The sequence below is a fragment of the Delphinapterus leucas genome, chromosome X (genome assembly GCF_059928025.1).
Source record: "Delphinapterus leucas isolate spDelLeu-1000000601 "Yukka" chromosome X, BTC_Dleu_Yukka2, whole genome shotgun sequence".
Lineage (NCBI taxonomy): Eukaryota > Metazoa > Chordata > Mammalia > Artiodactyla > Monodontidae > Delphinapterus > Delphinapterus leucas.
The window spans coordinates 36577337-36865694 of NC_143150.1; the positions used below are offsets into that span (position 1 = coordinate 36577337).

The 288358-nt window shown below is 42.5% G+C and overlaps 3 protein-coding genes across 4 annotated transcripts; 2 read left to right on the forward strand and 1 right to left on the reverse strand.

Annotated features, from left to right (window-relative positions):
• The first annotated feature begins 251 nt into the window (after positions 1-251).
• On the forward strand, positions 252-36717 carry LOC111165762 (neuronal migration protein doublecortin). The gene is made up of 4 exons (XM_022556718.2): positions 252-650; positions 2513-2635; positions 20477-20571; positions 31975-36717. Exons 2-4 carry the CDS (start codon positions 2524-2526, stop codon positions 32029-32031), a joined length of 264 nt encoding a protein of 87 aa, XP_022412426.2. The 5' UTR covers positions 252-650; positions 2513-2523; the 3' UTR covers positions 32032-36717.
• Positions 36718-72505: 35788 nt separating this feature from the next.
• Positions 72506-89676, forward strand: CAPN6 (calpain 6). Of its 2 annotated transcripts, none has more exons than XM_089903847.1 (12): positions 72506-72670; positions 81485-81616; positions 82661-82869; positions 83382-83611; positions 84085-84328; positions 84585-84662; positions 84762-84948; positions 86800-86922; positions 87101-87303; positions 87879-88000; positions 88515-88651; positions 89494-89676. In XM_089903847.1, the coding sequence occupies exons 1-12, from the start codon at positions 72506-72508 to the stop codon at positions 89674-89676; spliced, it is 2013 nt and encodes a 670-aa protein (XP_089759973.1). The 2 variants fall into 2 exon arrangements, with proteins under 2 accessions (XP_089759973.1, XP_022412414.1); XM_022556706.3 differs by having other exon boundaries at positions 83382-83574; positions 84135-84328.
• Positions 89677-113559: 23883 nt separating this feature from the next.
• On the reverse strand, positions 113560-202417 carry PAK3 (p21 (RAC1) activated kinase 3). Its single transcript, XM_089904175.1, has 14 exons — positions 201901-202417; positions 182235-182335; positions 176515-176668; positions 174522-174559; positions 165041-165172; positions 163626-163791; positions 154995-155058; positions 136487-136535; positions 136061-136173; positions 134178-134295; positions 132660-132759; positions 131958-132154; positions 117078-117215; positions 113560-113715 (listed from the first exon to the last, which is right to left on the reverse strand). Exons 1-14 carry the CDS (start codon positions 202073-202075, stop codon positions 113626-113628), a joined length of 1635 nt encoding a protein of 544 aa, XP_089760301.1. The 5' UTR covers positions 202076-202417; the 3' UTR covers positions 113560-113625.
• Between the last annotated feature and the right edge of the window lie 85941 nt (positions 202418-288358).

Here is a 288358-nt window from a genome sequence, read left to right on the forward strand (position 1 = left end):
GGGCTACTACCAGGTGCTCAGTTCACTTTTAGCAAAAAGTCCAATTTTTGTGGGTCCAAAGCGGTTAAAAACTGGTGTCCTTCTTCAAAACTCGTGAAGATGGAGAGAGGGACTTCCACGTCTCAGTCAGCCAGAGTCTGTCCATCTCAGGTTGCAGAAGGTCTTTCTCATCTTCCTTGGCCTACACCCCTGCCCCCAGACTTGGGCTAGCAGCACTCTTGTCTGAGGCTCTGAGGAAAGGTGACATTTGTAGGGTCCTCTGCTTGCTGACTTTAATTCAGAGGGGAACATTCCATTTGGACATGGTCTTGAAGTTACTCTTGGTGAAATGGAAACAAGGTACCACACATGCAACATGGAAAGAAAATGGCACTCAGTATATCTTTACTCACGAGGGGCTGTGGTGCAGACTGTGAGCCTGGTATTTTGAGAAAAAGGAGATCCCTGGGGGCTAAAATGTGAAACTTTTTTCCCGTGCCAACATGGCATGAAGTTCACTGTCACAAGACCATCAAATATCAAGTCAATGTTTCCGCTTTCTCTGTAGGTAACCTGTCTCCATGATTTCTTTGGTGATGACGACGTGTTTATTGCCTGCGGTCCTGAAAAATTTCGTTATGCTCAGGATGACTTTTCTCTGGATGAAAATGGTAAGGACAACCACTGAATTTTATTGTTCCATTGTTCTCGCTCCTTCTATCCCTTAGGATTTCCATGGGCTTATATGGCCTGGAAAACATCCATGGATGGTCCCTTTCTCTTGTATAGTTGGATACATGAGTCTCTAAGTGAAAGTTGATTGCATATCTCAGATGTTTGGCCTCCAGACTCAATAAAACTCACTACCGGCCCCAATAGTGACCATATTTCTTGACCCATATATTATGTCACATGGGCTGACAGGCTCAATCAGACCACGGGAAGGAACATTTGGATTCAGAACTTGAATATTGTATGCATATGTTTTTTTTTCTAGTCAACATCCTCCAGCTATTTGGCCCATGTTGATGGTTCCATTTTAGGAATATTTTCCACTGTGTTGTTAGTGTCAAACATTTTCCCTCTTCCCACCTTCTGGCTTGTTGCCCCATTCCCCCTGATTTGTGGCTCAAGATTCCAGAAGATTGTTAATTTCAGGAAGGAGGTGAACATCTGCCCATCTCCCTTTGCTTGAGTCCAAGCTCCACGTGTAAGTTCACGGTGAATTAGCTCACACAGCCACAGGACTAGGGTATGATCCCGATGGAAAGACACATTCAAAACATATTTCCCAATAATGAGGAATAAAGTGTGGGAGAAAACAAATCAAGTTTTACTAATATAGAGTTTACAAACAACTCAAGTGACAGGGACCCTGAAAGGGGTGGCATTTCTGCTGTGTTCACTTTGAGAAGAGGCAAATGACCAGAAAATAGCTAAACAAATCTCGGGCTGTGTCCAGTTTCTTGTATCTTCTACATCTTCGGCTCTGGACAGTAATCACTAAAGTTTATCAATCAAAACAAGAAGTAGAACAAACAAAAATGAGCTTTCTGCTTAACTCCGTTTCCTGAAAAACTTAATTTACCAGAAAAGACCTAATCTTTCTGAGTAACTGATATTTTCAATGTATCTTTAAGTAGAAGGTGACAAGGAGGTGTCCAATGAAGAGACAACCCTGTGCCTAGCTGTTTGGTTCCACTTTGAGCATGATCACGTGAGGTTGGGGAAAGTATAGTGGAAAGAGCTCTAGACTGGGACTCAGGAGACTTGACTGCTCATCCTTATTCTGCTGTTTTCTTCCTTTGTGACGCTAAGCAAGAGGCTTAAGCTCTTTGTATTCTCATCAACAATATGAGTATAATAATCCTCCTAATATATTAGTACAATCAGCGCCCCCAAATTACCATTGTAGGGATGCTGAGTGACCTGCATTAGAAAGGGTGCTCTGAACGTGTCAGATTGGGGTTGGGGAAGTAGCAGGAACGTAGTTCTCTGTAAATGCAAGATGGTGGTGGTGGTGGTAGTGCTTATTTATAAAATGGCATGACGTCCTTAATACGCCTATTACAATACATGGCATGCGATGAATAATAAATAATAGCTCCCTCCCCCTCCTTTAAATTACTCACGAATGTTTCATCTGCGTGGCTGCAACCTCTGAGCTGTCAGTCTCTTCTCCAAGGAAATTAATTAATTATGCCAACAGGTGCTATTCTGAGACATGACTGGGTTATCCAAAAGTGATTGAGTTGACTATTGAATTACCTGCCCGAACTGCTTTTCTACTCCTTCCCTTGTTTCCATGATTCAGGAATTTAGACACCTGGCTTAGCCCAGGTGACTTTTGAAAGTTTCTCCCACGCCTCCCTCTCCAGAGCCATCGTTCCTTCAAACAATGAGAACCACCTTGTAGTCCTGAGCCCTAAGGTGCTTTGGTATGTGGTGCTTATAGCAGTTTCCAGAGGTTGGTAAGATGCTGAGTCTTGGTTCTCCCCGGCTCTACTAAGCTGTCTGTGTCCTTTTCCACCAGAATGCCGAGTCATGAAGGGAAACCCATCAGCCACAGCTGGCCCAAAGGCATCCCCAACACCTCAGAAGAGTTCAGCCAAGAGCCCTGGCCCCATGCGCCGGAGCAAGTCTCCAGCTGACTCAGGTAACGACCAAGACGGTGAGTGCTCTTCTCCTAACTGTGCACGCTGACTTCATTTACAGAGGCCAGTACCCTCTGCATGCAGAGGAATGAGTTCCTCATGAACACCATTTGTGTCTCCATGAGACCAATTCTATCAGTTCAGAGACTAACCAGTTCAACTTGTTTGGAGTCATGGAGACACAGCTACAACACCGATTCTACTCAAATGGATGCAGACCAGAGATCTGACCCACTTGCCATGCCTGCTGTAATGCTATTTGTCATGGTTGTGTTCATTGCCATCATTCTCAACGTCATCCAGCCAATGCATAGTCAATGAAATAATCAAGTCAAACGTAAATTTGAGATAGAAAATCAGAATCAAAAACAAAATGTGGAAAAAAAGCCACCTCCCTCAAAGTGTCAACATGGTGGATGCCCTTGAGCTTCAAATTTGACTTTGAATGTTTTTAGAAGTCAAAACCAAAAGAGAAACAAAATAAATTGCATCATTCTCACAGGAGTAAAGGACATATAGGCCAGGCTCTGAAAGGAAATAAAGACATTTGTCATAGAGGATTTTATTTAGTGGACAGTGAGCAATCTAAAAAATGTGGTCTAGGGATCACTGCTGACCCATGAACTATTTATCAGTGTGTGATGAGATTAGGAGCTTGTGGCAAATGTAAATCATGCCACTGAGCAAACCATTTACTTCACAGCATGATTTTACTGATAAAGGCAGCAGTGTGCTGGCTTACATTCTGGTACAAGGTACACCCATAGCTTGAGTGGCACTGGTACACCCATAGCTTGAGTGGCACTGATCTAAAAGGCAAAAGGGCAGAGAAGGCCAAGTTTAGAAGCTTAGTAGACTCATGCACGGACAATTTGAGTCCTTCATGGTAAAGAAATTATATGCTCCAGAAGATTTACTCATTTGTCCTCCCAAAGCTCAGGGTTCACCATGAGAATTCTTCTAGCCTGAGAGCCTTGGGGCAGAGAGCAAAAGCACTCTTTATCGCTTCTTCAATTTGAGGCAGCTTGAGCAGCCTGTTGGCTTTGAAATGCCCGTGGCCTGGAAAAAAAGCCAGTCCTGCTGGCCTCACACTACCATGCCTATCACCGGCCATCTCTTTATTCTCAAGCAGAAGGAACTCAACTGTGAAGAGGCAGCTCAGGCTTTTCATGCTTCCATCTCTTTGCATACCCTGTTCTCCCGCACCTGGAATGCCATCCCTCAAACCTGCCACTCTTCTTTGCTTGAAAACTCCTACTCATCCTTCAACACCTCAAATAGAAATAGTTGTTCCATTCTCCGCAACATCATAGCACGGTATTCATATCTCTGGGGTAATATTCACCACAACTGTGTTGTAAAGTATGTATTTACTTGTATGTATTTACTTCATCAACTAAATGCTGGTTCCCTCAAGGGCAAGGTGTCATGTTCATTTCTGTATCCTCAGTGCTGAGCACAGTACCTGGGTCCTAGTAGATGCTCAGATAATGCTTGTGAATGAATAGATGCATAAGAGCACCTATTTCACCCAGCATGGTACTAGAGACCCAATAAGCATGTAGGTAATATTTGCGGAAGGAATAAAAAATGCATGTGTTTGGTGATATTTTGATTAAGCGTACAGAACAGCACATGAATCTATCTAAGCAAATTCATATTGCTCAAACTACAAAGACCTAGAGTTTAGCACTTGGATTGAGAATGAAATTGTTTATAAGGTTCTAAGCAGGGCCTTGCCCAAAAAATGGACTTTAAACAGTTGATCAAGATTCCTAAAGTCTGGCAATAACCACTTAGCTGATAATTTTTTCAGAAGTATCACTGGCTATTTCTGGGATTTCTAACCTGTATTACTTATCTCTTGCTATAAAACAAATTACTCGGAAACATAGTAGCTTAAAACAGCAAACATTTTTTTTATCTCACAGTTTCTGTGGGTCAGGAATTCTGGGGTGGCTTAGCTGGGTGGTTGTGTCCAGCTCAGAATCTCTCATGTAGTTGAGGTCAAGGTATTAGTAGGGGCTGTAGTCATCTGAAGGCTCAACTGGGACTGTAGGATCCACTTCCAAGATGGCCATTGGCAGGATCTTCCCCACAGACAGCAATTCAAGAGGGTGAATAAGGAAGAAGATGTGGTGCCTTTTATGGTCTCCTCTCCAAAGCTACACACTGTCACTTCTGTTTTATTCATTAGAAGCAGTCACTAAGGCCAGCCCACATTCAAGGGGAGGGGAAGCAGGCTCCATTTCTGGAAGGGAGGAATATCAAAGAATTTGTGGACCTAGTTTTAAACCATCACATAACCCATTAGTTAGAAATGCTGGAGTGGTAGCAGTTTGAAGTAAATCGATTCTCTTTGCAGACTGTATCCAATTGGATTACCCAGAACACATGAACCCAACCACCTGTAATTAAACACAGTTTAAAGATGTGTCAAATAACTGATCTCCAGCATACTACATGCAGAATTTCCCTTCTAAAATGTATGCACTTCACTGATTCTAAGATGTTGGAGACAGAGAAGGAATGCATTAGGACTCAATGAATATGTGTCAAATTGAAAGGAGTTATAATAGATCCCAACCTAGGCTTAGGCAGGCAAGATCTATTCTTATTCCTTCAGACCTCCCTTGCTAAAAGAAGGAATGAGGATGTATTCACACACACAAGGTAAACAAAGTAACCAATTTGAGGTAGGAAAATGGGACCTTACTTTGGCAGATATCAGAATTACAAGCAGCCCCAGTTTCCTACCAGTAAAAAATCTAAAGTGTTATCCTCAGTAGAGAGAATTTAAATATCTTCATTTCAGATAGTTCATGAACATAAATGAAGTCAAACTCTAGTCTAGCCAACCTTCATGGCAATTTCCGGAACATTTGAGCTTATCTTAGATGATGTATTTAGAGCCCCCACATGATTTCAGCCCCAAAGGGTAAAAGGATTCACGTAACACAACCTTGCCCATGCCATGGGAGTTTAGGGCCAAGTCTAGGACATCCACTCGGTGAACATTGCACAGGGGCAAAGCTGATCTCGGGCAAACAGGACTTTAGGTAAGGTTCAGATTTGACATACCCATTTTCCCTTTTCCACCCCCTCCTCACTCAGGACCATCTCAAGCTGGGAGGTGTAGGGAGATAGGATATGGAAGAGGAGGGAGAGACATCTCTCTAGGAAAACCCAATTATACCACTTCCCAGCTTTGTGACTTGGGACAAGTTTCTTACCTTGTCTAAGACTTGGTTTCCATTTTGGATAAGACAGAATTTGCATGTCTAGACAAAAATCATTTTCCATTGTTATCGGTGATTTCCAGGGTTGTAAAATAGCTTCCACAGAATCAGAATCAGGTAACAAGAAGGGTGAGCTATAGACAATGCAGAGTTTTGCATTAGCATAAATTTCTCCTTACAAACATAAAGAAAGAATTGTTTCATAAAGCATCAAGGCTTTCTGAGCTGTTAGCAAGAGACATATACAGATGAATATACATTTAACCAAAGAATAATGGCAGTGTGTGGGGCTGAAATTCTTTGTTCTTTTGTAGTACATGGTAGTACCACCCTGTTTCCATTCTGTGTCGGTCTGTCTTAGATCTGAGACTTGTGGATGGATCCACATTTCTTCATTCAACCTGAGTGACTAAAGGTTGTGGAAGATAGGCCATTTCCAGGGAATCTTAACTACCTTCCTTTGATGGCAAACGAAAGCCAAAAATCTTCCTCTTTAGCCGGGATTCAAACCAAATGAAACATTGGCTCAGTTCAGGTTCAGTTAAAGGAATGTTTTGATGTTCTAGTTCATTAGAAAATATATAGGTTTGTTTCTGGTTTGAACAAGTTTGCTAGCTTTTCAAATATATATATATATTATATATATAATATATGTATATATAAAATATATATATTTGGTCCAATTCATGGTTCAGTTAATATCTGGGTTCAGTTTGACTTGAGGCTTAGGAAATTGATGCTATTTGGTCTGTAATTTGCGTCATAATTTGATTCTTTGTTCCTTATTCCTTAAGTTGTCTCTTTCCCATTCTGCCCATGAATAAATCAAAGTCCTTCTACTTTATTCCCTTCAAGTTCAGTCCCTACTCCTGCCAGTACTGAGTTTGCCCCCAGAGGGAATGTCTGTTGCTAAGCCCTAAACTTGAGTTAAGGAAGGATTTGATTGTCTATACAATATTGCTATAAGGAGCTCTCATTCTCACTGGGCAGAGCTGACAGACTCTGAGAATCCAAGTCCCATTAGCCAGGTTTGTCTTTAAAGTAGGGCAAGGGATTGTGTGGTAAGCAGATGAAACCTGAGCCCAGAAGGCTCCTGTGGAATGTTTGAAGGAAGTTTGTGCAGTGCTCCCTTTCGATTAACCTAGGACTTGCCATTTGATGGGCAAAGGTAAGCCTGGCTTCAGAACTAAAGGAAGACATTTCTGTGTCTCTCTACTTCCATTTTAGCCATTAATGTGTTAATTTTTCTCTTTATGCAGCTACCCCCCAATTGAATTGAATTGAATTGAATTAAAAGGACAAAGTCAGCTAGTTGCTGGGAAGGAATCTTTTCTTTTTCTTTCTGTTGTTTTTTTTTTTTTTTAAAGGAGCCTCCAAGGAAGCTAATTCCCACTTGAGAGGATTGTAATGTGATCATTAGTTTGCTATTCTTCAATAGTATATCATTGTTGCAGCAACCCGATGTTCTCCACCCTCCTTCCCCCAACCTATGTGCACCTATTCCTGAAAGTCAAATCTTCCCTGTTCCCAAACGCCCAAGAATGAATGTCTTCTCTACCAAAATACATAGCTTTTGAAAGGGGAGGTCGAGGGCCACAAAACAGCCAGGTGAGGGTGCCCATGGGAGAATAGTATCCGGGAGTCCTCTTCTGAACCAAAGACGCTGCTTTGGGTTGCCTAAGATGGAGGGGCCTGGATGTTCTGACCTTCCTGAATGTGACTGTCTGGATGTACCAGCTCGGTCTAATAAAAATATAATGAGAGCCACAAATGCAATCCTTGTATGTAATTTTAAATTTTCTAGTAGCCACAGTTACGCTCAAAGAAACAGGTGAAATTAGCTTTGAAAATGTATTTTATTTTACTGAATATATCTGAAATCTTATCACTTCATCATGTAACCAATGTAAGAAATTGTTGAGATATTTTACATTTGTTGAAATGGGACTGTATTTTACACTTACAGCACATCTCAATTCTGACTAGCCACACTTCAAATGCTCACTAGCCATGTGTGACTAGTAGACAGCACAATACCCTTCTTCTGCATCTGAGAGAAGTTCCAGATAATGATCTTTTACATGAAGTAAATGCTCTGCACTTTGCAAAATATTTCCAAACCTGTCATCTCAGTTGTCACTCATAATAGCACCATGGCTTAAATTGGGAAAGGAAAATTATCCAGTTTTTTTTAGATTGGAGAACTAACATATAAAGAGGTTCAGTAAATCTTTCAGTCTTCCCGATATCTATTTAGTACTCAAGAACGAGAGCCCAGCTCTCCTGACTCCCAGGTAGGCGGTCCTTGCGTTGTCCTTAAATCAGGGTGTAGAAGCTCCAGAGTGGTGAATAAACAGTCTCTGTTGCATGGTCCTTGCTTCTCTGCTTCCTTCCACCTTCCCCCACCTCCAGGCAAGGGATGTGGAGAGACTGGGAGAGGGGGGTGGTATCTGTGTCATTCTCTTTGTGCAGCATAGAGCAAGCCATGAGTAATTAAGCACCTTTGTTTCCAGTGCCCAGTCCTAGACAATCCACCAGCTCCCCTACAGTCAGTCCAAGGGGAAGTGGTGCCCTTGGCGAAGCTATGGGAAGAGAAAAACTTGCCTTGCCTCCTCCCCCACTCTGATTCTTTCTAAAACCACAGCTTACGTCTAGTTTAAGTGGAAGAACTGTCCTATATATAAGGCAAATTTTCCATTGCCATTGGAGAGCCGTTTAGTAAATGGTTGGAGCAAGCAGTCAAATGCCACTCCCCCCCCCCGCCCCCGTCCCTGAGCACTCCACACAGCATGGGATGCGGTCGTGCTAACCCATCTCCCTGCAGTAGCAGTCCTAGCAACCTGCTGCAGCCGGGGACTTGTGTGTTTTTTGGCTGCGTTGGGTCTTCATTGCTGCGCGAGGGCTTTTCTCTAGTTGTGGCGAGCAGGGGCTACTCTTCATTGTAGAGCGTGGGCTTCTCATTGTGGTGGCTTCTCTAGGGCACGCGGGCTTCAGTAGTTGTGTCATGCGGGCTTCAGTAGTTGTGGCTCACAGGCTCTAGAGCGCAGACTCAGTAGTTGTGGCGCGTGGGCTTAGTTGCTCCTCGGCATGTGGGATCTTCCCGGACCAGGGCTCGAACCCGTGTCCCCTGCATTGGCAGGTGGATTCTCAACCACTGTGCCACCAGGGAAGTCCAGGGACTTGTGTTTAAATACAACTGATTCCCCAAATTTTTGGTGGAGTAACTAGTAATGCTAGGTGCTATGAGGAAAAGAAATGATAAGAAGAAGTACCTGTCACTAAGAAGCTTATGATTTATTTGGGGAACCAGTATGCATATAAAATTTAACAAAAATTTTTATTTACAAATACTTACATAGTTCATATGTGCCAAGCAACCGTTCTAATCACTTTACGTGTATTAACTAGTTTAATCCTTACAACAACTTTAGAGGTAGGTGCTATTATCCCCATTTGCAGATGAAGAAACTAGGGCATATGAACAATGTGACCTGTCCAAGATCACAGAGCTAGTAAGTGGTAGAGCTGGGATTTGAATCCAGGCAATCTGGCTCCACAGTCCACAATATAACCATTGCACTGTGATGCTAAATAAGACTTAATGATAATGGTTTGTTTAAATGCCAAGTGCATGAGAGATACAGGCAGTAAGTGCTATTGGAAGTACTGGAGTTTGTGGGAAAGAGAGTTCATTGGGGGCTGGGGTGCTAAGGGAAGGCTTCCTGGAAGAACTGGGGCTTGAAAGAGAATTAGATTTCAATTGATAAGGAAATGGATATTTCTGGCAGCAGAGAAAGCATGAACAAAAGAGCAGACGTGGTGATGAATATAGCATATCGGGGTACAGAGAGGCGACCGTTAAATCTACGTCTCCAGCCCCAACCTTCCTTCCGGATGTCAGTGCCATGAATGCTTACCAGACAATTCTGCTTATATGTGCCAAATGCAACGTGTCTAAAAGTCAAAAACATCTCCTCTCCCCAGCTCCCAGACAGTAGAATCAATTCTATTCTATTCCCCAGGCGCAACACCTTGGCGTTATCTTTGATTCTTCCCACTCTTTAATCCTTCACGTCCACCATATGCTGTTCCTGTTGTTGAACATTTGAAACATCTTCACCTTTCCCACACAGAAGTCCCTTCCTTTCCCTCATCACCTGATGCCTGGATTACTCAACACACCCCTACACAGTATCTCTGCTTCAAATCTCTGTCCACTTACACATCTGCCGTGGTGCCACCACATTTTTCATCCTAAAACATGGCCATTGTGTAACTTTCCTGCTCCAGTACCTTCAGTGCTTCCACGTTGAGTTCAGTGATCACTCCTGCCCCCATGGTAAGGCTGAGCGAGTAAAAAGAGAGAAGAGCCGACAGCTGAAGACTGTTCTGGGGAGCACAGCAATAACATGCAAAAACCAGAATTATGGGCTTCACTCGGGAAAACTTCAGTCCTCTAATGCCTGACCTGCTAGCGAAAGAATTAGTGTTCAGCCGGTATAGGTTGATAAATCACCCCCTGTGGAAGGCGATTTCCTAACTTGGTGCTTCAATTCCTTCCATTTCTAATAATGGCAGTAGTAATAGCAATAGAAGATGTCATTACTGAGGCCTCCCTATCTGCTAAGGCACCTGGCTAAGCATTTTATATGTAGTCTCTCATGTACTCCTCAGAACAACAATTGCCATATGCATTCTTTTTATTCAAATGTTACAGTTGAGGAAACAGGCTCACAGAGGGTAGGTTACACCCAAGGTCACACATCTAGGAAATGGCTAAGCCAGGATTTAAAACCCTGACTGATTCCAAAGCATATGTTCTTTCCACAAATAAGAGCAGTGTAGTTTCTTCTAGTTCCTGCCCAATAAAATTGGGAGTGAGTGTTGACAACAGGCGTGCTCCACCAGAAACATGTTCCCAGCAGAGCGACCTTCGACTGGAAATAAATGTTGTCAGCATTGTCAAGCCTGAGAAAATAATCTTGGCACATCCAGCAGCCTTCTTACAGATGTCCTCTTCTTGAGGGAAACTGATCTGTGCCAAATATTACACAACTGGGTACACATATCTGTTCTTTTCTTTGTTTGTTTGTTTTTTTAAATCTTTATTGGAGTATAATTGCTTTACAATGGTGTGTTAGTTGCTGCTGTATAACAAAGTGAATCAGCTATATGTACACATATATCCCCATATCCCCTCCCTCTTGCGTCTCCCTCCCACCCTCCCTATCCCACCCCTCTAGGTGGTCACAGAGCACCGAGCTGATCCCCCTGTGCTACGCGGCTGCTTCCCACTAGCTATCTATTTTACATCTGGTAGTGTATATATGTCCATGCCACTCTCTCACTTCGTCCCAGCGTACCCTTCCCCCTCCCCGTGTCCTCAAGTCCATTCTCTATGCCTGCATCTGTATTCCTGTCCTGCCCCTAGGTTCTTTTTTTTTTTACATAAATTTATTTATTGATTTATTTCTATTTTTGGCTGCCTTGGGTCTTCGTTGCTGCATGTGGGCTTCTCTCTAGTTGCGGCGAGCGGGGGCCACTCCTCGCCACGGTGTGCAGGCCTCCCATTGAGGTGGCTTCTCCCGCTGCAGAGCACGGGCTCCAGGCACGCGGGCCTCAGCAGTTGTGCCTAGATAGCTCCAGAGCGCAGGTTCAGTAGTTGTGGCTCACGGGCTTAGTTGCTCCGCGGCATGTGGGATCTTCCTGGACCAGGGCTCGAACCTGTGTCCCCTGCATTGGCAGGCGGATTCTCAACCACTGCGCCACCAGGGAAACCCTGCCCCTAGGTTCTTCAGAACCATTTTTTTTTCTGTAGATTCCATATATATGTGTTAGCATACGGTATTTGTTTTTCTCTTTCTGACTTACTTCACTCTGTATGACAGACTCTAGGTCCATCCACCTCACTACAAATAACTCAATTTTGTTTCCTTATATGGTTGAGTAATATTCCATCGTATATATGTGCCACATCTTCTTTATCCATTCATCTGCTGATGGACACTTAGGTTGCTGCCATGTCCTGGCTATTGTAAATAGAGCTGCAATGAACATTGTGTTGCATGGCTCTTTTTGAATTATGGTTTTTTCAGGGTATAGGCCCAGTAGTGGGATTGCTGGGTCGTATGGTAGTTCTATTTCTAGTTTTTAAAGGAACCTCCATACTGTTCTCCATAGTGGCTGTATCAATTTACATTCCCACCAACAGTGCAAGAGGGTTCCCTTTTCTTCACACCCTCTCCAGCATTTATTGTTTGTAGGTTTTTTGATGATGGCCATTCTGACCGGTGTGAGATGATATCTCATTGTAGTTTTGATTTGCATTTCTCTAATGATTAATGACGTTGAGCAGTCTTTCATGTGTTTGTTGGCAGTCTGTATATCTTCTTTGGAGAAATGTCTATTTAGGTCTTCTGCCCATTTTTGGATTGGGTTGTTTGTTTTCTTGATATTGAGCTGCATGAGCTGCTTTTATATTTTGGAGATTAAACCTTTGTCAGTTGCTTCATTTGCAAATATTTTCTCCCATTCTGAAGGTTGTCTTTTCGTCTTGTTCATGGTTTCCTTTGCTGTGCAAAAGCTTTTAAGTTTCCTTAGGTCCCATTAGTTTATTTTTGTTTTTATTTCCATTTCTCTAGGAGGCAGGTCAGAAAGGATCTTGCTGTGATTTATGTCATGGAGTGTTCTGCCTATGTTTTCCTCTAAGAGTTTTCTAGTGTCTGGCCTTACATTTAGGTCTTTAATCCACTCTGAGTTTTTTTTTATGTCTTAATTTCCATTCTTTTACATGTAGCTGCCCAGTTTTCCAGCACCACTTATTGAAGAGTCTGTCTTTTCTGCATTGTATATTCTTTCCTCCTTTATCAAAGATAAGGTGACCATATGTGCATGGGTTTATCTCTGGGCTTTCTGTCCTGTTCCATTGATCTATATTTCTGTTTTTGTGCCAGTACCATACTGTCTTGATTACTGTAGCTTTGTAGTCTGAAGTCAGGGAGCCTGATACCTCCAGTTCCGTTTTTCGTTCTCAAGATTGCTTTGGCTATTCGGGGTCTCTTGTGTTTCCATACAAATTATGAAATTTTTTGTTCTAGTTCTGTGAAAAATGCCAGTGGTAGTTTGATAGGGATTGCATTGAATCTGTAGATTGCTTTGGGTAGTATAGTCATTTTCACAATGTTCCTTCTTCCAATCCAAGAATGTGGTATATCTCTCCATTTATTTGTATCATTTTTAATTTCTTTCATCAGTGTCTTATAGTTTTCTGCATACAGGTCTTTTGTCTCCTTAGGTAGGTTTATTCCTAGATTATTTTATTCTTTTTGTTGCCATGGTAAATGGGAGTGTTTTCTTAATTCCACTTTCAGATTTTTCATCATTAGTGTATAGGAGCGTCAGAGATTTCTGTGCATTAATTTTGTATCCTGCTACTTTACCAGATTCATTGATTAGCTCTAGTAGTTTTCTGGCAGCATCTTTAGGATTCCCTGTGTATAGTATCATGTCATCTACAAACAGTGACAGTTTTACTTCTTCTTTTCTGATTTGGATTCCTTTTATTCCTTTTTCATCTCTAATTGCTGTGGCTAAAACTTCCAAAACTATGTTGAATAAGATTGGTGAGAGTGGGCAACCTTGTTTAGTTCCTGGTCTTAGTGGAAATGGTTTCAGTTTTTCACCACTGAGAATGATGTTGGCTCTGTGTTTGTCGTATATGGCCTTTATTATGTTGAGGTAAGTTCCCTCTATGCCCACTTTCTGGAGGGTTTTTATCATAAATGGGTGTTGAATTTTTGTCGAAAGCTTTTTCTGCATCTACTGAGATGATCATACGGTTTTCATTCTTCAATTTGTTAATATGGTGTATCACATTGAGTGATTTGCGTATATTGCAGAATCCTTGCATTCCTGGGATAAACCCCACTTGATCATGGTGTACGATCCTTTTAATGTGCTGTTGGATTCTGCTTGCTAGTATTTTGTTGAGGATTTTTGCATCTATGTTCATCAGTGATATATTTAGTTTTTTAAGGAACCTCCATGCTGTTCTCCATAGTGGCTGTGTCAATTTACATTCCCACCAACAGTGTAGGAGGGTTCCCTTTCCTCCACACCCTCTCCAGCATCACATATTTGTTTTGCAACAGGGAAAACTCTTACTTCTCTCCCCTATTTGAAAGATTCACCACTGCAATGCTGTTTAAGACTCTGTAGGGAATAGATTTAAAGTTCAAATTCCAACTTCTGAACTTAGGGTATCTCACAACTTATGCTTGAATTTGGTCTGAGAACTGGCCCTATGATCAAATCAGTGAAGAACTGTTTTAGGGCCCCTTAGTTCTTGCTTCCCTACTGGATGGTTCTGGGGAGAGGGACAAAGGATTTCCACTGAGCAGAAGCAATTAGCCAAACCAATCCACACACCCCGCCCAAGGGCTCTTTGGAATGAATGTGTGAAAACCACAGGCCCTGTCTCTTGGCCTTGTTCTAAAGTAAGTTGAAACCACTTTGGTTCTACTTGGATGGCCTTCCAGGAAACCTCCCTGTATAAGTAGGGAGGAACCAGGGTGTCTTTGGACTGGAATGAAGGAGCACTTAGAGCATCTCAAAATGAGAAAGAAATGAGGAAGTGGCTGCTGTATCGTATATGGAGATCTCCCTCTGCAAGGCATTAGGGAATTAGAAAAGACAAGACAGAGAACCAGTCACTAAAAGGTCATGGTGGTATGTGATATGCTAACTTTGAGGGAATTTTGAAATGAATCTGTGAGCAAATCCTCAAGTCCACCATCCATTGAGAAGAAGCAGTTTATACCCTTTAAGCAAGTCCTACACTCTCTGAGCCTCTGTATCCTTGTGATTAAAAGGAGACTATTAATTCCTGGCTACCATCTCTTGGGGTTATCAGGAGAATCATGTGAATTCATATATTGCAAAATGCTTTGGAAACAATTGTAGAAATACATCTGCAATTATTAAGGTGGCTCTGAAATTATTGTCATGGCTTTTTTTTTGTAGACTGAGTTATTTATTTTCAGTGAGCAATATTTCAAAATAGACATCAAACCAAAACCAGTAGACTTGATTTTGAGTTGAGCTCAAGTGTTGGGATTTAGAATGGGAGGGAAAAGCCAGAGCTAAGTGGATGAGTGTTAAATCAGTTTGCTCTCCAGTCAAAGGTTGGGTGAAAACATATGTCAAACCGGCCCTTTTCTTCCTGCGCCATGCAAACTTGAACCCGGAGAGTATAATGGCTTGTCTAACTCATTGCCCAGACAATTCTTTAATCACTGTACCTGGGGCTACTTACATCCACCTTACACACAGTTGCGTCCTGATTTCCAGGGATCAGTCCAGCCTCCAGACAAGGGAATCCATAGTCTTAAGAGCTCAGCATCAACTTGCCAGGCTGGTGACCATACTCTGCCCTTGGCCGCCCATGCAAGAGACTGAACTTTCTCCTTGTTCTTTGGGAACTGACTCCCTCCGCCTTGTCCCTCACTCCTGGGAACCCGTATTCCCCTACACATTTAAATCCCTGCAAATCTAGTTAATTCAGCCTAGTTACCTTACCCGCCATCTTTTGTTTGGGCTTGTCCTGTTCCATTCTGATAGAGCCAAGGATTTAAAAACAAGCGCTGGGGAATGGGCAGGTATAATCATTCAGAGAAGCTAGTAAGCCAAGACTGTGCCAGGCCAAGCTTGGCAGTTGTGCTGCATACCTGAGGGGCGTGACAGGGCACAGATACCATCTTCCCAGAGGCATGTGGCATGAGGGTAGTTACATGTCTGTCTGGCTGCTCTGTCTGCTATTGTTTCATGACATTTTCTATGAAACCCAGTTGGTAGGGTGAATGGAAGATAGCTCTTGCTAATCACTTTCTAATCTAAACTAGATCAAGTAGGATAAAAGTCTAGAAGATGAGCATAAGCTCTGGTGTCTGCTTCTACCTGCTCCTCTTTCTTTCTTTTTTCCTCTGTCACAAACCTTCTCCTTCCTTCCTACCCGCCATCAGAAAGTTGTCATAAGTAGGAGTCCCAGAAGCAAATCATGTAAAAAAGGAAGAGCAATGTAGCGAAAACTGAAAACAAACCAAAACACACATAGACTTTGGAATCAGAGAGACCTGTGTTCAAATCCTGACTTTGCTACCCCTAACTGGAGCGAGCCTCTATTTCCCTAACAGAAATTAGAATACGACTAGATGAGGCTCTGTGTGTGTGTGTGTGTGTGTGTGTGTGTGTGTGTGTGAGAGAGAGAGAGAGAGAGAGAGAGAGAGAGAATGGAAAGAGAGAAAAGAAGAGTGCCTAGCTTATCACAGACACACAGTAAGCATTATTATCCTGGTTTTTATTGATAAGACTGATAAGACAGCCTAGGAGATTGAAAAGTTCCTGATGTACCTTGCTGTAGAGGGGAAAAAATGAACTGCACAATGAGAAGAAAGAAATAAAAGGATTTGGACTATGAATAAATAAAGGGTGACAACAGTGAGGCAGTGCTGTGGTTCTGAGGAGGGAAATGAGAGAGACGAGTAAAAGAGGGCAAAGACTCCCCCAATACAAATCTCAAATTGCAGCTGAGAACTGGAACATCAGAGACAGGAACTAAAGATGTTTAGTAAAGCAGAGTAAAGGAAAATGAGGGCTATCAAACCGGTGTTATTTCCAGTCACTCTCAAAATGAACTGTGACAGCTTTCCATGTGGATTTGCCAATCCAAGGCTATGCACAGTTCGTCAAACCCTATTTTCATCTTTCCCTGCTACTTCTTTTACGTGACATTTATACGAATTGGCTTCAGAATTCAAATCAAATGGCACCCTCCCAGATTTTTTTCCCCACAGAACCCATAGAAGAAATGCATATGAGAATATATTTTTATGTAGTCTGCTCCTTCAGCTTGTAAGGAATTGACATTTGCCTGTACGTGTCTATATTTTCTCATTTCTCTATGTCCATCTTTGGGTTTGATTCCATCAGGGAAGTCTGGGAAAGTGTCTACGTTTTTTTCAACAATTAAATTAATTGTAGTTAAATTGTGAAAAACTGATTTTCCAAATGCTTATTGAATGTTGATGACAAAATTAAATCCTTTATTTATAAGCAACTTAAGATTGATCTGGGGATTGGTTGATTGGGGGAGTGGCAGTGAAACATATACAGACATACAGAGAATAGAGAGAGGTATACATGGAATATGTATTTATGTATTCCCCGTAAAGTTTGCGGATGAGAGAGTTACAGAGAATATTGATAAAAGAACTAGAAATTGCAAAAGAAACCTGTATGTGCAGATCTATGGCCAATAAGTGGAAACTGACTCCCATACAGATAAGCTTTGGTTAATAATTTTCCACATTTTGCCAAGACCAGTGGGCGCATTCTCAGATAAGAAGCTAGATAAGAGGGTAGGTGAAAAGGACAGTTTTCACACTGGAAGTATAGTAGCCATCCTTTTGTAGCGTGGCTGACAAATGCTGGGAAACTAGAATCTGTTGTTGCCGAAAGGTACAGTGACCACGTGGAACAACATGGCGGCACTTACCTGGGGATGCCTACATCTGTTAGACTTCCTGGCTGGGGTCAGGGGTCTTTTGGAAGACGTTCATTATGTCAGCTGACACTGATCACAAAGATTGCTCTCCCATCTTGAATACTAGGGGCCAGGTCCTGTTTGGAGACCCCCAGGCACTCCTTCCTTTTCCTGCAGAGTAAATGACTCCTTTGCCTCACTGTGGCTTCACGGACTCTTGCCTTTTCCAAAGTGCCTCTTTTATTCACCAGAAAGCCTAGTGCCCTGGCAGAGCCTAGCTCCCCCAGTCTGTGTGCTGTTTGGCACAGGTCGTGTTCCTCCTTGCGTGGCTTGCATGGTACGTGCACATCACGCTCACTCCAAACTTGCCTGGCCTCTAGGCCTCTATCTTCTCCCGATCCCTTCTCTCCCTCCCCAGTACTTTAATTTAAGCCGTCACCGCCTCTCACCTGGACTAATGCATTGTCTTCTAGCCAATCTCTTTGCTTCTACCTTTAACCCTCCCACACACACACCCCCCACCTCACCAGTCTTCCCCCTGCATCTGGAGTCATAGTTTTTAAGTGCAAATTTGATGGTATCGCTCCCAGATTTCTTTCACACATCAAACCCAGACTTCACAAAAGGCCCCCGGGGTCTGGTGTTTATCCTCAACTCCAGTCTCATCTCTCAGAATTCACTGCTGGCATCCTCTCCTTGAGCCATTTGGAGCTGTTTGCACTTCTGTAAACATACTGTATTCTTTCACACCGCCATGTCTTTGCCCCTACTGGTGTAATTCTGAAGTCTGGAATACCCTTTCTACCCTCTGTGCCCAACCAGCTCCAATTCACTGTCTCAATGGCTTTATTGAGCTATAACTGACATAACAGACAGCTCACTCATTTAAAATGTACAATTCACTGGATTTTAGTTTAGCCATAGAGTGTTGTGCAACAATCACCACTATTTAATGCCAGAACACTTTCATCCCCTCAAAGAAACTCTGTACCTATTAGCAGACCTCTCCATCCTGCCCTGCCTAATTCCTCCTTGCCCCCTGCTGGCCAGCCCCTGGCAACCGTTGATCTACTTTCTGTCTCTGTGGATTTGTCTATTCCAGAGGCACCTCTCAAGACTTTTTTCAGGTGTTGCCTCCTAGTCCCCTGATTTCAAAGCCTCTCCACTGGGCTCCAGTAATACCCCTTGTAGGGCTCTGTCATAGCACTTATTCCCACTGTATTCTTACCTGCCACCTCACTGGAAGTGACTTACTCATCTCTGAAACCTCAACGTCTAATACTTGGCTTCGCTTAGAGAAAGTACTCTGTAGCTACTGGCCAACTGAATGAATGACTTCCAGGAAGCCCTGACAGGGAGAAAGGCCTCTCAGTGAGTGGGTTAGAGATGAGCGAATACACAGGCAGGGCCAGATGGTGGATTCCTAGTGCCCATATTTCAGCTCACTTGCACTTGGGTAAACTCATCAACCACCACACTGATGTCTCTTTCATCTCTACAGTTGATACGCAGGTTCCAGAACCTAGGGAAACATTACCATACGTGGTGCAGAGAAAGTATATCCTCAGGAAATACTCATGATACACCAGTTTAAGCTTTACCTGTGGGACTAACAGCAACACCCTCAGGCCATCTTCCTGCTTAACTTTTTCAATGTCCTTCCACCCCCCTCCTGTCTTCCCTTCCTTCTTTCTCTTCTCCTCCCCCCACCCCACCAACACCCTTGGGATATTTGCCCTTATTTTTTTTGCGGTACGCGGGCCTCTCACTGTTGTGGCCTCTCCCGTCGTGGAGCACAGGCTCCGGATGCGCAGGCTCAGCGGCCACGGCTCACTGGCCCAGCCGCTCCGCGGCATGTGGGATCTTCCTGGACCGGGGCACGAACCCGTGTCCCCTGCATCGGCAGGCGGACTCTCAACCACTGCGCCACCAGGGAAGCCCTGCCCTTATTTTTAAAGCATATTTCAGAATATCTGCTGAACAATGTAGGTCCTTAGATTTTGGAAGAGATTAACTTTAGACGAGATGTCTGAACATGAATCCCCTTTGAAAGCTGCTAATTGTTCTATTTCAGTGCACCACATTTCTTTACACGATTGGATCTTTAAAAAAATCTAGTCAGCAAGGGAATATAAGACAGTTTTGCAAACACAGTGGAATATGGAGATGTTAAATACTAAACCATCTCATTTTCAGCATTTTACTGACTAGAGACAAATGCGGGTGCACCCTGACTCTGGCTATCGTCATCCCTTTTCTGTCTCTAAGCCTTTCTCCCGATTTCAAACTTCCTCCTTCTTCTCGTCCCCAAGAATCTTTGTCTCCTGTCTCATTTCCTCCATTCCTGATCTTCTCTCCCTCTTTCTCGATTCTCTCCTCTGCCCATTTTGCTGTAGGCACCTCCCTTTATGTTTCGCACTCTGTTTCTCCTCCACTTTCTTTTTCATTCTTCTTCCTAATTAGCTCCCTCTCTCTTTTTTTTCCCTTCTGTTCTTTGCACTCGGAATGAGGTAGGGGAGAGAGAGTGGGAGGAAAGATGAGCAGGAAAAGAGAGAGGGGAGAGAGATAGACAACGGGGCTGTCCTGCAGCTGCCATATCATCTGTCACCAAAGGGGATGTGCGCCCTGGTCCAAATCACCCATATTTCTTCCCCTTTAAGGTAAGGCAACATAATCTCTTTGTGCCTCAATTTTGTCTAACATATAAAATTGAAACAAAGTAATATGTTCCCAGACTACCTCCCAGAGATGTTGCTAGGGTCAAACTTGGGAATGAATATGAAAAAGATTTGAAAAGAACCAGACCCCTGTAATTGGAAGCACACGGGGGAATGGGTGGGTGGATTACCGCCTTGCCCTGTATGGGGATCTAATTAACTGAGCATTGCATTTCTTGCCTTTCTGAGGAATGTGTTTCTTTTCACCTTTGTTCTACTCAGTCACATCACTTGGTTGTCTGTATAAGCTCGTTTGAATGTTCTTAGTGTCTTCGGAGGGGAAGGATAACGTGTTCCTTTGTATGCTGTTGATTTTTATCCCCTTCCTTTTCTCTTGCCTTGGGCTAGCAAACGGAACCTCCAGCAGCCAGCTCTCTACCCCCAAGTCTAAGCAGTCTCCCATCTCTACGCCCACCAGTCCTGGCAGCCTCCGGAAGCACAAGGTATTATGTCTCTTATACCTTACTAAACCCCTTTGCACTTGGACTTTTTGGAATGGCTGGTGAGGGTTTTCTCTTCCGTCTACCTCAGCAGCACATCCAGGCCAGAATTTCCCTTTGTCTGGTCCATTAGCTTGAAGTGCTGGGAATCCCTGCAGGGGCTAAGCTTCCAGTCACTTTTATTTATTCTTCTGACCCCCAGTTTATTTAATTCTGGTTATATTTAACCAAAAGGAAGAGGTATGAAGGGCCCAAATAACCATTCTGAGCTAATAGTGTCACCAAATGATGGCTCAGGGGCTGAGTTGAGCACTTGTCCCTGCAGTTCAGGGGCACAGCAAAGAGGGCATTGAGGGCAACTTATGGCCCCAGGCTCCAATAAATACATAAAGAAAGTTAGCCCTAAGCTACTCCCTTTAGATTCACAGGACATCAAAGTATGAACAGGCCCTAGTTTCATTGTATATTCTTCATTACCAGGCAGATTCTGGTACAGTGTAGGAAGAGAGGGCATATATACATTGCATTGGCCCTGGGCACCCTTTACACCTCTAAGTCATCCCCAATAAATATACCATTAAAATAATAGAGGTGTAGAAATTCTCTACCCCCGCTTTCCAAATTGATTCCCACCCAGAAATCTCTTCTGTATCAAAAATCTGGAGTGGCCATTGCCTTCAACCTCATCTCTGAGGCCATGTGAATGTGGTTTCTGCTCTGATTACCACACCCTAGAGCAGCTTCCTCTAGGATTCTCTTGTCTTCTCCCAGCCCACAAGACTTGGCGAGAGATGGAGAAAGGCAGAAAGCCACCAATGTGGCCAACTCCATCACAGAACCATAGGGGGTAAGAGCTACAAGAGATCTGAGATGGAGATAAATTCGTTTCATTTGATTCTCTCAATAATCTTGTGAGATTGATGTTTTCCAGACGAGAAAATTGAAACCCAGAATGAAGTTACTTACTGGGGTGACATAGCTAGGTAGCAGCAGACGTAAGACTGGCACCCAGGTTGCTACCAGTGGTTTGCTGGAGCCAGTTCACACTAGCTCCTGAGAGCTGATTGTGTGCATCGCTTCCCAACTCTGTGTTCGGTGACATCGTGTTGGTACCTAGAGCTCAGCCATGATGGGAATATTTATTTACACCATAGAATTCAGCAAATACTACAAATCAAGGTTGTTGTTTTCTCCCACAGGAAGTCGGTTGTTACACATTTAAACGGCACAGCGCTGCCTGACACCTATTTTCATTTCCTTTTCTCTACATCAGGATTTTTAATTTCCTGGTTAACTTGACCATTACCTGCTCCATCATTCCTAATGCCCATTCCATTCCTTTAATGACTTCTTTACCTTCTGGTACTGACCCTGACCAGAACCTTCGAATTGTTCTGTTGAGCTATTTGGTTTCCCCAAAGGAAGATCTGCTGAACTGTCTGTGTAACCAACGGTACCCAGAGATTGTGAGATGGATGAAAATTGCTTTTGCAGTCAGCTTTCAGTGATTCTTCTGAGCAGCAAACCTTGTTAGTGTGGACATTCCAAGACGAGGAGTAGCCTACTTCAGTTGTTCTACTGTCCACACAGAACCTCCTGGGGATGCTCCACTGTTTCTTACTGTGTCTTTGCTCTATGCATTTCTGCCCATACTTTCCTTCTGGGAAGTGTGACCTACCCCAGCACCTTCCACCAGTACCTTCTCCGAAGGGCTGAGGGCAGCCTGGGCATTTATTTGGTCTGCACACTTGAGTCCTTCCGCTTTGTAATTGACATGTTCAGTTCATTTAGGCTGAGGCCCCACCATCCATAAGCCCATTGAGGTGAGTGCATTGTTAAACCGTTTCATCTGGTTGGGTTTGCAGGCTGTGTGTGTGTGTGTGTGTGTGTGTGCGTGTGTGTGGTTGTTTGTTTTGTTTTGTTCTTGTTTTGGACTCAATTCTAAAAACGAATTTCACCATTGAAGAACCAGAACAAGCTACAGGTGGCAGCCTTGTCAGAGCCTATTTTCTTTGTATCATTGAGTTTTCAGTGTATCATTTTATTTTTCAAATTACCCATTTTTAATGGCAGTTAAGCAAACAAACATTAAATAATAAATTATATAATTTTCTAGAGCAAACTTTAAAAAACATTTGGATTTTGGTATAATTTTCACTAAGTTTTTACTTTTTTTTTTTTTGTTTTTTTTTTTTTTGCGGTACGTGGGCCTCTCACTGCTGTGGCCTCCCCCGCCGCGGAGCACAGGCTCCGGACGCGCAGGCCCAGCGGCCACGGCTCACGGGCCCAGCCGCTCCGCGGCATGCGGGATCCTCCCGGACCAGGGCACGAACCCGCGTCCCCTGCATCGGCAGGCGGACTCCCAACCACTGCGCCACCAGGGAAGTCCCCTACTTTTTACTTCGATATTTCAAATTTACAGTTGTAAGATTGTAAGTACAAAGAACTTCTGTATACTCTTTATAAAGATTCACCAGTTGTTTATTTTTTTCCCTTTTACTTTATTTTTTGTGTTCTCTCTCTCCACACACACACACACACACACACACACACACACACACACACACTTTACTAAATTTTTTAACCATTCGAAATTGTTTAAGACATCATGCCCTTTTACCTCTAAATACTTCAGTAGGTATTTCCTAAGAATAAGGACATTTTCTTTCATAACCATAGTACAATTATAAAATCAGGAAGTTTGCACTGATTCAGTACTGTTATATACTCTGCCGTCCATATTCAAATTTTATCAATTGCCCCAAGAGCGTTATTTTTTTCTGGTCCAGGATCCAATCTAGGATCACACATTGCCTTCAGTGGTCATGTCTCTTTAGTCTTCTTTGATCTAGAAAAGTTCTTGAGTCTTTTTAAAAATCTTCAAGACAGTATACTGTAGAAATGAAGAGCACAGGCTAGTTGTTTGGTAAAATGTCCTTCAATTTAGGTTTGTCTGATGTTTCCTTGTGGTTAACAGATTGTGCATTTGGGACAAGAAATGTCATAGAAGTGATGTTGCATCTCACTCAGTGCATCCTATCAGGAGGCAGTAGCCTCATGCTTATACCACCAATGATGGAGGATGAACTGGTTTTTCTGAATAAGCTAAAAAGTGTGTTGTGACCTTGGCTCAGTCCCCCTGGGGCTCAGGCTCAGCTTCTTGCTCCTCCTTTCACAAAGTTACTTGAGCCTTAGCACCATCGAGGTCCTTGGGCAGTGGGCCTAAGCAGATATCACCTGAACTTCCATCCAAGTGGACCTGAAAGGTGTGAGTCATGGTGGAGACAGGAAGCAGGTGGCTGAGGCCATGACTTTCCTCCTGCACAATTGGAAACAAACGTGAAGTCCCAGCATCCCTTTGGTAAATTTTGACGGTTGTGACAGGGCCCCAAGCTGTAATCAACCTCTTGGCTTCTCCTCTTAAGCAACTCATGGAGAATCCTTTTTAATGCAGCTGCGATGAGGTTAGCCAAAGTCCGCATACTCAAGTGCTGCAATATGGACACGAAGTAAATCCTTGTATAGTTAATGAGAACAACATTTTGCATTTTCATACTGCTTTATCTTTCTGCATAGCCATTTTCTCATTTACCCTAGCGATAACCCTGTGAAAGAGATAGGGCAGGCTAGCATTTCCATTTTACAGATGAGAAAAAGGAGGTGATGAGGTTAAAGACAACCCCAGTATGATTCAACAATTCAGAGAAGGTACCATATTAAAGATGTTCAAAATGCCTAGAAACACAGGGCCGCTTTTTCATTTATTAAAAAATTTTTTTTCCAGATTAGTGATTGCCCTCATGGCTTTAAATTTGGAGGCATTTCGCTTGCCAAGCTGCCTGGATATTGAAGGAAAATATATTTGACATATTATTTGAAAGCATAACTAACATTATTTAAATATACATTTCCCTCTGTGTTTCCAGACTTTTTTTTTTTCTGTCATCCTGTAACTGCTTAGAGAGATCGTTTGATGAATAAAGCAGGGCCCTGAAACTTACATCACAGACACCACTCTAAGTGGATTTTGGTAGTGTAATCAAGAGCGAAAAAAGAACTGCAGGAGCACACAAGGGAGGGTAGGAAAGACGTCGGACTGTGGGAGGGTGGGAGACACGAAAGCTTTGTAGACTAGGTGACATTTAAGTGGGACCTTGAAGCCTGGGTAGGCTTTTGATGGCTGGTGAAGAGAGCGGGCATTCCAGCTTTTAAAAAAATCAGCAAGAACAAAGCCACACCATCAGAAAAGCACAGGGCACATTTGGGAAAAAGTAAACCCAAACTAGAAGCCAGGTTTCTCAAAACTTCTCTCTGACTTCCTTTGGACTATAAGCTTCTTGGACCAGAGACCAAGTTTTTGTTTTCTCTAATGCAATAGTATCGCCAGCACAGCTGTATTTGTTACAAACATTTTGTTCTGTAGGGCTCCAGGGGACCAAGCAAATGAATTTCAGGTGCAAATTATTTGTATTGTTAAGCAATATGTGTGTTTCTGTATTTATACATATCAATCAACAAAAACAGAATGTTGAGATAATTCCTTTTCCTGAACATTGTTCTACCCATACAAGAAGATATATTTTGAATACTAAATAAATTGATGGAGGACAGAAGTACGGAAGTTCATACCTAGGCCTAGTCCTCTGGATTTTCTCCATAGCCTGTGCCTCACCCCACCCATTCCAAGTCACAGCAGCTGCAAGTGGAGTCGCCTCCCAATTCTACTCCCAGGCCTGTCCCCTCTTCCTCTGAGATAACAGTCTGGAACAGTCTTTCTCGGATAATTATTTCCACTAACCAACCAGCTACACTGAAGGATCTGTTACATGAATGACTCAGAACAGGGGTGAATGCTGAAGCCCAGTGGTTCAGTGCGGTGGGACCCAAAGTGACTTCCATAATGAAAAGGCCCTTGTGTGCTGGCTGAAAAATGCCCAGGGAGTTCACTAACTTGGTAGTGCCTGCCTCCTTTCCCTTGCTTTGGTATAACTAGAGAAAAACAAAATGTAATGATCCAAGTTGTATTTTATAGAATTTTAGGGCTAGAAGGAAACTTAAAGATGTTATAGTCTATATCTTCCTCAATTTTCAGATACAGAAGCAAAGACCCTGAAAGGGGAAGTTAGGCTTAGGACCTAGGTCTCCCGGCTCTTAATCCTGTGCTGTTTCTATTACAGTGGACTTGCATTATGTGTAAGTTTAACTTATGGAATTCATCACTGGTCACAATATAGCCATAGAGCAAAACTGCTGCAAAACCACCTCTTACATTTCTACACATCATTATTTACTGAATATTACTGTATACACTATGCACCAATACATGCATATTGCTATATAGGGTTACCTGCTCAGGAATCATATAAACAGTATTCAGAACCTATGAAGCAGAAACAGAGTCAGGGACATAGAGAACAGACTGGTGGTTGCCAAGGGGGAGGGGGGTGGAAGAGGGTAGAAGTGGGAGTCTGGGATTAGCAGATGCAAACTGGTGTATATAGAATGGATAAACAACAAGCTCCCACTGTACAGCACAGGGAACTATATTCAATATGCTGTGATAAACCATAATGGAAAAGAATATGAAAAAGAATATATATGTATAACTGAGTCACTTTGCTGTATAGCAGAAATTAACACAACATTGTAAATCAACTATACTTCAATTAAAAAAATTTAAAAAGTATTCAATTGTCAATGTAAAAGATTTTCAAAAGCACTATTTTTTAAAATAACATTGAGATATAAAATTCACCTTTTCTAAAGTGCGCAGTTTAGTGGTTTTTAGAATAATCATAAAGCTGTGCAAGAATGTATTCATCACCTTCGAAAGAAATCCTATGCCCATCAGTAGTCACAGCCTCTTCCCCCTCCACCCACCCCCCTGGCAACCACTAATTTACTCTCTGTTTCTGTGAGTTAGCATATTCTGAACATTTCATATAAATTTTCCTCCGAACACTGCTTTAGCTGCATCCCATAGCTTTTGGTATATTGTTATTTCATTTTCCTTTATCTCAAAGTATTTTCTAATTTTCTTCGTGATTTCTTCTTTGACCCATTGATTATTTAGCAATGTGCTGTTTAATTTCCACATATTTGTGAATTTCCCAAATATCTTTCTGTTATTACTTCCTAATTTAATTCCACTGTAGTTGAAGAACATACTTTGTATGATTTAAATCCTTTCAGATTTATTGAGACTTGTTTTATGGCCTAACATATGATCTGTCATGTAGAACATTACATGGGACCTTGAGAAGAATGTGTATTCTGCTGTTGTTGGATGGAGTAGATTAGATGTGTAATTATTTGTAGTGTCTGTCATTCAAGTCTTCTCTTTCCTTGTTGGTCTTCTGCCTAGTTATTCTATCCATTACTGAAGGTGGGGTATTGAGGTTTTCGACCGTTATAGTTGAATTGTTTATTCCTCACTTCAATTCAGTCATTTCGTGCTTCATGTATTTTGGTGCTCTGTTGTTAAGGCACAGATATGTTTTAATTGTTATATTTTATCATTATGAAATGTCCTTCTTTGTCTCTAGTAACAAGTTTTGTCTTAAAATCTATTTTTTCTGATATTAGTATAGCCACTCCAGTTCTCTTTTGGTTACTAACTGCATGGTAAATCTTTTTCATCATTTTACTTTCAACCTATTTATGGTTTTGAATGTAAATTATGTCTCAAACAGCATAGAGCTGAATGTTTTTAAACCCATTCTGCCAATCTCTGCCTTTTCCTTTGAGTGCTTAATCTACTTATGTTTAATGTAATTATTGGTAAATTAGGAATTACGTCTGCCATTTGCTATTTTCTATATGTCTTATGTCTTTTTTTTGTCCCTTCACTCCTGTATTTCTGCCCTTTTTATCTTAGATATTTTTCCAGTATACCATTTTAATTCCCTTGTTGTATTTTTTACTAATTTTATTTCGAGTTATTTTCTTAGTGGTTGCCCTGGGGATTACAATTAACATTTTAACATAATCTACTTTGGATTAATAGCAACTTAATTTCAACTTTATATAAAATTTTTGCTATTGTATTGATATATCTCTGTTCCTCCCCCCCTTTGTGCTCCTATTCACATACAAATTACATCTTCATGCATAATAAGTCCATCAACACATCTTGATAATTACTAGTCCATGCAGTTGTCTTTTGAATTGGATTATAGAAGAAAAGAGTTAGAAAAATTAATTTATAATTTCTTTTGTATTGACCTATGTATTTACCTTTACCAGTGTTCTTTATTTCTTATGTGGATTGCTGTCTACTGTCCTTTCATTTCTCCCTGAAGGATTCTCTTTAGTATTTCTTATAGGACGTGTCTGCTAGCTCTGTCTTTGTTCATCTGGGAATGTGTTGATTTCTCCTTCATTCTTGAAGGATAATTTTCCTAGATTTCCTTAAATGCTTTGATCCAATAAGTCTCCCAGCCTTTGCTGAAGGGCTCTGTGCGTGCGCGTGTGCGCGCGCGCGCGTGCGTGCGTGTGTGTGTGTGTGTGTGTGTGTGTGTGTTGGAGCCTGATTTCAATGCTCCGTCAGGCAGCTTGCCTCAGGCTTCACTTGCTGTTTGCACAGGGCCTCAAGGCCAACCAGAGGTGAGAGATTAGGAACTTCTCAGGTCTTTTCTGAGACTATACCCAGTCCTGAACATGTGCCTGGCCTTAGAGATTCCTGGGAATATTTTCAGAACTTTTCAAAGTCCCCTATGGACATGAATTCTCCAGCTTTTCCTTTTAAGGTTTTGAGCAGCTTCATTTGCCCCAACTGTTTCCCCCGCGTTAGGCAGCTGTGATTTTAAACAATTGAAGCTGATTAATGCTCCCTGAAAAGGCTGTTCACAGTGAGTGTGCTCTGAGTCAGGTCAAATAAAGAAGAGCCCCACAAGTGGGAGCTACCAGACAAGTCAAATAGTGACAGTTCTCTGGGAATAGGGCATTTGGGGGAGCTCCAAGCCCATTCTGCATCCTCCAGTGGATGCTAGGATTTTTTCAGAGACTGTAGTTGTGAGGCTGTTGGTTTTCAGAGATACCCTGGAGCTGGGGAGAGGGAGAATAGAAATAGGGCAAGTTAAAGCACCCCAAATTTCAGTATTCTTACTGAGATTAGGCCATTTCTCTTGAATAAACATTTTTTGGATTGTTGCAAGCCTTTGGTTAATTTCCAGAGTTCTGAAAAAGTTGATTTTGACAGTTTTTTCCAGTGTTACTTGTATTTATGTAGGAGTAGATTTTCAGAGTCTTTCTCCACTATTCTTGAAGTCTAGAGCTCAAAGATACTTTGACTATGTTCAATTTTCACTTTACTCAATTTGTGGAGAACTGAATGCCTTCAGAGATGCAACTCCATTGTATGCCACTTTGCCTCAATTCAATTTTATTGCCCTCCTATTGTTTTTTTATTGCCCTCCTATTGTTTCCTCAGTGTTGTACTTCCTACCTGTTTATCAGTTTTCTAAGAAATGTTGTTTGGTAGTTTAGAGCAAGAGTACCAAATCATGTGTATGGCCTGGTCGCTTTGGATGGCCCCCTGAAGTAAAAAATGTTTCTTACATCTTTAAAGCATTGTAAAAGAAACAAAACCCAAACAAACAAACTGTGTGACAGAGACCATATGTGACCAGCAAAGAGAGCCTAAAGTATTTACTATCTATCCCCTTACAGAGCAAGTTTTCCAACCCCTGATTTACAGTGTAGGGATTATGGGTTGGTGAGAAGTGAATCTATTTGCTCTAGTTGCCTTTGTTGTGTTTTTTAATGAATCAGTCTTTCTTTAAGAGCCCTCAGAGCTGGTAGAGACCTTACAGGTTGTACATTCTGTATTTTCTTGATGAAGAAACCAATACTCAAAGACTTATTCAATGTCACAGTACTACTTAACCAGGAGTAAGACCTCAAGTTTCTGAATACACTTTACTTCTCTTTCCATTCTAAGCGGCCTGACAGACTTCCTGCCCCTTCTTTCTCAGCAAAAAGCATTCTGTGTTAGATAAGTAAGTCCCTCTCCTCCCCATTCTTGTCCCCCTTCCTCATCTTCACTTTTTCCTTTACCTCAAGGAGAAGCTGCATTCTCTAATTTTCTTGGGCTATCCGCTACTGAAGTTCTCTGTTTCCATTACCAAAGAGAGTCTCTTAAGTATCCAGAGACTTGACCCTAACATTTCCAGTTTCCTTTAGTATTTTGCTGATAATGTAAATGAAAACAGTGGTTTTCAAACTGTGTTTCATTTGGGGATGGGTGAGATTCTGCCTCCCCCATGTCTGGTTCAACCAAAACAACTACACTTTTATTTATTTCATATATTTGGCTTCCAAGAAAAATTTCATTTGAATAGAGAATTTAAAAGAGAAGCGAGAGAGAGATGGAGCGAGAGATTTGAAAAGCTCTGATTTAGACAATGGGTGAAGTAAGTCCAGGAGTAATCACAAGGATCTCCAAATAGAGCTCTGGGAACGGTGGGAAAAAAACAATGCCATATCATCCCATCTCCCCAAGACATAGACAAGGCTTGGGGCAGTATTGGAGCCATGAATCCTAATTCCTGGTGGGAACTGGAAGCATTAAGAAATAAATTGGACTTAGGTGATGGGGTACATTTTCTGGGTTAGCCACTTGTTCAGGGCCTGGCAGCTCTCTGGGGGCCTGAAATGAACCCATAACTGATATACATCCACAACTGATTTTTGACAAAGGTACAAAAGTCAATCAGTGGAAGAAAGATAGCTTTTTCAATAAATGGTGCTGGAGCAATTAGATGTTCCTAGGCAAAAAAATGACCCCTAACCCAAACCTCATATCTTATGTAAAAATTAACTCAAAAATGGATTATAGATGTAAAGCATTTAGAAAGGAAACATAGGAGGAAACCTTCTGATCTTTGGCTAGGCCAAGAGTTCTTAGATTTGACAACAAAAGTGCAACCCATAAAAGAAAAAAATGATAAATTGGATAAATTGGACCTCATCAAAATTAAAAACTTTTGCTCTGTCAAAGACCATGCAAAAGTTATGAAAAGACAAGCTACAGACTGCAAGCCACATATCTAACCAAAGCCATATATAGAATATGAAAATGACTGTTAAAACTCAACAAAAAGAAAAATCCAATTAGAAAATGAATAAAAGACATGAAGAGACATTTCTGAGGAATTGTTTCTTCAGTTGAACTCAGGAGGAATTATAGATGTCAACCATGCACATGAAAAGATGTTTAACGTCATAGTCATCAGAGAAATGCAAATTAAAACCACAATGAAGGGCTTCCCTGGTGGCGCAGTGGTTGAGAGTCCGCCTGCCGATGCAGGGGACGCGGGTTCGTGCCCCGGTCCGGGAGGATCCCACATGCCGCGGAGCGGCTGGGCCCGTGAGCCACGGCCGCTGAGCCTGCGCGTCCGGAGCCTGTGCTCCGCAACGGGAGAGGCCACAGCAGTGAGAGGCCCGCGTACCGCAAAAAAAAACCCAACCACAATGAGGTATCACTACAAATCCACAAGACTGGCTAAAATAAAAAGTAGTGAAAACACCAAATACTGGTGAGGGTGTGAATAAACTGGATCACTAATACTTTTCTGGTGAGAGTATAAATGGTACAGTCGCTCTGGAAAACATATGGCAGTCCTTACAAAACTAAACATGCAATAATACACAACTTAGAAGTTGTACTCTTGAGCATTTATCCCAGAGAAGTGAAAACTACGTTAACCCAAAAACCTGTACATGGATGTTTATAGCTGTGTTATTTGTAATAGCCTAAAATTGGAATCATCCCACATGCCCTTCAACCGATGAATGGTTAAACAAACTGTGGTGCATCCACACTATGGAATATTGCTCGGCAATATGAAGGAGTGAACTACTGTTAAAGGCAGCAGCTTGATGAATCTCCAGGGAATTACGCTGATGGGAAAGGCCAATCCCCAAAAGTAACATACTGTATGATTCCATTTGTATAACATCTGAAGTGACAAAATGGTAGAGGTGGAAAACAGAATATTGGTTGCCAAGGCTTAGGGATGGGGTAGGGGTGGATGTAGCTATAAAGGGGTAGCACGAGGGAGCCCTTTAGTAAGGCTACAGTTGTGTATCTCGACTGTGATGATGGTCACACAAATATACACATATGGTGAAGTCCCATAGGACTACACTACACACACACACACACACACACACACACGAGTGCGTGGAAAACTACAGATGTTACCACTGGGGGAAACTGAATGAAGGGTACATTGTACAAGGCTACCTTCCCTGTACTTCAACTTCCTGTGAATCTATAATTATTTCAAAATAAAAATTATAGAAAATATTAGTTTTTTAAAAAGCATCCATATAATCTTGCCCATTCCAGAGCCCAAGATGTTAAGAAAAGGAGAGTTAACTTTATCTCTTATCTTCTTACAGGACCTGTACCTGCCTCTGTCCTTGGATGACTCAGACTCACTTGGTGATTCCATGTGAAGGAGGAGAATGTTCACAGTCCAGAGTACAAGCTTACCGTTACGATAGGGTACTTCTGCTCAAGTGTCCAACAGGGCTATTGGTGCTTTCAAGTTTTTATTTTGTTGTTGTTGTTGTTACTTTTAAAAACACACTGTAATATGTTGGGTTTATTTTCCTGTGATTTGTCATCTGGGCCACTGATCCACAGTTACCAATTATAAGAGATAGACTGATAACCATCCTTTGGGGTAACTTTCCAAGGATGCGAAATGTGCTAGTCTATGACCTTTCTATTGAATACTTAGGCGCCTGCATTATTTTTCCCCGTCTCACTTTGCTCATACATGACAGTCTTCCTTCTGTAGAGAGCTGTTTACATACATGGCACTTAAGATGTGTGTGTGGGGGAAGAAAACTCATTGGCAAATCCAAGAGTGACAAATACAAGTGCCCCTTGTCTCCCCATCTCAAGAATGCTGGAGGATCCTTGGAAGACGGCAAGGCAGCTCCCCAGCCTGGCTCTTCACTCCTGACTGAACCCCCAGTTTGTTGTTTAGCGCCAATTCTGGCTGTCAAGGGGGAGAGAGAAACACCAGCAACTTGTCATTCTGACACCAGATGCTTAGGACCCCGGTGCAGGGCTACCTTAAAGAAACCAGGCAAAATTGGAAAACACTGTAGACATTTCAGTAGTGTTTATACAGCACAGTGAATTCCTTGTCAACATCTCCACTGGGGCAATTTAGAATCAATAAGCAATTAATAAGAGTTGGGGGTGAGCGGCTTCCATATACCTGATTCCTCTAGGAGGCTGTCTAACACAAACCGTACGGTATCCATTTCTCTCTGTTCTATTGAATGCCTTGTCAACAGCTAACACTGAAAACACTGTGAGAATTTGTTTTCAGGTCTGACACCTTTCGGTCGCTTTTTATAGCAAGAAACCAATATCCTTTTTATAAAACCTCGTGTCTATATTTCAGGAGCAAACTCTTCAGGCTCCTTTTTTATAAACTGGTGATTTTTCTTTTGTCTAAAAAACACATGCAGAAAATTTACCAAAAAAAAAAAATGCAGAAGAATAACGTAGTTTAGAAATCATGCTGTCACTGCCAAACAGAAACCTCCAGGAAAAAACAAAATGAATAGCAGAGGCCAATTCAATAGAATCAGTCTTTTGATAACTTTTTAACAGTTATGCTTACATTAATAATTTCAATGTGGACCAGACATTCTGATTATATTTTAAATGAAATGTTATGGCATATTTTAAGCAGCTCTTTTTTATCTATAATCCTGATATTTCATACTGAAGACAGAGAGTCCTTTCACTTGTTTTTAACACTAGAAAGGATTTCTCTTTGCTAAGGACTGATCATTTGAAATAGTTCTCAGTCTTTGAGGTACAGGTTCATAACACTGCTTTTTGTCTGTAATCATAGCCCATAATAGCAAAGGCAACTAAATTAAGTGAAAGCCATGCATGCCAGTTCTGTGTTTGCTTTTAGCAGATATGAAGATGTCCTTATTTCTTTGTAATTGTTCAAATAGTTGGAAAGGCGCAGCATTTGAAGCCAAGCTGCTGTTTGGCTATTGAATGACTTGCATTTGTTCCTCCACTTTAACTAGAATGAGCTTGCTCTGTGTGTGTGTGTGTGTGTGTGTGTGTGTGTGTGTGTGTGTGTGTGCAGCTGCTTCATAATTAGGAGATATTACAGGACACCCCGACATGGATCAGTGACAACTTGGTGGCATTGCTGATGTGCACTGGGTAGGAGGAAACTTGTGATGGAAGGGGTAGATCAGATGCCCCTAGACAAGCTTCAGGTGTCCTTAGCTACATAAAACAGTTTTGCTTCAAGGAAAGTCCAGATGTTGGTAGTATTGATTCCTGGTAAAACTGGTCATTGAAGAACCCAAAATTATGAGAATCTCTTTTTGCCCCTCTCCTTTATTTGTAGGCTGTTAGAAACCATTAAGAAGCCCATTGTACTTACCCCCTACTTGTTTCTAGAAGTTCAAGGTTTGCTTAGTGCCTGCCAGAGCAATTTGTAGTTAATTGGGAAAAATTGGTACTTGGGTTGGAGGATGTGGAGAGTGGTAGGAGGTCTGTTTCTAAACTGCAGGCCCGTTTCCCCAAAGATTTCACCCACAATCTTTCCCCAGATCTCATTTAGTCCAATTCCTTCGATTTAAGATGAAATGCAGGCTGAGGCAGCCAAATGACCTACTGGTAGAGAGCAGGACCAGAGGAGAAACTCAGATTTCCTCATGTCCATGCTACACCTCTGAGTGTTCCCTTGTTCCCTTGCTTGTGGCATAAGTACCATTAGAAAATATTCAGTGGCCATATTTTCTTTAGAATGATCTTTCAACCTTCTATAATAATCAGAGAATTCCTATTATTGTCTTCTATAGTAATAGAATTTCTACCTTTAAAAAAAATAATAATAGAATTTCTACCTTTAAAAAAATCAATTATAAGGAAATGTTTCTGTACTGCCACTTTAGGGGAGTTTGGTATAGTTCAAAATTCAAGCCTTTAACAATTGCATTTTAAATTGGCCCATTTTCAAGGCAAAAAGAAATCTGGTTCTTACTGAGCACCTTCACCCCTGTCATTGGTTCTCAATTTTATCCAATCCAGTTTTACTACGAAAGTCCCATTGTGTTACCTTCTGCACAGGCAGCAAGTAGCAAGTTACTCAGCAAGGATTTGCCGCCACTCCCCCAGCCCCAGTCTCCCTCCCTCTAGGACACACACACAGACACACACACAATCCATCTGTTGCTTGTTCCTACCTCCTGATTTTTCTTCCTTACAGAAATAGAAATAGGGACAAAGAAAGGGAAAATGTATATATGGGGCTGGGCTGAACAACTTCATAAGTAGTGTTAACTAGGGGTAAATTGAGAGAAAAGTTCCTTTTCTCTTCACTGTTTTGGAAAGGATAGCCATTAGCATGACTGCTTTGTGTCCTTAAGGACTTTAGTGTTAGCCTAGATTGAATCATAGAGTTTTCTAGCTGGAAGGAACCTTAAGATCATATCATCTACTCCGAATTCCTCATTTTCAGGCCAGGAACGGAGATGCAGAGGTAAAGTAATTTCCCCAAGGTCACACAGCTGGCTAGGGGCAGAGCTAGGATTAGAACCCACATCTCCTGGCTCTTATTCCAAGGCCTTTTCCCACTGAACTGTATTGCCTTCCACTAGGCTCCTGAGAATTCTTTCCCGGGGTCATGTTGCATCTTGGAGCCATATGCCGCTGCCCTGATCTCAGTGGGAAATCCACCCAGCAACCTAATACGGCTCTTTCTCCCTATATTCACATGGTCCCCATCCACATGGACTGCAGATGTCCCCAGAGAGAAGGAGGCATTGAGGACCAACAGGAACAGTGGGGTTGCTGACCTTGTCTGTCCAACACAGGGGATCACTGCCCTACCTTGAGGAGCCCTCAGAACAGCCCCCGGAGCTCCTTCCCTGTTCAGATGGGATGGGGGAAGACTGGTGTCCCCTGTCGGCTCACTTCATCTCATCTCATACTGGTTGGTCTTTGTAGGCTGAGAGAAATGTTTCTTGTTCCTAGAGCAGGGGAAAGAAGGATGGGAGAGAGGAAGGGAGGGAAGAATAATAGCTTTGTTCATCCTGACTTTCTGAGATGACTTTTAAGTATTTTTTTAAATGAGTGTGGCTATCATTCACTGGCAATGATTTCTTTTAAAATATGGGAGTGAGACAAACTAGAGAAAATAACCTGACCGTTGCCCTCATCCACAATGTCCCCATAGCCATCCTGCCCTGATGGGGACAACTTCCAGGTATAAGCAAGGGGCTTTGTGACTAAAATGTACCCTGGCTGATGTTAAACATTGACTCCTTGTGTTTGCACTAAAATAGCAAGCTATGTGCTGTACACACCATACGTATCTTCTTGTGTGCGCTGCTCCTGCGGCCTTCCATGGCAGAAACCAGGGCAACAAGGTCTGAAGACGTAGTTTTCCTCACAGCAAGGTTCTTCCTGGGAACTAGGTATTCGTTAGTTGAGTTCCAAAAGACCTCCTTCTGGGCTTACCCCACTCCTCAGGAAATTCTGTCTCCTTCCTGCTTTTCCTCCTCAATCAGAAGTAACCAAGGAACCTCAAAGGAGATGTGTTGTTATCAGAAGAAGGCAAGAAGAAGGGGTCTGAGCCTCTAGATCCTTCTTTGAATCACCCAACCCAAGTCTTAGACCAGCAATCCAGTGCTTGCCTTGGACAAAATTGTGTCTACTTCTTAGTCCCTTCAGTACTCTGGATGGACGTGTCCCCAATCCCCCTCAGATTTTTTTCTAAATAGCTTATCTTTTTTAAAAAATGCATCTACCAAGGGCACAAGCATGCCCAATTCTCCAAGATGAGCTCCAGCACACTGATGAGAATGTTCCCCAAGCTCAGCGCACCTCAAAAACATCTATGCTTAGAGACTTCCCCAGACTGATGCACTGGGACAGTGGGGTTTGAATGACCTCCTTCACTGTCCAGTTTGCCATGGGAATAAAAAGCATGGATATTTCTTTTAAAAAAAACATTGGAACTTGTCCTTGGCCACATGGGGCCACTTGGATTTCGAAGACCAGGCCTCACTCACGTATTGTCTTCATTGCATTAAGAGATTTGGCTTTGAGGCCTAGGCTGGCTTCCTAAGTAAACCATCACTGTTTTGAAGCTCATCTGGGACTGGGGAGGGGTTAGAGTCCTATGTTTTAGTACCAGGAAACTAGATAGAATAAAGGCCTAGCCGTTGATATGCCGGAAGTGACCTGAGACCTCCTGTGTAGCCATGGAGCCTTGCAATTGCTGGGCTTCCTAGGTCTCTCTCCTGGTGTGAAACTTTGAGGCTGTCACACTTCTGCCTCCGCCCAAGAAGGAGACCCCATATGTAGCCTCACCCACTGCTCTGTGATTCCATGCAGGGTTTCCTCTTCTTTGTAGTTGTGACCACCTGGAGCAAGAATACTGCCTTGATTCCTCTCACCTACCTTTTGGCTGGAGATACATCTCCAACATTTTCTCTGGCTTCTGGTGGCCCAGACCCAGTCCAGTGCTGTTAACCCTCAATGGATTACCCTTAGTCAGCCCTAAGCACTATGATCATGGACCAAGAGAACACAAATCATTTCTTAAAAATGAATTCCCAATTTTATTCTTCCTCTGGCTAGCAGAAGTCACTTCCCTAGTAGATACAAGGCTGGAGGTTCTCGCCATACAGCAGCCAAGATACATCCTTAGGGAGGAAAATGCACAGAGCACTGGCTCCAGCGGGCAACCTACTGTGGACTGAGACTTGGCAGCTTCTCCTAGCCCCCTCCACTTTTTCTTTTCAGAGACCAGAAGGCTCCTTCTCCATCAGCCGGTCTTTCAGTATGTCTGGCTAAAGAATTTTGCTCCTCCTGTCTCTTCAGGAGAGGGTGACTTCCTTCTCTTCTGTCTCTCCCACCCTGGTCCCCAAGCTCATCTCCATCCTCAAAGATCTAGTGTGGTCTTTATACTTAGCCTCTTGGTGTTTCTTCCTGCTTGTTTTCTGTTAAGGATCCAAGCAGGCCTCCCACTGTGGCCTAGGCAGTGCAACACTGGTTATCATATGACAAGACTCTTGAGCCCCTACCCCTTCTAACTGCCTAACTTTTTATTCCTTAGTCTATAGGCTTCAACATCTTCTGGAATCAGAAGCAATCTTGTCTTACACTGGTTGCCCGGGGCTAGGGGAGTATGGAATTCTCATTGGGAATTAAGGCATCTTCCTGCTCCAGATGAGAACGACAGAATAATTGGGAGAGGACAGATAGCACAACAGAAGTCAGAGCAAACATCTTGTAAACTAAACTAAGACAAAGACTTAGAGGCACTGGAACTTTTCATTTATGGGTTAATAACCTGAGGAAATCAATGGCTTTTTGCCGCTCTCTACCTTACCTCCCCTGTGTATCTCTTAGTCTTTTCTTTCTCTCTCTACTTCACCATATTTGCTCTCAGTTTTATACTCTGTTTTATCACGCTCTCTTTCCACGGTACAAACATCTCTCCTTTGTCCTCTGCAATTCTTCTCTCTTTTATTCTCTCCCTTTTTAATTTTTTTCCTTCCTCCTTATCTAGGTGTTGGACATATGCCTCTTCTTAGCCCTGTGATTTTGCCTTGGTGATGAGAGGTTATTTCCAGACTCAACGAGCCCTGATCCTACCTGAGTCCCGTTAGAAGTTTGTTGGTGGGAATCAACCCGATCCTGGCCCTTTCTTCAACATTTTCAGTTGTAATTCCCGGAAGCAGATCCTCACAAGCAGTTTCCCTATAACTCACGTATCTCTGGCTCTTTGCCTTCCAAGCATTGTACAGAACACTTTGCGGTTCCTTTTAGTCCACCATTTTGTGGAGCAGTGAAGCGTGCTCAGAGAAATAATCAGCTGAACAGAAGAATCCACCTGTGGATTCATATCAGCTAAATACTATGAATTGATTTTGTTTAATTTGCTCATAACTTTAAAATCTGCAATACGATGTAGTGAGAAACCACAGGTAATTTCTCCTGTCATTTGGTGTTGGGTGGGGGAACAATTTGTTTAAAGTTTTACTGTTACACAATAAGCTCTCTATAATAACCTTATAAACATGAGGCTTGCCAAATGTTGAATTTTTTTAAGTTAAACTGATAGGCAGTTGGGGTTGGTTTAAATGTTAAGGGTATTTAGCAATTCCATAATATAAAAAGAAATAGTCACATAATTGAATTGTATTTTTCCTTCTGTTACTAAATCCACCTAAACATTTACTATTGACACCAACTGTTCATGATCCTGTGCAGGCAGTCCATATAAGAGTAATTAATGGAACTAAAGAAGCCATCTTGTAGGTTCTAATTTATTCAACAGGGTGCACAGCCCTTGGGAATGTCACTGCTTAGCGAGGCCGTATGGAATGCCCTTTCCAATGCCGTTTCTCTATAAGTTCTCTTGAAGGGATTTGAGCAAGTAAGAGGTTATACCAAAATGTCTCCAACGTACGGTCCTGTAATACATTGCAGCTTGAAGCCAATGATCCCTTATGACTTGTACACAACTAATGCATGTTTTGATTGAATTTCGCATTTCTCACGTGTGGTAAGTTCTTTAAAACATTTTCGGTCACCTTTTTGTGCCATTAAACTTGTACAGAAAACGCTTTTATGGCCATTTTCAAAGGGAGAAAGTTTAAAATGGAAACAGCCCACCCTTTCTGCCCTATAGCTGTAGTTAGAACTCAGTTACTGTAGCAAAACAGCTGTAATTGGTGGTTGTAGTGTTAGAGGCGTTAGCTTGCTAGTGACTAGCTTTGGAGAGTAAATGCATGGTATTGTACATTACATTTCTTAAATAACTCATTTTAACCTCTGAAAAGAATATATTCTTCCTTGTGGTCCCTCTTCCCTCCCTTGCCTTCTCCCTCCCGCTGCTCCCAGGTGTCTTACGGTTGTAAATAACTGATTTAGGGGCCAATAATTTTTGCCAAGTCAAGTCAGCAAAGAACAAACAAACCAAAAAGGGGGGGGGGGAGATATTTCTCAACATTCTCTCGGTAGTTATTGACCATTTCCCAAGGATTGGCATTGTGATCAAAGACCAAGCTCCCCTTCGCATAAAAATCATGGCAACTTGGGAGCCTCTTTGGCCATCTGGTGACACTGCAGAATTGATTAGTTCTCAGAATCACATATAATCTAAAGACAGTGAACAAAGATGTCCCTTATCCTTGCAGAATTTTTGAAATATTCAGAGGTCCTCAGAAGGCTCTGCTTGACCAGTGACCAATAATTATTTTTAAAACAGAAAAGGAAAACAGAGAAAGACAATAGACATTTAGGGATTTTTAGCTGCCCCTTTAGAATACTTATAGCCAGAAAAGACAAGGACATGGGTTTATATGCATTGCTGTTGGTTTCCCACGCAATGCCTAGCCCGCTCTTAGGCTGTGATTCAAAAGCAGTGTTCCAGGAAGGCATCCTCCTTTATGGTTTGCTGTTCCCACTTGGACTGGTAGGTTTGGCGAGGCCCGTGTAAACCAGCTGGAGCAGACCCTTTTCATCTCCTGTGCCTGTTAATATCCCTCTTCCTCCCTCCGCGATTTGATGAGGGCTTTCTTTGGTCAGAGGACTTCAAAGTCTAGAGAAGTTCCCCATATGTGTAACGTGTTGTGAACTGTGAATGTTGCGGATTCACAGCGTTCAACACCGGGCAGCCACAGAGCTGCTCTTGCAATCATTTTGGCTCTCAAGCTCTGTTCTTCATTTCATTCTCATTTCTGTGTACATTTGCAAGATGTGTGTAATGTCATTTTCCAAAAATAAAATTTGGTTTCAATATTTCTGGCTGACATTCTCCCTCTCTCTCTCTTTTTCTTTTTTAAAAGCGTTGAACCGATGATCATATAACCACAAAACTTCCAAGCTGGCAGAAAAACTTAGACATTATATTATATTTTATCTGACCCCTTAATTTTATAGATGAGGAAGCTGAGGATCAATGTATGATGGAAACACCGTAACTAACGGCACAGCACATTTGCGACATATATGATCTCAGATCTCCCTTCCAGAGTTGAGCAGGAATCAAAGGAACTCTTTATGCTCACCGTGCTTTGGCCAAGGTCAGTCTGTGCCAACGGCATAGGTGGTCACTTCTAGTACTGTGGTTTCAGTGGCCCAAGAAAGACTCCATGTGGGTTCCTTGAAAATACCTCTACCTGCTGCCTGCAATTCCTTGGACAGTGTAGCTCTTCTCCCTCCGTAGGTCGATGTGCAGCTACTCTCTGGGAGAGGGAACACCTACGTATCATGTCACCTTCAGGCATAAGTGACAAATTGAATATTTTTCTCAGATAGGGTTTCATTAACAGAACACAAGGTACTGGGCTTGTGAAGAGGTTGATGGAGAGGGAGGGAGGAAGGGGCACAGAAAGAGGAGGCAGAGATCCTGGAAAACAGTTTGGCCAACTTCACTGTGCAGGCCAACCCTACAGCTCCCATCTGACCTGTGTCTGGAGAAGCAAAGATGCCGGCAGCCTAGGTATTCGCAAGGACTAAGATGATCGAGGATGCTTCCTCCATACAGTACTTTATCAACTAGCCCCGTGACCATCACTCTGGTGGAGACAATGAAAGTATATGGGGAGGACTTCTTAGTGTTCCTAATCCAAAGAAAAGTTAGATACAACAACAAGACTGTCCAGGCCAGTGTTCATTCCCAATGTCATCAGGCCCTTCTCATCACTGATTTCTCATGATGTCACTTTCTCCCACCTTGGTCTGTCCTGGTCTCCACTGCAAGTAAAATCTTTCTAAAGAATCATTTTGATTGTGTCATTCCTCTGACCAGGAACTTATGATCGTTGTCTGTTGCCCATCAGATCAAGTCCGGCTCCTTTTCATGGTTTTTATCAAAACATCTCTGGAGAAATAACTATGTTCCAGGTTCCCTGCCGAGGTATCTGCGAGACCGAGGTCTTGGTCTTAGGACTCCAGGAGTTCTAGTCTAGACCTGTTAATAAATGAGCCCAGAGCAAACGAGCGAGTGCTATGGAAACACCAAGTGTGGGACAATTAATGTCCCAGGAAGATGAAGGCCAGGAAAACATCATGGAACTGGCAGGATTTGAGAACAGATTAAGGGCTTTCCAGGTGGGCAGCAAGCATTCCAAGCAGACGGAATAGCATGAGAAATGGCCCTCCCTGAGAACCAAAAATTACCTGAGGTGGCAAGGTTATAGGCCCCGTACACAGCGCTCTGGGAGGAATTATAGTTTGGGTGGGTTTAGACCAGTGGTTCCCAAATGCTGGTACAGCACCCAATGGTAATCTGTAATAAAACGTTCACCAGATTATGGTGGAAAGAGAAAACTAAGGAAGTATCGTGTGGTTTTTCATAGAAAGAAATGTACTCCATTTAAAGGACTGTCTTTTGTTTTGCGATCATAGCCTTTTAACATTTTTCTTATTAAAATATTCTTTCTTTTATGAAATGTTGGTCATGGTAGAAGACACGTGTGTGTTTGTCTTTTAATGTCCTAACAAGGCAAAGGAAAAAGTGAGTAAACCTAGGAGAGGCTCAAATCAAATCGATATTTCTTTTCTTCTTAGAATTGGATGATCTGTGAACTCTAGAAGTTTGGCAACCACTGGTTTAGACTAAAAGAATGGAGAAATGGAGAAACCAGTATGAGCTAAGTTGAAAGAAAAAAGGTGTTTGGTATTTGGAGGAAGTTCTTCCTAGGAGTACTACTCTCTCTCTCTCTTTTATGGTTTCCTTCTTTCAACAGTGGCTACTGAAAGCCTCCTACACTCCAGACCCTATGAGAAGGCCATGGGGATATAGAGAGAACGCAGGGTTTCTACCTTCAGGGTGCTCACAGAGCATCAGCACCACCCAGGCACTCGCCAGAAATGCAAATCCTCAGGTCCTACACCACCTACACCGGCTCAGAAACTGGGGGAGTAGGGCCCAGCGATTCCTGTTTTTGTAAGCTCTCTGAGGAATTCTGAGAATCTCTCTAGTTTGAGAACCCCTGCTCTTGTGAATTCCACTTCCGTTTTACCAGGACTCAGTGAGGATCTAAGTAGCCTACAGGAGCTCATGGGCCGTTTGAATTAGAGCAGTTTGCATCTTGCCCAGCAGAACTAGGCTGTTAACTTTGATAAGATCTCTTTATATTCAGTTTTCTGAAGAAAGACGGCCTTTTCAAGCTTGAGAACAAGCTTGCATATGTAAAGACATATTGAGAATGGATCTTTGCAACTGTTGCAAGAGTCCAGATGGGGACATGAAAAGAGCCTGAATTAAGGCCAGAGCAGTGGAGGTAGAGAGGAGGGAGCTATTGATATAGAAGCATCAGGATCTGGTGGCCGGACTGGGTATATGGGATAATGTGAAAAAGGGAAAGCCCCGACTTGCACAATTCTGTCCTAGTTTCTGCTGTGCCCAGACTTGGTCCTCTGCTCTGGACAGTTCAGCAGCCTCCTTCTTATCCAGCTCCTCCCCTGACTCGGGCCCTGGCTGTGCCATGCTCATCCACACTTCACTCTTGCTGACAGAGTCTACCCTTCTTTCTCTGCCCAGAAAAATACCCTCTGAATGCCCTTCCACATTCTCTCCACCTGTCTAAATCTCAGATGTAGCCAAAACCTACCAGTAACGGAACTTAAGGCATATTTATAAGAAAAACAAATCCAAACATGGAGAAAAACTGGCGACTTCCTATCCTGGACTTTCCAGGGCCGTCCTGATCTTAGGTAATTTTGTTCTTTTTCCAAATAAAGGTGATTTGTTAAACATATAACTAAATGTGATTTCGTTTTTAGACCTTTCTTAAAGTTTTTATATAAATACACTCAACAAATGGGAAAACATCCCTTGTCAGGACATACATCCGCAGTGAGGGTTTGGAAAATGTGACTCTCTTCCGGGAGAGGCTTTTCCCTAGGTTTCCTTGTCAGCTTTTCTGGCCCCATCTCCTCGATCCCATCGCCAGTGTGAGAGAGACGCTGCCCCGTCTATCTCTAATCCTCCCTTTTCAATGCTCCAAGAGGGTCTTTCAGGTAATCTGATTGTATCAAGCCTGACTTCTTCAAGGAGACAGTCTTGAGTAAGTAGGTAATTTCTCTTTGAACCCCGGAGGCTACTGATTTTCTCCAATCAAGAAGACTTGGCTTAAGTTGTTGTAACCCCTCTTCCTTCCCTCCACCCCCCACCTGCACAACCCTAGATGCTTCTAAAAATACCCAATTTAAAGAAGGGTAAGTCCTAGGGGTCTGCATTATGTACCACTATTTACTATCCTCAGTTGTGAACCAGTTGCACACAGAATTGCAGAATGTCAAAGGTGGAAGGGCCCTTATAAACCATTTGTCCAATGTTGCCCAAACTTCCTCAGGGATGTGAGTTACACGGGATACTTGTCACAAATACAAGTTCTGGGGCCCCATCCCAGTCCCACTTGATTAGGGCTCCAGCACAGTGGCCGGGGAAACTACGTTTAACAAGAGCCTCAGTGATTCTCTCATCTGCGAAGTTCCCAGCGCTTCCCAAACTTTACTGTGGATTGAATCGCCTGAGGATCTTGTTAAAAAGAAGATTCTGATTTACAGGGTTTGGGGTGGGGCACAGATTCTGCATTTCTAACAAGTTACCCACGGATACTCCATGCTCCTGGTGCACGGATCGTACTTTAAGTAGCAAAACGTTACCTTCAAACTCCTCATCGTTCAGAAGAGGAGGAAACTGAGGCCCAGGGAAGGAAAGGAAGTCACCCACATTCAGACACTTGGGTAGAGGCAGAGATGGGCTAGCACTGGGGACTCCTGGGCCAGTGGTCTTTCCATATGGCCAGGCTGCCTATCACCAGCAGTCACTAAAAGCAGCCCAGCTGTAATGGTACTGTTTCCAATCAAAGGCTAATTGGAAAAATGATGCCTCCTGAAAGGGAAGCAGCCCTGGTTTGTCTCAGTAATGAGTGGACACACTAGCAGGGAGGGGACAAAGGATGGGGGAGGGGACAGAATTTATGTCTCATTTTAATTGAAGAAATGAGCCAAGGTCCCCTTACAAGGAGCCAGGAGGGTTAAGGTCACACAATGTCCTCCTACCTCCTCCAGGAAAAAAAAAAAAAAAAAAAACTAAGCTAAACTAAATTAAACCAACCAACTAACCAAACAAACAAAAAACCATCACCCAAAACCTTGGGCAAGTGCCATAATGGAGGTGCTGCAAGGAGATGGGAGATCCCAGAGGAGGGGCAGTCTGACTGCTGGGGTGGGCTAATGAAGGCTGCTAGATATTGGAGTTAGAATAATAAAGCATTAATGATGAAGAATGAGCTAAGAATTACCCTGCCTAGAGTAAATCTTTATTTTAATGGTCCCCTTCAGGCACGGGCTTCACTGAGATGAAACTTGAGCCGAGGCTTCAACAAGTTGGAGTTTGTTTGAAGTTGGGGGGCGGGGACAGGGGCCTTCCAGCCAGAAAGACCTGTATGCACAAAGGCAAAGGGTCTGATCCACGTCCAATGTATCTGGGGATCAGAAAGTCCTTCAGTGAGGTGGAGGGGTGTAGAGGGCAGGGGAGTGAGTGGATGAAGACCGCGTTGCAAAGGGAAATCGGGATTCATTCATCCGACAAACATACAACATGCTTCATGCTGGGCACTGTATTGGGCCCTAGGGGGTAAACAGACATGGCCCCTGACCTCACAGAGCTCCAAGTCTAGCTAAGGGAGACAGTAATGATAACACAGTGTGACGGGAGAAAATGCAAAACGGCAGGGGAATCATATGGGGCACCTAATTCAGCCTGAGGACGAGTTAGGAGAGCCTTCCCGGAGAAAGTGACATCTTAACGGAAACTTGCAGGTGAATAAAAGCCAGAGGGAGGAAGAATGTTCCAGGTTAGGGGAGAGAATATGTGAAAGCCCTGAGAAAAGTTAGTTGGAGCAACCGAAAGAAATCCAATATGGTTGCACTGTGGAGTGTGATGCGGGAGAGGCCATGAGCAATGAGGCCAGAGGCAGACAGAGGCCAGAACACACGGGGCCTGTAGGCTACGTTAGGCAGTTTGAACTTCCCCTTTGAAGAGCTCCCAGGGAGGTATTTAAAAGTTTTAAGCAGGAGAGAGAGATGAGCAGATAAAAGTTGTAGATAGATCATTTCTGCTGCTGCCCTGTGGAGACTGGACTGGAGGGACACAGGAACAGGAGATAAGGAGAGCATTTGCCCGGGGCATTGACGTCCTTGATCCAGGAGAGAACTGATAACAGCTTGGACAAGGGTAATGGCAGTGCCGAGGTACAGGACAGGGAATCTACAGGGCTTGGTAAAGGATGAAATCTGTGGGAAGGTGAGGGAGAAAAGGTTTTATTTCTGGTTAGAGGGAAGTGAGTCAGAGGATAGGAAGAACTCCAGGCCAGGGAGAGCTGAGGGCCACTGAAAGGTGTCATCGAGGGAGGGATATTTGGGGGCCTCCTGCTGGGCAGTGGCAGCCTCTCACGCAGCCTGGGCTCTTTGGGGCACACCGCTACCAGGGGCCAGGGGCGGATGAGGGACTTCTGTTCCCGCCCCTCAGCGCTGTGCAGCCTCTGTGTGGACCGGGCCCTGGCTGGGTGAGCTTCCTTCTGGCTAAAGGGTCTGGGCCCAGAAGGAGAAACTACCGGCGGCCCAGCTCTCCAGAGATGCGCCAGGAACTGAGTCGGCACCGCACATGCTTTATCCCCAGCAAGGCTCATCAAATCCCAGCAGGGTCGGGCGTGCTATCCTCATGCCTACAGATAGGAAATGGGGGCTCAGAGAGGTGAGGTGACCTGTCAACAGTCACACGGCCAGGAAGTGATGGTTTGATGGTCTTTCCATTAGACCTTGTTTCTCAGAGAAATTTTGATACCTCCGTCAATTGGCCTCTACACTCAGTCCCACCACTATGGCTGCCACAAAAGCAGAGTTTAAACTCGTCTCTGCCTGGGAGGGCAGAGAGGTTGCAAGTGTATTTGAGGATGCTGTATTACAACACCCAAGGCTGAAGATGCTGCAGGATGAAAAGGCACATCTCACAGGCATGGAGGAAGCAGCAAGAAAGTTATGGGGTATTAAAGGCAGGTGGTACTTAGAATGGGGCACGTTCTCTCTAGAAGCAGTTTGGAGCTAACGGGGTAAAGACAAAAAGTGTACAAAGAGCTTGGGGGGAACATCACCAGGAGGACTGGAATTCAAGAACACAGAGTTCAAAGGACTTGGAGAAATCACCTAATGAGGCCCCCAGGCATCATTCCTGCTGGGTTCTTTCTTCATTTTATCATATTTTCCTTGTTTTTAAAAATGTGGGCTGGAGTATCAAAGGGCACAGTCAGCAAAGTGAAAAGGAAACATATGGCATGGGAGAAACTATTTGCAAATCATATATCTGATATGGGGTTAATACGCGGGATACATAAAGAACCCTTACACCTCAACAACAACCAAATAACCCAATTAAACTATGGGCAAAGGACTTGAATAGACATTTCTCCAAAGAAGATATACAAATGGGCAGGAAGCACATGAAAAGATGCTCAACGTCACTAATTATTAATCAAAACCGCAGTGAGATACCCCTTCACACCCATTAGGATGGCTGCTATTAAAAAAAACACCCAGAAAATAACAAGTGTTGGCAAAGATGTGGAGAAATTGGAACCCTTGTGCCTCGCTGCTGGGAATGCTGCAGCCACTATGGTAAACCGTATGGCAGTTCCTCAAAAAATTAAAAATAGGATTACCATATGATTCATGATCCCATTTATGAGTATATATCCACAAGAATTGAAAGCAGGGCCTCAGTGAGATATTTTCATGCCTATGTTCACAGCAGCATTATTCAAAAGAGCCGAAAGGTGGAAGCAACCCAAGTGTCCACAGACAGACAAATGGATAAACAAAATGTGGCATAAACATAGAATGGAATATTATTCAACCTTAGAAAAGAAGAAAATTCTGACATATGCTACAATATGGATGAACCTGGAGGGCATTATGCTAAGTGACAGAGGCCAGTGATGCAAAGGCAAATGCTGTATGCTTCATCTCTATGAAATATCTAAAATAATCATATTCATAGAAACAGAAGGTAGAACGGTGGTTACCAGGGGCTGGGGGCAGGAGAAAAGGGGAGTTGTGTAATGGGTCTAGAATTGCAGTCATGCAAAGATAAAAATTTCTGGATACCTGTTTCAGAACAACGTAAATATACTTAATACTACTGAACCCTATACGGTTGACCCTTGAACAACATGGGTTTGAACTGTCAGGTCTACTTAATACATGGATTATTTTTTCAATAGATACATATTATAGTATTATGATCCTCAGTTGGTTGAATCTGTGAGTGCAGAACTGTGGATATGGAGGGTGGATTTTCAACTGCCCGCAGGGTCAGCACCCCTTAACCCCTGTGTTGTTCAAGGGCCAACTCTACTTAAAAATGATTAAGATGGTAAATATTATGTTAAGTATATTTTTATCACAATTACAGTCTTTAAAAAATATTAAATGTGGGCTGGAATCGATATTTCGGGGAGTTCCTTCTCTCTGTAGAAACCTCAGCTCCACTTTCCCCTGTTTTTCTGAGCCTCTTCCAGAAAACTTTTTCAGACAATGGGAAGAGTGGGAATGATTCTCTGACCAGGCCACTTCCAAAACTCCTCCCTCGCTCCCCAGCCTGCAGAGTCCCTCCTCTTTCGCTTACACCCGACGGATGTTCTTAGCCTGTTTCCAGTGTGTTCGTGGAATGGGCATTCTCCGAGGTACTGGATGAAGGCTGTTGACGAGGAGAAAGGTGTGGACAGCTTGTTCCAGCCCTGTAAGTTACAAGGAGCTCTGGGCTTGTCCAGCAATAGCGTAGCTTTGTAGATTTCAGGCAAGCCTATGCTTCCTCTGAAATGTTCTTTCACTGCAGGTACAAAAACACAGTAAACCACGATCCAAAAAAACCCTGTCCACCCGTGAATGGTGCTTTGTAAGCTGGTTAATGTATAACACTTTAGAAAGCTGGGCAGGGAGCATGTTTGCTTTTCCAACAGGAACCACATCAGGGGTGTCAGATGCCAATAATCCCAGGATTCTGTGGTCATGGGCTTTGAATCTGCAGCCAAACTTTGGCATCCAGACGTAGAGGCCAGTGATTTCCAACCTTTTCACCACCAAGGATCCCTTTTATTACTTTTCCCCCTGTGGGCCTCACATTTGGAAAAATTTTTATCTAGCAAAGCTACATTTATTATGGAATAATTCATTTTCCCAGTTTTTCACTCACTCAGTGCTTCTGATCCGCGTGAGATAACCACACCAAGCTCATATAATTGCAGTCAAAAGCAAAGAAACGTGATATTGTACTTAGCTCTCTGTGGCTTTGTCTTGGCTGAATGTGTAATTTCTATGAGACTTTTTAAAAAATATTTCAAAAAATAGCTTAAGAACACCAGTTACTCCCTTTAGAGACCTGTAGATTGAGAACTGCTGGTACAAGGTAGTGGAAGCTCTGACAGGATGGCTATCAGCTGAAGAGGCTCCAAATCCCATGAACCACAAGTAGAACAGAATCGGTTCATCAGGAGGCCTCCCTGTTTTATTTCACTAGCTTAAGTGTTCCATTTTTTTTTTCCCCATGCAAAGGGAGTGATGAAAGAGATTGTTCCCCAAACAAAAATAACAAATGTTTACCAAGCCCCTACCTAGATGTCTGGTACTGTGACAGGACAAGTCTCAGACAAAGTCTGCCTCCCCCAGATCCTCTGCTCCCCGGTTCTAAGTCATGCTCCCTCTGGATTGAGGATCTTTGGTCAGAGGGCGTCATCTAAGCCAAACGTCCCTTCCCACATGGAATACAAATGGACACGTCTATGTGTCTGTCTACGCTACTATACTGGAATCCTCTTGAGGTCAACCACTTGGTCCTATTTTTCTCTGTAACTCTGCATCTCCACCAACCAGCGCAGTGCAGTGTCAGGCACCGGCAAGTGCTACTGGAATGAACTACAGTGAATTCTAGGCTGAGTAAATAGTTGAACTCTTGGGAACTAGACTGTGAGCTCCTTAAGGGCAGACACTATCTTATTCACGTCTGTGTTCCCAGTGCCTGGCACACCATATGGCACAGAGCAGTCACTCAGTAAATGCCTGGGTGGATGCACGCATGAATGGATTCCATAATGCAGGAGCTGGTACCCTGCGGCTGGACACCCGGTGATGAAGCATAGACTGGTTAGTATAGGCACACAGGTCACGGGCCACAGGTAGAACCGCTTCTCACCATTTACTTTTGTAAGCCATCACCCGGGGCTGCCATGTCTCTGGCTAATCCTTGGCTAAACACTCCCTTCTGCAACGCTCAGTATAGCTCTGTCCTCTCCCGCCTACCTCATCACCCTCCCACCTTGGCATGATTGAATACATACACCAACACGCACCGGGCTGATAAAAGAGCATGGTTCAGAGCCCTGGCACCCCATTTTGGAAAGGGCACTGACCCCTACTATAAAAGAAGCTCAGAAAGGACAGAGAATGAATGCGGCCGAGACATGTCTCTCCCTGTGATGTCACTGGGTGTAACTTAAGCAGAGGCATTCCTGCAGTTGTTACACCCAGGCAAGTGTGGGGAATGAAACAGTTGTCTGTGACTGATTTAAACTGTGGTTTTTGACAACTGTGGCCTGGATTGAAGTGTCCCATCTGTTAAATTTAGTGTCCAAGGGAGCTGTGAACATGAGCTCTCATAGCAGCAGCTTCAGTTCTGTGGGGTCCTTGACAACTCAGGAAGAGTTCCTATCCCCAAACCAAATTGGACATTTTCTCTGCATCTAAGGGTTGTTTTAATTAATACAGTTATTCCTGGCAGGATACTGGAATGCAGGAACAAGGTGGGAAGAACGTGGAGGGGGCAGGGAGGGGAATGGGGAGAGCCTCTTTTCAAATATTTAAGAAATAACCAGGACTATCCTTATGCAAAGGTCACCCAAATACCCCCTTCTCAAATTCCCGCCTCTACCCCCATCCTCACCCCATCCCCATCGCCCTTTTCTCTCAGCCCGAAGTCCCCTGATAACCCCTGCTTCTAGCAAAAGCATTGTAAGCTCCCATTCAAATTAAAACCTTATTAAGACATTACCAACCGTTAACATCTACTGAGCATTTTCCTTTCAGATTTACGCTTGTAACATGATAGAGCCCAGAGGAAAAAAACGATATGGTTTGGATGGAGGAAAGTAAGAGAAAAAGATGCTGCATAGAGAAGGCGGTCCTGGGTGAGACTTTGCCAGTGATAGAAGGTGAGAGTTCTGCATGGAGAAGGCAGGATGGCTCTATTGCCATCCAAAGAGAAAGGATGGTGATGGGAATTCCCTGGTGGTCCAGCAGTTAAGACTTCGGCTTTCATTGCTCTGGACCCGAGTTCGATCCCCGGTCTGGGAACTAAGATCCCACAAGCCCACACGGTGTTGCCAAAAAAAAAAAAAAAAAGAGAGAGGGAGGGCAAAACGTGCAGGCGAGGAGACCCGTGGCACACCATGTTGCCCTAGGTGGGCCCTTGCTCACTGTCTCCATTCCAGAGGAGCTTGGTACGAAAGAAGTTTCTATTATACCCATTCTCAGTGGCAGCCTTCCCAGCTGCCCCAGTCAACTAATCCATGACTGTCTACAACTATATTTGGCTAGGCAGCCTCCTGTGTCTACAAATACCAGCTTGGGGAACTCACGTAAACTCCTCACTCCTCCAGATTTAGGCTATCCCCAGTGTGATATCCCATTATTTGCCAACATGAACTCTGAAACCCAGCCCCGCCAATCCACCTCGCTGTTCTTTCCTGGAGCTCATCCCCAACACACACCACATTTCCATCTGGCTGACTCCGGGCCTGAAACGCTGCAGATCTCTCTACCCCATTACCCAAATGCCTACTTTCTCTCAAAGCACTATGATCCTTTCAGGCCCAGCTCAAGTCTCATCTACTGCTGAAGAAGTTCCAGACAATTCTAAATTCTGCAAAATGAAAACAAAAATTACAAACGCACAATCTACTGGAGGATGTAGAAAATAAAATAGACAATTATAGTAAAAGTGTGATGAATGAAGCACGTAGGTTCAAATCCTGGTCCTGCTACTTACTAGCTGCATAATTATGGCTGAATCATTCAACTTCTTTGAACCTCAGTCTCCTCATCTACAAAATGGGGAAATGAACAGTACTTACCTCATTGGGCTAATGGAGAAATTGAATGAAATAATGCATGTAAGGCACCTGGCACAGGGCTGCTCCCTTCTGTTCCAGGGCCTTAGACATGATCCAAGAGGCATTAAGGGCTCATGGAGGGTTTGTCCCTGTTTCTTTAGGCTGAAGATTCTATAGGGAAAAGCTTTGACAGAGAAGCAGAAATACGCAGCTTAAGCAAAGTGCCCCTGGGGTGGAGGAGAAGAGTGAATGTCTGTAGGAGTGTTGGGAAAGGAAGAGGTCTGACTTCCTGGTGGAGGCCGGACTGCAGGGGCTGTTTGGAAATGAAAAGTGGAAGTACTATCTTGGTTGAAGGCCAGGCTGGACAAAGTACCACTTGGTAGACAGCAATCACTCCTCAGCTTCTGGAAAGGGGAGAGAGAAGGAGAAATGCACCCCACCACCTGCACCCACATTCTGTAAGTCACAAACTACAGAAGGCTTAGGGTCTTCCCTACTGAGGGACATGCGCTACCCCTCACCTCAAGGGGAGCAAGAAGCTCATTGCTGGGGGTCCGCATGACAAGAGAGTCCCCAGATCACATTTTCTCTTGGCCGCTTAGGAAGCCCCTGGTGCCCCCTTTCATTCCCACCACACTTGCCTCCTCCCAAGAGCTGATGGGTTCAGTTGTATGAAAAGTCAGCCTTCAGAAGAGTAATTCTAAGTTCAGGACCACAGGAACCTTCACCAAGACTTGGAGTAAGCGCCTTAGATGCCTTCGAAAACTGATATCCTCACTATAAGTGTTTGGCTTTTTTAGTGCTCTTGTGTCTTGGCTACTGACCTTCTTCCCATGGTTCTCTAGCTTTAGGAAGTTTCACTCTCCAAGTAGGATTCTGTTAAATAGGAAAAACTATACTGAGTATCTTTCTGTCAGAGGGAGCAGCAACATCACCCACTGTTGACATCTCCAACTTGACGTCTCCCACGGTCCCTGTGCTGGGGCAGAGCCGCCAAGTGGCACCAAGGCATGAAGAAAGCTACCAGGCATAGGCCTTTGCCTGACAGCTCACAGTTGAACTTCACTTAGGGCAAGGGGCTCCAAAGGGATGAGGCACCAGCCTGGAAGTCTTCCAGAGGAATCCTTGTATCTGCGTATAATTCCCTCACCAATCTTGGAAGTGTTTGTGCATGCCCTGTTCCTGAGGGTATGTATGCTCTTCTGAAGAGGGCGTCTTACTTAGGATTAGAGCTCTATAGAGGGTGAAAGGGAAGGAATGAAGGAAGAAGTTCACTAAGGTTGCCTCCAGACCCCAAACTCGGGCCCAGCTGACCACGGCAGTATGGCACGATGGAAGTAGCCAGGCCTTCCACCCAAAAGCCAGGATTTGAATCTCAGCTCTGCCACAGAAAGACCCATCTTAGTGTTGTGAAAACTAAACATGATGATATACAGGAAGCAAACTGTGCATGACACATGTTCCATCAAAATCAGCTGAAGCAGAGGTGCTAGAGAAGAATTTACTTCCTGTGCTTGGAATATCAGCTCATTTGGGGGGCAGTGTGCTTGTGTTCATCCTCTAAACCCGTTACTCCCAATGTTTTCCACTAGTCCAGAACTCCCACCACTCTTGTAACACTCCCCCTTTGTTGCCTGCTTAAAGGAGCCAAGATTTAGCCAGACCTCAAGGTGGGAGAAGACCTCTTGCGCACCACGAGGCAGGTCTCAGGCCTGTACTCTCTGGGCTTTGGTTTTCTCACAGTCCGGTCAGTGTGCCGTGCTCCACTATCCTTTCCCACCCCCATCCCTTAGCTATTCCCTCCTCCCCTTCATCTTATCAAAGCCATACTTATCCTTCAAGGCCCAATTCAAATTCCTCATCACATGAATCCTCCTCCCATGCTCTATCATTGTTAATACATCCCACACATATTCACCCTTAACAAGCCTGGTTGTACGAATGTGACTGTTTCATTTCCAGGAAGCATGGAGGCGATCTGAGAACTAGGGCCAGTCAAATCTTCTCTCTTTTCCATACCCTTGCATGCCTTCAAGGAGCAAGCATTATGCCAGGCTCTGGGGCTAGAGATGAACTTGACACAGCCCCTATCCTCAAAGTGGGGTAAACACCTCGGAGAAAGGCTTAAGATGAGTGCTGTGCCATTTGAGGTCGCTGGCCAGAGTCAGGTATTCGAGGTAGAGAAAAGGGCACTTGGAGAGACCTGGGGAAAGGGAAAGTCGTGCCACGTTCTGAGGATGATTCGAGCGCCGTGTGGTGCAAACTTTGGCCCCACAACAGGCAATATGGCTGGAGATGGAGAGTGAGGTCACCTCTGAAGGGCCTGGTTTTTGAAGCTAAAGAATCTCAATCATATCCTGTAAGCGATGGGAGCCGAGGGAGCTTTCTCTATGCTAGCAGTGAACATATTTTATATCAACTACCTGTCCCCTTGTCAGTTTTTCCTCCAGCACTGTTTCTCACCCAGGGCTGGTTTTGCCCTCTACGAGAACGTTGGGCAGGTCTGTGGACATTTTTAGTTGTCATAACTTGGAAGATGCTGCTGGCATCCAGTCAGTAGGGGGCCAGGAATATTGCTGAACATGGTACAACATACTGAACAGCCCCCACAACAAAGAACTGCCCAGTCCCTAATGCCAATAGTACCAAAGATGAGAAATCCTGTCCTACAAGGATGACTATGGTCTCTCTCTTCAAGGTCCAGCAGGTTCTCAGATACTGTGAGTGCTTAATAAACATTGAATGAATGATCTGAATGTCCCAGATCCTTTTCTGGGAAAAGTGTGTATCTAAATAGCTACTGCTCTATTTAATTACTCTCTTTCCCAGCACATTCTCTGTGTGTCTGTCTCCATCTATTAGATTGTAGTTCCATGAGGGCATGGACTCTGGCTGGTTCACTGCTGTCTCCCCAGCAGTTAGGTGAGTGACTGGCAAATATTAGGTGCTCATAAATGTTTGCTGAATCACTGAATGGTAGATTTGATGAGTGGGGCTGGGGATAGAGACCAGAGGAAGCTAGGGTTTGAAGTAATTGAGATTTCTCCTTTCCTGGCAAGAGGCGGAAAGGGGAGACTGACAGTCCTGAAGATCTTCTGTACTGAATTTCCCCAAACCTACTCTGTCCTTTGGACCATGACTTGCAGTTTTCAGAAGTTTAATTATCGTGTGTCTTGGATATTTTTAGGCTTATTCTGTTTGGGGTTCACTCAGCTTCTTTAATTTGTAGGTTTATATCTTTTGACAAATTTGGAAAATTTTTAGCCACTATTTCTTCAAATATTTTTTCAGCCCCACACTCTTTATTCTCTCCTTCTGAGATTCCAATGATACAAACATTAATTCTTCTGCTATTGTCCCACAGATCCCTGAGGCCCTGTTCACATTTTTTTTTCGGTCTATTTCCTCTCTGCTTTTCAGATTGGGTAAGTTCTATTCACCTGTCTTCACATTCACTGATTCTATCCTGTTATCTCCACTCTACTATTGAGCCCATCCAGTAAGTATTTTTGTTGTTTCTGTTATTGTATTTTTCAGTTCTATAATTTACCTTTAGTTCTTCTTTACATTTCCTATTCCTTTCCTGGGATTTCCCATGTTTTTCATTTGTTTCAGAAGAATTTGTAATTGCTCGTTGAGGCCAACTAGCCCTGCCTCACATTGCCTTGTTCAGTCTTCTCCCTGCAGGATGGGCATGGAGACTCAGCACAGCTAGACTAGGCTGGTAGCAGGGCATAGAAGATCAGCTCCCCACTCAGCTCCACTGAAACCCCAGGGGAGTGGTGTGCCGTTGTTCCATTGATGTTTAGTTGGAGTAGGGTGGGAAGTGCCCCCCAAAAGGTGTTATATTATTAGATGACCCTTTTCCTAGGCCTTTGACTAGGAGGAACGGGCTTTCCTTAGAATTATTTTTGGTTGGTGCCTGTTGGAAGTTTTGGGTTGGGGTTTCTGCAGAGTCCTATCTGGAATATATGGGGAGGAAATAAGAAAACCCAGGGCACTCAAGGCTGTGTTGTTCCTCAAGTCCTGAGGTCCTTAGGTTGCCTGCCTTCTTCTCACCTTTCAGTCTTCCTATGTTTGTTTGTTGTGGTAGGTCCAATGTTTTTTAGTTGTAGGAGGGAGGACCTGGGAGGGAAGGAGGGGAGAACGGTATTATTCTATTTTGGCCAAAGCCAGAAGTCTGGGCCATGAATTTTAACCTTATGTCTCATTTTAGGCATTAGAGCAGGTCAGTCACCACCTGCTAGGAGAGGTTTTGCGATGTGTGTGTAATAAACATGTCTTACACTTCTATACATCGTGAGAGTTTTCCCAGTGCTTTTATCCAGGATTTCATTTGATCTTCATGACAATCCAGTGAGGTAGGTACTATTGTTAGTATCTCCATTTTATCAGTGAGGAAACGGACACACTCAGAGATCAGTTAATTTGCCCAGGGGTGGCAGAGCTGACATTTGAGCCCAGGCCTCCAGGCCCTAGTTTAGGGCTCCCTTCATCGTACACGTCAGGAATGGTCACCAGCCTGATCTACCTCTCACCCACCAGCTTCCCTTAGCCAATGGGCACCCAGGGTTTTCCAGCCTGCCTTCCCCCCCTGGACTCCACCCTCCTCCCTCTTTTGCTCTAGGTCAGTCAGCAGGGATTTTACAAGTGCCCAGCACTGTGACTTCACAGTAATAGGTTCCAAAGGGCCACTTAGACCTCAGTCATCCCAGTCAATCCAGACCAGCAGGGAGGGGCTGGCCAGTGGGAGCTGGTCCGTATTCTCTAGACATTGCAGCTGGGGGATTTAGCAGAAATGTTAGCTGGGGCCAGGACTTGTGCAGTCACACAAGGCCCTGTGCTTGGAGAGGTCCCGGGCCCGGCTTAACGCTCTGCCATCACCATCGCGAAATGACTTATAAATTTGAACAAGCGGCCCTGCATTTTCATTTTGCACTGGGCCTCACAAATGATGTAGCCGTTTGGGGCTGAGGCCCAACCTAGTCACCCCTCTGGGAGCAGGGTTCAGTCTCCCAGAAAAGAGCAGAGGAACCTGCAAAGTTATGGCCTTGAATGAAAGGCCCCCAAGCATGAAATCTGTTCCTGTGAATTTCACACCACACTCCCATTCTTTTGTAGTCAGTCAGGCTCAGTGACCTGTGTGAACTTTCTCCCTGAGCCGAGAGAGCCCTGCCACCTCCAAGTCTTGGCTACATTGCTCAGCTCTACCAGACCACTAGCACTCCATCTCTCAAAAGTGGTTTCTGTCTCATTAGACAGAATATATCTGATGCATATATAAACCTCCCCACTACATATAATCTCTTTTTTAAAAAATCGAGGTAATATTGATTTATAACGTTATATAAGTTTCATGTGTACAACACTGTATTTCTACTTCTGTACACACTACAGTCGCGCTCGCCACTCAAAGTTGAGTTTCCATCCGTCACCATGCAGTTGAACCCCTTCACTCCTCTAGCCCTCCCCACACCCGTTGCCCCTGTGGGAACCACTATTCTGTTCTCTGTATCTATATGTTTGTTTTTGCTTGGTTTGGTTTGTTCATTTATTTTACTTTTTAAAATTCCACTTAAGAGTGAAATCATACAGTAATTGTCTTTCTCTGACTTATTTCACTTAGCACAATATATGCTTATTTCACTCAGCATAATATATGCAGATGGCCAACAGGCACATGAAAAGATGTTCAACATCTCTAATTATTAGGAAAATGCAAATCAAAACCACAATGAGATATCACCTCACACCTGTCAGAATGGCTATAATCAGAGGAAAGAAATTTTAGAATGCTGGAGAGGATATGGAGAAAAGGGAACCCTCATACACTGTCGGTGGGAATAAATTGGTACAGCTAGTATGGAAAATAGTATGGAGATTCCTGAAAAATTAAAAATAGAACTAGCATATCTGATCCAGTTATTCCACTTCTGGGTATATATCCAAAGAATATGAAGACACAAATTTGAAAAGATATATGCATCCCTTGGTTTATTGCAGCATTATTTACAGTAGCCAAGATATGGAAACAAACAAAGTGCTCATCAACGGGTGAATGGATAAAGAAGATGTGGGACTACTGGGCATATACCCTGAGAAAACCATCATTCCAAAAGAGTCATGTACCACAATGTTCATTGCAGCTCTATTTACAATAGCCAGGACATGGAAGCAACCTAAGTGTCCATCACAGATGAATGGATAAACAAGATGTGGCACATATATACAATGGAATATTACTCAGCCATAAAAAGAAACGAAATTGAGTTATGTGTAGTGAGGTGGATGGACCTAGAGTCTGTCATACAGAGTGAAGTCAGAAAGAGAAAAACAAATACTGCATGCTGACACATATATATGGAATCTAAAAAAAAAAAAGAAAAAAAATAGTCATGAAGAACCTAGGGGCAGGATGGGAATAAAGACGCAGACCTGCTAGAGAATGGACTTGAGGACATGGGGAGGGGGAAGGGTAAGCTGGGATGAAGTGAGAGAGTGGCATGGACATATATACACTACCAAACGTAAGTTAGATAGCTAGTGGGAAGCAGCCGCATGGCACAGGGAGATCAGCTCAGTGCTTTGTGACCACCTAGAGGGGTGGGATAGGGAGGGTGGGAGGGAGACGCAAGAGGGAGGAGATATGGGGATATAGGTATACTAGAGCTGATTCACTTTGTTATAAAGCAGAAACTAACACACCATTGTAAAGCAATTATACTCCAATAAAGATGTTTATAAAAAGATGTGGAATACTACTCAGCCATAAAAAGATGAATTCTTATCATTTGCAACAACATGGATGGACTTTAACAGTACTATGCTAAGTGAAATAAGTCAGATGGAGAAAGGCAACTACCGTATGATTTCACTCCTTTTGTTTTTAAAATTGAAATGTTTGAGATAGTTGAAGAGTCTCCTGCAGTTTTAACAAATAGTACAGAGAGATTCTGTTTACCCTCTCCCCAGCTTTTTCTAATGATAACATTTTGCAAAACTCTACTATATCACCACTAGGATATTGACGTTGATACAATTCACAGATCTTATTCAGATTTCCTGTTTCACTTATACCCATCTGTGTGTGCATTTAGTTCTCTACAATTTTATCACACGTGGGTTCGTGTATTCTCCACCACAGTCAAAATACTGAACAGTGCCATCACCTCAAGGATCTTTTGTGGTATTACCCTTTGTGACTGCACCCACATCCCTCCTGCAACCCTCTTCCCCACCAGTGGCAAACACTAATCTGTTCTCCAGTTCTAACATTAGGACATCTGGGCTGGTTGCAGGTTTCGGCTATTATGAATGTCACCTCTGTTTTTGACCGTGTGTTCTTATGAATTCATGGCCACTTTAAATGAGTTACTAAAGCAAGATTTGTCAGGAAAAGTCTTTGAATCTCCTATCAGTCAATGTTTTTTTTTTTTTTTCAATTTAGAGGCAACACAGGCCAGGAGAAAGTTATAGGGCTTTGGAGTTGGGAGAATTGTTTTTTTATAATAACAGGGCTCCATTATTTCCTTCCTGCGTGGCCTGGGGCTGGTTACTTAACACTCCACAGCCATCACCTCCACCATCATCACCCCACCCTCCACTCAGCATCTCCCCTACCTTTGTTTAAAAACCTCTGTGCAGAGTTGTTTTTGTGAAGATTAAATGAGATAGCACATGAAAGCTCCCAGTATTTTGGGGCTTTCCCGAGTCCCTTCTTTCTTGACACCAGCTGAGGAGGGGGAATGAATCAAAAATAGTGAAAAGTTGAAACTGTACATTTTAATAATGCAGTTTGAATACTCCTAAGTATTTGCAACAAGGGGAAAATAGGACAAGAATGAGTGTACAACTGGGACTTATAATTAGCTTAATGAGACTTCTAAAGAGCTCTAGGAGGGAACTGGGAAGACTTCTTTAAACTAAGTCCAACAGGACCCTGTCCCGTCCCTCACGCCCTCTCCCAACACTGGGGAGGCTTAATTAGTTTAGCAGCTCTTTTCTTTCAAGATCTGCCTATAACAAGCTATAGTCTCCCTTAGTCCAATTTTGCAAAAATCCTAGATTAGTAGAGCCCAGATGAATGACGTTTTATTGGGATTGAAAAAGAGTCCTTTACCCCATGTTGGAAAACTTTCATAATTCTGTTTGTTTTTAACCCCCTCCCAATCTTTCCTTCACTCTCTGGCTCAATGACAGCTCAAGGCTGCCTCCACCCTTTTTGTTCTAGTTCTATGAGCTTTCCCCGGCACTCAAAGGGCGGTTGATGGATATGTAGCTTTGCCAAAGAGATATTGGGTTGGCCAAAAAGTTCGTTCGTGTTTTACTGGAACATCTCATGGAAAACCCTGAACAAACTTTTTGGCCAGCCCAATACTATCATTCCCCTCAGTCTGCCCCTGCTTCTCAAGTTTTGAAATCCCAGAAGACAGTTCTGCTTAATTTTCTAAGCACTTTCTGTGAGTGTGTGATGGGTCCATCTCAGGGAGCCTTGCTAAGTTGCTACTGACTTCCATTCCGAGTGTCTCTGGAATCCATTGCCAAGTATTTACTGCACATCTACCTGGGGCCTTGCCCTGTGCTCCACACTGTGGGGAGTGCAGAAGCCAGAGCTGTTGTCCTCAAGGGGTTTGCAGTTTGAGGAAACCCAAGTACACACACGAAACAGTTGGAGAATGATTACGAAGAACCCTGTGGGATATGACACTGACTCAAAGTGAGATGATTGGTCAGAGTTTGGAGATCAGTGAGGGAGGAAGAAGGCTTCATGGAGAAAGTAAGGTTGGAGGATCAAAGGATAAGCCAGACTTGGATAGATGGAGGAGTGAGAAAGGACAGTCCCAGTAGGGGGACATCTTGAGTAAAAACATGGGGGCAGGGGGAGGATTGAACCATGCTTCCTGACCTGTGTTCTGGGTCGCCTCAGTTCCTGACTTCTTGTCTTGCCTTCTGCTTATGGCCTCGCCCACCCTCACCTGGTACCCAGTGCTCAGTTCTCTGGGGCTGACACTCAGCTACAATGTATGCTTAAGTTTTGAATGCCAGCTGTATCCAAAGAATCATCCCCACCCAACCTTCCCAACCCTGAGTTCCCTACCCCAGCACCCATCAGTGGTGGTGATGCTCCTGAAAACGTCCAGCCTTGAGATTTGGAACACAAAGGCCAGCTAGACCAGCACCAAGGAGTAGTGGGGAAATCAGTCACAGGAAATGGCTAAAATGACATCCCATGGTGGAGGAAGGGCCTTGGTAACCAAACAGAGGGGTACAGATGTGATATAGTCAAAGATCAGGAACCACCGTAACCATTTATTTCTATTACTAGGGACAGAGGTTGCCTTTGACTAATATTAAGAAACTAGAGCCCTTTAGTTGACAAGGAAAATGAGCTGTTTCCCCTAATTAAAGGAAATTCTGCCGACAGCCCGGTGAAGACTATTTTTGTGTTAACCAGGCCAACAGGGAAGACATCCAATTTACCCCCTCCCAAAGTCTTGGTTGAACTCCACCCCACACTGGCCCAAGGCTATTTGGTTTGGAAGCTGACAGTCCAACCTCTTCCGTGGCTTCTGTTCACACTCTCGCTGGCCTTGGGGGATTGTAAAGTCAAAAGAAGCAGGGACTGCAGTCAGCTGGCCAAAACCAAATGCTGCCCCACACCACGGCCGTACCACACTCCACACCGGGCGCAGCTGGATTTTCCCCATAGGGGAAGTCGATTTTACAACCTAGGGGTGGAAAATGCCCGAGATGGGAGAAGAGATCGGGCGAGGAATGCAGCTGGAGGATGCAAAAGGGCAGACTCCAAGACCTGGGTGTGTGTTGAGATGGAATGAACCAGAATCTTATAGCATCTTGGACAGAGTAGCCACCAACGTGCTCTACCAATCGTGGGCTACTGAATCAAAACGATTCTTACAACTATCCCCGCAAACTTTTGAAGGAGGTTGAGAGTCCGCCTGCCGATGCAGGGGACGCGGGTTCGTGCCCCGGTCCGGGAAGATCCCACATGCCGCGGAGCGGCTGGGCCCGTGAGCCATGGCCGCTGAGCCTGCGCGTCCGGAGCCCGTGCTCCGCAACGGGAGAGGCCACAGCAGTGAGAGGCCCGCGCACCGCAAAAAAAAAAAAAAAAAAAAAAAAGAATAAGTCAAATGTACCACTTTACCCGGAATGTGAAACAAACAAAAAAATAGCACAGACTGAAAACTGCCACAAAATAAATGAATGGCTGATCTTTAACTCATTGAGGGCTGAGATCATGTTTCTTATTGCTCTCCATTATATCCCCAGGACCTAACATAGTATCTGGCACATAGTAGAAGCTCAGTAAATGCTTGTTGAATGAATAAATGAATCACAGTAATAGTAGCAATGACAGTAATAAATATGTATTGAGCCCCAATTGTACCCCAGGCAGTGCTCTAAGTCATTTACATGTGTTAACTAGCTGATTGGATCCTCACAGCAGCCCTCTAAAGTAGGCTCATTATTATTCCCATTTTATAGAGCAGGAAAGCAAGACACAAGAGGATGGTTCCTTGCCCGAGGGTATAGGACAACTAGTAAGCAACAGAGCTTGAATCGTTACTTACTGAGAGAAGGCAGGGACACCCTGGCTATCTCTTGACCACTTGTGGTCAGTCAGTGTTCATAATGATCAACCAAATGTACTATGAGGCAGACCCAAAGTGGCGATTATCTATTATTTCCCCTGCCTGGGATGCTATCCTCAATCTCCTGTATCACCCTACCACAAATGCACACATCACTCCTTTCTTCCTATTAGAATCCCACTCACGCTTAAAGATGCAGTTCAAATTTCACCTCTTTTACCAAGCCTGTGCTGACTACTCTTGCTGGAAGAGCTCTCTCCCACTTTGGAACTCATATGGCACTCGTGGGCCATACCACTCATTTGATACTTGGAAGCTAGACAGCATGCCAGTTAAGAGCCAGACCTTAAAGTTGGACACGGTTGGATTTAAATTCCAGCTCTGCCGATTTACTAGGTGTGTGACTGTGGGCAAGTTACTTAACCTCTCCATCAAGGAGCATGATCTTTGAACTGGAAAGAGAATTAAAGCCCAAGATAGATGAGGAGATAATAAGGGAGTACTTAGTTGCCTTCAATGAGTTCAAGTTTCCAGGCCCGGACAAATTACATCCGAGGCTACTGAGAGAATGTGCAGATGTGATCACAGAGCCAGTCTTAGTAACCTTTGAGAAATTATGGCAAAGGGAATAGGTAAGAGACGCAAAGAGGCAGGCAAACGTTGTTCCAAGTTTTATTGAAGGGGAGGGGGCTGGTGTTGCAGAGCGCAAAATGTATATCCTGGAAACTGCAGACCAGTGAGCATGGCATTGGTCTTTGGCAAAAGCATAGAATGCACTATTAAGTAGATCATTTTTGAGGCTTTAGAAAGGGAGCGGAAATCACTAGGGGTAAGCATGAGCTCACTAAAAGCAAGTCATGCTTAACTAAGCCCATTTCCTTTTTTGAATGGATATCTAAAAGGGTAGATGAAGGGGATACCATAGTGTAATGTATCTGGATTTCAGTGAGACATTTGAAAAAGTCTTACGGTATCCTCGTGGAGAAGGTGGAAAAATTGGAGCTGGTTGGTGGCAGAAGTTATATGGATTGCTTCAAGTTTGAACAACTTTATTAAAAATGATTTTTAATAAGGGGAGGGCTCTAAGGTCATGCTGCAGTCTTCTGTCCTGGACTCTCTCTCATTCAATATTTTTATTAGTCGAGTTGATCAAATATGCAGATAAAAGAAACTTGGTGATACAGAGCATGCACTTTCAATGGAGGCGATATCGCCCCCAAGAGGGCAAAATTGCTTCTTGAGGAGTGAAAAAATACCTTTACATATAGAGCACAGACCTGTAGAGAGTAAATAAACATATACACAGCATATCAGTATTATTAAAATTTCACAGGCAGAGATTAGAGAAAAATGTCTTAGAAGGCTCCTTAGGGGTGTAAAAATGGAAAAAAAAAGGTTGAGAAACATTGGTATAAAGAATATGGTATTTTAGATGAGAGACTCAGGATCTAGAAAAATCATAAGAGAGGTAAATTGAAATACAAAAATAAACAAAGTGGGACTTCCCTGGTGGTCCAGTGGTTAAGACTCTGTGGTTCCACTGCAGGGGGAGCAATTTCGATCCCCGGTCGGGGAACTAAGATCCCTGGCACGGGGCCAAAAAAATAAAATAAAATTTAATTTAATTTAAAAATAAATACGAAAAATAAACAAGGTGATGGTTATCGAGGATGCATGTAAGGCCCGGCATCTAGGCTAAAATAAAAGTCAACTGTATAAGCATAGAATCAGGCAAATAATAGTAGTTCGTGCAAGAAACAAAAGAGGGTTTTAATTGAGCTACAAGCTCCACATTGAGCAGACAACCCAAATTGAAGATCTGGAAACCATGTCCCATGAGGCATGATTTAAATGAACTGAGGATACTTGGCCTGAAGGACAAAAGACGTGGGCTGACATGACAGATATCTGTCATGTGAAAGAGGAATTAGAAATAGTTTATGCAAAGCTAACTTTTTGCTCAACCTAAGGAATACGTTTTTGTTTTTTTTTGTTGTTTTTTTTGGGTTTTTTTGCGGTACGCGGGCCTCTCACTGTTGTGGCCTCTCCCGTTGCGGAGCACAGGCTCCGGACGCGCAGGCTCAGCGGCCATGGCTCACGGGCCCAGCCGCTCCGCGACATGTGGGATCTTCCTGAACTGGGGCACGGACCCGTGTCCCCTGCATCGGCAGGCGGACTCTCAACCACTGCGCCACCAGGGGAGCCCAGGAATACGTTTTTTTTTTTTAACAATTACGGGATGTCCAAACGTGGAACAAGCTGCTTTACAGAGGGATGAGCTTTCCAGATTATCGGGATGATATTCCTGCACTGAGCAGGAGGGTAGATATGACCTCTAAAGTTTCTTCTAAATCTCAGATTCAACAATGCCCGACTCATTTGAAAGTTATGGACGTGGAAAAGATGGCTGATGAACCCAGACAAAACACCCTCCCTTGATTTCAAAGCCAAAATCCCACAATATGGGGCATACTTGCTTGAGAAATCTGTCACTCAGGAACCAAGTCAGGTGCCAACACTGACAGCCCTCATTCTCCCGGGTTCTGGTGTTTTGTATTGCCCCCTACCTGTTGCTCAGTTTCCATCTTGGCATAGAGGGCGAGAAGGCACAGAGGGAGTTGTGGTGAAGTGCCAAGGAGGAGGTCGTAGAGATCAGAGTTAAGAGAACTGCTCAGATCTGTTTCATGAAAATATTGGGGCCAGTGAGTAGGGCAAGCACACTTCTTTTCCTTCTAAGTCTCTCTTTCTCTCCCTCTGTCTCTCTCCTCAACTAGCCAGCAGCAGATTTGGTGCAGGGATGGGGCAGAGGGTGGTAATTTCAGGTCAAAGGTTACCACCGCATTGGTTGGGAGAGCTGGGGAATGAGACAATGGGAGTCCTCACCGTTTCTGAAAATTGAAACAAAAAAAACGACTTGAGAAGCTAGTCCCTGGAGCTGTGTCCCAGGGAATGTCTCAGGGAACAGGACCGTGATGGGGGTGCAGCATAGTATTTCCAGGGGTCTGAGTATCTCGCTGAAGCCCCTTGGTCGGCTGTTCAGTGCACACCCAGTTATGCGTTCTGCTTTTCACCTAACATCGCCAGGCAGACTCTTCACAGCCCCATTGCTAGAAATTAGGTTTCTTACAGCTGCCGTGCAATCAAACTCCATTCACTTTCCTCTTACTGCTCCCTTCTCTCTGCCCTTGGCCAGATGTAACCTGTTGCTTCACGAAGCAACCTTTTCTTGCCTGTGCCCCACCGTCTCCTCTTTCACACCCACCCACTCGCTGAAGTCCTCATCACCAGCGTAGATCCGTGTACAGGGCCGAGCCCACAAGAACTCTGCCAGCGCTTCAAGAGTTTTCTCTCCACGTCCTCTCTCGAGTCATGCTCAGGTCTGCACTATTAACCCTGGGACAGAAAAGTCAGAAATCTCTCAGACCCCTCCCTGAAAAGTCCTATTTCTCCTTGGAGCAGAAAGAGCTTTGGAACGTGTTTTCCTGGGTTTTTCAGTTTGCTGGTGGGTGGGTCTGGAGTGGGCATCCCGTCTGCACATCTGGTAGGGGTGCTTTCCAGATTTTCCTCATGACTCTGGATCAGTTTCTGACTGCTAGGCGGGGCAAAGGCTCCTGAATTTTCTGCAAGGCACCTCCCCCTGTGAGCAGAGCTTGGTACAGCCCAAATAGTTTTCAGGTTAAGAAAGCCAGAATCTTTGTTCAGCCGCACTGACTGAACAGACTTTGTAGGGGTTACCTGGCTAAGAGCAGCGGCAGCGGCAGCGGCGGCAGCAGCAGCAGCAGCAACAAGGCTCCTTGGATAACTCAGGTGAGGAGAGAGGACATTCGCAAACTCATCCTGCAATTTTATTTGCTGGATAACTTAGAGTCTAAATGAAATTAAGGAACTTGCACTTTATAGGTAAACTCCGCAGCTATCATTTTATGGTTTGTCTGGATCGAATGTATGTGCATAATAGCAGTTTAGAAACTTCAAAACTAATGGAATTTTGGATTGCTTATTTGGAGGGGGGGGGCAAGGGGTAATTGTGGTTGTCTGGCCATGAGACTTTTCTGGTGATATCTGCTAGGGTTTTGTTTTGTTTTGTTTTTTGGTCTCCTGTTACTTAAAATACCTGGTAAGGAAGGACAAACCTGGGAGGCGAGTGTGAGGGGGGGAGAATCCCCATTTTCAGGGCTTTATTCTAGCTTCTGCTGACCCGCAATTGTAGGCAAATTGTTGAAATGCAGGCAGAATCTTGGAGCCACACTGTGTGCAAAAGGTCTTTAAGCCCTGGAAGTGGGGTCCATAGGTGGTACACTGTTGCACAGGAGGGAATGGTAGCAGAGTCTGTCCTGTCTGCAGAGCCGGGGTCTTCCTGTCCTGGTGACAGGTTGATCTTGGCTATTTCATGATCAGCCCCTGGCTGGCCTGGTTTTGTTTTTCTCTGATTCTTGCATTGGTGTAAACTTAGATTTGCAGCTGGGGGCTCTATCCGTCTCTACCGCAACTACATTGTTCTGGGGGCTTAGCTGGACTACTTGACCAGAGCAGGCTGGGGTGAGAACGGGGTGGCAAAAGAACTGGAGCATTGCATTTAAAAATTGGTTCTGAGGATTTGGAACTTGAAATATGGTGACAAGCACATAGGAAAATTAAACAAATTCTGCCATCCTGACAGTCACTTCTGGCTTCAGGATAAAGCATCCTGGTTTGTAATTAATGTTTTTATTGAAATTTGACTAATGCCTCATTTGCTAATATTTGTTGTGAAATTAAGGACATTTTATAGTCTGAAGGAATTTAGGAAAAGATTCTACGGGGGACGGCTAATTAACTTGCATTCCTCTTGCAGTTTGTGTGTATGTGAGTGTGTGTGCACAGACGCGCATGTGCGTTTATGAATACTTTGGATTTGAATAGCATTCTTTATTTATCCTTAGAGTCCTTAGCAGGCCAGGCAGAAGTCTAAACACTTGTGTAGTCAGGAATAGGTTAAAAAGCAGGCTTTCCGTATCCTTGGGAGTTTTCAGTCCCTAAATTAAAAGCAGAAAAAGCCCCTTTGTGACCCCAAAACAGTGTTTCTTTGATTAGCCTTGATTTGAAATCATCTCACCTTCTGACAGCAATTCAAAAACAAAACTCCTAAGTGCATTCTTGTAAGAAGAGGACAATAAGAATTTTCAAAAGCAATGTCTTGAGGTTTTGTGTTGGCATGCTCCCCCAGCTTTTTTTTTTAATTGTGGTAAAACGAGTCAGGAGGTCCAGGTTTTAGTGCTAGCTCTGTCACTAACTGTGCAACCTTGGACAAGTCCCTTCACCTTCCTGTAAAAGCAAGGAATTGGACTAAGTGATCTATCTCTAAGAGTCCATCCAATGTAACATTCTAGAAAAACTGGAATTAGATTTTCGCAGGGCTATAAAATTAGACTTATAGGATGGGCTTATTCCAGCCAAGAGGGAAAAATAAAAGGGGTAGTGGGGCAAGTCAGCCAAAATGGAGAGGTGGAAGAGAGGAGGTACTGAATGGCAGAGGGGCCATTTTATATTGGTCTTTCAAATGTTTGTGTGTGTCTTACTTAAAGTATGTGATCAAATCTCCTCATTTTCCACTAAGGACAGAAAAGGGATTTTACTTGCTTAGAACGAGCGCTTCCTAATACTACTGCCCTATATTGGTCTTATCCTTAATAGTTAAAAAGCATGTTCACATTCCTAATTTTGTTAGATCTCCCCAATAACACCCTGAGGTGTATATGGGGCAGCCATTTTATTCCCATTGCTCTTATGGGGAAACTGAGGGACAGAGATGTTATCTACACTAAATGATGGTATTTGGGACTGGATCTCCTGACTATGTGTGCTCTTTTCATGATTTTGAATTGCTTTTCATTTTTTGATAGAGTTCTGCAACAATGGAATTAAAGGAAATTGTGCACTCTTTTTCTTGGAATTTCTTTGAACAGGGTCTTCTCTATGGGCAGAGTAGATGTGTTCTATATAAGGCTGGATCAGAGGACTCTTGTGGTCCCTTTCAGACCTCAGAATATCTGGCCAACAATTTGAATCTGAAGAACCATACGTTCCTTGGTAGATGCATTCTCTAAGGTGTGGCTATGCTTCTGCCTGTGTAGACGTGGAAAGCAACTCTTCTCTGGGTAAAATGTGGATGCTGAATTTTGATTACTTCTCCTTCTCCAAGCCCCATTTCTCTCCTCACACCACCCCCAGGGGTGAGGATAGAGACCCCCGATTGTGGTGAAAGTGGCTGCTACTTCATGCCAGGGCAGAGTTAAGTCTTCTGTATTCACTTTGCTCTGCAAACTCCCAATTGCTTTGACGTCCGATTTTGCCCCAAGTAGAATACAAGGGGGAAACTGGGGAAAAGGAGAAAACAGCCAGGAACAACACTCTCGGGGGCCCTGTTCTCCCTGTCTCTCCCCCTTAAATGCCGTCCCCTGCCCTCCCACTCACAGCAATGGAAAGCAGGTTGTAAACCACAGACTGGATTTCCTCTTATCAGATCATAATTCTCTTGAGTAAACTGAGGCAGATTTCATTTTTAAGAGCAAAATCTGATTTCTACTCTAAGGCTGACCCACAGGTAAAGAACAAATGATTTTCCTCTTAAGACTTTGTCCAGCTTCCCAAGCTTTCTAGTCCGGTGAGTAGCAAAAGCCCCCTCTCCTAACTGTGGCCTCGTGTTCCACGTGGCAGGCTCCCTCAACTTTCCCTGGCAACTCCTAACTCACCACACCCTGGAGCCACCCCTCCCACTAGCTTTGGTTCACACGGCCTTCTTCATTCTCTCTGGATGAAGGATCCCCACTCAAACAGTACTTCTTAAGACCATTGTCTCAATACAAAACTCCACACTCTTTTTCACCTAACCACCCATAATACTAGCCCTCAGGACACAAGGTCCCCCTTCTTAAATGTGCATGTTCCCTTTGTTAGCAGGAGGCCTTCTTTGGTTGATACTCAAAACCCCAGCTTTGCTTCTGTTTACTGACTTTCCTATATGTGGTCTTTAACCTAAAGGCTCTCTTGTCTTCACAGCTGGGTACAGTAAGATAGCAAAGAAGGAACATTCCCTTCTCCACTCTCCTATACCCTGACAGGGCAAGTTGTTGATGACAAACCCAAGACAAATTTCTGACTTTCCAAAAGTTTTCTGAGACTTAACTGATGAACCCTGAGATGTGAAGTGTTTGGATTCTCCCATGCTCATCAAACCATGGAAATAAAGAACCTTTTCAATATCTACCACGGCAATGAATTCTAGGCAGAATGCCTCCAAGTTAGGTATCATGTTTGCTTTGGAGGGTTTTCCTCATTTGAGCTAAAAAAAAAAATCCCTTCTTTAAGAAGGCAGTGAGCAAAAGAAGCAGTGTGGTGTGATAGAAAGCTGTAGACTAAATCGGGTGTTAACACAGACCAGGCTTTGAGTCAGCTCCGCCATTTTCTAGCTGCCCCTTGTCTGAGCTGCCATTTCTGGAGATACAAAATGAAGGGCACAGATAACATCTACAAAACATGGCTGCCATGAAGAGGACATGAGCTGAAATGCACCCTTCAAACAATAAATTGCTACACAAACATTAATTTTCTACATAAGACATTCATCCATTCCACAAATATTTTCTGAACGATGGCTGGGTACCTAGCTCTGTGCCAGGCAGTGAGAGGGCTTACAGTGTGTATCTTGCACTTATGGAGCCCTTTCTGCTTATTCGAAACACCTGTACACTAACCATCTCATTAGGGAGAGCCACAGTGTAAGGAGGGCAAGATAAATAACCCCACTCCCCTGTTGAGAAAATCGAGACACAAAGAAACCAAGGTCACAGCAAATGGAATAGAGTTTTCTGCTACCTAGTCAGAAATTGGGGGCAATTCTACTCTACAAGTCCGACGGGGCGTGGGACTGCAATTGTACTCTAACAAATGCCTGTCAAAGTTGAGGCTATTGCTCGCTATTCCTTATTTTCTGTGTGCCCCCAAAATGCATGTGCCCTCACCCAAAAAGCTTGAATTATCTGCACCAGCTGTACATTCTGTCTCTGATAAAGTCGACTGGAATCATAGTGGTTTTGAAAATCAAACTTGATTTTCTTCTCAATTGATGCTGTTTCTATCTGTAGACAGGCCTCTTTATATAATAGGGATTCCCTTTGCAGGCTCCTTGCCTGCCTCGCCATTTGACTAGGTAACAAGGTAGACTGGCAGCAGCAGCGGGCCTTCCCAAGAGCAGGAAATGCTCACTTATCCAAAATGTTCAGGAACTAGGAGGCTCTGGGAAGCTAAATATCCTGATTGTCCCAGACGATCCCCCATTTGCAGTCCCCAGCCTCTGGCAATCCACCCAACCTTCCAGGAAAAGCAAGAGGCACGGTAGGATTTGTTGTAAGTTTGAGCACATGTAAAAATTGGGGTCCATTTGTAAAAGGCCCCAGAAAGGAGCCTGGGCATACTTTCAGATTGGCTCTGATGCTGCTTAATGGAAAACTATTACTGATACTGTCCACGACTTCAAACACAGTGAAATACACGTTAATATTTAAAACCCGTGGACAGACTTAAATCTGATGACTGAAAGCATTTCAGTACCTCCAGTTTCCTGTAGCCTTCCATTTGAAAAACAATTGCCAATAAATAAGGCTATGGAAAAACTGGTTATTTTCAGCTTCTTATTCCTTGGATTCAGAGAAAGGGTAAGTTTGTTTACATATATTGTAGGTTGCAAATAACATCGAATTAAATTTTTTTATGGTTTTCAAATGGGGAGACTTCTTTACCAGTAAGGCATTTCAATGTAATACTAAAGGAACAGGAAGTAAGATAGTAGACAGGTCTGATTAATATTACACTTTTTATAAAGTAGCAACTGCCTCATTATTAACTGAGTTTTGAGCTGTGTTACCTACACAGATATTCTTTAAAGTGCTAATGAATTAGCCTTTTTTTTTCAAATTTCATCCACTTTTTAGCAGACACTCTGACCTTAGCCAGATTTTTTGTTTCAACCCTCATGTAATCATAGAATATAGACACCGTTATCCTTAAAATATATTTTTGATATACTTGGTGCATATAGATTTTACAGCCCCCTTCTATTTACCATTGACTGTCACCAGAAGATCATTAAAATCATTACGAATCTACCTTTGTGAATCAAGCAAAGTCATTGAAAACCCTATTATCACCCCAAAGCTGTTTAAAATCAAATTTACCTTTCAAATTATCCTCATAAAAACCAGTTGTCAGGGGCATTTGAGTGTGGCGCACTCTGACAGACATTGCCCGAAGAGCCACTATATTAATTCTCTGTATAGCCATGTGAGAGTTGTTTTGTTGTGTTTTTTTTTTTTTTTTAAGAAAAGAAAGCAACAGTGTATTGACATGGGATAAGAATCCACCAAATTAGTGTAACTGAATTTCGGAGTCTGCCTTTTATGGTGGGCCAATGATTGCACACTAGACTTTGAAGAAGACAGACACATACAATCTTTCTATCTTTCCTTGTCTTTGGAGGCCATCTGCTGAGCTCTGTTTCTTGCATTAGTCTTCCTGGCCAGTAATAAAAACGCAAACCTCTTTAATGATAAAAGGGAAGGAATTGTTGTAAAAGGGCTTGTTAGAAGTGAAAGGGGCTGCTTCTCTCCTCAAGCACGAAGTGTGTGGCCCTTCAGGGCACCAAATTATTCTGAATGTAGTAAAGCGATTTTCCCCCTTTCTCTTCAAATTTAGAATTTTTCTGTGCTTGAACTCTTCCCTGCCAGTGGAAGATGGAAGATTGCCCTTTAAATTATAATGACTCACGTTTAACTAGCAATCTTAACGTTTACTATCTATTTTTCCAATAAGATTGTTAAGGCCCATATTATCCCATTTGGCAGATGAGGAAACTGAGACCCAGAAATGGTTTAGATGCCTTATCCCAACCCCCAAACGAATTTGCTGCAGACCCTGGGCCCTTCTTTCCCTGAAAATGGTGACTTTTCCTTTAAAGCTAAAACCGAGGTGCCCAGCTCTGGGAATAAATCACTGGGATGACAACTATTTGTCTAATCTCAGGGAATCTTTAAAAGACTTGAGAACTTCTTCCTTCAATAACAACAATTTTCTCATTCTAGACATAGTTTGACATTATGGGTCCTCCTCTGAAGCTCTTCAAAAACCAGAAGTACCAGGAACTGAAGCAGGAATGCATCAGGGATGGTAGACTTTTCTGTGATCCAACCTTTTTGCCTGAGAATGATTCACTTTTCTACAACCGACTGCTTCCTGGGAAGGTGGTGTGGAAACGTCCCCAGGTAACTTTGTTGTTTCAATTTCTGTTTCCCTCTTGATCTCTTTCATCATAAATCTACTTGGTCCACTATTTCACTCACACAGCCCACTGCGTATAGACCAGTTTAGCAGACAACTTTATTTATTCTTTTATAGCATAATATCCTTTTTATATCTTTAGAGTGCAGCAAAATTAAGAGGAAGGTATAGAGATTTCCCATGTATTCCCTGCCCCCAGACATACGGAGCCTCTCCCATTATCAAATGCCCCCTCTCAGCGTGGTACCTCTGTTACAACTGGTGAATTTACACTGACACATCATAATCACACAAAGTTCATAATTTACATTAGAGTTCACGCCTCGTGTTGTACATTCTATGGGTTTGGACAAATGTATAATGACATATAACCATAATTATGGTATCCGAATATTTTCACTGCCCTAAGAATTCCCCGCAGACAGCTTTAAAATGGGAAGTTTTATGGATTTGTGCTTCTGGCTCTAACTTGAGGAATCTTGAATTTTAGGCACATTTTATCAGATTTAGTAATTTAGAAAGAACAAAAAAGAGATATACCATGTTTGTTTTCTTTTGGAAGTTCATTTGAGTAAATATGGTAACTCAGAAAGCAACTATACTCTTGTTTCTTTACTGAGTTACCTATGACAGCAACTTCAAGATAATCTCAGACCATTGAAGAGAAAAACTTATATGGTGAGCATAAATGCAATAAACTCAACAAGATGGAGTTTGAATTGGCGGAGGGAGACTTCTTTGCTGCTCTTTGGATACCATCGTCTGTATTTTCCCACAATTAGCAAAGTGGGATCCAAGTAAGATTGTATATCTTTCACCACCTATTCATAGTTACTATGGTTCTCTGTGGAACATCTGTATGTTGTGTCTCTAAAGCAAGTCTCAGAAGCCCTTTACAAGTCCTACATGAGTGGGAGGTCAATGTACAAAATGATAGGATGTTGGAATCTGGAGAATAAACAGTAACCTGGTTATATCTAAAGGGTATGACTAGATAGAAGGATATTCAACCTGGGCTCCTTCCCAAAGTGGGTGACCAGGTATATAAGCCACCAAGGGCTGTTATGAAATGCAAATTCTTGGACTTTCACCATATCCTGAAAACCTTCTGATCCTAGTTCATGATGTACCTTTTTTATGCACTATTAACCATCTCAGTCAGCAACTCAAGGTTTGCTTTCTTCAATGAACAATTTCCACAGTTTGAACTCCTGAAGGAAGTTCTTACAAGAGCTACTTCGGTTTATGTAGGTTGCCACCAGGGGGTGCCAAGGTACATGGGTCACGTCAGGGCTCTTGTTTTCTATGTGACTCAGAGGACATGTCTCCATTTTTGCCCATAAAGTATGATAGTCGCTGAGGATATAAGAGTTGGAGAAGTTCTCTCCATCAAAAGGAAGATTACACTGCTGCTCAGTTTCTGTGCCTCCAGTTGTTGACATCCCTGTAGATCACTGACCTGCAATACAAATCTGGAAAACAAATGCATGGAGAAAATAGAAATATGCTGTTTGGGAGCCACTCTTATGAATGGACGGTGATAATGAGGGCCACCACTCTTTGTTGATGGTTGGCTATGAAAGAAAGGAGATCGATAGGGCAGAAGTAGCTGAAAAGAAGGCAGGGAATCGAGGGAGGTTTTCTGGGGGAGGGTGTCTTTTACAAATAGGACAGACTTGAACATATTTATAGGCTAAGGAGGAAATAGTAAAGGAGAGGTTAAAGACACAGAAGAAAGAAGGAATAATGGATGGGGGTGAGGTCCTGGACGAGGTGGCAGGAGATCTGACGGGCAGTAAAATCGCAAGCCAACATGAAGCCATTCTCCTGATGTGAACCAAGTCAACAGTGCTTCCTGTATTGGCCCGTCTTTAGACACATCCTCCCTCCCCCATCTTGGCTCAGTCCTTTGTCCTTTGCCTTCATCTTCCAAATTCTGTGGATTGAGTCCTAGATGAATTAGCAGGGAAGGAAAAAAACTTAGTAACCACTGCAATAATCCACCTTGCCTCTGAGGCAAGCGATACCCCTTCCAAGGTGAGGGAGTGTCAGAAAGAGAGAGTGAATGGGGTGGAACAAGGCATAAGCATTTAGGGCATGCCTACTATGGGCCCAGATACTGTGTTTGGAGTTTTCTATACATTTTTGCATTTCATCTTAATTTGCTATAGCTTAGTAAGGTAGGTATCTTTAAAAACCACTTTGATGTAATTCTTTTATCCTGGTGTGAAAAATAAAGGTAGATACTATGTTCATTTTATTGATGAGGAAACTGTGTCTCAGAGGGAAGGTAAGAATTTTCCCAGGGTCAGACTACTAACAAGCTGGGATTTGAATCCAGGTTTGACTCCAAAGCCTGTATTAGTTTTTACTCTACCATGCAGCCATGTCAGGGAGATAGATTTGCTCGTGTCTCTTTTGGTAAAATAGGTAGCTTCCCTCCAGTAAGTTCTCACATTCCCCCTCACTGTGTTGATGCTGTACACCCATTAATTGATCCAGACTCTCCCTTTTGAGAGCATACTCTGAGCTTAGTCTTAATTAGGCCCAAAGAGAGAGTCAGTTGAGAAGCATTCATCGAGCGCTTACTCTATGCCAGCCTCTGTGCAAGATACAGACGAGGCCTGGGGTGAGGGATTCCCATTCCAGCTGACGAGATGGATATTGAGCTATCGAAGAGTTAAATAAGAAATTACTGCTACACAGAGGAAATGCTATTTTCAGGCATATAGCCAGTAAATCATAGAGGGTTTTGAAGAAAAGGAGATCATGGTGGATTGGAGCAGTTGGGGCGGGGGACTCTTGTGGGGAGCAGGGGGAAAAACAAGGTCCCGGACCACCATCTGAGTCTGCTTCTAAAAGCTGGAGATTCCTCTCCAGCCAGAGTGGAGGCCAAGCCTAGGGGCAAGAACCACGTCCAAGTTCTCTGGCCTCCCATCAGGAAAGCCAAGAGACGGCCTCTCTAAATTGGCTCAGGAAGACCAGATGGGTCGTTGGACTCACCTGCCTCATTGGCAAGGTTGAGATCCTCATCTACAGGGAAGCTTACAGACATCTTGTCCCTTGGCATGCCACCTCGCCTCATACTCAAACAGGGTTAGCTTCTGAAGTCTCTAAAATGGAAGAAGCACGATTAACCAGATATTTTCTGTCTCTTTCCCTCCTGGGTTGCGAAGTCTCCATGTCTGTAAACACCACTGCTAATCAAACCAACCAAATGCAGTCCAGCGCCACCATCCTAGGGCAGGATTGAGCTCCCCTCTTCCCGCTTGCCACTTCCCTGCTGCACCCTAAGGAGCCACTTTAGATAGGCAGGGATTATGAGAGTGTTTTGCAATTGTTCGGTGCCACTTCATCTGCCCATACCTTTCAGAGGAAGATCCTTCCCCTTAACACCTCCATTGGTCCAATGACCCCAGCTACTGGCCTAGCTTCCTGGGTACACAGCTATATTGCCTGATACCTGTCCTCCTGGGCTTTCCTGTCCTCCTGGACCTTCAGCATATAAAGTCTTAGCAGATTCTAAGAGCTGAGTTCCCCTGAGTTACAGTGTGATCCTAAGGCGGCAGGTAGGATTTTTAGGCTGAAATCTAGCCACCAAATTCCCACAGAAAATCTCTTCTCCAGCGACTCTCCCCTCCTACCCGCCTCTGGCTTTTTTCCTGACTGAGTCGTACCCAGCTACAATGGTGTCTTCGAGTCAGACACAGCTATTCTCCTGCTAAAATGGAGCAAGGCCTTTTGGGGATTGCACAGCCAGCTGTGGAGGAAGCCAGGGCACCTGCACAAGATCTGGCAGCGCTCCTGGTCAAGTTCTGAGTTCAGCCTCCACTACCATGGCCCTTGCCCAGGTCTTTTCACTACCTTGGGTGAGAAGAGGCCGATGAGGTTCTGGATTAAAGCAAAGGTGGGAGGAATGGGAGGGATCGGTTGAGAGGGGACATTAGAAGCAGAGAGAGATTGCACATGAGGGACCCCGTTAAAGGAGGAAATATTTCTCTCTTTGTGCTAATAGAAATTTCCAACACCCAGCTGAATGGGACACCTCTGTAGAGTAGTTTTGGCCTAGACTGTTCATGAATTTCTTTTTCTTCCCGGAGATCACGTGCCTCCACGTGAATGGTCCTAAGTGTTTTTCTCTGTTGACACAATCGAAAAGAGTTGAATAGGCCAATACTCTCGCCATCTGTCCTATTTATTTTAGATTCTGAATTTAAAAAACGCTAGCAGCTTTATCAAAGTACAATTTATACACCATAAAATTCAGCTGCTTTAAGTATACAAAGCAATGAGTTTTTAAAATAAATTTACAGAGTTGTGCAAACATCACCACAATCCAGTTTTAGACCAGTTGCATCATCCCAATACAATCCCTTGTGCACATTTGCAGGGAGTAAACCCCTCCTCCCCCCAGTCGCAGGCAACCAGTAATGTACTTTCGGTTTCTGTCTAGATTTGCTTATTCTGGACATTTCACTTAAAATGGAATCATAAAAGTAACTGGCTTCTTTAGATTAGCGTGATTTTCAAGGATCATCCATGTTGCAGCATGTATGTCTCTTTTTATCGCTGAACTGTATTCCATTGCACGGATATATAAATTTTTCCCAATAAAGCAGTTTGGGATTTACACCTGGAGTCTCCTTGCAGCAGTCTGAAGGTTTAAAGAAGAAGATAATTCTGTAGTGACTTGCTTGTCCAGTTTGGAAGTGGAAGTTGGGCTTAAGATATTATTCTATGGTTCCATATTGAGTTTTCCTTGGAGGGGTTGGGAAGGAAGAGAATGTTTTACCAATGACAAGATCGTCATGCAGAAGCAAAACTCCCCAGCAAGTAAAGTTGACTCCTTGTGCAGGTGGTTCAACATTGGTCCCTGAGCCGAGGTCCACCTATAAATGCCGTGTCTGGAGATGGTACAATTTTCTAAGGATAAGATAATGGTTGCTTGGACTAGCTGATAAAGCCCTCAGGCCCTGGATGGCAGCCCTGGGCCTTCTGGGACGACTTAGAGCCTTGGACTTAGTCCTAATGTACCTACTGCAGGGCCGGCCTCACTTGTAAGTGTCCACACTGTCCTCATCCCCATGGGACTGCTAGACTGCCCATAGCACTTTTGAAATGCCTCCACTCTTCCGGCTGCTGGTTTTCTAGGCAGCCTTTCATTTTACTGTGGTTCTTGAGGTTTACCCCGGACCTCAATGTTTATTGTCAGCAAATTTCACCTGTGTAAAAAAAAAAAATTGCTAAATATGTGGATGTGGTAGGTGCGAAGAGAGCCACATAGAGCGACATGTGTGGGGCTCCAAGGCTTATAACTGTATGCCTCCCTCCCCCCACCCAGAGGTCTCTGGGAAAGGAGATGAGGTAAGGACAATAGGAGGATCTCTCAATGCTCAGCTAAGAGAACATACTTCCTAGAGATGCTGCTTTGCTTGTATCAGTAGAAGGCTTTGGCTCAGGGATAGGGGTCTGCAGAGACCATTCCTGGATTTACTCTTGGTGCTTGACTTCCTAGTTGTGTATTTTCCCCCTAAGAAATTATTTTGCCTTGACAAACAGCCCAGTTCAAGGATCACGTCGACTAGGCCAACACAGCTGGGAACCATTAGAGGTTCAGCAATCTTCCCTACCTCTCAAGCCACCCAAATATGTGACTATGTGAGCTGTGACCTCTCCTCCAGCTCCACTCCCTACCATTTCAGCAGAGCTTGGGCTGAAATGTCCCATCTGCACTCTGCATCCCAGCTTTGACTTACAGGAAAATGTCTCCAGCCTTGCTTCCTTACCCCCGCAGGAATTATAGCCAGTTGTCTAAATCTAGGGGAAAATTCAATAAATATCCGTTTCATTGTTTTCAAATTTGTCACCAAAAAGTCCATTTGGCTGTTAGATTTGCATTGGCTCATTACCCTTTACCCTTTCTACCTCCTTAGCTATTTCTAGTCTTTCACTTCCTTAAAGAGGCAAAAAAAAAAATGTGGCTTAATAAAAATGTTCTCCCATGCTTCACATCACGGTGCTGACATACCTAAGAGTTTGATTCATACTTAGTGGATGAAACTGAGGAGATTAAAGCACATTGGTGATATCTAGCCTAGAACCAAAAGCTAAGACATGAGTTAAGCCAGTCTTCCAGAATGATGGAGAGCTTTTAGGTGAGCATTAAGCAAAGAGACATAAAACACTGGGATGGATGACTGAGACAATGAGTTGCATCTCCACCCCGAAGAGCTTCACAGTATTATCCTTTGCATGGCGACCATTGATCAACTTAAAGGCAAAAGGATGAACCAGCTGATGTCTAGAGGTTCCTTCTCTAACTGAAGAACCTAAAACTTTAGTCCTAGGTCTACCAACTAGCTAAATGACAGGAGAGGCAAGTTACTGCCCTTCTCTGAGCCTGTTTCCTCATTTGTAAAATAAACAGGTTGACTAAATTGTCTCTAAATTCCTTCCAGGTTTGACAGTCTATGGACTGTTAACTCATTTTTAAAAACACATTGTTAAGTAGCCATCCATCATGTATGAAGAGTGGTGAAGTAAAACTGGGGCATGGGCCAGTTTATGAGAGGAAATGGAAAATAAGGTGGATTTTTTGCCCAAATGTATATTCTCCCATGATTACACACAGCTTTACACACACTCACACACACACACACACGCACACACACGCACACACACGCACACACACACTATATATATATATATATATATATATATATATATATATAAATCACATTCACATTAGTCGACAGGAGAATAATTATCCAGTTCCTGAATTTGAGTTCTGTTTCCATGTCTTTTTGCTTATTTACATGATCCTTTAGGTCTTAAATAGAAGTTGACATGCCAAAAGTGTTTGCTGAGCCTAGATCCCTGCTGTGAATTAAAGCCTTGTGGAAAATCAAGACACTTTAATGTCACCCCAACCACTAATAACTCTACATAAAACCAGCAAATAATTTGCCTTAATAATCTAAAAACACACTTTTCCACATATCGATGTTCACTTTATTGTTTTTTCATGCTTGGAAACTATTATATGCATCATCTAAGTCCCAGAAATCACTGTATAACTTTACATCTTGCTACAAATAAAATGGTAACGCCTGACTCAGAAAGGAAAAACTGTATTTCGTCTCATCTTAGAAAGGGCAAAGAAACAATCAGAAGAGAAAGGATATCAGGACTGAATCCACCCAACACACCTACTTTATGTTCAATAAGTGAAAAAACAGGCAGCTCCCAACGCATGAAAAAATTTAGTAAGATAGAAGCCTTCTACTAAGACAAAAAAGTAATGAGACACCAGACATGCATCTAAAAAAAAAAAAAAAAAAGACCAGAAAACCAAAGCTGATGACAACCCACCTAACTCTCCTCTTGGCAAAGGAATGACCAATTAATCTTCAGTTTGGACTTGTCCTTGCCCAGAATGCCTATTCCTTTCCAGAGTTATTTTGGCTTTTAAAGAATATATGGAATGTTTCATTCTGTAGACCAGACCCTTCATCAAGGAGAATTATGTCCATTAAAAAAAAGAGGTTTGAGAACCAGAAAAATATAGCTGTCTCTATTTAATAATTTTTTAAAGGATATATGTCTAGATTTTCTTTCCATTTGAGACTAGGATTTATTTCTGCTGGGTAAGAAAAATGTCAAGGTACTGGCCAACGGCCTCCTCCACGAAGCTGTCTCCATCTACCCAAGACTTCATTGGTATTTCCTGCCTTTGAACTCTGCAAGGGCTGATACTCTGAGTCACGCAAACGTGTCTTCAATTATGTGGTGTCATGTATGTGACTATACCTCTGTCCATGACTGTCTCTCTACTCCTTATGCCTCCGTCCCTCTCCCTTGTCCAACTGCTAACTCTAGTCATTCTTAAGGCTTCAGCGTGAACATTACCACCACTATTCAAATTATTTTGTCCACCACCAGGGAAATTTTGGGGATCCTTCCTTTAGGCACTGATTATACTTTGAAAATTCCTCCATTACATTGTGCTGGAATTGTATTATTTGGGCCTCATTTTCCTACTTGCAGTGGGAATGGCACAGCTAATGATATGTTGGGGAAAGACACACACATACGCCTCAAACAAATACTTGCCCCATTCTGTCCAGGTTCTGAACATCATGCCCTGTGGGAAAAGAGTATCTGTTGAAGTGCTCCTAGATGCGGTCTATTACCACCTGCTATTAGTGCTGCTGCCATCTGTATTCATCCAAAGATGTGGGGAAATCTTGTTGCATGGACACCGCTGTTGCCTCTGCTTTGTGTTAGGAAAGGGCTTCATGTATAAGGTCTCCTAACTCATTTTTCTGGAGAGGGAGAAGCATTAATGTCCACCTCTATCAGGCCTTGTCTTTTAAGTGCAATCACCCATCTGAGCACAGGCGCTTCAGAAAATCTCATCCTGACAAATAGGATCAGAATGTAATGTGCTAATCCCTCGTTCTCTCTTTACAAACTCACTGCTGCAGTGAAAACTCTCTAAACCTCAATGATAGCTATGTCTGAGGGCTCCCACCAGCACGTCTCATCCTGTCTCAGTCGCATCCTCTTCTTCCATTTCTCCTGCCACCTTCCCACATGACCCTTTTTCCTGTGTCTTGATGAGCTACTGCTTTGTGTTTGTTTCCACAACCCCCCAACCTTTCCTTTCTCCTACCTGTGGAAGTCCTGGTAATCTTTCCACCTTACCTCATCTGTGAAGTCTGTCCTGCCTAGCTGAGCTCACACTGACCCGTGGGGAACACTTCCCAGGCTCTTAGAACCAACTGTTGTATCCACAGGACATCTGCGATGACCCCCGTCTGATTGTGGGCAACATCAGCAACCACCAGCTGACCCAAGGGAGACTGGGGCACAAGCCAATGGTCTCTGCGTTTTCCTGTTTGGCTGTTCAGGAGTCTCACTGGACAAAGGTACCGACCTCACTCGGTTTCCACCTTCTTGTCTTCTTTAGTAACTTTAGGAAAAGTCAGCTCGTAACTGTCTCAGATTGTTTAATCCCTGAAGTCAGAAGTATTAATGACTGAAGGTGATTTCCCTCAATTTTATTATGAGAATGTTCACAAATACAGAAAGTTGAAAGAATTTTACAGTCAACACCCATTTACTCACCTAGATTCTACCGTTAACATTTTACTCTATTTGCTTTGTCGCACATATTAGGCGATCTTTTGTCACTTGCAGTACTTTGACTCAGTAGCTCTGCATACTTGCATTCTCAGTACCTACTGGGGTAAAAAGCCACTGGGGGCCAGGAAGTCACTGACAGATGTGAACAAAAGAAAAGGTGAGAAAGGTGGAACTAGATCCTTGAAAAGGTTCTAATAAATTACAAGAGTACAAAAATTCCTTTGGCATTTAGGCAGAGTTCAAGGCAATGAAGTGTTGACCTGGGAAAAATTAGAGCATTTTCTTCAGAAAATAACAATTTTCGAAGATGAATGTGTAATTGTATTTAAAAAGGAGACTTTCCCAAATATAATTTTATTCAAGGTGTGAATAAAATCTATAGTCTATAGAATCTGCACGAACTCTCTAGGATGGGCCTTTAAAAACTGAAACCACAGGGGACCTTGTGTTTTGATTGATTTTGCTTTTTAAAATGCCTTTGTTTATGTGGTTAAATATGCGACCACGAATACGTTTGTGTCGACAGTCTCTCATGATCGAGTTTGTAGATTAACTGTGGTAAATAATTTAACCCATAACTTGCTGCCCCCAGTCACCCTGTGTGTATTCAGGGCAAGCATGGTAATACTATCCTCAGCAAAACTGAACTGGGGGAGCAAAAATTGCAGAAAAAAATGCCCTACCAGGGACTTCCTACCTAGACCCAAACCAAATGTATTTGGTGTGCTTCCTGTTGCCACATGGGATTTGTCAGAAGTCAATTGCAATCTCAATATTTGGATATGGTCTGGTGAATAACAGTTGATTGAATGTTCTTATATTTCCAGACAATTCCCAACCATAAGGAACAGGAATGGGACCCTCGAAAACTAGATAAATATGCTGGGATATTTCGCTTCCGTTTCTGGCATTTTGGAGAATGGACCGAGGTGGTGATTGATGACTTGCTGCCCACCATCAATGGAGATCTCGTTTTCTCCTTCTCCACCTCCATGAATGAGTTTTGGAATGCTCTGTTGGAAAAAGCTTATGCCAAGTAAGGAGGGGGGTTGGCTAGTCAGTGGTCAGGCTACACAAGGAAAGGAAGGTCACATTCGTCCTTGGGAACTCATGCTCTCCCAGCTTAGCCTTGGGCTTTAAATTGGGTAGGATATCAATCAGATCCAAGGCATTGCTTTGGACCTGGGAATGGCCCTCCCTAATTCCAGATGAGAAAGAAATCAGCTGTTCCAGTTTCCATTAAGCCCTTACTGCTCCCAGGTGCCCTCTTCCTGCTGCTGATCTACAGATCACATGGCATTATGGCCGCAGATTTTCTCCTTGTCTAATATTTACCTGTAGAAAGAAGTTTCTGCATGGACCGTCCCAGATAACATAGCCTAAACCTAGAAATGTGGCTATATTCTCAAAGTATCTCTCATTTTGTACCTAGAGGAAAGCTAGCCGGTAAAGGCTGGCTGGGCAAGGACTGTTTTAACTTGGGGGGACAAGATGTCCTTGACCTGGAAAAATACTTTTACAAAGATAACTTTGCATATTTGCCCCCAGGCTGCTTGGCTGTTATGAAGCCCTCGATGGTCTGACCACTACTGATATCATCGTGGACTTCACTGGCACATTGGCTGAAACTGTTGACATGCAGAAGGGAAGATACACTGAGCTCGTTGAGGAGAAGTACAAGCTGTTTGGAGAACTGTACAAAACATTTACCAAAGGAGGTCTGATCTGTTGCTCCATTGAGGTTTGTACTCACCAAAACCACTCTTCGCTCACTTCTGGCAGAGGAGACCGTGGCATTTAGTGGAGAACATCACCCTTACCCTGGAGATCCAGGACAAGTCATTATGAAACTCAGAAAGCTAACAATAGGCACTGAGCCCTGGTGCAGAGGCTAAGGAGCTTTAACCTGTTTTCCTTTTGTACCAGTCATCCCGCTGGAGGCCGATGCAGCATCTGAGCTGATGTAAATAGTCTCTGCTAAATTATTCCTCGTGCCTCTGCTCCTGGGTGTGGCGGTTATAGCTGTTTGCTCAAAGAATTAACCAACCCCAACAACAAATTTCAATGCTCTTCATATCAATGTACTACCGTGGGTCATTTGAATTGTTTGAGTTGTTATATTAAATTCTTTATTTCCTTTCCTTGGCTTGCTTTGTGTCAAGTTAGGTGGCAGGATCAAATTTCTATTTGCATAAGAGAACTAATTCCAGCCACACTCGGGTAAACCAATCAAAGAAGAGGAAGAACCAAGCCTTGGATCTCCCAATTCTTGTGCCCTTATGTATCTTTCTTTGCTCTCAGTTTCCCAATCAGGAGGAACAAGAAGTTGAAACTGATTGGGGTCTACTGAAGGGCCATACGTACACCATGACTGATATTCGCAAGATTCGTCTTGGAGAAAGACTCGTGGAGGTCTTCAGTACGGAGAAGCTGTACATGATTCGTCTGAGGAACCCCTTGGGAAGACAAGAATGGAGTGGGCCCTGGAGCGAGATGTGAGTGGCTTTCTACTTTGATTGCTGCATCCCCAAAGCCCTATACGTTCTCCCAATCCCATCTCTCCAGACTGCTAGTGGGCTGTCAATACTTAGTGACATCTGTGGGTCCTTCTCGGACATGGGGCCTGTGACTTAGCTGGTGGTGAGCCAAAGCTGTCCCAGTCCTCATGTATTCTGTTCCTTTGGCATCCTGCTTACCGTAGGAAGTCAATGGCGAACATGACGGCTTATCCCTTTGTTCATTTGCCTTTAGTTCTGAAGAGTGGCAGCAGCTGACTGCAGCAGATCGCAAGAACCTGGGGCTTGTTATGTCTGATGATGGAGAGTTTTGGTGCGTAGAGGTTTTCTGTGCTAAAGGGAATTGGGGCTTCCACATGGAGCTGCAGGGGTAGGTATTAAGTATCATCTTCATTTCTTTCCTTCCATTCAGGATGAGCCTGGAGGACTTTTGCCGCAACTTCCATGAACTGAATGTCTGCCGCAATGTGAACAACCCTATTTTTGGCCGCAAGGAGCTGGAATCGGTGGTGGGATGCTGGACTGTGGATGATGATCCGCTGATGAACCGTTCAGGAGGCTGCTATAACAACCGTGATACCTTCCTGCAGAATCCCCAGGTTTAAATCAAATTCTTTTTCTTTGCCTTCAAGTTATCAAGGCAATAGGAAGCCAGGTCTCACCTTGGAGTATTTCTTTGACATCAGTTCTCCCATTTGCAGGTATTGTGTAATATTCATCAACCAAGATGCATAGGGATTGGCTCAGATGCCTGTAAAGCAGACTGTGTCTCTTTGTAGAGACGTGACTTGGTGACATTATCAAATCCAAGCCACCTCCTCTGGCTGCCTCTCTCCTGACCATATTGCTGGGTATGCTTTGACACTCCCTGCTTCCTTGTGATGGTCCCACATTAGAGAGAAAGGACCTGCTCCCTGACGTATTCTCAATTCTTTTTCATTTCTTTACTGCCTAATTGCTCTCTTGGGTACGCATTTACTATATGTGTCCTCTTTCTCATGCAGGTGATTCTTCTGAACCCCATCATTAGGCCTCCCTTTTCTCATCTAGAATACCAGGTCGTTCTTCTCAGGATTTGAATCGCTACCCTGTCAATGACCCCGTTCCATCCATCTCCCGTTACAATGCTATTCCAGATGACACATTAGAGGTCAAGCCCAGGCACACCCCAAAGACAAGACTTCTGACTATATTGCAGCCTTACACTAGTGTGTCTTTTCTTTCCATGAGCTTCATTGGCCAGCCACTTCGAAGGACACTAAAGCTGGTGGGCTGATTTACTTAACTCATAGTTTTCTCCATTCCTTCCACCTTAATTGCCCCTAAAGAAAAGAAAGCTCCTATTGCCACCCCCTTCATTTACAGCCCTGGAAATGCTTTAACTATCAGGAACATATACCAAACTGGGGAAATGGGCTTTTTGGCTTCACTGTTTAAGTGTCTGTGCAGGATGAACTGACGGGTGCCTCGTGAGCGCGTGTTTCTGCATCTGTTTCCTGTTTCTTGGTGGGAGGGTTGGGGGAGAGAGAGAGAAATCTGATGCCTTTTAGTCTTACTTCCCAATGGCACCATGATTCCACAGATGATGTTTGGGAAGTCTCTAGAAAAGGACTGCAGCATCCTTAAAATGGTGATAGCAAAGCATCAATTCACCAAGGTAATGGATCCGGCCCCTTCCACAAGTCACACATCTGGGCTGGCATCAGGAGGCTAGCCTAGGGGAATGCTGCAGTGTCAGGTTAAGTCAAGCAAGGATGCTTTCTGTCTTTGTTGATTCTCAAATTTTCCTGTGTACAGCTTTTAAAAACAAGGGGACAGTTTATAAGATTTAAAAAAATTTTATGTATTTAATTTATTTATTTTCGGCTGCGTTGGATCTTCGTTGCTGTGTGCGGGCTTTCTCTAGTTGCGGCGGGCTGGGGCTACTCTTCTTTGTGGTGCGCGGGCTTCTCATTGCGGTGGCATCTCTTGTTGCGGAGCACGGGCTCTAGGCACGCGGGCTTCAGTAGTTGTGGCTCGCGGGCTCTAGAGCGCAGGCTCAGTAGTTGTGGCACACGGGCCCAGTTGCTCCATGGCATGTGGGATCTTCCCAGACCAGGGCTCGAACCCGTGTCCCCTGCATTGGCAGGCGGATTCTTAACCACTGTGCCACCAGGGAAGCCCACAAGGGGACAATTTAAAAAAACCCAAGATCCTACCAAGAACTTATTAAAACAAAGCATACCCCCTTTGGCATCAAAGGCCTAGGTATGAAGTTGGCTCTCTCAGCACATGCTGAATGCCATAGGGAGAAGCAAACATTAGGATCTGCATTTAGCAAGTCAATGGCAAAGCCCAGAACATGACCCAAGTCTCTGCTTCGCAAGGTAGAGTTTTCTTCCCTGAAATTTGAGCTGGCTCATCTGAAACAGAAGTGCTAACTAAGCTCCTTGCTGGCCTCTTTCCCTTAGTACATCTTCACTGTGCCCGAGGATGGGCACAAGGTCATCATGTCTCTGCAGCAAAAAGACCTGCGCACTTACCGCCGCATGGGAAGACCCGACAATTACATCATCGGCTTTGAGCTCTTCAAGGTAAGAATGGGCCTTTGGAGCAGAGAGAATGATGGCAAACAGTGTCAAAATTAGGACGGCTTGGGGTTAGGGGAATTAAGAAAGGTTGAGGGATAAAGAAAGTAGAAGAGCTAGGATCTTCAAATGCAAAAACTATGATTTGAGTGCAATGGAGCATCTCCTTCTCTTGCATTTCCAGGTGGAGATGAACCGCAAATTCCGCCTCCACCACCTGTACATCCAGGAGCGTGCGGGGACCTCCACTTATATTGACACGCGCACCGTGTTTCTGAGCAAGTACCTGAAGAAAGGCAACTATGTGCTTGTCCCAACTATGTTCCAGCATGGCCGCACCAGCGAGTTTCTCTTGAGAATCTTCTCTGAAGTGCCTGTCCAGCTCAGGTGCCGTTTCCTTGGCCAGCCCTGCCAACTCCCATTCTGTGCTTTGCCTCCAGTCCTAACCCTCTTGGCCCTCTTCCCCTAGGTGGACACTCAAAGGGACAACTTATTCAAGTCAGATTTAACTGCAGTGATGGCAGGAGAAAGATTTCTCAAAGTGGTGTGGGTTGAGAGAAGTTCCCTGCGGAGGTCAGAGCTTCAGCGCTTTGAGCTGCCATTTAAGGAGAACAGGCCTATAGCCTAAGCTTTTCCACTTATATTTTATCTTCTGTTCTCTGGCTGACTCTTTCTTCTCTTAAACAGCTGGCACTCCTCACTGCTCCTCTATTATGTTCTGAGTGCTGGGTCACCAAAGCTACCTTTTCACCCCAGCCCTGCCTACTCTGATCTTTATCTGCTGGGCCTTAAAGCAAGGGGAAAGGAAAACATACTCATAAAATATAAGCCATGTCAGAGGAGGAATGGGCTAGGTCACTTGGCATTTCGTGTTTTTCAACAACAGGGTCTGCTTTGGCGAGCCTATCTCCTCATCAAAGGGCATTCGTCATGGATGACGTGTCTTCTTTTTGATGTTCCAGGGAGCTGACTCTGGACATGCCCAAGATGTCCTGCTGGAATCTGGCTCGTGGCTACCCCAAGGTTGTCACCCAGATCACAGTGCACAGTGCCGAGGGCCTGGAGAAGAAGTATGCCAATGAAAGTAAGAACTGCAGGGGTGTCTGGGAAAGCAAAATCAGTTTCATTTATTGCATATATGGTTAGAAAAGATGGTCACACATGATTCTCTCCAATGGCGTTTTCCGTGTAGAAAAGTCAGAACGGCTGTCAACCGTGGTAGGAAAATGGGATATATGTAAACAACAAGGTCCTACTGTAGAGCACAGGGAACTATATTCAATATCCTGTGATAAACCATGATGGAAAAGAATATTTTGAAAAGAATGTATATAACTGAATCACTTTGCTGTACAGCAGAAATTAACACCATGTTGTAAATCAACTGTACTTCAATTAAAAAAAAGAGAAAATGGGATATAAAAGTCTTGGGGCAAGGGCCTATCTAATATTCATTTCTATATCCCTATATAAAGTATAGAAAAGAAAAGGGAAATAGGAACCAAAGTCCCAGAATAGACTTAGTGAGATAGTGTCTTGACTATCTAGAAAGAGGACTTTTAATCACTGTGTTAAAAATAAATGTTACTTTGTTCCAGCTGTAAACCCATATTTGGTCATCAAGTGTGGAAAGGAGGAAGTCCGTTCGCCTGTCCAAAAGAATACTGTTCATGCCATTTTTGACACCCAGGCCATTTTCTACAGAAGGACCACTGACATTCCTATTATAGTGCAGGTAAGGATGTGAACGGGGACCCTCACGTGGCTCATATTCAGTACCAGATACTGGATGATCCCAAGTGCCTCACAGATGTCTAGGATACAGAGCAAGGCTTATCCCGTTTTGTTTGTTTGTTTTGGTTTTTTTTTTTTTTTTTTTTTTTGCGGTACGCGGGCCTCTCACCGTTGTGGCCTCTCCCGCTGCGGAGCACAGGCTCCGGACGTGCGGGCTCAGCGGCCATGGCTCACGGGCCCAGCCGCTCCGCGGCATGTGGGACCTTCCCGGACTGAGGCATGAACCCGTGTCCCCTGCATCGGCAGGCGGACACTCAACCACTGCGCCACCAGGGAAGCCCTATCCTGGATTTTGTCTGTTTGTTTTGTACTGGAAGACACCTCCCCCCAGGCACTATCACTGGCTTCCTTATGAACCTCCATCCTAAATCTCCTCTCCTCTGTTCTTTCATTGTGGGCAGAAGCCCGCATGCTGGCAGATACGCATGTTAACACAGGTACTGTAAATCCCATGTGGGGAAGTATATGCCAATTCACATGACCCTCGCCCTGCTGCTCGGAATGGAGCACTGTGGTTTGGCTGTTTTTCTGACTTAATGCTTCTGACCAGCTGCCTTTTGGCGGCCATCTCATAGATCAAGGTTGATTCTGAACTCTGACTGGTGGCTTTTTGTCTCTCCTCTTTGAGGTACTTTCCCCTTAGCCAGAGAGGTATCAGGAAATACAGTCTCTTGGTTTTTAAACAGACCTTTCAAAGCCCGGCATCAGGTTCTAGATGCCACTCGGCAAAGTCCAATGTTACAGAGGGTTGCTCATCTTCACTTTCTTGACTTGTCTCTCCAGGTCTGGAACAGACGAAAGTTCTGTGATCAGTTCTTGGGGCAGGTCACTCTGGATGCTGACCCCAGTGACTGCCGTGATCTGAAGTCCCTGTACCTGCGTAAGAAGGGTGGTCCAACTGCCAAAGTTAAACAAGGCCACATCAGCTTCAAGGTTATTTCCAGTGATGATCTCACTGAGCTCTAAATCTCCAGCTCCAGGGAATCCTGACAGAGCTTTCCCATCCTTTTATTTTCTGTCAGATGCTAGATCTTATCTAGGATTCATAATCTTTTGAAAGAAAGAAATTCACAGTAATTAACTTTGCCTTTCTTCTGATAAGTTCCCCATACCTCCCCATCCGAGTAGCGTAAGTAGCTACATAACCTATATACCTCCAGCAGCTGGACAGGGGGAGGTGACAGTCCTATCTGGAGATCAGACAGATGTTGGCCAAGGAAAGATCTCTGGGGCTTCCGGGGGTGAGATTCATGCAGGACAACGACAACAGCCTGGATACCCTACCGATGTCTTAGCTGTTTTCAGGTGCCCAAAATGTCTCCCCTGTAGGGCATGTTGAGGAAGGCGGAGGGGTGATCAAGGCCAAGCAGGTCTAGCCTGACATCCCAGCTCCTGACTGAACACTACAGGTGTCCCAGCAGCCTTTTACCCAGCAGCCACAGCCTGTTTATACATCCCCAGCCCTTACCGCCGGCACCGCCATCACCACCACCACCAACCACCACCTCTGGAAAGTGTAGTCCTGCCCTGACCCAAGTCACCCCCCACGGTAGGTTTTACCTTCATGTTGAGGAAGCTTCCTAGGTGCTTAATCAAGAGCTGGAGTTCCGTGAGGCTCAGACAGTGGGAAGGGCCCGAGCTCCAGCTCCATGGAAGCCAGCTGTGTGCCACAAGAGGGAAAAGTGGAAGAAGCTGCAGTGGGAGACAAAGCCTCCGTCCCCCACGCATCCACACACACCTACACTCACACACGCGCACGTGGGCGCGCACGAACTACCGTTCAGGCAGTCAGCGGGCAAGAGGAAGGATGAATAAGGACCACGCAGGATAAAAGGACGACAGACTCCATCCAGGCATAGTCTCGCCAGTTTGGGGCCCCTGACTGCAAATGTGAAACCTCCTGCTGCTGCTAGGTTTACAAACAAGCCCGTTGTCCTGTGCCTCCTAATATCATTGGTACTGAAGACCCCATCTGGGGGGCTTGAGACCCCTCAGGCTTTTCTCCCAGTTGGGAGCATTCACTCCCTGGGGGTGTTTGTTTGCCCTCTTGTTTTTTCAGTCCTTCTATAGAATTTTCTCTAGAGTCAGTCATTCTGAAATGTTCTTCCCTCCATCTCCTCTATCAACATTCTACCCCTCCTTCAAGGCCCAGCATAAATGCCACCTCCTCCATGAAGCCTTTCCCCATCCCCCAAGCTCCACCTCCTAGAATATTTCAACGCTTCTGCAATGATGAATAAAATGACATATTTGTAGTATACTTAGTCTAGTCCAGCACGCGATCATTTAAAAAATTTTGTAGTTTTCTTAGCTCGCTCCTTTTCCTACCATATTTTTCCAGTCTAACTTCTGCAGTGCCTTCACCACACTGCCTTACATAATCCAAATCACAATAAAGTTCACGTTTAATAAATTGACCAGTCTTGACTTGATTTGGTGGCACAGGAGAGATGGCAAGAGTGGCTGTCTGCTGAGACTCCTTTGCGAGCGGTTAGAGGTGGGGGTGGGAGGTGGGGTACTTCCTGCAACCGGAGCCCAGGCTTAAGTCTGACGGATGCAGAGCCCTTGGCTGTATTCATCCAGGTGGGGGAGGGGCTGGTAGAATGGAGAGGGGGTCCTTTTCTAGTCCATATTTAGGGGTATTTGTGTGATATCAGGGGTTACATGATTTTGAAACCCCTCTGAGATTGGACTCAAGGCCAAAGCTACAGTGGCCAGATCGTTCAAGGGCAGGCCTTCCAACAGGAGACAATACCATCCTCCCTCCCACCATATCCCTGAGAGCAGAACGGATGTGAAGACTTCATTCACTTGCTTCCACACTTAATTTGTCATCTGCCCATTTTAGGGTTAGGCTAGGAGGGAAACTCCTCTCCTTTTTCCTTGAGCTCTTCCTCCTGACAGGACAGGATGCCCAGACAGGGGAGGCATCTCCAAGCTCAGCAGAACTGACCTCAAGCACAGTCCTCATTCCCTGTCCCTGCAATACTAAGCCAGAACACACTAGAGATGACATCTTAAAGACAGGCACTTAGATGTGGTAGAACTTTTTCAGAAATGAAGTCTCTGATACAGATAATGTAATAGTTCTATATGGTCACCAGATGGCACTATGATATTATGATTAAGCTCAAACGCGCTGCCACTTTTTAAAGATGAGAAATTTTCTCCCCAAATAAGAATAAAGACACAGACGTAGAGAATGGACTTGAGGGCACGGGGAAGGGGAAGGGTAAGCTGGGACGAAGTGAGAGAGTGGCATGGACATATATACACTACCAAACGTAAAACAGATAGCTAGTGGGAAGCGGCCGCATAGCACAGGGAGATCAGCTCGGTGCTTTGTGACCACATAGAGGGGTGGGATAGGGAGGGTGGGAGCGAGGCTCAAGAGGGAGGGGATATGGGGATATATGTATATGTATAGCTGATTCACTTTGTTATACAGCAGAAACTAACACAACATCGTGAAGCAATTATACTCCAATAAAGATGTAAAAAAAAAAAGGTAGAAAAGAAAAAGAACTAACACGTTTTTGATTGTCTGCTATGTGTCAGACTCCATGCTCAATGCTTTATATATGTAATCTCATTTTAATTCACATAACAACCATATGAAGTGTTGTTATTATCTCTGTTTTCCAAAAATAAGGAAATGAAGGAACAGAGAGGATAAATAACATTTATCACACTTAGAGAGGATAAATAACATTTATCACACATATCAGAGAGGATAAATAACAAATAAGTAACAACTCAAGGTTGTTAGTCAGTAATCATATAATGATTATTAATCAGATAATAATGTCTATTCGACTCCTAAACCTTGAACTTTTCCATAAAAATATGCTGTCCCCCAGAAAGTGGTAACATCTTCCCTACATCTGTACCAGCTATGTATCCATAATATTGTACCAAGAACTGTACAAATACCAAATGTTTCTCTCAGAATCTTTACCTCTCTAACTTACATACGCATGCGTATATGTACGTATGCACACATATAATGTGTCAGTAGACTTCGTCTTCCCAAAAGAATCCAGTGCACTAATACGTATCAATATGTATTATTTGATAACAACATAAATGACTCTCAAAATAATTATGCTGGCTGAAAGAAGGCAGAACAAAAAGGGTGCATCCTGCCTGGTTCCGTTCACATAAAACCTCGAAAATGTGAACTACTCTGTAGTGACATAAAACGTCTCATCGGTTGCCTGGGGAGGTGGGGAGGGGAGAGAGGAAAGAAATACAAAGTGACCAGAGGAACATTTGGGGAGTAATGATTAGGTTCATAATTTTGGAACTATTGTGTATCTTAGTTGTCTCGTTGGTTACACGACTGTATGCATTTCTCAAAACTCAACTGAATTTTACTATAAATAAATTTTTAAGAAGTGGAGCCTTATAACCACTTTACCATCCCCTTCTAATCTTTTAAAGTTTCATAGGTATTATATCTGAATAGATTAAAAATTCCTCCAGACGATGTTATAATTTTTTCTTTCAACAGTCCTACATATTTTAAAGAACTTAAGGGGAGGAAAATAGTATTTTATACTTACTATTTCTGTTTTGCATCTTTATTTCTGAAGTTCCAAGATTCTCTTTGGTATCATTTATATTCACCCTGAAGAACTCCCATTAGCATTTCTTTTAGATCTGTTGATGAATTCTCTTAGCTTTTCTTCATCTGAGAATATCTTTATTTTGCTTTCATTCCTGAAGAATATTTTTGCTGGATATAGAATTCAGGTTTGGCAGTTCTTCCCTTTAAGCAATTTAAAGACATTATTCCTTTCTCTTCTGCCCTCTGTGGTTTCTGCTGAGAAATCCACAGTATTCAAATTCTTGTTTTATATATATTATGTTTCATTTTGCTCTATCTTCTTGCAGAATTTTTCTTTATCTTTAGTGTTCAGCAGTACTATTAACTGTCTAGGAGTGATTTTCTTTATGTTTATACAGTTTGGAGTTCACTGAGTTCTTGAATGTGTAAATATATGTCTTTGATCAAATTTTGGGAAGTTTTCAGTAATTATTTATTCAAAAATTACTTACTGCACCAATTTCTTTTTCTGTTCCCTCTGGACCTTTAGTGACATGACTATTAGACATTTTTATATTGCCCCAGAGATCTTGGAAGCTTTGTTCATAATTTAACTTTAATTTAAAAAATCTACATGGGGTGAATGATTTGATAGAAATAAGCACAGAGAACTGTTAGACACCAAGGAGGTACACCCAATCCCTGGGGTCAGGGAAAGCTTTCTGGAAGAGGTGATGTCTAAGCCGAAACCTGATGGATGAATACAATTGGCCAAATGAAGGAGGGAGGGACCAACAGTGACAGGCAATGAGAATGACGTGTGCAAATGCAGGGACTTGCAAGGGAGCATGGAATGCTTGGAGAAAAACAATTTGTTACGGTTGAAACATATGGTGCCAATGTGGGAATGATGAAAGATGACGTTCAAGCAGTAAACGGAACGAATCATGAGAGGTCTTATATTTCAGGATAGGCATTTTTGACTTAACCAATCCCGAGGACAACTGGGAAACAGAAAAAAAATTTTTTTAATGTGAATGGAGTTTCTTTTTCTTCTTTTTTGCTTTTCTGAATTTTCTCATGTTTCTATATTGGGCATGTATCATTTTTTATTATAACAGCTTTAGTAAAAATATAATTCACATATCATACAACTCATCAATTTAAAGTGTACAATTCAATGGTTTTTGGTTTATTTACAGAGTTGAGCAAACGTTACCACAATCAATTTTAGAATAATTACATCACTTCCAAAAAAGAAACCCTGTACTCCCCACTTCCTCCTAATCCCCTTCTCCTCCACTTTAGGAAACCACTAATCTACCTTCTGTGTCTATGGATTTGCCTATTCTGGACATTTCATGTAAATAGGGTTATACAAAGTGTCGCTTTTTGTGTTTGGCTTCTTTTTTTTTTTTTTTTTTTTTTTTTTGCGTTACGCGGGCCTCTCACTGTTGTGGCCTCTCCCGTTGCGGAGCACAGGCTCCGGACGCGCAGGCTCAGCGGCCATGGCTCATGGGCCCAGCCGCTCCGCGCCATGTGGGATCTTCCCGGACTGGGGCACGAACCCGTGTCCCCTGCATCGGCAGGCGGACTCTCAACCACTGCGCCACCAGGGAAGTCCCTGGCTTCTTTTATTTAGCACAATATTTTCAAGGTTCGTCTATACTGTAGCATGGATCAGTACTTCATTTCTTTTTATCTCCAGATAATATTCCATCATATGGACATACCACATTTTATTTATTCATTCACCAGTTGATGGAAATTTGGGTTGCTTCCCCTTTCTGGCTATTGTGAATAATGCTGCTGTGAACATTTGTGTACACGTCTTTGTGGGGACATATATTTTCAAGTCTCTTGGGTATGTAGCTACGAGTGGAATTGCTGGATCACACAGTAACTGTATGCTTAACTGTTTGAGTAACTGACAGATTGTGTTCTAAAGCAGCTGCACCATTTTGCATTCCCACCAGCAGTGTATAAAGTTTCCAATTTCTCCACATCCTTGCCAATACTTGCTATTATCTGTCTTCTTAATTATTTCCATCCTAGTGGGTGTGAAGTTGATATCTCATTGTGGTTTTGATTTGCATTTCTCTAATGGCTAAGAATGTTGAGAATCTTTTTTTTTTTTTTTTTTTCGGTACGTGGGCCTCTCACTGCCGTGGCCTCTCCCGCTGTGGAGCACAGGCTCCGGACGCGCAGGCCCAGCAGCCATGGCTCATGGGCCCAGCCGCTCCACAGCATGTGGGATCCCCCCCGGACCGGGGCACGAGCCCTCATCCCCTGCATCGGCAGGCTGACTCTCAACCACTGTGCCACCAGGGAAGCCTGTTGAGCATCTTTTTATGTGCTTATTGGCTATTTGTACATATATTTTTTTAAAATGTCCATTCAAATCCTTTGTCCATTTTTAATTGGGTTGTCTTTTTATTATTGAGTTATAGTTTCTCTTTATATATTCTGCATCTAATTCATTTAATAGATATGTGATTTGCAAATAGTTCCTCCCATTCTGTGGGTTGTCTTTTCTATTTCTTGATGGTGTTCTTTGAAGCAAAAAAGTTTTTAATTTTGGTGATGTCCAATGTATCTATTTTTGTATCTTTTGTTGTTTATGGTTTTGGTGTGATATCTAAGGAACCACTGTCTAATCGAATGTCACAAGATTTATGCCTATGTCCTCGTCTAAGAGTTTTGTAGTGTCAGCTCTTTCATGTAGATTTTTGACCCATTTTGAGTTAATTTTTGTATGTTGATATATAGCAAGGGTCCAAATTCATCCTTTTGCGTATGGGTATCCAGTTGTCTTAGCACCATTTCTTGAAAAGACTATTCTTTCCACCATTGTATAGTTTTGGCACTCTTACTGAAAGCCAGTTGACCACAAATGTATGGGTTTATTTCTGAGCTCTCAATTCTATTCCATTGATCTATAAGTCTGTCTTTATGCCAATACTAGACTGTCTTGACTACTGTAGTTCTGTAGTAAGTTTTGAAATCAGGAATGGGAGACCTCCAATTTTGTACTTCCATTTCAAAATTGTCTTGGCTATTCTGGCTCTCTTGCACTTCCATATAAATTTTAGGGTAAGCTTGTAATTTCTGCAAAGAGCCAGCTGGTATTTTGTCAAGGATTGCTTTGAATGTGTAGATCAAATTGGGTAATGTTGCCATCTAACAATGTTAAATAGCATTTAACTGAACAACATCAAAATGAACATGGGACATGCATTACTTTTTAGATTAAAGTAAAACTAATATTATTTGTCTATAAAATGGTGCACTAACCTCATTTAAGGTCCCCTCTCAGCAAGTGCCCCATCTCCCTCTTGTGTCGTTTCTTTTTTTTACTTTTTTTTTTTTTTTGCGGTACGCGGGCCTCTCACTGCTGCGGTCTCTCCCGTTGCAGAGCACAGGCTCCGGACGCGCAGGCCCAGCGGCCATGGCCCACGGGCCCAGCCGCTCCGCGGCACGTGGGATCCTCCCGGACCGGGGCATGAACCCGTGTCCCCTGCATCGGCAGGCGGACTCTCAACCACTGCGCCACCAGGGAAGCCCCGTGTTGTTTCTAACTGGTCCTTTAGAAACAGAAACAAAGACCTTGCTATTAGAACTGGGGCATATCAAAAAGAGGCAGTTCTGAGAATTCTTGGTTTTGTAGACTCTCTGTTGTATAGTCCCATGCTGTGCAAGGGTAGAGGAAAACTATCATTTATCAAGAGCATATTGTTTGCCAAGTCCAGTGCCCTGCATTTTCCCACAACATGGCCTCATTCGATCTATACAATGACATTTTGCATGAGTACAACAATTCCAGTTTTACAGATGATGAAGTGAAAGCCTTGGGAGGCTAAGATACTGGATCAAACTCATAGGGCTATTAGGTGGCAGAGGTGGGATTTGAAACAAAGTTATTCTAACTCCAGAGCCTCTGATAGTCCCAGTGCTCCCATGCCCTGACACCACTGAGACTATGGAAACATCTGTCCAAACCCCTTTTAAACCTGCTTCCCAGACCTAGCAGAGGGGTCTCACCTCCTTTCTCTGGACCTTCTTAGGCTGTTGAGTTGCTCCCACATTCTCCTTACAGATGTCGAGGGTCACAAGGGAAGTCTGTAGTCTGTGCCAGGGTTCTTATCCCAGCTAACCTGGACTCTGGCACAGTACAACTCTCCAGAGGAGCTCTGCCCAGAGATGGGCATTGCCTTTTGTCCCAGGGCTGGGCCTATAGACAAACCAACAACACTCATACTTTTGGATTTTAGGGTAGACCTCTCACCTGGTAAAACCTTTGGGATAAAGGTCTCAGTGACAATTGTGTAAAGAACCCATTTTACCCCATAATGGAAACTTTCTGTGTGTCTATCTCTAGACCACTATAAGGCCATTTCCAAGGATTCTGAATATATTGAACCCATCGAGGTTATTGGCCAAGGACCATACCTTCTTTCTTAAAAAATTTATTTATTTTTTAATTGAAGTATAGCTGATTTACAATGTTGTGTTAATTTCTGCTGTATAGCGAAGTCATTCAGTTATACATATACACATTCTATTTTTAATATTCTTTTCCATTATGGTTTATTACAGGATATTGACTATAGTTCCCTGTGCTATACAGTAGGACCTTGTTGTTTATCCATTCTATATATAATAGCTTACATCTAATAACCCTAACCTCCTACTCTATCCCTCCCCCCACCCCCACCCCCTTGGCAACCACAAGTCTGTTCTCCCTGAAGGACTATACCTTCTTGAGCATCAAGGAGAGAGGAGAATTAGCTTACCTTCCTGGATGGAGGCTGGCTTGCAGCAATTGGAAGGGCAAATCCAAACACTACAAAATAGAGAACACGGTGTGATTTCTTCTGAATGTTGCCCAGCACAAAGATGCCCTCCCCTCTTTATCAGTCTGTGCATTCTTAGCCTCAGAACTAATTATATCATTGGCCTTATATGCTTTTCCTATGGGATCATCATACGGGGAGAGTTTGCAATCACGAACTACAGTCAATGTTCTTCAGCATCTTTTTTCCACTCCCTACTAGCATAGGGATCATTAATTTTGATTTATTGATATGACTTTGTTATGTGGTTCCCATATCTCTCCATGGATCTATAAGCAGGGGTCATGGCTTCTGTTTAGAAAGTATTAGACAAGCTTTTGAACTTGATATGAGGATCCACATGAAGGGCATATAACGGAGAGCAAGGGGGTCCATGCCGATGGTGCCAGAGAGTCCATGGAAAGGATTTAAGAAGGGTCATGACATGGTCAGGTTTGCTTTTCTGAACAAACACTAGCACAGTGTGAATCAGAAGAGTGCCAAGAATGGAAACTAGGAGACTGGTTCCTTCAGGCCTTCCTTATTTATTTTGCTGTAATATTCCCCAAATATTGGGGATAAAGAGTAAGGGATAGTTTAAAAGATATTTAATAGGAGGAATCATAAGAACTTGGTAACTGAGGAGACAGTAGGGGTAAATAAAAATGAAGAGAAGCTCAAGGATTATGCCTAGATTTCTGACTTGGGTAATTATGGGAGACAGAACACAGGGAGAGGCTCTGATATGGTGAATATGAGCTAATGCATTCAGTTTGCGACAGTTTGAGTATCGAGTGACTTTGGGACACGTTAGTGGAGATTTCAAGTAGGTAGATGTATTTACAGTTAGGATCTGAAGCATAGAGGAGACATATGGGCTGGAGATATTAATTTGGGAGTTATGATATAGGTGGGGATAGGAGACTTGGGTGTGAATAAAATAAACCATGAAAGAATCCTGGGAAAACACCTACATGTGAAGGATGGTTGGAAGTAGGACTCTGAAAAGGGAACTGGAGAAGTGGAAGACAGAGAAGTAAGAGAATGATCAGGAAAGAGTGGTCACAGAACCAAGACAAGATAGGGTTTCAAGAAGAAAGGAACAGCCAACATTCACTGAGTCAACTAAGGTTTATAGAATGACTGCTGTGTGCCTGGGGATGCCTCAGGGAATTAAAAAAAAAGATATTTGCCCTGGTGGAGCTTACATTCAACTGGGAAGAGTCAGACAACAGATAGAAGAAATAGATGAAATGGTAGAGCATGAAAGAAGTTGATAGATATTATGAGGAAAAGGACCAGAGGAAGCATATCAGGAATTCTGGTGGGGGGAAAAGCAGTTGAAATGGGGTAATCAGGTAGACCTCGTTGAAAAAGAAATATTTGAGCAAAGACCTAAAGGAAGTGAGACATGAGATGTGTGGCTACCTGAGGGAAGTGTTTTCCAATAAGAAGGAACAGTCATCACAGAGGCTCTGAGGCAAACACATGGCTGAAATGTTTGGGAACTAGCAAGGAACCAGTGTTCCTGGAGCAGAACGTGCAAAGGGGAGAATAGAAGGGGATGAAAAGGGGGGGGTACACACAGTGGAGGGCCTTTTAAGTCATTATAAGGACTTTGTCTTTACTTTGAGGGGAATATGAAACCATTGGAGAGTTCTGATTTATGTTGAATGTCCCGTTGAGACTATAGTTAGGCAAGCATAGAAGCAAGGAGACCAGTTAAGAGGCTACTGTAACAATCCAAGCAAGAGATGAAGATGCCTTGGATCAGATTGGTTGTGGTAAAGGTGGTCAGATTTTATATACATATATTCACAAATACACACACACACACACACACACACACACACACTCTCACACTCAAAATCCTATGCAGATGGTACCTGACTTATGATGTTTCCACTTACAATTTTTCGACTTCACGATGGTGCAAAAGCAATATGCATTCAGTAGAAATCATACTTTGAATTTTGAATTTTGATCTCTTCCCAGGCTAGTCTCTTGTGATGCTGGGTAGTGGCAGTGAGCCGCAGCTCCCAGTCAGCCATGCGATCGTGAAGGTAAACCATTGATACACTGACAACCATTCTTTACCCGGACAACCATTCTGATTTTCACTTTTTTTTTTTTTTTGCGGTACGCGGGCCTCTCACTGTTGTGGCCTCTCCCATTGCAGAGCACGGGCTCCGGACGTGCAGGCTCAATGGCCATGGCTCACGGGCCCAGCCGCTCCGCGGCATGTGGGATCTTCCCGGACCGGGGCACGAACCCGTGTCCCCTGCATCGGCAGGCGGACTCTCAACCACTGCGCCACCAGGGAAGTCCCCTGTTTTTCACTTTTAGTGCAGTATTCAATCAATTACATGAGACCTGAAACACTTTATTATCAAATAGGCTTTGTGTTAGGTGGTTTTGCCCAACTGTAGGCTCATGTAAATGTTCTGAGCACATTTAAGGTATGTTAGGCTAAGCTATGATATTTGGTAGGTTAGGTGTATTAAATGCTCTTTCAGCTTACAGCTTAAAATGCTTTCAACTTACACTGGTTTATTGGGATGTAACCCCATCATAAGTCGAGGAAGATCTGTTGTTTCTTTTTAGTCAGTTTCATTGAAGTATAACTTAAATACAATAAGATTGCCCAATTTTAATTGCATGGTTCAGTTATAGGTCAGCTATGTATTATATGGATGCTGTAATGCCTCCTGCTAAAATTAAATTGAAATAGCTGGATTTTCCCCAAGAGTATTGTCTTATGGCTTTAAGAGTATTACGGAATGGATTTGGCAATATGGGAAGGGAAAAGATTTGGTAACTATTAAAGAACTGGTTATTTCAGCTAAAGATGGATAAGGACTTGAAATACAAATGTGAGGCACACAGCTGGATGCTATCCCCAGACGCAAGCCACCGGTGTTAGCAAAGATTTCTTGCTTTTGGATGGAGGTGGGGAAAAAATGGGGTGCATACTCACACCGTCTACACACTTCACCAACCAGGGCCCTCCCAGTCTGGTCCTACATAGGACTAGAAGGTCTCTAACAATGGTTACTGCACTATGGAAGAAATACTTCTCCGCATTTGGACTGCCAGCTGAAATTCACTCAGGGCAGTGGCTACTCTTTTTTTTTTTTTTTTTTAAACTAATAGGGGAAAGTTTGGTGGGGAAACAGGTATTTATACAATCTCAAATTGTGTCCCCACAAAATATTTATTAATTACTCTTTTTAAACATCTTTATCGGAGTATAATTGCTTTACAATGGTGTGTTAGTTTCTACTTTATAACAAAGTGAATCAACTATACATATACACATATCCCCATATCTCCTCCCTCTTGCGTCTCCCTCCCACCCTCCCTATCCCACCCTCCCTATCCCACCCCTCTAGGTGGTCACAAAGCACTGAGCTGATCTCCCTGTGCTATGCAGCTGCTTCCCACTAGCTATCTATTTTACATTTGGTAGTGTATATGTGTCCATGCCACTCTCTCACTTCGTCCCAGCTTACCCTTCCCCCTCCCCGTGTCCTCAAGTCCATTCTTTACATCTGTGTCTTTATTCCTGTCCTGCCCCTAGGTTCAGATAAAGAAGATAGGGCAGTGGTTACTCTTGAAGGTGCTCCAATTGGCCCGGATATTTTAAAAGGATAATAATAATAATAACTACCATTTATTGAGTACCTACTTTGTGACCAAATGAGCATTGTGATATGTCAACTTCTTCATTCTTCACAGCCCCATCATGTATATTTATCCTATTTTTATAATTGCTACTAACACTTAGATAAGAAAAGTGAAATGCAATTGTAGCCCTGAAATCTAAATTCATAATCCCATGTCAACCTCAGGGAGATCCATAATTTACAAGATTCGAGTGAATTGACAGCACATGGTCCAGTCTATTTGAGGCAAGAGCAAAAGACATGGTGGGGGCCAGGATGGAGCATTCTTGGTACTGGGGTGCTACCCTACTAGGAGTGATGATTTTACTCTCATTATTTTATTTTTGGTGGGAAAACCCACTACCCGGAGACTTCTATGGGGCAGGAAGTGGAAGGTATGGAAATTTAGGAAGCTGATATAATATATATCTAGACTAAAGTAGAAACTACTAGAAACACGCAGATTACCACCCCCCAAGGCATTTTGCAGCAACCTTGAATGGAAGAAGCACCAGAGCAATGTTGAAGTATGATGACAGGAGCTGCAGGAAGGGATGCTGAGTGATGTTGAAGAATCAGGGGCCTCCTGGTGAGCCCCAAATGGTTGCCCTATCCATAGACAGGGAGAAAAATGGGGTGAACCTATCACAGTGGGTCACAGTGTGTACTCCAGCCAATAGGTAATTAAGGGAAAGCCACTGGGCCACCGTCCACATGCTGGCCAGAAAAGTAAGTGCCCCTCCAGGCAGGGTTCATTCCTTTACTTCTTAAACACTTCGAGTCTGAGGAGCAAAACTTGTACTTGGTCTGGAGGGGCCACGTCAGGTGTAGCCAGGCACCCATGACAATGACGAAGAACAACATGGTTGGGAATTATTCATTATAGTGTGTGTGTGTGATTGGGAATTATTCTTTATAGTGTGTGTGTGTGTGTGTGTGTGTGTGATTGGGAATTATTCTTTATAGTGTGTGTGTGTGTGTGATTGGGAATTATTCTTTATAGTGTGTGTGTGTGTGTGTGTGTGTGATTGGGAATTATTCTTTATAGTGTATGTGTGTGTGTGTGTGTGTGATTGGGAATTATTCATTATAGTGTGTGTGTGTGTGTGTGTGAGATTGGGAATTATTCTTCATAGTGTGTGTGTGTGTGTGTGTGTGTGAGATGGGAATTATTCATTATAGTGTGTGTGTGTGTGTGTGTGTGTGATTGGGAATTATTCATTATAGTGTGTGTGTGTGTGTGTGTGAGATGGGAATTATTCATTATAGTGTGTGTGTGTGTGTGTGTGATTGGGAATTATTCATTATAGTGTGTGTGTGTGTGTGTGTGTGTGTGTGTGTGGTGGGGAGCCTCTGATTGTGAGGCCAAGATGGTGAAAGAAAAGATGGTGGAAAACCTGAAGACCTGAGAAAGTGAGGCAAACTAAAGTGGGCACGTGGCATCTTATGGATCATTAAGCCTGTGGCCATGTGTTGAGCCTCAGCTTTCCCATCTGAGGAACAGTGATTCCTAGAAGGTCATAGAGAGTGCAAAGGCCCAGCACAGCCAACAATGCATCGTTTATAGTACAGATGTTAGTGCAGATGACATCAAGGTTTTGACTTCTTTAATAACCTATAAAATGCTATGACCCATACACAGTTTGAAGGAGGGCTTAAGGTAGGTGTTAATAACCCTCAAAATGATACAGACAATGAGTTAGAAAAGATCATAGGAGTGTACCGTGGCGCTAAACAAAAAGAGTTTCACTGATTCTGGAATTGATGTTTTTGATCCTCTTATGAGCATCATCTTATGAAAGGGAAATGTTTTAGATTCCAGATATTTATCCTGGTACCATAGGCTACTCTGATATTAATACACACGCCTGTGTCATCAATAAACACGTCACTGTAAGTAACATCCATGTAACTCTGTCACGGGAGAGGTATCTTCAATGGAATTTTAAAAATTCATGAATGTAGCTCCTTACATGAACCTCTTGAGATAGATTACCTCCCAGTGTGGCAGATAAAACCTTTATTGTTCGGGATTTGGTAACGTGGGTCTGCACACTGTGTGGTAGCCGCATCGTTTTAATGCTAGACGTGTTGGTGAGATTGATGATAACGTATGGAATCTAGACAGTATTTATCCAAAGGATTTAGAAGGCTATATTGCAAACTGGGACAACATTGTCTTTTCCACAGTCAAGTCTTATGCTAGGAATACCCCGAAAGCAGATTAGGACATACGCACTTGTGCTTCAGGTGAAAAACACCTTCCCAAACACAATACACCCCAAATTAGAAGAACAATCATTGCTGAAGGTAGCAATGGACCAATATGACCAGAGACTAAGATCGTCCTGAAGGGGACTACTTTGGTAATCCCTTCTCTCTACTTGAATAGCTAGAGGAATAACTGTATCTCATTCAAGTGAGATTCAAATTTTTTAGGAATTATGTCACACAGCCACTTAAATATGAAGGAGATTTTAACCACCTAAAGTCTGTGGGAAACATAGCAGGGCTTCTCATTTGTGCCTACAGCAGGGTTTCAGGACACATCAAGAGATTTATTGTGGTTGAACATCAAGAGGTTTATTCTGTCCTATAACACTGTTGGAACATAACATTCCCATCCTGTAATTTAAAGCACAGCAATTCAGTTTTACTTGTTGTAGAATTAAAAGTTTCTCATTATGAATTTTGTTCTCGTGGGACACCGTAGGCTGAGGAGCCGGTCAACCCATGCTCACAGGGAAGAACTCATAGGCAATTAGATTTGAGTTCCCTGCTTCCCCAGGGAGGCCTCGGAAGTGCCTGAAGAGAAAGTGGGAATTCTCACTACCTCAGGTGGGCAGGACTAGTGACAGGTGGAATTAAGTTAGGGAGGAACTTCTTGATACCAAGGTAATTAGCAGCTGGTGGCGGAAATGGACTGGGACATGATATCCAGCCTGCATCCTATCTCCTTGCCATGACCTCTGAAATGTCACGGGGGAGGTATCATGCAGTTTGTTGCTTTTCTTGTTGGAAACTTTGAGGTAATTGCAGATCCACGTGGAGTTGTAAGAACTAAAACAGAGAGATTCCTATGCACGCTCTACCCATTTTCCCCCAATGGTAACAGAGCCTGTTGCTTCATACTTTGTGGGAATGTATATCCCTAGGAAACAGGACGAGGGTACTCTAGTGAAAACATTAGAGTACACGTAGAATGGAACCAAACTGCCAATTTCCTTTTTATTCCAAGGAGGGCTGCTTGGAAGAAAATGGTGAATTTATAAAGGAATGTCTCCAGCAGATGCTGTGAATTAACTTCCATGGAAGGTGGTGGGCCTGAAAGGGGCCAGGCTATGCACAGGTTGACCTGATGAGCCCCAAGAAGGGAGGGGGGAAACGAAGTCCAGACTTGTTCCCTGGTTCAGTGAGGTGCCAGAAATGGAAAAAGAACCACCCAAAGGGGTCCGAAGATGTAGCAGAATCAGTTGATTTCATGGGAAGGGCTTCTGCTGTCAGGTATAGAAAAGAAAACAAGTTATAAAATAGATAACCAATAAGGACCTACTGTATAGCACAGGGAACTATACTCAGTATCTTGTAATGACCTATATTGAAAGAGAATGTAAAAAAAAGAATATATGTATATATAATATATATATATATATATCTGAATCACTTTGCTGTACACCTGAAACTAACACAACATTGTAAATCAACTATATTTCAATAAAAATTAAAAAAAGGAAACCCAGTAAAAAGCAATCTGCTATGAAACCGCAAGTAAGTGGATGAGTCACCCCAGTGCCCTCCCCAGAGGCTCCTAGCACCAGGGACTGGTGTGGCTATTGAAGATATAGATCAGCAGAGTGGCAAGCACAGTAGCAACGGGAAAGTGGCATTGGTACAGGATTAGCAGAAGGCAGTGACAGCAGTGGTGCTTGACGCAGGTATGTGGAAAGCCGCCAGGTACCACCCAGGTGTCTGGAGGCCAGGGCTGCGTGGGATGTAGAGAACACCCACAATGTGGGAGGAACTTCCGGTATTACCCCTCCCCCTTCACTAGGAGGTCAGGGACTCAGATGAGGCTAGAGTTCCAGCAACTGAGCTAGTAGGGCTGAGCTGCAGAGTAAGACATTTATCATCGTTTGGGACCCTGTTCCTCTAAGTTGTTGTGACAACGGGAAATGCCTTTGAAATGTTCTCTTCTGATGGAAGATACTGCCAACCTGCTAACACGTAAAAAGTATTTCTACTTTAATAGGGATAGAAAAATGGAGGAAATCTGTCAATCCAAGTTGGAAGGCCATGAGGCTAATAGTGGGAGAGGCAACATAGGAATTCATGCGCATGGGCAGTAGAGAGCTTGGCTAAAGGCTAACGACTGGGATTCTCGCTTAATTGCCCATTCACATGTACAGAAATGTCTCTTTTGCTTTCAACATGGAGAGAGTCGGTGAGAGAAATAAAGCTTGCGTGTAAATCCAGTGAACTGAAAACAACCAAATAGCATTTGGTAAGATATATAAAACGTTTGAAGGAAATATAGTACCACTGGGTATCCACTTACACAAAGGTATCAAATTATACACACAAGCTCCAGAAGGAACACTAGACCCACTGTACAAGTACTACCAGGGTAACAAACCTCCAGGTTGCTAAACCCCTGGTGTTTTTAGCTTGTCGGGAGGACTCAGTTTCTGACAAACCTGACTCCAATATGTTCATTTAGCTGCTTTCAATGAACTTTACTGTCATTTAGTCACACTAGGAGGTTGTTTTTAAAAGAAAAGTTATCTTTCTCAGAAAAGTCCACAGGGCCTGACATACAGCAGGAGCTCAATAAATCCTTTTTGAATGAAAGAGTGAATGAATGAATGAATGTTCTCAGTAACATGGTTTTGGAACTTCTCCTGTGAACTGTGGCCCTTGATTTCTACATGTAAGATAAAAACTAAACATTATGGACATGGCTTTACTTGTTCAGAATTTTCCAAGCAGAAAGATGAGCAAAAACAAATTATTTATTACATATGGTTTCTTTCGGCAGTTTCCCTTCATCTACCTTTTGCCCTGCATTGAGTTTCCACATCTGTCTCTCTGAGCTATTCTATGTAAAAACCAGATGGAGACTCTGGGCCTGAGTTATCTAGTGGTAGGATCTGCAGGACATTTCCCATATTGCTTACAAGGCTGGACGTTTCCCTGTCTTGATACCTGCGGGAGAATGCTACCCTCCAACCCGTGAAGCGGGTAAATGCCAGTGCCAAGGGGGGGGGGGTGTGGAAAGGTGACAGAAGAGAGAAGCACCAGCTCAGTGATGTTTGTCATTTTTATTTGCAATACTTTAGGTCCAAGTTTCAAACTGCAATATTTTTACACTCAAGACACAGTCATGCACAATCCATATTTCAATTTTCTATTGCTTCAACCACAATTTAAAATAACAATATTGGAAACAAAAGTCCTTAAAAAGGTCGGAAGCTGAGGTCAGAAGGATGGAACCATACCATCAGCAGGTTTACAAAAGAAATAACTTACTTAAAAATCAAACAGAAAGACCATAAATACCTTTAATCCAAAGTTACATAAGAAGTTCACTACACATGGGTTTACAGATAACACATTTTAACAAAAGTAAAGCACAGCCAAATGAGAAACAATTCTGATAAACAATGAAAATGTAGATCCTCCTTAACTTGTTTTGTCTGGATATTATGAGTATAATCCCAGTAGCCATCACTACCCTGTGATCTGTCTCTTCCTTGCTGATGTACTGAGATTTAAAACTCAACCCACTAACGGTTACAGAATTCTGTGAAAGGTCTTATCATCACTAATGAATATAGTATATGCGGGTCCATAAAACACACCACACACAAGCACACACACCGAACTTGAATTTCACACTCAGGGCTGGTTGGCACTGCTGTGTTCAGGGCATTGGGACTGTCCACTACCAGTTTATCCTCTTTCCAGTAGCATACTCATTCAACTGGCCAATCCCTGTGGGAGTTGTCACCAGAAATGCTATCTTTGGTTCCCAACAAGTGGATTTGCCAACACTCCTTAATGCTAATAGCATGTAATCACTTTTGCCTTTTTCTCTCTGCAACCTGCAAATGCTTAGGCCCACTCAGTAGTCCCAGCCATTAAAATGCATGGGTTCTGATTTGTGCCATTTATGAAGTAAACTCTATAAAGCCCAACACCACTTCGTAGGAAAGAAGAGGCCCGAGTACAGTTCTATTCTAGCAAGTGTGACAGTGTATTTCTGTTCTAGTAGCAAATACTGGCCACAGCTTAATGAAAACCAGACTTTACATACAGAGTGTATGGAAGATGAAAACTGGGAATATGCAACAGAAAAGGAACATTAGAACAAAAACGAAACAACTGTGAAGGAATTGGAAGGCTGCCACAAGTTTTGTCAACATTCCCTAGTATTATTCACTTCATTTGTTCGAGCGTTTTTCTTTTTCTTTTTTTTGGCATCATCTTACATAGTTCTATTGTTTAACTGCAACATAAGAGACCCAGGCTGAAGCATGTGGTATTTGCCATCACTTTAGCAGGATGAATTAGCAAGGCAATCTACAGTACCACAGAATGTTGTAGCTTTTGGAAAGCCTTGGAGATCTAGTCCAATACCCTTATTTTATAGATAAGGAAACAGCCATAACATGGTTAAGTGACTTGCCCAAGGTCACATAGTAAAGTTAGGAATAGAGCCTTTATTAGAATCCAGGTATCCTTACTTCTAGGCTAGTACTTTTTCCACTACATCTGACTGATTCTCTCTAATTGCTGTTGATTTCCTCGTAGGTCCTAAATCAGGTGAACACGGTACCTGCCTTCTACTGGTATTATGGGATAGCATTCGCCTGATGGCAGCTTCCAAAGGAGACGCTGAGGGCACTAACTGGCTTCTGTAAGTTTATATTGCAAGTGTGGCAGTAAATGCTCCTCGCTATTATTGTCTACTTGAACACAGAAATGTGCACATGGAAGTGATTATCTCAGTTCCCGCATTTGCAGAGTCAGTTAGATATTGTTTAATATTAAACAGACATCCCCGATGAATGAGGAGTCGGGTTATATTCATTTGGTTCCTAAAGGAGTGTGGGATCAGAAAAGGAGTGGAAAAAAAATTAAAGCTGACCAACAGAAAGATTCTATCAGAAACACATTTTTGATGAAAAAATTCTTTCTTAGGAAAAATAGTCCCATTATTTCCAAGGTCCCATTTATTTCCTTCTCAATCCACATGCAAATACATGTTCAGAATTGTGTGTTAAGTTCACTCAAAATCCCGGGTCTGTTAGACTGTCAATTTACAAATGCTGAATTTCAGTTCTCTTTCTCAGAGACTGGGAGTAGCTTGCACCACTGGCCACGCCTTTGTTTAACCGAATATTAACTGCAAGTAGCTAAGAAAAGGACCATGAGGTTAAAAGGGGCAGGGCAGGGCAGGGTTAAGACTCTCATAAGTAGATTATATGTTGAGAATGGCCAAAGAAAAGCCTGTGGGTTCTCTAGGTATAAGGTCTGTGCTTGGTGAAACTAACACCTGAGGCCACTACTGCATTATAAAAGTCCTCACCTACAATTTCTTTGGTGAGTTAGAAGGAAATTCCTCTCTTTGGGTAGATAGTCTCCCCTTTTCTGTTTAAAAATGACAGTAGTTACTGCATACAACCTATAATCAGGCCGGACAGAAAGTACATAGAGGCTGCCATCTCAGGCCAAAGCTAAAAGGAGTATGACTGAATGCCAATAGGCAAGGGCAGTTCTAAATATTTGTCTTAATGTTTTCAGTCAGCTTTTAAGCTCAGGTCATAACTTCTACTGAAATCAATGGGACTTGCCTACTGTTCATTAAAAGAAAATCCTACCTGAATGATAGTGTATCCTGTTGGAAAAGGAAATGGTGGGAGCTGGGGATTTTATCCTACTGTCCTTCCAAGATTCAACCTGAAAATCTGCTAAAGTGATCCAGAAAGGCGATACTTGAAACAGATGACTTGAAACAGATGTTATCAAGGGGGCTGATCAAAGGTCACCCCTCCAATCTAAAGTAACCAAAGCAGAAACCTCAAGGCCACACTAAAGTGGAGAGGGGCACCCAGTTTGAAAGCAGAAGGACCCGTTTGGAGTACTAATAGTGACAGCTCCCTAGCTTTAACTTGTAGAAAATAGTCCCCTAAGAAAGCACGTGCCATACCCAAGCGTGTGCCAACCTCAGCACCCAGGCAAGTATAAAGCCTATGGAATAATTGTAACTAGCAAATATCTGTGCCCTGCATGCTCTGGGCTCTGGCCAGAAGGCATCTGCTTCTGGCGTCTTTTCTATGTTTCTATAGTTCCCTTTCTGATGTTTATTATAAAGCAACATTAGAACAATATCAAAGAAAATTTTAAAAAGAAAAAAAAATTCCACATAATCCCGCCACCCTAACACAACTGATTTCAATTGTCTGTGTTCCCAGCCTTTGCCCATATGCACACTTGTTTTTACATGGTTGTTCTCCCTGTTTATGTTATTTAAAGGTGATTTTATCGATTCTCTCTGAGAACTGGCAGCCTCATTAGAAATAAACAACCCACTGAGCAAAGGAATATAATTATTTACACGATCTTTGAGCTGAGAAATATCCTTTATAGACAAACATCTCAAACTATCAAAACAGTTATACAGATGACATGAAGCAATTTCATATTTCTTTCTTTTAGCAATGGAATGTGCTTCACAGGGGAGGGAAAGATGTGGGGATCAGGTGGTTAAACTCAAACATTGGGGTGCAATTCACAAGCCTGAAAGAAATCTGAATGACACAATTAAAGAATAAATACTTGACTTAAATCTTCCTACATGACTTGGCCATCCAGTAGCCAAAATGGAACACAGACACACAAATATTTACAATGACACACAGACGAGATCAGCAAGAACGAAGTCATTACCCAACATGGTGACTGATTTGAGGGGATTATGACAACGTACCGGATCCTTGCTACAACATTAATGTTCTTTTCTTTCTTAAATAAATAATCTCTACTGTGCTTCTCACCCTTCCCTGACTTTCCCACTGCCCTATCCCTATCTCAGGACATTTTGGAATCGACATTCGACGATGTGCCCTTATTATCTCAGGGCACACGAGCGACTTCAAAGATCTGGATAGACTCACCTGTGTCAAGATGAGCTAAAAACAAAAATGCAGGGAGAGGGAATAAACTATTAACCACCTGGAGTCCTTCAGCATCATTTTGGCAGGAGAAGCAGCTTCTTCCCAATACTTATTAGAAATATACATAACTCTCCAACGCGGGGAAGGGTCTTTAGAAGCTGTTCTCATTTTAAAATTTACATAGATCTAAGTTTGTAAGAGTAAAGCCTCCTGGGATTATATTACCATAAAATCTTGGTATAACGGGCTGTGGTGAAGTAGTACCAGGCTCCTTGTTGTTGATATGCTGAATTGAAAGCATAAAAGAGCAGCCATTTCTCCGCCTACAGTAACCTGAAGGGTCACTGGTCCAGGTCTCCCCCCACCAAAAAAAGGCCTTCATGACATGTAAGGGATGCTAACAGATAACTAGGGCTTCCCAACCAGGTTTGGGGCTTTCTCCCCTGGCAGGGTATAGTTATCAATATACTGAATTCTATTTGCATCCCAGGTATTATTTCACTGAATTCCCTGGCACTATGAATGAAAAATTTAAAAAAATACTTAATTTTAAATGAAATCAAAATTAAGGCTTCTCTCATCTCTCTCTCTCTCTCTCTCTCTCTCTCTCTCATTAAAACAGTGTGGCATTAAAATTTTCAGGCCCAGCCACGTTTTTGTGAAGTATAACATAGTATGCTTCAAATTAATATTACCATTTGATCTTTTCATGTTTGTTGTTTTATCCCACTGTGGACATTTTCGGGGCCGGGGGGTCAAGCCCCTCCCAAATTTCATAGTCAAAGAAGACAATAGGAAATCCACCAGTGGTGTCATCTCCTAAACATAAACACGTGCACTATATGGTTAGCAGAAACTCTCTAAAGAAAGTGCTTTCGTTTTAAGGAATGGATAGATGATTATATCGATGGATGTGCCTCGGCAGAGAAGGAGAGAGGCCCATGGCATTGATCTCTTTCCCTCTCGCTGGATGTAGATAGGTTCTATTCAGATTCTTGACATACTACAAATCAAGAAGCCTTCTACTGCACAAACTGCTAGCTTTTCAAAGGCTTAGAGAAACAACTATGCAGAATTTATAAAATTGACAATACACTCGAAAGAGAAGCATATCCTTTTCTACGCAGACACCCTCCAGATATTTTTCTACGCTCAGAAGATTCAGGAAGTGGCAACTGTTGAATTTCTCATAAATCGATACACGGTGAAATACTAGTCAAATTTTCATATTTTCCCCAAGCCACAAAAGGAATTCAGTTGGACTGATATTTCTTGGGGTATATGATTGCAAACCCAAATGCTTTTCACTGGAGAACTTCAAGATCTTTACAAACATGTTTTTAAAATTCAAAAGCCCAAAGGGCTAAGTATGAACACACCATATCCAGAAACAGAAATTGGTGATACACAGGGAAAATGGCAACAAGTACTTAGAGCCTAATGTTGACTGGGATGTAGTTTTCACTGACCTCCCATTTCTTACAGAGTTGAGTGCTTACAATATTTCTGTTCTCCAGATCTTTAAAAACAATTTTAACGTTATAAATTGTCAAGATAAATAATTTTTACCAGCAGCAAATGTTGGTTAATGGGTCTGTTTCCTCCTGTTGTGCCTATTTTACAGTTACCTACATTCCACAAGGACAAGACAGGATTAAATTAGGTATTGTTATCTTTGTTTACTGTCCAACAAGGATTTCAGTATTGCATGCTTATATTATCTCCCTTTGGGCTCTTGGAGAAAGTCCCGTCTTTGTTTAAGTATGGTTTCTCCTATCAGGGTTTCCTAGGTTTCAGACCTGGACTCACCCAACTGGAGTGCCATAGTTTTGGTGTGTCTTTTTTCAGGTATCATGAAGATGAACGAGCTGGTTTATACAAATGATAAATCAACTACCTCTTAAGCATCATCATGAAAATGTGATAAGATTTCACCATTTGAACTTTTAGACATAGAGTTTTTAAAAGCCCTTCCTGAACACACATATTCCTCTCTGCTTTTGGAAAATGTCGTAAAAGAAACCTTTTCCAATACAAATGCAGAAAAACAGGTACACAAACCGAGCCACCACTACAGAAGAAGAATAAAAAATTTCAACTCTATTAGGGCATGGACTTCCACATGTTCACACAGTACTTGCTCTGGGTTATTTTTTTTTTGTTTTTTTTTTTGTTTTTGTTTTTTTTTGTTTGTTTGTTTTTTACTTTCTTTTTTTTTTAAAAAAAACGTTTTGACATCTTTTTTTTTTTCTGGACATCTAATGACAATGCAAGTGAAAAACATCACATTGGGTAAGGAGCTTTGAAGGAGGTTCGAATGCAAGAGGGACTACTCTCTAACTTAAAAACAAACACAACACTATGAAGAGGGAGTGTGCATCTTTGAGAAATCTTTTTTCTTCAAAGTGAATGCACAAAATGAGGGGATTCACTACTGGCTCTTTCGCTTCACGGTAGAAGTGACCACTTTACGGCCACTTCGACATTGCTGCCCTGTTTGGGCTGCGATTCAGGCTTACAAATAAATTACATAATCTGAGGGAGTAGGAAAAAGGCTTATAAGAAGTTTCTATTCATTTGAAAGTTAAAGAATCCCCACCCCATTCAACTGTCTTTTCTTCCATCTTTCCTGCAGTGGAGTTTTATTTTAGTCTTACTCATGAAGGAGATGGTGTGGGGTAAGGCTTGCAGTCCTAGCGGCTGCTGTTCTTAATCGCTTCCTTTGCAGCGATAATCAGAGGAGTCAGGCTGGAGAGAGGCTTGGCTAATTTTAAAAATGGATGCTGCAAAAGGAAAAAAAACAAAAGAGGAATTACTAGAATTCTTTCCTCCAACCAGCATATTACTTTACACTTTCAAGGAGTCTTTTTTTTTCATTAAGATGTATTTTGTGGATCCAATTAAACATCATTTAAAAAATAGTGCCAGCGTTTGTCCTTCAGATGTTTTTGGTCTTCGGTGTCATGAAATCTTCTAGAAGCTGACTGGCAGAGCTAGAAATTCAGAGTAGGGGTCTTGTAAAATCTCGCTGTGTTTGCAAGTCTAACTTTCTGATTTTCTTAAATCGATGAATTTATCTGGAGCAGCCCTCATCCTTAAAAAAGTGTATTCTGTTGACCACTCAAGACCTTGACCCTGAAATCAATGGCCCGCTAACTGCTAAACCCAATAGTGTGTCTCCACCATTTCTTTTTTGGCCCCTCTGCAGTGCTTCAAACAAGTGAATATCCCTTTCTTCTTTGAGATGTTCTCTTTGGGGGCCTGTGACATTCTACTGTCTCGATTCTCTTCCACACACATGCTCACTGACTGCTCCCTCCCTATCTATCTTCCTCCCTGATTTCACTTCCTCTTCCCACCTCCCAGAACTTGACTCTCATCACCTTCTTTTTCTAATTTAATTCCTTGGAGAGCTCATTCCTTTTCATGGTTCCAACCTCTCATCAAGCTTTATGGAGATGACTCCCAAATGTCCACTGTGTCACCTGATGTCTTTCCTGAATTCTGGTCCTATTTCTCCAATTGCCTGCTGGATATTTCCTTTTGAATGTCCTTCTGCCACCTTGAACTCAACATTTAAAAATGTACGTTCAAATCTACCAAACAGGGTACTCTTGTGTGATGTAAGCTACAGGGGCTTTGGAGTCAGAGCACCTAGGTTCAATCCTCTCCTTTGCTTATCACAATGGTTAAATGAGGTAAGTGACAGTTCCTCGTAAGCTACATTGAAGCCAATCAGTGTTAGCCACTGTAGTATTATCCTCTATCACTTCTGCTTTTGCTGAACTCTACCACTGGTTTGATATTCTGAGGTAGGTCACTTTTGTGTTCCTCTCCCTTATGTTCTACATGCAATCAGTTACCAAGCGCTTCCTTTTCAATGCCTTTTACAATTATCTCTTGCTTTCCCTAGGCCTAATCAACTTAATCCTAAATTATAACAATAACCCCCCTATCTTCCTGCCTCCATTTTTTTCTATTGCTAATTCTTCTTGCATACCACAAGATTCATCTTCCTGAACAAAGCTTTCATCAGGTGTGTCCCTCAGATATCTTCAGTGTTTCCCCACTGCCTACAGCCCCTACCCTTTAGCCTGGTGTTCAAGGCTCTCTACGTCCTGTCTCCTGCGGCTTTCCTTACTGGAACTCTTTACTTCAGCTACACCATCTAGTTTCTGTTCCCTTGAACCCTGCCTACATGCCTTTGGTCATGCGATAATCCTTCCATCTGAAATTCCTTCCCCCTTTCCCCTCAAACTATCTAAAACTGATCTGTCTTTCAAGGCCCAGCCGAACTCTTTCCTTTTTGCGGACATTTTCTGAATGCCATAGCCCATAGAAGTACGTCTCTAATCAACCGTGACATTTACTGTTTAAACGGCCTCGGGCTGACTGAGTCGCTAAACAATCTTGCATTTTGTTCATGTTCCTAAGGAGACGGTGAACTTCTGAAGAGTAGGAATCATGCCTTTAACAGATTTGTATCACCCACTGCACTTAAGCCCTGCAAATAGAAGTTGCTCCATAAAAATCCACTTACTTCTGTCTTTTCCCAAGCCTTCCAGTGGTGTGAATGCCATGTATCTCTCTCCTTTCTAACCTCTAAAATGGGCTAGAGTCAGAGAATGGAGTTATATGGACTTAAGGTGATATACAGATTATAGCCTATATGTGTAAAACGAGAAGATGCAACAAACAATGTCTTCAGTTTTCTCAAAATATCATTTTGCATCAGAAATCTGACTGCTTCAGATAAAAGTATTGTTGGGGAAGGAATTAACTAGATAATTGATTCAATTACCTACATAACTGTATAGCTACCTTCAGAGAACCTGTATCTTCACTCATCCTTAGAAGAAGACATGATAGGAGTGTGTACCAGGATGTGTATGTCGGGTGGTGGGAGGGGTGAAAAGATGTGGAAAAGAAGCATTCAAAAGTTCCAGTTTTTCATCTATAATTTGAGGCTGTATTAATGGGAGGATTAATAAAGGGCTATTTCAGATCTGACATTTTCGGGCCCCATGACAGCCTGTGAAACGCTCACAGGTAGCAGAGAAGACAAGGGGTAGCTTCCCCAATTCCTCCAAATTGGTTTATCCCAGATATGATTTGGGTTGGGATGGGATATTTTCGCGTGGGTGTGGCTGTCTCTGGAGGGAGTTCAGAAGCAACAGGAACTGTTTGTTGTTTGGCCTAAAACAGACTGACTCTATGGTTAATAACACTCTGCATGACCAAGAGTTATGCCTTTTGTTTAACTGGATTATGTGTTCAAAGTCAGGGAGGACAAGCAATCACTTTTCTTGGCAATTACAGATCTTTATCTTGTTCCCCAAGGAACAGTCAGTCCCCAGCAGTGAAGCTATATGTGTAATCCTGGGCATGCATTGCTTTATCAATATAAATGCATTTTTTCCCTCTAAATTGGTTTGTGTGGAAGAAAGTCAGACAATTCAGGGCTCAAATCCACGTTCTGCCACTCAATAGCTGTGTGAGTTCTAATTTCTACATCTGCAACGGGGATAATAACACCTATCCTAGAGAGTTGTAAGAATTAAGTGAGATAACGTTTGTAAAGAATTTGGTATAAAGTAGGTACTAATTACCATCATGTATACTAATCCCTGAGAGCCATGAAAAGGACAAATGGTTACAGAGGCACTCACCACTGGATGGTACTCACCCAGGCAAGCAGGTGCCTGCCATTTGGCATCACAAGCAAAGGGGCTTTGACCAGTAAAGCATTAGAGTAGCAGATGCCATGGAAATAATTGCATAGTTATGTAGACAATTACCTCCGGCCAAGAGCACCTGCGTACAACATCCAGGGGCACAAGTAAAGTTTAGAACAAAACAGCAACACCAGAGGTTCACATTGTTATTTCCCTTGCAAAATAAGACTCCAGGAAGAATAAAAGAGAGTTACAGATTGAACTCCCAAGTTCTCAGAAGAAAGGCAACATGCCAATCAATCACGTATCAGATGCATGCCTATACTTATGTGCCTGTGGTCTCAGATCAAATGGTTAGAGCCTAACTCGAACTAGACCTCTTTTGATAGCGCTCCCTTACTGTCACACATTGACATGGAAAAGCTCAATATAATGACTCTCTCTTTGTAACTGTCCTGTTTCATTGTCACCTGTAAAAGCTCCTTGGCAGATCCTCGCCTATCCACATCCATCTCAAGACAGCGATTTAAAAAGTCACGGAATACAGCAGACAGTCTCTCAGGATTCTGGAGCTCTGGGGTTCCATTAGTGGCTATCAGATATAATGCCTATGGAAAAAAAAAACATTAGAAAAATCTATTCAGCATATACATATTAGGATCACGAGTTGGCATACAAGACACAAATCCAGTTTCTTCTGGTTTATATCCTGGGTCTTAAAAATCCCATTTTAGAGAATGACACTGACATATACCGCAAAGTTTCTGTAACATTTAGAAATGGTTACTCTTGGCAGTAACGGAGGTGACAGTGAGGTGCCCCACCCCCAAAAGCTTGGAAATAAGGTTATAAGGCTGCCCTATGAGAGTTAAGCCAGAAAAAAATCCATATATAATGAATGTGTGATTAACCACCTAGGAAATGAAACCAAGGAATCTGTGACTAAAGAGTTGAGGAAACACACACACATCCAATCATGTCGACCTAAGTATAACCTCTGGAAGGCACAGTTGCCAAGGTGATTGTAATTTACTGACTGTTTATCTTGATTAGAGAATATTTGTGAGCGGACCAGGCATGAACAGACTACGTTATGCAATCAGAGAAGTACAGAGAATCAGAAGATGGCAGTGCCTGGGTGAGAAGTAACCCTTGGGGCCCAAGGACTCAAGTACTTTTATCCTGTGGCAGATGTATCCCTATAGATTTTAATTAGGTTCCCCGTGGAAGTCTACCTATAATAAGAGAAAATATAAGGAAAGTTGACATTAATAATCCTGTATCCTACTGTAAAATAATTAGTTGCTAATATATCTCTGAGATCTTTGCTGTGGAAGGCCACCACTGAGAGATATCAGCTCATGGTGTGCTGACAGAATCAAGGGCCCTGGCCTTCCAGGCCGAGGGTTGGACCCAGAACCATGGTTAATTCACAAAATTAAACCCGTATTTCAAAGGCTCCGCAGCCATAAAAAGCCGGCCATTCCTTATGCCTCCTCTAAGCAAACTATTCTAGAGCACTGAGTATGTATCAGGTACCATATTAAACACTGGAGATCCAAAGATGAATAACAGAATGCCCTACTTTCAAAGATGACACAATTTAGTGAAACAGAGAGACTTATAGATAGCTACCATACAGTAAGACAAGAGCTAATAGAGAAACACAGAAAGTGCTAAGTCAATGTAAGGATGAAACAATTTACACCAGAGGTCAGAGAAAGCTTCACAGAGGAGCTTGGCATTTGAACAGGGTCTTGATGGCTAAATAGGAGTTTTCCTGCAGGTATTACCACCAGGGTTATGCCTGCCTATGCGACCAGACTCCTAACTATCATGAAGACATGCTCCCTCTTGAACTTGCTTGAACTTCGCAGCAAATTATCAGCCCCCTTTTCCACCGTGGCTCCTAATATTATTATCAAAAATATTTCTTTCAGGGCTTCCCTGGTGGCGCAGTGGTTGAGAGTCCGCCTGCCAATGCAGGGGACACGGGTTCGTGCCCCGGTCCGGGAAGATCCCACGTGCCGCGGAGTGGCTGGGCCGGTGAGCCATGGCCGCTGAGCCTGCGCGTCCAGAGCCTGTGCTCCGCAGTGGGAGAGGCCACAGCAGTGAGAGGCCCACGTACCGCAAAAAAAAAAAAAATAAAATAAAAAAATTAAAATAAATAAATAAATAAATAAATATTTCTATCAAACTCCTTTCCCAGGCCAGTTTTCATCAGCTGGTGAGGACATCTCTCCTCCTTTCCAGAAACCTCCAGAGATGTACTTTAGAAAGTGTTAGAAAGGACCGTGTAATCCAGTGGCTGTCAACTTATAGCAGGCACCAGGATCACCTAGAGGGCTTGTTAAAACACAGATTTCCTGGGTCACCCCCCCCAGGGTTTCTGATTCAGTAAATCTGCAGAGGGGCCTGAGAATTTGCATTCTAACAAGTTCCCAGGTGATACTGAAGCTGCTGGTTTCAGGACCACACTTTGAGAACTGGTTTACTCCACCCAATTAAGCAATGGGCTTAATGATTGATGCTTGAGGCACCTGTCCTCACAAACCATCTTTGTTCCTGTATTAAAAGAAAATTGGTTACTGCAAATTACATTTGCTAACTCCTCCTAAAACTCTCTTATTTCAGCTGGCCACAATTCTGCCAAACTCTGCGTCCTTTGCTGGCTTTTTTCTGCCCTGTAGCCAAACCCAGTCCTAAACAAACACATCTCTTTTTTCCCTTTCCACTCTCCCTAAGTCTGTGTGCATGCCATACTGTTTCATTTTCTCTCTTTTTCTTTTCACCATTCTTAGCTCAATACATTCTACTCCATATAATCTCGCCCCTCACAAGTACATATACATCTCTACCCAAGTCCTTCTCACCTCTCTTCAATCCACGTACTAAGAAAAAGGTTGACAGGAAACACCCCAACATGTTAACAGTGGTTCTCTCTGGGTGGTAGGATTATTAGTGACTTAATTTTTTAAAACATATTTTTCAATTTTCCAAATTTTCTACAATCAACGCGACTGCTTTTATTATTCTCAAAAACCCTCCAAAATTCTTTAAAAAATAAAATCTAAAAAGCTGTGCCATCCAATTTACACAACAATCTTCATCTATTTCTCTTTGTCCTCCTAGGATTAAACCTGCTTTTCATCAAGTACTACCCCTTAAGGGAAACAAAAACCCAGACGATTTCTTTTCCAACTATTGTTTTCGTTTTAATTGCAACAGTATTATTTCCAACTAATTTCTATTGCAAAGATCCACACTTTTAGTTATATTATGGCTAAACTGGCCTTTGTGGACTAGCCTGGGAACGTACTCACTATGCATAATGCCGTTTCTATGGGAAAATGCACTCTGAGTTCCAAACAGTTAACTTAAAAATGAACTTGTGTGTAAGCTGGGTCCTATCTTTGAAAAAAAGAAAATTGCTACTGACTGCCCTGCTAATGAGAGACAAAAACAGTTGTAGGCAACACAACAATCACAGCAAAAAGCATTTTCCTAGCAAAGTCAAGTCTTAGCTGAAGAAAGATCAAGGAAAATCAGTATAGGCACGAGTTTATCACATTGTGGTTTTATCTGAGTTAGTGAAAACTCAAAGAAAATGGGCTGGCTGAGAAATTAGACTAGACTTATTTCACTTAGCATAACACGCAGCAAATCAGAAAAAGAAAGATACCATACGATATCACTTACATGTGGAATCTCAAAAATAAAACAAATGAATGTATATAACAAAACAGAAACAGACTCACAGACACAGAGAACATACTAGTGGCTACCAGTAGGGAGAGGGAAGGGGAAGGGGCAAGATAGGAGTAGGGAGTTAAGAGGTACAAACTACTATGTATAAAGCAAATAAGCAACAAGGCTATATTGTACAGCACGGGGACTATAGCCAACCCTTTATAATAACTATAAATGGAGTATAAACGTTAAAAACTGTGAATCACTATGTTGTACAACTGAAACTTATATAATATCGTACATCAACTATACCTCAATAAAAAAAGAAATTAGACTAGAGATTTCCTTTACAGTTGGTTGCTCCTTGAGTAAGAAACCCAGATTCATACCTGACTTCTCCTCCTTCCTCAACTGGAAACCTTCCCCTCCCCCAGCCTTCACTCTAGTCAGTCTAGTAGCTTCTGTTCATGCAACCTTTAGAAATGTCATTCATACCCATGCACTATCCTCTACTCCCACTGTCTCTGCTAAAGGTTGGGCTTCCCTCAGACTGTTACGATAGCCCCCCAATAGGTTTTTTCTTACTCAAGCCTTTTTATTCTTCAGTCCATCTTCCTTAACAACCTATCTCATCTTTAATCTCATCACGGCATCCATTTTTCTGCTCTAACACAATTTCTGGTGGCTCCCTATGGTCCACAGATGTGGTTTTCAAACTGGACTCTCCAAAATTCCCCTCAAGAGCAGCTAAGTGGGAAAAGAGGTGGGAGAGGGAGATGGATGTAGGGATTCTAGGACCCTGCACCCACCCATATGTGTTTCAATCAGAGAAATACTTCTTTTTTCTTTATTTATGCATGCTTCCAGCAAGGTTTAATTTGAACCAAGGGATCACTATAGTTGTTTGAAAACACAGGACGTAGTAAAGATTCCTTTGCATGGCATACGTAGTAAAGATTCCTTTGCATGGCATACGTAGTAAAGATTCCTTTGCATGCCATACGTAGTAAAGATTCCTTTGCATGGCATAGAAGGTCCTCCATGATTTGGTCCCGCCTCCCTTTCTAGTCCTCATCTGTTCTCTTCTCACCCTAGAGCCCTGCTTCCCCCAACTCCCCATACGTACACACATTGGCCAAAGCTCACATACTATTCATGCCAATTAGTTCATCATTCCCATAGTAAGAAATGCTCTTTTATATCTGCCTGAAATGCTGCTCCCTTAACTGCCTAGTAAACTTCTACTTGCCTTAAAATTTCTACTTCAAATGGCACCTCCTTTTTAAAGTCTTCTCCATTGCTCCCAGATGGAGACTGGGTTTTACTACTGAAGGTCCTATGTCCCTCAGTGCCAAGCAAACTGGGATGGTGGTCACCGTGCAGATAGAGTTAGTCCTTCCCTCCTTTAAGCTACTACAGCCCTTTGTTTATATGTCTGTTTTCACATTGTAGGGTGAATACTTGTTACTTGTTCACTGGTCTGTCTTCCTAGACTGTAAAGGTAGGAATTGTATCACAATCATCTCTGGATTTTATGGCAACTGGCTCAAAATAGGTGCTCAATAAATGTTTTTGTTGCTAAATGAAACGAGAGCCAAAATGTATAAATAAATCGAATTGAGCTGGGAATATGACAGACTTTACAAAGTATTAAAGCTGAGAACCTAAAGTGAACTAGTAAACATATAAGAAGATATACAGAGAATGACAAAAACACCCTTTCTGAGTTGAACAGGCTTGGAATGTGGGAACTTCTGACTACCCAACTCCTCAGTGTGGGAGAAGGAAGAAAGCTCCATGAGCAATGTAGGTAAGGGGATGACATCAAAGAGAGGGAAAGCTGGAGAAAGAGGTCCACAACATGGTAAACTGCTGTGGGCAAACCCAGAGAGGAAGCGGAGACAATACGTTCTCTCTGGAACTTGAAACATAGCAACTTAGTCTTTTCTGACTGATCGTGAACAGAGAAGGAGCTCTTGATTTTTCTTCAGCTACATCATTAAACAAGGTCTGTTTAATTCTTAAGGTGAGGCAACATAGGCCCTGTGACCTTATTTATAATGTTAGGCAGACAACCTTTGGCCAGAAAATGGTGTCTTTCTTCTTTGTGATACACACATTACCTAGAAGTTTCTGGTGTTCCGGGATTTTTAGTAACTCTATATCACTTGCCAATAACACACAAACTTTGCAGTTTTCTGCGGCCCCTGATGTGCAACTAAATTTACCTTAGTACTCAGAGAAAATGACTTTACCCAGTTGGAGGAATAATTCAATTTACCTTATTGTCAATTTCCTCGGTTAAAAAAGATCAAAGTGGTCATCTTCGAAGTTACCACATTTCTCCAAAGAAGTCCCAAAACAATCCATATGTACCCAATAAATTTTCATTAAGGTGGTTTTGCAACTGGACTAACCATTTAATTAAAAAACTTCAGTTTGTGACTTCAGTTCATTTTAACAGTTTATAAAGTTTAGGTTAAGACATCAGAAGACAAACCAGGAGACTTAAACGGAAATGTGTTAGTAACCCTGAGAGGTCCCAGCACTGTTATAAAGACTCCCTTTACGAAGAGGAGAGGGTGTGGTGTGAACATTTCTTTCTAAGTTGAATATTTGGGACTCAAAACACATTTTCCCATGGAAATCGTGTTATACATGGTGAACAGGCTCTCAGCCTGACCCTCAAAAATCTATTTAACAAACAATGTTGGGGCTTCCCTGGTGGCGCAGTGGTTAAGCATCCGCCTGCCAATGCAGGGTATACGGGTTTGAGCCCTGGTCTGGGAAGATCCCACATGCCGCAGATAAGGCCGTGCACCACGGCTACTGAGTCTGCGCTCTAGAGCCCGGAAGCCACAACTACTGAGCCCACATGCCACAACTACTGAAGCCCACGTGCCTAGAGCCCGTGCTCCGCAACAAGAGAAGCCACGGCAGTGAGAAGGCCGCGCACCACAACGAAGAGTAGCCCCCGCTCACTGCAACTAGAGAAAGCCTGCGCGCAGCCAAAAATAAAAATAAATAAATTAAAAAACAAACAATGTAACTATAAGACAAAGGGCTATTCATCTATATCTTAATCTGTATAAATACGGTTTTCATGGGAAATATTATTAGCTAGCATTTATTGAATGATTACTATTAGTTCACTTGATTCATACAACGACCCCCTGAGTTATACTTGATTATGATCCCCAATTGACAAATGAAGAAACTGAGGGAGGTAGGGTTAATATAATAATTTGCCCAACATCACACAACTAGCAATGAGGGAGTCAATATCTGAATCCAAGGACTGTGAGCCCAGAGTCCACACTCCTGACCACTGCACGGCATCACCTCACAGTGTTCCCGGCCTCTGAGGTAGTAATTCTCGTAAGCAGAGGCAGACAAGGTCTCTTCAAGAGATGAGGCACACTGAACATGCACAACTCTACCTCTACCTCTACCAGAGGAAATGGACCCCCCTGGATGTCAACTGTTTTCCCACTTACTTCGAAATGGGGAACAAAAGGCAGGTGCCCAGTTAGGCTTCATATTGTATTCACCAGTGTCTGTATATATGTTGGGAGTTCATAAGCAGTGTGTCCTCTGGTTGTTGCCTGTAACCTACTGCTGTCCTGGTTCCTTTCTTATTTTGGAATTTTCAACTACCTTTGAGTGTTTTACGGGAGAGATTTGGCAATGAGTGACTTGACACCTTAGGACTTAGTTTACTCATGACCTGGGATTTCAGAGGTTAAAGGCCAGAGTGTATTACTGCCTCTGATGTGTTTTTCATGAAAAGCCCTGACATTTCTTTCTAAGAAGAGAGTAAATGGGGCCAAATCTACAAAAAAGGAAATTGCTATATTATAGCTACGATTGTAGTCCCTATTTTGACTTATTCAACCCAACGGTTCAGTGTGATAACTGAATAAGCACTGTGGCCTAACTTAGCTCCCTACTTGTCTTGCATAGTAGCTCTCATCTGTCACCAAATTCTTCACAGGGGTAGGGGGCTCCGCTGCTGTTGCTGAGCCTATTACAGATCTATTCCCTTATAGCTTGATGGTAAAGGTAATTAGGTACCTCTGACTGATTAGGTCTTGGCTTAGCTTTAGACTGCTCCTTTCAAGCATAAGAAACTGGCCACTGTGCTTCCCTGGTGGTGCAGTGGTTAAGAATCTGCCTGCCAATGCAGGGGACATGGGTTCGAGCCCTGGCCCGGGAAGATCCCACATGCCGCGGAGCAACTAAGCCTGTGTGCCACAATTACTGAGCCTGTGCTCTAGAGCCTGCGAGCCACAACTACTGAGCCCACGTGCCACAACTACTGAGCCTGCGCTCTAGAGCCCGCGAGCCACAACTACTGAAGCCCGCGAGCCACAAGTACTGAGCCCACGTGCTGCAACTACTGAAGCTCATGCGCCTAGAGCCCGTGTTCTGCAACAAGAGAAGCCACAACAATGAGAAGCCCGCGCACCGCAACGAAGAGCAGCCCCTACTGGCTGCAACTAGAGACAGCCCGCGCACAGCAAAGCAGACCCAACACGGCCAAAAAAATAAATAAATTTATTTTTAAAAAAACAAAAAGAAACTGGCCACTGCCAGAAAATAAAGACCAGATGAGTCTGATAGTGTACATGCTCATTCTAATCTCTCAGGATTAATAGTGCTTATCAGGAAACGTGGAGCAGGCTACGTGTGCTCAGGAAGCCACCCTGGGCAGCCCAAGCAACACCCACGGTTGAGAACCACAGCGGGTTTGGAAGTGGGGGAGGGGTGGGCAGAGAGATGGAAAAGCAGGAAAGCAAAATGGAGCAGGAGGTACAGGGAAAAAAAAGCTGTAAGAAGCAGAGGGAGCAGGAAAATACAGGACAAGGACTGGGGCCAGAGTATCATGGGGAGAGAAGGTGGTCAGTGGAGTGAAGAGGAAGAGAAATGAAGATAAAGGCTCAACAAATCAGGAAGGTCAAGGGGACCCGATCCTAGGATCCATTCTGCCACTGCCCCATTTCTCCGGTCCTTCTCACATAAAACTTCTCAAAACATCATCTATATTTGGTATGTTGACCTCCTCACCTCCCATTTTCTCTTCAACCCACACCTAGTTTCTAGTTCCAAGATACCGTTTACCGTAATACGTTTGTTCCTATCCCACTTCAGAATAAATTTCATGTGGAAGCTCGATACAGAAAACAAGTTAAAGAGGAACTATCTTGGTGGACTCAAGAGCCATGTGACCTCCCCCCTGGGCCCCAAGGATCTCCATGGAATTCTAGGAGTCCGTGGAATTCGTAGAGTCCATTGGTAACCAATAATCTTGTCGAATTCCACTTGTTTGAAATGATAAGGAAATGGAGGCCCAGCAAGAAGTAATCTATGCAAGGTCAGGGGGCTCCTGACTGGCAGACCTGGGAATAGAATTCACTCTTTGACTCACATGATGCATACCGTTGGCTGAGACACTAGATAGTTCCTTGTCTGGTCCCGTCACATTCACTGGCCACACAGAGATGAAAAGTGCTGATGGATTTTGCCATCTAAGTAGTGGGGCAATGCTTTAAGAACGAAGGAAGGGGACTTCCCTGGTGGCGCAGTGGTTAAGAATCCGCCTGCCAATGCAGAGGACACGGGTTCAAGTCCTGGTCCAGGAAGATCCCACATGCCATGGAGCAACTAAGCCCGTGTGCCACAACTACTGAGCCTGTGCTCTAGAGCCCGCGAGCCACAACCACTGAGCCCGTGTGCTGCAACTACTGAAGCCCACACGCCTAGGGCCCGTGCTCTGCAACAAGAGAAGCCACCGCAGTGAGAAGCCCACACACCGCAATGAAGAGCAGCCTGTGGAACATGTCATTTTAAATATATTGTAAAGACTCAGTTTTAATAAAAAGTTTAATATGAAAAAAAAAGAGTAGCCCCCGCTTGCTGCAACTAGAGAAAGCTTGCACTCAGCAATGAAGACCCGACGCAGCCAAAAAATAAATAATGAAAGAAATCTATAAAAAAAAAGAAAAAACAAAAAAGAAGGAAGGAGGAAGGAGGAAAGGAAGGAAAAGAAAAGAAAAAGAAAGGAAGGAAGGAAGAAAGCGGGAGGAAGAGAGGTTGAGAGGGACGAAGGAAGGAAGGGAGGAAGGGAGGCGGGGAAGGAGGGAGAGAGGAAGAAAGCTACAGCAAAAAGGTCAGCCTGTTTTTGGTGATACTGTTAGAACGTTGGCTCTTGCAGCTACAGAGCTAAGACTGCCTTAATCAAGTTAACTTTCTCTGCTGAGAGGCTTATACAAGACACCTCGGAGTATCCTTTTATCAGAATGCAAAGGGTCTTCTAAAGTGATGTTGCAACCAGGTTGGAAAAGGTATATTTCAAAATGATGACAAAGGTCAGAAATTATCTTAATTATCGAGCTAACCCTAATTTTCTTGGTGAAGTCATTTTTCACTGGCAAAAACACAGATTTAAAAAGCCATAGGATAAACATGTGAGTGGGCATTTGAGTGGGCATTTCAGGGGCCAAATGTCCATCATCACACTCTGTGATCTGTCCATTTAGAATGAGCTTTGATTTCAACGGACTTAACTACTTAGTTATAGGTCTGGTACCTATTAGGGCAATGGGCATACGCATCCTTGGCTTATTCCCAAGCCTTGCTTTAAGGACACTGAGGAATGATAAGATAATAAACAGTAGGATAAGGGAATATCAGTCATGGCCAACAGCAGGTCCCTGGTCACCACATTTGTCATCTTTCTTTGCCTCCTCTTTGCCTGGTCAGAGTCTCAGATTTTCGTTTGCTGTGGAATCAATTTCTCCTTTGGTTGTCTTCTGGGTCATAACTCACCAGTTTGAACTGTCTGCTTCTGAAGTACAATCTAAATGAGACTTGCAGCTTTCCTATGGCTAGGTAGGTCCCATTTTCCTATGCTAAATTCCTGACAACCAATGATTCTTAAGAGCTGTCTATCTTTTGACAGGCAATATTTTTTCTGATTAAAAAGAAACCCTGTTACTGTTCTATAATTATTTTAGTTGCAGTTATCCCAACTCACCCCTCCTTTTAGGCATAGGTTTGCCCTCAAAGTAGAAGTGTCAACAAACCATCAATAAACCTTGCTGTTCCATAGTGGCTTACGGAAAAAGAAGGGAATGCTCCCAGCTCTTCCTGAAATACATTCAAAACAATATTGACTGAGTGCTAGCAAAGTATGCTTGCTTCTCTGGCGCTCAGGAAGTTTATGTCTGACTTTAATTCCAAGTGAGCACCCGCCATCAAACCCAGACATTCCAATCCACAACACAGGTTCCAGCACTTTGGCCCTTAGCTGCTGCTTTTTAGTTGCTAGAGATTCTCTTCTTCTGCTTAACTCTCTTCTCTAGACATACAAGCTAACCAGAATTTCCCCGGTTCTATAATAAAAAAGAAGAAGAAACTAACGTGTGTAGTGCTTCAAGTGTGGGGATAGGGGGAGTAGGGAGCCTCTTAATGTAGACAACAGGTCTGAATTTACACTTCTGCCCTCCCTTCTCTCTGGCCATACACTTTATGCACTCCTAATCATGAGTAGCCAGACTGAAGGCTTTATCATCACCAGTATGTGTTATGTACACAACAGCTAGCACATTGTAATGATGGACTCCATTTGCAGCAGAAGCAAAATTGAAAAAGAAAATGGGCATATTATAGAGGTATATACTGAACTAATGTCGTTTCTTTTTTGACAGCGTTGCTGGAATGGTAAATCAAAGAATGCCAGGGTGTGTCAGGATTTCAACAAAGTGACCCATGATACTTTTTTTTAGATGGAAAGGAGAAAGGTGGGCAGAATGATAGCATGCTCTTTTCTGGTTGAGCAACCATGCTCAAAGAGGGCTGATGAAGAACTGTTTTTCAATATAGACAGGGTTCTACAAAGGGCTTGCCACAGGGCTTTGTATTTGCTCTAGGCCTTGGTGTGGGAACTTGACGTCATTTGTTCTTGAAGCTCCACAGATGATTCCAATGTGCAACCAAGGAGGAGAACCGCTAGTACAGGATAGGCGGTTCACATACTACCCTAAATACTATTTTAAGCCTTCAGATAATCTCTTCCTGGTACCGATAACTGTCTTCCAAAGATCCGGTGTTTGATACGGTTTCACAGGTGCTTAAAGCAAGGGTAGAAAGAGAACACTTAAAGTTCATCTCAACTAGGATAAAGGTCTGGAAAATTACACAGAAAAAGGGCTTCATCCACAGGGTCCAGGAGGGACCTCAACTGGATGTCACTGAGACGTTTCACAAACACCAAAATCCCTCAAAAGCCATTGACAAGAACAGCCCCATTATGTGGAATGCGAAGTTAATAAAGAGGCACTCTCTTAGTGCCGAGGAATAAAAACAACAACAACAAACCAAAGATTTGTTTTATGGAAATGATCGTGCCTCCTTATTTAGAATCAGGTCATTATAATCACAGGTTTATAAAAAGATAACTTCAAATTAACACAAAAGTCGGGGAGATGAGCAGTGTACCAACGTTTGATTTGCACATCCACAGGGAAAGTTCGATTTTAACTCCAGTCACTTTGGCAAGCAAAAAGAACAAGGCACTTTATTATTGGAGGCTTCACTAAAAATGTCCGTGGGTCACAGAACAAGGCATCCAAGGCCAATTACGTTGAGCGCAAAGACTTCAGGCAGTGAGGAACTTGTCTCTTCTCTGTCTCTGGAAGGGTATCAACCTCATAACATCTGCACAGTTAATAACTCTCTGACCTTTAAAAGGCATTTCATGAGCAAATTAGGTCAATTAGTACAGAGCAATTTACATTAAAAAAAAAATCCCAACCGCTTTATAACTGGGGGGAGGGGGGGAGTCGCTAATTCCTTGCATCAGTGGTATGTTAACAGGCAATATTTCAAGAGGGTTTGCTCAGTTCCAATGGACGCAACAAAGACACAAAAAAAGCCACAGTGAAATGCAAACAGCCTTCGAATGTACAGCCCCAGATTTCACCTTTAACCTCTGCTGCTCAGTGTTACCTGTTCATGGTCATTTATACTAAACTGTGGAGGACTCTCCACTGCTCGAAGGGATGTGAGCATAGTCAGTGTGGAAGGGAAGTTCTTGGGGGAAGTGGGGAATCCGATCTCCCTTCATGAATGGGTAAAAAGTATTCGAAGGATCCTTTCTCACTTTTCTATTGATATATAAATCCCCTCCCCCATTCTCCTTACAATGAGCTACACGCTGTGCTAGGTGTTTACATGCATTATTTCATTTAGTTTTCACACTAACTCTGCAGGAGAGATATTGTCCCCATTTTACACACAGGAAACAGGCTTATAAAGGTTTTGAATGACTTGCTGAAGGTCACAGAGATGGCAGGTTGTGGAGCCGAGACCCACCCAGTTTTGCCTGACTCTGTGGGCCAAATGCTTTTCATATCAACATGCTAGCCTTCACTCTACCGCTCTGTCTCCCTTCCACTTCCTTCCTTTTTTTTCCTCCTCAAAGCCCAAAGAGGTGGATGAGTGGTGGTCTTGGAAGGATTTTAAAGAAAGAAGGGCTAAGCCAGTTCTCTTTTATACCTCTCCCAAAGTTCTGCGATTTTCAATTTCCCCACACATGGCCTGGTCACCAGGATCCAAGAAAACACAGGCTTCCAACAGGGTCATGGTATATCTTTTTCTGTCCAATCTCTCCAGGGTTTCAGTGACTGCATTTTTCAAATTCCAAATCAGGGCATATAGCCGGGAACACTGGCTTTTATTTAAGAGAACGTGAGGACAACATATCTAAAATCAAAACTTAAAAGGTCCTTGTGGCGCCTGGCAGACAGATAGAGGGCCGGCACCATACGGACTCGGTGACTGAGTCATTGGAGGTTGATCACACGTGGAGACTAAATCTTTGTCAGTGGAATTCAACCGGGTGGTCTTTCTGACGAATCTTTGCGTTACAGCCTTAATGTAGGCTTCCTGAACCTGGTGGCTTGTCAATCTACAAGTACTTATTTAGATACAAGGCTGTGGATCCTAAGAGACAAGCTGTTAGTTATTAGCTCTAATCCTAGGCTAGAAGATGCCCATAAAGATTAAAACTTGTTTCCTTTTTTCTAACGATTAACAGCCTAGCTGAAGAGCGATCAACTGTAATTGGGGAACGAAGAAGGTAATAAATGCATTACTGAGACCACTTGCTTTACAGAGCCATTGATTTAATCCTTAAATTTTGCAGGTTGTAAATTACTCATTAGAAGGCAGAAAGCAAAACAGCCATAATCCGTTTAGTGCCTCCAAACTCCAAAGACTTAGAGGAGGAAATCCATGGAAACAAGAGACCTGATGTGTTCTTTTACTGCTACTTCTTAATGGGCAAAGGTGGTTAAACAATACGGACAAGCCCATGTAATTACCCTGATGCGCTGGTCCACAGGTCAGGGGTGGGCTTGATTCAATTCACGGAGGGCTGACCCACAAATGGTGGGAAAATGCCCCTTCTTTTTCCACTCAGCTGCATCGTACCTCCAGATTGTTTCATGAGACCAGAGCAGTAGCCCATAGCATTCATTAGGGCATTCACTCCTATCTGTTATTTTCTAATCAGTGCCGGGACTAGGACAAGAGGCCAGGTACCAGAGAGAAATTAGAAGGGGGCGAAGAGGAGGCTGTCCCCCTCTCCATACATGGGGAATGCAGCTCCCAATTACAAAATGTTCAACTGCAAAATAACTAGATAATTAGTCTGTAGGTTTCTTTACATGTACAGAAAGCCACATATATTTGGCTTGAATATGGATCTTATAAGCTTAACGTGTAAACACTTAACCATTTACTAATGGTTTTTGTACATACTAAGGGTAAAATTCAATTTTAGACGCTTAGTGGTAATGAAGCAAACAGTATGCAGGATGCCTTTGGCACTGGCACTCTGCACGGGTTTTGAGATCAGAATTTGAATCAGTGCATATTTCCTTTTCTCAATACTGTGATGCCCTTTATATATTGGGTATAGAACATAGCTTCTGGCTCACCTTTAGGCTTTATTCAACAAAACAGCTACTGGCTCACTTTTGTACTGAGCAACCTCTGATTCTGCAGTAGCAAACTGAGTTACCCAACACAAAAGATTTCCATTCATTTTCTACTTGACAGTCTAATAAAAGTTTGTGATGTCACCAGGCAGGTGCTGTGTCTATCTTGTGTTCCATTCACTACCCACCATGCTGCTGTTGCTCAATAAATCATTACTGATAATGAAACAAAATCTAATTTAAAAAATTATAGCTGTTCTGGAAACGTGTTTATTTACTTTGTTAAAGTAATTATAAAGTAAGTGTTTCCTAGATAGATCATTTAACCATGGCGTGTGATAAAAATACTGTTTTCTTCCCACATCTTGCTTTAAAAAAAGAAGCTACATTTTTTTTAACAGCAGAAGGCTATACTAAAGAATTTTAAAGACCCCTGGCATTAGAAATAGCGATATCGAAGCATTTGAAATAACTGTTGAGACATCTTAAGAGAAACAGGAAATAACTCATAGTAATTTTGAAAATTATAACTTGAAGCTTCTAGGTCACTTGTCCCATGAAAGACCCCATTCTGGCCACTTTTAGTGGAGACAAGAAATGACATTTGGCTTTTTCCCTTTCCTGGGGATGAAGTACTTGAGTTTTCTTTCGACTTACCCTGAGTGGATTTTCATTAAGGTAAGGGGGTTCACCTTCTACCATTTCAATCGCCATAATCCCCAGAGACCAGATATCAACTTTTGGACCATAAGCTTTTCGAGTCACCACCTCAGGTGCCATCCAATAGGGAGTTCCCACCATAGTGCTTCGTTTACTTTGCTCAGGGGTGATCTGGGCACAGAACCCAAAATCAGCTGCAGAGAAGAAAAGTCAGTTAAAATCAGCTCAAATTATTTTTCTTTTACAAGAGGTCACTTTCAGATATGGCCATACTTTCCTTTAGTTAGACTCTGAGCTTTTACAACTGCCTGGCTCATATCCTTCTGTTACCTGACCTCTCAGCTGGTCCAGATTTTAAACGGGCCTGAAATAACTGACTGATGTGATGTCATTTTTGCTAGACCTCAATCTGGTTCCCTCCCCACACTGTTCCCTCTAACTTACGGAATCTTTTAGTTTTCTAATTAGCTATTTGTCATCCAGCAGATGGAAGCCATTAGAAATTCTGAACTATCGAACCCCCTGAATCTGGTCACGATCTACAGGAACACAACATTAGAAAAATTCTTTACCTCAAACTGGGCTGTAAATGCCTTCAAACCCATCACTTTCAATAGCCCTTTACTTCTCAAGATAGACAGTAAAAGAGTAGAACTCCCCTGACACTCTCTCAAATGCCATCTGAACCATAATACCTACTCAATTTAACAGAGCCATCCATCCCAAGGAGAATATTGTCACTCTTTATGTCTCTGTGGATCACTTGGTTTGAGTGCAAGAAATCCAAAGCTTGGAGGCACTATTGAATCAGGAAAAAAAAGTTCTAATTATATCACAAAAATTTGTTTAGATGTGCTTCATTTCTAGATAAATTTTGGGCAAGGGTATAATTTTATGTTGTTGGGTGAAATAAATTACTAAAGGTTTTCAATGCCATTTTGAAATCATGTTACCATTTACATCAGTGATGCAACTTAGCGTTATACATGTGAAAGCTCCCGAATCAGACTTGGACATGAAGAGTGATGGTGGGATAAGTAGCACTAAATCATTAATACAGCCACATGAGCCAATTACTATAATCATACTTTGACTTACTTATCTGGAGGATATGGATTCAGCTTGGTCGTTTACAGATACAGTAAGCGTCTGCATCTGTGGTGTGATTTCATGTAGTAGGTCTGGAGTGGAACCCTGGAATCTGCATTTAAAACAAGTGCCCCAAGCTATTTCTGATGGACCAACCGCCAGGTTTGGGAACCACTTCTAGGCTCTGAAGTGACTATAGGTACTTGTTTGGAAATGGCTTTGCATTGTAATACTAAAAGACGGAAACCACAGGCTAAAGGTTGAAGAACCCCCTGAATATTTTAAGTTTGATTAATTGCATGAATAGGAAATATATGTGTTTGGTGGATATGTGTGCATACTGGGAAGGAGGAAATTTAAGTGAACAATTTAAAATAAAAAAACAACAAAAGACCAGCTGGAAGTATTTGGTTTTGTTTTACTATCATTGATTTTCAAGTTTCAGTGGGTCAGAGTTCCTCCCTGTGTCTATAGAAAACCTCAACGAATGGGGTAGAGGGTAACACCCAAGATGAGACTCCAATGAGGAGTGTTTTTTTTAATATTGAAAAAATTAATATAATATTAAAATATCCTTCATTTAGCTTGAAACTAGGGATATGCCACTGTTATTGGAAAAGAGGCAGACACTCAGACTCACTGGAGGGCTCCGAGGGAGGTGAAGATTGTACTATGAAAGCAACTACTTTCTGGACTGAGGGAGGACCTTGTTTAAACTGCCTTCTAGAAAATGACTGGATTATAATGTGGTCTATATTATACATGGATTACATTGCACATGCAAGGCAAAATAACTGTCATGTGAAAATTCCCCCCAGTCAGAAAGAAGTTCCATGCCAACATTACTGTTTTCCATATTCACCAAGACTCCAGCATGCAGGCTTAGATATGGCACCTCGTGAATGGCATAATAGAACTCAAAAAGATCCACAGCAAAGCAACTAAAATAAACAAAGGGGCTGGGGAGGGAGGGTTAGGATTTAAATTGGAGTTAGGATCTTCAACTGTTTTTTAGTACAAAAGATGTACTATTGCTACTTTGATGTTACAAACATTCTGAATAATCAAAGATAAAAAACTGTCAATCTTGGTGTTCTCATCTACCAGAGAAATGTTCTATTTTCTTACCTCTCTGCAGACGGCTGCTATCTGTCCTTCATCCATACAGGTCTCTGTGACCACATCAGTCAAAGAGCCACCAGCCAAGTATTCCATGACCACCCATAGTTCATCACCCACTAAGTAGCTACAACGAGAGAAGAAAAAGACGTTGACTCAGGCCTAAGGAAGTGGAGACCCTTCTACATTTCCATTAAGAAGGGAACGTGCAGTTAGTCTCTGCATTCGGGCATATTACATAACAAGAGGAAAATATCAATAATGCGTATGAGACACGTCCTTAACATTAGAAGAGAATATGCATGGAAATCGAAGGATCATCAGATAAAAGTGCACCACGGAAGGAAGGAAAAGAGCAAGGAGGCCTCTGGTGACTGACTACTGTCAATCCTTCCATTGTGAAAAGCTAGTTTCAATGAACAGGATCGGTGAATAGCCCTTTTGGATAACTCAAGCCACAGTGTTGATTTCTTGGACTGAACTGACCCATGGCATACAGTTTTACAGGATAATTTATTCGGATCTCAGCATTATTTTTGATTCTACTCAATTAATTACAGAAATCTTTTCAGGTAGTGGCTGAATCAAAGAGAATCAAAGAGACTCATGTTGGCAATGGATTTACTGGGCTGAGGTCTCTGTTCTGATAGAAGTCAGTTATGACATGCCCATTATCTTTAAGTAGTTATTGAGGGACACAGCCCAAGTGATCAAATATGGAGAGGCAGGTCACCAGAGCAATGTGGGCAAATTCAAACCCCTGGGATCATCTGAAGGCACTTTAGCAGTATGATCAGGTCTCTCTCTTCCCCTGCTCAGCAAGAGAGAGAAATTACAGTGAATGGAATGACCCCAACAATTCTACCCTGCCCCCAGCTTAACATCAGTATGAAGCAAGCCTTTCTATTCAGTGGTGCTCAAACTGCAGTGCCCGTAAGACTCACCTGGGGAGTTTGTTCAAAAGGAAATTTCTCATTAAAATTCTCATTTCATAAAAATGAAATATCTCATTAGTGATGGAGAACAGCCTAGAAATCTGCATTGTTTAGAAATGCAGTTTTTACAAAATTACAAGAGTGAAGTCACTCTGCTGCAGAGGGTCCCTAAATGACACTTTATGAAACCCTGATTTCGACTATAAAACCGACCCTCCTTCGTTTTGCCCCCCTTTTGCCTCCTTCTGTACCACTGGTCTACTTGGCACAAAACACAGAAAGCGAGATCTTAAACTCACTGAGGTTGTAGACCTGGTCTTGTTTCCTTTGTATCCCCTCAGAGTACACAGCACAGTGGTGCTAAACAAACACTTATTGAAACTGAATGAGACAGATGTTAAACCACAACTGAAGAGTTACTGCTGTCTTTAAATGCCTATTAATAACCCACTGCTAATACCACTGATGAAAGAGACATTAATTACCCGGTCTAGGAAAAAGGTTTGAGATTAAAGTGTCAATTCCCTAGACCTCACTGTCAATTCATCACAAAACACCCATGAAAGCAGGGCCATTGTAGTCTGCCTCCTTTACTTAGATAGCCAGAGACTGCACTGACTCCAAACAAACACTTGATGAAACGTTTAAAACACCACAGCTCTCTCCTATATGCAATAGCCTACTTCCTGGCAATAGGGGGTCACAATCCTCAAAAGGAAATTACACAAACTGCTCATGTTTAGAAGCAAGACCATAAAATGTGTCTTCAAATGTTTAATGCGTGGACACAGATAACTGGGTGCAAGTTTAGCAATAGGTCTGATACTCAATATTCTGTAGCATTTGAGAACTATTTGTAGAATGGATGCTAAATGAATAGATCCTAAATAAAAATAATTGGCCAAGAAAATGATATCCCATAAAGAAAACAAGTACATGATGAGAGAAAACACTTACCTATCTAAATAATTAACAATATTGGGGTTCTTATTTTCCCTCATGACCAGAATTTCATTAATAATTAATTCCTTTTTGGGTTGCTGTTGAAGGTTCATCTGCTTTATGGCCACCTGAATAATGATTAAAATGCAAGAATGAATTACCGTCATCTGACTAAACACAAGCATCCATATTTTTTGGAAACACTGTCAGGCATACAGATCCTTTATTTTACTAAGCTCTTCCTCGATGCCACAAACCCATGCTCCTTTTCTTTGGTCAATCATGAATTCGTCACTCACTTCAGATACTTTGGACACCAGTGAAGTAAACATATGTCAACTCAGTGCTACCCATTTTTTCAGGCACAGATGCCATCGAAGAGGAATTCTGATCAATATGAATAAAGGAAAGTAGAAGTCAGAATTGAATGTTAACACTTACCTCTTGTCCTGTGGCGATGTCTAGCGCTGTATAAACAGTACCTGATGCCCTGTGAAGGTGAAAATGATCAAATGAATAAGCAATCAAAGTGTTATCAATATATTTTATTTGGAATTACATGTAATCATTTTCAGGAGAGGGAAATCAGAAAACTCAAGATTAAGGATGAAGTACAAAAGGAACAACCACTCTGTATAGTAATTGCTCCCCAAACTATCATGATGTATCTCTTTTGGTGGGCCAGGAGCTCCAATCAGATTTTCTGTGTGCCACGGAACCAGGCAGTCATAAATTGAGCAAAATGGCCTTGTTCCTTTCAGGAAACTCCTGGAATATTTTGAACACTCCTTGGATGTTGCACAACCAACCCTGCAGTCCTTGATTAAATACCTTAGGAAAGATTATATCATCTTTTGCTCAGGCAACTGTAAATTAATCTTTGTTTTTAACATATGGACAGAGTGGCTTTTTTCATATATTTCTAATTCTTAAGAATATCTTTGTCTAACAAATTAATCACTCCCAGTACAGGTACTTACTGCACTTACCTGCACTGTAGCTATACAAAGCAACAACAATGTGGCTTTATTGTTGAGCCATTTTTTTCTTTTTGTTAAATTTCGCAACAGCTTCTATGCTTAGGTTTCACTCCAGCCCACTACTGTCTTAAAATCTATCATTCCTTAAGTCTTAGTAGTACTCATGCTTCTATTCTAACTTCAATTACGGGGTTCCCTTGCTTTGAAAATAGAAATTGTCTAGTAAAGCTGAATTCACAGTAACTTCCTGTGAAACACACATGCATTCTGAACCACCTCCCTACCCCATCCCCATGAAAAAGGAAAAGCCTAGTCAATTGCATTGAAACATTTGTGGTGAATAAAGGAATTAGGATAGAGATCAGTTCTATGATTCAGCAGGCATTGTAATGCTGCTACAGTTAAGATCTAAACTTTCTGGTAATTGCTGTTTCTCCTTTGCTTTCTATTTTTCTCCCTTGCTGTTTTGTTTTCTGAGTCCAGGAAGTCTTTCCTTATGTCACCCATTTCCTTGTTATTCTTCTCCCTTCTCCCTGGATCGGCCAAACTACTTCTCACAGGCCTAGGAAGTTTACGTTACCTGCTCCTAGGGAATAAAATGGGCGGCGTAGTAGAAGGAATATTTGACGGCTAACAGAGATCTGAGTCCTAATGTTTGCCCTAATATCAACAAGCTATATGATCTTGAGGTAGTCACTTCCCCTTTCTGGGTTTCAGTCCCCTCACTTGGAATATAGTGATCACAGTAACAGTAAACGTGTGTTGAGCGTGTTGTGCGTGTCAGGTACTACACTAAGAACTTAATCTTATGCAATCCTTACCATGTTTCTGTAAGGCAAGTGCTTTTACCCCCATGTTACACATGAGGAACCTGAGGCTCAAAGAGGTTAAGTAATCTGCCCAAGGTTATATAGTTTAAAATCCAAGTCCATCTGACTCTCTGGCCTATAAAATACAGGAAAGGGGCTACTTCATTTGTAAGGTTCTTTTGCTCCACGGTCTAGAATCTAAGAACTCTACTGTCCTCCTCACTGGGTGTGGGTATTTAAATATCTATTGGAATGAGAGTGAAAAATCACACTTACTTAACACATGCTACCTAAATTCGGTAATTTCAGACATTCCTTAGGATTGAGGCTTATATTAAACAAATCAGTCTCAATTTTATGTTTGAGATTCTGGGTTCAGAGCACATATTTGGTGCTCAAGAAGTATTTGTTCAACGAACAAACTAATAAAAGTCTTTGCAGGCAAACACGTAATTGAAGTAAAACCGTTCCTTTCTGTGAAGGAAACATTTCTTCTACTTAAATCTACAGATAAGCTATCAGACATTCCTGATTTCAGGGGCCAGTTTGTGATTTGTCCTTCTGAATTCAGAATTGCCTGGGTTCAAAGGAACAGATCACCTCAACCTGGTGTGTATTTCAGCTGCATAAGCCCTGAGCAACTACTTAAATCTATTTGCAGAATGATTCAAAAATGCCTTTACTTGGTTTATTCCTATATCTGTAGCCAACTTGCACAATTCCTTCAGAGGCAAAAAAAAGTGATGGCATCTGCAAAATGAGCACCTATCTCATTGGGCTACAGAGAATCGAATGGCACAATTTATATAAGCATTTAGCCTTGTGCCCAGATCAGAGCTGATACTCAATAGGGTAACTGCTATTTAAAAAATTTTTAAATTTTATGTTGAAGTACAGTTGATTTACAATGTTCTGTGAGTTTCAGGCGTACAGCAAAGTGATTCAGTTATACATATACATGTATCTATTCTTTTTCAGATTCTTTCCCCATATAGGTTATTACAGAATATTGAGTAGAGTTCCCTGTGCTCTACAGTAGGTCCTTGTTGATTATCTATTTTATATACAGTAGTGTGTATGTCAATCCCAAACTCCTAAAGGTGGGGGGGAGATGGCAACTGCCATTATTATCATTTGTCGCTGCCACTGCTGTTATTGGTTTCACAGTAAAGGATGACATTTACTGAGTCGTTAGTTGGCCCTTCCCAATCTCCCAGCCAAAACATCCTTGCTAGTGTCTGCCCCTATTTTCAAAAAGGACAAAGGCCAAAGCTGACCTATTTGAACACTTTTTGGAGCTCCTCCGTCCTTTTTCCCCCCGTTAGAAAAGTGGTTTTACCTTTTTCTTTAAGTACGGAACGTCTTTATCAAATGAAGCCGCACGCAGAAACCCTCAATACAAAATGGGAGCTGTTCAAGTTAAAGCTAGGGAGGGAAGCCCTAAATTCCTGCCCAAGTGGCCTTCCCCTTATTCAACCCCTCTGCCCCCCGCCCCCAAGTCCATTTCCACTGGCCTAGGAGCTAAAATTGCGATTGACTTAGAGTACAGGGGGGATTAGTCTTTAGCATCTCCAGAGCTTTACCTTTTTTACTCCCTTAAAATTGTTAGAGTACTAACCCTGGAACCCCAATAGCCAGGGTTTTATGGCATTCTGTGGTATAGAATTGCCACAAATCCCCACTCCACAGGAGTTTAAAGACCCTGAAACTCTAGAACATAGGTTATTAACTCAAAAACGAGCTTTTCTCCTCACTTCCCCTTCCTCCACCTTATTGCATATATGCCCTTGTTGGGTGGGAACCATTTCCCCCTTCCCCCCAACTCTTGTTCCCAGTCTTATAATGGTGATATCCTCCCCTAGCCCACTTCGCACCGCCTATCCCCACACCAAACATGTTGTTAGGCATTTGGAATTCACTCCTCTGACCAATAAGTTATTGATTGGCCCGACTTCCAGCCTATGTAGAATCCTCAACACAAATGCACAAACTCAGGTACGAATCTGCAGAGTAGAACTTAGTGTCAGCACTCCTAGCACTTCTCTGCACCCCAGTTCTGATGCCTGTCCATATTTCAGCAATTTAAGATTCAACTGGTATAAATGTGAATCTCTCTCATTCTCTTATTCACCTACTAAAGCACTTTTTGGCCGCTGAGGGGTTAAGGAAGTAGGCTTCATCCCCATCTACTCAAACCTCCCTGGGTTCAAATCTTCCACCCAATTCCTAGTTGTGTGGTCCTGGGTAAATAATTTAACCTCTCTGTGGCTCAGGATTAAAGGAGGATTAAATGTGTACAGTGTTTAAAACCAGTTCTGGCATATACTAATTGCCTAACAATAATAATACTTATCATTATTATTAGGTTAATTGCTACCTAATATATTCATTAAGTTCCCAAATTGCAATCTGTGGATCACTATAAATCTTTTTAAGTATCTGGGAGTTTCCAAGATATCTTGGTGTTTCAAATTCATAACAGAAATTTGATATTTACCTAAGATGAAGCTAATGAAAATATCACATATATTTCCTTTTAGCTAGAATTATATCAACTTGTGATTACAATACATATCTCATGCTGGTCAAATTCTCTAAGTAGCAGTTATATGTTTTTTGTTTTCGTTTTTTTGCTTAATAAAGTATGGGAAGTAAACTATAATAAAATATAGTTTAATAGTTATTATTATTCACAATGTGGAGTTCACAAAGACAAATAATTGTGTACTCCCAAAGAAACAGTCTTTGAGCCAACAAGATGCCACAGTAATTCCCAAAAGACAAGTTTTGCTACAGCTGGGGTATGTTGAAGGATCTCAATGGGTATCTTTATAAAATCTGTCAGTCACTTTAATAGAAAAAAGTCAGTATCATGCAGCACTTTAGGCAGTAAGGATGGCAGAAATCAAACAAAGATGGCAGTTAAAACGAATTCTCTGGTGTATTGGGGATGGTGTGCTAAAATGGTCAAGACTGTCAATTTGATTTTTATGCCATTTAATTACATTGATCCCTTTTATCCTTCACCGTGGGCTGCTCATTGCGGTGGCTTCTCTCGTTGCGGAGCATGGGCTCTAGGCGCTCGGGCTTCAGCAGTTGTGGCACGTGGGCTCAGCAGTTGTGGTGCACGGGCTTAGTTGCTCTGCGGCATGTGGGATCTTCCTGGACCAGGGCTCGAACCCGTGTCCCCTGCATTGGCAGGTGGATGCTTAACCACTGCGCCACCAGGGAAGTCCTTCATTGTAGTTATACTGAAGCCAAATTACTATAGGGAGAACATTTGTTTATGATGGGGATTTTGTTTATTCCAAACCTCAGTCCTTCAGATGGTATAAAGAAATCATGCCTTATCAGGACTCAAGGGAATATAGAGATCACCCAGTTTAATCTCCTCGCTACAGATGAAAAATCTGAAGCACAGAGAGCTGGGGGGTATGCCCAAGAGGACACAGCTAGTAAGTAACAAAAACCTCCTCACTTTGAGCAAGAGATCTTTTGGTGAACCTAGGAATTCAAGTATTCAATTCAATTCAACCGTAGTTCAGTGAACTATGATTCAAGAATATTAAACCAACAGATTGCTCAACCGTTGGGCCTCATCTACATTGTGATGTGTACTGCTGGGTTCTTGGCATCACATTAGATGCTTTATCAACAGTTTCTCCCTGACCTGGCCAAGCACTTAATATTCAAATGGAAACACTGGCATCTAGCCTAAAGGGTCCAGAAAGAAACAAAACAATTCACTATTTCTCCCTTTTCCTCCCAAGACAAGTCAGTTTAATTATCAGTAATCTTCATCAGGTTTTGATGTTTCCTGCTCAGAGCCAATGTCAAGCCATGATCATGAGTAGTTGCCAAAGCAGCAACATGGTAGGACTTATAATTTAGATAAATCACTCTGATTTCAGCATAGAAATATTGATAGATTAGAGGAGGGAAAGAAGGGCAGGCCAGTGGGGCTAGGAAGAAGCTCATGGTCTGGGAGAAAAAGGAAAGGGCAACAGGACTAGAGGGCTCAACGGGGTCCGAGGAGAGCCTCATGGGAATAAGAGTGAGAGAGCCAGAAGGATAGGGCATTATTCAAGTTTAAGGTTTCCTAAGTATAAATCTGGTGCTAATGAGATCACAGTCAGGGATTTAATCCACATTTAGGTTGGTTATTTTTTACATCTACTTTGACTTCTACTGCTGCTGCTGCTAGAAAAGGTTGTATCATTTATTGAGCCTTACTTTCTGCCTTCTCTATGTAAATGCCATGAGCTCACTTAATGCTCACCCTATACAACCCTGTGAGGTCAATTCTATTATCTTCCTTTTACAGATGGGGAAAGTGGAACTGGGAAATGGTAAGTAGCTTGCCCAAGGTTACACAGTTAGAGTCAGCAGCTGAGCTCAAAAATCCATTGGTTTAATGTAAAATAGATAGCTAGTGGGAAGCAGCTGCATAGCACAGGGAGATCAGCTCCGTGCTTTGTGACCACCTAGAGGTGTGGGATAGGGAGGGTGTGAGGGAGATGCAAGAGGGAGGGGATATGGGGATATATGTATACATATAGCTGATTCATTTTGTTATACAGCAGAAACTAACACACCAGTGTAAAGCAATTATACTCCAATAAAGATGTTAAAAAATATACTAGTACAATTAGAAAATACAGGAGAACTTTTAAGTAATAAAATTAATAAATTAAAAAAAAACCAATATACTGTAAAAAAAAAAAAAAAAAGCATTGGTTCGACTCCACATCCCATGCTCTTTTTTCGTCTGCAGCTTTCATTTTTAAATTTATTTTTGTATTTTTAAAATTTTTTAATTAAAAAAGTTTTTTAAACATCTTTATTGGAGTATAATTGCTTTACAATGGTGTGTTAGTTTCTGCTTTATAACAAAGTAAATCAGTTATACATATACATATGTTCCCATATCTCTTCCCTCTTGCGTCTCCCTCCCTCCCACCCTCCCTATCCCACCCCTCTAGCTGGTCACAAACCACGGAGCTGATCTCCCTGTGCTATGCGGCTGCTTCCCACTAGCTATCTATTTTACGTTTGGTAGTGTATATATGTCCATGCCACTCTCTCACTTTGTCACAGCTTACCGTTCCCCCTCCCCATATCCTGAAGTCCATTCTCTAGTAGATCTGTGTCTTTATTCCCATCTTGCCCCTAGGTTCTTCATGACCATTTTTTTCCCCTTAGATTCTACATAAATGTGTTAGCATATGGTATTTGTTTTTCTCTTTCTGACTTACTTCACTCTGTGTGACAGACTCTAGGTCCATCCACCTCACTACAAATAACTCAATTTCGTTTCTTTTTATGGCTGAGTAATATTCCATTGTATATATGTGCCACATCTTCTTTATCCACTCATCTGTCGATGGACACTTAGGTTGCTTCCATGTCCTGCCTATTGTAAATAGAGCTGCAATGAACATTTTGGTACATGACTCTTTTTGAATTATGGTTTTCTCAGGGTATATGCCCAGTAGCGGGATGGCTGGGTCCTATGGTAGTTCTATTTGTAGTTTTTTAAGGAACCTCCATGCTGTTCTCCATAGTGGCTGTATCAATTTACATTCCCACCAACAGTGCAAGAGTGTTTCCTTTTCTCCACACCTTCTCCAGCATTTATTGTTTCTAGATTTTTTGATGATGGCCATTCTGACCGGTGTGAGATGATATCTCATTGTAGTTTTGATTTGCATTTCTCTAATGATTAATGATGTTGAGCATTCTTTCATGTGTTTGTTGGCAACCTGTATATCTTCTTTGGAGAAGTGTCTATTTAGGTCTTCTGCCCATTTTTGGATTGGGTTGTTTGTTTTTTTGTTATTGAGCTGCATGAGCTGCTTGTAAATTTTGGAGATTAATCCTTTGTCAGTTGCTTCATTTGCAAATATTTTCTCCCATTCTGAGGGTTGTCTTTTGGTCTTGTTTACGGTTTCCTTTGCTGTGCAAAAGCTTTGAAGTTTCATTAGGTCCCATTTGTTTATTTATTTTTTTATTTCCATATCTCTAGGAGGTGGGTCAAAAAGGATGTTGCTGTGATTTATGTCATAGAGTGTCCTGCCTATGTTTTCCTCTAAGAGTTTGATAGTTTCTGGCCTTACATTTAGGTCTTTAATCCATTTTGAGCTTATTTTTGTGTATGGTGTTAGGGAGTGTTCTAATCTCATACTTTTACATGTAGCTGTCCAGTTTTCCCAGCACCACTTATTGAAGAGGCTATATTTTCTCCACTGTATATTTTTGAGCCCATGCTCTTAACCACCATTTCATGTTCTGTTATAGATCTTTAGCATTTTTACAGCAATGCTAAGTGCTAAGCGCAACTGTGGTACTACTTCCCAAAGCCCACGTTTGTATCTACTATGCTAAGCCACCTCCCTAAAATATTTCTCTTGCCTCTAATTTTCTATTCGCTTAGTCCATGTGCCCCCTTGTGAACCATTTAGTTTGTCCCTGGGCACGATCAGTCTGATTCCTTTGGCATAACCATACAAGATGGTTCTTCCGTTTTCTGAATCAATTAAGATTGGTCACGTGGCCAAGAGTGAAGTGGACCCAGAATTAGTGCTTAGGACTGGACTTTATCTTCTGCCGAGTATTTAAGATACAATTACTCCTTGTAGGCCCCTATGTAGAAACTGTCTCACTGTATTAATTCACTTGATATAAAAATATACAGATATATTTTTCAATGCTACCATACATTTACTTGTTTTGTTGAGACATATGTCCTGTAGGGCTCCGGAATGGTGAGGAACAGCGTTAGTACTACTTGCAATAACTCTGCCAGAAAGGGAAAGATTCAGAGTGTTTTCTATAATTTGCCACTCAATTAAAAACTATCGGGCTTCCCTGGTGGCGCAGTGGTTGACGGTCCGCCTGCCGATGCAGGGGACGAGGGTTCGTGCCCCGGTCCGGGAAGATCCCACATGGCGCGGAGCGGCTGGGCCCGTGAGCCATGGCCGCTGAGCCTGTGCGTCCGGAGCCTGTGCTCCGCAACGGGAGAGGCCACAACAGTGAGAGGTCCGTGTAACGCAAAAAACAAAACAAAACAAAAACAAACCAAAAAAAACTATCACTAAATTAAAAACAATAAAATTGCACAAAAAATCATGTTATCTAAGTCCCTTTCTAAGTACGCAGAATGTAGCGAGGGCCAGGGGGTACAGTCTTTAATTACTAGGATTATAAATAGTAACAGGGAATTTTTTGTTCTTTAGCTAGGGCATGACCTTTCCCAGAGTATTCATGATCATCTAATTTTAAATAGAGCTGTAACACATTATGGGTGTGGTGCCAGGGAGCTCAGTGGATTATAGTCCAGTGATAATGAGGCCACATTTACAGGCCTTAATCCCTGGAAAGGCCAGCTAACTCTCAACTACTCAGTCTGACATTAAGTCTAAGCAGCTGTTTCCCAGTGTGTGCCACTGGTTTCAAGAGGGCCTAGACAGGAAAGGGGGGCGGGTGGCTTAATACGAGCTCATTACTGTGGCTGGAAAAAACAACTTGAAGTGTAAACTCTGCTAATGGTGGTTGATTGAGTGGCATCATCTTTCTTTACAAGGGACAGCACACAACACAGGGCATTTAAGAGCATTAAGTAGAACAAAGAGCATCTTCCATTGCTCCATAAACATTGTTCTTCACAAATGCTAATGTATTTCCAATCCCCTTCATCACAAAGCCTATTATGAAGCTCAGGCTACATCTATTTAGTGCCTCATAGCTGTGTTCTACCTTGTACAGCCCAAAATAGATCTGATGAGGAAGCAAATACTTTTGGGGTGGGTGGTCTCACCCGAAGAATCGCTTCTGTAGGCACTCTAGACACCACTTCTGCTCTTGCCCACAGTTTCTTGAGCAAAGAAAAACAAGTCAGAGCACTTTATTCTCAGCACTTATCCCTGAGTTCTATGCTGTACACTACTTTGTCAGATTTGCAAAACAAGCTGTTATTCATCAAGTCCTTTAAGAAACAAGTTTCAAAAATATTCATCTTCCATATGGGAACGTCATGTTAGAGTTAAGAAAAAGAGGGCTCCTCACTGAGTAGCAGAGATAAGTCTGAAAAATACCTAACATGATATATTTACTTTCTCAAGCATTAAAACTAAAATTAATTTAGAGGGATGGGGATTGGGGGCTTCCAAAAAATGTTTGTTTGCCATTACTGATGAGTTGGTCATATCATCATTCTACATAATGATACGATTGGCAAAGACCCAGATGTTAGATAAAAATTCCTTTGGTCGGATACATACCTTTATGCATAGGAGGAAAATGATTTCAAGAAATGCTCCCACTGTCAGTTGCTGACAAATTTAGCTGCTTGGCTGATCTAATCTATACGAAGAGATACTACATGCAACAAAAGATACTTTGGCGTAATACAAACATGGGCTATATTGACGAATGGATTCTTCAGGATAGCCTTTTGTTTCGACACATAACTTCTTGTTAGAATTCCTTTCTTAAACACCTTCCCCTTTGAAGATCAGTGTGGGGACAGTTTTTATTATAGTACTAAAATCCCACATATTTGAACACGGTTGTGTTGGCGAGAGTGTGGACAAACAGGCACCCTCAGACATTGCTGGTGGGAGCGTTAAATGGAACAACCTCTATGGAGGGCAACTTGGAAATGAAAAATGCACATATCCTTTAATGTAACAATTCCACTTTTAGGAATTTATCCTAATGATAAATTCGCATATGTATGAAATGGCTTGTCAGGATCTTCACTGAAGCCTTGTTTATAGCAGCAAAATATTGGAAACAAACTAAATGTCTACCGATGGGGGCCTAATTAAATAAAGTATGGTACATCCAAACAACAAAACACTGTGCCTCTGTTAAAAAGAATGAGGTATGAACATGGAACCATCTCTAAGACATAGGCACATAATAGAAAAGGAGATATATAATGTTTTAACATTTGTGTTAAAAATACATGCATCGTGTGCGCGCGCGTGCGCGCGCACACACACACACACACACACACAAGGAGAAATGTACCATGTATACCCAAATACAAGGTAAGGGGCTCTCCCCCAAGTTTTTCCTCAGGAGAAAAAGGGAATTGCCTTGTATTCAAATCCTTATAAAATCGCTCATGTAATGTAGTAATTCTCCATATCCGTTTATTTTTATCCATAAAGTATGGTTTAGGAGAGATACATTAGGTTGAAATAGTCTCAGTCGATGCTAGTTTGGGACTCTCATAAAGAGTATCTGTCAGAATTGGAAAGAAATGATGTAAATAAATTATTTCTAAAGGTATGATCTCATAAGTGCAGGTGTTAGATATCATAAACAAGCTTTTTAAAGGTCACTTTCAAATTAATGCACTGAAAAGGGCTCCCAGTAGCCAAAGATGGGACAGTTTGACCATCAAAAACAATAATAAATGAGATTAATTGAAACAAATTGAAAACATAAAAAACGCATGAGTTTATAAAGATATTTTTTTAAATAAAAGAGAATGCCTTCTTCTCCCACTTAAAAAAAATCAAAACACCTTTCATTGGACACTTTTGGAAGTAGCTTGGGTACCAACATCTTACACTGAAAACGGGCAATTTAAAAATTAAGCATTTATCTTGATTTCCCTGTATGAACTATATTTCAGGGTAATCAAAGACTCCCTAAAATACAAAAGTATTTTAACTGGTAAGTGTAGAAGGAATGATAGAATTAGAAAATTGCCATTCTGTTAACCCCTCATGAAATAATTGATCTGGGCGATAACCATCAATAGATGAAATCATTAGACGAAAGGCTGATGACAACTTTGCAGTGGAGGGGACAATCACCCACTGAATCTTCTGATCAATCTACTCATCACTAAAATATGGGACAATTAGACACTGTACCGCCTGATACAATATAATATGAAACATATAGCACCACCACCTATGAAGAAACCTTGCCAAAAATTGAACCTCAGCCTAATTAAGCTTCTAGATCTAACTGCCATTTATAGGAAATACAGGAAACATGGGAGCAAGATAAATGGCATCAAATGAAACTAATAGACAAATCCAGAAAGTGTATATTCTACAAGATGCTGATGAGTTTCTTCAGTACGTCAGTGGTAGTGGTAAAAGAAGGCGGATGCTTTAGAGTACAGAGACTTAAGAGACACAACCAAATGTGATATGCGAATCTTTTTTGGATGCTGATTTGAACAAATCAACTATACAAACTGCATTTTTGAGACAACTGGACAACTCTGATTATCGACTGGGTGTTAGAGGTTAAATTTTTATATATATGCGTTATATTTTTATTTATTTATTTATTTATTTTTACATCTTTATTGGAGTATAATTGCTTTACAATGGTGTGTTAGTTTCTGCTTTATAACAAAGTGAATCAGTTATACATATACATATGTTCCCATATCTCTTCCCTCTTGCGTTATAACGGCATCGTGATTATATTAAAAACATTGATAAATGTTGAATTTGGGTCATAAGAATATGGGAGGTCCTATACTATTTTCTCTACTCTTGTGTAAGTCTGAACATTTGTAACAGAATCTTTAAAAAGTGATATAGTAGAAAGTTACGTTGTGAAGATTTAAATATACACCTACAGGACAGATTTGGAAAACAATCATCTGAATGTTGTATAAATGGGTAATTGTAACTAGGAATAAAATATCCAGGCACAGAATCATATGTAGATTAAAAAATATTTTATCTCAAAGATCTTAGAGGGAAGTCAGATGATGTACTTAGCTAACTGCTGGGGGACTCAAAAAGGGGCTCTGGGATTACAAAAACAATACAGATGCAGAGGCAGGTTTTGAATTATACCGCTCGTGAAATGTGAGAGTAGAAAAATCTCTCCTAATTTATACATGATTTTATACAATGTGTGGTTTTAAATATGTAAATAAGGGTGAATTAACAAGTTAAGCGTCACAAGTAGACATTCACCATTTATTCATATATCTGAGAGTTTGTGCATTTAGGTGAGTTAAAACACAGTGCATCACCTAATATTTGAGCATACATGGTATGTGTGAGCGCACTTGCACACGTGTGTATGTGTGTGTGTTTGTAGGTCCGTGTATGTGCGCAGAGATTCTATGAAAATATTACATACGAAACCAGAAACATCTTTTTGGAAGTTTCCTTTGTGCAGGGTAACTGGGAGGCTGAGGGAAAAGGGTTGGAGGGACACTTACTTTTCACTGACTACTCCTCTGTACCTTCTGAACGTTATACCATGTCCAAGTATTATCTGCTTAAAAGAATTAAACTCAAACAAACAAACAAACACCCCACAGTATTGCTTGTATCTCTCAATTTGTTCCATAACACAGCCCCAACTGATCTTTCTAGCATTATTTCCTGTTAATTTCCCTGCCAAACTGTACCTTTGGCTGTCTATAGAATTGGAATTCTTGATTTAATTCTTCTGGTCTTTTTGATACTCATTCATCCAATACTTGCTGAGTATTTACTCTATGCCAGACATCGTTGCACGCCCTAGGGATATCAAAATGAATGAAACCTACAGTCTGAAGTGAGTTTTCATTTGGTTTTCTTCAACGGAAACTTCCCATAATCCCAATTTGTTAAATCCCACGCCTTCTCAAATCACTATTCAAACACACCCTCCTTGAAGAGTTCTTCATCATATCTCCTCCATGGCTATAAATGATCTGTCCCCATAGCTTTTTTTTTTTTTTTTTTTTTTGCGGTACACGGGGCCTCTCACCGCTGCGGCTTCTCCCGTCGCGGAGCACAGGCTCCAGACGCGCAGGCTCAGCGGCCATGGCTCACGGGCCCAGCCGCTCCGCGGCATGTAGGATCTTCCCGGACCAAAGCACGAACCCGCGTCCCCGGCATCGGCAGGCGGACTCTCAACCACTGCGCCACCAGGGAAGCCACCCCATAGCTCTTTATAATTACATTACATTACTTACTGTATTTTGCTCTATATAATAATAGTAACTGTGGGTGTGACTTTTACCCCTAAAAATAACTTACCGTTTATGGAGTCCTTCACTATGTGCCATGTACTGTGCAAAGCACTTTAAATACCTTCTCTCATTCATTTCTCACAACCTTATGAGGTATGTGAATTCTGCTTACAATGACAGAAAACTGGTGCTTAAAGAAACTAAATAACTTGCCCACAGCCTTCTGATTTCAGAATCTGGACTCTGTCTTTCTCTTCAAATTTCCCCAAAATTCTCCCTTTATTCCATCATGGTTTTCAAAGTTTCAAGCAATTTTACATGTCTAGACAAGCTAAGATATAAGTGGTGTAGACATGCCTGTATGGATCAAAGCTGTAGGACTCAGGACATACACAGAAAAGATGAGTTAGGGCTGGGGTAGCCAGAGAGAGAGATTCATGGGGGAGATGACAGTGAAGATTAGTGTGTGGATAAGTATGGGGGGAAAGGTACACGCATTTGGGAGCAGGGCGGACCTGCTTATTTCTCGATACAACTTTCCGTTTCTCCCCGTCAAATGTTCAGAACCTGGTTCTTAACTACTACTCGGCACTGCACATAGTAGGCCCTCAACAAAAGTTCACTGAAGGAAACACGTTATTTGTTAAACTGGATCCAAACCATTTCCTCTGAGCTGCTTCCTCAAAAATATTTGTTTTATTATAATGTTGAAGAGAAAACAAATGGAAACCTCAAAGAGAAAAAGAGTCTGTTGTTCAGTGCATTCTCATTTAAGGAAAGACCTTAAAATGAATTCAAATATATTAATGAGAAATATGTTCGGGCAGCTGCCAATGTTCGTGAATTCAGCCCTCTTTTACATAGCTACTGCTTACTCAGGAATTACACAGGTTTGCCAATGATGGCTGTTGACTGAAAATAAATATTTAATTTTGCTGTCTCACCCTGCCTCATTTATTAAACAAGTTCTTTTATATAACTATCCTAAAGAGTGAAGATTCTTTAAGTCTCCACCAGATGTATTTCTGACAAACTCATATTGTCAAGTTAAGGATATTTTGGGGGGTACCAGTCCCTTTTTCTTTCTTTCTGTTTTTTTTAAAACTTTACATACATCTGCTCAAAATATTTAGATTTGGTGGCCACGTACAGAACACTTTTCACAGCAAACCTGATGAAATAATGCCATTTTTAGCTTTCCACTCACAGCTATGGCCTCAAATGATTAGACATGCAATTCTGAATTTGATTTATGGAAAATGGAGCCCAATTCTCTGGCCCCAGGCCTGAATGCTGGGATGGCAGAAACCCATGCTGGAAAAATTTTGTTTTCCAAGTAGATGAGGGTGATTAATGGAGAGGTTCCTCTCAAATCCAGCTCCCAAGAGTAAGCTGCTGTGCTCCAGGGAGCTAAAAATGGAATACTGGGGCTGATTATTCCTAGCTCCAAATGATTAGGGACATAGGTTTGAATGTCACCATCAATGAAAAGAAAAAAAAAAACTCTATAAATTGAGAGTAGAGACTAGTTTATCTAACTTGGTCAATAATTCATGGGAAAATCCATTGAGAGCAATTTAAGTAAAAGAAAAATTAATTTAAGTGGGTTCTTTTCTGGTCTAGAAAGAAATAAAACAATATTTTGCTCATCCCTTTAAAAATTAAGAACAGGGAACAAAAATCTACCAAAAGTGAAAAAAAACTAATTCGTTAATTAAATAATTGATAGAGTTACAGTAGATAAATAGATTTAAGTTACTAGCTTATATCTTAAAAAGCTACATAATTACATCTTGATTTTATGACCATTTTGGTTGGGTGTGTGTGTGAAAATGGGCAGAAGGTGAAGCCAACATGGATGAAAAAGACAGACATGCAGCACACACAAATACCCAAAGGAGAACAAAATCAGATGTGGTGAGGCTGATCTAGTGATTATGAGAAACAGTTAAAGACACACTGCAAAAAACAGAGACAGAAAGAGCAAGATACACATGTATATACTCATGAAAAGACAGAGGACAGAGGAAAGGGAGAGCTAGAAAGACAAACATTTTCATTAGTTCAACAAATATTTATTGAGGCAAAAACAGATCCAGAGAGATGGGGGAAGCAGACAGGGGAAGCTCTGTAAATCCCTGAGCTTGGCCAAATGAACTCTGACTGTTGATCGAAACTGTACAAAATTGTTTTGGGGGGATCCACCAAGTGCAACAGCACTATGCTAGACAGTAAAGGCGACAAAAGGATAAATCAAAAAGACTCCCCACCCTCTAAGGGTTTATTTAAAAGTTGAAGGGGGTCTATGAGTGAACTCTCTGCTGGTTTCATCATTCTTGAAAATGATGAACTTGCTGGGAATATAAAAGAGAACTTTCCGCAGCGGCGAGCAGGATTTCTCCTTTGATTTTTCATTTTAGATTATAAAGGCTTTACAAAGGTATGCAGAAATAGAGAACTTTCCTTTTGCACCTTCAGAGGTCAGAAGCATAAATAACAACCAGGAGGGGAAATCTCTTTGGTATGCCAAGTTGTTTGGCAGCCTAATCTTTGTTCTTGGAGGAATCAGTCTTGCTTCATTACCTAGTATCTGGGAGATATTTGAAACCATCTCTTACTTTTTTTTCTTTTCTAAATGTAATGATATTTTTGGCTCAGTTGGGTCTAAGTGAGAATGAGCAATCAAAACAAAATTATAACATTTTCCGCTCCCCAAAAGACAACTCCGAATATAAAAACACTTTATGAATAAATAAATAGCTCCCATTTAAACCTACAACTAGGGCCGTGTTTGTCCATTAGACATATAATGTGAACCATATTTTATATTTGGGGGAAACTCTATTTTCAAAAGCTCAAAAGGTGAAATTAATTTTAATAATATATTTTATTTAAAACAATGTATGTAAAATATTTCAGCATGTAACCAATATAACATTTATTAATAGGATATTTTGCATTGTTTATTTCATAGTAACTTTTGGAAATCAGGTGCATGTTTTATACTTGTAGCCACATGGCTACCATATTGGACAGCAAAGATCTGGAATGCTACTTCTCTATGGATTGTGTATCACTTCCTATTGTTAGCTCCATCAAAGATCCAACTAGATTAAACTAAAATCTAAAAGGTAATTTTTGCCTTCCAAGTCACCTTAGTAAAAAAATACTGTGTTCTTTTAACCTGCCTTGTGGTGTTAACCTTTTGGACAAAAAGAAAGTGAGCTGAGGTTTGTACATGGACTTGAGAAGGCACGGCTTCCTGACTTAAGTAAAGCAACCAGTTCACTAGAACTTCTAGTTCACTAGAAGTTAAGGAGGAAAACTCCAGGTGAAATAATGGAGGTATTTGTAGGGCTACAGAAGCCAGCCCTACCCTGCACTTAGGTGAATTGAGTAAGCATGTCACCCAAGGTACCCTATTTAGCCTCTTCAAGCATTCATCACTATAGACTGTAAGTTCCTTGAGGGCCCACACTATTATTAGTGAGCTCTGCTTCTCTCGCGTTTAACACAGTGCCTGGCATATAGCTGGTGTTCAATAAGTGTGCGCTGAACAAATAAATTAATTCAAATAAATACAGTCTCTCATTTGCACTAGACACATTTCAAGTGCTCCATAGCCACAACGTTAGTGGCTATCATATAGGACAGTGCAGATGTAGAACATCTCTATCATCACAGAATGTTCTAGGGGACAGCACTGTCCTAGAGCAATGGGCAGAAATACTATTTGACTTGTTAAGTTTTAGGGGCCCTCTAGAGACCCCAAAACCTTTTTTTTATGAGCACGGGAGAATACCCGTGACAGCAAATGACAAAGAAAGAAGCGAGAGCACAAACAGGTATATATTTTGCCCTCCTAGAAAGTTTAAATGCAGCAAAATTACGGTTTCCACTGCAAGAAGACACTGGGCCATATATTTCTCCCTTAGTTTCTGCCTCCTTCTTAGGGTCTTCTCACCTTGATTCCCACCAGGCACAGTCCCCAAGAGTGTCCCTCTTACCCTCTAGCCAAAATGTCTAATGAATGTTTTCCCTTATTTCCCGAGATAAGTTGGCAATTTCAAAAGAAACTTTAGTAAAAAAGCTAGGGGGAAAATGAAATAAAATATAAAAGAATCACAAAAACAGTCAAGCTTATATACAGTCTATAATTTTCTGAAGCTAAGAATCCCAGGAAAAGCAGTGAGGTGCTTGAAGAAATCCTACAGTCCCTTATCTGAAAACAGACTCCAGTGGCTGAGGGGCTAGCACAATTTTGCAGGCACATTAGCTGTATCCCTTTCTTCCCAGCCCCTTGTTTCAGCCAGGAGGCCTCTGGGGTGCCTGAAATACAGTTGTTGGTGCACCTAAATATCTTGTCTCATTTCCCATTTAAGGGCACCCCTTTAGAACGCTTCATTTCTCTTTAAACAAAACATTTCCCTGTTTCAAACCCTGTTGCCTACTCAGGCACTCCTGTTTAGTTTCACATTAAGGCTTGAGAAACATGTCTTATTACAGCTGGCCTGTAGAACTGGTGACTCCCACCGTTAGCTCTGGTGAATGATCTAGCCCCCTCGTTTCCAGGTCTAGCTGATGGTCAGGATTATCTGAGGAACTGTTCCAAAGTTCAGATTACTGGGCCCCGCTCCAGACTTCTGAATCAAATCTCTGGCAGTGGAGCCTGGGAATCTTTATTCCTACAAGCATACTAAGTGAAAATGATGCACTCCGTCCCATTTAGGGATTATTGATCTATTTCTTCCTTACTCAGCCAACTCTGCCCACCTCTGGATCATTCAATCAGGACCTTCCTTACCATCACTCTGTCACTTTACAGTTTGAGAATGAAACAGGATCTTAAGCATAACATCCATACAGATGTAGAGGGGGACAGGGATAAAGGGGGTTTTCATACGAGCTTAGAGGTTTCTATAACTCTACTGCTTTTCTAGACGAATCGGTTTGAATCGTGTAACTCTATGGGATGAAAGCATCAGTAAATAATTCACTGTTAAGCTAACAATAGTGAAGATTCCAGCAGGATATGTTCCTAGGTTAATTCACAGTCTGACAGCCAGAAAGGCCAATATTAAGAATGCAAAACATGAATGTAACCTAGAAAATGAGAAGCATAATTTACCAGAAATTCAAGCTGTTATTGCATTTTAATATATGTCTCTGGTGCTCATCTTTTGATAGTTCACATAATAATCACTTACCCTTGACCTATTTTTTCAAATCTTGTGTATTTTTTCTTTGGGTCACCAACACTCACAATGCTTCCTGAGGGGAGGGAGGGAAGAGAGAGAGAGAGAGAGAGAGAGAGAGAGAGAGAGATTTCAATTGATTGATTTTCCTCTATTTAATATTAAAATTTAAGATGCCAGAGTCAATGACAAATAAAATATTACAGCGATATTCTTATGTGATTTCTATAATTTATATGGATAATGATATATTTTATTAAAGTAACAAACAGTAATATATTAATTAAACTAGTAGTAACAACCCAGATGCTTATACTCAAAATTGATGATGTTTGGGAAACAAGAAGGACTGATCATAACCCAACATTTATAAAAAGTTCCCATAAAAGGATACTGTAGATTAGGAGATTAAAACATCTAAGGACTTGTACACAGTATTTAATAAAATCACTATCTTCTCTGAATTGGAGTAAAATCGAGTGCTACGGTACATTCAGTTTTGCTGGACAAATATCTCTTGAGCAATTAATATGCACCCAGTACTGCACTAAGGGCGATGGGGGATGGGGAATGGCTCTAATAAAGAATAAAGGTTAATCATAAAGTAATGAGGCTTACTGTTTTTAAAAAACTTATATCTCTGTACACCTGAAACTAATATAATATTGTAAAACAACTATACCTTAATAAAAATTTGTATGATTATAAAATAAAATCCTAAAATAACTCCATACATCCCTGAACCTAGGCCCCTATTAGCACTCCAAACATTTTTAACAGCTTTACTGAGATATGATTTCCATACCATAAAGTTCACTCAAAGTGTACAATTCAGTGGCTTTTAGTAAATTTTTAGAGTTGTGCAAATTTACTAAATTTTACCATGATCTCATTTTAGAACACCTTTATCATCCTAGAAAGAAATCTTGTACCCGTTAGCAGTCACTCTTGATCCCCTCTTTGCTTACCAACCCATCCCTAGGCAACCACTCACCTACTTTCTGTTTCTATAGGCTGTTCCAAACATTGTGGAGTAAGTTTACAAGCCACACAAGAAAACCATTAATTTATCATGTTTGGCTCTGGGAAAAAATATTGGTTTTTGCAATTTCAAAATTTCCAGTCCACTACTCAGAGGATCAATACTTGCCACCACTCAGAATAAATCTAAAGGAAGTGACATTGACTCTCCAATGCAATGCTCAAATAGGTACAGAAAAATTCCGTGCCATGGCAGCATCGTGGGAATAAGTTCTCAAGTGGACTACTTTGAAGGGAATCATTTATTTGGATACTTCTGGCCCTCCCTTCTTTCCTTATGGAAGCAAAAATCAGTATCATTACCTTTAAGTTATATCTTACTAACATGGCCCCTATTCAGAGAAGTGTAGAGTCAGTTAGTATAACAAGATTTATACACATGAACTAATCTAGAGAAGGTCTGTGGAGTCTATCTCCTAATTGTCACTCTTATCCATTCCCTCCTCTTCATACCCATGGCCACTGCCATTGTTCAGGTCCTCAACATCTCTTGTTCAAACAATTGTGCTAGTCGTTACCTACCTCTAAACTCTGCCTTCTCTAATTCCTTGTCCACAATGCCTTTGGAATAGGGTAACCATGTAACTCATAAACGAAGACTGTCTTGGATAAACTGAGATGTGAGGTCAGCCTACTTCAGAGTGATTTCACTCCATTATCCATAAATCATCAAAAGTCCCCCCCACTACAGGATCAATTTCAAATTTCTTAGTCTGGCATAGAAGGCCCTTTACCATCCAGCAGCATCTAGCTCCTACCTAACCAGTCTAACCTCATATTATTCCTTTCCTCTCCGTCCCTCCGACTTTATATCCTAGCAACACCATCACTATCCAAGGCTTTGGTCTTTAGACATGCTCCCCCTTTCCCTTTCCTATCAAACCCATGAATTCCTATTTATTATTTAAGTGTAATGTCAATATTCTTCTCTGATCATTCTAATGAGACTTACATGCTTCTTTCTGAGGGCAGGAAGCTTGTCTTTTCATCCCTGTAACTTCAGTGCCCAGAACAGTGGCTGCCACTGAATTTGCTGACGAAATGAATGCGAACAAGGAAATACGCATTCAAGAGCTAAACTGTGTGCTACAGACGATACTTCGTGCTACTTTAGACATGATCTATTTTCTGGGCTAGTGAACAACTTAATTCAGATCTACCAGTAGACAGTATACCTGGAAAAAAACATGTTTCATTCATGGATTGTTCATCCATGGTTGTTAGGTTTGTTGTTGTTTGTTTTTCGTGAGAGAAGTCCATGTTTCAGTTAGGTTAAATAAGAGTCACGATATGTGAGTCGTTGTAATTCTTTTCCTCTTGTATTCCCAAATCTCAGTCAATGGTACAACAATCTGTCTACTCAGTAGCCCGAGTCAGAGATCTGGGAGTCACCCTGACTTATCCCTTACCTTCACTCCCCATGTGTGTAGTTGTCCACTGAGTCCTGGGCCTATATCTGTTAACCTCCTAGATACTCTCTGAATCTGTCGTCTCCTCATTACTACTGTTCTAGTTAGGCCCTCACCATTTTTTGTTTGGGCTATTCCGACAGCCTCCTAGCTGGATTCAGAATTTCCAGCCTCTGCCCACTCGAGTCCAGGCTCCACACCTATGTCAGGATGCTCTAAGTGCAGACCTGATCACGTGATTCTCTGGTTCAGGGGTCCTGGATGCTTCCTCAACACCTACAGGGTAAAGCTCAAACGCCTTGGCATGGAATGCAAGGTTCTTTGTATCCGGCTCTTGCTTCATTCTCCATCTCATCTTCCCCACTTCCCCACTAGAACCTCATGCTCTCACCGTAACAAACGAATTGTAGCTCATGATCAGATCCTGCTTAGCGACTTGGCTCCCTCTCTTAAAACTCCAGTCCCCATATCCACCACCAATTCTACTGATATATTCAAGGGGCACTGAATAAGTTAATGTTCCCAACCATATACTTTTATACTTTCTTTACATGCTATTCTCTGCCTGCAATGTCCTTCTTAAGTTTTCTTCCTGGCAAGTCCTTATTCACGCTTCAACTCAGCTTCAGTTATGCCTCCTCTAGAAAGCCTTCCCTGATTTTTTTGGAATAAAGTTAATAATTTCCCTTCTCTGTACTGCCATTGTACCCTCTCTCTCTCTCTCTCTCTCTCTCTTTCTGCCTCCTCTTTTGCTTTTTTTCTTGTTTTTGCTCTTGCTCTCCTTCTCTGTACTTAATATACCATCCACCTATATCTATGTATTTGACATCCCCTTATAGACTGTGTCGTAAGGACAGGGGCCATGTCTTATTCATCTCTGCATCCTCAGTGCTTCCCCATATAATGCTGTATGTGAAATACATTGGTTACTCAATAAATGTCTATTGAATTAAACTCAAATAAAATTAGGAATTTCATTTAGTAAATGTCCCGTATTTTAAGGCAGGGGTTAGAGAATGTATTTTACTTGAGCTATCTCTATAGAATACCACCAATTTAATTCTGAGTTGCTATTTCACTTTTCAAATTGTCTCACAGATTTCTACATCACTGAGAACTACCTTCCTTCAAGCCAGCTGTGAATGGGTAAGGACCTGGAACTTAAAAAATTTTTAAATGAAATGACGATTTTAAAGTCACTTGAAACCGCAGTTTTATTAAGCAGTTTAAAGTCTTCTAAGAAAGTTATACTATTAAGTTGCTGAGCAAACTCTTTTCCATAGACTGAACAAAAGCAAATAAGCTTCAGCCCAAGCCACTTTCTGAATTATGACCAATTCCAATTGGCAGGCTTTAGTTAATGAGGTTTTTATTTTATTTTATTTTTATACAGCAGGTTCTTATTAGTTATCTATTTTATACATATTAGTGTATATATGTCAACCCCAATCTCCCAATTCATCCAACCTCCCACCTCCGACGCCTTGCTTTCCCCCCTTGGTGTCCATACATTTGTTCTCTACATCTGTGTCTCTATTAATGAGGCTTTATGGCAGTAAATTATTCAACTTTTATTTCCATGGTATGCAGGATAAAAACAACAACAACAACAACTGGGAATAAATCCTTTCATGAGGATTCCCAAAAGACAACCATTTTGATGCACTTCTACTTCTGAATTTAACTGCTATTCTAATAAAATGGCGTCCTCATGCCCATCACCGGTCACAGGAGCGTGTGTGCTGCCATCTACTGATGCTAACTAAGCAAGTGAACAGCCGGCCTTGTGTATAATTCCGAATTACAAAACAAGCTTTTACAGTGACCTCTTTCATCAGAGCCATTATAATTTGTGTTCATAAATTATACTAAAGAAAGGAGAAAACATTGGTACACAATAGGGATAAAGAGACAAAAATCAGCAACTCAACATCAAAAGGAAAAAATGATGGCAGTACCAGAACAACTTCCAACCAGAGCAATTTCCTAAACGAGAAACAAACCATTCACTTTAAAGTACAAGGATTTAAGAAATCACTAAATACTAGTGTTTGAAAATAGGCTTCATGATGTGGTTTCAGTGACAGAAAAGCCCATCAGTGTGTTCTCCTACGTATCAAGGAAACTAAGTTGAACTCCAAGCATTAAAAGACTGTCTGTTTGGCATAATGAAGGTTTTGATTTCTGAGAAAAAGCAAAAGAACTCTCTAAACTAATATTAGTTCTATCTGAGGGGGGATTCGGAGAAAGAGTTTTGAGTGGGGAATGCTGGGGGAGGGGAGGGACTAGAGGAGGAGGTGATTGCACAATTCTGCTGACAGTCAGCACCTTTTGAAAAATTTCACTAAAATGTAGGGGTTTCTTTATTTTCCAGCAGATTCAGACCAGACCACAATGAACAAGGCAGACCCAGGCTATCTGTCTGTGTAAAACTGAAAGATGATCTGTTCATTTCAGCCATTAATGATCCCATGGTCTGGCTCCCACAATCAGTATCTGTGTGGAAGAAGAATAGCCTGACAGCTCTGTGGTCTGGGCTGCCCACGTCATAGTAATCAGATCCCTGAGACTGAAGGTGAGGCCGCCCTCCCCTCCTCCCCACGCTTATGGTGGGGTCCACCCTGGTATGGGCCGTAGGCCATTTTCCTACCTCCCTGTCTCCCTTTTCCCTCTCCTTTGCCTCTTAGTACAGGCTCCTTTACTCCTTCCCCAAGCCCCTCCTCCTCAGTGATTTCTGTACAGGGCCCATACATCTGGGATTATTGCTGGCTTCAAACATTCTGTCCCCCTGAATATCCTAGGCCCCAATTTTTTTTTTTTTTTTTTTTTTTTGCGGTACGCGGGCCTCTCACTGTTGTGGCCTCTCCCGTTGCGGAGCACAGGCTCCGGACGCGCAGGCTCAGCGGCCATGGCTCACGGGCCCAGCCGCTCCGCGGCATGTGGGATCTTCCCGGACCGGGGCACGAACCCGTGTCCCCTGCATCGGCAGGCGGACTCTCAACCACTGTGCCGCCAGGGAAGCCCCCCAATTTTTTATAGTGAAAAATACGGTTGCTCTCATGGTGGAAAACACAGCATAATAATTCTAAGCAACTATTTATTGTGCTGGGTGGCTTACATACTTTGCCTCGTTTGGTCCTCACAAAATCCCCATTATACCAGTACAATCGTCTCCATTTTTCAGATGAAGACACTAAATTTTAGAGGAGTTCAGTGACTTGTCTAAGGACACACAGCTGGTCTGGGTCTATGACTCACTCGGACTCAGTTATGATTCACTTCAAAGTCTGTCCTATTGTATTATCTTAATAAGGCTTTATATTCATGTAATAAAATAGTAACTACCATTTACTGAGCACCTATTGTGTACCAAGTACTGTTGCTGGAGGTTTTTACATACATTATTCTCATTGAATTATCATAACGCTATAAGGTTGGTACCATTATTATCCCCATTTTTCTTAATGAGGAAAAAGAGGTCCAGAAAAGTTAAAATAACTTGCCTAAAGTGACACAGCTGGGAGCAATGGGCTTGTGATTTGAATCTGGGCCTTTCTGACGCCAATACCTGTCCTCTTAGCCATAGGTTGGGCTACATAAAATCCATCCTGTAGACAGAGTCCTAAAATGTAGTTACGATTCTCATCCCCATTTGGCCAATAAGAAATGAAGGTTCAGAGGGGTTAAATAACTAGTTTAAGGTTATATAAGCGAGTAAGTGGCAGAGACAGGGCCCAGAGAGGGTGATGGTGAAGCAGAAGCAGGAAAGACAGACTTTGCAGTAAAGCTCAGCCTGGATTTGCTTCGTGAAAAACACTCCTCCATTTCTTGGCAGGTGTGCCCTGCCGACATCTGTGAGCACAGGGTAGGGTTGAGAGTTGCAGGTGGCCCACAGGCTGGAGGGAAAAAGATTCTCTCTAGGCCCAAGCATTCTCCAATAGAGAGAAAAACTGACTTAATTCTTAATTAAAAATGTAATCAAACATGGCTTTTCCCTCTTCATCATGTTGCTCAGTGTAGGGCAGAATAAACAACAAATTACAAAAACCACAGCTCCAGAACCCTTACAGTTCGCAAGCAAAACAAGATCTTGCCCCCGCCTCAAAGTAATGACTGTTTCTCTGTCAGTGAACTTAAGAAAGCTATAAATGTATTTTCATTATAATAAATCTACTGAGACTCGAAACAGTTATCAAATAATCAATTTTACTAAAGCGAGGCTGCTAGATTTTTAAAATCTGATATATTCTCACAGGTCTTGTAAAGGAAAGGAAAAAAACTGAGGCAATTGTCTGAATACTTGAACTGAAATTATCCAGGCAATTCTTTCCTTTATTCCTTCCCTTTTACACAAACAGACAGCTGGCAAATGCAGAAGCAAAGTGGGTAATGGAAACAGTATAAGCTTTGAAGGCAAACAGATATGAATTCCAACTCTGGCTCTGCCACTCATTAGTTTGGTGATCTGGTCACTCCAGCTTTTGGAGGCGTACTTTCACTGATCTATAAAACGAGGCTATGAAAATCTACCACAAGGGATTACTGTGAAAATTAAACTTGATAATGTATGTGAAGTGGTCAGCAGAGAAGGCACTTAATAAATGGGAATTATTGCTGCTGTTATTAAGGAAAGAGTTGGTATTAGCACTAGAGGCATGTTTGATCGTGTACAGTAAAGTCGGTTGGCTAAAGTCCCTCAATTCCAGTTCTGAGCGCTGACAACTGCAACCCAAACCTTTGCCTTTCCAAATACCTCTGTGTCAGACTGCCTCAACATCAGCACTGTTGACATTTGGGGCTGAATAATTCTTTGTCGCAGAGGGGAAAGGAAGGAGGCTACCCTTTGCATTATAGAGTGTTTATAAGCATCCTTAGCCTCCATCCACTAGATGCCAGTGGCATTCCCTGTGCTGTGACAATAAACATGTCTCCAGATATTGCCAAATGTCCCCTGGAGGGCAAAATGGCCCTACGACCACCTCTGCAGAGTCTTCCTGTGGCCTATAGCCTGCACTGCTCTCTTCCTTTCCTGAGTTCTTTTAGACAGACAGTTGCATGAAACAAGATGGCCTCCTATTCTCTCATTGTATCACACTATTAAATCTTATCTTCCAAATAAAATTGTAAGTTTCTTAATATCAGGAAATCGTTTTTCTATGGTTTCCTCCAAAGACTCTGGCATAGAACACGTAAGTAGGAACCCAGTAAAGATGCATTTGTCTGCTCATTTTTTCACCCATTCAATCAACAAGCATCCGTTAAGTGCCTTTCTGTACCAGGCACTTTATTAGAGCTGGATGTACGGGAAAAGAAGGCACAATCTCTGTCTTTAAAGAGCTCCCAGTCTAGTGAAGGAGACAGACAAGTACAGTGTGATATTTGCTGCAATAAAGGCAGTGAAAAGAAGGTCCATTGACTCAGACTGAGAGAGACAAGGAGGGCTTTCCTGAGGAGGTGTCTTTTGAGCTGAGGTTTGAAGGATGAGTAGGAGTTAGTCAGATTGGAGGCACGAACTGTAGATAACTAGTGATTTGTTAGATGCTTTTGTAGTATGAGTTTAATGAATGTGCTTCACAGAACTTTGACTCTTTTCAACAGAGGATTTTTTTTAAATCTCTTTGACTCAGAAAGCTAAGTGGAAGAGGAGTGTTTTGTAAAATGGAGCGAGTGTGTATGCACAAGCCTGGGTACACTAATGACACTGCAGGAAGGAGGCTGTGAGCATTTGCTGGCCCTGCCTCCCTGTCCACATAGCAATGTTCCTAAATTAAGAGAAAAGGCAATTTTATCGTGGCCACCCATTTGATTGACTGTGTTGGGTTTTGAGGTTGAACTATCCATCATGATTGATCAGGTGGGGGCCCTTGGGGGTATGATCATAAGATGTTTTTCACCAGACTGATCCCCTCTGGGGGTATAATCTTAAAATAAAACTTACTACTTAATTCATTTAGTGAAGTTTTCACCTTACTTGATGTTTTTCAAGTGAAAATGCTTGGTTTTTGTGCAATTAGGAGTATGAGGGAGGGGGTGATCTGGAATACATAGTGAGTCTCAAACTTTTCATCTTGTGATGTCAGGGAGCCTGGAGTTCATGCAAGCAGGTTCAAATTTTTAAAGGTTCAATCCCCACTCTAGGTGGAGAAACCCTCTCATGAAGAAACTAATGATGGCAAAACAAAAAACAACTCACTTAGCTTCTCTAGGATCTCCTCATCTGTCATCTTGGATTTTTTCCTTTGCCGATCTGTGTTTCTATACAAAGTACTGGAATTGGCGTTCTCAGCAGAAGGTGGTGTGACCTCTTTATTTGGTGCTGCTGGTGAAGCAATGGATTCAACCACGGAACGAGTGTAGATCTTAAAGACAAAAAATCTGGTTACAGATTAAAGACCAAAATAATGCTACAATTGATGAACCTACATTGACACATCAGGATCACTCAAAGTCCATAGTTTACATATGGTTCACTCTTGTTTTTTTACACATACACACAATGATTTATTATCATGTACTTTCATAATTGTTAGATGTATCCTTTACAATAACGACTTCAGAAGTGTCCATTTTTGTAGATCATTAATAAATTCAATGTTCCTTGAATCCAAAATCACTAATTGGGTATGGGTAATACAGATACTAGTGAAAATTCTATAACTAAAGAGTTGTAAGACCTTAGACAATTAAATCACTTTCCTAAAGTTTTAGGGTCTGATTATGCCTGATATCTCTCTTCTAATTCTCAAAATTTATGTTTGGCCTTCCCCTCTGAGTCTTTCTTTTCAGAAATGCCTTTTCTGTCTCCCATTATCCTTTATATGGGATGGCAGCCTCCAGGGCCATCAATTTCTGTAGAGATACTTACCGAACTGTATTTACCTACAGAAGTCAAGTAGGAGGAACTAGAGGAACAAACTATAATGAAGGTAGAGTTGGGCTGTTGTATTTTTGGCCACACAGAGCGTGGACCAATAGGATTATGATATTCAAGTACCCTATTTTTCATCACTTTCAATCCATCAATCATATGGTTCACTCTTAATGCACATTCTATGGGTTTGGATGAATGTATAATGACATGCATCCATCATCATGGTATCACACAGAGTATTTTCTCTGCTCTAAAAATCTTCTGTGCTCCACCTATTCATTCCTCCCTCCACCCTGCCCCTCAACCTTTAATGAGTTTTTAAAGACAAGTGATTTCTATCAGAAAAGATCTTTAAGTTGCTTCAAGTATACTGCCCTTGAAAGCTCTCAGGAGCTAGTCTTTTGAGGCCCCCAAACATGCTGTGCTAATTGTGGTCTTGGTGCCTCTGCGTATGCAATTCTTCCTACCAGATTCCCATGGCTTTTGTTCTCTTTCTTAACTTCTGCAGCAGTTTTAAAATTTAGCACTTATTTGTATATTGCTTGGTATTATTCTCTAATTGTCATGTGTTAATCTGCATCCTCAAACAGCAACCCCAGTGAGATTTTTATCTTATACTCTAGTTCCGGGAACATAGATGCTCAACAGATACTAGGTGATTAACTAGATTCTGACTCTAGGACTATGCCAAAGGACATCTGTTGAATCATTTGGAAACACGGTCACTTGGGACTTACTGATTTTGTATGCTCTGGTCTTGGTGCAATGACTGGTGGCGGCTCGTTGTCGTCTTCTTCTTCTTCCTCTTCTTCATCTTCTTCTTCAGACACAGGGGGAGCCAAAGGAGGCTCTGATGCTGTTTTTGTACTCTTACGGTAAAAACAAAGTTTAAAGACCAGATCTTAACTCCTCATTGTTTTTCTTCAGAAGTGAGAAAAGGGAGATAAAATATCTAAGCATGTAGGGATAGGAAGGAACTTCATCTTTTACAAATGCGCAGAACCATCTACAATTTGGTGGCCAGAACCTGCCCACATTCAGAGATAAATTCAGGTCAGGATTTAAGCACCATGAAATTTTAAAAATTCCTTTTATTTTCCACTGAGCTCAAAAACAGTGAGCTATTCATTGAACATTTTCAAGTTCAGTGTTTGTGAAATCAATGAATATATTTTAAAAATCAAATTAATTGCTATTAACGCCTTGAATTGGTACCGGGCAGATTGTCAATGTGTTGACTGACAGTTTGTCAACCAGCAAATGGCTATTTTGTGCCTAAAGATCAGAGCATGCATATGGATATGGCATAAATACAGCTCTGCAAATATTCACTAAGTACAAGCAAGCCCATAAATGTTTCTTTCCTGTTCAGCCTCCTGGAAAGAAGCACTCAGAGAATAACAGACATGAAGATTTAAGGAATACTCATCTACATAAATAACTTTCAATCTCAACCAACAGGTAAATGATGATTTGCAATGAGAAAAATTTCAATAACACCAAAAATAATGACAGCAACCACAATATCTAGGGTTGGTTCTTGATCATTCACATTAATGCAGGGGTAAAATTGTACCAAAGGTGGATTTTGAAATAACTATGGCCATGGTACTCAAAGTGTGGTCCCCAGGTCAGCATCATTAGCATTATCAAGGAACTTGTTAGAAATGCAAATTCTTGGACTCTATCCAGACCTATGAATCAAATTCTGGGGGTGGGACCCAGCAATCTGTGCTATAACAAGCCTTCCAGGTGATCCTGATGCTTGCTTAAGTTTAAAAATCACTGAACTATGATATAGGTCTTTGTTGTTCAGTATGATGGCGATTCAACACTTAAAATGTGGCTAGTCTGAGTTGAGGTGTAAGGTGTAAGTGAAAACTACATACCAGATACTGAATACATAATAAGAAAAAAATATAAAATATTTCCTTAATGCTTTTTATATTGAGTGTATGTTGAAATAAAAATATTTTAATATGTTGGGTTAAATAAAATATATTATTAAAATTAATTTCACCTATTGCTTTTTACTTTTAAAAATGAAAATCAGAAAATTTAAAGTTACACATATGGCTTTTATTACATTTCTGTTGGACAGCACTATTATAGATGGTTTTTGAGTTTTTGTTATGTGTGTGTGCCTGTGTGTGTGTGTACTTGTTTATTTTTTATTTATGCCTTTGAGTACACTGGCTCAGGCTAAGCCTAAAAAGAATTTTCTTTCTTTCTTTCTCTTTCTTTCTTTCTATCTTTCTTTCTTCTTTCTTTCTTTCACATCTTTATTGGAGTATAATTGCTTTACAATGGTGTGTTAGTTTCTGCTTTATAACGAAGTGAATCAGCTATGCATATACATATAGCCCCATGTCTCTTCCCTCTTGCATCTCCCTCCCTCCCACCCTCCCTATCCCACCCCTCTAGGTGGTCACAGAGCACTGAGCTGATCTCCCTGTGCTATGCGGCTGCTTCCCACTAGCTATCTATTTCACATTTGTTAGTGTACATATGTCCATGCCACTCTCTCACTTCGTCCCAGCTTACCCTTCTCCCTCCCTGTGTCCTCAAGTCCATTCTCTACATCTGCATCTTTATTCCTGTCCTGCTCCTAGGTTCTTCAGAACCATTTTTTTTCTTAGATTCCTTATATGTGTGTTAGCATATGGTCTTTGTTTTTCTCTTTCTGACTTACTTCACTCTGTATGACAGACTCGAGGTCCATCCACCTCACTACAAATAACTCAATTTCATTTCTTTTTATGGCTGAGTAATATTCCATTGTATATATGTGCCACATCTTCTTTGTCCATTCATCTGTCGAGGGACACTTAGGTTGCTTCCATGACCTGGCTATTGTAAATAGAGCTGCAATGAACATTTTGGTACATGACTCTTTTTGAATGATGGTTTTCTCAGGGTATATGCCCAGTAGTGGGATTGCTGGGTCATATGGTAGTTCTATTTGTAGTTTTTTAAGGAACCTCCATACTGTTCTCCATAGTGGCTGTATCAATTTACATTCCCACCAACAGTGCAAGAGGGTTCCCTTTTCTCCACACCCTCTCCAGCATTTATTGTTTGTAGATTTTTTGATGATGGCCATTCTGACTGGTGTGAGGTGATATCTCATTTCAGTTTTGATTTGCGCTTCTCTAATGATTAGTGATGTTGAGCATTCTTTTATGTGTTTGTTGGCAATCTGTATATCTTCTTTGGAGACTAGAAAGAATTTTCATTCCTCGAGGACAAAGTTCCTGGGGCAGATGCAGACAGCCTACTAATAGACTGTTACATCAAAGGACCTCAGTCTGTGATTTAAATTCACTGTGGATTTTCTATAATCATGTATAAACCTACGGTGGTGTAACAGGTATAACCATATATCTTATTGGAGCCAGCAAGATTTATATACTGGGACAAGACAACTTAGAATTTATAAATTTGAAAGAATATTTGATTGCCTGATATATACGCTGAGTGGTTTATAGATTGAAGTTTATATGCTTACTTGATATTGTTTTTCTATTTTTTTAAATTTTTATTTTATATTGGCGTATAGTTGACTAACAATGTTGTGTTAGTTTCAGGTGTACAGCTTATTTATTCTTAATTTAGCCAAAACAGCTGGGCTATTACATCGGGTTGTGGCAGCGTGGATAGCAACGTATATTAATGACGTTATATTTCTAGATAAAAAATCAGTTTCTTTTTGTGAAAGACTAATTCTTCAGGGCACCTCAGGGCACAGGGAGAAGTTGCCTTTGGATTAATGGTATTTGCTTTGATATTATTTTGTTCCAGAAGCTTCTACTCTATCTTATGCCAGCTGGGATCCAGAATGCAACTAATCACTGTTCCTTGGTAGATGGGCAGAACCTGCATATAAATTGACTAGTTTCTATATGGCAAACAATGCTATTTTATTCATTAGGCAATATGAACCATGCCTAGGAATAATAAGCTTTACGTGTGCCTATGAAAAGATTTGAACTCAGAAATAAATCATCGGCTCCAAAGTGCCACAAGAAAATGATAAAATTTAAGTCAGTTAATGTCTAATTAAATGTCTGTTAAGTATAATATATGTCAATTAATTAGTTATTTAAATTTAGTATTTATAGAAATTTCATTATATTAAAAAACAAATTATAGGTTAGGCTGCTCTATTTAGCAACAATTCTTGAGTATTCACAATGATTTCTAAGAAATTACACCTAACCATAAATTAAGTGCTACTTATGATCAAATAATCTCAAAATTAACATTTTAAAAATTACTTTTAAAAGTTTATAGCAAAAATAAAAAGTGGGATATAGAGGCCCTTTAATATACTTGATATATTTGATACAATGCATCACATGTCCTCCATAAGTGAGAGCGTATATACAGCCTATGAGGATCTAAAAATGGCCCAACCCTTAAACTGGTACAAAGACCACCCAGTGCCTACTGGCCAAGAGGTAGCCTTGCACATTTCAGTTCTCGCTAATTTACTAGAGAAGATCCACCTGCAAAATTTCACCGACTGATTCTTAACATTCATTACTATCCTCACTGCTCTAATTTCATATGGGGGACATTCCAGTCTCTAAGGATGGACTAAGGGACTATTCGAAAACCTAAAGATTTTCATCCTTTGAGGGTTTACAGGGCAGGAAGAAGATACATGTCTGTTTATCTGGGACCAAACACTATGCTGCTATGTTGGTTGGTTGGAAAGAATGTGTGACCTTCAGTGGACATTATGTTTTGGATGTTGGTTGGGCCAGGGAGCATTAACTACCCAGCATTACACATAGATACCAGGCCTTGGTACTAAGAATTGAAATGAACATAATTTCTTGCTCCTGTGTATTTTTTCCACAGATTTTCCATCCCTGTGTAAATAACACTGGGGCTGGGCATACTTTCTTTTCCCTGTGTGAAACAGTATCAAGATGGAGCATATTTTCCTGTTCTTATGCTACACAATACTGAGAACAAGCAAAAATAACTTAGCTTCTCACTTTAAGAAATACTTGTTCTTGGAAGATAAGACTGAACCAACTGAAGTAATTTACTTATTAAGAATAACAACAGCTTGCTCACCAAAACTCTAAAAGACCCTCACTTTGCTGTATTCCCCAATCCAAAGTTACTTTAGCAGAAACACTGCACAATCTTAACTCGTTTCTTGCCTTGCGAGACCTGCTTCAAAATCACATAGCCGTGCTCCAAAACCCTATAGATATTCTCCCTTGACATCCCGTTTCTAAGACACTGGCAGTGCTCTTTCTTGCTCCTGTAAGTGTAATAAACTTAGCTTTCCTTGATTAACAGCTTTTTTTGATGGCCTTTGGGGGAGTCAAAGTTATAATGTTGCTACACTCTTCCTTCCAGGCTGAGGATTACTATGTCTAGTATGTCTAAACTTGTAAAAATAGAGACAGATGGAGATCAAGTAAGGAATTTTTTGTCTTTTTGAAATTAAGTATTTTTGACAGTCATTATGCCACACATTCAGTCGAGCTAGGCAGGTTATTCTTAACCTGAATGGGTCTTGGACTCATTTCCAATTCTAAAGGGTTTGGCCTATCTCCCCAGAAAAATACAGGTAGACACATATTTTTACATATAATTTCAAGAGTTCATATGTCTTCTGAAGCCCATTCATGGACTCCAAGTTGTAAACCCTGCTCTAGAGAATACACCAGCTAGTGGAACTACCTTAGGAAACTCTCCTTTCGTTGAGCTTAATTGTTAAAGGTCGAAGAAAGAAGAAGTAAGGACTTTGGAGACTTTAGATAATGCTAAGTGTGGCCTGAGAGCCCCTCTTCGTTGCTTGTTTACAGTACAGATTTCAGGGCTCCATTCTACTCTGGGAATGGAGCCCTAGAATCTGCATTTTAACAGGCTATCCAGCCAATTCTAATGCATACTGAAATTTTAAAAAAGCACTAATGTAGATGAACAAAATAAGCCAGTACTGTAAGTCAAAAAAGTGTCATCTGTCACACGTACACCCAGTTTCTCTAGGCACAAATCACGGCATATTCATATTATTGCTGTTACCTTCCACTCAAAATACTAGCTCAGGATTCTCAATGCATTACTTCACTCTCAATAGTACAATAAATATACACAAATTTCAAAGTAGCCTCAAATTGAAGAGTAGATCCCTGAACAGTATTTAGCGTTTAATAACACTAATACCAAAGAAGCTATCATGAGTGGGCAGTAAAGCAGATTCATATGACTATGAGAGGCATCGCTGAATTCATTATTAATTATATTGCCATTAGTTTAACACATTTAGTGAATATAACACTGTTTCTATTTTGATTCCCACCCAGGCTACTAGAAGATGCCAAAACTTGTGAGCAGTTCAGGCTATGTCGAGAAGGGGTAGTCAATCCCATTAAATCACATCCTGTAGGATAGCTAGGTCTACTGGGAGTGTTTCTAATGCAACAAAAGCACAAGCAGTGTGAAGTGCAATCTCCCCCTAGAACCATAAGGAGAACACAAGATGCAATTCCCCAAGTTACTGAGCCCCAAAGAAGTGACCCAACCTGACCTTAAGGGTCTAAATTCAGTTCATTCAATCAATAGAAACCCAGCCTTACTCAAGTAGCCTAATCAATTATCTCCATCTGGAAGTCTTGCTAAACCTTCGAACTCAAACTGTCCAATAGGAAACTCAGCATCTTCTCCCAGAAATATGCATCTCCTGAAAGATAATACCCTCATCCTTTTGGCCACCCACATAGCATCCAAAGCCTGCAATCATCTCTGACCTCAACCTTTCCTCCAACATCTAATCAATAACCTAAACATCTTTGGAATTTAAATCTAACCTCCGTTCCCACTGCCACTATCTCACGTAGGCCCTCATCACCTCTGGCCTTGGATGCTTGCGATATTTCCCCAGTCAGTCTCCCTGCATCCAGTCTTACCTTCTGTCCTTAATTCATTCTGGACATTTGCGATCAGATCACTCTTCTAAAGCATAAACTTTATTCACCTAACTCTCCTGCCCCACAAAACTTCAAGGGCTTCCCACTGTACACTTACATAGGCCAGATTCCTTAGAATACCATTGAAGGGCTTCTATGATTTGGCTCCGACTTAACTTTCAAGGCTTAACTCCTATGATTCCTTTCCCTGCATCTCAGTCTTCATTCAAACCCATACCCCTTGTCCCCTTGCTCTTTTCACTACCCTGCCCTTTATCATGCCTTCGCTTTGCTTAGAATGCCCTTCCTTATCTTCACAGATCCAAATCGCATCTGACCTTCAAGAAAGATCTAGTTCAAATTCCGCCTTTTCTATGAAGCATTTTCTAATTCAATATTCAACAAACATGTACCAAGTGCCTATTTTGTACTAGGCACTGAGCTTAAGCCCTTGAAGACGAGGGCCTGCTTCCTTTTCCCTCCCCAGCTAAAAGTAAGCTCCTTCCTTTGAATTCTCAGAGCACATGGACATATTTTATGGTATGTAACATGATCCATATGGTACTGTGCTTCTTTATGTTCATACTTCTCTTCCTTTACCAGACTGAGCTCCAAATTTCCTAGTGCTTATAAGGAGGCACTTGATAAATACATGTTAAATAAGTGAATATCCAGTTGTTTTATCTCCAAACAGTGAGTTCATGAGTTTCCTTTTTCTGATCTGATGGAATATTTTGAACATTATGTAGATTTAGTTTTAATTCTGTAAGTAAGACCAATAGAAGCAAGCTAAAAACAAAAGGCCAATATCCTAGGAGCTATAAGCTGTTTACAAAAATGAAAACCAACACACAGACTATCCTAGCAGGTTGGTGTTTAAAATAACCGACTACCTGAAAAGATAACAACGATTTCTTTGTCAAGATACTTATCTAGTATCGCACAATAATGACAGTAATTAAATCAAGGGAGGTAAGGTATGTGTTGCTCATGGAAGGTTGGTATTTTTGTCTTTCCCAGTTTGCTATTACCTCCCTTCATGTGCTGTTTTCAGTGAGGCCCAGGAAGCTGTCATGGCAAAGAAGCAAAAGGAGGGCAACGACCAGTGAGAAAAGAAGGGCTACATTCTGCTCTGTTCTGAGAATTCTGAACAAGGCACCAGTACCATGGCCTCAGACAAGTCTCACGCATGGAGAGAGTGAGTTTTCGTCTTTGTTGCCATCTACAAATGGTAGCAGTAGCAGCTTACATTTAATAAACGCATAGTATGTGCTAGGTAATGTACTAAGTATATTATATGCATTAGCATATTCAATATTCACACAAGTTTTAGGAGGTAGGTACTGTTATTATTCCCAGTTAAAGGCTGAGGAAAGAGAGGGTCACAGAAGCTGAGCCACTTTCTGAAAGTGGCTCAGCTTGTAAGTGGAGGAATAAGACTAAACACCTATGCCCGGAGCCTTTACTCTTTTAAGTTTTCTTTTTAGTTGTGGTAAAATAGACATAACATAAAGTTTACCATCTTAACCATTTGGAAGTGTCTAGTCCAGGAGTGTTACGTATATTCATATTGCTGTGCATCCATCCCTGCTATCCATCTCCAGAATTCTTTTCATCTTGCAAAACTAAAACTTTGTACCCATTAAACAACAACACCCCATTTCCACCTCACCCAGCAATCACTTTCTGTGTCTATGATATTGACTACTCTAGATACCTCACACAGGTAGAATCATACGGTATTTGCCTTTTTGTGACTGGATTATTTCACTTAGCATAATGTCTTAAAGGCTCATCCATGTTGTAGCCTAGGTAAGGATTTCCTTCCTTTTTAAGGCTGAATAATATTCCATTGTATGGATATACCACTTTTGTTTATTCGTTCATCTGTTGGTGGACACTTGGGTTGCTTCCACCTTCTGGTTGCTATGAGTAATGCTGCTATGAATATGGGTGTTCAAATATCTGTTCAAGACCCTGCTTTCAGTTCTTCTGGGTATATATCCAGAAGTGCAACTGCTGGATCATGTGGTAATTCTCGTCTAAATTTTTGAGGCACTGCCGTATTATCTCAGAGCCTTTAGTTTTTACCAGAAATGATTTACTGCTGTCACACTGGCTGCCCAGGGTGACATCAAGCAGGCCAGCATTTGTCCTCTATAAAAGGAAGAATCAGCTTGATTATCCATGACTCTGAATAAGCGGCGAGGAAACTTTCACTAATGCTAATTATTTCACTCCAAAGGAAGCAAATGAGGCAGGAGATAATTTCTATCAGGATATCAAAATGAAAATCATGTAAAGGGAAGCCTTGTCTAAGACTGTTTTCTGTGTAAGGGTATTCTTTCAGATACTATAGCACTTCCAAGGCCCTTGAGCTAAGTTGCTTATTTTCTAGTCTCTTCTCTGATAAAACTATCTATGTGACTTTGGGCAAAGTCTCACTTTGTTGGAACAGGTGACACTGAAAGATGTAGTGGTATGACCTTAGACAAGTTATTTCGCCTCTCTGAACCTCATCTGTAAAATGGAGACAATTATAAGACTTGCCTAATTGGGTTGTAGGAATGGTTAAGTGAATACAAAGTATTATTAGCCTAGTGCCTGGCACATTTGTTCAGTAAAGAGAAGTTTCTATCATTATGATGATTATTTTCAAGATTCTATATGTAAAAGAAATAGAAACATTTGTCTATGTAAAGACTTATGCATGAATTTTCATAGTAGCTTTATTCATAAACGCCCCAAACTGTAAACAGTCTAGAAACCCTTCAATGGGTAAATTGTTAAATAGCAGTATAGCCATACCATGGAATACTACTTAGCAATAAAAAGGAACAAACTATTGATACAATACAACAACTTGGATGAATCCTAAGAGCATTATGTTGAGAGAAAAGCCAATCCCAAAAGGACATATACTGTATTATTTCATTTACATTTGAAATGTCCAGAAAGACAAATCTATAAAACCAGATTAGTGATAGCCTAGGGCTAGGGTGCGGTGGATGGGGGTTAACTCTAGGCAGACCTGGGAGATCTTACTGGGGTGATGAAAGTGTTCTAAAACTAGATTGTGGTGATGGTAGCACAGGTGTATAAATTTACTAAAACTCATCAAACTGTACACTTAAAAATGGGTGAATTTTATGTATCTAAATTACACCTTTAAAATATTTTTAAAGGATTCTATGTGTATCTAAAAACAGGATCTGCACAATCGTTTTCTGTTGGACCACAGGAAACACGGATCATACAAAACTGTTTTCAATTTTTCACTTACCGAAGGATGGGCTGCTATGTATCCATGTGCGCTTTTATCTGAAAAGTGAAGATAAAGATATTACCTTTGTTTCATAAAGACTGCCTCATTTAGAGACCATGCTTAAAAAAACTGCATGTGTTTGACCAGAAGGAAATTTTCTGATTCAGTATTAAATAGATACTACGACAAATGACTAGTTTTTCTTAAAACAGCTCACACCCTTACATCATCACCATATTCTCGCCACCCCATTTTATAGATCTTAATGAAGGCCTCCAGTGAATCTCATCTATACTGAGGAGTGTTGAGATAACCTACTCCTGACTGGTATGATTTTACACGTCTATATCCAGAATTTCTCCTCGACTTCCTCCTTCCCTCTCCTCCTCCCTCCCTCATTTCCCTTCCTCCCTTCTACCCTTCCTTCCTTTCCCCTTCCCTTCTTCCCCTTCCCCTCCTAGGCTATTAGTTAGCCTCAACACGAGAGCATAAAGAAAACATATGGTGAGTTTCAGGATAGAGCAATAACTCAGATACTGTCGAGTTCTAACATAGTTTTTTCAGGATTTCATCTTTATAAACTGAGAGAATTTGACACATAAAAACAAAAGGGTTAAAAAGCAGTGGCAGGGCTTCCCTGGTGGCGCAGTGGTTGAGAGTCCGCCTGCCGATGCAGGGGACGCGGGTTCGTGCCCCGGTCCGGGAAGATCCCACATGGCGCAGAGCGGCTGGGCCCGTGAGCCATGGCCGCTGAGCCTGCGCATCCGGAGCCTGTGCTCCACAACGGGAGAGGCCACAACAGTGAGAGGCCCGCGTACCGCAAAAAAAAAAAAAAAAAAAAAAAGCAGTGGCAATGTGGAATAAAGAACAAATTCTGAAAATGTGCCCTGTACTAAAACCAATGCCAAGAGGTAGGGGCTCTTTATAGCTGGAGCACTAATGATACTATTCTCTTCTTTCTTTCTTTCTTTCTTTTTTTTTTTTTCCGGTACGCGGGCCTCTCACTGTTGTGGCCTCGCCCGTTGTGGAGCACAGGCTCCAGACGCGCAGGCTCAGCGGCCATGGCTCACGGGCCCAGCCGCTCCGCGCCATGTGGGATCTTCCCGGCCCGGGGCACAAACCCGCGTCCCCTGCATCGGCAGGCGGACTCTCAACCACTGCGCCACCAGGGAAGCCCCCTCTTCTTTCTTTAGATGTAAAATAATAAATTGTTTTAGAGACAAAACCCAGATCATCATTTTCACGATGCAAAATAATTGCTTGGTATATTTTTTCAGTTGCTTACAGTGCAAATTTGGACATCAAACCTTCAAACAAAAGCTGGGTCTACAGGCTAGCAAATGAAGTCAAGATACGGCAGGAACGTGGCCATGTCAGTCTCTTATAAATACCAAGACATGATTTCTTTTTTTAAGTCTGATTTTGCGGTCAGATCAAAATAACCCAGCAACCACAAAATTTGTGCTGTGTCACCATGGTGCATGCAATTCAGTGAATCTAAGGGATAAAATAAATTTCAAGAGACCAGGGTTTGATCCAGACACCTCTTACTTCCTAAATGCATGACAAGGCCTGATCCTAAGTGACTCAGTGTCTTCATGCCAGTGAAGAGACAAAACAACAATCGTGATTGCTGATTCAAACTGACAACTACTGCTTCACTGAACAATTTCCTTATTTGAGTTATAAAATCACCCAAGTACTGTAAATCTCCTAACATCAACTTCAACTTCCAACTCATCTTTTGGTTGATTTATGTTGAAGTCATTCAGAAAAGGAACTTGAACTGGCTTCGAATACCCTCCAGGCATTCCGTTCTAATCCTGAGGTTCTGAGATTGGAATTACTTCTTCCCTTTTTTTTTTTGGCTGCACCGCACAGCTTTTGGGATCTTGGTTCCCGACCAGGGATCAAACCCGGGCCCCCTGCCATGGAAGCGCAGAGTCCTAACCACTGGACCGCCAGGGAAGTCCCACTTCTTCACTTTTTGATATCCTAGATTTACTCTTACCTCCGGACGTAAAGCTCATGTACTTCTGGTTGTTGACTGTTTCTTTGGAATCATAGAATTTGAGAACGTCTAGAACGGCTTGGGGGTTCTTCTTCTGTTCCAGCTTTGTTATGTTGGAGGTTTGGAGTAATCGTGCCCATTGCTCAGGAATTCCCTGTGGACAACCAAAGGGAAAGAATGGAAGCTCAGAACATTCAACAGCTGCATTTTCATGTTCCAGCAAAGTTCTTCACCAAGAAGCCCATGCTACCTGTAGGATTACACTTGGGAAACTGAAGTTACACTCTAGATTTAAAGTTAGTAACTTAATAATGCAATCATTCTCTTCTCTAATTAAAACACATAGGTAAAACTAAGATCCAACTTAAAAAGGGTGGGTGGGAGTATGACTGGGATAGAAAAAAAAAAGCGCATGAAAATCACCTCCATATTAACTCTGCTCATCCATGAAATGATGTTTACGGCTTAGCTTATTTTTTCTGGCGACTCAGGGCAGACATGGCAAAGACTTCTCTAAATTTGTGCACAGAATAGTAATAGTGCAGATCAATAGATTTTATATGACTGGAATAACATAAGCTGTTTCTGGGCATGTTGTAATCAGAATATCTTTTAGAATAAAAGTAAAGCCTCACCCTTGGTCAGTTCATACTCTGTGGTTATCAAATGTAATTTTTTGGGGGGGTCTAGAGCTTTAATATAAAGGGGGATTGAGAGGAGACAAAAGTAGAATCATGGACGAGCAATAACCACAGGGGTGCTAAATAGTAACATTTTCCCTGCAGCTTTCTCCTCTCCTCCCCCCATCCCCTCCTCCCCACTTCGTTCGTTGGCCACATAGAACCTGGGGACAGTGGCAACCATGCCAAAGCCTTCTGAAAATTTGCAATAATCTGAAGCATTTAGAGCAGAGAGGAGGGAGTGTTTGGCAATCTAACAAAGGAGAATTGCAAAAATTACACAGAGAGGTTAGCTTTGTATTGAGCGTTCAGCACTCTTTCCTACATGTTTGGCCTACAGATGTCCCCATTTCATAATTAACCAACCTCCAAGAGAACTTGGAGCGAGAAACAGACACACTCTTCCTGAAGTGCATCTAGACACAATTTACGTGGCTTTGTCCTATGAAGTCTCGGCAAAACAATGTGTGACGTGGGCCTCCAGAGTTTGGGAATGACAACAAAAAAGTGAGATAAGCCAAGCAACAACTCTACTGCACACACATGAACCTGCTGCTGCAGTGCTATGACATCTCAAAGAAGCACTTTGATGCAAGCTTCTTTTGGGCCTGTGACGCACCTCTGGGAGCTTCCCTGGGCACATCTGTGAGCCATAGAGATCTGGCTGTAATGGACGTAAATAAAGAAAGAAAAGAAAGTTAAAACAGAATGTGGGACAACTTAGAAGGTGGGAGGAGATGAAACCAATGGGTCTGAATGGGGAGGGGTTAATCCCTTCTAAAGTGGGGCGGTTATGAAAATAGGGAGGTATTAACTAAATCAGGGGCAGGACAGGCTACAGGACAACAGATTTAAGAAAACAGAGAAAACAACGATGTTCCAAAGTTTGGATGCATAGTTCCACTTTTGGCCAGATGCTTCCTCCATAAATATGCAATAATAAGGATTAGTATTAAATGACTGGAGAAATTACTAAAAGGCAGAAACATGAATTTGGAGGGAAGAAGGATGGCATCATGAAAAGCTTCAACAGCAATTTGTAAGTTGTTTTTACGACTGGGTGATCACAGGTAGCCAATGGCCATGTGATGAACTTACAAATTTCAGTTCCCAATTCTGGTGAACCATTTTCAATTTCACATTGGAAGTGTCTGTATGGCTAAAATTCAAAGAAGAGGTATATGGTGATGCTGAATTTAACCTGTTCTCATTAAGGTGATTCTTCTGTATTTTGGAGCTAAAGTCGTGGCTGGCTTAGAGAAAACTAGATTAAGGATTTCCCACACAGCCAGACTCTATGTTTGAATTTCTTAGACATTTAGACCAGGGAAAGGGAAACCATTTCGTTTCAAACCATATTATGAATAATCTCCATTTTAATGCCGCAGTTCTAAAGTCCCACTTCCCACAAAATAAGATCAGATATAAGGTAACAGCTTTGTCTAAATAAAGATGATATTTCCAATGCTACAGAAACATGCTTTTACCCAACTGATTTGATTTGGGTTACAGGTCTTTGATTCCTGGCATTTGGGGTTACTCCAAGCACAGTGAAAGGACACTTTTACATGCATTCATCACGCAATTTGATGCTAAAGCCTTAAGCCAAAAATTTGAACTCAGGAGCCCATGCATGATCCCAGTTCTGATTCTAAGTGCAATTAATAGCATTTGGTTAATACTGTAATGGCCAAAGGAGTTATTAAGTGTTACAAAACCAGGTATGCATTGCACATAACCACCAGAGCAGACATCACTGGCATGATCATTACCATAATCATTAGAATATTTGCAGTTATTATACATACTCATGGCACTTCTAAACTTTTGTGATAATAGTCTTGTGATCACTAGACAGCAGGAAAAACTGCTGTCAATTGCAAAAGATCCTCCAGACAACTATACTTACCACGTGACTACACTGATGACATAATTGTTTTCTTTTTTTGAGATAAACCAGTTCATCAATGAAACCTGACACTTAAATTTGAATGTATGCCATAAAGGCATGTAATCAGAAAGCCATAACTCATTACTCCAAATTGAGGTACAAACCCCAAAAGTCAGATAGCTAATGGAGACCTAGAAGTGTGAGCATCAGAAGCCTGACCATGTATGTAATAACAGCTAGATGTACATCAAGCTGGGGATTGTCCAGTGTAGCCCAGGAGAATGGCAGCATGATACAACAGGCCAAGCATTTATCTTATCATAAGAAATGATAATGTATATCACTCATACCATTTTTCCCTCTGATTGACTTGAAGCGACCGTCACAGGTCTAGAGGTCTGGAAGGGGGAGTTCTGAAGTATTTGGGACAAAAATGGTAATATAAAGGGTAAGGACTTATAGTAGTTTCATACCCAAAATCTCACCTCCCAACCTAATTTTAACCTCAGGGTCCAAGTGTGTGACCAAGTGTACAAGGTTGTATGGGCCAATTAGCCAAAGGGTAAGCACCAAGCAATACACCAAACCAGTGTCCAAATATTCCAAATAACAGGCCCTTGTGAGACAACTGGACTCGACAGTTCAACAAATTGCTCAAGATTCAACCTCAACAACTGTAATGATCAAATTTAGTAATATGTCCCTCCCCCTCCACGTGAACACACGCATACACACACACACACACACACACACACACACACACAACCAATTAGTGGTACTGGGGCGATTAAGACCCCATTCTAAATCCTACCAATAAAATGACTTTTAAAAGCTTATTATCATTTGGTATTTTTAAAGTTAGTAAATATAAATCATAGGTTTAAGATAGTAAAAAAAAAGGCAGAATTTGGTATCTTTAAAAAACAAGGTGGGGACAAATAGTTATGAAAGATTATCACAGCGACAATAAAGTACATCAGATTTCCAAATTTAGCCTGCGTCTCATCTATATATTCAGTGGATTTCTAACAATTGCATCCAAACACTTTATTTTATATTAGGTTTTTGGGAGGAGGGGAAAGGTTCTTGTTTGGTTTGGTTCAGTTGCATCAAAATGTTTTTCACAGTTGGAAAGATTGCCCATCACACATCCCACCCCACCCCTCTCTGGTTGATTCTTGGGGTTCTAACTGACAGCAAAGTGAAAATGGATGGTCTCCAGTCAGCAAGATGATGGTGATTCACTTTCCTTCATTTCCATTCAGAACCCATAAAGAACAAAGGAAAAGCTAAAGAGAGAGAAATTCTATCAGGAGATGTCAAGCAAGTAGGAAAGAGTGGAAAAAATTTAAAAATTGGAAAGGAACCAGAGTATCACATGAGAATAGTGGAGGGGAAAATTTTCACATCAGAAAACAAAAAGGAAGAATAAAAGAACAGAGAAATATGGAATGACAACAATAAAACAAGAAAAGATTAAACAGAAGAAAAGCACATGGAAAACAAAAAGGTCAAAACAGGAAAGACAGTTCTTAAAATAAAAAAGGGAAGATTTTTAAGATAAAACTTATAATGATTCAGTGCTTTTACTGTTTCAAACATCAGAAAAAATAGTCATCTCTTTGTTTATGATTTCTTAAAAATCTAAACTTGTTCAGATTATAAAAATATATATAAATATTTTTTGTTTTGGGTGGTGATGATGGTGGTGGTAGTGGTGACAGTGAGGTTATATTTTCTAAGTGTAGCTAACAGAATATTCTCAAATACAGCAAAGAACAGAGGCTGGGCTCAAACTCAAGGCCATTTGAATAATATCTCTGACTCCAATGATGAAATTGGCTAAACCAGTATCTCAACTTTATCAATGTCAGCACTTCTTAACGTTCTCTTCTGCTTGCTCCTGAGAACATACAATCAGCTCACATCACTTTACAAGGCTAAGATGTTTAGTCAGTTTCCATTTCATTCTCACACTGCTTACTTCCGGAATTGAAAAAAGAAGGTAATTTGTCAGTTCAGAAACATGGTTTGATTCTCCAAATCAAATTAATTTGTTCCTTCTTTTTTAAAATTTAATCTTGTGACACAGTCTACTCGCTAACCATCATGTTATAAAATAGGAAATTTAATTATTTAATACCTAAATTTCTCTCTGGTTTAAGAATCCAAGAATTAACGGTAATGGTTCTATCAAAGAATTTTTTTCCAGAATGCATTCAAAATTACTCATTATCTCAGAATGCACATTTTGATTGAGGTCCTTACTAGTATAAAAATGTAGTTAATCTTCCTGAGGACATGTTTCTAGCCACATCTTTTCCTTCATCCATCTAAAAGAAAGATGCCAGATCTTTAAAAAAAAAAAAAAGGTATAAAATATCATAGATCTGAGATCGTGTGCTATTTGAGCACTAAAAATATCCAAAGAAAGACTGGATCTATAGCTATAGTCTTTCTGGAGAATTCTTACTGGTATTTATTGTGCACTATGTATATATATTATATTTGTGTATATGTATATATATATATATATATACATATACACAAATATAAAGTAAGCATATAACCACTAAAGCATACGATACAGCCATCGATATTTCTTCCTGAAACATGGGGTCTGTTGTTTTGAATGTCTACAAAATATACCTGTAAATAAGCCTAAAAATAAGCTATGTTCTTGAAATCAAAGAGAAGAAAAGGTCGATTTTACAGAGATTTTTGGTTAGTGTGGTTAACTTATCTGGGTAATCCAGGTTCCATTGTAAAGCCTGAATTATTCAGATAGACTGTCTTCACTGGCCAAGTTGAGTCAATGGTTCTCTGATTCACTTCAAGTGCTAAAGCATAGGCTCAAGCTGAGTCTATCTGGACTACATCTCCTGTGCCATGGTAAATTAGCATTTTCAATCACGTTGAAGGCTAACCGCGATCAGACGTTTTTGTTAAGATGGACAAAATAATTTTGCCAATACTCTTGCCACTCTCTAGTTCCATCTGTGATTGTCTAGGCAAAGTCCATCTTCCTTGAAATCACCAAAGACATCAAGTCTGACATTTTGGGACGTGGCAATTCTTCCTTCAAACCTATTTTCACAAAGGAATCTTTTCATGCCTTACAAAAAAAAAAAAATAAGGAGCTTACTTACAGTGAATTCCCCGGTGACTGCATCAAACCCCACATGAATCGTATGTTCAAAGTCTGAAGGAAGAGAGATCTCTGGGCGTTCTTTCTCTTTCTTCTTATTGGCTAAAGGCAAAATGTTAACATGTATTTATTTGGGATACAGTTTTGGCATCCATAAGTTGTACAATTAGGTTCATCAAAATAATTACAAAGTTGAAAGACAATTGAGTCCAACACAATTATAACAATATTTAACTCCAGAATTTATAATTTTATTTAAATAAATGGCTGAGAGTTTGACAAAATGCTATGTCCAAATAATTTACAAATTTCCAAATCCAATTCAAACAAAACTTGCAGTCAAACTGATTTATGTCCTTTACCAGTCTAATGATGCAATCAGCAGGTATCTAGGTATATTGTGTTTAACTGGTCTTGTTGGATCAAATTCCACATACTGTAGAAGAAATTCATTAGACTCAAGTCAAGCTAAGCCTTACTATTAGAAAGAAAGAATAGAAAAGTGCTTAAGCTATCTATAAAGTGTTATGAATTGTTTCTATTTTAAACCATAGCTAAATATCAAGTAACTAGAACTTTAATTTACACGTTTACATTATGAAGAGTAGCTTAATAGGCTCTTGGTCTTCTTTCAATGAGAATACTACTGCAAAGCAATAACTTTGCTAGTAAGAAACAAAACACAAATTGTTGCTTTTTACTGAATTAATTTTATCGAGTTCTTAGAAACCTCAAACCAATTCCTTGGTTTAGTCATTTTAGTTTGTAGCTATTTTTCCATGTCCCTATAAATTTTGTCATAGTAGCCATTCAAAATCATTGTTCTCAAGTAACAGATGATTCATAGTGACACAATTATGAAGAAATACCTCAATAGTTAATAAATCAAAAGCCTTTAAAGGTATAATCACTGAAGAAATTAAGTTGGGAACTGTAATGAAATTAGTCTATCTCAAAAGAGATCACAGGAGGAAGTTATTATGGAAGCATTGTAAAATGGCATTTCCTAGCTTCCATAATAGACAGAGCAGCAACTTTGAGCATGTATCTCTGATATGGCTGCATTTCACAGTCAAAAAAATAATACTCACCCTAATACTGGGTAAGTCAGCATGAACCAGTTTTGCCCCATTGAAACCAATCAACTTTAGAGTTGCCAGGGTGGCAAATTTAGAACATTCTGGTTCAAATAGATGTTTCCTTGGCCTCAATTTCAGACAACATTTAACTAACCGTAATGGATCACTGGTTTGGGGGGTTACCCAGGACAAATTTTAAATTCAAAACATTTCATGTTCAAATGTCATTCGTATGGCTTCTTTTCACTTTCTACTCTCTCTCACTGTTCCATATCCGCCAGCCAGAGGACAGAGATATGGGACAGAAATATGGAAATTCAAGTAGTAAGAGGATTAAGATACAGGATTAAGAAAGAAAGGTTGGGGTTGGCGGGGGGGACAAGGGTCACTCAAAGTCTTTGCCTGGCCACGGAACACATTTAGGACTCATTTTGAAAAGTATATATGTGCCATCTAACTTCAGTTCAGCATGGATTCCACATTTACAGTGAGCCTACTTTATTGACTATCATTTTAACTGAACATTAGAGTTTTGGGTAGGTACTTCTACTTCCCCTGCATGTTTATGGACTGTAGCTACCATTTATACTTGTTCACCTACCACTTTTACTAGTCCAGAAAGGCAAACAGAACAATCAGCTTTCTGTTCTTGCCACTTCACTGAAGATGTCCCAGCCACTTCTGTAATCGTTTTCTTATTTTCCTCTTTCCTGATCTCCCATCCATGTTGGACATGGCCAACCGCCTCTCTTTATACTTCCTTGACAATGTGGTCTGATTCTCCTCCTCCCTCAGTGACCATTCTTCATTTGATGGGCATCCTTTCTTCTGCCTTTCCTGGTGCAGTCTTTGGCATTCATTTCTCTTGGATGGCATTCACTCCCAGATACTAACTCATGATGGGTAATTCCCTAATCTGCGGTTGGCAGGGGTAGATACAGATTTTGTGGGACCAAAGACTTTATGTAATTTGAGAGGAAAGCTCCCTTTAGGTAAAAACAATACAAAATTGCTAGGGCTTCTTCTAGAGCCTTGGAAGAGTCCCAGGCAAGTGAGAAACCCTGAATAAGCAGCTTTATTCACTTCATAGTAAATGTACTCTGGTGGTTGGTGGCCTTTTTGGTGTCAAAGATCACTCTGAAAAATCTGAAGGCGGCTGTGGTACTTCTGTCTATAAAATTGCACTATACACACATATACACAATTTTGCATATAACTTCAGAGGTTCAAAATTCCCCTGGGCTCAAGGTTAAGAACCCCTAGCTTAGTCTCCATCTCTAATCATTGCATCAACTTGCATCCATGACCTCTCTTGCCAGCAAACAGGCGCTCCCTACTTCTCCATTAGCAATGGCTGCACAATTGAAGCCTGCTGACTTAGACGTAAACACTCCACTTCAGCTGAGCTATGTGAATCAGCCTAATGGGGTCTCCCTAAGGCCATCTGGTTGCCAGTCCCTTACCGGCCTAATTATGCCATTCTCTTCACGCAGGACAAAGCGTAACAGAGGCGGGAAGCTCAAACTCGCTCCTCCTTCAGTGTCCATGTTCTCGGTGAAATGATAAGCACTCACCACCCAGATCAGAGGAGGATTAAGGCCTTGGACTCCTCCTCTTTGGGAGGCTCTAAGCAATGAAAAGATTACGACCTCCTCTCCCAAATAAAAGCAATACTAAAGCATAAAAAGGGAAGGAAGCCCCAAAAGTTCTGATGTTCCTATGATGATTAACTTAAGTCTTTTAAAAAACTACTCTAGATCCCAAATCAAAATGTTTTCACATTTTGGGTGCTCCGATGTGCTGGGCCTTAGGCACATGCTTACTCTGGCTTTTGGTTATTTCAGCCCTGGCCCAACTGCCCAAATCATAAATTTGGGAGCTTCTTTGACTCCTACTTTAATTCTACCTTAATCAGTCATCGCGTTCTATTTCCCAAACTCACTTTGGATGCATCTTCTTCCTTTCATCTCCACAAACCATCATCTTAGTCCAAGGCACCGGCATTTTTCACCTGGTCTTACTACCTCCAATTTTGCCCCCTGCAATTCATTACTCTGTGGCCGGAGTAACCTTTTGAAATATATATATCTGCCCGCATTCCTCCCTGTAAGATCCTTCAATGGCTCCCCATTATCCAGAAGTTCGGAGTTCATGCTCCTTAGCGTGCTAGCCAAGGGCCTGCTTAATCTGCCCCCAGCGTACCTCTCTACTGTCTATTCTTGCTATGGCCCCCGCTGTTCCATACCCATTTCATGCTCCCTCAACTGCCAAGCTTTTCTCTTACTGCCAAGCTTTTACACATGCTACACGGAGGCCTGGGAAGTCTTACTTCTTAACGCCCCACATCTGCGCCCATTAGTTCTTTGCGGCCCTCTCACTGTTGTGGCCACTCCCGTTGCGGAGCACAGGCTCCGGACGCGCAGGCTCAGCGGCCATGGCTCACGGGCCCAGCCGCTCCGCAGCATGTGGGATCTTCCCGCACCGGGGCACGAACCCGTGTCCTCTGCATCGGCAGGCGGACTCTCAACCACTGCGCCACCAGGGAAGCCCCAGTCCTTTTCCTTGAAGACTCACTCTTGTGTTTCCTCTCCTTTGGCAAGTCTTTTCCTGTCTTCCCTCTGCAGACAAAGTTGAATGCCCTTCTCTTCATGCTCCCAGAGAGCTACCCAGTGTGTACTCTGAGTTTGGCCCTTACTAACACTGAATTGTCATTTCTTCTTTACATACCTATCTCTCTAGCTAAAATCTGAGATATTTGACAGCAGAGACTGTATCTTATTCATTCTCACATTCCCTAGCACCTGGCTTATGTCTGCACACGTAATCACTATCATCTATGGAATATTCACCATGTGCAAAGTGCTTCTAGGGTTATCTCATTTAATCTCCACCACAGTCTTATAAGGCAGGCATTAGTATTGTATTATTATTGTTTTACAGATGAGGAAAGTAAGACTCAGTGAAGTTAAACCACATATCCAAGATTACACAGCTGGCAGGTGTCAGAGCCAGGATTTGAACCTAGGTCTCAATTGTGTCTACAGAGCCTAAGCTCTTAATAGCTACACTATTTATTACTCAGTAACATTAAAAGAAAACCTCAATAGGTTTGAGCCGTTAGTCTTCAGTAAATGGTTATTGACTGAATGGAGACTAGCTGAGAACCTTTTTCTTCTTTTTTTTAAGGAATACTAAAATGTCTGTATCTCCCCCAGAAAGTTCTGTGAGCAGTGGTTGTTTATATTAAGAGTCATCCTAACCTGAATCTTGGGCTCATAAGACGCGGCCTGATCACCTCTGGGTTGATATTTGCAGAGAGCAGAAGAACAAACGAGTACCACTTTCTAAGTGTATCAACCATATTCTACTGGAACCTAGAACGAAGACCACAAATTGCTGACTAGACCACAGATTACAAATGGTGTTTGGCACTGGGGCCCTCTACCTGCTCATGGCTCTGGCTGTAACTCCAGGGGCCAGCTAATCTCTCCAGAATCTCTCATCCTGACATCTTTCTCCATCCCACTACATTTTTTTCGTTTTTGTTTTGCGGTACGCAGGCCTCTCACTGTTGTGGCCTCTCCCGTTGTGGAGCACAGGCTCCGGACGCGCAGGCTCAGAGGCCATGGCTCAAGGGCCCAGCCGCTCCGCGGCATGTGGGATCTTCCCGGACCGGGGCACGAACCCGCGTCCCCTGCATCGGCAGGCGGACTCTCAACCACTGCGCCACCAGGGAAGCCCCCCCACTACATTTTAAAGAAAGAGAAGTCATCTGTCACCTCCTGTACACCCCGACCCCAATGTTCTGCATTTCTCTAGTGACTAGGGCTTACTCCATTAAAATCCCCCTACACCTTTACTTCAACCTCTTCATTAAGTGCACTGTTGACTTCTTGCCTTAGGTCCTCAGACTTCACTGTGCATCACCCTCATGTGGGAAACTTCAAAAAAGTAAGAGAGAGAGAGAGATTTCAGAGCCCTGCCCCCAGAGATTCAGATTTAGTCTGGGGTAGACCTCAGCACCTTTAATTTTTAAATGCCCTCCGGTATTTCCATCAAGCAGCTGGGGTTGAGAAAAATAATTTTAAACCCTACTATCCAACGAAGGTATCACTTCCTCAGATAATCCTGATGGACGATGACGGTTCTTCCCCATTCCAAGTCTTTAGGTCCAGGGGAATGGAGAAGGGCAGAGTTTCCTCCTTTTTATTCCATGTTGTTTGTTTGAGATCAGTACTTCTGCACTTTCCTACAAAGCCCCCTCCTTTGAGGTTACTGCCGTTTAGTTCTCCTGGCCAAGTCGTCGTATCCACTGAGGACTGTGGCTCGCAGTATTCTTTCCAACACTCAGTGCTGTCATCTCTCTGTGAAACGTAATATACAAATGGACACCTCTTTCATACACACCCTCTCCTTTTAACTCCTTGACCTCCCTCAGCTCTAATGAACTTCATCTCCTTTCCACTTCTTCAATCCACTCCCATGGTCACCATTAAACCAGTGGTTCTCAACCAGGGCTGCTCATCAGAATAACCTGTAGAGTTTCGTAAAAATCCCAACACCTTGGGCCCACTCAGAACCTACTATATCAGGATTTCTGAGGATGAGACCTGGGCAAGTGATTTTTTTAAGCGCCATAGATGATGTGCAGACAGAGTGGAGAACCACAGCTACCCCAGGCCTCTTCATTATCCAGAATGACCCTTTCTCTGAAATACTCTCTGAAATAACCCTGTTATCTCATTCTCTGGGTCCAGCCTCCCATCCTGCTAGCCTTCTCACTCTTTCATGACCTTATTCCTATTTGACTTGTTCTTTGATGTCAACTAAACCTCCAATCCCTGGATCCTTCCATTTTTAGCCAATTTCTCAGCTTCCTCCTCGCCTAGACTCTGTGGTCCATCATTTAAACTTCTCTTAAGCCAGTGCCCTGGGAACTGTGCTCCTGTGGCCCCCTCTTGCAATTCTCCCACAAAACCTTACCCTGACAGAATCCAACTGCGAAATCTCCATTTCCATACGGAGGCTGGTAAAAGTTGTTGGGGGAAAAAGAATCACACAGCCATGCAGATTGGTGCTTACTATAAAGGTCACAGACAGAACTGGGTCATCAATGGCACTGAGCAGTATCCTTCTTGACCCTGGCCAACTTCCTTTCCCACTGCTCTTAGCGAATATTCTAGAATTTCACAACTTCGCTCAAACTTCTGCTTCATCCTCTCCTCCCTTACTTTCAGCGTAAGAAATTCCTTCTACTTCACTGAGAAAAACGGAGGCCATCAGTTTGGAACTCCTTTGACTTCACTTCCTGTCCCGCTCCTATGAATTTATCTCCATCAGTAACATCTCCCTTCACATCTTACCGGAAACAGTGTCCTCTCCTTCTACCTGAGGTTTATGCCCTCACTGGTGCTCTAGATCCCTGTCCCTCTCCCTTCTCCAGGGGTCTCACTCTATCAATTACCTCCTATTTCTTCTTATATCTTCAATCTCTCCCTCTCTACTAACACTTTCTATTTGGCTTTAAAAAAACATGCTGAGATTTCTTTAGTCCTTAAAAATTGAAACCTCCTGCCATCACACAGCTTTCTTTAGTTGCTATAGTCTCTCGAATTTTCCTTCTCTAGCTTAAGCTTCTTGAAAAGGCAGTCTAGACTCCCTTAACCCTCACTCTTCAAACCACGGCAATGAGTCTCTGAGGTCCCAAATTGATCTCCTCCCTGAAGACGGCCATTTTCCAGTCCTTACAACCATTGACCTCTCAGTCAAAACTGACATTGCTGACCATGCACTTCATGAAACTAACTTCTCCCCACCATCTCTCACACAATTCTTTCCTGGAGTCTATTCCTACATTTCTGGGTCTCTTGTAGACAATTTAAATAGTATTCCCCAGGAGCTGTCCTAGGTCCTCATCTCTTCTCATCAACACACCTCTCCCTTTGGTCACCTCATCTACTTGTACGGTTTCAATCACTATCTACTTCCGTGACTCCCCAGATGGATCCCCAGCCCTGACCTCTCTGCTGTCCCCTGACTGAACACCTCTATTTGGATGCCTCACAGGCCCCTCACTCGAAATATTTTCAAAAGAAAGTGAATTCTCTACTGCCTTTCCCCATGTAAAATAAGAAACTACAACTCCTCTTGTGTTCCCTACCTCACCCTCCTCTAGTTTCTCTTGTCACCATCTGATAAGTTGCCTAGTTCTATTAATTCTTCCTCATAAATGTTCCCTCTGCATTGCCCTCTTTTATTCTTACAACACTGGCCCTTAGGCCAGGCCACTGTCATTTCTCACCTACCTGAATCCCATAGCCTGACTTGTCTTCTTTCATCGCCCGCCCCCCACCCACGTTCATTCTTCTCCTGTGGCTAGAGTGATAGTGTGAGACACAAATCTGATTATTATTCCCCTGCTTCAATGTTTCTGCATCGCCTTCAGAATCATATTCAAAGCGCTTAGCATTGCACATATAAGCCCTCCAGAACCCGATCCCCAATTCCTTCCACAGCTCTGTCTTCCATGCCTCTCCCACCAGCACTCTATGCACTAGCTATGCTGAACTACCTGTAGTTACAGTCATGGAACCTCAGCTAATAGTGTGTCACGCCTACTGCCTTCATAATGCTGCTCCTTGTTTCTGGGATGCCACCCAACTTTTATTAGCTGGTTCTATTCCTTCAGTAAGACTCACCTCAGTTGAGTGGTCACCTCCTCCAGGAAGCCTTCCCTAACTGCTCCCTTCCCTCAGTCTTCAATAGATGCCCCATCTCAGTGCTCACTTCTCTACTGCACTTACCACGCTGATCTCTACTCATTGACCGACTTGTCTGCGTCCCTCATTAGGCCATCAGTCCCTTAAAGGCAGGAACTGGGACTTATTCACCTCTGTACCCCAACATCTATCTAGCACAGTACTTGATTCAATAGATATTTAATGAATAAGCAAATGAACAAATGAATGGATGAATGAATGACCTTCATTATATGAAATGAGACCCAATATATGGAAACAGGTCATGCCTATTTGCCATTATGTGTTCATGGATAAGGAGACATTGATCCAGGTTCCCCAAGAAGGCTGGGGGGTGGGAGGGTATGTTTTAGAGTAGTTGTTATAGTTGCAGTTGGCGGTGATGGCGTTGTTGCTGTCTTCCCCGCACTAGGGATGCCTCTGTACTCATTCAGGTATACCTCTTGCCTGGTGACACTTTGGGGCCAAAAGCATATATTGGCAACACAGCTGTGCAGGGTTCGAGGTACAGCAAAGCAACCAGTTCTCCCCTGGATGAAATCCCGGGATGGTGCTATGCCTGCCTTCTGAAAGCATTTTAGAAATCTGTCACCTGAGTCTTCCTTGTTGTAGGAGTTCCACTTGTCATCTTCCCCTAAAATTCCTGGAAGTTTTGTTGGGCCTTCTCATTGGATGTCACGTCCAGAATTATTTTTTAGAACACTTTCTAGCTCCTTCAAAACAGAGCATGCAGGAAAAGAAAAAGAATAACAGGGGACAGACATAGAGAAATGCTTTCCTACGTAAATTTAGCCTAAAAGAACAGAACAATGATTATTTTTTAAAAAGCGATGGAAAGCACGCAAAGTTACGGTGTACGGCATAATAAAAAAAAGTGACATTGGAAGCCATATAAATACAGAAAGAGAAAACCAAAATATTGTATAAAACATATTTTTTAAATGCAGAAACAATTTTTCCAAAGGAAAAAGCACTTAGGCTGGCTAGTTCTAAACAGCAAGCATTTCACAGCCCTGGCTCTGAGGAACAACCCTCTCTTGCTACTGCCCCAGCTTCCTTTTCCTCTGAACCAGCCAGTAGGTCCGTTAACCAGTATACATGGAACTGTGGATCAGTGTAGTGACAGACTGTGCTGCGTGACTCATTAGGAACTAAAGTAATATTCTAAGTCTGTGATCTCATTGGGGAAAGAAGCTTAGCAAACAAGAAGCAACAACTGATACTACCAGACCAACGAAAATTCGGTGCTAAGTTGGGAAAAATAGAGTCTAAATGCTGTAGCATGTCAAAATAAAAGAAGATCAGAAAACTGTGGCGCAGAGTGGGGGCTTACTGGAGAGGAGGTAGGATTTGGGAGATGGGTCTTAAAGAATGGGTAGGCAGGAAAGGTAAGGCATCGCGAGCAGGAAAATCGGGAGAGGCAAAGCTTGGACGCTGAAATGGATACAGCACATTGACAAGGAAGCGAGAAGACAGAAGGGTAAACGGGTAGGGTGTAGTCTTGGAAATCAGGAAGATGAAATTGGAGACAGTGATAACGAATATGCTGGGAAAGGTTTTGAGCAGGTGGATGATATGACAGAAAAGGCGTCTTCTGGAAGACAAGCCAGATAGCTTTGTGCTGCTAGGGACACGTGGGATGGTAGGGGCAGGCTTCAAAATGGTCGCTGTTTCACACAGACTGAGGAAGAAAATGAATGGTGGGGATGGAATGGGAGGACCTATCTGCCACTGCATCTGTTGCCTCGTAGGATCACCTACTGGGCATTTCCCGCATAAACTGCGTGTCTGATTTCTGCACCTAGATTGAAAATCACCTGAGGACAGGGAATCTTATCGTATGTGTAGTATTCCCCGTCCCACGACACACAGTGCAGAGCTAGGCACACAAAAAGCAGGCACAAATCTTTTCTGAGTAAAGCATATAAGTGAACTACAAAAGATGCTCCAGGTAAGCCGACATTAACATCCAATTCTGTTCTATCCCATTTTTAAATCGCGATAGCTAATAAACTAGATCTGGGCTCAAAGTCCGCACGCAACTCAGATTTAGGCATTGGCTGGTTGCACGTCTCTATCCTGTGATCTTCCAGAAAGTTCCTTTGAGACAAAGGAGGTCTATAAAAACATTTTGCCAGGAGGCTCATACTGGAGTTGCTGGAGTTGGAGCTCTCCTAGGAGGGTTGCTTGTCCTACAACCCCTAGCTTGACACTAGAAGCCCTCCCTCCTCTCCCTGCTTTGTGGCGCTCCCCCTACCCAGGTGCAATCTGTACTCAGTGTCACGTGTTCCCGAGGCCAAACAACTTGCGCCGACATGGGGTCATTTCTGGCAGGGGCAGTGAGGGTGTCAGGGTTAGAGATCCATCATACTAAAATACTTGTTTTTCGCCTCAATATTCCTGGGCTTTGCTCTGGGAACGCCATGTTGGAAGGATACAGAAGTATTTTTAAAGGGCCATTCATCTCCTATGGGTGACAACCTTTACTTTTCCCAACAGACGATCCTTAGTGACTTGGTCACTCTTTAGCTGGGTGAGAGGCGCATTCAGTGGTTCGATAATTTCTCCAATTTACCAAGAGGCAGTGCCTCACAAAGATCGTTTACAAAATGTCACCCTTGTGGTCTTTCAAGAATTAAAATGCCTTAGTGTCTACTTAACTACCAGGAAAGTAAATTAAGTACTGGAGTTGGTGTTTTTAAGTTAAAAAATGCCATTTTGCTCCATCCTCTGCTTTGTGGGTCACTGAGCACACCGTTCCATAACTGCCTGCCTACCCAGCCCCCAGCCAGGAAAATGTACGAGGTCTTATAATTCGGGTAAGAATAAGTATCCCGAAACAGTTCTTTCTATGGCGACAGCAGCCCTTCAGGTGGCGTCAAAAAGGCGAGTGTTCATTGTGAGGGCAAACAGTTCCAGGGGGACTGACTTCTGCAAGGACAGTTCTAGTTTCTGGCACTCCTGCTCTATAAACAAATATCCTGTTTGAGGACATATTATGAGAGGGGACCCACAGGAATTCCTCACCTCCTGAATTCAGGGAGTGCATATTTTCCCTTACAGAGGGGAGAGATTATCTAGTTTTCCTCTATTTTTTTTTTTTTTTGGTAGAAAGAATGACATTTTGTGGACCTTCAAGATTTATTTTTCCCATTGGAAATACTTGAAAGTACTATGTGGTAACTACAATGGAAAGTTAGGCATAAAAATAGATTTTATTCTTGGCTCTAAGAATTTAAAGACATTGACAGTGCAAGGTTGGTAAAAGATTTAAAAGAGGTTCTACGTAACAGATATATTTCTGCTTAAACCTAGCATCTTGGGCAAAATACATACCGATTCTGAGCAGAAAAGGAAACCAATGTTGAGTAAGTGAGGAAAAGGGCCCAAATCCTTAAATACTGGATTATGAATGAACCTAAAGGGAGGGATGAGAGGTGACTCTTGTCTTCTATTTTAATATAGTTCTTTATTTTAATTATAACAATATCAGATGTTACTTTTGCAATAGAAAAATATTTTAAAGGCAAAAAAAATAACACAGGAATCAGGGAAAAAAAATTAACTATTTTCTTTTTTTTTACAAAGGCTGTTACTTTCTGCTAGCAAGTTAGGCCCTTAGGAGGAGTAACTTATAAAAAGGCATGACTACTGTTGTTAACTGCTGAATGAGAAAATGGGTCAGATTCACCTAAGTTTCACCTGCTTCCATAAAAATTCCATTTCTGCATATTCCATTGGCCAAAACCTATTTTCAAAACAAGTTAGGTGACTCTCATTTTATGGCAAGTGGTATAATAGTCAACCGCCACTGGACCAGGAGTCGGGGATCTAAATTCTAGGCCAGCTTTGCTTTGTAATTAGTAGTGGGGCAAGTTTGTGGAGGTCAGTTAACCTCTCTAAACTTCTGCCTTCCTCTGCAAAATGGATAAACCTTGCCCCCATCACAGGAGGTTTGAAGAAGGTGATTGATATGAAAGTACACTGAACGCTGGTAACACCCCTACAACTACCATCAAACACATCATCTCACTAGGAATATACGTATTAGCAGCGTGACTGTGTTTGCTGGAGAATTAAGTAATCTGTCACTTCTTAAACCCAGCTCTTCCATGCTATGAATGATGTCCTTGCAAATATAACTACCAAGAAAGGCTATTAAACTGGGCTATCTTAAACATTCACTGCTCTTACGTCTTTCATTATACTAGCAAACGCCAGAAGTATATAGTTGGGAAGGCCCATGGTGGAAGGTTCCTTCACCTGCCTTCAGGTAGAACCTGCTAAAGTCATGAGACACCCCCCCATAGAGAACCTAGAAAATTTCACCCTTCGTAATTCATAATATTTAACCGGCATATCTGGAATTTCTTTATGGCTTGTTCCATTCCCTCTGGTGGAACAGTAAGCCCATTTCCTCCTGTCAGGTCTTCAGTGGCTATGAAAAACAATATATGCTCTCCATAAACCAGCAGCCTTTAATGTGTAGATAAAAACACAAAGTGGTACCCAATTCCGCAAGAGTAGCTACAAGCCCAATTCGGAGGTTGGGTGTTCCATGAGGATGACAGGGAAAAGGAAATGATGGTCCCATGTGAGCCCTTTTAGTGACTCCCACTCACATACAAGCAGACAGCCATCACCTTCAGTGGTATCATCTTCAAAAACTTTCAGCAAAAGTGATCATTCTGGCAAATCATTATGAACTTGACTCTTACCTATCTTCTTCCAGGCAACACACACCGGTTCCAACTCTCATTTACACCCAATTCACACATGCAACAATTTCAATGGAAAATGTTGGAAAACAAAAGGCAAATATGAGGCCACGTCCTCAACTGGACACTTCTGATCACGTGGATAATGATATAGGGCAAAAATACGTTTGAAAGGGGTGGAGGAGGCCTCATTTGTTTTGAGGAAAGCAACTCCATCATATCCCTTAGCTGGTGTCAAATTCACTCTCTTTGCAACCCTTCATCTTAATGTTTGATACATCTCTCTTCTGTCTTCCTCTCTTCTCATCCATTTCCTGTACCTTCTCCATCTCCTAATCTCCCTCTCATACACTACTTCCTCTCTCAATTTATTTCGCCCCGTTGCTTCTCTCCTTTCATCTATTTATCTCCTAATCCCACATTCCATACTTTTCTTGAATTTGTCTGCTGGTTCTACTGGGCCACCATATTTGTGCCCAGTTTCCCTGTTTACGGGCCTTGAAGTAGAAGCACGGGTCCTAGCAGATAGAGTGCATCCTTACCCCACCTTCTTCCCATTTCAAACACAGAGGACTTCTAGGAGTAAAGGAGTAGTACAGGAGGCTCTTCTCCGGGGCAGAGCACTGACCATGGAGGACAAGCAAGATGCCGTGCCCTTTCGCTCCCCAAAGGGCAAGGCAGTGACCTCCAAAGAGCACTCTTTGCTGAGCTGTATGGTCTACATTTGAAGAACCAAGAGGAATGTAAACACCATTCAGGATGTAGTGGTCTCTGGCATCTGACTTTCTGCTAACAGAACCCTCAATTAATTGAGACTCCCACTCATAGTTAGTGCAAGGAAAATAACCTTGAGCTACTGCAAGATCCCAAAGGGTCTTCAGCATCACCGAAGAAAGACTGCATACTGTTCAGTCTAGTTATCACACTAAGTATTTTTTATTGTGCATTAATTAGATGAAAGTTAATAACGTGCATTGACCAAAACATTTGAGTAACAAGACCATAAAGGATAACTGAGTCTTCTTTAATATAATTGTTGCACAGTAATGCTTCCTGCTGTGTAGTGTATATAGAAGATAACATACTCTAGGAATTATCACAATAGTGTGTATGCAATACAATAACAAAACTATACGGCACTTTAAGAACTTTTTCTTCAGTAAAATTTAAGAAAAAAGAGCTTTTTCACATATATGAACACACTCAATTTAGAACCTCAAGCTTCTAAAGTAAGCAACATGTAAGCCAATAAAGTACACATACCAAATGAGAATCTAACCCATCAAGCACCCAAATCAAATGCTGGCACATCTCTCTTGTCAAGAATATTTTCTTGCCATCATTTCTTTCCAAAAAGACATGAAAAAACGTTTTCTTTCTTTCTGAGTGGCAATAAAAAGTCCCCTCTTCTGAAATTCAGATATGTTTCAAAGTGCACTGCCATCTTCTTAAGGAAAAATGAAAGCCACTGCTGGCTTTTGGATGCTAGGAACATAGTTTACCACCTATCCCTCTGTCTTGTTTCAAGGCAGTGTGATAGAGTAGCACAAGCATAGGGTTTGGAGTCAGAGACACCTGGGAGATTTCTGGCGTCTATCATTTGCTATGTGACCCTATAGGCTGTCTACTTAAACGCTTTGAGCTTAAATGGCCTCATCTGTAAAAAGGGGTTAATACAGAGTAGTTGTAAGGATGTAAAGATTCAATACACATAAAGTGCCCGTCACACAGCTTGGCGCGTAGGAACTAATCAGTAAATGACAGATCACTTCCTATTCGTCTTGATTTGATTTAGCCAACTATCCCCTCGTACGCCTCCAGGAAGGGGGGCCTTCACTTCCATTTGCAGGCTCACCAGCTCCCAACTCTCTCGATTTCCCACAAACAAAATGCACATGAACTGTGCTCACTAAAGACACAGCCCTTCATACAGCATTGCATGCCCCCTGAAGCACACCTAATGCTCTAGTACAGCACAAGACACAAGACGCATAAGCACGCTTCGGAAGACACAGACGTCACATAGGACACGTCACCTCCAAAGGCAGCCTCACCTGCTTCTTTCCCACACGTTCTTCCAAGCTTCCAGTCCTTAACATTGATTATTTTTAGAGGCACTACGCCATTTTCAGAGTCCTGGCTGATTCATTTGCCTCACTGCCTTTGCCTTATTGTTTTATTTATTCATGTATTTTTTCATGTATTTATTTACCCATCCATGTATTCATTCCCCACCTTGTTCCAAAATAGATATAAGACGGCTTACAAGAATACACAAAATACAGTATGATAGCAGCAGAAATTCAAAGTCGATATAGTGAAAGGAAAAAACAATAGAACAAAGATAGGCACATAAAACGGAGCCTGGAAGAAAGCTATACAAAGTGCATACATACCATAGAGGCCCATTACAAGTGCTAGGCAGGGGCCATACATCTGGCTCCACGCTTTCTAGTAGCCAACAAAAGAGAAACCTGATCAGTCTCACACTTCACAGGGTCCATAAAGGAACATCAAACCACTTGTTCAGGATGTCCTTTTCCTGGTCTAAATTCTGAAAACTTTTGTAAGGTGAAGCCTCATAATTTCGTGGCAAACTGTCCCTCTTACTTTGCTCTAACACCAAGATTCAGCTCCTGGAAAGGCCTCCAACCAAGACAGGTCCTCCATCTGGAGATTACGTTTACTACTTGTTTTTCTTCTACCTGTCTCTTGAAGTTCCATTTGGTCAATGAAATGTAGCTATTAAAGAGACCCCTTAAAACAAACAAAAACCTCTGCTGTCACCAAAGCAAGTATTTTCATTTAACTAAGGAAATAGACAATGTGACATTATTTATGACAAAAATTTGGATAGGATCCCAAATAATGAACAAAATAAACGGTTAAGTAAACCATGATGCTACTATATGATGAAATGTTATATACCATCAAAAATTATATTTATGAAAGCTTTTTTAAAATATAGGGAAGTGTTCACGATAAAATGTTGAGAGAAAAAGCAGGATATAAAACTGTATACGTTATGATTTTTAACTATATAAAAAAGTATATGTATATACAGCCATTAAAAAAACGTCTGGAAATCAAGCCACTAAAATATTAACATTGTTTCTGAGATTTGTGAATATGGGTGATCTTTACTGTTTCTATACTCTTGTCTTTATTTTCCAAGTTTTTATCACTGATGAACAATTTCTCTATGATGAGAAGAAGAACTGGGCGGAAAAACACCAACCCAGTTAGTTATCTTTGGCTTGTGAAATTATGGGTAATTTTAACTTTTTTTTTTTTTTTTTTTTTGTGGTACGCGGGCCTCTCACTGTCGTGGCCTCTCCCGTTGCGGAGCACAGGCTCCGGACGCGCAGGCCCAGCGGCCATGGCTCACGGGCCCAGCCGCTCCGCGCCATGTGGGATCTTCCCGGACCGGGGCACGAACCCGTGTCCCCTGAATCGGCAGTCGGACTCTCAACCACTGCGCCACCAGGGAAGCCCTTAACTTTCTTTTTAAAATTTCCTGTAACTGACATATAAATTCTAGTTAGGGACAAAGTTACTTAAAAAAAAAAGAAAAAAGAATTCTAAAACCTAGTTTTTTAGTTGTTTGTTTGTAAGTTCCAGAATGATGCAGACGTAATAACACCTCACAATTATTTAGCACTTTTTAATTTCACTTTTAATAGCACTCTGACATTTAGAATTACATTTGATTATCAAAAATATTTTGCTAGGGAGGCCAGGTCTTATTATTTTCATTTAACAGGTGATGAAACTGAGGATCAAAAAAACTAAGTGATTAGCACAAAGTCACAATAATTAGTGGCAGAGCTGGACTTGAAAGCAGGTCTCCAGAACCCAAGTAAGTCCAGTGCTCTTTCCATTCATTCAAGACTGACTGTGGTATAATCCAAGTAATCACCAAGAGGTAGAAACACACAAACCGTAACCCCTCCTTACCTATGAAGATCAAGTTCCTGAATGACCCCCCCCACCTAGGTAGGAGAGTTCAGCTTGAGGAAGTTATAATTTTAGGAGGTGAAATAAAGGGCAGGGGAACTGAGGTCACGTAAACTTTTGAACGCCCTCATAAATATTTTTTTGCACAGTAAAACAACAACAGTACATTACATAAAAAGAATAACGAGAGTTTACATAGCTTAAATTAGTAAACGTGAGAGGCTCTGTAGAGTTTCCACTTAGATCTTGAGACGCTTTCCAGAGGTGATGAGGATGTATCACTCATTATGGCAGTGGAAAATGGGGGTGACAGTGAAGCCATGAACAGAGGTGGACTGTTGGTCCAAATCATGGATCTTCGTGCTCTCAGAGTCTTCATCAAAGTCCAGTCCTGAGATTATAACAACTTACTTGGGGCTTTAGCCCTACCAAGCAAGTGAAGTTAAGTGGCATGACTTAATGACTTTGGCTCTTCTGAAGATGCTGTCTTCTCAGGTCTCTTCTGAAGACAGCTTAGCACTTCTGTACAGAGCTCAAATTAAACCATTTAAGTTTGTCTGAAGGCAGCTTATCTGCTGTCTGACACAGATACTTAAATGGCAAGACTCAATGATTTAGGCTCCTCTGAGGTTGCTTTCTTCCGAACATGGTGTTGTAGAAAGACTCCACCTCTTTATAGAGTTCAATTAAATCGTTCAAGTTTTGTACGATGGCAGCTTATCAGCTGTCCAGCAATGGTATTAAATGGCACCATCCGATGATTTAAGTTCTGCCGAAGATGGTTTCTGTCCAATGTGATTTCTTTTGGAAGGCGTAATGTCACCTCTTTACTGAATTCTGCCAAATCACTCAAGCTTTGAACACGTAAGATTTGACATGTAAAGGTACCCATTTTTCCATTACTTTCTTGGGGAGGATTTAGTGTTGTTCTTAAAATTTTTCTCCTGTTGCTTATAATCGTATTGGTCTGCAGTGCCATAGCTTCCTAATTATCTTTATCATCACTTATGATAATCACCTCTGCAGTCCCAGGAGCTTCCTGAGTCATCCTCCAGCCCAGCACATCACGTGAATCAGCATCAACCAGTTCAGATTCAACTTCAGCCAATGACTGCTCCTGTGCCAAATGTTCACCCTCACCTACAGGTTCTGTTTCATCCAAAGACTTTTTGTCTTCAGGAGAAATCACTGAAAGATATTTCACCATCTCTAGCCAAATCTTCTCCCAGATCACATTAATGACAGGCTCTGTTAAACTATCTAATGCCTATTTTATGAAGAATACAGCATTGGTGATGGTGTAGGAATCCCATGCACTAGGATCTTCAGACAGATGAACCTTTGTGAGATTCTGAACAACAAAGTTATACATTAGTTTGGCCTAAGTCTTCCTGAACGGCTGGATCAAACACCGATCTAAGGGCTCCAGGACCTGAAACAAGCAACTGGTTCTAAAGACAACCTTAACATCAGGATGCACACTGGCAAATGCATCTGCGGCACCAAGAGGACAGTGAAGAATCAGTAGGGCTTTGAATTCAAGACTTTTTTTTCTTGTAAGTAGTCTTGAGCTTCCGCAAGAAAGCACTGTTCAAACAATTCCTAAGGAGAGAGGGAGTCATCCAGCCTTTTCTCTGTGCACGCCAGTATACTGGCAACTTAGCTCGGATTTTCCTCGGAGAAGACATGGGCCTAGTTTTCTGTAGAGTGGTAATGGTTTCACTATGAGGTCACCTGAAGTATTAGCACAAAACAGAAACATCAGCCTCTCTGTTTTGGCTGACCTCATGTCAGAATCAGCTGGCTCGTGTTCTTCAGAAGGGCAGATGGGATTGTTCAAGGGCTTCCAAAGCATGGCGGTCTCGACAGCACCAAAGACTCGTGCAGGCACATAATCCCCCTCTTCAGTCGCTTTCTACAGTTGTGGCAGATACAACACGGGAGCTGCAGGATCAGGTGACTTGGTCTCCGGGTCATGGTGCACCATACATTTCTCAACCCTTGCTCCTGGCAATACTTTTTCTCGGGACCCACTTCGGTGTCTGAAAACATGTCTTCGAAAATTCTTCTTGCGTGATGGCAGGTCCCTTGCATGCAAAGTGTTTTCTTATTCCTCTGCTTGTCTTCAATCCAGAGGTTTAACATCATTTCCATCTTTTCCATCCTTGGGTCACGAGGGATAAAGCATCTCTTAAGTGACACAGGTCTACAAGAGGTGATACTGGCCCTAATAAGAGTTTCAGCTTTCCTTATGGTACGAATTCTTTCATACCATATAAACGACCTACAAAGCTATCTGTTTTACCTTTGAGAAGATCAAGAGCGTCCCTTTTCTCTTCAAGAGACATCACCCCTCTTACCCTTTAGCAACTCTCTCTGGTGCCGGAGTCCTTGTACTTGGCTTTACGCTCTTCCGCCGCAATAGTCACGTTTATAGAAGCCATGTTTAAGCTTTATGCTAATTAATGCAACCTGACAATTCCTTACTAGAGATTTTATATCTCCCAATGTTACAAAGTGTCAGCGTATGACATTTAAGGACCAAATGGTATTGTGAACAACACAAGGATAAACGATAGTATATTGTTGGGATACTCGGTGCAAAAAGGGCTGATTGTGTAGGGGATGACTGGCAGAAGAATGGGAGAGGAAACAAATAGCTCAGAAGTTTCTTCCCACCTTGTGATATAGTCAGAGAGACAATAATGGGGCACTTGGACTGACTTCCGTATACTCAATTCAAAATTTTCATGGTTGTCAAAAAGGTATACAGAAGTAAATCCACCTATACTCAAATTCCCAATAAGGGCAACTTGCAGTTAGGAAGGGATTTACTATAACTTCTCCCGTAAGTTATCAGAAAGAAAGTCACTATTCATATATTTAAGACAGTGCTGTTGCTATGATTTCCCTTGGCCTACCACTATGAATTCAAGGCTATGTGAAAGGCAAACACAGCATAAGTGTACTTTCTGTAAACCCACAGTAAGTCAATCAAGCATTATCCTCTGACAAAATGCAACCTCCGAAGGTGTAGATGTAAAGGTCAGGCAGGCCCTGAACAGCCCACGCTCAAGAAATGACTACTCGAGAAAGAAAGTGACAATGAAAGAATGAACTAGCCCCTTTTCAATGCCCGGTCACTGATACTTTACTTTTATCCCCTCCTCCTGGGAAGATAGAGCGAAGCCTGGCTTTCTTATTCTTCTCTTCAGGGGCCATGGGAAGTGGTTTGGAGCTGTGGTTGAGTGCCGAAGAATCCCGGTTGTTACTGTTCATCCTCAGTGGGGGAGCTGGGGGCTTCTCTTCATTATCCAGACCGTCAGACATTTTCAGTTACAACTGATTGCACAGCTCCTAAAGACGAGGAGGAGAAAACAGGAGTTAAGGGAGGTCTGAAAGACAACCTGGTAAATCCGGGGAGTCTAACATCTTAGAAACAAAAGCATTCATCTCATGTCATCTCAGGTTTGGCACTGACCATTCTGAGGGGTTCCTTTTCTAGAGGGAAGGGAGCTGCCTGCCTAAAACCCAACGATGCCATTTCCCAAAGAGGAAAGCGAAGGCAATAATGAATGGCTTTTCAATATGTAGACACAAACACCTAAGGTCCCTTCCTTTTCCCCCAGTGACACTCTATTTTCTGCTGTCCACTCAGTCTTTTAATGAACAATTTCCAATCTTTCTTCTTTAAAAATTCTACCCTCATGATCGTGGTCAGGTAGCACAACCTCCTTGGAGTCTGGAATTGACACAGGCCTGGCTGTTGATACCTAATGGCCCACAACAATCACCTGTTAGTTGCTTTGACATTGGGATGCCTCTGGCGCCTGATTCTTACCTGATTAACGAAACACACCCTACTGTTTTAGGAGAAAGAACTGAGAAACAATCTAGTAAGCCTGGTAGTTTCAGCAGAGTTGGAGTGGACTGCTAGGGGAAGAAATGCCGCATCTTCAAGGAGCAGGCAGAAGATAAAGCAGAGCCCAATGCCACCATGAGCAAAGAGGAGCTCCAAGGAGAGGACTGCTTCGTGAGGAGACACCATAACCTTCCTCCTTGTCATATTTTATGTCCTGGAACAGGGAACAAGGGAGTTGACAGGGGTAACAGGGTGGTAAGGACCAGTCTCGTTTTAACAACTTATCTGCTCTTAATTTCATTCTTCTTTAGTATCTTGTGCTGAGGGTTCAATACATTCAGGTTTCATGCCACTGGAGGGTTAAGTGAACTAGAAAAGCACAAACTCCACAAGGAAATGTTTCTGCTTCCAGCTGTCTTCCCATTCTCATTCAAGTCCTTGCATTAGGGCCCTGACCCTTGCCACGCATGTCACGCATGAAGAGTACCTTCTAGGGGAGACAGGGCAGGGGAGGGAGGGATGGAGCGGGAGTTGGGGATTAGCAGATGCCAACTATTGTACATGGAGTGGATAAACAACAAGGTCCTACTGTAGAGCACAGGGAACTATATTCAATATCCTGTGATAACCCATCATGGAAAAAGAGTATGAAAGAGAACGTATATATATGTATCACTGAATCACTCTGCTGTATAGCAGAGATGAACACATTGTGCAAATCAACTATACTTCAATATAAAAAAAAAAAAGGGCACCTTCCAAGTGAATCTCCAGTTCGAATACAAGGAAAATCAAATCCCACTGCAACAAAATCTCTGTAATTTCATCAAGTATTAACCGGCACTAATTTAGGAGTGTATGAGCTCTCCATACACAACTTGGCATATCACTTTATTCCAGTAACATTTACTATTAACCAACCTAAGTGCAACAACAACAAAAACAGGGGTCTCCTCATTACCTGCTACAGTGAGAAATAATCTACCTTAACTCTTTTCAGCCCTTCAGTGGTTACAATGTGTTTATTACTTTCAGTAATGAATTCTAAGTTACATTATGTTATGTGGAAATTTTTACTGTTTTAGATTTTCTCAAATATATAGAGCCTGTACGTATTCAAAAATAGCTGAGTATCAATTAATAGTTTCCCCATCTGCACAGGTGACTGCCAACTAACAATGATTGGTCTGACCTCGGTTTGGACAAGAGATCTCTTTTCTTTTCCTTTGCCTAAGTGTCATGCCTTGCATTATCTTAATGAATTAAGACCAAATCTGTATTTCTTTTTCAGGAATCATGACAGTGAAAATATCAGTAGTAAATGTTTTGTCACCACCAGCTTGATTAAGTCTCCTATTTTCCTATACGGGTGAAACTACAGCACGAGGTAAAATGAAAACCTAACTGTGCTGTCAAGGATCAATTATATTCATAGATACTGCTGGTAAATATATGAAATCAGTGCTAATGGGTCTACATTCCCTTTCACATTTTGATTTTGGTCCTTCTAAATTCATTCTTTCTCCAGAAGAAAAGTGAGTTTAAGACTGACTTCACCAGTGGTATTCTGTATCAGACGGGTTCTTGGTTTTAATTTAGCCACTAAAAAGAAGTTGCCACCAGAATAAAAGCACTATATATTTTTTGTGTGTGTGCGGTACGCGGGCCTCTCACTGTTATGGCCTCTCCCGTTGCGGAGCACAGGCTCCGGACGCGCAGGCTCAGCGGCCATGGCTCACGGGCCCAGCCGCTCCGCGGCACGTGGGATCTTCCCGCACCGGGGCACGAACCCGTGTCCTCTGCATCGGCAGGCGGACTCTCAACCACTGCGCCACCAGGGAAGCCCAAAAGCACTAATTTTTTCTCTGTGTGTGCTTTGTCTGTTTTACTTTTCTGGGTTCAAAAATAATGCCTGAATATGTGGTGATTATTAACTAAAGCTCAATATACAGAATCTAGGTTGGTAAAAATAATGAAGTTTGAAGGTTATTGCAAAAGAACTGAGGATTCTAGGTAATACCTAGAACATAGTGAAAAATGTGTCTCAGGAAGAGAAAGCCACCACGTTCTGGATGATACCTATTTTCTGAGGACATGTTAGTTAACTTGAGATAACAGAAGTCAGAGAAACATACATACCCTCTTTAACATGATATACAAAGTTGACCTTACACAATAAGGCAAGTAGGAGTCTGAGCCAGTCAGGGTTCTAGTGCACCTCCGTAATCCAAAATACTAGTCTCCTTTGCTCTGGATAATCAGGTGTGGGTAACAGTGGCCTTTTTTCTTCCTAAATATTCTCTCTGGGTAGAGACTCAAAAGGTAGATGCCCTGTTTCTTTTCAGGTCGGGAAACAAGGGCTACTTGGGATATAAAATTCACACTATACTCTCCTATAGTAGACTAGAAATCCCTGCCCAGAATTTGAATACCACACACTTGCTGTGGTCCATATCACAGGCATTCTGCAAGGGACCCAGCTTAGATGGCGCACCTTTCTACTGCCCAGCAAACTGGAATTGGTTTAATTCCATTCAACTTATCAGGGGATTATAAGAGGGGCTGGAATAAACCTCTTTTACAGAGATGTTAATGAAATTGAAGAATCTTTATCTACTTCCACAATAGGAACATGAAGCAAATAATCACTCCGTTTACCTAGACATTTCAGATTTGCTTTTGCTCAAATTATCCTGATATTACGTCAGTTCTTCATGACTCTTTACAAGGCACAACCAATCTTCATCTTCTTCTCACGATTCCAGATAATTCTGAGCTGGTGACAAAGGAATAGGGCTGGAGACTCTTGTTATCTCTAACTCACCTTCAAAGCAAGTGCTTCAAAGCACACTTTTCGGTGACCGATGGAGAAAGGGTAGGGCCCTGTAAGGAAGCCTTGCTGTTAATGTATTTGCTTCCCAAGTGGGAGGTGTCTCCGACTATTCCACAAACGTAGGAAAAAAAGGGGGGATTCTATTCTGTTATGTTTGTAAACAATGCCGATTTACTAAGCCACGTCCCTCCCCTGAGACAGCTTTCTACAAAGGATACTATTAATGGACTGCTGGTTCAATCTGCCTATGAGGTCATTATTTCCAAGATCTTGAAAGAGACTATTTTGTTTGGGGCGGCTGTAGGCTCTATTTCAAGAATTGTACAAAAGTGCCATTATTCTCCAGGAACCCAATCGAAAAACTGTTGATCTTTAAAGTTTAACTGTTGTCGTTCGCTTCTGCAACACAGCAGAAACTTGCAAGTGCAGGTCACGCTGGATCCAGCCACAGGCCATTTCATTTCACTTTTAGAATGTGGCTCTTAGCATTGAGGAGGAATCTGAATGGACAACCAGCAACAGTTTGTATCTGTTCACAAATTGCTTTCAGACTTGGCTACTAGGTTTTTCAGAGAGAATTCAAATGGCTTTTGTGGACAGTGTACTTTTTGTCCAGCCCTTGGGACTGAATGTGGCTTACCGATGCTCTGTAATTACAATTGAAATTCATCAGCGGTAAGAAATGAGCCTCTGGTCTCATGATAACCAAGAAGCCAGAACACCCCTCTTTCAGAGTACTAAGAAAGATTAATTCTCTATCTCCTCCCCTCCTTATCTCCCTTTTCTCTCGCTCTCTTCTCTACTCCCCACTCTCACCCCCCAAGTGCAAGGGCAGGCACGCACACACAGGTGCATACACACACACACACACACACCTTCACTGAGTTGCCTTTTGACACAGAGATTTGCTGCAAAGTACTTCAGAGGAAAACTTTTATCAAGATGCATGGCAACTTTAGATGAAATGATTAGGCATTATAAATAATTGTCATTATTCTCTCATTCTTCCAAAATGTATTCTCTTAATGTGGTGACAAACTAAACCCTCAGAGAATGTTCAGTAGGTTACAAAAGAAAGCCGCCAGCCTGCATGTTCCAGGAGTCAAGGGGAAAGACAGGTGCTCAAGTATACTCTAGCTAATGTGGCCAAAATTCATATCATGGCATATGTGTTGAACTGGATACAGTCAAAAATGCCAATTGTGCCCATTTGCCACAGATGCTCTACCCAGGTGTGTGAAGGGTGAGACTCCAGAAATACTGGCCCTACAACTTGCAAAGATCATCTATTAAGCCATTAGCAACTGCACTAAATATTTTCGTCAGATCTGGTGCCATCAGAGACAACCCATATGTCTGTATTATTCTGTCTGCTTTCAAAAATCTAAATAACTGTTTATTTGCATATTTTCCCAATGAGAGACAAACTAATAATGGTCTCCTTTCAAAAACAAAAGCCCAGGCCGGCAGATGCACAGCCATGACCTAATAAACCCAGAGGTAAAGCTCCCAAACCACCAACCACACGAGGCCATTACTATAAATTGGTGAGCACATCAATATTGCTTATATCCCTGTCATATCAAACTAGAGGATCTAACACAGGAATGAGATGTAGCCCAGGGGAAATTTCCAGGGTGAACTTCCTAATGTTTCTGAGATACCTACATAAAGAATAGGGTTGGCTGCAAGACACCTAGAGCTGATGAGATGACAGCTAAACTGACAAGAGCACACATGAAATAAGACTGATTTCAGGATCTCAAAAATGTAGTAAGCAAGTCAAAGAACTCTCACTAAGTTTAGACATTGACAGAACATGAGAGCGTTTCAAATTTCTGGAATTGGGTACATCTTTTTAACAAGAATTAGCTCTACAGATCAAGAAAGAGTGAACTTTAAATGACAGCTTCCAGACTTGGAGGTATTAAGTAAACATAGATTTAAAGTCAGCCAATGTCTCCTTAGACAATGATATCAACACTGGGCTGTTCTTCGTATTTCAGGATGAGGTTACCGCTTTTACTGTAAGAATGATGCATACACTGAATTATACTTTGCTCGTGGGAAAAAGGATCCAAGAGTTACTTGCTGGCTCTTTCTTGGGCTTCCTTGTAAACAGAAGCAGACATTTTCAAGATGGCTATAGCTGAGCTTCCTGGGATAAACTGCGATGGGGAAACAAATGATGCTTCGCTAACTACCCTACGCTGATACTAAACCCACTTTATCTTGGACACATTCTTAGCAACTGAACCAACCGGCCAGACACTTATGACTGACAGTGTAAGAAGATGTAGTGAACTGTTTTCAATTGCCAAAAAAAAAAAAAAAGAAAAAAAGAAAAAAGGAAAACGTCATCTAGCCTTCTACAAAGGGGACAATGTATTATCATTTGAAAGGATGTTTATACCTTGCTTTACATTTTTACAGCAACTTGTATCTGAAGATTTCTAGCAACTTTTCAGACATTATTTCCCATAATATGCTAAGATGCCAAAGAAGAGAGAAAGGGCTCATTTTATAGGGAGGAGAATGAGCCAGGTCTGGGTCCCTCAGCAGCCCTAAACCCACACTCCCATTCCCAGACAAGGTGGACGAGAGCCCGACCCCTAACAATAGTCAGCCACATGGGCCCAACTTAGCATCGCCACCATCTTGTGTCAAATTGCACATAGTCATGAAACATGTCATTCCCCTCACTAGATCATAAGCTCCTTGAGGGTAGAACCCCTCAGTCAGGACTATAATGCTTTCAAACTGCCTAGTACAGTGCCTTGTCCCCAGGAGGCATTAAATACACATGTGAGGGAATGAAATGGAACTCTATAAGTTCTATGCCTTTGTTGAAGCTCTGAGTAAGTTTCTCATGGTGTTGAATAAGCCTATATGCCTACTCCAAGCAGGTCTGAGCTAAGAAGGCGTTTGGAAGTTTTGGCACTAGTCTAACTGCCAAGCAATTGGGCATCATGTAGACGCCAGCTACCCTCGGATTATCGACACCTCATTTTTTACTGTATGACTTCATGGTGTCCAGGAGCTTATTTGAGCTCTTGCTCTTATTTGAGCCGGACACCAACATGTGAAGAAGGGAGCACCATCCCCATTTTCCATGTGAGGAACTAACGAGGCATAGAGGTTAAGCGACTTCCCCAGGGTCACAAAATAATTGAAAGAACTGAGACCAGAATCTCGAACTCTCCTCAATTCCCCTCCCATGACACCATTACAATATGGATCCAAGTAAACCCACAAACACACACACATTCTCTCTCTTCGTATGTGCACTTTCATCCTCCCCGAATATTCATATGACAGTTCTAGCTTTTTCATTTCAACCCACTTCAGGCTGGTACTTACCGATTTCAACTGCTTGTCTCATCCAAAGACCCAAGGCTAGGAGATTTACTGACAGAACTCCAAGAGGATTCGTTGGCCGGTAGGACCAATTCTTAGATGGCCTTGTTTTGGGGCTTGTCTGTTCTGGGGCACTCACCAAGGGAACTCTGCTATCAGAGACAGGGGTGTGCTGTTTCAGAAAGCCTGGCCTGGGAGATACCATTACAGCGTGTAATGGAGGGAAGCCATTTCAAAGATCATTTGATCAGGAGTTGCTGAGCTACTTGTTAGGCAGATTTGCAAAAGCAGCCGGACAAGTAAGGGAGGCACTAGCTCTTTTTACAGCCGCCTCATTTCAATCTTAGATCCTGCAAGAGATAGCTCACTACTGACACACATACAAGGCATGGTCACACGGAATACATTCATGCTCTCTCTCACACACGCGAGCAAATGAGGTCGGTTCCGCTGTAGTCCTGTTCTCTGTTATGAGTGGCTTCCACTGTTTGTAGCAGGAACTTCACAGTAATGAAATCCAATAAGCCAGCATATTATAGCTGCGAATTTCAATAATAGGTTGCAAATAAGGTAATCGATAGGTATACCCCAGCCTCCAGACCTCATACACTGCATATATTATAGGGGGCAAATAGTTCCTATTCGAATGACTTCTTAAGCTTCTAAATGTATTGTGCATGCTGCGTGAGCTAATGCCAGGAAAATGCTAATAATCACCTGACCTGTGTTTATATTTGCAAACTGATGCATTATCACAGGTTTCAGCTTTTCATGTCCAACACTGATGCTTCTAAGAAGAGAAAATAAGATGCATAAAGAACAGAGGTAGAAATTTTTGTAAGCGTTAAAGAAAATAAAAGATGCCTCAAATAAACGTGTGGAAAAAAGAAAAGGGAAGCGAAACCTAGTAATAAAACATTTCCTAGTTCTCAAAAGAGAATGTAGTATCCTTGGAAGCAGTCAGATGGAAAAAATTAGATGCAGACTAGCAGCCCAAGTGAACAGGATATGGTAAACCAACATCTCGAGCCTCTGGGGTTCTAGCTGCTCGCTGTTACTATGCATGGGTGATAATTATACCCTTCCCTGATCCACTCCGGCAAAAGAGCCACAAATTCCCTCAAACTCAAGCCTAAAAATTCAATTCCCAAAGTTGCTAGGGCTTTTTGTATACCAGAGAGATGTCTGGGCATTGTTTTCGAACATGCGCCTTATGGCTTATCGTCCTAGGAACTTGCTCTATTCTCAATGTTCTACACCCAAATCGGCCTTCTATAGGGAAGGTGCCCATTGAATATTTGAAGAGAAGAGTTACATGGGGTCAATTGAGATCTTAGCATTACATATTTCTAAACTAGGAATTTAGATCATTGTAGCAAAGCTCATATGCTACCCCCTCTAAACTAGGAATTTAGATCATTTTAGCAAAACTCATATGCTGCCCGCTCCCCGCAAAAAAAAGACATCCTGCCAGAACTGGAGGTCAAAGAATTTGAGCTGGTGCAAAATGCAGCAACTCTTCTTCAAGCTTTTGCCCCTTAACCTAAGTTTACAAAAGAGCTGAGCATGTGTCTCAGCATCTTATTTGGGGGCTATGGTTAAGGATGAGGAAATACTATCTATTAAAAACAAAGGGCTTCCCTCAAATGCTGAAGGAAGAACGGGACGTGACCAGGCCCAATTTCCATCTATCCCACTTCACAAATGGTAGGGGATAAACATCCAGCTGGCCATAGCCTTAGTTGCAGGAATTCCCCATCTCCTACCCCCACCTCTTACTGCCACCAAAGAGGATTATTTTTGTCTTAAAAAAAGACTGTCCATGGGTCTAAGAAAAGATCGTAATCCACCCAATGAAATTCCTCTAGAAACCAAAAGCCCGAAGGATGACCTCACAATCGAGCATGCTGGCTTCCCTATGGCTTTCCTGTACCAGGTAAGTTCTTCACTTACGAGCTGTCAGATCCACCGAGTGATTCATTCTCCTTGCTGCCCGTTACTCAGCTGCCACTGTCCACTTCTATAAGATGTGGCTCATGACATGCAGCAGATCCCTCCTCCAGCACTCGATCAGCTATGCTGCCCCAGTGCTCACCCGCACACACAAAGAGAAGGCTGCCAGGTACCTAAGTCTTTCTGGAGCCCGGAGAAGCCTCCAGGCTGAGAGCACAGGGCCCAGCCCTCACTTCAAAGGAAGGACATGACGGCCCGGTAGGAAAATTGCAGATAAAGCAGAAGTAGGGTTTGTTGCAAGGAACGCGAGTCAGCAGGCCTGAGTTCCCAAGGACTCCTGTGGAGGCGGGACTGTGGCCTAGAACACATCTTGACAAACATTTGGGGAAGAAAAAGGGGAGGAAAGTTGGGTGTTTATAATAAATATATATAACTCCATTATAATTCTGTATCAAGCAATGGTCATCTCAGAGTGTTCGTTCTCCTTTAAGATTGAGCCTAGGGTAATTCCCTGGTGGTCCAGTGGTTAAGACTCTGTGCTCTCACTGCAGAGGGCCCGGGGTTCAATCCCTGGTCAGGGAACTAAGATCCTACGAGCCGTGCAGTGTGGCAAAAAAAAAAAAAAAAAAAAAAAAAGATTGAGCCCTTAACTATGAGGGTCTATAATGAGGGTCTATATGAGGGTCTTTATGCACAGCTGTATAAAGAGAGGAAAAGAGAAGATCTTAGGTCAGCCTAACATTGCTTTTTATAGGAAAAGAAACCAGTTACATGCCTTCTTCTTGTGGACTGTTGGCTGACTTTCATTTCAAAGAATCCTAAGACCAAAGCAGAGACCTACTCCCCTTTAACGGTAAGGTGCTGCGAGTAAAGAGATAAATAAACGCCCAGCTCTGAGGGACATTATAGACTTGAGCAGTGGGTTTCATCTCTGGCTGCATACTGTATATAAAATGTATATTAAATACACAGATAAAAATATAACTACAGAACAAGGGCATGTGTATTACAAATTGAAGGGTGCTACAAAAAGAGGGACTGAAGAAGAAGGGAAGACTCTCCTTCACTGACTGCTATCCTATTGGATGAGAAATCAGTGCCAATAATCATACCTCCCCACATAAGGTAAGTGTTTGATGTAGATGTTCCAAAGAACATCACTGTCCTGCCTTTCATCTCCACGCCACCAACATTCGTATGTACCAGGTACTGTGTCAGGTGCAGGGGGTATACAAAGAGAGGTGAATAAAGACCAGTCCCTGTCTTCAAAGAGCTCACAGTTAAATGAGGATGGTAGACAGGCATACATACAATAGGGAATACAATGGATGCACCCAGGTGGGCACAGAATGCTTTGGAAGGACACAGCAGAAAGGTAACTGAGGTTCTCAAAGAGATCAGAGATACAGTACTTCAGCAGGGTACTGAAGGATGAGTAGGAAAGCACTAGGTTGGTGTAATACATTATTCAACAGTATATTCCAGCAAACAAATACTCCAAGCATGCTAGATTACGTTTCTTAGCCTTAGGCCTCTGTTTCTGCTGAACTAAGTGATGCTGGTGCTATGTAAGAAAAAGAACAGATCTTAAACCTCTGGAAGAAAGTAACATGTATGAGACTTTCAAAGGCCAGAACACTGGCTTCTGGTGAACTATGGAAGGGATCGGTAAGGGTGACACAAAGCATTTTCCAGAACTGAAGTCATATATGGGCAGAACAGGCTTCTTTTGGGGAAATGTATTAAGAACATAACACTTGGAAAAAGAAACTACTTCCTTTCATGTTACATTTAAGAACTAAGTTGCATCTTGCTCTGCAATTTTAATTTTTGGAGTTGATTTCTGGTTAGGTCTTTTTATAAACCCAAAAGAATTGTCTCCAACCAAAGAAGAATGGCTAATTCTAGCCCCACTCCTGGATTGTTCTGTGATCTTCAGATCATCACGAAATCTTCATAAATAAATTCAATCTTTCATTCAGCATTTACACGGTGTCTAGTATGTGCCCAGGAAGGCAGGGGATGCTTTGGAAGGCCAGTGTAGGAAGGGTAGCTAATACTCCCCAGAGGCATCAGAGGGCATTACACTTGAGCAAGGTATTGAAGGGTAAGGAGGAACTCATCAGGGTCTGGGGCAAGAGATGAACAAGTTACAGTCCCCACCCTCAAGGAGACAAAGTATAATGGGTGTTGGCCATGACAACTCAGGCCAAAGATGACAACAGGTTGCTACTGAAGGACAGGAGAGGGGCTCCCAGCAGCCTGAAGAAGGAAGCTTCACAGAGGAAGTACACGGGAGCTGAATTAGGAAGAACAAATAACCAAACCATGGGGAGGTCACGTTTCAGGCACAAGGAACAACACGTGCTAAGGCCGAGAGGAGAGTAGAGACAATGTAGTGTATTAGAGAATCTACAGGTAACTTGGTGTGACCGTAGCAAAGAAGAGGGATACGAAAAATAAGACCAGTGGAGATCAAATTAAGAAGGATATCGTATGCCTTTCTTTGGGGTTTGGACTCTTCCTGTCTAGATAAAGAGATCTCAAACAGTGGAATGGCATGATTAGCTTTGCATTTCAGAACTATTATTCGGGTGACAGTGTAGCAGATACAGCAGGTTGAAGAAGACTTGGGGAATTTTTTTTCCCATGGAGTGGGATGTTCCAGGTAGAGACATGGGAATAATTTTGAAAAGAGACAACCCTCAGAAAACGAGCCACGGGAGAGGAAGCACGGGCAGTATGGGAATAGAAAGACAGGAAAAGAGAAGTTTCAAGAGGGGTCTCTATTTTGGACATTGGCCAAATATGGCAGGGATGCTAGACCTGGTATGATTAACTGGTCTCAGCGCCCCAAATGGAAATCTGGGTAGAAATATATTTCTATCCCAAGAGGCCCAGAGGAATGTGGGAGGACTGACTTTTTTTTTTTATCCTTTAGGGGGTTTTCCAGCTTTACTGAAGGATAACCGACAAATATAAAATGTACATATTTAAGGTATACAGTGTGATTAATGGTTTGGTATATGTACACAACGTGAAATAGTATACATATACCAATTAACATACAATTGTGTAACGTGAAATACAATCGCGTTAATTAATACATCCATCACTTTTTTGCTTTGTTTTGCTTTTTGATATGTTGAAAACACTTAAGATCCACTCTCTTAGCAAATTTCAAGTATACAACACAGTATTATTAACTACAGTCACCATGCTGTACATCACATCCCTAGTGTAGCCTTTAGTTTTTGTTCAGGATTCCAGACAGAACCGTGCCTCAGTTTCTGGTCTTTTTGGCAACGAGAGTAAACAACTAGCTTAGAATGGCGATTAATTAAAAAAAAAGCTAATGAAGTTGGTATGCTGATAACAAATATGATCATGCGGGAGGCCCCTTAAATGAGCAGCCACTGGACCACCGGTAATGATCACATTCCCAAGAGAATAATAACGCGTTATTCTGGTTTGGGCCAATAGGACAGCCCTTACCAGTTTTATAGAAAATTTGTCTAAATGTTTATAAAGACTCCACCAGCAAACATAAACATTCTACAAAGACTAAATACCTGCAAATGGTCCTCGAATACGTAACTTTTGTATAAGTCCATATACAAAGAAGAGAGAACAAACGCAGTGACACAATGGATAGCTCGGTAAAAATTAAACTAGGAATATCTAGTAGGAAGCAAAACAAATATCTAAGCACCCTGTCTTTATTACACAGCAAATAATAAAAAGCTGAAGGAAACGTCAATTCACATGTGGTGGGAAAAAAAAATCTCTCCCTAGCTATATCTATTCCTCTCAACAGAGAAAGCAAAATTAAGACAAACATAAACGTAGCAGCAGTTCTAACATGTGTATTTGGCGTTACGGAACGGTTCAGTGGAGAGCAGGACACGTGGGCTGAAAATATCAATTTGGAGACCATCAGCACGTGAGTAGGTGCAATTGCCCAGGAAGAGTATAGAATGAGAGAGGAGGAAAGACCTCGGGGGAACACCAACATTTTGGGGCTGGAAGACGAACCAGGGATCCTCGAGAAATATGCTTAAAGTAGAGGAACTGGCTCTATGACATCATGGAAACCAAGAGAAACGTATTTCAAGATGAATATGGCTATGAGGCAAATGTCACAGAGAGGTCAAAAATGCTCTTATCTTTTTGTCCTCCCATCCTTTCCCTAGAGTTCACTAAAGTTGACGCTTTGTCATTTTCAGGTCAGAAGAGAAATGGCCAAGTGGCACCAGAGGTCTGCTGATGTGTTTCAGAATGTTTCAAGAATTTCCAGGCTCTGGAAATTTGGTACTCCTTGAGCAGCATGAACAAAACCACACAGCAGGCCTCGAGAAAGGTTTTCCTTTTGGTGGTAAACGGTACCACCGTGGCCATATATCACTCAGCCTTGTTGCAAAGGGTGCTCTTATGATGTCACATTTATTGCACTTTTGCAACATGCTGGGCATCACACAAGACACAGAGAGAAACACCGTGTGGTCTGGCGAGCAGCTAAACTGTAGCTAGTAGCATTTAGACATCTTTTCACAGGAAGGATCATGCTCAGTTCAAACAGCTCATATTTGCCAAGTGTCGCCCCAAAGACTTTGCCAAACAAAGATGCAAATATTCAGCCTAGACTAGTACCTTCTCAGCCCAGCACTGCTAATGAGCTTCATGACCTTGAGTACATCCCTTGGTCGCTCTGAATCTATTTCCTCACATGCAAAAGGTGACTACCTCACCAAGAGGTTGTGAGGATCAAATGACCCACATGTGGGAAATGCTTTGAAGTAATTTAAGATTTTTTACCCCACAGAAGGTGTTTACCATTACTGCCACAGACTTCACAGGCCATAAAAAAAATCACCACCGTTCATTGAGATTTGATTATGTTCCAGGCACTCTGCTAAAAGTTACTCATGTACAAGTTCACATAACTTGCAAAACCACTTGTATTATTATTTCCATTCTACAGGTGAAACTGACATTCAGAGACATCAGTTCACTCGCCAAGGTCACAGAGTAAGACTAGACAATCTCAAAGACAAATACCATATGATACCTCTTATATGTAGAATCTACTAATAAAATATGACAGAAATGAACCTATCCACCAAACAGAAACAGACTCACAGACCTAGAGAACAGACTTGTAGTTGCCGGGGGAGGGGGCGGGAGTGAGGACTGAGAGGTTGGGATTAGCAGATGCAAACTATTATATACAGAATGGATAAACAACAAGGTCCTATTGTATAGCACAGGGGACTATAGTCAATATCCTGTAATAAACCATAATGGAAAAGAAAAACAAAACTATACAATCCCATGTCTGTGTGACTCCAAAGCCCATGCTCTTATTTATGCTTCCTCAATCACATTACAGTTTTATGTGATTTGCTGAGTTCTCAGTTACTCACAGCTTTTGCATGGACACAAATGCTCTTAGGGCTCTGAAGTGAGTGAACCGTGCCTCCACTCTGCTGTCTGGGACCAAAGCCTGGAAATGAGCAGACCCCCTGCCCAGGACACAGACATTTCAGCATGAGAATCAAGGGCAGAGGAGTGCCTGTGGTTAGAGACCAGATCTCTGGCTCCACCAGCATCAGAAGTCTTTTCCATTCCTCCTCTCGGTGACATTACCGAGGGCCTCAGGATTTCAAGGGAAAAGCTGTAGGACTAGAGGGGACATTGAAATGAACATGAAACATTGCTACAGTGGCCAAATAAGCATGTCTGAAAATGACACAGGAAATGAGGAAACTCGCATGGGTTAATTTTATTTTTCACTCATCTTAAGTGGAAATGAGCATTGACCCCTAGCCCGTGGTTAAGCAGAAATAAAGACTTAAAGGAAAGCACGCAACCAGTCCTGTGAAAATCGGGTCTTTGGCAGCAAGGAACCATACTGTTTCTCTGTTACCTCAGGGTTCTACCCCTTTGAGAGCACCTCCTTCCAAGGGCTGTGGTAAGGATAATAACATCTACCATTTTTGTTGAGCACTGACTATAGTCCAGACATTGAGCTAAACGCTTTCATACAGTATCTCAATTCATCCCCATAACAACTCAATGAGGTATTAGCGTCGTGCCCATTTTACAGATGAGGAAACTGAGACTTGAGGATAAGTAATTGACTCAAACAAGGTTACATGGCTAGGAAGCGGCCAAATTGGGATTCAAATGCTGGTCCAGCTGATTCCAGAGTTGGTGCTCCTAATGCTTCTATCATAACAGATGAAGGGGTTATTAAATATTTTGAGAAGTATAAAATACCATATACATGCAAGGGGTGGGTCTCCTTACTTAGCGTTCCTCATTGTATTCAAGTGAATTCAGGGAGGTGCATTTTGTCCCTCCTAAAATTCAGCCAGTACTGTCAGTTTTATAAATTGCTTTCGGTGAGTCTCAGCTTATCGGCAGAAATGATCAAATGTAAATTTGCCGAGCTATTTCCCTAAAGCCGTCTCCTGGTGGAAGTGGTGGCTAAATCTTAATTAAGTACAATATTTCCATTAAGGTCTAAAAGCTCACTTTTATTCCTCTGCCTTATGCCCAGTGACAAAGCACTTTGTCACACAATCTTCTAGAAGGATGACCCATCTTTCCTGTGCTAAGCAAGATTGTCTATGAGGCAGTTTGCTTTGGGAAGTGTCCTCCCTAAATCCTGACTGCTGTTTCCAACCACTCATGGGCCCTCAAGGCCTTTTGGAGCCTGAAGACCACTGAATTACATGATGAAGATTCTGCTGACCCCAAACTTCAAGACTGCTGCCTTGTACTATGGTTTCATGGTGATTCATCTTTCCCATTCAAACGAAATTACCTCAGGGGCAGAGTCTGCGCCTCTCGCGCATTTGAATTTCCCTCTGGGCCTTGTACTATGTGTGGCCCACAGAAGGTCCTCAATGTGAGCTGGTAATGCCATTGGAATCCTGGAATTGAGGGAGAGAGGCACTGGATCTGTCCTGACCACATGTCGCTGCCCACCCACCCCGTTTAGTTTCTTAATCGAGTTTCTCAAGTAGCTGCCCTGGGCCCGGCATTGTGTTAGGCACTGAGCATCCAAGATAAGTAAGGTGGTGTGGTCTCAGCTATCAAAGAAGTTCTCGATCTAATGATGGGTGTACATGGGGTGGGCTGGAGAAGTGGTAGCCCAGAGTATAGGCTCTTCCCCATGGTGTGCTGGAACCCATATCCAATGGCAGCTTGGTTGTATTTTGGTGTTTCTACTCCAGGGAGACTCCAGCAGGGGCAGCCATGGACTACGGAGACTCCTACAAGGTGCTCTTGTGGCCTAGGGTGGCACATGGCCCTGGCACCAGGCTCCTGATCTATTGGTTCACTCCTGGGGTTTTTTTTTTTCACCCTCTGCAGGGAAATCTACAGTCTGTCTGGAGTGCAAGGAAGTTTCTTCAGCTTGTCTTTACCCACGCCTACTGAGAAATCTCCTCTGTTAACTTGTTAGTAACAGCTGTTGAAATTCCAGTGGGGTCTATATGTGCTCGTGCACACTCACAATAGGAATATGTTTTATCATCCAGCTAGCTCATTGGCCTTTTCTTTCTCTTTCTTTCTTGAATACCATGGTCCAGGGTTAACAGGGGAAGGGTAGACCTGGCTGGATGAGAGGTACCTGCTGGAAGCAGGACTGCCCTTTCCACGTGTCTAATCGGCAGGCAATTCCAGATCATAAACATAAAACCAAAGACACACTTTCACATAGGAAACCATTATGAGTGCATAAAGAAACGCATGCTTCACCTCCCCCTGCCCTCGGGAGAGAAATGAGGTGGCAAGTTAAGCCATAAACTTCCAAAAGATAAACAAACCGTTGAAACCCTAACCTCTCTGGAAAGGAGTGGCTAAGGTTCTGCCTATTAGAGGTGATTTCTGCAAAAGGAAACTATGGTGAAAGGATGTAAAACTTGACCTGAGGGTTGAGAACTAGTGGCAAATAGGGGGGAAAAAGTGACAGCTGTGACTACGAACTACTGCCTGTAATTGGGTGTGTTACAATGTGTGTGTGCGTGTGTGTGTGAAGTGAGAAAGTGTGTGAATGTGATAGTATCAGTGCGGGGGTACGTATAAGAGTTTGGGAAAGTATTACATGGGTGTGTACGTGACAGCGTGGGTCATTATTAGTACTGTTGTGAATCTGTGTCAAAATGAGTGTTGCCATGGGTAAGTGTGATTACGTGTGAATGTGACACGGTTAGAGTGACTGTATCGGTGCTGAATATATGAGTGGAAGGGTGTAATTCGGAGTGTACAAAGAGAGAAGAGTTTAAATGGGTGAGACTGTGTTTATGGTGTGAGCATGTATAAATGTGAACATATGAACATGTATGCACACGTGTGTGTCCGTGACTTACGAGCTGTGTAAACATGTAACTGTGAGGAGGAAATAGTGCTGTCAGTGCAAATGTGTTGGAGTGTATGAAATTGAGCGTGTGTATGACCATGTGAGAAACAGGCAGGGGAAAGTCAGCCTATGTCTGCGTGCGGAGTGTGTGTAATTGTGTAGGAATTTGAGGGAGGGTTGAGGGTGACTGCATCGTCTGAGTGGAAGCGAGTGTAGGTATGACTGGGAGAGTGTGAGAACATAAGAAGGGACGTACAGAGTGTGTGAGAACGTGAGGGTGGGTGCATGGTAAGTGTGGGTGCGTGTCAGTACGGAACTGTGAATATAGAGACGTGACTATGTATCAGTGTGTGTCAGTATGAATGTACCTGTATATAGTGTGTTCAGAAATATGGCGGTGTGTGAGGGCGAGGGGGTAAGAGTGATCGTCACTATGAATGTGTCCAGTGTGAACAGTGTGAGTCAAGGAGGTAAATATGATCGTGTGAACGTACAAGGGTATGAGTATGTGCTTGTGAGAGAGTGTGTGTGTGAGCGCCGGAGGGTACCAAAATTATCTGGGATGCTGAGAAACCCTCCAGAAGTGTCCTTCCTCCCAAAGTCACTACATGTGTCCAGTTACACGCAAGCACCTTAGCCCCTCTCAACCTCTATCTCCTCATGGGCAAAACAGTGATGATAAGAATACCTACCTCGAACTAGTATCACTTTTATAATCAGAAACAAAAACAGCAACGATCAGAAAAAAATTTCTACCTTGCAGAGTTACTGCAGGATCAAATGGTCTCATGCAAGTAAAATGCCTAGCACGGTGCTGGCAACGGTAGACAATACATACAAGTTATTATTGTGGCTGTCACGGAACACCCAGGAGAGACCAAGGGGCTTGCTTCTTATTTTAGCCAGTTCTAGTTACCTTCTGTTGCTCAAGCTCTATAGAGGATCCCCTGCCAGAGCATCTCTGGAAAGCTGAATGCATCAATGTCGGCAAGGCTGTAATTTCATACCTTCAATCTCACGGCCAGAACTCTGGAGCTTCCCCTCCATGAGATGGCATCACAGAAGCACCTGCCACTGAGCCGCAGTTTTCCTTTGTCCTGTAGGCCCAGGACAGGCTCAGTGTGAAAGGAAACTGCATTGTATATTCCTTGTTTGTTTTCTGTTTAGGTCTCTTTGTTTTTCTTGTTGGGTCTTTTTTTAAATTTTGGTTGTTTGGTTTTGACTTGGGCAATATGAGAGATGTCTCAGCAACTGACAAAAAGACAGAAGACCAGACAGGGAGACAGAGGGACGGTAAGATACAGATAGCTGGACAGCAGCATATAGCCACAGAAGGCCAGACAGAGACGACAACAGAGGAAGCTATCATGGCTGCCTGAGAGGAAAAGAGACAGGTAGATGATCAGAGAGGCAGGTCAAGAAACCTGAAAGGAGTGGACAGGAAGAGAGAGAGGCCCAAATGGAAAAGCTGTTAGGGAACTGCCAGACACTTGAGAGAGACTAGAGACCTGTGAAATTTGGTCCCTACTCCTGAAGACCTTACACAGTCCAGTTTACCTGCCAAGATGAATACTCCAGAAATCATGCAAGAATTAGTTAAGGCAGCAGAGAAACAAGGGCTACACTACATGCTACAGACTCGGGCGTCGTTGGAGAGCTGGGGGAGGAAATGCTCCCTGGTTGGGTGGTAAGACAGAGGGAATGTTCTGGAAGGTTTAAGTTAAGCCTGCCAGGCCCAGAAGCTGGGATGGATGGGATGGGGGTACACTTTGAATAGGAAGGTAAAGTTAAGGTTATCGGGCAGTAGAAATTACAGGAACCAATTGGTGAATTTGGGGCATGTGGCTGAAATGCCACTTCAATATCAGGAAAGCAAGAGGAAAGGAAATGACAGCTTGATGGGAAGCGTGTCTGTGTTACACTAAAGCTCTTAGACGGAGCTTGACATTTGCAAAGGACTTGGCAATGACTGGTAGGTTGTTTCTCCTGCTCACTCCAGGATGTAGGTCAAGGTTGTCAATCCCATATTAGAGATGGGGGAACCAAGAGACCAAGCGCAGCTGCACAATCCCCCAGAAAGTACGGGCTGTGCCCTGAGGCCTGGCTGGTGAGGCCCAGGCAGGGTCTCAGACACAGGGAGCTCTGGTGGAAAGGTGGCATTTACCTGGATTTGGAGATCCCTAACTCCCTGCCCTGGAATCCATTACTCACCTCACACAGCCACCGCTGCAGGACCTCAGCACAGGTGGGTGCTGCCCATGAGAAGGGGCCGGGCTGCCTTCAGCTCCGACGGGCTCAGTGCTGGGCACACCAGCTGCCACAAGATGCAAGGACTCAGCTGCTCTTTCTTGGGGGAAACCTGCCGAGAGAAGCATTGTGGGGGGGCGGGAACCGCCTTCCCCACCTGCTACTACTCCATGCAACCCCCCAAATATCACACACACACACACACACACACACACACTCACACACACTACAGAAAATCCCTTAAGAAGGTAGATAATCAGAGTCAAGAAGTATAAAAAAAAAAAAGCCTCGGTACATGGGAGTCCGGAAAGGGCACTGAGCTGGGAGTTTCAAGCTGAAAACTGCTAGCACTTCACCACTCTGGATCTGCTTGCTGGTGAGCGGAAAAGACCTGCCCTAGTCATCCTGGACAAGTGCTGAGAGCACTCAATCAAATGAGAGACGTGAGATATTTGCATATTTACAGGAGGTGGTACAGTCCAGTGGACAGGAGGAAACTGCGAGATGGTGGCAAGTGCAGGTTCGGCTCTGAGGCTACCTGAGCTGCCTGAAGACCCGGCTGTTCAGCTTATTCCAACCCTCACCCCCAAGTCTCCACCGCCATTTCCATTTCCCTCCTCAACAACCTCCTTCACTGGGTTGGTGGGCAGGCTTGGGGGAGCACTCTGAGGTCCCCTAATTTGCTGTCATCTCACAGCTGCTGAGGGCCTCAGCCTCTGATCCTAATTGGAACTTTCCTCTACCTCCTGCCAATATCGGCCACAGGGATGTCTTCCGTAGTCTTCCCCAGATTTTCGGGGGTGAATACATACTGGGGTTTTTAGGGGGTTACAATTTCCCCTATCTTCCCCAGAGAGGTTTCCATGTCCAACCACAAAGGAGACAGGGTCCTCTTTTTTTTTTTTTTTTTTTTTTTTTGCGGTACGCGGGCCTCTCACTGTTGTGGCCTCTCCCGTTGCGGAGCAAAGGCTCCGGACGCGCAGGCTCAGCGGCCATGGTTCACGGGCCCAGCCGCTCCGTGGCATGTAGGATCTTCCCGGACCGGGGCACGAACCTGTGTCCCCTGCATCGGCAGGCGGACTCTCAACCACTGCGCCACCAGGGAAGCCCAGACAGGGTCCCTTTAACCCTTCCCTTTCCTGCCTTTCCCCACAATCACTTGAGCCTCTCAAGGAGGAGACTGATATTCCCTTGATAGGACCCCAAGCCCTGCAATCCTTCCTTCCTTGCCCCCTCTTTCCTCCATAGACTTTGTCCTCAAAGAAGAGCAGCACCTATGGGCTAACTTCCAATAGAGTCAGATCCAGGCTCGCACATGCTCTATTAGGGGATTCCAGAACACAGAGGGTCCTAATCCAAAGACATGGATGGATGGATGGGTATCTAAAGCTGGAGAGAGTAAAACTGAAGCCTCAGGGAGCCAGGAAAAGCCCCGTTCTTCACAATTCCCCTTTCTAGAATAAAAAGACCAAGCCATCCTCCAGGTCTGCCAAGTTGCTGCTGGCAAGCCTCCAGAGCACGTCTGGCCCCCGAGGGCCCTGGCATCCCCTGCGAGCATCCCACATGCACACTCCAAGCAGCCTTTCCAAATGCTACCCATTGCATCGCTGAGTGGTGTGCCACCCCCCGCCCCCAAGGCATGATCTCATCCTGCAAGGGCGTGGGGGTGTGTGACGGAGGGAGGGCTGCCGTAGCTCCAGAGAGGGGCGGGACTTGGAGAGGGCCCAAGAAGAAGGGCCGCAGGAAGGACCCTGCGCATCCCCAGGTGGGGAGCGGCACCAGAGGACCTGGGGGAGTGGGGTGCTAGTGCACCAGCCAGTACTAACCAAGCAGCTCCAGGTTTCTGTGCAAGGTCAAGAGCTTTCCTTGACGTACCTCCACTTCCCCTCAGCTGCTTACTGCTTCCACGGCAGCCCGCTTTGAACCCACCAGCTGCACAGCTGGAGCCAATGCAGAAGCAACGGGCAGGACACGGAGCTCCACCTGGCGGCCGCACTCCTGTCACCCGTCTGGGGGTATGCTGTGGTGGAAGCGCGGGCATGTCTGTGTATTTGCGTGCCTGCACCGTGTCGTGCGTGTGCAGCCGTGTCTATATTGGTGTTGTGCATGTGTATCATGGCAGTACCGTATTGCGTATGTGTGCCGTGGGTCTGCAATGTGTTACATGTGTATTCCATCTATCCCGTGCTTGGGGAGCCTGTATCTAATCTATATTGTGTGTCATATGTCTACGCCACGTTGTGTGTCTGTATCTTCTCTGTGTTTATACTGCCCGTGTATGCACCTGTGGCTTAGCCTCCTACTGGAGGCTGGGGTAGAGATCAGTGCACCCCTCATGCGCCTGCCAGCACCCCAGCCTTGCTACATTCCGGCTTCCTGCCAGCATCTATCTGGGGACTAGGGCTGCCACCTCTTTGGTAGGGGAGGGGATCTGTGGACAACCATTCTCTCCACCACAGAGACTACCTGTCCCAGCACTGAAGAAAGCTGGGAATGTTCCAGAACCTTTTTCAGGCCTAAAGAAGGAAACTGGGCACTGGGGGTGAAATGGCTCCCTCTCTCAACTCCCAGCCCCAGATGGGCCTACAGGAAGTTGCAGCCACCTGAGTTTCAAAGTTGGAAGGACTGGAGCCCTTCTCCACAGGAAGGAGCAGCTGCACAGGGGGTTAAGCTCTGACCTTGGAGCTGGGCCACGGGATGTATCCGGAGCTCTGCCAAAGGTGTCCCCGTTGAGGTCACTAGAGGGCGCGATTGTGCTGATTGTTAGGGGTAGTGTAGAAAGTACAGAATTCCAAAACTTCCCCCTGGCTCAGAGAGGGAGGGGGTTGAGGAAGACAGAAGGAAGAGGATACAGACCCTAAGCCGGGCCTTTCCTTCACCCTCACCCCAAGCCCTTCTGTTTTGAGGCTGAGTTAGGGAGTCAGGGCCACTAACGCATGTCCGCCCCCCTCCAGGGTGTAAGATCTGTGTAAGAGCCCCACGGCGCTTTTCAGGGGCTTGGTTACAGGGGCAGATTCTCCACTTGCGCATCTCTTTTCCTCCCTGTTCCCATTCCCATGAAATAAAAGTAAGGCCACCCTGCTGAAAGAGATGAAATGTGTGTAGTGGTTGTGGGTTTGTTTTGTACAGTTTTCCTCCAAATTAGAGGCACGCCAAAAAGTATGATTTAAAAGGGGTAAATTGGGGGGGGCTCTCCTTTAGTGAATCTGTTTTTCATTACCAAGAATAAATGGACCCACTTCCTAAAATGTCACCACCATCTTAGAAACCACCTAGTCCAAACCCATCATTTGAAAGACAAGGAAACTGAGGCCCAGAGAGGGGCAGAAACACTCAGACCAGAACACTGGCTTCTGGACTCCCAAGGTTGGTTCCACCCCAGCTCCTGGTCCTCTAGTCCCTAAAAAATCTTCCTTCTCCAAATCCAGGACCCTCCCACCTCAGGGCAAAACCCTGGCCTCCATCTCCACTGTGTGGGCTCCTACACCGTCCTATTCCATCTCAGTGATCAGGCGCCCAGGCCTTTCCGTGATTTCCATTCCCCACCAGGAGACTGTTCATCTCTTTCCAGTCTTCAAGCTCCGCTTCCCTCATTTTGCTTCGCGCCCGCAGACCCAGCTGTGGCCACGCCATCTTGCCCCTCCTCGCATCCCCCTGGGCGCAGCGCAGACTGCCCCAACCTGCAGATAATTGACCGACTGTGCAAATCAGACACGGACCCATCGCATTGTTTAACGTTTCCAATTAAACTCTGGGTTAGGCTGTATTAGTGACTCCAGTAATCACCGGGGATGTAAATGCAGACGCCTTCCAAAGTCGCGGAGCGCGGGAGGAAGCGACACATTCTGGGAGAAAATGGAAGCAGACTGCCAGACCCGAGGGTTCATCTGGTACCCCTAAATCAGATTTGAAATGTATGGCTGTCACTTGATCCGAGGCCCAGGTTTCACACCTGAAATGGAGGTCTCTGGCCCTGGGCGCACCGCGGCCTGCCCTTTCCCGCCCCCTGTCGGAGAAGCCGCGTAGTGCTGAGCTCGCAGCCGAGTTCACCCCAAGGCCCTGCAGAGGGAACTGCCTAGCCTCTGGCCGGTGGCGAGGTTGGGGGACAACAGGGCAGCTGAAGCTTAAGCTGCATCCTAGATGCCTCAGCAGCTTCACTTACCTTCTAGGGCAGTGGTTTTCGCCGTCCCTGGTCTGCACAGGGTCCGAGGGCCCCTGGGAAGGAGGGCTTTCTTTTTGAGCACAGGCAGAGATACCCCCATGCCTGAAGCAGGGGTCCCAGACCTGGCCCTGGACCACCCCAGGTAAAAGCAGTCAACCTACCTGTCTCAGTCAGATTCGAAGCTCCCCCAGCCCGTTCTGGGGCCCTGGCCCCCCACTCCCTTCTCCTTACCCAGGAGGAAGAGCCATTTGTAGAGGCTGCTGCTCATCAAGTTTCTTCTTCTTCCCTCGACCAAAGCTACTGGCTCCTGAAGGCTGGGTTTCACCAGTGGGAACGCTATTGATTCCCCAACTACGGAGCAATCGTCCCCCTAAGTCTGGACTGAGCCACAGGTGCCTCAGCCACCAAAGCTGCCCCCAGTTCACCAGGGAAATCAGGGCCTTTGGGCTCCTGGTAAGATGATGGCTTTTTTCTTCTCTCTCTCTCTTTGGCTTTGCTCCTCTCTACTCCCCTGACCTTACCTACCTACTCTATCTGATTTCTAGATCTGATTTTTCTTTTTTTCTTTTTGGCCTTGGCTATCCACTTTGACTCCATAGTAGCTTAGTCTCTGACCTCATAATAACAGAGTCTCTGATGAGGGCAGCACCTCCCAATCCCCGAAGTTATTCCTCATCTCCGTCTCTTGTGACGTCTGTCTGCTCCCTTCCCCCAAAAGACCTCAGAGCAACCTGTGGGAATGGTCAGCTACTTGGAACGTCCTTAGGGTGTTGCGGCCCCATGCCTGTACCTCTGTCACAGGCAAACCCTCTTTTTCTGTGAGGTCTCTCCTACAAGGTCCCCCCTGGCCCCGAGATTCGCAGCTGTTGGCTTTTACCCCCCCCCCCCAGTCTCTGGCTATTTTGCCTCTTTCCCGGGGGGAGGAGGCTATGATATTTGTATCCAGAAACAGAGGCTTACATGGCTCTCTCCAAGCCCTGGCCTGTTAATCGCCCATTACCATATTAAGCCCCTTTGCCCAAAGGTGTCCCTGATTAAAGGCCTCAAGAACCAAATGACAGACCTGCCCAATTATAATTTTGCAGATGGCCCAGTGAAAACCACACTGACCTTTACACCTCGGTCATTCCAGAACAGGGCCACAGTGTTGTCACCGACAGGAATGGACTTCCTTCTGTTCCAACACCTCAGACAGCCATACAGTTGGCCTGGATTTGAGTCTGCAAAACCATGAGGGGAGCGAGACTAACATGGCTAAAGGCTTCCCTGCTGAAAACCATTTTTTTAAAAATAGCTCTGCAACCGCCCCCTTCATGCTTCCCAAAGCCAAGCCACTCACCCTTCTCTCCTTCGCTTCTACAGACCACAGCCCAGAACCCTCAAGTCCAGAGTCTGGCACTGGATTCTGGAAGGTGGGACCAAAAGAACAAGTGGAGCCTCTGGCTCCTTCCCTGCAGGCACCGCCCTCCCACCGCTCCTGCACTCCACCCCTCCACAACCACCGAGGGAAGGAGAACCTGCCAGAGCGAGAAATCAAAAAGGTCCAATCCCTCCGAAAGTGTGGCAGGAATCCTGCCAGAGCAAGAATTGAAAAGGTCCAGTCCCTCCGAAAGTGTGGCAGGAACCTTGCCAGAGCCAGTTCACAAACTGAAGGCAAGGCCTCCTGCAAGCTGAGGGGGACAGGGAAGGGGGGCAGTGGACCTGATGACCCTGCTCCCCAAAGACAAAGGCCAACTGAGGGACCCCGGGTTTTCTAGGGACATTATTGCATCATTCTAGTCCTCACAGGAGAAGAAAAGAGTTCTCCTCTGGTTGCCCTACCCCACCAAAAAGGGGGAGGGGGAATATAGAAAAATAAAAGAAAGGGGGGAAAGGCGCCCGGGTAAGAAAATCGTCACTTTTTCTGTTTGCTCCGGTTGGGCTGTTCCCCCTCCCCCGGACTTGCCGGGGCCGCGGCCACACCCCCTCGCCTTGGGGGGGTAGGGGGCTGCCGTCGCTGCTACAGTGGCTGGGGGAGGGAGGCGGGAAGATGGTATAAGACTTAGAGCCTGACGTAGCTCCGGGGGCGGATTTAGCCTCAAGCGGCCCAGGCCCCAGTAAGCGAGTCTAGGGCTTGACCCACCGAAGGGGCCCTGGTCCTCCGGGAATGGCCCCGACACACCCACTTGTCCGCGTTCGCGAGCCGAGATCGTGTACACGGTGCGCCGGGTGTCAGGGCTCTGGGGGAGCCACGTAGGAGACTCGAGGCCGGGGCGCCACGACAGCGGGAGGGGGGTCCAGGCAGGCAGAAAATCTGCCCGGCCGGCTAAAAGCAGAGCCCAGCCGCCACCCCCTTCCCCAGAGCGAGCCGGGTGCCACCCATCGCGGGATTTACCTGCCACTGGTCCAGCCACCCCGTCCAGACCTTGCCTCTCCCTCCGAGCGCTCGGGCTGGCTGGCGGGGCTGGGGCGCCACAGCCCCGCGGCCGCAGCCGCAGCCCCGGGCTCGGCCCGCTCCCCACCCTCCCGGCTCTCCTCCCGGCCCCGCACACTCGCTCCGGGCCGGGGAAAGCTGCAGCCCCCCGCGCGAGACCCCAGACGGTCCGCCGCCCACAGCTGCACGCCCGCGGTCGAGCCCTGCTCGGCAACAGCTCCCTCGCCCTGCTCCGCTATGACGTCACCCGGGCTCTGCACCGCGCGGAGGCCAATCAGAGCCGGAGCAGAAAACTAAAATCACCCTGAGTGGGCTACTGGGGACCAATCTTTTGTTTCCAGGCAGGAAGCGCCGGGAAGGAAAAAAAAAAATGAAGGGGAGGGAACAGGGAGAGGGAAAGGAAAAGGAGATGGAAACTTCTACACTGTCAGGGTTGTCTAGACAGAGGTGTGGCCCTCGAGAAAGAGGCGCACCTGACAGTGGGAGGGGAGGGCGGTTATTGAGTGTATCTTCCTCAACTGCCCCCGCAGGAAGACTGGGATTTCAGATACATTTTCGGGGGAGGAAATCTGTCCAGCTACACAAGCACTTTTTACTGGGGGCAAATGGTTTGGATTTGGGACACCACCTGTCAGGCAAGCAGTTTACACCGATGGAGTCTCCAGAATCCACAGTAAACTGAGACGCAGGTATGGCAATGGGGTTCAAAGAGATGGCAATCTAGATAGGAAAACTACCTTTCTGCACATGAAAGACACATTTTAAAAACAGCATTATAGGGGCTTCCCTGGTGGCGCAGTGATTAAGAATCCACCTGCCAATGCAGGGGACACTGGTTCGAGCCCTGGTCCGGGAAGATCCCACATGCTGCAGAGCAACTAAGCCTGTGAGCCACAACTACTGAGCCTGCGCTCTGGAGCCCGCGAGCCACAACTACTGAGCCCACGTGCCACAACTACAGAAGCCCGCGTACCTAGAGCTGGTGCTCCGCAACAAGCCACCGCAATGAGAAGCCCGCGCACCGCAACAAAGAGTAGCCTCTGCTCACTGCAACCAGAGAAAGCCCACGCACAGCAACGAAGACCCAACGCAGCCAAAAAAATAAAAATAAAAACAGCATTATACAAAAAGAGAATGATTAATCTACTTCAAATACAATATGTATGTGTGTATACACACGCACATATATATAGTTATATTAACAATTGTTAAGATGTGGCTGTTTCTGTCCATCCTTTCCCTAAAACCTCCCATGGCATATCTTGTCTTTAAGAAAAAGTTCCAATTTTTGCCCATGTTGAAAGCCTTCTAAAATCTAACCTCAAATGTCGTCTCTTGGGCTTCCCTGGTGGCGCAGTGGTTGAGAGTCCGCCTGCCGATGCAAGGGACACGGGTTCGTGCCCCGGTCCGGAAGATCCCACATGCCGCAGTGGCTGGGCCCGTGAGCCATGGCCGCTGAGACTGCGCGTCCGGAGCCTGTGCTCCACAACGGGAGAGGCCACAACAGTGAGAGGCCCGCGTATGGCAAAAAAAACACAAAACTGTCGTCTCTTGCTACTCCAAAATCCAACCGCCCTAGGATTTGGCTAGATTATGTAAATTAGCATAAACCCCAGCAAGGAGACAGTAAGCTGTCATCAAAAATGACCAAAAATGCAAAATAATAAGTACATTCGAATTATAATGATGTAAAATATGCCTACACACACAAAAAAATTAGAGATGAACATAAAATTATAATAGCTGGGTTAAAGAAGTAGAATTATTGGTGATTTTTCCTCTTCACTTTCAAACTTCTTTTTATAAAAATAAATGTGTCCTCACATAGTTAAATGGTCAAGATGGGTCATGACCCTCCCCAGTGCACTTCTATCCAATTTTCTCAACACTGCATAATATCCAGCAAACATTTTGCTGTAATGTCAACAAAATAAGTTTCAAGACCAAGAGCGAACTAATACATCCGCCAGGGTCCTCTTAGGAAAAGTCACACAACAGGCCTCTAGATTCACCAGAGACAACATCTGGGGAAGTTGGAGATTGGGATTCCTCTTTGGACTACTTCATGTTAAATTCTGATGATACTGGGAATTGGGAAATGAATAATAATGACCCTTCAAGTCTACGACAAAGCAAGAAAGAGGGAGGCAAAGACTAAGTAAACCACATACTCTTAAGACTTTTTTAAGAATCACTTTGCATTTTACTTTTTATTTTCCTTAATTAAAAAATATATTTATGTATACATGAGTATTACATGAATTTTGCAGAGCTGGGATTTGTGTCTAGATCTGAGTACAAAACCCATGCTCTTTCTAATATGATGTGCGGTATTACTGATTTTGTTAAAATACATATTTGCTTTTAAAAAGTAAATCTGAGTATACCAGCTTGATAAAAGGCTTTTGTTTTTGGTGTGGTTACTGTCTTCTAATGCAAAAACTCCCATCACCCTCCTCCTCAAATCCTTGATTAATAGGTTTAAATCAGGATGGTTCTGCTTCCAATGATTTTACAGATATCTTTTTTTTTTTTTCTTTTTTTTGGCGGTACGCGGGCCTCTCACTGTTGTGGCCTCTCCCGTTGCGGAGCACAGGCTCCGGATGCGCAGGCTCAGCGGCCGTGGCTCACGGGCCCAGCCGCTCCATGGCATGTGGGATCTTCCCGGATCAGGGCACGAACCTGTGTCCCCTGCATCGGCAGGCGGACTCTCAACCACTGTGCCACCAGGGAAGCCCCAGATATCTTTTAAATTAACTTCGGGGTTAAAAAAAGCGCAACCCATCACACTGATTTTTATTTTTACATCGTGGTAAACGTAATCTAAAAATCACTGATATAAATGAATGTCATTTACTTAGTGTTACATCTCTGATTTGTAAAATGCGCTTCTCTGGGTTATTTTAAACAATAAGACCACTTAAAAAAAAGAAATAGAAAATATAACTGGATTTTCCTGGCTAATGATCTAACTTGAGTCTTCTAGGCTATTGATTTAAATTGTAATTAAAAGGTATTTGATTTCACTCTAATCCTCCCATATACCTCAGCTATACTTCAGAGCTATTTATGCAATCACCGCACTTGGTTATTTAAACATTTCATGCGTGTATTTCTTCTCTCCCTGGTGATTATAGAAACTAGCACGGGGCCAAAATCCTATTAGGTGCTTGACAAGTTAAAGCATAGTGGTGTCATAGAAAGAGGACTGGACCTAGGAGCAGGAAATCAACACAAAGACTTCAGTCTTCCTGTGAAAAGGTGATAACCTGTTTCATTCTTGATACCATACAGCAGTCTTCACTGCTGCTGGGGTTTGTTCTCCAGAAATATAGGATAACTGCATGGGACCTTGCGGGGAAACTGAAATGTCTTAAAGATTTCATCTGTGTTCATCAACTCCCTTCCCCAAGCTCATTGATTTAAGGATACAACAACACTACCATAATAACCTCTTTTTGTTTGTTTGTTTGTCTTTTGCGGTACGCGGGCCTCTCACTGTTGTGGCCTCTCCCGTTGCGGAGCACAGGCTCCTGACACGCAGGCTCAGCGGCCATGGCTCACGGGCCCAGCCACTCCGCGGCATGTGGGATCTTCCCGGACCGGGGCACGAACCCGCCTCCCCTGCATCGGCAGGCGGACTCTCAACCACTGCGCCACCAGGGAAGCCCCATAATAACCTCTTGGCACATGTATCCTGCTCCTTAGGTTACACACCAGTTTTGTTTCTCCCCGTTTGATCCTCACAATAACCACGACAGTGTACTGTGGCAATTATTATGACCTGCATTTCATAGATGAGTGAATGGAGGTCTGGGGTTGAAAGTAGCCTGTTCAATGCCTCAGAGAGATGGTCCTAGAAATCAGATCTCCCAACTGTCAGTTCTGTTCCTTCTACCACCCTACATGGCAACTTCAGTTGTATTTCTCCTTTGGCTCCCACCAATCCAGTCAGCCCTTTCAGTCGCATGAGAAGTGAGATGGGGCTTGTAGCAACAGATGTAAACTAAAACGAATATCTTCAAACTGTTCCAGCCAAATCCCTGCTAAAGGGAACCCACCAGGCAAAAGCAGCCTGGATATTCTGGCTCCCTCTCCACCCCTGCCTCAAGTCCCAAAGCCAGAAATTATTCCCAGTAGTCGACTCTGGGTCTCTGTGGCTCTCAGTCTTCACAGCTTTTGCTGCAACAGCTGAACTTAAAAAAAATCCTCCCTCCTGCTCTGAATACAAAAGAACCTGCCTTGGCAGCTAGCGCACAAGGCATTGGTTGGGCGCGCGGTGCCCACTCCTCTTTCATCTGGGCCTGCTCACTCTAACCTATTGTCATCACTGTAGTCAGGCCCTACTGGGCTCCTTCCCATCCCTTCCACCTTCTACTCCAGTCATTAGGGGCTCCAGCTGTCCTGAAGGAGGCACCATGGTGGGTATCCTGCAGGGCAAAGGTCTCATCCCACATCCCTTAAAACCAGAGGCTAGGGAAAGAGGGAAGCCCATGGCTAGGGAAACACCATCCTCGTGGGTCTTCAGAGTTCTGGCCAGGGAATCAGGAGACCCAGACTGTAGTCTAGCCTCTGGCTAGGAAACCTTGGGCAAGATTCGAATTTCCCTCAGCTTTAAGTTTCTCCTTTGAGAAACCTGTCCTGCCTGTCTCCCTGGACTCTTGTATGGATGCAAATGGCTAATGGAATATGAGTGGTTTTAACAGATTTCAGGGCTACACACCTCCTTAATAGACTGGACGAATCCCCATTTACATATACTCCCTGTATAGTGGAACCTCGGGACTGGGTGGTGGTGGGGGGCACTCCTCACCTTCCCTCACTATAATTAGCACCCGTTAGAGGCCTGCCCTGTAGAATCTACCAGCTTTCAGAAGCCCACAGCCTCTGCCCTCCTCCCCTCCACGAGGGAGTTAGCGAAAGAAAAGCAGAAGACAATTAAATGCAGGTGGCTGTGGATGAATTAATATGAGAATTAGGAAGTTCCTCTCCTCTGACTTGGTTTTAATTAGCCCCACTTCCATGGTCCTACATATCAAACCATATTATTTAATTGAGCTGATGCTCTGTTTTGCTCCTAAGTGGATCACATTATACATTCCTTCCCCACACACTCCGGTCAGGCACTGCCCGAACCTAAGTCAAACTGCAGAGTGAATTTGGAAAGTTGGTTTCATTGCTGTCTCCATTTTACTAGGGGAAAAGAGAGAGAATGAGAAAGTAGAGGACAAAATCTAGGGGACAAAGAACCAAGGAGAGAAGTAGAAAACCAAATCTTAATTTTTTTTGGGGGGGGGACCGGCTGGACTATGATGTCATGCTTTCTCAGCTCACCTGTGATTGGCTGCTCAGTTCAGCATCTGCTGAGAGCTAAAGGCTGATTATTTGCCAGAGATACAGACCTTTCAGGGAAGCTTTGAATCATTGCTGGTTGTCGTGACAACCTGGGCAGTGTCTGCTCCTGATAACCACGTAATGAGGTTGTCAGGAACAGAAGTGCCCCCATCCCCACATCCAACCATCTGAAGTGGTGAGCAATAGAACATTTCTCTTAGGAGGCAAAGGGAAAAAACCACCAGCAGGCGTGGTGGAGATCCCCTCAGGTCAGGTGTGTCAGCCAAATCCTGGAGAAAATCTTCTTGAGGAGCTCCTCACCTAGCATCTGCAGGTTCCCATCTAAACCCCATTGTATTCACTATAATTCAGAAACCCAAGGAACAGGTGGTGGAGGGGTGAGGCATCTCTGCAAGCGTCCAGCAAAGCTGAACAGAGGGAAGTGAGAGTGGAATGCTAAATAGATTAGGGCAAGTTACATTACATCTCTTCAAAGGACACCATCATGGCATGGTTGAGGGCCAATCAAGGGCATATGTCAAAGATGGCAAGGCATGGCCATACCCAGTCACCAAAGCCAGATACAAAGGGAGCTTGAAGAGGATGGGTTGTGTGCTTTTCTTCCTGATGCTTTCATTTCCCTGGAGGTCAACACCTCACTCTACATTATCTTGGGGCTCTGAATGTTCTTGAGAGGGAATATCAACTGCACCTTTGTGACACGTTATACATTCCTAGGACAATTTTATTAGCACCTACTAAGGACAAAGCACACAGCTAGGTGCTACAGATGCTACACAGACGAACCAAATCTGTACCATCTCCTCAAGGAACTTGGGATCTAGCTGGGGAGAAAAAATACAGACCCAAGTGACTGTGATACAAGACAGGTGTAGTAAGTCTAATACTACAAGGAAAATCCAAAGTCCTCGATTTCAGAGAGAAGAGAGTCACATCCAGACTGTTACATTCCAGCTCCAACCCATCTTTCCAGGTTCTTCTCCCACCAGTCCTCCTTTATACCCCAAGCGTCAGCTCCATCAAACCAATATCTGTTTCCCTGATATGCCTTGACTTTCACACTTCTGTGCCTTTCCTCCTGCTCTTCCCTTTGCCTATAGCATAGCTTTCTCTCTCCTTTCCCTACCTGGTGATATTGAACACGTATTTCCAGACCCTACTCAAATGGCATCTCTGTTGATGCACAAACGGTTCTGATATTTATAACCCCACAGGGATCTGTAACTGGTAGACATGGATGTTGACTGACATCACTCTTGGGTACCATATTCAAATTCAGCGACATACAAGAGAACGCTGATATAACCAATTTTGGATTATTTGGGGGGAAGAGAATAGATAAAGTCACACTACTTTTAAAAAAGTCTTATTAAGATGATCAACACAGGGGCTTCCCTGGTGGCACAGTGGTTGAGAGTCCGCCTGCCGATGCAGGGGACACGGGTTCGTGCCCCGGTCCGGGAAGATCCCACATGCCACGGAGCGGCTGGGCCCGTGAGCCATGGCCGCTGAGCCTGCGCGTCCGGAGCCTGAGCCTGCGCGTCTGGAGCCTGTGCTCCGCAACGGGAGAGGCCACAACAGTGAGAGGCCCGCGTACCGCAAAAAAAAAAAAAAAAAAAGATGATCAACACAAACCTGTTCTGCTACACATCTTCTATAACTGTTTTCAATTTTGAAATAGTTTAAGGCTCACAAGAAGTTGCAGAAATAGTACAGAGAGTTCCCAGGTATCCTTCAATGAGTGTCCCCCAATATTTTGATACATTGTGTTATTTTATTTTACACGGCCACAGTACATTGTCAAAACCCTGGAAATTGACATTGAAATTGACATAGTACTACTAACTGAAATAAAAGCCTTTTTCAATATTCACCAGTTTTACACGCACTCTCCCATTAGATAATTTACCAACTCAGCTGAAAAGTAGCAAAACTATTAATTGTAGATCTGAGTGTCAACTTTCTTTTCCCACTCAGGCCCATGCCCTCTGAAAAAGGCCAAAATCTGAGGGTAAAAACTTGAATCAGCTTGGACTAAGAAAAAAGGGCCCTGCCATTAATCAGGCTGGGAGGACAGACAAATAAAGTCAGCTGCAAAGTTAACAGAAAACAGTTTCTCCCAAGGTTACACAGCAGTTGTAAAATGCCTTAATGACCTCCGTCTTCTTTGAGTGAGGACTACTACTATTGATACTTTCTTGCCAGCAATGGCCCAGACCTGCTTTGCTATTCTCATGTATTACTGGGAATACCAATTACTAAGCCACCCTTGCCTCATGACAAGTACCCAATTCCTACTCAACCCTCCTTCTCCTGATCCTGCCTCCAAAGCTGCAATCAATCCAGAAGTCATCCCTGCTTCCTTAGACCCTCCTCAGCATCCTTCAGTGGGAACCCAAACACTACAAAAGATGTTCCCTCCTCCCTCTTTTCAAGAGTGGCACCCTATGGTTCCTCTGCAATGCACTTCCTCAACGCATCAGGTCAATACATTTGACCTTGTCCAACTACAGTCTGGTCTCTGGTAGCCTTTGGCTGATTAAGCTTTAACATAAATAATGCAATAACCAACCTATGGCTATCTGGAAGGCCCCGTGAATTATCAGGAGTTAGCCACGTTTCCTTGAATCTACCTAGAGTCACACACTATACCTAAAACTGAGATTTACGTAGTAGGTGCCTAATAAATTCTCACTGAGTGGACATGGGATTGTCATATATCAGATTCATTGGAATGGTACTGGACCCAGGGGACAAAAGCCCAGAGAAACAGTATTGCATAGAAGTTCAACATGCAGACTCTGAAATTAATCTGCTGATATTCAAATTCCAGATTCACTATTTAACAGCTTTGAGACCCTGGCAACTTATTGAGCCTTTCTGAACCTCAATTTTCTCATCTGTGAAATGGGGATCTAATAGCACCTCCTTCTTAGGGTAACTGGGAAGATTAAATATAGGTTAAATGCATGTAAGGTGGGAAAGCTTTAGGGTAGTGGGTCCCAATTTGCTGCACTTGGAATCATCTGGTGATCTTCACAAAATGCTGGTGCTTACCCCCGCCCAGGGATTCTGATTCGATTGTTTGGCACGAATCTGGGCATTAGGGTTTTAAAAAATCTTACACTCTAATCTCCTCTGATTCTAATGTGCAGTAAAGTTTGGGAAGCACTACATTCAGGATTTCATTACTTAAGGATTATCTTTCCTCCTTAGGTTAGTGGGTAACCTCTCGCCATCTCTCTCAGGGCCAGGAAGTAGAATTGGGGAATTTTCCCAAAGGGCAGGCAGGCATTTAAGTTTGATTCTCCCTCAGGCTTTACCCAGCTTTTTCCTGCAATCCCCACCCCAACTGCCAGATGGTTTGTTCGACTTGGAAAAAAAAAACCACAGCCCTTTTCTTCCACGTGCAGAACAAAGTGATGAAGACTCTGAATATTCGGATCAAACTGCAGCTGTATTCATCTTTGTTTTTTTTAATTTTTTTTACATCTTTATTGGAGTATAATTGCTTTACAATGGCGTGTTAGTTTCTGCTTTATAGCAAAGTGTTTGTCTCCTCTTTCCCCCTTCCCAAATACAGCTCAGTCACACTTCAAATCAAGGGGTCTCAAGTGTGACTTTAAAAACAAAGTTAAGGGAATTCCCTGGTGGTCCAGCAGTTAGGACTCCATGCTTCCACTGCAGGGGGCACGGGTTCGATCCGTGGTTGGGGAAACTAAGATCCCACATGCCGTAACATGGCCAAAAAATAAATAAATAAATAAAAATAAAGTTAGAATTGAAAAAAAAAAGTTAATACGTGCACGCAGGATTGGCTGGCCGTCACAGACGTGGTTGATAGATGCAGATCTCCCTGTGCCGTTGTTCCATATAGGTATGCACCTGTTGATCCTCATAATCAATCCTTATTTTGTTATAATCCAGGAACTGGTTACGTTCAATGCTCTCCGGTGTTCACTTGACCAGGTCACTTGTTGGGGAAGGGACATCCGAAACAGCTTGCCCCTCCGCCCCTTTGAATCAAGCAAGCTAATACATTCCCTACCCAGTAAATAATAAATATGAATTAACTGATGAACTTTAAAGGTCAGTTAAAAAGTGAAGTTTAAAATATGTTCATGTTGATTTTTTACAAGTGGTTCACCACCTCCCCTCCTTATTCATTCCGGCGGCTAATATGGAAAATTTAACGAATTCTGACATGCCAGGCTCAAGTTTACTGCCAAAAAGGAAAGGGGGCAGGTTGCTAGGCAAATTAATACTATAAACATAGGAAAGACAGCCTGCTATGGGAGTATGCTAACACGCAGGTTTTAAGCACCACTTTGACTGCACTTTGCATTCAAATGACCAGTATGCTAATTACAGTCCTTATCTGTTTGTTCAAGGCCTTAAGAGTCTTGGAAGCTCAGAGCACAGACCCCAGCCAGCAGCTGGACTGCACGTTTGTGGAAATAATAACATGGCATTTCTCTAAACATATTTTCAAATTCAAGCTTCTTACAAATCGAGATTGGCTTTTCCCCCATTCAGGGAATTAGTGAGGCTTAACTGTGTTCACTATGGTGCCGGCCCACACAAACCCCTGCTAACAAAGGCTCTGACTCTTCCTTGAGCACCGCTGGTTGGGGCAGATTTCCATGGTAATTTGCTGGTTCTCTTTTGAAAGACGTGGGGCGTCTTTGGAAACGGGAGGAGGGTGTACTTTCTCACTAATCTTGGGATCGTCTTTGACCCTTTTTAATTTTCACCACCCATGTAAGGCGAGAAAGACTCTTAACCCGGCTTTTTGTAATTTAAAAAGCAAACTGCCCCCTCATTCAGTTCTTGAGAGGGAGGTACACAGACAGAGCATCACTCTCCCTCTACTCTAATTGAAATTATCAGACATTTATCAAAGCTACATTGGGGGTGGGGAGCTGAGGATTTATCACCCTTCCCCCCAGGCTCTATTTGGATTTGCCTGCTGGAGGTGGGTGATGGTGAAAGTTATCGTATTCTAGTTATACCACACAGCCCTCAAATTCCTTAGATTTTTAGTAAACTCTAAATGATCTAGACTCCCCATAACAGCAGCCTCAAATAATAAATTTATTATTATTTTTTATTATATTCCACTCTTTTTAAAAGCCTGTCCCACACACACAACACACACACACATGTTGACATCTGAGTCATCTCTCTAGAGTTTAAGACAATGATCCATGGACATGACAGGTCTGTCCTAAACAAAATTATAAACTAGTCTTAATATGTTTTTTCCCTTCCTGTGTTCCATTCTTCCTTTCAGGGACTTCTCCCAGCCACCCAGAAGCCCAGTGAACTAAGGTTGCTGCCCATTTCCTTCCTGGGTCTGTGAAAAAGGAAATCTGATTGACTTCTTCTCAGTACAGTCTTAGCCATTCCATGTATTGCTTCTTTTAGGTATCTGCATTTAGGAATGAAGTGCACAGGTGAAAATGTAGAAGCCAGTGTAGGTTTGCGGGGGGTGGATGAGAAAGGCATGTTTTTGGTGAAGAAAAAGAGCCTGCTAAAGAGACCGTCCCACAGCCAAGTTTGGTTCCGATGCGGGCCAGGGTTCTCAGACATCAGAACTCCATGATTTCAAAGACAGACTTCTGCATTCATACACGTAAGCAAGACTTTTCATCAACTCCAAGAAACTTAAGACAAAAACAGGGCTTTTGGTCAGAGAGAAATTTAAAATGCCTCTCAGGGCTGATGACCCTCAGCTTTCTGCTTAATTTCAACCTGACCATATTAGGAGTCTAGGCCAGTCCCTGCCTCAAGAACATCTGTCCTTACTGCTGTGCATCTTTATGCGTCCCGATATAGAAGGCTGGGGGTGATACTGCGGTTGGGGAGCAATCTCGTGGCTATTTTAGCAGAGGCTTGAGATAACCTGGATTAAAACAGACTGGCTAAATTGGAAAGCCATTTTCTGGTCTGGGGATTTTGATTGGCTACAATACACCGCTTTACTTTTAAATAACATCTTCATTTTTAAACACTCAAGTTCTCTTGTTTAAAAAATGACATTTAAAAATAATTCAGCACTTGAAGATAAGTTGGATGTTTCCTGCAACTTTTGGAAAATCTGCTTGTACTGAAAAACAAAAATAATAATCAAATACATTTTCCTCTAAGCAAGGCTCCTAGGGAAAGGGGTAATAGTTTTCCAAAAAATCTACTGTGCCAAACCACACAAAAAAGGAAGGCACAGAAACAAAACAAAGGAATTCCCTGGCAGTCCAGTGGTTAGGACTCTGCGCTTTCACTGCCGAGGGCCTGGGTTCAATCCCTGGTTGGGGAACTAAGATCCCGCAAGGCACACAGCACAGCCAAAACAAAAGCAAACAAAAAACAAAAATACAAAACAAAATAAAACCTCACACATTCCCCTGGAATAGTGACAGGATAGTTTTGAAGTTTCTGAATCAGAAAGGCAAATAAACTACAGAAAGGTTTAGAGGCTCAAGGACTTGGTCACTGGGCTAGGTGTTCTGAAACTCCCCTGGGTGCGAACCATTCACAAGCTCCATTCCATAAGCTAGAGCTTATCAGTTACTCTGCTCAACTAGAAAATGATTGGGTGCCATCCATCCACATCACAGAAAGGGAGGCAGGTCCCAAGGAAGCATCCTAGAGGAGATGACGATATCTGATGCATAGCTTGAGCTGAGAATGGAGTATGAAAATCCCTAAGGACAGAAGACACAGAGGATAAGCAGCCCGTGTTTAAAAGCTGCCTCACAGTTGGAGCTAAACTATTTACAACCTGTGATTAGTTTTATTTCAATTCATTTCATTTCATTTAACAGTCACTACTTTTCTTCAATAGCCCAGAGGAAGAGAAAATTAATTGAATCCAGTGAATCAGTAACTTCTTGAACACATTATTTTATATGCAATGGAGTGACGGGGCTCTGAGCTAGTTTCCCCAAAAGTCAAGTCAAACAGGCCTAGTCCCTGCCCTCTGGACGCTCACAAAGACAGATAATCCAGGAAGGAACAGAAATGTGTGTGCAAGAAATACTTGACAAACATTGTGCAGTATCAGTGGCCACCTGTGAATATTTCATGGACACTTCTGAATGGACCAGCCAGTCCTCTCCAGCACACTGTGGGGTTGGTGAATGTTATATCTCAAGATATGCAGATTAATTTTAAACACGAGATTAATCAGGATGGGTACATCTGCACTCAAAAAGATAAAAATGATTTTGAAATTGCCTTTTATTCATGTCATGGGCAAAAGAGATGACTGTCCAGAAATGAAATAAATAAGATCAATGCTTGATGGCAAGGCCATGTTCACTGCTATCTATCGAGTGCTTAGCACTCTGCCAGGTATCTAGAGGTGTGCAGTATTGATGAACCAAGCGAAAGACATGCTGTATAAAGAAAAGAGTTGGTGCGTGCAGTGGGGAAAGCATGGGGCAATGGTGGGTACCGCTTGGGTGGAGAAGCCCTCCCTTGCTCACTGTCAAGAGCATGGCATTGCACCTTCCAGAATGAAAAAATCGGAGGTGAAGTTTTATGTGCAACAGTTGATCAAAGAGGCCAAGAATTGGCTGTGACGAAAACACAGGAAGAAGGAAGGACATAAACAACAATATAACTCATCAGTTCAGATGTTAGATGGTATTGAGAGTGGCAAAGGAAGGAGGGAAGGCACCACTTAAAACAGAGGTTAAAGAGAACAGAAAGGGTTCGTGCTAATAAATCAGGGGAAAGAGAAGAGACCAAAAACTAGCCCTGTAACGAGTGAGAGAGGTTATGGAATGAATAATGATTCAAGTTTACAAGAGTGGCGCCTTTTGAAAAGTCAGCTTTCAGACAAATGAATAAACTAATTTAAGCAAGCAGCAAGTCATGAAGGCCTCATAAAAATAGCCATCAACCAGAATGAGGTAAGGGACTACTTAGGAAATGTAAGCCAACTCAGTGAGCCAGCAGCTATGATATACGAAATCATAAGAAGGAAAAGACTGGTTATACTTTCTGTGCCGTATTCGGATTTATGGGAAAGAAATGTCAAAAGCCACGACAAGAAAAACAAACAGGAAGACCTCATTCATTTGAGCCCATCCAATTTAGTTTTGTGATAATTCCAGACCTAGGGTGGAATAAAGTTATCTTTTGCATTTCCTACCAAAGAACTGTTTGCTAAGTAAATTACTAGTGTTCATGTCAGACAGGATGTAACCAGTTTGGGAAAAGATCATTTTTAAAATTATTTCTGTGGCATTAATTTCTATATCCATGTCTTAATCATCAACGTGTCTCATTCATTCAGTGAGCAATCTTTTTTTTAGTACCACCTATTATGTGTCAGGAAGCACTACATATAGATAGAACTATATCTGTATTTCTGCCCTCAAGAACCTCATACTCAGGGATCAGAGATGGAGGAGGGGGATTAGAGGGAAAAAGCATCCATTTAAAAATCATTATTCAAATTCTTTTCCCATTCAGGCTGTTACAGAATATTGAGCAGAGTTCCCTGTGCTGTACAGTAGGTCCTTGTTGGTTATCCATTTTAAATACAGCAGTGCGTACAAGAATTTGAAAAAGAATAGTTACATGTGTATGTATAACTGAATCACTTTGCTATACACCTGAGACTGTCACAACACTGTTAACCAACTATACTCCAATATAAAATAAAAAGTTAAAAAAATCATTATTGAATGTCTACTGTATGTCATGAGAAATGCTGTATATTTGACCTATGTAACCTGCATTTCCCCATGTACACGGGTACAAATGAATTTACCGTAATAGTAATAACTCAAGTAAAACTTGCTTCCTCTTGGCACAGTGGGGAACAACAGAGAATCGTTTCTTTTCTTCCCCAACCAATTACTATTGGCTTTCCCTTCCTCCAAACTAACATCCCACAGGCAAATGGAGCAGCTAAATCTCAGGAAGAACCTGCCAGAATCAGCCCCTGCACCTCCATCCTCATCCCACCCCGAAGGTCTTCTTAATAATTAGAAACTTCCCAAGAGCCCCTTGGTATCTAGATGAAGCTTAGCTGTCTAACACCCAGAACACTCCAGAAAACATTTTGAACCTTTATTAACTGTTAGGTCTCAAGTTTCCCCAAACCATACCTGACCTTGATCACACATGAGATCACATACACTTTAATAACTTGCATGGCACTGACTCGTGTCCCCCACTTGCTCAGTCCCCCTTACTGTTTCCCCAGTTATTTCTGAGAATCCTCAAGAACAGTCATTTTCTGTTATTCTTCTACTCCCTCTCTTCTCACAAATGTCAACTGCCAGCAAATTAACTGAACAAATGTTTCTTAGGTACATGCTATGTACCAGGCACTGGCCCAGCTGCTGGGAATCCAGCGGGGACCGCTGACAGACAAGCGTCCCTCTTCTTACGGAGCTCACATTTTTTACATCTTTACTGGAGTATAATTGCTTTACAATGGTGTGTAAGTTTCTGCTTTATAACAAAGTGAATCCGTTATACATATACATATGTTCCCATATCTCTTCCCTCTTGCGTCTCCCTCCCTCCCACCCTCCCTATCCCACCCCTCTAGGCGGTCACAAAGCACCGAGCTGATCTCCCTGTGCTATGCGGCTGCTTCCCACTAGCTATCTACCTTACGTTTGGTAGTGTATATATGTCCATGCCTCTCTCTCGCTTTGTCACAACTTACCCTTCCCCCTCCCCATAGCCTCAAGTCCATTCTCTAGTAGGTCTGTGCCTTTATTCCTGTCTTACCCCTAGGTTCTTCATGACATTTTTTTTCTTAAATTCCATATACATGTGTTAGCATACGGTATTTGTCTTTCTCTTTCTGACTTACTTCACTCTGTATGACAGACTCTAGGTCCATCCACCTCACTACAAATGACTCAATTTCATTTCTTTTTATGGCTGAGTAATATTCCATTGTATATATGTGCCACATCTTCTTTATCCATTCATCCGATGATGGGCACTTAGGTTGTTTCCATCTCCGGGCTATTGTAAATAGCAGAGCTCACATTTTTAATGAGAGACAGTCAGGGGTGGCCCCTCCACCCCTCGCCAGCAGCTGGAGGGAGCCTCCGGCTGTGGGAACACGGAGGCCCCTGCTGGGGTGGGGTGTGGGTTCCTGGGCGCTCACAGCTGCAGATGAGCAAAAGCCCATGAATGATGCCACCCTCCCTTCCGGAAGCTTTGGCCGAAGCCATCTATGGGTCTACCCAGAAAGGTAGAAACGCCCCCTTTCTTTTCCCTGCCACACTTTGTCACCTGGACACTGAAGCCACGTTGCTTCTACCCTGTATCTCAGTGAGGCCCATGGGAGAAAAGGGCCTTCAGCTTCTTCCTGTAGCAACACCCCCTTCTCCAGAGCTCCCACCACCCCGGCTCAGACTTCCCAGCTCTGTTCCTGTGCTCCTCCACCACCACAGCCTTAGGTTTCCCAGAGTCCTCCTCACAGAGCCTTGTCCTTTCCTCAAATCGTCTCAAGCAAATAGACATCTGGTGGTCTTCACACACCCACATGTGTCTGAATCTCAATTTAGGGTCAGCAGCAGGACCCCTGATACAAATAATGTGTTTCACGTAACTCTTGGAATAATCTCATGAGGTCAGGTACAATTCTTCAGTCCATGATCAATAATTCCAAATTCCTGAAAGCTTTGAAAGCCAGTTTTTTATAAGTTCCCCGACAAAACTTATACAGTGACAAAACCTGTGAGGCACTCCCTGTAAATATTCATATGTTTCATTGCAGAAATATTAATGTGATTGATTCCTGGGTTCTGTTCCAAATCCCACTAAGGGTGCTGTACACCATGCAGTAGTTTTAAAATAAAGAGAAAATACTGAATTATGAAACTTATCTGGCACGAAGGCTTTTGAACAAGAGGTTGGAAAACTACTTCTACACCAGTTTTATAGGTAAGGAAAATGACATTCAGAGACTTGGCCAAGGTCACAGAGCTAGCAAATGCTGGAGCCTGGAGGAGAATCAAGGTCTTTCTGACTCCTAACCCTTTGCAATGTCCAATACATAAGTTTGGCTGGGTATTTATGTAAGAGGTAGGGTGTATGGGTGGATGTTACAATCAAAGGAAGGTTGAGACCAAGTAATCAGAGCACATCTCCAAATTCTGCCTTGCAAAATCGTGTATCTGTTAGTTAGCCACGTTGGTAGTATTGTTTGTCACAATTCTATCCTCAAAAGAAATTATTTTCTGAGAGTACATTTTAGTACTGCTTTTAGAAAACTGACAAAGGGTTAATGAGAAAACTCAGAAAGAGGATCCATTTCTAAAGGATTCCATGGTGTTTCACTCTACTCTCTGGTGGGGACATGTGGATTTGCAGTAGAAAATCTGAACAGTACTATTTGCTCAAGATAAACACCCTATGTGGCCAAATAAGCCATGCTCCAGAAATGTGACAGCTTCATGGTATATTCCCAGCACTCTAATAACCATAACCATAAGAGGTGCTATTTTTGAGAAACTACTAGGGACAAGAAACTCTGCTATATAGTTTATATAATTTTATTTAATAATCTCACAAAAACCCTGAAATGCAGTTAGAGATGGTGATGATGACGATGATAACAATGTATTAAATCTTTCCAATGTGGTAGGCACTGTGTGGGCTAAATTCTTTATGTGAATTAATCCTTTCAACAAACCTATTATTATCCCATTAGGTAAGGAAATCGAGGCACGGAAAGCTTATAGTAAGTGTCCAATGCCACGCAGCTGGTTAAGTAGTCACTATTTCATAGCGAAGCGAGGCTTAGAATCCAGTTCTATCAGTTTCCAAAGACCAATATGGCCTCAGTAAACTGGTTTCCTCAATGACATATGTGAGAATGCCCCCAAACACTTTTTAACATCCAACTACATAGTATATGTGTGCAACAGGCTGTCCGATTAGGTTGGGTTACTTACATGGATTCTAGAGTCTGATACGCAATCACTCATTAATTATGAGAGCCACCTGATGTCTACATGTGCCCTATGAAGTATCATCAGAAAGAATATTTTAATACAGACATCAAAGGGTTGGGAAAATGGCAGGTCGCATGTGAAAGGATCACATGCAGCTCCGGAGGCTCGGGGAAAGTATCACTGCATTAAAGAATACACCAATTCTCTACAGGCAAACAGAAGTGGGTAAGATCTGCCCTCAATTATGGGAGCTAAGAGTGAGGATTCCCCCCACTAGGTGCCCAGCATGTAGCAACATGTTCAGACTCTCGGGAGAGCAACATTAGATCAAAGTAGTGACCAGGACAGGATATCACAAAGTAGACGAAGTGCAAACAGTGGCCGGGTCAAGTATGAGGTCTGGGACTACAGAATGGCATTTTCCGTGGGCCTCAGCTGCCTCACCTGTAAAATGGGATCACAGTAGCACCCCTAGCTGAAGGAAGGGAGTTACAGCAAATAGTCTCAAAGTCCTTGCCAGGTCCAAGATCTATGATTCATTTGAAAGAGACATCCAAGGGGTATAGTAATGACTACAAGTACACAAAAGACTTAACATGAGATTAAAACATTCTTGTGCTCAAAAATAAAAAAAAGCCTTCCCTCCTCACCCCTGCCCCCAGTTCAACCTGACTTGCAAAGATTTCCCTGCAGGGAAAGAATTGCAAAGATTTTTCTGCAGCAAACATAGCCCAGTCTCAGAGAGGCAAGATGTCTCCATTTGAGGCACGTCCCAACCTGGACACATGGCCACAGCCATTTTGAAGTCACAGAGTATTTATGGGAACCTCACTGGAAGCACACGCAGTCCATACAGATGATCAAATTCAGCAGTTTAAAGATAGGAGCTTCAAGACAGCTCTGGGTTGGTGCAACTCCCCTGGAATCCCAGCCAGGCTGTTCTTTTGTTTCAGGGTTACCTTGTGCCCACATAATGCAAAATCATTTTGTAATGGCTTGAATGGGTAGAAAATCGATCATAAAAAAAGAGCTAATCTAGTGCACTGAATATCTGGCAAACAGGTTAGCACAATGCAATGTCAGGTCTCTCTTTATCCTGCATTGTCATTAATGATACAGAGGAGAGAAAGAAAAAGAAAGTCAGATTCGGTCTACGGAAGAGTCCAATTAAGGGTCGTCTGGAAGCAAGGACATTAAAAACAATGGACGTGGGTGTGAAAACAGAACACTGTGCTGGAGGGTGCAGTTGGGAAGAAACGGCCCTATTCATCTGGAAAACGAATTAAAACTCACCATTCTTAGGATGTACACATCAGGCGGCAGTGGGGGATTGGCAGTAGCAGTGGGAAGAGGAAGAGACCATAAAAGCAGTCTGAAGGATGCCCCCGTCCTGACGTCTGAGATACAAACTTTGTCACAAGGCAACGAGACTGTGGTCTTACAGAGAAGGTACAAAGGGAGATGAAACACCCATCAGGTTGTTAAGCAGAAGGAAGATGTATTCCGTTTTGGTTTTGTTTTATTTTGCTAAGAACATCTGGTCATTACCCATTCATCCCATTTATTCTTTCAGCGTGAATGTACTGATGCATTTGTTTTGCTTAGCTCTTCACAAAGTACTTGAGGAACTACTTATGGAGCTAGGTAAGATGCAGCCCCTGCTCTTAAGAAGCTGAAAATATAAGTCGGGAGACAAGACATCTATGAAAGAGTTATAAATATAGCAAAGAAACATCATAGGTTACAAGGTAATATACAAATCACCTCCTTTGCTATGGATACAGTGGGTTTGAAGAGCAAGAAAATAGTGGTGTTGAGTAGAATAAAAATTACCCAGAAGCCCTAGCCTCCAAGGACAGATAGATAGTTTTTTTTTCTCCTGAACAGGACTTGGAAGATTCTACTTCCTCAATGCCCCATGAGCTATGGGATGTGCCCATAACCAACTAACCAAGGCTCTTCAGGGTAGCTACAAACCACTAGAATTAGATGAGGCAACATGATAGGTGTGTACTGCCTGGCAAAGAGGACTTATAACGTAAATATCTTCTGTCTACCCTGTAGAAGAGGCTCTTTAGGAAAGGAGCTGTCCCTCTCTCAGTGGATCAACTAACTTTTCAGAACTGACATTCAGTCTCATTTCTCATATCCTCAAATGCTCACTCTTAGGTGGTGCTGAATATGTAAAAGTCAACATCACACCGCCTCCAGATTGGGAGACAAGGCAGAGACACGCACTGGGATGGACAATTACAGTTTGTATTGATTGAGAATACAGGTTCAAAATCCAGCCATTCAAAATGGATTAAAGACCTAAATGTAAGGCCAGAAACTATCACACTCTTAGAGGAAAACATAGGCAGAACACTCTATGACATAAATCACAGCAAGATCTTTCTGACCCACCTCCTAGAGAAATGGAAATAAAAACAAAAATAAACAAATGGGACCTAATGAAACTTCAAAGCTTTTGCACAGCAAAGGAAACCATAAACAAGACCAAAAGACAGCCCTCAGAATGGGAGAAAATATTTGCAAATGAAGCAGCTGACAAAGGATTAATCTCCAAAATTTACAAGCAGCTCATGCAGCTCAATAACAAAAAAACAAACAACCCAATCCAAAAATGGGCAGAAGACCTAAACAGACATTTCTCCAAAGAAGATATACAGACTGCCAACAAACACATGAAAGAATGCTCAACATCATTAATCATTAGAGAAATGCAAATCAAAACTACAATGAGATATCATCTCACACCAGTCAGAATGGCCATCATCAAAAAATCTAGAAACAATAAATGCTGGAGAGGGTGTGGAGAAAAGGGAACACTCTTGCACTGTTGGTGGGAATGTGAATTGATACAGCCCCTACGGAGAACAGTATGGAGGTTCCTTAAAAAACTACAAATAGAACTACCATAGGACCCAGCAATCCCACTACTGGGCATATACCCTGAGAAAAACGTAATTCAAAAAGAGTCATGTACCAAAATGTTCATTGAAGCTCTATTTACAATAGCCTGGAGATGGAAACAACCTAAGTGTCCATCATCGGATGAATGGATAAAGAAGATGTGGCACATATATACAATGGAATATTACTCAGCCATGAAAAGAAATGAAATTGAGTTATTTGTAGTGAGGTGGATGGACCTAGAGTCTGTCATACAGAGTGAAGTAAGTCAGAAGGAGAAAGACAAATACTGTATGCTAACACATATATATGGAATCTAAAAAAAAAATGTCATGAAGAACCTAGGGGTAAGACAGGAATAAAGACACAGATGTACTAGAGAATGGACTTGAGGCTATGGGGAGAGGGAAGGGTAAGCTGTGACAAAGTGAGAGAGTGGCATGGACATATATACACTACCAAACGTAAAATAGATAGCTAGTGGGAAGCAGCCGCATAGCACAGGGAGATCAGCTCGGTGCTTTGTGACCACGTAGAGGGGTGGGATAGGGAGGGTGGGAGGGAGGGAGACGCAAGAGGGAAGAGATATGGGAACATATGTATATGTATAACTGATTCACTTTGTTATAAAGCAGAAACTAACACACCATTGTAAAGCAATTATACCCCAATAAAGATGTAAAAAAAAAAAAAAGATCCAGCCATGCTGGACTCAAAAGCAATTAGAAATCAGCAATTGGGCTTCCCTGGTGGCACAGCGGTTGAGAGTCCGCCTGCCGGTGCAGGCAACACGGGTTCGTGCCCCGGTCTGGGAGGATCCCACATGCGGCGGAGCGGCTGGGCCCGTGAGCCATGGCCGCTGAGCCTGCGCGTCCAGAGCCTGTGCTCCGCAAGGGGAGAGGCCACAACAGTGAGAGGCCCGCGTACCGCAAAAAAAAAAAAAAAAAAAGATAACCAGCTCCCTCACTCCCAGCACACAGACCCAACACAACATACGTCTGCAAATTAAAAACACAAACACACTTCTAAACAACTTTTAAATAAAAGAGGAATTTAAAATATTACAAATGCTTTAGAACTGAATGACGATGAGAGCAGTACCTATCAAAGTCCGTCGGATGCAGTCAAGGCAATATTCAGAGAAAAACATATGGCCTTAAATTCACTTACTAGAAAATAAAAGCGAATGGAAGATGATTAATTAAGCTCTCAAATCCAGAAGTTATAAAAAGCACAGTAAAATAAATTCATGGAGAGTAGAAGGAAGGGATTGATAAAGATAAAATCAGAAAATGGTGAAATAGAAAACAAAATATTTTAATATTAAAATAATATGTAACCAAGGTAATATTAAAAATAAGAGAATACTACGTAAAATCTTATTAACAAGTTTTCTTTAGTGAGGTACCATTGGTTTATAACATTATATGTTTCATGTTACAGCGCTATATTTTAACTTTGTATACCCTACAGGGTGCTCACCACCAAACATTCAGTTTCCATCTGTCACCATACAGTTGATCCCCTTTACCCATTTCATCCTCCCCCCAAACCTCCCCCTCTGGTAACAGCTGCTCTGCTCTTTGTATCTATTTGTTTGTTCTAAACTAATATATTTCATTGGGAAAATTTCTAGGAAAAGACAAATTACTGAAGTTTATCCAAGAACTAGAAAATAAATCATAGACAAAAATCATAGAACAAGTTGAAAAGATAAGCAGTTTTATCCTTCCAAACCTTTAAATCAGACAATTCCCATTTTATATAAATGGTTCCATAGTATAGAAAAGATGAGCTGCTCTCACAACTGGAACAGACAGGACACGAAAGAAAAAGAAAATTATAAACTAATCTCACTTATAAATAAAAACATAAAAATCCTAAAGCAAATGGAATATAGCAGCTTATTAAAATGATACATCATGTCCAAGTAGGTTTTTTTTTTCTTAGATTCCATATATATGTGTTAGCATACGGCATTTGTCTTTCTCTTTCTGACTTACTTCACTCTGTATGACAGACTCTAGGTCCATCCACCTCACTACAAATAACTCAATTTCGTTTCTTTTTACGGCTGAGTAATATTCCATTGTATATATGTGCTACATCTTCTTTATCCATTCATCCGATGATGGACACTTAGGTTGCCTCCATGTCCTGGCTATTGTAAATAGAGCTGCAATGAACATTGTGGTACATGACTCTTTTTGAATTATGGCTTTCTCAGGGTATATTGGGCCTCAGTTTTCTTAAATGTCAAATAGATAAGTTAATAGTAGCTACCTCATAGTGTTCTTATGAAGACTGAATGAGAGAAAGCATGCCCAGTACTTAGCAGTGTTCTCCTTCACAGAGGCTATGTACTCATTAAATGGTAACATTACTACTACTATTGTTATTATTGCTGTTGTTGTTTTTAAATTGGGTGATTTTCTTCCTCACAAAGTCCTGATGAAAGAGGTATGACTCACAGTGTCATTCTCTTTCTTCAAATAAGAAATTGTTCAACAGAGTAGGGAAATGGTTTAGCCAAAGTAGGAGCATGTCAGAGCCCAAATTAGGCACACCATCTGGTTTCCCCTTTAAACAACCAAGGCACTCTGACGTACAGAGCAGTAAACAGATTAGCATAGTTCAGGGTGCGTGGGAGGGGTCTGTGGTCTAGAGCAATCCTGGAATTGTGCTCTTCCCCTTGCCAACAAAATCCCTGAAAGACAAGGAACATCCTGGAGTTATTCAGGGGTTAAGTCAAGTCAGTCTCTGAGTCCAGCTAATCTTGAGCAGTGTTGAGGAGTCTAGAGCTTCTTTTCATGTGTAAGAAGCCACTGCTTTTGCAATAAATGCCCAGTTCCATGTGCCCACTCTTTCCTACAAGAAGAGATGACTGCTTTAGCAGCAGGGTGCTACTGAAGGCCTCTCTGGAGAATCTTGTTTCTCTTTAGTTAGGTTCAAATAATTTAGTGTCTGCTTGCAAGTCACTGGAGAGAAACAGATATAGCATAAAAGACAGTGTCTCTTCCCTTTCACTCTCAGGCTTTTCACAACAATTCCATTCAGTAATTCTTTCTAACAGATAATTTTCGTGAACCTTGAATATTGTTAGATTCTTTGCTAAGCATTTTATACATATCATCTCTTTTAATCATCACAATGACTTTTGCGGTAGATACTATTTTCATCCTCACTTGGCAGATAGGAAACTGAGGCACAGAGAAATTAAGTGATTTGTCCTAGTTCACATAATAAATGAGGAAAAGAGCTAATATTAAAGTCCAGGTCTGTGGACACCTAGCTCCTTCCACTTGGCCATGACCTGACTGAAGAATACTTCATTCCATTATGCTTTCCGGGTATTTCCCAAAAGTGTGAGGCAGAGAGGTTCTTTTGAGGAAAGCACATGTTAGGCAGTTGGCTTCAGCCACCAGTTTTTCCAAGCTAGTGTAAGAAGAAAGAGGTCTTTTTCTTCAGATAACAGGAGCTGAAGCTGTCATGTGGCAGTACAAACAGTATGTCATGGAAAGGGCGAAGCCAGTCACCCCTAAGTGGTGATTGCCACTATGACAAGAAGATAATCTTCAAAGCAGTGGCCTTTCTCTCCTGAGGCAGTGAAAAAAATGAGGTAATTTCCTGACTCAAGGGTTCTACAGTTTGATGGAGGTGTAACAAACCACAGTTCTCTCTCTTCTGTTCCCATTTGGCTTGATAACCTAAGGCAGACAAGCAACAGGGTCTTCAGCAGAAATCTGATCTGCTGGGACTGGACCTCCAGACCGGCCTCTTGTGCCACTCTTACCCCAAGCAAGATCCTGTTACGTGATGAGACTGAGCTTTTATGGTATATACAGAGCCCTCCGTCTGGGAAGTTTTTCACTTCTAGGAGGTTCCACAGATGTCTGGCTTCAATTTGCAGGGTACATCTGCCCAAAGTTCAATTCAACCCAAGCCAGTGCTCTGCAGGCCATGAGTCCATGATGCTTATGCATTCTTTCCTAATGAAGACGGTACCTGGTCTCAAGTGTGGCACTACACTCAGTACACCATACAGCCACGATTTAACAAATCTTTAAAATTAGAAACTCCTAACCTTGATAAAACTTATCTACTAGAAACCTACAGCAAACATGCTTTAATGGTGAAAATTTAGAAGCATTTTCATTAAAATGAAAAAGAAAAGGATGATCATTAACAACTACTATTCCATATGGTATTAGGTATCCTAGCCAATGCAATAAGACATAAAAAGAAGTTAGGCTTAAAAATGAAGTGACAAACGATTTAGACCTCATAGCACTTTTAAAAGCAATTGGGTATATGATTCACAGGCCAAAATTAATAGCTTTCTATACACTAGCACTAACCAGCTGGGAAGTGTAATAGAAAAAAAAACCAACCTCTGAAATACATAGGAATAAATCTGACCCCCAAAATGGTCAAAAATTTTATGAAGAAAACTATAAAAATTTATTGAACATCATAAATATAACAACATAAATATAGATAAATATAAGTATAAATATAGATGAAAGACAGGATGTTGAGGATATAAAGTCTCACAAAAGGAATCTTATAAGATCAACATAATGACAATCTAAATCCTACAAGATACTTCATAAAATTTGACAAGCTGATTATAAAATTCAAAAATAAAATGAATATGTAAGAATAGCCAAGATAATTTTATAAAGAAATAAGCAAGATATTTGTAGATAACAAAGCATGTGATACCTCTGAGTAATTAAAGTGTATTTGCATAAGACTAGACAAAAATAAATCAGTAGAGCATAGTGAAACTGATTCATGTATCTATGGGAATTCAGTAAAAGTGGCATCTCAAATCACTGAAAACCCTGACTATTCAAAACACTGCATCTGTACAATAGGTTATCAGTTTAAATAAATAATATACTTACCTAATATACATCATTCGGAAAACTAAATTTCACGTGAATGAAAGACCTAAATGAAAAATATGGACGTAGTCTTCATCTAGAATATATAATAAATGCCTACAAATCAACAAGACAAAGATGATCAACACACTAGCAAAATGCGCAAAGAATGAAAACCAAAAGTTCCCAGAATAGTAAACCCAAATGGACAATAAATCTGAAAATATGTCCACTCTTCCTAGTAATTAACAGTGAGATATCATTTTCATCCATCAGATTGCCAAAATATAATTTTTTTGAAACATCAAATGTTGACAAGAAAAATGTTTAACCTGACACTACTCAAGCCACTGGATGTAACTTCCAGGTTATAAGAAATCCAAGGGAAACAAGAACATGTAAAATAATACTGTTCATCACAACACCATTTGAAACAATCAGACAAATACAGAACAGTCTACAAGACAATTAACTTGGTATCTTTCAAAATCAATGTATGGGGGAAAAAGGTGGGAGCACCGTTCTAGAATAAAAGAGTCTAAAGAGACATAAGAAAATGCAGAGTTTCACAAATGACCAAAAAGAAATGTAAAAATCTGAATAGATCTATATAAAGACATTGAGTTAATAATCAATTAATTTCTACAAGGAAAAACCCAGGACAAGAGAGCTTCACTGGTGAATTCTACGAAATGTTTAAAGAAGAATTAACACTGATACTTCACAAACTCTTCTAAACTTAGAAGAGAGAACACTTCCTAATTCCTTCTGTGAGGCCAGTATCACCCTGATACCAGAACCTGATAAATACATCGCCAAAAAGAAAACTACAGACCAAATACCCTTTACAAATAATAGATGCAAAATCCTCAACAAAATAGTAGCAAATCAAAGCCAGCAGCATATAAAAAGGATGATACAGCGTGACCAAGTGGGATTTATCCCCAAAGTGCAAGATTGGTTCAACATATGAAAATCAATCGACGTAACACACCATGTTAGTAGAATAAAGGGGAAAACCCCACATGATCATCTCAATAAAAAAAGTAAAAGCATTTGACAAAATCAAACATTCCTTCATGATGAAAACACTCGACGAACCAAAGATAAAAAAAACCCTCCTCAACCTGATAAAAGGTATCTATGAAACACCCATAGCTAACATTATACTTAATAATGAAGGGCTGAAAGTTCCCCATAAGATCATAAGACATAAATGTCAACTCTCACCATTCCTATTGAACATTGCTTGGAGGTTTTAGCCAGGACAATTAGGTTAGGAAAAGAAATAAGTGGTATCTAGACTGGAAAGGAAGAAGTAAGACTATCTCTATTCATTAATGATATGATCTTATATATAGAAAATCCTAAGGAATCCACTAAAAGACTTTTAGAAAAAATAAATGAGTTCAAAACAACTCAGTATCAAAAAATAAACACCCCGATTTAAAAAATGGGCAGAAGATCTGAATAGACATTTTTCCAAATATGATATACAGATGGCCAACAGTCACATGAAAAAATGCTCTAAATCACTAATCATCAGAGAAATGCAAATCGAAACCACAATGAGACATCACCTCACATCTGTCAGAATGGTTATCATCAAAAAGTCTATGAATAACAAATGTTGGTGAGGATGCGGAGAAAAGGGAACACTAGTAAATTGTAAACGGGTGCAGCCACTGTGGAAAACAGTATGGAGGTTCCTCAAAAAACTAAAAATAGAACTACCATATAATCCAGCAATTCCACTGCTGGGTATATATCTGAAGAAAACAAGAACGCTGATTCAAAAAGATACATGTACCCCAATGTTCATAGCAGCATTATTTACAGTAGCCAAGATATAGAAGCAACCTAAGTGTCCATCAACTGGTGGATGGATAAAGAAGATGTGGTATACACACACACACACACAAAGTGAAATATTACTCAGCCATAAAAAGAATGAAATTCTGCAATTTGCAACAATATGGATGGACCTAGAGGATATTATACTCAGTGAAATGAGTCAGACAGAGAAAGACAAATACTCTATGTTATCACTTATATGTGGAATCTAAAAAATAAACAAATGTATATAATAAAATCAAAACAGATTCACAGATACAGAGAACAAACTAGTGGTAAGCAGTGGGGAGAGGGAAGGAGGGGCAAGATAGGGAAAGGGAATTAAGAGATACAAACTACTATGTATAAAATAAATAAGCAACAAGGATATACTGTACAGTATAGGGAAATATAGCTATTACTTTATAATAATTTTAAGTGGAATATAATCTATAAAAATATCGAAGCACAGTGTTGTACACCTAAAACCAATATAATATTGTAAACCAACCACACTTCAATAAAATAAATAAGTGAGTTCAGGAAGGTTGCAGGATACGAGATCAATATAAAAATTGTATTTCTATACATTAGCAATGAGCAATCTAAAAATGAAATTAAGAAATCATTTCCATTTACAATAGTATCAAAAAGAATAAAATACTTAGCATAACTCTAACCAAAAGAGTGCAAAAGTTGTACACTGAAAACAATAAAATATTATTGATAGAAATTAAGACTTAAATAAATGAAAAGACAACCCATGTTCATGGATTGGAAGACTTATTAAGATGGCAGCACTCCCCAAATTGATCTATAGATTCAATGCAATCCCTATCAAAACTCCAACGGCCTATTTTTGCAGAGATGGACAAGCTGATCCCAAAATTCATACGGAAATTCAAGGGTTCCAGGATAGCCAAAATAATCTTGAAAAAGAAGAACTAAGTTGGAAGACTCATACTTCCAGTTTCAAAACTTACTACAAAACTACAGTAAGCAAGACAGTGTGGTAGTGGCATAAGGATAGACATATAGCTCAATGTGACAGAATTGAAAGTCCAAGACCGTTTAAAGAAAAAAAGAAGAGTCTCTTCAACAAATGGTTCCAGGACTACTGGATATCCACATACAAAAGAATGAGTTTTGACCCCAACCTTATGCCATATACAAAATTTAACTCAAAATGGTTCAAAGACTTAAATATAAGTACTAAAAACTATAAAACTTTTAGAAGGAAACATAGGAGTTAATCTTCATGTGTTTGGACTAGGCAACATTTTCACAGATATGACACCAAAAGTATGAGCAGCCAAGGGGCGAAAATAGATAAATTGGACTTTATAAAAATTTAAAACTTTTGTGTGTCACAGGAAGCTATCAAGAAAGTGAAAAGACAACCCACAGAATAGGAGAAAATATTTGTAAATCACAGATCTGATGAGGCACTTGTATCTAGAATATATAAGGAACTCGTATAACTCAATAAAAAAAGACCACCCCTTTTAAAATGGTAAAGGATTTAAACAGACATTTCTCCACAAAGGTACACAAATGACCAAAAAACACACAAGATGCTCAGCATCATTGGGGAAATTCAAATCAAAACAGTTAGATACCACATCATGCCCACTAGAATAGCTATAACATTTCTTAAAAAGTAAAATAACAAATGTTGGCAAGTATTTGGAGAAATTGGAACCCTCATACACTGCTGGTGGTAATGTAAGATGTTTTAGTCACTGTGGGAAACAGTTTGACTCTTCCTTGAAATGTAAACATAGGGTTATTATATGACCCAGCAATTCCACTCCCAGATATGTACCCAAGAGAAATGAAAACATATGTCCACACAAAAATCTGTAGGGGAATGTTCATAACAGCATTATTTATAAAAGCCCCAAACTGGCAGCAACCCAAATGTCCATCAACTGATAAATATTATTTAGCCATAAGAGGAATAAAGTACTCATACATGCTACAACAGGGATGAATCTTGTGAACATTATGGCTAAGCGAAGGAAGTCAGGCACAAAAGGTCACATATTGTATGATTCCATTTATATGAAATGTCCAGAATAGGCAAATCTATAGAGACAGAAATCAGATTACCAGTTGCCAGGGGTTGGGAGGAGGGAGAATGAGAAGTGACTGCCAATAGGGGTGAGGTTTCTTTTTGGGGTGATGAATATGTTCTGGAATAAGGTAGTGGTGATGTCTGTACAATCCAATGACTGTACCTAAAACCACTGAATTGTTCAATTTAAAATGCTGAGTAGTTTTTGGTATTTGAATTATTATTTCAATAAAAGATGCACTTAGTTAGCCTTGGCTGGATCCTGGTTGCCAAAATAAAACATTATAAAAGACATTTTTAGACACCCAGGGAAATTTAAATGTGAGCTGGATATTAAAAGATATAAAGTTTAGGAAATTATTGTTAATTTTCGTAGGGGTGATAAGATATTGTGTGAATACAATTGGCATGTATATAGGATAATGTCCTATTTTAAGAGATTCTTGCTGAAGCATTTAAGGGTCAAGAGCCATGATACTTAAAACTTACAGTGAAGTGGTTCACTAAAAAAGACAGATAATAGATAGATAGATAGATAGATGACAGATAAAACAAACATGACAAATGTTAACAATTAATTAATTTAGGTGTGATTATATGGACAGTCATTATACTATCACATTTTTTATGTTTGAAATTTTTCACAATAAAAGCTTGAATAAACATTTGCAAAGGATTGGGGAAACACATACGTTCATACACTTTAGTGGAATTTAAATTTTGAAAAGGCACTTAAGAGTGTGATTTTGCAGTACTTATTACAATGAAAAAGGGGGGAATTCACGATGACCCGGTGATTCCCATTCGCAATATCTACCCTAGAGAAATCCCTGCTCAATTACACAAGGAGGCATAAGCTAAGACTTTCACTGAAGCACTGTTTGCAATAGAAAAACACTGTAAACAACTTAAATGTCCATTGATAAGGGAGTAATTACATAAATTGAGATATATTCATAATATGCCACACTATGCAGTAATTTATTGTAAATGAACGAGGTACATGACAAGATCTTCAAGACAACGTAGGGTAAAAAAGCAAGTTGCAGAATGATATGTGCTACCCAGCATTTGTACAAAAAGTCCGTGCGTAAAATAATCCTCTATATTTGCATAGGTCCCTATATATGCATGTAAACATAGAGATAAAGGTCTTAAAATACACACACCAAATGGATGACACTGTCAATTTAGGGAGGGAGCGGGGAGTGAGATTCAGTGTGATAATACCACATATGAGACCAAAACCCAACCCAATGTAAGGAAAGGAGAGGAATGGGCAGAAAGGAGTTCAAGGGACATGAAGGACAATGAATTATGGTTTAAGTCTCTAAAGATTGACAACAAACCTACAGATGAAGGATTTATTTAAACAAGTATTTTCTCTCATGTGGTATAGCAAGAAGTGGGATAGCAGGAGGCACAGAAGATTTTATCTACTTGACTTTTTTGTTCAAGGTCTCCTCTAGTTCCTCCCAATTTGGCTGACACATCGCCCTTCTTCTGGGGACTGGTCTTAGCTCACCAGCAGCTGGCGTGCGGGCCGGCCCTGCTTACAAGAGAAAGGGGATTTTGCTCCCCAACCATTCTTCTGTTCCAGGAGCATAGATTCACATTCAGGAGGCCCAGTCTCCTGCAGCAGCCCTGCCTGAGGAGGTGGTACTGCCTTAGATGCTTCCCGAGTTTTCCTCTGACCTAAATGGGACTGCGAATACATCAAAAGTATTTTGACAAACAATACAGCAGTGACTTGACTGAAAGAGAAAGAGAACAAGGGAAACAGAGAATGGAAGCAAAGGGGAGAAAGGAGAAGAAAGTGGGGCGGGGGGGGGCGGGAGAGCAGAGAAAGGGAAAAGTGGGGGAGGAAGAGATGAATGTGAAGAGTGGGGTCATATGCCAGGTCTGCTCACGATAGTCTCATGAAGTGGAGGACACTTCTGTGGGCTCCGGTCATCTTAGCAGCTTCTGTAAGATTCCTTGGTCTGCTCAGAACATTCAAGTTTTGCAGGCTGATGTTCATTCCCTAGCCTGGTGAGGGTTCGATTCAGGATGTGAGGCGTGGCTGTGCAGGCGGTCGTCTGGTCAGCATTGATGCGGATCCTGGTCTGGACGGGGATGACCTAGCGCTGTGCGGAGTGTAGGCACGGCCCTGTTCTAGTCAGTGTCCTGAGTGGTTTCACGGGCCTGTTTGGGGTAGAGAGTCATTGTTGGGGGAGAGGGGTTTGAGAATTGATTCTGTTTAGCAGGTCCCTCGAATTGTTGGAGACGGTGTTACGGATCTTAGTTTCATCAAATTCAGCCTGATGGTCTGTGAAGAGGTGGTAGGGGAGCCGTGGTAGGGGCTGACACCTATGTCCCAGGTAGACTCTGGTCTAATCATAGGTTGCCTCAGGTTTTGAGGACTGGTACCGGCTATGTGGACCTGGTCTTCTCCGTCATTTCCTCATGCTGGAGCTGTGCACTGGCCAGATCACGGGTTGTCCAGAGAACAGGGGCAGTAGTGAGCGGCAGGTCAAGCCAATAAACGAAGAGGAGGCGTGGTTATAACCTGCCACATGGTGTGGGGAGATTGACAAGTATCTGGAGGGCTGCTTCATGAAGAGCTTGGTTGGGGTGAGGTCTGCTCAAGGGTGGTCTCAAGGAAAACGGTACATATAAGTATGGGGAGTGATGGTGTGGGCCAGTAGCTGGTGTGCACTGCAAACCTACGTTAGAGTCCTCGCTGGTTTGGAAGAGATTTGCCTAATGGCATGTGTACCTAGGTAGTGAGCCTTAGAGAGCTAAATAATGATGGGTGCAGTGGTTGTAGGAGAGGATAATATTCAAAATATTTAACAACAGATTCTGCGTGGGCACCGGCCAGTCAGTACACACACTGGAACAGGATGCTGAAGCAAGCATTATGCCTCAGTTGCGAGATTCTGAGGAGGTCCAGGACTCCTTAGGGAGGGTCTAGGGAAACCGGGATGATGGTGGGATGCACAAGGGGAAGGGGGGGAATGGTTTAGGGAAGTAGGTATTTATCAATAAGTAGGGAAGAATTTCAATATTTTAAAACCTATTATGGCCACACTCATGTATTCTGGATGAATATTGGTCCCAGTTTTAGGGTTACTTGTTCTAAGCAAGAGTTGTCTGATGGTGTGAGGCATTTTGAATAGTGGCAGGCGGCTGCCTCATAGTTTGTGGGGAAACAGAGAGGGCAGGCCAAATCGGGGCCTTTTTTGGAAGCCCTAATTACTGAAAAGATTTTAGATGACCTTCCTTGTCTTTATCATTCAAATGAAAATCATTCTAAACCATATAAAGGTGTAAAAAAAAATCCAACAAAGTTCTGATTTTTCTTATCACGATTATTTCACCTTTTAATGTCGAATTACCAACTCCTGAACAAGTTATTTGGCTGGTGCCCCTGCACTGCTGTGCCCTAAGCACATATTAGAAAGTTGTTCCGCTGGGCATATGGTGAGATGTGAACCCTGGTCTGGGAGAGGGCTGCCTTACTGGGAGCAAAACGGCAGCATAAGCCCTGGTGAAGGTGAGGGCTGGCGAGGTCAGCTTCACAGTAGACCCAGCAATGGGAGCCTCTGGTCTGGCTGTCCTGTGTGAAGTGGTGGCTGGGCGCTCAAGATTGACCTCAGGATGTTCAGAGTGGTGGCATGGCGAGGGATCGTGTAAGGCTGCCTTCACTGCATTGGAAAGTTCAGTGAGAGCTCCAATCCGAGCGAGGCTTGCCTCACAGAGTTAAGATGGGTTAAGTAGGCCACGGAGGTCATTGTCAAGGCTGCATCACTGTAGGATACAGTCCGGCGGAGAGCAGACTCGCCTCAGCATGTATCACAGCCAAGACGTGACCTCAGAAAGCTCGCTCTTACTCCACGCAGCTAGGGTATGGCTCCTCATGTAAGTGAGAGCTGCCTGAGGGTGTCCGGAGTGTGGGTGAGTGCCAGGAGGGCTGCTTTGGGGTATGCACCATGGTGGTGTCGACCTTGGTCTGAGAAGGTACTGTGTGGGGTTATCCCGATCAGTGGATGAGGCCCCTTGAAGGAATGTGTCAAGGGAAAAAGAAAGGGCTCTGGGATGGACGGGGCCTGCCCAGCATGGTATGGCACAGTTGTGAGGGTCTTAGGTGGGGCGAGAGTTACCCCACTGTACGTAGCTTGATCTGAGGGTCTCCTTGTTGATAAGATCCTGCCTAATAGTATGTAGTGTGTCGAAAGTGCCTGAACCTTGAATGGATATTTGAGGGTATTATATCCAGACAATTACAACACACAGGGAACCAGTATTCTGAAAGGGCTGCCAACTGGTGACTGTGCAATGGCTTATACGCCATCATTTAATATCTGTACAGATAAAGAAATAGAGACAACCTGACCGTTCTTCTGAACCTGTTCCTGCAATCCTAGCCCTATAATCTGGAAGACATTGGGCCTCCAATTCTCCATGTGCACTGGAAGACACTGGTAGCTACCGGCCAAAGAGCACTGAGAACCTCAAGCTTTAGAACCTGTTGGGGTGCCGACTCTCTCACCCAATCCTGAGTCAGTGGTGGAAGCTCATTCCTCAACCAGGCACAGCTCTTCCCATCAAGGATTCTGGAAGCCTACACCTCTCTATATTCTAATCTCAGATCCCTCCTGGAAGTAGACATATAGGAAAGCCCTGCCTCCGATACTCTTCACCTCACTTACACACGGGGCACATTCCCTGAATATGTTTTATATCTCAGAAGAACATATGTGAACCTAATTCAATTGTGCCTATGAGATACATGAGCTGTACATCTATCACAAGTTTCCACAGTAAAAGCCACCACTGTCTATTCACAGCTTAATAACATTTATAACATGGCCTACTGTTTAATAAAAGTATAAAATAGATCACAATATCCTTATCTTTTGAGCTTTTCTGACATAGGTAAAGGGGTGTGGCCATGTTAAATCCCTTCTTCCGTGAAAGAAGCCAAACGTTTACAAAATCATCCACTTCCATTGCCACTGCCTCAGCTTAAGACTTTATAAAATTGGTACTTACGTAAAAAGAGTCTAAGGAAGGAAACACACCTATCGTAGTGCATCGGTTAACAGAAGTCAGAGAGCTTGGCTTCAAATCCCGTCTCTAGCACTCAGTAGCTATGTGACCCAGGAACATTTATTCACCGCTCTTAAGTCTCGGCTTCATCATCTAAAAACTAGTGACAGTATTAATTGTACCTGCCCCGTGGGAATCATTGTGAGGACTAAATGAAGTGGTGGGATAATGTGCTTAAGAGGATTAAGGTATCTGGCACATAGTTTACAATACATGTTAGCTGCCATTATTATTAACGCCACAAGATAGAGGGTCTAAAAAAAAAAGAAATTATTGACCATTAATCTGTATTCTCTGTAAGACAAGACAAACAAAACGTTCAAGCTACACGGCTACATAAAACCTTTTCTGGAGACCCTCTGGCTCACGTTCCAGTGTTTTGTTGTCTTAAATAACTCATTCTCCTGTGTTGATGACCTATAGATTGTTCAAGACCTCTGACTCTTGCCTGCTCCTTCAATTCTTGCCTGTTCACCAATAAGGGATCTAACTTAATGCTAATTTCTCTTCCTCAGCAATTTCTGGAGATGGTGGGAGAATCTGGGAGGAGGGTTGAGAGGGTGTGACTCTGGTTTCTGAACTAGGCAGCACAAGGAGCTAGGCTCAGCCTTGACCAGGGGAGCGGGAGAGATGGTACCTCCTGCCCCCAGCACCCTCCTCCCAGGCAAATGGAAGTACTGTTCATAGACACGGGCTTGCTTGTCTTCCAAGCTTCCCAGTGTCTTATTTTACAGTGACCTTGGAGCTGCTGAGAGTAGATTCACCATCTGTGTGTTTTGGGAAGGCCAACCATTGCCTTGAACTGAGAGCTCCACCTCGGGGCCAATTTGAGACTCGGTCTCTAATGAGATGTCTTCCTGTCTAGTGCTTATCATGGCTCTAGTGACAGGCTGAGAAGTGCTTAATCATTTCACTTACATGTAAATCTTCACCCTCCATGGGCTTCTTTAGTTCTTTTCCTTCTTCCAGGCAGTTAAAATTGCTTACACATGTACGCGCATGCACACCCATGAACACACACATTGCCCATAAGGACTACACCCACCGATGCCACACTAAGCAGAGATCAGCACGAAACTGGAAACCCAAGTTATTAGAAGCTCAGACTGCGGCAGCAACCTAGCGACAGGGGGAGGGAAACGGGGGGCTTATGACGATTATCAGCTCAAGAGGAAAAAAAAATCTCAAAACGTTCACTATGGAATACTAGGTTTAGAGAAAAACAAAAAAAGGGAGGAAATGGGCCCAAGACCATCTTTTAAAAGCAATCTCTGTGGGGTTTTGGCTTATTGCCTGGAATGTTACAGAATTAAATTCTTCCGGTAATAGCTAGGGAAAGGTTTCCACTAGGCAAACTGAGTTTATCAATACTAGTCTAAGATTCGGGATTGATATTCAAATCTATTTTCATTCATCCTCATATTCAATACATATTTATTGTGCACTCGCTATGTGCCAGGCACCCTTCTAGGCCCTGAGGAGACAGAGGTGAACAAGCCACACAGAGTCACGGCTCCAATGGAGCATGCTTCTTGCTTTCAATGGGGGTGGAATCCTTTTCCAGAATCCAAATTCAGACTGTCTTGTCTTATTCAGAAGGCGATAGCCCACTCTGACCACCCAAACCCACCCGTCTCTTTCTGCTCAAATCCAAGGCCCAAAGCCCAGGACAAAGTTGTAAGTTTCATTTCCTGCAGCAACTGAGAGCCTTGGGCCACTTGTCATTCCGTCCTCTGAGTCCCTACTTTACAGCGTTCTCCTCTACCCACTCCCCCGACCCCGCCACCAGGTTTGCCTTGTGGGGTTTAGACACTGACATAGGACAAATAAGCCCTTCAAGTGAAACAAAACCGTCATTGTCAAGTCCATATTAGGGACCCTTATTATATACTCTCCACACAAGCCCTGACACTGGCCGGTGCCAATCTGCCAAGGGAAGCAGAACAATCAGTCTCTGATAAGCTCTTGGCTCCTAGCAGGGCTTCAGGATGAAGCCCCGCATGGAGGATGAGGCCTTGCTTACTGGCAAAGGGAGAGGCTAGGATTAACAGTCTGAGATTGTTGCCAACAGCTCCTTCTGAGCTGAGGGGCTGGGCCTAGAGGTCTGAGGACCTCATGCCCGCTCTGCTAGTAACTCAGATGAGTGAGCTCCTTCATCGTGCCAAGCCACATGCTGGCACTGAATACAAATTATGACAGTGCTTCGACTGACAACATTAGCCAGACTTACAAAAAGCTCTGCGTGTCTGGATGAGATTGTTGATGCTGCATTGTCTCTGGTGCTTAAGGGATCAGAGTGCGCACTTGTAGTAGGAAAGCAAAATACTGGTGATGACTTTATAGGCAGGCTTTTTCCCCAACAGATCTCAGTCATTCCAAGGCACTCTCCATTGCTTATCTTGACATCCGCCCCTGTGAGTAGTAAGGAGCCTATGTGATGAGGCTGATGTCAGGAAGGATGACAAGGACTCCTCGCCGCCCACGCTTAGGGCCCCCTGCCTGGGAAAGAATCCACAGGATTGTTCAAGGGAGGGGGCGAACTGTAGGGAAGAGGCTGGGGGAATTGGAGATTATTCTAATCTACACTTTCTAGTTGTATTTCCTGGGAGCTACTAGATGTGATAAACAGATCCCTTGGAATGAGGATTTCCTATATCCTTCAGCTGCTTTGTATTCCTGAAGGGTCCCACAGCCATTACTTTAAACTCTCATCTCTATGCTGATGAGATCCTCAACCTCTCTCTCCTCCTCCCTGCAGGATTCTAGGCCCACATTGAAAGGCTCTGCCAGAAACCTCAGGGGATGAGTAAAACTCAGCATGTTCTAAACCAGACCTGTCATCCTTCCTTCCCACCCACCAGCAATTCTTCCCCCAAACTTTCTGCTTTATTTTCATGGCAAGAAACTATAGAATTATCATTTATCTCTTTCTTCCACTCCCATAACTTCCAGATAGCAAGTTCTACCGATCTATTCCTCCACTTCTATTTTTGATGAATGGATAATTATTTATTGTGTAATTGACCTGGGGTCCCAGTTTTGATACTCTGTAATAGAAACAGTGACCTAAGAAGTCTTCCAGTGTTTACAGTATTAAATACACTGAAATGAAATCTGGGTGGGTTTGGTCTAATACTGATTTTTTTTCCCATTTTGCTTCCTACTGCCACCAATTTAATTAAAGGCTTTACTGCCTATTGTCTGTATTACTGCAGTAACCACTCTGCTGCCAAGTAATTCATTCAACATGAATTCAGTATATATTTATTATATGTCTACTACATGCCAGGTACTGTTCCAGGCATGGAGGATACCAGGGCAAGTAGGACAGATAAAGGTTCCTGCTCTCATGGAGCTTACATTCTAGTTCTGTGCATGGGAGGTGGGGAGTAAATAGTTCAAGAACAGGATAAGTTGAAGAAAAGAAAACAGGTTGATGTATTAGAAGGTGATAGCAAGGAAGGAAGGCTACTTTAGGTGGTCAAGAAAGGCCTTTCTGAGAAGGTGACATTTATGCTGAGTCCCCAATGACAAGAAGGTGTCTATCACATGTAAATAATTAGAACAGCATTCCAAGAAGAAAGAAGAATTGGTGCAGAGGCCCTAATGGACTTGTTCACAAAACAGAAAAGACAGTGAGACTGAAATACAGTGAGCAAGAGGGAATAGGGCACAAGCTGGGGTTGAAGAATCATGCAGGTGCCAAATCCTGTAGGGCTCTTGTACACCACAGGAAAAAGTTTGGATTTTGTTCTAAGTGCAAATGAGAAAGTACTAGACGGTCTCAAGCAGATGAGTGATGATCTGACTTATATTTTTAAAAGCTCACTGTAGAGGCTCTGTGGAGAATTAATGATAGGCCCTATAATAATAATAATTATATAATAATAATAATATAGAGGAGAAAAGGTAGAATTGGGAAGACCAGGTAGGAGATATTACAGTGGTCTAGGCAAGAGATGATGATGGCTCGGACCAAGATGAGAGCGATGGAGGTAGAACAGATGGATTTTTAATATTTTTTGGAGGTAGAGTCAATAGAATTTATTTTTTTTAAATAAATTTATTTTTTATTTTTGGCTGCATTGGCTCTTCGTTGCTGCGCACGGGCTTTCTCTAGTTGCGGCGAGCGGGGGCTACTGTCCGTTGCGGTGTGCAGGCTTCTCATTGCGGTGGCTTCTCTTGTTGCGGAGCACGGGCTCTAGGTATACAGGCTTCAGTAGTTGTGGCACTCAGGCTCAGTAGTTGTGGCTCGCCGGCTCTAGAGCACAGGCTCAGTAGTTGTGGTGCACAGGCTTAGTTACTCCACGGCATGTGGGATCTTCCAAGACCAGGGCTCGAACCCATGTCCCCTGCTTTGGCAGGCGGATTCTCAACCACTGCGCCACCAAGGAAGCCCCAATAGAATTTATTGATGAACAGATGAATAGAATGTGTTGGGTGAGAGAAAGTAGGGTCAAGAATGAGGTTAGGGCTTCCCTGGTGGCACAGTGGTTGAGAGTCTGCCTGCCGATGCAGGGGACACGGGTTCATGCCCCTGTCCGGGAAGATCCCACATGCCGCAGAGCGGCTAGGCCCGTGAGCCATGGCCGCTGAGCCTGCGCGTCCGGAGCCTGTGCTCCACAACGGGAGAGGCCACAGCAGTGAGAGGCCCGCGTATCACAAAAAAAAAAAAAAAGAAAAGAAAAAAGAATGAGGCTAAAGGGAATTCCCTGGTGGTCCAGTGGTTAGGACTCTGGGCTTTCACTGCTGAGGGCACGGGTTCAATCCCTGGTCGGGGAACTAAGATCCCACAAGCTGCGTGGTGTGGCCAAAAAAAAAAAAAGAATGAGGCTTAAGCTTTAGTCTTGGACAAATGGTACCATTTACTTAGGGAAGCCTGAAGTAGGAACAATTTGTTGGTGGGGGTGAAGGGTACATGGATCCAGGGCGTTTTGGGAGCCATGATAAGTTTGAGATGCTATTAGACCTCTAAGTAGAGATTTAAGTAGATAGTAGGATATATGAATCTAAAGTTCAATGGAGAGCTGAGAACTGAAGATATAAATGTGAGCGTCATCAGTATGTAGACTTTTAAAACTATGAAACTGGATAAAATCATTGTAAGAGAGCACTGACATTGTAAGAGAGGAATAGAAGACTTAGAGCTAAGCTGTGGGGTGTTCCAACATTTTGAGGTTAGGTAGAGAAGAAATAGTCAGCAAAGGAGGCTGAGAAGAAATGGCTAGAGAGATATGAGGAAAACTGGAAAGTATGGAGTTGGAGAAATCAAGAGAAGAGACTGTGGCAGAAAGAGGATGGAAAAATGACCACTGGATGTGACTCCGAGGAGGTCAATGGTGACCCTAACAAGAGTATTGACCATAACATCCTGGGGGTAGAAGCCTGTCTAGAGAAAGCTGAGAAGAGAATGATAAGTGAGGAAGTGGAAACAAGAATATAGATAGCTTTTTCTTTTACTTTCTTGGAAGTTTTGCTATTAGGACGGTACAGCAATGGGTACGAAGCTGGAAGGGAGTGTGAAGTTAGAGAAGGTTTTCATTCTTTTTTTTTTTTTTTAAAGCAGTAGGTTAACACTGCATATCTGTGGAGAGAGAAAGATTGAGGATGCAGAAGAGAAAGATACCATTCCAAGAGAGAAGTCCTTGAGGTGACCAGAGGAGATGGCACTTCCTGGACCCTGCTGTCAGAGTGTCTTCCAAAAGGGCAGTTTCGATGATGCAATTCCTCCTTTGCAATTCCTTTGCAATTGCTCCAAAATTGCCCATGGCTCCCTACTGCCTACTAAATAAACCTAACTTTTTAGCCTGGCAGTTAAGCCCAGCCACCACCAAAACTTCCAGCCTTGTTATCCTTCAGCAAGTCCCCATGTGTATCCCATGTGAAAGCCAACATAAGCTACTCACTGGTACCTTCATACTCTGTGTGTGTTCTCACCTCCACGGCTTTGCTGGTGCCCTTTGCCCTCAGTTCTGCCTGTTGAAAGCCTCATGCTTCAGTGCCTTCCCTGATGCTCCAACAAGAAACAATCCCTCCTTCTCCTGGTGCCTATAGCACTCTGCAATTCTTAAGGCCTGTAGAAAAGACTACAACCATTAGCATTTATATAGTTTCAGCTTATAAGGTTATGTGTATGTTCTTAATTAAGACTAATAGTTAACACCGTCCTGTCCTATAACACGTTGAGTTTGAGTATGTGTCTCTCCTTAACGATCAAATATCTCTCTGAGATCAGGGACCACCTCATGCCACAGATGACAAAAAGTAGGCATTTACTAACTGTAGAGTGTGAAATGACATCACATCTACCTCTATACACAGGTGTATCTCACTTAATGCAGTCAACCTGTTTCTGAAAGTTAAGCATCTTGAATTTCTGTAAGTGAATCCCTTATGGCATTCATCTCAGAGGCTGTCAGCTTAAAGAGGCCTGTCTCTTATCGTGGTGTTCAGATTGAAACGTATAGAAATATCACATCACTCTGTTGTGTAACAGGCACTGACATAGTGTTGTAGGTCAAATAAACAAACTCATAGAAAAAGAGATGAGATTTGTGGTTAACCAGAGGCAGGGGCTGGGGGAGGGGAAATTGGACGAAGGCAGAATTGTGCTGCCACAATTCTTCTCAAGTATCAATAGAAATATTGTGCTCAAAATGTCAGAAAATATAACTGTTGAAAATAAAAATAAAACATAATCCCGGAAACCTGGCAGTATCTGCCAATAACACACTGGAAAGCGTTAGCAGCGTGGTTCTGCTTTTAACTCGTGTCAAGCCACCTTAGCACTTCCAAATTGACGTTCAAGGTAATTTCCTATACATTTTGGGCACTTTGCCCATTGCTTCCCCTTGTTGGCCTCTTTCCAGACACCTGTGCCTGCTTATACCTGCATCTGATGAGGATCCTTGGGAAGAAGAGCTAACAGCATCTAAGATCTAAAATGGAAGTCAATTTCATTGTGGAGGGGAGGAAAGGAGAAAAGAGCTGAAGAAGTCTGTGGCTGGGGTTTCTGTCCACTAGGTTTCCCTTGCAGAGGCTGTGTCTTTCACTGCAAGCTTTCACGTCATATGTCCTAGCTTGAATTTCCATCTTCTAGACATTTCTGAGTCTCCTATGCCAGCCCCCACCCTCCTCCCAAAAGGCTCATGTTCACAATCTCCATGATCCAGCTTAGGTGGGCAATGCCAAAATGGCAGCTTTCCTTGGAGTTTCTGTTCCACTAACCTGCAAAACACATTCTAAGATCACATTCTTGGAGTCACAGATGACAGCACAGATGGAAAAATTAACACTTACGTGTAAAAGCACTGCAGAACTCTGGTATGTACATTCTCCAAAGCTGCACCTGAGGGACTGCTACTACAGGGTGGGAGATGATGACAGATGGGAGTAGCCAATAAGGTAACCATGTATTTGCTAGTGAGCACCTATCTCCCTATTTCTAAGGCAACATCCAGGGAGTGACCAGGGTACCTGGACAGAAAAGAAAAGAAAGGACCATGAACCTTGATACCACTGCTTTTGAAAAGTTGCCAACTCTCTTTCTAGGGGTTCCTGCACAAAGCAGGGTGGTTAAAGACCAAATGAAGAAAGCAGGTCTTGTCCTTGGGGGATATGCTATTAGCAGCCATTGAGACAAAGAAGAAGGAAAATCAGGAGCAACCAAAGCCATCCTCCCAGGATTTGTCAAGAGTAGGGGGTAGCAAAAAAAAAAAAAAAAGAAAAGGAAAGAAAAGAAATAGAAAGTATCTATTGTATTACGTTGGATTATGTGTCCATTCTAAAACGTTCTAACAGGAGAATACATTATAATATAATAAATTAATCTTTAAATGTTAAAAAAAGAGTAGAGGGTAACACATTGGGGAATAATACTCCTCCGTTGTTTTGTAATGTGATGGTGACACAGTAGTAGAGTGTAAGAGATACATGGTGGATGCCTGGATTCTCCTTCAAACTCAGTCACTATTTTACTGTGTGGCTCCAGGCAAGCAATTAGAAAGTTCCTCATCCAAAAAACAGACATAATTTAGCCTCCCAGACTACCTATCTACTTCAAAGCATCATGACGTAATTGCATGCAACATACTTTGGTTTCTTATAATGGTTAAAGCCACGAAAAATCTCTGGATATGTATGTTTTTTAAAATTGGCATAAAATCAATAAAAAACCACATTATTTATGAACTATCAGAAAGAGAAATTAAGAAAACAATCCCATTTAAAATTTCATCAAAAAAGAATAAAATACCTAAGAATAAATTTAACCAAGGAGATGAAAGACATGTACACTGAAAATGATAAATCATTGAGGAAAGAAATTGAAGAAGAAAGAAATAAATGGAAATAGATCCTACGCTCATGGGTTGGAAGAATTAATATTGTTAAAACGTCTATACTACCCAAAGCGATCTACAGATTCAATGCAATTGCTATCACAATTCCAATGGCATTTTCCACAGAAATAGAACAAATATTCCTAAAATTTGTATGGAACCACAAAAGACTCAGATAGCCCAAGCAATCTTGAGAAAGAACAAAGTTGGAAATATCATGCTCTCTGATTTCAAAATATATTATAAAGTTATAGTAATGAAAACTGTATGGCATTATTATAAGGAGAGACACACAGATCAATGGAACAGAAGAAGGAGCCCAGAAATAAACTCATGCATATACGGTCAATAAATTTCTGACAGAAGAGCCAAATATATACAGTGGGGAAAGGACAGTCTCTTCAATAAATAGTGTTGAGAAAATTGGACAGCCACATGCAAAAGAATGAAACTGGACCACTATCTTACATAATACACAAAATTTAGCTCAAAATGGATTAAAGACTTGAATATAACATCTGAAACCATAAAACTCCTAGAAGAATACACAGGCAGTAAGCTCCTTGACATAGGTCTCATATCATCTTTGATGATTTTTTTTAATCTGACACAAAAAGCAATAATAAACAAATGGGACTACCCCAAACAAAAAATTTCTGCACAGCAAAGAAAACCATCAGCAAAATGAATAGGCAACCTACCAAATGGGAGAAAATATTTGCAAATCATATATCTGATAAGGGGTTAATAATCAAAATATATAAAGAACTCATACAACTCAACAGCAAACAAAACAAAAAAAACCCCAAAACAATCCAATTAAAAGTGGGCAGAAGATCTGAATATACATTTTTCCAAAGAAGACATACAGATGGCCAACAGGTATATTAAAAGATGCTCAACGTCAGTAATCATTGGGGAAATACAAATCAAAACCATGATGAGATATCACCTCTCACCTGTTAGGATGGCTATTATGAAAAAGGCAATAAATAACAAGTGTTGGCCAGGATATGAAGTAAAAGGAAGTGCGCTGTTGGTGGGAATGTAAATTGGTTCAGCCACTATGGAAAACAGTATGTGGGTTCCTCAAAAAATTAAAAATAGAACTACCATATGATCCAGCAATTTCACCTCTGCGTATTTATCTGAAGAAAAAGAAAACAGTAAATCAAAAAAGATATACGCACCCCCATGTTCACTGCAGCATTATTTACAATAGCCAAAATACAGAAGGAGATATGGAAGATACACACACACACACACACACACACACACAGGAATATTATTTAGTCATAAAAAGGAACAAAATTTTGCCACTTGCAGCAACATGGATAGACTTGAGGGTATTATGCTGAATGGAATAAGTCAGACAGAGAAAGACAAATACTGGCTGATTTCACTTCTATGTGGAATCTAAAACAAAAAACAAAACAACCCAAGCTTATAGATACAGAGAACAGATTGGTGGTTGCCAGGGGCAGGGGCTGGGGGTGGGTAAAATGGTGAAGGCGGTCCAAAAGTACAAACTTCCAGTTATAAAATAAGTCATGGAGATGTAATGTACAGCATGGTGACTATAGTTAATAATACTGTATTGCATATTTGCTCTCTTAGCAAAGTTGCAAAGAGTAAAAGTTCTCAGAAGAAAAAGAATCTGTGACTATGTATGATGACGACTTACTGTGGTTATTGTTTTTCAATATATACCAACATCGAATCATTATGTTGAACACTTGAAATTAACATAATGTTACATGTCAATTACACCCCAATGAAAATAATAAATAAAGCTAATGATATTGGTTAAAAGAAAGAAATTATGGTTAATGGGATGAGAGGAAAGGAATGTATAGTAGTGGTCAATAAAATATTATACACGTAGAAAAAAAAGAACTAACAAGGTAGTGAGTATTATGGGACAAGACTGACGTGATAATGGGAACCTAGAAAGTTGAGTAAGCATGGAGGTAGCTCCTTTTGCCCTAAGGGCATTTTCCAATGCTAGCGAATTTGAACTTCCATGTTGAAAGGCTTGTGGGTCAAGGGGGACAAAAATCAAAGCCCAGAGCCATAGAAGGTGAGAAATACGGTAGGAAACTCTCACCACAGAGAGAGCCAGGGCTCCAAATAATAATACTTACAGGATAAGGATGAATCACACATGAACCTTGCAGGCTTGCAGCCAGTGTTTATATTGTCCATAAAAAACTCAAGTCTTGAAATAAAATTGCCCCAGACTAGCAGTGCCCCAAGATCCTGGTCAAAGCAAACACAAACTCTCTCTCTGAAGAAGGATAACTTTATCCTGGGTCTCAAATTATTGCTACAAATAAGTTTTCAAGTAAAATGACTAGCACACAAAGATAACCAGACACACGAGGAAATAAAGTACCATGTTCAGGAGCCTGTAGAAAAAGCAAACAACAGAAATCGACCCACAAAGACTTCAGATTTTGGACTTGTTAGAGATAGACTATAAAATGATACTATGTTTAAAGAAATGGAGTTAATCTGTTCTAAGGTCCTGATATTATCCATGAGCAGGATAAAAAAAAGTATGATCCGAAAACTATGACAAGTTAAATGGGCATGCTCTAATTTTTAGGTAACAATTGAAAGAATATAAACAGTATTTATCTTCCAAACTAGTAGAGCGGAAAGAGAAAAATGATAAAACAATAAAATCATTGCCAAAGAAGGCAAGAAAGGAGAGGAAAAGAAACAGAAAGACAAGTAGAAAGCACAAAACAAGTTGGTGGATATTCATATTGGATAATGTACACAGAAGTGCTAGGGAAAAGTTCACAGTGTATTATGAATGTAAGAGATTCTTGTGATTTGGAAACTTTAATTGTAGTAAGCACAGAACTATCCTCTACTTTCAGCTCTCAATTCTTGAATGGTCCTCGGACTCTACTGCCTGGTGGTCCCACAAGTAGGGTGTGGGGTGGTGGAGTGGCTGTTCACCTGAGCCTCAAAAGAAACCATGACCGATTCCAAAGAAATCAGAACATAGGGACAAAAAGGACATAAAATAGATGCAGCCTTTCTTTTATGGTCCAATTTGCTGAGAGCTGGGGAGTGAGAGCTGAGAGCATTGACCTAGGAACAGTCAGGGGCCCAGGCAGGGCCAGGGCCAGGGCAAAGGCAGGACAAAATAAAAACTACTACAAATATGACAAACTGGTCATTTGGACACTTGACCATTCATTCAGTGATTTGACGTTCAGTGAATTCACTTTTGGAGAACTGGCTTTTAGTCCACTAGAACCATTTGACATGTATTTGCTACATGTGGATTTCCTGTGCCTCTTGTCCCAGGGCCTTGGGAAGCAGCACAAGGGAATGGGGATGGCTAACAGTGATGGCCCCAGACTCAGAAGAGCCCTGCGTGTGGTTTAAAGCTCTGCTCTCACTGTCTTGAAGTTCTTGGTTTTTAAACCAGAGGCGTGACCTTTCTATTTTTCATTGGGCCCTGCAAATTATGTAGCTGGTCCTGACAGCCAGAGTGGTAAGTGGGCAGCAGGAGATGAGGGGAAGGTCAAGGCCACTCATTGAGTTTTGCCAACCTCATGGCTTATGAGTGCCCCAAGCCTAAGACTAAATGAATGCTTCATTGGGCGCCATATACAGCCCGAGATGTGTTGAATGGAAGTGGTGACTGAGGTACCAGAGCATCCATCCAGAACTATTTGAGGGTTATTTTATAATATCACACATCTAGATACCAGGCATTTACTATACACCAGGCACTGGGCTAAGCCCTTTGCATGTGTGATCTAACTAATTCCTTATTATGAGCAGGGTACTGTACTAGGTGCTGTGGGAAACACATAAGTTCTTTTCTAAATCCCCTTTCGGGGAGGAGCTAACTGTGTAGTTGGACAGAGACATATAAGCAATAGTAAAACAACTGAAAAGGCAGGATATGTTTAAGGGCCAAATGCATGACGTGTCTGAGCAATAATGCAGTACAAGTTCAGAGGAGGGGAGTCCAATGAGTTGCAGTGTCAAGGAAAGTTTCTTGAAGAAACTGAGGTTTGAGATGGGTCTTGAAGGAAAGGTCAGTCCTGGATACATGGATAAGGATTTCAGGAACTCCAAGCAAGGAGAATGGTATGGGAGAGAGAGGGGAAGTAGAAATCCCCCCAGTATGACAGGGAGTGGAGGCAGGATGAGGTTGAACAATCTTGTTGAAGTAGAAGGTACGTAGGGCAGGGTGAGGGAAGCAGCCAGAACTTTTGGAAAGAGGAAGGTGTGGAAGGCCTCGAGTGCCATGGTTTAGACTTGATCTAGAACTTGTAGGGAACAGCAGCAAAGGTTTGGGGCAGCAGAGTGGCATGTAAAGGGATGTTTGGGGAAGCTGAACCTAGAGGCAAAGACAGGGGGTACTGGGTACAGTGAGTGGTTCTGGAGCTTCCAGAGGAGAGTTCAAACATTCTCTAAAGGCATCTGGCCAAACTGCATCCCAAACATTCCCCTAGGACCGTCCCTGAGGGCTACCACCCAAGAGGGCAAAGTGAGAGCAATTCAGCCCTCTCTTCTCCTCATCTCTGCCCAGAAAGGGCCTGTCTGGACCCCAGCTCTTGCCTCAGTGCCTACACAAACACTAATAAGTGCCAAGGCATTGCCATGGAAACCACTGCTTTGGCTTTCTCATGGAATGCTCTGCAGCCACGAGGCTTCCTGCTCTGGGAAGCTTTTCACAAATATTTGAAGAAAGTGGCAAATGCGTCAGCCAGGAGTGTACACGTACAACTGGCTAGTGGGGTGGGGGGTGGAAGGAAGGGGCTTCCTCATGGTACAGGGTCCATGGGGAACCGACTCAGCCGTGGGGTCACTAGAAAACAATGGCCTTTGAAAGCCACAGTGCTTTTAGTTAACAGGGTGGGCTCCTAACAATGTTTTACCTCTTTCCACTAGCACTGGGTCATACCCTAGGGCCTGAGAGTCTCAATCGCACACCCCCCTCCAGGAGTCCATTAGTGACACTCCGGACTTCCCTATGGTACAGCTCAGCATGATGTAGTAGAGGCTGGTAGAATTACATGGAACACAACAGGGCTGAGAATTGCAGAGGGTAAACATCCATAATGATAATAACCAGGAATAAATCTTAGTTAATTCTGTGCAGGGCACCACACTGAGCACTTTATGGGGGTTTCCTCATTTAATTCTCACAGTATCCTGTGAGCTTGGTCCTATGAGCCTGAAGTGGCTACATGACTTACCCAGAGACTCACAGGTCATAGAGCTGGGGGTGTGAACCATGATTTGTCATACATTGGTAACCATTCTGCCTTCCTTTTTTCTCTTTCTAATGACAGTTTTATTGTGAAATATAGTATGCATTAAAAAGTGTGTGAAAATGTATATGCATTTTCTTAAATAGTTATATTTATCTGCTTTCAGTAACTGTTCCATAACGGTGATGACGATGATAATTAACATTTACTAGGCACTTAGCTTTTGCCAAGGAGAGTGCTAAGTGCTTCACCTACATTCTATCTTATGTAATTCTCACAACAACCCAATGAACCAGGGACTTTATTATCACCTCTACTTTAGAGAAGAGGAAATTGAGCCTTGGAGAGGTTAAGTAACTCATCCAATGGAATTTAGCAAAGCAGGGACAAGAACCCAGTTCTCTCTGATTCCAAGGCCTTACTGCCATTTGCGGTCGCTAAGTGGCATTCTCTCTGGACCTAGGTTGAGTCTTTTAGTGCAGGCAAACCTCCCCCCTCCACTCTGACGGCATCTTGGAGACAGCGTTTTGCTATATCTACATTTCCTGGGATGGTTAAGAACTCCGAGGGGCCCAGCCCTTCTCTAACAGGCAGAATGTCCCCCTTGGATTCTCAAGGTTGATAGGTGTGCCTCAACCATGACCCTAGGAAGTGTGTGCCTCACAGGACCCCTTCCTAGCCACAGGGTACCCCACAGGCATAGTAGCTACTTTAGGGAAATTCATTCACCTATGTGCTCATACCTAGCTTGCCTTCCCGGTTTGAATTTCAGCCCAGTTTAGGGCTGATGATACCGACACTCCATCTTCCAGTCGTTCAGGAAGCTGCATCTGTGTGGGCTACAGTCTAGCCTGATTCTCCAAGTGAGAAATCATCTCTGCCCCAGTTCTCCCACTGCCGTTTGTCTGCATGGCCTATTAAAGCATCAGCCCGGTCCGCTGAGCTTAGAGTAACTCTATCACTGAACAATCTCACCTGGAGGCATACTTCTGGTCTTTAGTGAGTGGCGGGGGGTGGTTGAGGGTAGTTGAGGGTAGATGAATGGATGCTATCTTCTGCTTAAATAAGAGGCTAAAGTCAAATGGCAGATGCAGGTACGTCTAGGTCAGATATACAACTGACAAGCTGATGGCATCAGTTTTATGACATGATAATTCCTCTCATTTAAGAGCAACAGGAGCCTTACAAATGGGAAGATTGTAAATCAGCAAGCAACACCCAGCACATTAATGAAAGTTGCACCCAAAGCCTCTTGTCAATCAAAGTTGTCCAGGATCTGACAAGGAGGCAGCAAGGAAAACTGGATTTCTGAGTAATAGCTGCTTTGTCAGCATGAGAAGGGTGACTAGTTGAACTTGCCCTTTATGCCACTGAATTTCATGGATCGATCTTCAAATGTCATCCGAGGAAACACAAGCTTAAGTGACAGTGAGAGTGGCATAGAAGAAAGAAAACTCTACTAAGTTCTGAGTTAACCTGGGTTTATCCTAGGTATTACTTGCTACTGAATAGCTGGGTGACCTTGAAGGGCAAGTCATAGAACTTCTGATCAGGAAGTGATGGTAAAGTTTATCTTGTCTAATCCTCTCCTGATGCTTGAATATTTTTCATACTACCAGCCTCTACTGGCATCCTGGGAGTGACAGGGAACTCGCTACCCATAAAAGCACTTCCTCCAATTCTTTTATTTTTTTATAAATTTATTTATTGATTTATTTCTATTTTTGGCTGCACTGGGTCTTCATTGCTGCATGTGGGCTTCTCTCTAGTTGTGGCAAGCGGGGCTTACTCTTCGTTGTAGTGCACGGGCTTCTCACTGTGGCGGTTTCTCTTGTTGCAGAGCACGGGCTCTAGGCATGCGGGCCTCAGTAGCTGTGCCTCGATGGCTCTAGAGTGCAGGCTCAGTAGTTGTAGCTCACGGGCTTAGTTGCTCTGTGGCATTTGGGATCTTCCCGGACCAGGGCTCGAACCCATGTCCCCTGCATTGGCAGGCGAGTTCTCAACCACCGCGCCACCAGGGAAGCCCACTTCCCCCAATTCTTAGTGAGCTCTCAATTTTATCTATTTTGTTATTTAACAAGCACTTACACTGTGCTTCACGTTTGTCAGATACTGAACTAAGCAAATCACAAATTTTAAACTATTTAATCTTGAAAACATCTTTATGATATAGGTACTATTATTATCCTGATGTTACAGGTGAGAAAGCTGAGTATCAGAGAGGCTAAAATACTCAAAGTCACACAGCTCGTAAGTGTCAGAGTCAGGATTCTAACCCAGGCAATGTGGCTTGTCACTGTGTATGTTTACCCACTGCACTGTGAAAAGCTCTGTTATTGGGCTGAAACCTGTCTACCTTTGTAACTTTGTAACCCCATTGGTCCTAGTACTTACTCTTCCTGGAGTCCCCAAGACTACATTAGATTTAACCTCAGAAAGGCCTCTTCTATGCGTGAGTGCAAGGCAGGTTAGGATGCTGGAGCCATTGCTATAAGAATGATGGGGTTAGTGCTCTGGCTCAGGTGGGCAGAGGATGCCAGGGCACTTTACTGTCTGTGTACCAGGCCCACAGATGCAAAGAAAGTCACAGAATGACTTGATGATAAAGTCTGAACTTGAATCTATGTGTTTGAACTTCATGTTAATGTCCTTTATGATACAGTCCCTGAGGCTACCTCCATCCTTGCCCACTGCCCCAAACACGTACATTATTATTGTTGATAATAATTGTAGCTATCATTCAGTGAATGCTTACCTAATCTGTGCCTGATGCTCTACATACATTATCTCACTTAACCCTGAGAGATACCTCTACCCTGTGAGATACGTACTACTATCATCTTCATTTTACAGAAATGGAAATCAAACCATTGGGAGGTCAAGTAATTTGCCAGCAGTCAAACAGCTAGTAAGTTGCAGAAGTTGGATTTGAAATCAGATCTTTCTGTCACCAGAGTCTGGGCTTTTAATCAGTATGTTGCAGACCTCTCCACAATATTCACAAGAAACTGGGGCACCTTGTGAACCCCTTGTTGAAATGGAGATTATTAGTGTTAAAAACCTATGAACACCTATAGATATCCTGTTCCTGATATAATCAGATTTTTTAAATATTGGAAAAGAAGAGTTTGAGAGAAAAAGAGAAAGAAGGGAGTCTGCCTCGTAACTGAGATAAGATATGAGGCTATAACTGATAAAACATGATTCTTGGGGAGGGGGGAGATTCATGCTTGCTTTAATTTTACAACAAAGTTTCTCTCAGCACCTACTATGTACCGGGCACTGTGTACAAGGAAGACGGTAGACCTATGCTGTCTACTACTTGACAGGCTCAATTTTGTTTCTTGGCAGGGTTATGCTGAGTCTCTATGACTAAGGGGAAGACAATATTCACTCTGCTTCCTCTAAGAACTGAAATACTTGGTTATCCTTGAGTGGTATAAACCACAGTACCAAGGAAAGACCAGTTTTGAACAAACAAGGGATGTGGCAAGATTTAAAAAGTCATCCACACCAATCCAACCCCCAAATGGAAATCCTCTCAATTTTAAAACAGTGGCAGGGAATCAGCAAGCCTAAAAAAACAATCAGCACAAACATGACAGAAGGTCGAGAGCCTTCATATATAAAGAGCTTGCAATTTGTCAAGAAAAATACTGAGAATCTAATGATTAAGTGGGCAAAAGGTACAACTATTTTCTAAAGGAGGAACTATAAATGGCTAATAAATATGTGAAAAACATTCAACCTCACCTAGTCATAAAATATATAAAAATGAAGCAACAGTTGGAAGCAAATTTTGCCTATCAAATAAACAACAAAAAATAGGTTTTTTTTTAAAAAAATGAGAGGACTCAAAGTTGGCAAAAAGTGTCCTATGGGCTCTCTTAAGCACGGCTAGTTTAAACTGGGCAAGCTGTCTGTAAAGAAATTTGGTAATAAGTATAAAAAGCCTACAACACATTTAGACCCATGGCATATAATGACTTGCTTGAGGTCTCTGTGAGGGGCAGCTACAGTCCACAGACACTCAGCACACGGCCTTGGTTAGTCAAGCTCAGCCTTGTGTAACTCTTGGTGTCTCAACCAGACTGTGGTCTGTGTCCAGTGCCACCTCCTTCAGCAAGCCCCCTGCACTGAGTACGTGTTCAAGGACTCACCGCCTAGAGATGGATGAACTGATGGAAATGGTGATACATGGGGAACCCAAGTTCCACATTTCACATCGTACAGATAATAAGCTTGGGCTTTGGCATCGGCTCTTCCACTGACTGGCCATTTGGCTTTGGGGACTTTACTTATCTCTCTGTTTCAGTCTCCTGACCCATTAACTGGGGCTAGCTTTATTCACCTCTCAAGATGACTGCAGAGTGAGGCTCCACCAGTCCCAAGCTGTCTGATCTTGAGAGAGCTACTACACCCCTCTCAGGACTTTAATTTTCTCATCTATTTAGTACTTCCCTCATAGGGTTGAAGTGCAGATGGAATGAGATACTTCATGGAAAGAACCCAGCACTGTGCCCAAACAGAGTAAGAATAATAAAAAATGAGGGGGCTGCAGCGTCATATCTTCTACTTGCACAGCATTTAAAATTCTATTTTTAAAGCATTTTCTTTCTATTTTCTTTTTCCTCTCTCTCTCTAGGAAAGCCTGAAAACATCTAGCTAATAATGTCTCAGGGCCGTGACCACCACCTCTGCCTGCTGGCATGCCACCCCACTTCTCCCCCACCCCCCTGCTCTCATACCAGGCACAATCAGTCCCCAGCATGGCATCGGCTACCCACAGTAAAGAACAACAGGTGCTTTGGGAAAATTCAGCCACGTGCTTACAAGTCCCTCTGGGCATCACAGTGACTATTTAATGGGGACTAAGCTGAGCCTTAGAGATTTGGGTGAGTCCCTGCAGACTGAAGCAGTCGAAACAAGAGGCAGAATCCTTGACCCTTGTTAACCACAACTACATCCATTAGCACAGCACTGTTTGTGTGCAGGAGGCCTTCCTGACATTTCCATTGAGCCGCCCAACAAGGCTATGAGGGCAGCAGGGCAGATATTACCATTGCCATTGAAAAGATGAGGAAGTGTGGCTCAGAGAAGGACAGCCTTGGCTAAAGTTATACGGTTAGCTAGCAGAAGAGGTGACATTAGAACCTAGGTTGAAAATATCCTATGATATCCCTTATACGTGGAATCTAAAAATAGGGTGCAAATGAACTTACCTACAAAACAGAAATAGAGTTACAGATGTAGAGAACAAACTTGTTACCAGGGGATAAGGTAGGGGGGAGGGATAAACTGGGAGACTGGGACTGATATATACACACTACTATATATAAAATAGATAACTAATAAGGACCTACTGTATAGCACAGGGAACTCTGCTCAATACTCTGTAATGGCCTATATGGGAAAAGAATCTAGAAAAGACTGGATATATGGATATGGATAACCGATTCACTTTGCTGTACACCTGAAACTAACACAACATTGTAAATCAACTCTACTCCAATAAAATTTTTTTCAAAAAAGAATGTGAAAAAAAAAAACAAAACAAAGAACCTAGGTTTAGTCTAGAGTTCTTTCCACTACATTGCAAGGCCTGGCAGGCACAGCTATCAAGGTCAGTTTCAAGGGAGTGCGGCACCTCAGACAGGATACAGAGGTTGTCTTGGGAAAAAGAGTAGATGACTGGCAAGCCCACTCTTTGGCCCCAAAGTAATCTACTTGCCCTGACCTGGGAAATTACCAAAGGACTGAAACAGCAGCATCCATGGAGCACTACAAAGGTTGTCTAAAAGATCAAAGAAGCTTATGTAAAAATTGGATTTTACACATTGTTGGAAAGGGAGGAGTGGACAAGCAATGACAATACGATGATTGAAGCATTCGGGCAGTCTCTTATTTATGGAAGATGACCTCCATTTGCTCTCAGGATCATTTTTTTTTAAAATCTCGGGCATTTATCTCTCTCTGTCTCTCTCTGTCTCTCTCTCTGTCTCTCTCTCTCTCTCTGTCTCTCTCTCTCTGTCTCTCTCTCTCTGTCTCTCATCAGATGAGAGAGAGAGAGAGAGAGAGAGAGAGAGAGAGAGAGAGAGAGATACGGACATATATATATAGATACATAGATAGATAGACATACAGATATCTTCTCTCTTTTGGGCCATATTTTAGCCCTCTGAGTAGGTTACTGTGACCATCTCCCAGGAAATAAGCTATCCTTCAATTTTACTCTCTAGCTGCCATCCTCATGGAGAGAATAAAGTACAGGAAGAATTAAGTACAGAAGGGAAATTTAGAGTAGAATTGTGTGTATGCATTTGTATGTCTGTGTGTGTGTGTGTAAAGAGGCAGGAGAAATGAGAGCTGGAAATTAAGAGAAAAAGTTCCCAGCTCTGTTAGGGTGCTGACACTGAAATGATGTAAGGCACGAGATTGTGGAATTCTTTTTTAAGATTATAAGAGATTATGCCCCCTCACATGATTGCAAAATAATAGCAATAATAAGAACAAAATTAATGTCATTTTTATTGAGATCTTATTGTGTGCCAATTACCCTGCTAAATGTTTTATAAACATCATTTTACTTATTCCTCACAACTCGGTGAGGTAGGTATCATCATCCCATTTTACAGACAGGCAAACGATACTTAGGGTGATTAAGTAACTAGACCAAGGTCACACTGTTAATGTCACAGCTCAGACTAAGCCCAAGCATCCATCTCCAGAGCCTATGACTTACACATTACACTCTAGTCTCCTGCAGGGAGATGGACCTCCCCCCGCTCCAAAATAAGACATAATACTTAGGAAAAGTTCCTCAGAGTACTATTATACTTTTCATTTTGTTTCATCCTCATAGCAGGCATTATTAGTCCCCATCTTATAGTAAAGTTAGGAAAGAGAAAGTAAGGAAAACTGCTCAAGGTTCCATGGCTAGCTAATGGCAGAGCCAGAATTAGAAGACAAGAGTCCTGACTCCCAGTCCAGTGCTCCAGTGCTCTTTCCATTATGCTATATCTCCTTCAGAGCTCCTGACATGGACCGCAATGCTCCCTCTGGTATCGACAGCCATGGAGCATAGGCTAGACCTAGTGACTTGATCCTAAGGGACAAAATATAGCAAAAGTGATGGGAAGTCACTTCATTGATTAGGTTCCAAAAGACTGTTAATCCATCTTGCTGACACTCTCTCTCCATTGCCTTTGCGGCTTAGACACGTTGATGAGGTAAACTGCCCCACAGGAAGAGGCCATGTGGCAAGGAACGGAGGGTGGTCTCCGGACAGCAGCAAGATCCAGTCCAATAACCCACAAGGAGCTGAATCCTCCCAACAACCACATGAGTGAGCTTAAAAGTGGATGCTTCCTCAGTTGAGCCTCGAGATGACTATAGTCCTGGCCAGCAGCTTAACTGCAGCCTTGTGAGAAAACCTGCTTAGCTGTGCCTGAACTCCTGACCCACAGAGACTCAGAGATAATAAATTTGTGTTGTGTGAAGTCGCTAAGTTTTGGAGTGATTTGTTATGTAGCAATAGATAGTTAACACAATATGATTCCAGCCAGCAGCTTCATGGATCTTCTGCTCATTCATAGCAAAACAAATCCATGGCACAGCTCTGGAGAGGGGTGAGAAAAAAGATCTAGGTGAGCCTTTTAACTCCAGGGGAAAGCTGTGAATCCAAGGATCACCTCTTGGCCTACATTGATGTTTCCTTTGCCCTGAGGTTCTGATAGCCATGTCCTAAGGTGGTGCAAGTAGATCTAGGGTCTCTCATCCTCTGCTGGTCAGAGTCCAGCATTTCTCACAGCTCGGCTTCCAAGTGGTTGACAACATCAGGTCAGCTTCTCCTCACTGTCACCTTGAGAAGCACCTTAAGTGCCCCCCATAGGAGTTCCCGGAGGGCCCAAGCCACCACCCTAGGCTGTCTCCATTCTAGCATTTGGAGCTGCTCCCCAGCCACCGTCCCAACCACAGAGCTATTTTGGAATTTCTGAGTGTGGGCTGGAGTAAGTGAGGGGTTCTGACAGACTCCCTAAAAGCAATTAGCCAAATGGGAATCACTTACCACTCAATTTTCAAGTGGCTAATTTGGTGTCGGGGAATCTTCTTTAAAAGGCGTGGGTAGGGCTTCCCTGGTGGCGCAGTGGTTCAGAGTCCTCCTGCTGATGCAGGGGGACGTGGGTTCGTGCCCCAGTCTGGGAAGATCCCACATGCCGCGGAGCGGCTGGGTCTGTGAGCCGTGGCCGCTGAGCCTGCACGTCTGGAGCCTGTGCTCCACAACGGGAGAGGCCACAACAGTGAGAGGCCCGCGTACCACAAAAAAAAAAAAAAAAAAATGGTGTGGGTGGCAGACATCCCAGCGTATCCTGTAACGATTTCGCTAGACAGCTTAGCCAAGGGAGTCACATTCCCACACGCTGAGAAAAGTCTCATCAAGGGGGTCCACCTGAGTGCTTTCTTTGCCTGCCCTCTCAGGTGTCTCTAAAAAACTAGAGACAAGCCAGGGAGTTACTTTTCACCATATCAGCAGAAACTGGAAGGTGAGTGCAGGCCAATGTGGGGCTTTAGCAGATCAGTGCAGTGCCTGTGAGGTAAGGGTCCTCTGCCCCTTCCACATCCTTAGTCCTGCGTGTCATGAATGCCTGTGCATGTGCCTGGGTCGGTAGTTACGGGGGAGGAAGGAGGGAGAGGAGGGGCGTGACAGATTGGAGAAGGTGCACTCCCCACAGATATGTAGGGTTGAACAAGTATCACCTCTCACAGATGTAGGTGATGGGTGTGAAGATTTGCCTCTTGACAGCTACAGGTGACATGCTTCTAGAGGGGGCTGTGACCACAAAGACCCTGTGTGTGTGGGGGGAAGCTGCGAGTGGGAGAGTCCACTGAACTCTCACTATATAGAGTCAGAATGTTTCAGGGTCAGCATACCTAAATCTGGTGATGATAAATCGAGTCACAATGGGACTATGTATGTATGTGTAGAGCGTCTCAAATTCGCAGTGAGTCATTCACTGACGTGTGTGTATGAGTATACCTTCCTGCATGTTAGTAACAGGGGAAAAGAAGACAAGTATGTCAGCATGGAAGACAGAAACTGACAAGGAGCCCGTGAAGAGCCCTTTAAGAAAAGGACAAGGAAGAAGATCTGGCTCATTAAGTACCTACCTCATTAGGGCTCGAGTTGCCAGGGAGCTGAACCAAACTACTTCAATTCCTTGACAATTAAACCAGTCCCTCTCCCCTTCTCCCTCCACTGAAGTAATCAAGAGAAAGGGAAATAGTGCAAAATTGCCCCTCCCTCAGATGAAATGTACATGTCCTCCACGCCTCTCTCTTTCCTAACAAGCGTCTGTTAAGTACCTGCCTAGCTTGGGCTCCGCAATGGGCAGTCTTCCCTTTGTTTTTCATTATCTTCATTTGATCTACACAAGTCCACAGTTCACAGTAGCATCCAAGGAAGAAGAATGGTTAAATGCAGTACCGTGAGCCACCCTATCTCGTTTCTGACTGTTCCCTCAAATAACAGGAGAACTGGCTACAAGTAGAGCAATAAATGGATTATCTTGCACCCAGAGGTCTTGTACCCTAAAGAATTAGGCTTGGCTGAAAACCAGAGTGGCTCACATAATGTTCTTTTTTGCCTGTAGTTACACAAAATGCAACCTGGGTTTAATGGTTTTCAAGAACACTGACCTAAATGTTTACAAGCTTGGGCAAGTTTCTGGATGAAAGATGCTAACACGGTGGCCAAAAAGAAATACTACTCCTTACTTTCTAGAACAAGCAGTTGTAGCAAGTGCAGTATGGAGCCTCTCAACCACTTTTGTGCTATGGACCCCCATGGCAGTCCAATGAAACCTATGGATCTCTTTCTGAACAATGTTTTTATTTTTATTCTTTAAATTTTATTTATTTTTTGGCTGCATTTGGCTGTGCACAGGCTTTCTCTAGTCGCACCGAGCAGGGGCTACTCTTCATTGTGGTGCGTGGGCTTCTCATTGTGGAGCACAGGTTCTAGGCATGCAGGCTTCAGGAGTTGTGGCATATGGGCTTAGTTGCTCCACAGCATGTGGGATATTCTCGGACCAGGGATCAAACCTGTGTCCCCTGCATTGGCAGGTGGATTCTTAACCACTGCACCACCAGGGAAGTCCCTGAACAATGTTTTTAAATGTATAAAATTAAATATATAGGACTACCAAGGAAATATTGAAATAAGCACACTATTAAAAAATTTGTGATATAGTCACATATGTGCTTTTTAATTAACACGTTAAACAAGTTTTAGCAGAAGGTCTCATAACTAATATAATTTCAAAAAAGTGATTAGCACAAATGGTATTTTAAGACATTGGCAATGGCTGTAATGTTACAGGAAAACATCTGTGGTTTCTACTGGTGATAAAATTACAACTACTGCTAATACTACTGCAGTTTATTGCCAAATTCATAACAGAAGAAAAAGCTAAATCTCAGTTAGAGATTTGTAAAATTACAAAAGCCCTTTTTTTCCTATCCAAGTTCACAGACCCTCCCTGCATTCTATCCGCAGATCCCTAAATCGTTAAACTCTTTTGAGAGACAGAGACAGAGGCACAGACACACAGAGAGAGAGAGAGACAGAGAGAGTGCCAGACCTGAAAATAAGATTGCAATAGTAACCCCTAAATAAGAGAATGTTCTGACCACCGCTGAAAAGTCAAAGGAGGCCGAGAACAATGAAGACAGTGATTGTATTAGAGGCACAAAGAGACAACAATGACAAGCACACAAACAAACAACAACAATAACAGTGGAGAGAAGGACGTGCTCTCACTCCCTCCTGCGAGAGCACTGGAATCACAACTAACTGCTGGACAATCATCAACAGGAAGACACTGGAACTCACCAGAAAAGACACACCCTACAGCCAAAGACAAAGGAGAAGCCGCAATGAGACGGTAGGAGGGGCACAATCACAATAAATCACACCCCATAACCACTGGGTGGGTGACTCACAAACTGGAGAACAATTATACCATAGAAGTCCACCCACTGGACTGAAGGTTCTGAGCCCCATGTCACGTTTCCCAACCTGGGGGTCTGGCAACAGGAGGAGGAATTCCCAGAGAATCAGATTTTGAAGGCTAGCAGGATTTGATTGCAGGACTTCAACAGGACTGGGGGAAACAGAGACTCCACTCTTGGAGGGCACACACAAAGCAGTGTGCACATCAGGACCCAGGGGGAAGGAGCAGTGACCCCATAGGAGACTGAACCAAACCTACCTGCTAGTGTTGGAGGGTCTCCTGTAGAGGCGGGGGGTGGCTGTGTCTCACCATGAGGACAAGGACACTGACAGCAGAAGGTCTGGGAAGTACTCCTGGACAGGAGCCCTCCCGAAGTCCACCATTAGCCCCACCAAAGAGCCTGTAGCCTCCCGTGCTGGGTCACCTCAGGCCAAACAACCAAGAGGGAGGGAACTCAGCCCCACCCACCAGCAGACAAGCAGATTAAAGTTTTACTGAGCTCTGTCCACCAGAGGAACACCCAGCTCTACCCACCACCAGTCCCTCCCATCAGGAAGCTTCCACAAGCGTCTTAGATAGCCTCATCCACCAGAGGGCAGAAAGCAGAAGCAAGAAGAACTACAATCCTGCAGCCTGTGGAATGAAAACCACATTCACAGAAAGAAAGACAAAACGAAAAGCCGGGGGACTATGTACCTGATGAAGGAACAAGATAAAACCCCAGAAAAACAACTAAATGAAGTGGAGATAGGCAACCTTCCAGAAAAAGAATTCAGAATAATAATAGTGAAGATGATCCAGGACCTCAGAAAATGAATGGAGGCAAAGATCAAGAAGATGCAACAAATGTTTAACAAAGACCTAGAAGAATTAAAGAACAAACACCTAGAAGAAGTAAGGACAAACAAACAGAGATAAACAATACAATAATTGAAATGAAAAACACACTAGAAGGAATCAATAGCAGAATAACTGAGGCAGAAGAACGGAGAAGTGACCTGGAAGACAGAATGGTGGAATTCACTGCCGTGGAACAGAATAAAGATAAAAGAATGAAAATAAATGAAGACAGCCTAAGAGACCTCTGGGACAACATTAAACGCAACAACGTTCGCATTATAGGGGTCCAAGAAGGAGAAGAGAGAGCGAAAGGACCCGAGAAAATGTTTGAAGAGATTATAGTCAAAAACTTCCCTAACATGGGAAAGGAAATAGCCACCCAAGTCCAAGAAGCCCAGAGAGTCCCAGGGAGGATAAACCCAAGGAGAAACATGTCGAGACACATAGTAATCAAATTGACAGAAATTAAAGCCAAAGAAAAATTATTAAAAGCAACAAGGGAAAAACGAAAAATAACATACAAGGGAACTCCCATAAGGTTAACAGCTGGTTTCTCAGCAGGAACTCTGAAATCCAGAAGGGAGTGGCATGATATATTTAAAGTGATGAAAGGGAAGAACCTACAACCAAGATTACTCTACCCAGCAAGGATCTCATTCAAATTCGACGGAGAAATTAAAAGCCTTACAGACAAGCAAAAGCTAACAGGATTCAGCACCACCAAACCATCTACAAAAAATGCTAAAGGAACTTCTCTAAGTCGGAAACAAAAGAGAAGAAAAGGACCTATGAAAACAAACCAAAACAGTTAAGAAAATGGTAATAGGAACATATATATCAATAATTACCTTAAATTTGAATGGATTAAATACTTC

Coding starts and splice junctions, on each gene's coding strand:
- LOC111165762 (XM_022556718.2), top strand. CDS start 2,524: ATGAAGGGAAACCCATCAGCCACAGCTGGCCCAAAGGCATCCCCAACA. Junction 2,636..20,476: donor CAAGTCTCCAGCTGACTCAG/GTAACGACCAAG, acceptor GCCTTGGGCTAG/CAAACGGAACCTCCAGCAGC. Junction 20,572..31,974: donor GCAGCCTCCGGAAGCACAAG/GTATTATGTCTC, acceptor ATCTTCTTACAG/GACCTGTACCTGCCTCTGTC.
- CAPN6 (XM_089903847.1), top strand. CDS start 72,506: ATGGGTCCTCCTCTGAAGCTCTTCAAAAACCAGAAGTACCAGGAACTG. Junction 87,304..87,878: donor GAAGTGCCTGTCCAGCTCAG/GTGCCGTTTCCT, acceptor TTGATGTTCCAG/GGAGCTGACTCTGGACATGC. Junction 88,001..88,514: donor GAAGAAGTATGCCAATGAAA/GTAAGAACTGCA, acceptor ACTTTGTTCCAG/CTGTAAACCCATATTTGGTC.
- PAK3 (XM_089904175.1), bottom strand. CDS start 202,075: ATGTCTGACGGTCTGGATAATGAAGAGAAGCCCCCAGCTCCCCCACTG. Junction 176,669..182,234: donor CAGTCACCGGGGAATTCACT/GTAAGTAAGCTC, acceptor GGTTGTCCACAG/GGAATTCCTGAGCAATGGGC. Junction 132,760..134,177: donor TAGCAGCCGTCTGCAGAGAG/GTAAGAAAATAG, acceptor CTGATTCAATAG/TGCCTCCAAGCTTTGGATTT.